The sequence below is a fragment of the Macaca fascicularis genome, chromosome 5 (assembly GCF_037993035.2).
Source record: "Macaca fascicularis isolate 582-1 chromosome 5, T2T-MFA8v1.1".
Classification (NCBI taxonomy): domain Eukaryota; kingdom Metazoa; phylum Chordata; class Mammalia; order Primates; family Cercopithecidae; genus Macaca; species Macaca fascicularis.
This window is the reverse complement of record NC_088379.1, coordinates 35,359,041-35,577,799: the sequence shown is the minus strand read 5'-3', so window position 1 is coordinate 35,577,799 and position 218,759 is coordinate 35,359,041. Positions and strand designations below refer to the sequence as shown.

Sequence of the window (218,759 nt, the reverse complement as noted above, 5' to 3'; positions counted from 1 at the left end):
AGCCAAAAATCTCTACTCTCAATGGACTTCTGGGTTTCCCAGCAACAAACCTGCCTTGGTCACTGCCACACCCAGACATTGGCTGAGAGCCAAGAAGTAACTGTGGTCCTAAAGCAACTGAGGCAATGAGTTTCAGAGCTTAGCAGCTAGAGCTATTGGTTAGTTACACTCTCAGCAGTCAGGGGTCCAAGATGCACATTCTCATGGCAGCCACAGTAATATACATATTATTGCTCTAATGCACCTTGAGCAAGTTAATCATATTACTTCCCCCTTTTGTCTGTTTGTTTAATATATAATAATTAAAATCATTTTTTGAATATTCACTAGGTGACAGTGTTAAAAGCTTTTCATGCATTATGTCATTTCATCTTCTCAAATACCCTGTTATGATTCTCATTTTACAGATTACTTAGTTCATTTTCTTACACGAACAGGCTATGATACACTATTACATTATCTTGGTAAAACTAAGAACTACATTTCCCAGAATCCCCTCACCTATATAGTCCCTTACCAATATAGAGTTAGCAAACAGAAAAGCTTGCAAAAGATTTGAAAATTGGAAGTGATGCAGCAGACAATAGTCTGTGAAAGCTGTTTTGCAGTCTGAGGAGGTAATGGATAGATTAGTGGTGCTCAGTAGATTCCAGTGTGCCTTCATTCTCTGCTCTGCTAGGTCTTCCTCCAGCCTACTGGCCCTAAAGATCAATGCTGGCCTCAAGACATACTTCCAGACATTTGGCTGTGGACCCCTAGACTTGTCGAGTTGGTCTGTGCAGGGAGCACTTCCTATGGGTTCCCCTTTGTGGCTCAAATTTAGCAACTGAATATACTCAGCTTCTCAGATTAGCTCCTTGCTAATTTCTTTTCTGATCCTTTAACTCCTCCTCCCACACCTTCTAGTTCCTTCTACCATTGTATAAAGTCTAATTCCTATAATGAGTCCTTATTCCTAGAACATACAGGGACTTTCCTCCTCTGCCTGAACCTTAACTGATATAGCACCAGTGCAATAAACATCTGTTGAAGGAATAGGCAATTTAGGCCTAGCCCAGGGACTGAGATCTATGCAGTTTGGACTCAGAGACCAATATCCTCTATTTTGGATTAAAGCAAGCAGAATTCATTTGTTTCAAATACCAAATGCGTGAACGAAATTTGACCAGAAGTTATCGAAATTAAAATAACTCACTTGTAATGTGAAGTACCTCATTTGTAGTTTCTCAATGTAATAATTCATCCTACTGTTTCACAATGTGTGATATGTAGAGCCAAAATTTTGTTAAAAAATTAAAAGAGCATGAGCACCTACAAATGTACCTGGATGAGACTTGTGATTTTTGCATCCTAGAAAGCAGAGGATAGAAACAGGGATTATCAGTCAAGCTCCTAATATTAAATAATGTCTACTGTGCCTAAAATTGCCTGTAAAATGTATCTTCGAGATGCTCAATTAAGTTATTCAATATTATTATGTAATTTAAGAGATCCCACCCCACCCCTGCGCTGCTTCAACCAGATCTGTATCCGTTTCATCTATTTTATTTTCATTTCCTCTGAAGATTTTGTTTGAACAAAGAAGTCTTCTTTCTCCTTTTCCTTTTTTTTTTTTTTTGAGACAGAGTCTTACTCCATCACCCAGTTGGAGTGCAATGGCGTGATCTCAGCTCACTGCAAGTTCCGCCTCTTGGGTTCAAGCGATTCTCCCACATCAGCCTCCCAAATAGCTGGAATTACAGGTGCCTGCTACCACTCCTGGCTAATTTTTGTATTTTTTTTTTTAGAAGAGACAGGGTTTCACCATGTTGGCCAGGCTGGTCTTGAACTCCTGACGTCAGATGATCCACCTGCCTTGGCCTCCCAAAGTGCTGGGATTACAGGTATGAGACACTGGGCCTGGCTGAACAAAGGAGTCTTCCAATATAAAAATACTTTCAAAACCACTAGAATTGATTCTCCAGATGTGCTCAGATTTATCTATATCCAAAAATGAAAATATCTAAGTTTCAAGCTGAGACCATTACTACAAATATAAAATATACTCACGTAACCCATAACGCTTAGGATTCTGTATAAAAATTTCTGTATTAAAATTCTGTCTAAAAATCCAAGTTTTTATAACATTTAGAAAAGTATAAATTTCCTATTTATTTGTTGAAGAGTATCACTGAGTTTACATGATCTCCTAAGAAATATAAACCTACACTTTTTTGAAATTGTATTGGTGGGTCCAGTGAAGTTGTTAGTTACATTTGGTGCTTCTTGAAGGCTCCGGAATTCAGGAGAATGTTCATCAGTTAACAATATCATAAATCAGAACTTTTGGATTTTACGAAATGAGAAAATTAAGAAACACTGACTTTCGGAGATTCTAAGACATTGTACTTTGTATTAATAAGCATTAGTAAGTAAATGAAAGTAACTAATATAAGAAGTAAATGAAAATTACGTACGAAGGGATTTAAAAGCTCTCTAGTACTAAACAAGAGAGATGTAGTTATTTACAGTGCTCTTCCCAAAGTGAATACATGGAAAAATATTTGACAAGGTAAAAAAATAAAAGAGAGATGAAAATACAGAAAATGAAATTAGAACTCTATATAAGTGGAAGCCGTATTAAGGGGCTCTTTTTAATTGACTAATTTTTCTAGAGTGGCAAATTCCCTATAAGTTAGTGTTTATTAGTTAAAGTAAGCACAATGTGGGAAAACAGTCTTCAACATTGAGCCATTTGCTTTTAGTGTTACAATATTTGCAATAATTTTTTTTTTGTGGTCCTGTAGTTATTTTTGTACATATATCTTCAAAAGAAAATGACTTTTCATGGAAATGTCTATAGAATGTTTTTGATGTACTCTGTCTTCATAGACTTTGGAATGGGCTGCTGTTATGTTGATTTTTCTCTCACATGTAGTCCAAGTTAATCATAGATAATCTCATAGATAGATACATGTGCATTCATATGTTTAGTTAGAATAACTATTCTTTATTGCCTACAATGTGACTGTTTTAAGTTAATTAGTGAATAATGTATTATTTATATTGTTTTCTTACTTATGATTCATTTAATCCATTAATCCATTGATCGTCAGTAGTGATCATGACTACCTCCTTGACCCTTGCAGACATGTATTATTCATGGACTCATCTGCATGGGCTCAGTGTAGATCTTTTAGGCTTTAACACAATCCACATTTTAAATTATTATTATTTTTTTGTTTTCTGCATTTTATTTTTTCTCTTTCCAATGCAACAATTTTTAAAATTTAATTTAAGTTAATTTTGAGTTCCAGGATACATGTGCAGGATGTGCAGGTTTGGTACATAGGTAAACATAGGCCACGGTGGTTTGCTGCACCTATCAAAGCATCACCTAGGTATTAAGTCCCCCATGCATTAGCTATTTATCCTGATGCTCTCCCTGGTCCCTCACAGGCACCCGTAACCACAATCTACATCTTAATAGCACCACAGCAATATAGGGAGTATTTGTTATCTCTAGATGGAACAGAAACTAGTTTCCAATGACTTTATATTACTTTTGAAGAAGTTGGATGCACTTTCCATCATGATCACAGAAAAATCAACACTCTCCTATTCTCGTCAAAAAATAATCTTGTATTGACCCAAGCTTCATGCCATCAATTTATAGCAGTAAGGACTGCCTAGTATTAAATACTTTAAAGCTAAATCAAAATATTTGATAGAACATTCACGTTTAGCCTAGAAGTGGATGATTCTATGACAAAAACTGTTAGTTAGGAATCTGTATATATAAAAAAATATATCCCCAAATAGCTACCCTCCTTTTATTCTGTTAGTAATAGAACCCTGGAATTTAACAGAGCACATGAATGCCCAGATAAGGATTTCATTTTTTTGCCTCCTTTGAAGTTGGATGTAGCCATTTGATTAAGGTCTAGTCTATAGCATATGGGTAAATGTAATGAACAACTTCTAGTTCTGGCCTATAAAAGTGTATACTGTGTCCTTTCTTCTTTGCTTCCCACCAACTGAAAAGTGGATGTAATGGTAAGAACTAGCGTAGACATATTTGGCCATAGGATGTATGCTGCATGTTGATAGGCTTGGTGGTTGGCTGGCAAGTCGGCTGGTTTAGAGGCTTTCTGGCAGATAGGCCGAAAGGCTGGCTTGGAGGCAGGCTGAGAGGATAGCTGACTGGCTGAGAGTCCGTCTGGATGGCTGGCAGATCCAGAGGCTGGCTGAGAAAACGGATGTTAGGCTGGCGGAGAGGCTGGCTGGGTGGCTATGTTGTCGGGCTGCCGAAACAAAGTACTATAGACTGGGTGGCTTAAATGACAGAAATGTATCTCTCACCGTTCTGGAGGCTGGAAGCCTAGAATCAGGATGCCAGCATGGTTGGGTATTGGTGAGGACTCTCTTCCTGCCTGCAGACTGCTGATTTCACTTTATATCCTCACACGGAAGAAAGAGGGCCCAATAGTTCTCTGGGGTCTCTTTTATAGGGGCACTAATCTCATTCACGAGGGCTCTACTCTCATGACCTAATCACTTTCCTATAACTAATATCATAATATTGGGCATAAGGACTCCAACTTTGAATTGTGAGGAACACAGTCAGTCCCCGAGAGATAGAAAGAGCTGGATCTAGTCCTAGACTACTTACATGAACTAAGAGAGCCAAAACCCTCTATCTTATTTAGGTTACTGTTGTATTGTCCTTTGTTGCCACATTCAAACAAGTTTGTTAACTTATAAAACCCATATACATAAAGATCCTATACTGGACTATTAAATAGCGTGGTTAATTCTGGCCTAACTACTTACTCCCCTTTTGAATTTGAGCAAATTACTTGAAGTCTCTTAGCCTCAGGTTGCTATAACTTCTATAAAATGTGGGTTGCAACTAGGCACAGTATCTCACACCTGTAATCCCAACACTAGGAAGGCCTAGGTCGGTGGATAGCTTGAGCTCAGGAGTTTGAGACTAATCTGGACAACATGGAGAAACCCTGTCTTTTCAAAAAAAATACCAAAAAATTAGCCGGGTGTGGTGGTTCGTGCCTGTAGTCAGTCCCAGCTACTCGAGAGACCGAGACAAGAGGATTGCTTGAGCTCAGAAGACAGAAGTTGCCATGAACTGAGATCATAACACTGCACTTCGGCTTGGGCAACAGGGTGAGACCCTATCTCAAAAAAAAAGGAATTAAGAAAAAGCTGAGTTTCAGGCATAATAAACAAAATAATTTGTTAGAAATGAAGAAAATGTGGGGTTGCTATGAGGGTTAAGATAGTTAATTCGCTTAAGTGCGTGCCTCTATACTTGACATAAAATAAGCCTTCCCAAATAGGAGGTGACATTATTAAAGCAGTATTTAACCCGTTCAGTTATACAGATGTATTTTTGGCAAATAACTATCTCAAAAGTTTCTTTGGAAGTTATGTTTTTCAAGACTGCATGTCCTGAGGATACTTACAGTGATAACTTTTAGGACTTTTATTGACATTTGTTACCATCCACTAACAAATTTTCTAGGTTAAATTTTTCCATAGGCTAGAGCTTTATGATTTTAACTACAATTTGGCTATAAGTACCTTGCATTCAGAATTTTTTAAGTAAATATTTTAGATTTATCCTTAGGGACTTTCTCATTTCATTTCTAGGAAGAGTTGGACTGACCTACAGAGGTCCATATCCTAGGGGCTCTATAACTCACAAATGAGCTTGTTAGCCTACTTCTAGCCTGAAGTCTATGGACCTTGAACAGACATCTAGAATATCTGCCTGCTGGTAACATTTTAAAGATCATTTACTTTAAATTCATGCCCACCAGAAAATTCTCAATAGCTTCGCTGCAAAAAGTAATATTCAATAATGTTCTGTGCATGCTACCTATTGGCTATGAGATTCTCTAATTACACTGGACCATTTTTTTTCAAAATGTGGTTCAGTAAATTAAACGCATTGTACAAAAAGATGGTTTCCCGATCATGTACATTTAGGAAATGCTAAATTAAACAAGATTAAACAGCTTTCTTTCAAGCAGGAATCCCTTGAAGGCTTTAATATGGTAAAGGTAACCCATAGATCTCTAGGAGAGAGTATTGATTAAAGGATTTTCTAGGATTACACGATCAAGTAGTTCTTGTTTTTATAAAGCACTACATATACCTAATATAAAACCATAGTTTGGAAATGCTTAATATAAAATGTTAAGTTTGATTGGCTTAAGGAAGGCCATTGGAAAGCCTCATAGGTTTCTGCTGACATAACTGTCCCAACAGATTAACCATTAGTTAAATGTTTTCTTGGATCTATTTTTTGCTCCTTAACCCCCCTTAGACACTATGCATTAAAATAATCACTATTGCAAGGGACTGCCCTCAGTCCCAATTCTGGCTTTTGTCTTCATTGAACCTTGCAACTGAGGTCCCTGTAGGCCTAATAGCCAAGAACCTTAATTTTTTCGAGGCTTTGACATGCTATCTTGCCTAGCAAGCAAATCCATTTACTTTGAATTCTCCATGATATTATTGTGGCTTGCGGATGACCTGCCTGGTAATGTTATTGACTGAACCCATTTTTTTCTCATGAGCTGTTATGAGTCGTAAAATTATTTTCAATGCTCAATGATGCCACAAGGAACCTAATTGGAAATTAGAATTTAGAATGCATAGCTAGATTCCGAGAAATCATAGCTAAATTACAAATTCATCAGAAGAAATTTGAATCAGTAATTATTGGCTGTATTATTGATACATGAGAAGATATGTGAAGGAGTAGATGGAATACTTTGAAAACTTGTCTCTTGTTGTTTCACAGTGTTTAATAAGAAAATTATCATCGTGTGAAGGCCTATACCCAGGACACACCTCAATCAGTGAAAGATTTCTATCAATAACACAGAGGAAAGCTGCTGTTGAAGTCTGTTATCTGGGCTAACTTTTGGCTATGGATGCAAGAAGCCATTTTAATAGTCTAGCTCCAGTCACTATTTAAACTAGTAACACTCCAGTCCCATAGGGAGTTGTTCTGATATAGTAATTACAGTGAGCTAAGCTATACATCTGCCAGTGATACTAAACTTGAGTGCCAGCTCTACTATTTACAAAGTAGGTGACCTTGGGTGAGTTAACTAAACTCTTAAACCTCATAAATACCCTCATCTATAAAATGAGGCTAGTAATAGAATCTAATTCATGGAGTTGCTGTGAGGATTGAAAAAGATAGTTTATGTACTGGGCTTGCGTATGGGCAGTATTTAATAAATATAACCTAGTATTACTTATTAATTAGTATTAGTATTAGTTATTGTTAATAATAAAAATGAGATTATGTACTGGGATTGAATATGGATAGTATTTAATAAATATAAACTGGCAGGGTGCAGTGGCTCATGCCTGTAATCCCAGCACTTTGGGAGGCTGAGGTAGGTGGATCACAAGGTCAAGAGATCGAGACCAGCCTGGCCAATATGGTGAAACCCCGTGTCTACGAAAAATACAAAAAAAATTAGCTGGACATGGTGGCACATGCCTGTAAGTCCCACATACGCGGGAGGCTGAGGCAGAAGGATCACTTGAACCTGGGAAATGGTGGTTGCGGTGAGCCAAGATCGCACCACTGCACTCCAGCCTGGCTACAGACTGAGACTCCGTCTCCAAAAAAAAAAAAAAAAAAAAAAAATATATATATATGTATATAATAAAATAAAAAATATAACCCTAGTATTAGTTATTAATTAGTATTAGTTTTTATTATTAATAATAAAGAGTTATTTATGTACTGGGCTTGCGTATGGGTAGTATTTAATAAATATGACCACCCACACATACATGCATGCACACACTCCTTTAATAATAAAAAACTCCAGCCTTGTTGATGTAGTGGCTTGTTTTTTTCTGACTCCAGTCTCCTGAATGATATACTTGGCCAAAGGCTCTTATCTCTTATTCTTAGTTTATGTCAGATACAGTGTGTAAAGCAAGTCTGAGGTTCAGCACTGAATAAGGTAGGACATCAATTCACACATCAGAGGCAAATGCCAGCAGTGTGTCTTGAACTTTACTAGAGGCTGTAGGGAGCATGGCTGTGGTAGACCTCTGAGGACACTTAATTTATTAAAGAAACTTAATGCACCAAAAAGGGACCCAAGAGGGATGTCAAAAGCTGCTGCTTGTGAGGAAGTATTCCCAGCATCTCAAGAGCAGCTGGCGGACTCCAGACTCTAGCAGTGGTTGGTCGGTGGGTGGGGGATGGAGTAGAAAAGAGAACTAGGAAAGTAAGAGCCAGAAACGTACAATTGCACTCACCAATTCACAGACCGCCCTTCCTCTCAATCTCCTTTTCCCCTTGACTTGACGCTTGAGGGGCCAGATGCAGCAGCTAGCGAACAAGCAAGGAAGTGAGCATGTGGGAAGAAAAAGTTTAGCCTTCTCTATTTCACTCACCACACCAAAACAGGTGAGACAGCCTTTTAGATTTAAAGCAGGCTTGTGAGAGAGGGGTGGTGACTGAGCACAGTAGGCTTTATAATGAATGAACTGTACTAGAGTTAGTCTCGCATACTAGATTAGACCAGACACTTTTACAATATAAATTAATATTCTTGTCACTGACACAGATGGGAAGACCTAGAAGACCCACCCTATATTTCATTTGGGGGCAGGAGAAATGTAAGTTCAGAAGCACAGTTTGGAAGGGACAAGAAAAGAAAAACTTCAGTTCTTTAGATTTCATTGTTCCCTGTTGAATTCTGCTGTATCAATAAAACATTTACCTATCTAATAATTATTCACATGCTTTGCTTTTTATTTAGAAGTTCGCTCTGTAGATTATAAAGATAATCTAATACATTAAGTTGCTTTCTTTTATATGAAACAATTGCTTTGTAAAAACTGTCTTCACCCAGTGCATAAAAGGAGTATTTCCAGTGCTGTTTCATTTTCTTGTTTTTCTGGAGATGAATGAAAAACAAAAATCTCCTTTTTTTAGTGTCCTAGAAACTGTTTTGAAAAAGCCAAGCATTCATGGCTGAATGAAGGCATGAGCAGTAGTTCCCTTATAAGCGAAAGAAAGAACAGTTCAATCAAGCATGACTACCACAGTTTCCTTAAAATGTTTGCAAAATCTACTGGGCAGACACCATGTTTTCTGATTGCTAAACTAGATTGAAGTAATGTGGGTATGAGAGTTTCCACAGGAAAGAACAGAAAACATGACACAGGATGCCACAGAAGCCATGTGGAGTGAAGGAAATGCAAACCTGTAAGTTAGGCCTTTGAAGGTCTGTGCACCTGCTGCTCAGCATAACCGAGACGGTACGTCATATTTCACACATAGAAAAAACGATCAAATGGCAGATAGATAACTTTTCTGAAAAAATGTGTTTTAGAGAAACTGAGAACACTACCTTTTCAGCCAGAAAAACAGGATATATGGATTTTTGTTTTCTAAAGTAAGAACAACAGATTTCACTGGCACACAAGTTACTAGTAACTGATGTACACACTGTACATTAAGTCAATGATCAATGTCTTTTTAAATCATGTGCCAATTTCTGGAACTAGCTACAGGGAAAGTAATTAGGTTAGCATCTTTACTGCCTAATCTACCAAAAACTTTTCATGAAGTGCTGACACATTCTTATCCTCTGTTCCCCTTCCTCCAATCTATTTTTAGTTACTTGGTTTGGGGACAATTATTGAATTGTTTATACAAAACAAAAGGAGCACCTCACATTAAAACAAATTAAATCTTCCCTAATTGCTTAGAATTCGACTGTAGAAAATGGAAGGATGAATTCACTGGATGTCCCTTTTATTTCTCTAAACACGGACGTATTGAATTATAAATACAAAATAATTTTATAAAGACCTCAAAATATTAATTATTCCTATGTATTATTTGTATGTTATGGTCTATAAATGCTCAGATGCCATGACAATTCTATAGATTAGACTGTGGAGTTCTTTGCACATATGGCATAGTAGAGTGGGTAAAAAGATGGCCCTGAAATTGTATATGAGCTACCAAGTAATGCATTTGAAATTTAATCTCTGCATGTCCATGTGTTCAGCTGAAATATGGGCATAATAATAGTATCTTTCATTAAAGGTTATTTTGAAGATTATATAAGGTAAGGAGATAAAGTGAATTACATTCTCCCCTTTTAAATCCACTCAATGACTTTCTATTGCTCTTTTGATAAAATCTCCACCCCGAACATGGCCTCTAAGGCCCTACAAGATGTGGCTACCCGTACATCCAACTTCATCCTGTCTACTCTATTGACAATCTAGCTGAAAGTTTTTTTTTTTCTTTTTCAGTTCCTCCAAAGTTCCTGCTTTTTGCTGCCTCCAAGGTTTCACAAATTCTCTTCTTTGCCTAGAACACATCTCCACCCTCCTCCTCACAGCACACATAGCTCCCTCCCACCCAGCCTTCACATCTCAGTTTAAATGTCACTTGTTTTAAAAAGGACTTTTCAGATTTACCAATCAAAAATCATTCCTTCTCCTTATTTTTCTGTAGCATAGAATGTTGTTTTTAATATTTACCACAAATGTTTGTGGTTCCTGGTTTGAAATGAATGGACAGACAGACAAGAATCAGGCAGAAGAGTAATTCAATACTTCTTTTATTAATTTTAGACATGTCAGGCTCTGGAAGCTATGGTTAGATCCAAACTTCCCATAGGTCTTATAGCTTGGAAAAGCAACACAGAATTCTGGCTTTCTGAGGGCAGCCCACACAAAAAGAAAGAGGAGATGAAGAAGAAGGGATCATCGGGCCAGTGCCTCCTTCCAAACACACCAAAAAATAAATTACTGACCTATCACAGGCTGAAGGTGTGGAGTGGAATGCAGAGAAGGCAGAAAAGGTTAGGAGGGTTAGAAATTCCCTCCATCTGAACTCAAGACTGAAAAAGCATTTCCTCCATCTCAACTAAAATTTATGAACTTGAACCACATGCACTGACTGTTTTTGAGGTTAGAGACAAATATAACCATATTCATATGATTTAAACATAATTATACATGGAAATGTATACATATGGAAATATGTATGTATGCATGCATCAGTATCCTATGGAGTCTATGTAATATAGATTTATATATGTATACTATACATATAGTATGTGATATGTAATATTTGTGTGTATTCATAATACATGTATATGCCATACACACACATATACATATATACACATTTGTGTAATTATTTGGGTAATATCTGCTCTGCAATCATACTGTAAGCTCTAAAATGAGAGTGAAGTAGATCTACTTTGCTTACCACTATAGCTTTGTGGTTCATCACAAAATATCTATAAAAATTAGTTGAATAATAGCTGTAAGGTGTTTGACATGTAATTTGACTTATTTTAAGAACTCAGTAGATGGTACCTATTATGATTGTACTGCTTCTGCTTGTGCTGATAAAATAGTCTTAATATGTTGGGTATTAAATTTTGGTCTGGACTGTATATTTGTAAGACTTCCATTTCAGAAATTCATAAGCTTGCCTCAAAGGTTGCTCATACAGTTTAACAGACTATAATTTCAGGTAACATCTCCTAGTTGCAACCTCCACAGCTCTGGAGTCATAACCCCAAGGAGAAATAGGGTGAGGAGCGACTATAACAAACTAAACAGTGTATGTACTGCCCAAAAAAGGCAGCCAGTTTTCCAATCCTTTTTTTTTTTTTTTCTTTTTCTGAGATGGAGTCTCACTCTATTGCCCAGGCTGGAGTGCAATGGCACAATCTTGGCTCACTGCAAGGCTTAGACCGCAACCCGGCTTCAAGCGATTCTCCTGCCTCAGCCTCCCAAGTAGCTGGGATTACAGGCATGCACCACCATACCCGGTTAATTTGTATTTTTAGTAGAGATGTGGTTTCACCATGTTGGTCAGGCTGGTCTTGAACTTCTGACCTCAGGTGGTGCATCAGCTTCGGCCTCTCAAAGTGCTGAGATTACAGGCATGAGTCACCCCACCCAGCCTCCAATCCATTTAGACTTGCTTTGGCAAGTGTGAATGCAGTACTATCAGGCCTTCTGACTTTTTTTCAAGAGAAGCTAAAATCCCTATTTTAAAATAAAAAATATACATTTTCAAAACTAAAACATTTCTGTGATCTGAATCATACGGTGAACTTTTTGCCTTCATGCTACTCACAGGCAGTTAGTCTGTGACCTCTGCTTTTAGAACTATTAATACTTTTTGTGTATTTCACTTACCTTTTACATTGATATTATTCTGTGCTTTTCAGATAAGTTTTAACAGCTTAATTTCATTGCTTTATAAGAAATCTATTTCTAGCTGTTGCTTTTGCATTTCTACCTCTCTATCTTTTGCTTCTCCAAATCCCTCTTCCATTTTTTTCTTGATGTCAGAAGAGCTTTTAAAGCTAATTATCTATTTTAAGTATAGCATTTTTCACAAAAAGGAAAAAATGGAACTACACAGTATTTTCAAGACACATCACAAAGAAATCCATTTGTTCACGTGTTTAGTAAACTCAACTACAGACATACATGAGAAGAATTGACACATTAAAGTGGAAGCAATGAATTTATATACAGTGAATGTATTTTGTCTATAAATCCATTGGGCAAAAGTTAGGTTTTCTTTCATCTCTCTTAGTAATAAATTTTCTTTTCTTTTTCTTTACAATTCAACTTTTGTTTCAGACTCAAGTGGTATATATGCAGGTTTGTTACTTGACTCTGAGGCTTGAGGTGTGAATGATTCCATCACCAAGTGGTTAGCGTAGTACCCAATAGGTCATTTTGTAGCCCTTACTCCCTACTCCTTTCTCCCCATCTAGAAGTCTCCAGTGACTACTGCTGTCATCTTTACGTCCGCAGGTACCCCGTGCTTAGTTTCCACTTGTGAGAACATGCAATATTTGGTTTTCTGTTTATGAGTGAACTCACTTAGGGTAACGACCTCTAACTGTGCCCATGTTGCTGCAAAAGACATTATTTTGTTCTTTTTTATTGCTGCATAGTATTCTATCTTGTATATGTACCACATTTTCTTTATCCATCCACTCTTGATGGGCATCTAAATTGATTCCACGTCTGTGCTATTGCGAATAATGATGAGATGAATACATGAGTACGTGCATCTTTTTGGTAGAATGATTTATTTTACTTTGGGTATATGCCAATTAAAGGGATTGGTGGTTTGAATGGTAGTTCAACTTAGTTCTTTGAGAAATTTCCAAACTTCTCTTCACAGTGGCTGAACAAATTCACACTCCCACCAACAGTGCATAACCATTCCCTTTTCTCTGCAGCTTCACCAACATCATTTATTTTTTGACATTTTAATAATAATAGCCACTCTGACTGGTGTGAGGTTGTATCTTACGGTTTTCATTTGCATTTCTGATTTTCATTTGTATTTCATTTTTGGTGATTAGTGAGGTTGAGCATTTTTTTTCTTATTTTTGTTGGCCACTTCTATGTCTTGTTTTGAGAAATGTCTATTCATGTCCTTTGCCCACTTTTTAATGGGCTTATATGTGTTTTGCTTCTTGAATTGCTTAAGTTCTTTATAGATTCTGGATATGAGACCTTTGTCAGATGCATAATTTGCAAATATTTTCTCCCATGCAATGATTTTTCTTAGAAACATTTTTCCATAGAAAAATAAAACTAGATTTTTAGGTTAGCAGTGGCAGAAACTACTGGATGTCAACAAATTTAAAATGCAAATTTTAAATTTAATATTAAAATAAATAGAATTTTTATATACTGTATATCTACAAAAATGCTCTTTGAGACTTTTTTAGACATAGATTTTTATCAAATATCACATAAAATCACACTACTCTGTTTCCTTGTCTTTCTGCAGTAACCCAGTGCAATTTTTTTTGAAGATAATTTTGAATCATGAACTCAACATATGCAGTAATGCAAATAATTCAAATGAAGTGATGACAATATAAACCACTTATGATCAAGTTCAGGAGCATGTAGGCAGTGACAATTATGTTGTGACTGCCACCTGGCCAACAGTAATTCATTTTAAGATGAATTCCTCTTTCAGAAGAAGTGTAAAAATACACATATTAGTATTAATGAAATACTCTCATCTATAGTGCTTAAATGAGTTTCTGAAATATTAATTTTATAGGAAAACTTTTGTTAACTTTCCTTTAAACTTTAAAAATTTTTTAAATCTTATGTTTAAAAATAAATTATTTCCACAACACCATCAATTTTTGGTCAACAATTGAATTGACTGAATATTTTTCACTGCCCCTTTGTCTAGGGTAACCTGCAGTGCCATCCACTAAACTGCTCTCTTGCTTTGAGAAAGAATGAATAAAACTTTCAAAGTAACTCACAGCTTGTAACAAAGAACTGAAAGGAGACAACATAATGAATATAAACATTTCAGATTTGATAAAAACAAACATTTACCTAAAGCTCTAGGTTGGGTACTTCGGGGAATTCAAATAGTAATAAAAATATTCCAGGCCGGCCATGGTGACTCATGCCTGTAATCCTAACACTTTGGGAAGTCGAGGCAGGAGAATCACTTGAGGTCAGGAGTTTGAGACCAGCCTGGCTTACATGGTGAAACCATGTCTCTACTAAAAGTACAAAAATTGGTTGGGTGTGGTTGCAGGCACCTGTAATCCCAACTACTGGGGAGGCTGAGGCAGGAGAATCACTTGAACCCGGGAGGCAGAGGTTGCAGTGAGCTGAGATTGCGCCATTATACTCTAGCCTGGATGACAAGAGCGAAACTCTGTCTCAAAAAATAAATAAATAAATAAATAAATAAATAAAATAAAATAAATAAATAAGTATTCCAAGTGTGCAGAATGCAAGACTGACTGACAAGAGTATTCAATAGAGGTAAAAAATCAAAGGGCAGTAGGAGAATCAGGAGAGAGTATTATAAATTCCTGAATATAAGATACATCATTTCTCCCAAATAAATAATGCCTCAAAACAAAAGGTCCTTATTATCAAAATGTTAAAAAAGCCTTCTCTGAGGCATCACAGTGTAATACTTAATGCATGTACTTTGAATTCACATTATCTCTGTTCAACATCTGATTATTTACTGCTTGTGAGTTCTTGGATAACCTTTCAGTTTCATCATTGGCTAAAAGGGAGATACTGATATTACTTACCTCCTAGCCCTGTTGAGAGAATTTACAAAGCTAATAATGTGTCACAATGCCTGGTACAAAAATATATGTGTCATAACATATGTATTATTTCTATATTTCCTCCCATTATTGTACATTAATCTTAATGGCAAAGTACTAAATTCCTGAGGTTGAAGAGGTATCTGCACTCTCATGTTTATTGCTGCACTGGTCACAATATCTAAGATATGGAATCAACTTGTGTCTATCAATGAATCAATGGATAAAAACAATGTGGCATGTATTCACAACAGAATACTATTCAGCCTTAAAAAAGAGGAAAATCATGTCATTTGTGACAATGTAAATGAACCTAGTGGGAATTATGGTAAGTGAAATAAACAAGGCACAGAAAGACAAATACTGTGTTATCTCACTTACACATGTAATCTAAAAAAGCTGAATTTATTGGAGAGTGGAATGGTACTTACCCGGCTGGGAAACGGGGGAGTTGGGAGTGATACTGGCGAAAGGATACGAAATTTCAGTCAGATAGAAGAAATAAGTTCAAGAGATCTAGCATACAATAGGGTGATCAAAGTTAATAACAATGTATTGTATTCTCAAAAATCCCTGAGAAAGTAGATTTTAAGCGTTCTTACCACAAAGAATGTAAGGTAGAGCATATGTTAACGATCTAGTTTTACCCATTCTACAACATAAACATATTCAAAACATGTTGTCCTTGATAAATATATACATTTTTATTTGTCAATGAAAACTTTAGGCCGGGCACAGTGGCTCACGCCTGTAATCCCAGCACTTTGGGAGGCTGAGGCGGGCAGATCACGAGGTCAGGAGATGGAGACCATCCTGGCTAACATGGTGAAACCCAGTCTCTACTAAAAATATACAAAAAATTAGCAAGGTGTGGTGGCAGGCACCTGTAGTCCCAGCTACTCAGGAGGTTGAGGCAGGACAATGGCGTGAATCCGGGAGGTGGAGCTTGCAGTGAGCCCAGATTGCGCCACTGAACTCCAGTCTGGGCGACACAGCAAGACTCCGTCTCAAAAAAGGAAGCCAAAAAAAAACTTTAAAAAAGAATTTACCTTTTTCCAGGCTTAAAAGAAAGCTTGTACCTAAAGCAGAGAATAAGCTACTGAACAAATAAATATGAAGACATGAAGAAAAACGCCTAAGCCAAAGTTCCCCAGAAAATACAGCCTGAGACAAAAACCTATATGTGAGCACTTTACTAGGGAGTGGATCCCAGGGAGCAGGGCTGAAGGATAGGGCTGAGATGGAATATAGAAAGGCAAGGAAAAAAATATATCATAAACATGTCTGTAGTGGCCAGGCTCGGTGGCTCATGCCTGTAATCCAGCACTTTGGGAGGTTGAGGTGGGCAAATCACTTTAGGCCAGGGGTTTGAGACCAACTTGGTCAACCTGGAGAAACCTTGTCTCTACTAAAAATACAAAACTAGCTGGGCATGGCAGGGCATACCTGTAATCCCAGCTACTCAGGAGGCTGAGGAAGGAGAATCACTTGAATCTGGGAGGTGAAGGTTGCAGAGAGCCGAGATTGCACTACTACATTCCAGTCTGGGTGACAGAGTGATGAGACTATGTCTCAGAAAAAAAAAAAAAAAAAAAAAAAAAAAAAAGCCCATAGTGTTGAAGTCGTTGAATGTTAAAATTTGAAAATGTGAATCAAAATATTTCATAAAATATAAGTGGAAAAAGCAGTATATTTTAAAATATAATTTTACTTCTATAGAAAATCATGTAAATTGATAAATTAAATAAGTAGACATTTGCTTATTTTATCTATATACCTAATTTTCATATTTGGCAAAAGCAATGCCAATTTCCTTTTAGAAAAAAGGGAAAGATTATTTTAAATTATGTTGTGTAAATAATTCTGACTATCAGAAATTTGGAAAGTCTTGAGAAGGAGGTAGGATTTGAATCAAATCTTGAAGAATAATTTGAGAAAATAAACTAAAACTAAATGCATTGAGTGGTTACTATTTTTTAGGTGCTGTAGATATATAATCATATTAAATTCTCATAGTATTATTATTCTCAGTTTACTTATGGGGAAACTGAGGCTCAGGTAAGTTAATGAATTTGCTCAAAAAAATGCTGCAACCTATACTGGTTCCATTTTGAATGCAGCCTTTTCCAAGCCTTCTACTTTTTCCAAGAGACAAAACAGTGCAGAATGGATCCTGGAGAAGACTGGGTTGGAATTCTGCCTCCCCTACAGTCCTAATTGTTTGATTTGTGTAAAACACTCAATTTTTCTCTCTTAGGTTTTCTTATCAAGGAGATAACAACATCTCACCAAGAAACTGTTGAGATACTTAAATGAACTCTTGTAAGTAAAATGCCTGGAATAGCAATTGGCACATAGTGCTCAATGGGTATTAGCCATCATGTTGTACGAAAAACTAGGAGGAGGAAAAGGAGGGAGAGAGGAGAGAAGAGAGTGAGGAGGAAGAGGAGAGATGGAAGATTTTCACTATCTCAAATTGTCTCCTTGACAAGTAGAGTGCATTCGGGAACAAGGGTTCACAACAGTAAATACATAGATAAGCATAGACACATCTTTACCTGTTTTTTTTACTGAAACTCTGGGAAAAATGGGCAGGAGCTGGTCATTGTGGAATCATTCCAGCCTAGATGAAAATTACTGAGAACATATGTTCCAGTGGTCTTGAAAGTAAACAGATTTTCATACTTTTTTTTTTTTTTTTTTGAGATGGAGTTTCGCTCTTGTCGCCCAGGCTGGAGTGCAATGGTGAGATCTTGGCTCACTGCAATCTCCACCTCCCAGGTTCAAGTATTCTCCTGCCTCAGCCTCCTGGGTAGCTGGGATTACAGGCATGCACCACCATGCCTGGCTAATTTTTTGTTATTTTTAGTAGAGATGGGGTTTCACCATGTTGGCCAGGGTGGTCTCCAACTCCCAACCTCAGGTTATCTGCCTGTCTCTGCCTCCCAAACTGCTGGGATTACAGGTGTGAGCCACTGTGCTTGGCCCATACCTTAATCCTTGTTAAGCCAATTTCCCTGTGTACTTTGCTCTCTCAATACCTCACTGTGAAGGCTGCGAAATAAAAAATTTATACCCTAAGAATATAGCCTAACTGTGTTCAATATATTCACTATTTACTACTTAACTTCTTTAAGTTTCAATTAAACCTATATTTATAAAATTGAAAAAAGAATTTTAACTCACACATGTTGTGTATACACAGCATATATGTTAGGTATTTGGCTAGAGTCTGGCGACTATCGATCAATTAATGAAATGTAGCTTTTGCCATATTTCCTCAGACATCTTTATTTTCCTCCATATATTAAGATTCATTAAACCAGAATACATCTTATAACTAATGTAAACATTCAATAAGTGAGCACTGTTCTTCTTTGTTTCCCAGGGCTATTATGAAGTCATTGTTGTACCTTGTAGCATTTACCTTTATTTCCCCTTAGAAAACACTAAATCCAGAGATTGCATTGTATTTGGTAACCACTGTATTTTCAAAATGCCAAACAGAGATTAATAATTTTTAAACAATAAATGAGTGAATAATAATCAAAGAACTAAGATATTTTTGCAAAGAGGGAGAAAGACAATTTCTCAATTAGTTTATAAAATCTAGCAAGCAAAGTAACTTGAGGACAAAGCAATGCTTGAACCTCCCAGACATAACTGATCTAATAATATTTATTTATAACCCACCTTGTTTAGATGGGTTACAATGATAAAAATAGAGCCAGGCGTGGTGGCTCACGCCTGTAATCTCAGCATTTCGGGAGGCAGAGGCAGGCGAATCACTTGATGCCAGGTTTCAGACCACCCTGGCCAACATGGTGAAACCCTGCGTCTACTAAAAATATGAAAATTAGCTGGGCGTGGTGGTACATGGCTGTAATCTTAGCTACTCAGGAGGCTGAAGCAGGAGAATGGCTTGAACCCAAAAGGCGGAGGCTGCAGTGAGCTGAGATCGCACCACAGTCCTCCACGCTCCAGCCTGGGCAACACAGCGGTACTCAGTTGAAAACAAAAACAAAAACAAACAAAAAAAAGAGATAAATAAATGAGAAGTATGTGAGAATTTGGAGAGGGAAAAGGGGAAAAGAAAACACACACACACACACCCGTAAAACGAAGCCAGAAAAGAGCCACATAAATAAAATTCCTCCTATAAATGCTATAGAAATCCAAAGGAATAGTTCCCGTGGTTTGGAAAATGTCAATAAAACTTTCCTGGTGGAAATGAGGTCGGCTATGAGGTGTTAAGTTCAAAAGGAACTGGATATTTGGTATCTCTAGCAAGACAGAGCTGCTTCAGAGTCTCCCCAGGGAAAGACGGTGCTTTTGGGCAGGTAGTGTGGGTGAAGGTGATGACTGAAGAATCCTGAGGGCCCAGGTTCCTGGGAAGCCTCTCTCTTTCGGCACTTCACCAATTATCTCATTTTCATAATAAGGTCTGCACTTTCCTTAATTGCTTCACTTCCATCAACAGGAACAGGGGAAAGATAAATACATTTCACCTTTTAATGAAGAGAATTTCAGGTAGTCTGTGGGAGATGTTTATTTAAAAAAAAAAAAAAAAAAAAAAAAGGCTGGTAGGGGGCAGCGTCTCAGGTCTGTAATCCCCAGCACTTTGGGAGGCCGAGACAGGTGGATCACTTGAAGTCAGGAGTTTGAGACCAGCCTGGGTAAGAAGGTGAAACCCAGTCTATACTAAAAATACGAAAAAAAAAAAAATTACCTTGGTTGATGGTGCGCGTCTGTAATCCCAGCTACTTGGAAGGCAGATGTGGGAGGATAGCTTGGACGCAGAGGAGGAGATCCAATGAGCAGAGATCGCGCCACTACACTCCAGCCTGGGTGACAAAGTGAGACCCTGTCTCAAAAAAAAAAAAAAAAAAAAAAAAAAAGTAGTTGGTTTGTATCATTCTTAGCAAACTATCACAAGAACAGAAAAACAAACACCGCATGTTCTCACTCATAGGTGGGAACTGAACAATGAGATCACTTGGACTCCGGAAGGGGAACATCACACACCGGGGCCTATCATGGGGAGGGGGGAGGGGGGAGGGATTGCATTGGGAGTTATACCTGATGTAAATGACGAGTTGATGGGTGCTGACGAGTTGATGGGTGCAGCACAGCAACATGGCACAAGTATACATATGTAACAAACCTGCACGTTATGCACATGTACCCTAGAACTTAAAGTATAATTTAAAAAAAAAAAAAAGTAGTTGGTTTGTGAACTTACTCGCAAACAACTGGGTTTTACGGACTCTTAGATATTTGGAGGTCTACAAGGGTTCCTTGGGATCCCCTATTTTCGTTCGCTGCCTCCTTTGTCAGAGTCCAGCTCAAAGGGGAAATGCCCCTCTGGGATCTAACCATCACAGGTGCAAGAAGGAACAAATTTACATAGAAGCAGCCTGGGGAAATTAGTGCCCTAGATGAGTCTTCAGTTTGAGAAACGCTGAGATAACACTTTAAGTACTTGGAAGAGTAATACTAATAATCAGTCGTGGCGAGGTTCCGCCCATTTGACATTCAACCCCCCATGAGTGCGCACAGACAAACCCACTGGCCAGGAGGAGCCAACGCAAGGTCTTGGGCATCTCCGTCCCGGGAAGGTGGGTAATGCCCTTGTCGCTCTGGGCTCCAGGGCGCGCCCCCGCAGCTTGGGTCTGACGCCTCCGGGCCAAGGTGCGCCAGGTGGCGAGGGTGCCAGGCGCGGCCAAATCGCGGCGGTCTGAGTCAGTGGCCCAACTATGCTGCGGAACCAGGGCGGCCGGCTGGGCCGCCCCCGCCGTTGAGCTCGGGCTTCCCCCGCGCGGGTCGCCTGCTCCCCGCCCCCGCGGGCCGAGAGGAAGCGACTGCCTAGGCAAGGCGCGGGAGCACCTGAGCAAGGCGCGGGCGCCGGGCTCGGCGTTTCCGGAGCTGAGCGCGGGTCCGCGGCCCGCGCTCTCCGCGTTCCCCGCCTCCAGGTGCGGCGGCCGCGACGCGCCGGCCCCACTAACAGCGCCGCCCGTGCGGCCGCCGCCAGGCAGCAGAGGCGGCTGCGGACAGCCGGCGGGGACCGGGAAGGAGGAGGCCTGGCGCCTCCGGCAGAAGGGCGAGGACCGAGCTCCCAAGGCTAGGAGAGACGCTGGCCCTGGGCTTCCCAGCGCCGCCTCACCTCGCTTTTAGAACTCCGCGACCCGCGCGCAAGGCGAGTACCCAGGGCCTCGGGAGGGCTGGGCCGGGATGGCCAGCGCCGGGGTGGGAGGACCCTGTCTGGAGGGGTTGGGGCTTTTCGACACTTCACCGGGTAAATTTCCTGAGCGCAGAGCGCTCGGCGCTGGTGTCCGCCCCTTGGATTTCGCGTGTGGGCGTCTGAAAGGAAACCAGAAGCCGGTAAGTGATCCAAGAACTCCACTTCTGGGATTTGACCCGGGAGGGTGACGATCCGGGTAGACAGCTAGACACTCCCTCCATTCCTCTCCCCCATCTCCAAAGAAGAAGAAGCTGTAGTGAGTTTCAGGCACCAAATTATTTACTCGGTAGAGATCATGACTTTGCCTGGGTGTCTGTGCTGCCCTGCACCCTGCTTGTTATCCACGTTAAGACGACTGGCCTGTTAATTAACTTTAATTACGATCATTTGGCCTCCACCTGCCTGAACCCGATACCTTACACGGGAACCTGTATGCAGTGAGTTTACCAGATTGATCTTTCTTGTTTACTTTTGGAGACAGTTCTCTGGGAGAAGTGGTGTCCATCCTATTTAATAAAGTAAGTTTTATTTTCTCTAATTCTGGCTTGTTTTCTTAAACACTTCTCCCACCTTGAGGTGATCTAGAGTTATTTTGATTTGGGGAAAGGGTTCGTGGAATTATATAGCCTTTGATAATCAGAGGAAAATACAAGAAAATAAGCTAGTTTGTGTGGAATAATGACATCTTAGGCTGTTGTAAGATAAGTATCCTGATAGCAAATTCTTTTCTTTTCTTTTCTTTTTTTTTTTTTTGTTGCAAGCTTGTCCTTGAAGTAGGCTGTTCAGTAGAATGCAGCCTTCGGTTAAAAAAAAAAAAAAAAAAAAAAAAAAAAAAAAAAAAAAGAAGTGTATTGAAAATAAGCTATTTTTAAAAGTACATTTAATAGGATGTCATTGTTATTACCCATAATAGTATTGTACTTACAAGCTGAGTATTGATTTCCCTGCACTTAAGCACTCTACACCCCCGCGGGCTCATGGAACTTTGCCCATAAGTAATTGGAAGACGAAGTTATGGGTGTTTTAAAAAGGAAGCTAAATTTTTTAAGGAAAAGAGAGAAATACCTTTAAACTCTTATTGATGACTTCCATACACTTATAGGAGAAATATTGAGAGAAAATGCTCACGACATTCTTTGTCCAACAACGTTTAAAGAAGAAAAAAAAGTGGGTCATGGAACTAGGCTAGGGTTAAGTGCAAATAAATATCTTCCTGGCTTCTTTCCAAACATATTTAACACATACACATTTAAGGTGGTTCCTAACACGAAGAGGGTTTTATATAGATTTGTTAGTACTCAGAGATTTATTTAAATTAAATTATACCTAGAGGGTGACAGAGCTTGTTAAAACTTATTTATATGGATGTGCATGTGTTTGTATTTTTTCCTTCCTCTGTAAACCTGTCAGATTTTATGTGGCTGGTCTGTAAAAGGAGAAGCTGATGGTACATTTAAAAACAAATTCTTGTTTTTCTAATATCACTGCAAGCTCCTTGCAGTGTAAGGCTCATGGGTATGCAATAATACTTATCAGATCCAACTATTCTTGGATACTGTGGGTAAGTATAGAACTCAGATTATAATGAATTACAGTTTTCTGAAGAACTTTTACATTAACGCATTGAAACTATGAGGTTTTTAAAGTCTAGTTAGGATTCTGAGTTATAGACTTCATGGTATATGAGAAGGTTTTTTTTTTGTTGCTGTTGTTTTGTTTTATTACTTTCTAACCTACCTCCCTGCAACTGTGAGAAAGTTTGGTGAAAGTGACTATACAAATGCTAAGTATAAATGATAGTCATTGCTTTAATAGTTTTTTTTAGCACACATTTCCACCTGCTCTCATTTATTTATCGATACATTTCTTGGATACAATCTTTGCACATGCTATGTAGTGAGAATTTTGGGAATTCTTGGTGAAATATTAATTAGGTAGAGAACTTCATAATCTGGGAAATATGTCTTAGCTTTGACCACATACGGTGGATGTGAGATTAGAGGCTATGAGAGGCTGTCTTAATCTTTTCTGCAAAGTTCTGGACCTTGTAATTTATCGTATTAGTTATTACTTCTAAGTATTGACCAGATTAAATATGTAATGGTAGTTAAACCATTTTGCTCACTTGTTTCTGTCTTTAAGTGAAACAGTACTCAATGGTATTCTCACGTGATCCCTTCTAGTTAGAAAGTTGTCCTGTGAAATTTTGTTTCAGTTTCTGTTCAGCACAAGCTTACTTATTTACCCATGCTGCAGAGAAAAGAAAGGAGGCCTCATTTGGGTTGAAGTAGTCCTTTTGGGGAGCAGATTTGAGGTTTTTTTTAGAGTTCCTGAGAACTCATGAAGGATGATGGGGCCACTTCTGTATGTATTTAAAACAATGCTAAAATATAAAACCATGTGGAAATTAAGGTCATAAAATTGGATTTTTCTCACTATTAAAATTTAAGTGGTTTTTTTGGAATATATCAAATTCTTTGCAAAAAGTTTTTTTTTTGTGGTGTTTTTGGTATTCTTTATTGGCACTTACTCAGTAGTAATGAACTGATTGTCATATACATGCCATTTTCCTTTTCTTATAGTCATGTCTAATTTACCCTTTTACATTGTAAACTATTGGAGGGAAGACTGTATCTTCACTTTCTTTTTAGCCCTTAGCACTGTTGTCAAATCAGATAGTAGATGCTGTTACCTTGAATGCCAAATATCTCCCTGACTTATCTTGGAGTGAGTAGTGTTGCTTAATATATATTGAATGAATACATGTAAAAAAAAAAAAAATGGACCAGTAAGGTAGGAGACGTTTTCTGAAATACCCTGTTTTTGTAAGAAAAAGAAACTTTGACAGTTGCTAAACCAATAGGAATAAACCCTCAAACTCAGTTGGAAAAGAGGTCAGGGTACTATTTATAAATGCAAAGAGAGGAAACACTCACAGTAGGCTATTCTGAAACATCTGGTTGTTTGTCTAAAAATATGACATACATTCAGAGAAATGGTGGAGTATACATTTATACAAAAGTTTTACAATTCTGCTTTTGTAGAAACTCTGGAAGAATAAATCATCCTCCGATATCCCAAGAATTACGGTTCTACCTTAGGGATCTCTCCATTAGAATTTAAAAAAAAATTCTCAAATCCTAGTGAATTAACTTAAAATCTGGATGGACAGCTTGAAAGACAAAAGACTTACAGAAGTTAAGGAGATTATCAGGCATTTTACTTTTGTGATATTATCCAGAACACCTAAACCTAGGTATCTCCTATGCTACTGATACGTTCTTTTGCTAAGTCAAGGAATTAGCACTTGTGGTTTTCACTGGATGGAAATTAATATTAAGTTTTAGTTTTTTTTATTGTGTTTTTCAGATTGCACTATAAGTAAAATAATTAAAACACAGCTTAGAAAATCCTTACTCCTTGATCCAAGCTACAAAATGATTTTGCCTAGAGCCTACCTATTTTCAGCTAAAATCTCCATTATTCTCCATCCAGAAGACACTAATTAAATGCTTGTTGCTTACCAGGCGCTGTTCTAAGATCTTAATGCATATGGGCTCATTTCATCCTCAAAATAGCCCTGTGAGGTAGGCGCTATTACTTTCCCTGCTTACAAATGACAACAGTGAGGCTCAGGAAAAGAGAGGAATTCTCCCAAGGCCTCGCAGGTAGCACATGACAGAGCTGGAATCCCTGGTAAATCACTGTGCTTTGTGTCCCAGGTGTTAAGTCTTCAGGTGAAATTGTCATAATTCTTACAACTCTAACTACATCTATACATTACTACATTAATAAAACTATGTTAACTGCCATGTTAGGTGCATTGTGGATTTATTAGAAGAATGATTTACAGTGATAATTTAAAGGAATGTAATATTACTACGCAGACAGAAGAATTCCATTCAAACCGAGTGCAATAGAGTGGTATGAATATGATTAAAGGCAATATTGTATACAATGGTTAAATTAATAATAGCCAACATTTATGGTGCAGTTGTAACTCATGTCAGATAGTCTTATATATCTTAAATATTTGACTTGTTTAATTCTAACAGAAATACTACACAATATGGGGTATATTACCCTTGTTTTATAAATGAGAAAAACAAGCTTCAGGAAGTTAAATAACGTAATCAAGATACATAGTTAAAAAGTGGGGAAGCCTGGATTGGAATTCCGGCATTGTGCTATCTATACTTACTGCCTGGGCAGAACTAATAAGGGATTGAGGAGGGATGGGATAGGCAGGGAAGCCTCATGAGTGTGGTGTTACCATACTTGGAAGACTTGAATTGGCTCCCAAACGAGAGTAAAAAAGTCCAGGGATGTACAGGGATTTCAGTTTGAATAAGAGTTGAGACGCTGGCCCAAATCTTCTAGTCTGTCTTCTGATCTCCTTTTTTACTGGGTAAAAAGAACACATACTATAAAATTTACCATCTTAATCATTTTTAGTATATAGTTCAGTAACGCTAAGTATATTTACATTGCTGAGAAACAGATCTCCAGGCCATTTCCAGTTGGTAGAACTGAAACTCTATGCCTGTTAAACAACTCCTTACCTCTCTTCCCCCCTCTGGTAGCCACAGTTCTACTTTCTATGAATTTGACTATGGTGGATACCTAATGTAAGTGGAATCATATATTTGTCTATTTTATGACTGGTTTTTCACTTAGCATAATGACCCTCGGGGTTCATCTATATTGTAGCATATGACAGTATTTCACTCCTTTTTAAGGCTTTTTAGTATTTCATTTTGTGTATATACTACACTTTCTTTATCCATTCATCCATTCATAGACATCTGGGTTGCTTCCACTCCTTATCTACTTTTACACTACATGTAATATTAAACCTTTAAGACCATAGTCAGGTATCTTTTTTAAATTAATACTTTCTTCTTTCTTCTTTTTTCTTCTTCTTTCTTCTGCTTCTTTTTTTCTTTTTTTCTTGAGACAGCATCTTGCTCTGTCCCTGTAGTGGCATGATATTGGCTCACTGCAACCTCTGCCCCCTGGGTTCAAGCGATTCTTGTGCCTCAGCCTCCTAAGTAGCTGGGATTACAGGCGTGTTCCACCATGCCCAGCTAATTTTTGTGTTTTTAGTAGAGATGGGATTTTACCATGTTGGCCAGGCTGGTCTCAGACTCCTGACCTCAGGTAATCCGCCCGTCTGGGCCTCCCAAAGTGTGCTGGGATTACAGGCGTGAGCCACCATGCCTGGCCTTAATACTTTATTTTCTTCTCAAGCAGATTTGTATTTGTATTTGTTTATTTTACCGTGACCATTGACTTCATATGGGCAGTGAATACTTATTTTGGTCATATTTGGTTATTTGATTTTGGCTTCATATTGTTGCACTCTATCAATTGTACTATGGTCCTGTGTTAGCTGTCTTTCTGCGGTGATAGATGCAAAATAAATTTTAATAGACGAAATTCTACATTGCTTTATATAGCAATTACAAAGATGTTCTCCCTTAATTTGTCATTGGCTGTCAACTCTCAGGCAATTAAATGTAAATGAATGTAGGCTTCCAGGTTTAGCCACGTACATGGACACATATCAAACTTAAATGGTGTATACAACTTGAATTTGCAAGATATGGTATATTTAAACAGCATTTCCCTAGTGTGAATATAAGCGCTTCTGAATAGCGAGTCAAAGGAGAGGGAGACTATTAAGTCTTTGCTACCTCTTTACTATTAAATCAACTTTATATCTACTATGAGGCATTACAGTTTACAGCACAGGTTGTGGAGTCTGACTCTCAGAAACACTTAGTGTTTCCACTGTTTACCTATTGCGTGACATTCAGCATGGGATTTTCCTCCCTGCAGCTGTGAGGAGTAAATGAGATCCTACACAAATGGTTTGCAAATACTCCGCAACTATTGGCTATTATTATTAGCAATGCAATTCTGAAGGAGAACGAAAGAAGATGGATGTGTTTTGTTGGATGGGAAAGGAGTAGTGATTGAGGTAGAGAACAGGGGCAGAGGAGGTAAGAGCCTGTGAGTGACCTCAATTAAAAGAGATGACCACATTGAGGGAACTGTGCTTCCTGTAAGGGGTTTAATGGGGCTGGTGTTGCCACACCAAGGTAGGTGAATGGATGGCAGAGGAGACAGATGCCAAATGACCCGTTTTATACTTTTTCTGGGGGCTAAGCACTCAGAATAGAAAAATAAGTTAGTAGGCCTGACCTTTATCCTTTTGCAGTCTGCTCTATACTGTGGGATAGAGGAAGGAATGCAACCATAAGCATATTTTCTCTAAAATACTTCCTCATCTACATGGTTCTGGGGAAGAGTCAGATTGAACATGTCTTTGTCAGTACTTGGAGTGATTATCTTGATAGTAGTTCGCTCAATGTGCAAATAACACAATACCTATTTCTGTATTTTGTGCTGAAGCAAAGGCGGTGTATTGGTCCATTTGTATTGCTATAAAGGAATACCTGAGACTGGGTAATTTATAAAGAAAACAGATTTATTTGGCTCACAGTTCTGTAGGCTGCACAGGTATGGAACTGGCATCCACTCAGCTTATGGTGAGGCCTCAGGAAGCTTACAATCATAGTGGAAGGCAAAGGGGAAACTAGCATATCGGATACCAGGAAGGAACAAGAGAAGGAGGAGGTGCCAGGCTCTTTTGAACAAGTAGATCTTGTATGAACTCATAGAAAACTCACTCATTACCATAAAGACCACACAAACCATTCATCAGGGATCCACCCCCATGACCTCCCACTGAGAGGTCCCCTCCTACTAGACCTACTTCCAACATCAGAGGTCACATTTCCACGTGAAATTTGGAGCGGACAAAACACCCAAACCATATCAGATGGACTTCTAGAAGACCTGTACCCTCAACTAGTTAGTTCAGCGTGCTGTCCATATGGAGACTTCCAATTTTCCAAGGAATTAGTGATTTCTCCACAATAAGTTTATTAGCAAATAATAATTTGTTATTTGATTTTGGCTTCATATTGTTGCATTATATCAGCTGTACTGTAGTCCTGCATGAGCTGTCTTTCTACAATGACAGATACAACAATAAATTTTGATGAACTCAATTCCATATTACCACTGCTGTATATAGCAATTACAAAGATGTTCTTCCTTAATTTGTCATTGCCTCTTAACTCTTAGACAGTTAAATGTAAATATATGTAGACTTCTAGGTTTAGCCACATACATGGACATTCATCAAACTGAAGTGGTGTATTACAGGGACACTTGAAGGCAGGGACACTTTTCTCTTTTATCATCTATAGTGTTGGGTACCGTATTGGGAACTGATTAATTATAGAGAATTGAAGGAGTAAAAATCATACTTGAATTTTTTACCTGGGTACTATCGCAGAATGTCATAGTCACTTTTTCTGTCTACTGGCGTCATTTAGTCATTAAGACCAGTAAAAGCATTTTCTCAGGTATCTCTGAATCTAGTCAAGGGATATAGTTCCAATCCATTGGGAACCTCTGCTCTGGAATACAACCAGCTCTCATTGTTATTGGGATCTGTAAGACTTGTATTGAAAATGTTGAAAAGTTTCATTATTCATTTAGCAGCCCAATTTGTAAATTTATATTGATCCTCTGACTACTATTAAGCCCATTTTCTCACAAAGTTTCTAACTTTGCTAAGAATGTGTTTCTGATTTTTCATTGATATGCTCCCTTTTTGTTTTAATGGATTGATCATATGACTGATACGATTGTACTATGCTGTTTTCCATCCTGTCACATATAGTCAGGCAAAGGGGATTCTAGAAGTTGTCTGAATGACATCATGGTTTAATGAAGTAACCCTTGGTTTTCAGTTTTTTGCTTTCCTTGTTCAACTAGAAGATTGATGACAAAGCTCCACTAGTAATGGGTAGTGGGGAGGGAGTTTGGAAGGGGCTTACTGTAGTGGCTTTCCTTATTCAAGACATTAGGAGGGGGAAGCCTGTCCAACCTATTTATTATTATTATTATTATTATTATTATTATTATTTGAGACAGGGTCTGGCTGTGTTGCCCAGACTGGAGATCAGTGGTGCAATCTCAGCTCACTGAAACCTCCTCCTCCTGAGCTCAAGCCATCCTCCCACCTCAGCCTTCTGAGTAGTTGAGACTACAGGTGTGCACCACCACACCCAGCTAATGTTTATATATTTTGGTTAGAGACAGTTTCGCCGTGTCACCCAGACTGTTCTGGAAATCCTGGGCTCAAGCAATCCGCCCACCTCTGCCTCCCAAAGTGCTGCAATTACAGGCATGAGCCACCTCACCCAGCCTGGCCCAACCCATGAGTTTTTAGAAGTCCCACAGATGGTTTAGGATGTTTCTCACTGGTACCTCCTGCCCCGCCCCTCATACTCAACTCCTGATTTGAGGACCTCTGTTAATGGTTAGATGAATTGGAGAAATCTGTGCTTGAAATCAATTTGCTGCATACTAGCTTGATTAAATAGACAACATTTTAAGACAGTATGCACCTTCCACTCCTCATCACAAAGCAAGAAGTTATTCAGCAGTTATATAGAAAAGTTATTCAGCAAACATTTATTGAGCTGAGCAGTGAACAGTAGACAAGATCCCTGCCTTCTTGGAGCAGTCAACAGATATCAGCAGTAGTAGATGCCATGGAGACAGATAAAGCAAGGATAAGGAATGGTGAGTCACAAGGCATGCTTGTATAGCATAGATTAGGGAGGGACCACCTCTCTGAAGAGGGTGCATTTGAGCAGAGACATACCAAAGTGATGGAGTGACTGGAGACATGGGTGTATGCTGGAGAAGAAGGTTGGAAAGAGACAAGATCAAGAGGTAAGGTCTGAGGAAGGAAGAGAAAGGAGGCTGGCTCTGAGGCTGTCAAGTGATGGAGGGGGAAAGTCAGGGAAGATTAAGTTTGGAAGTCATAGGGAGTGATATGGTGTGACTTTTCTTATGACATTAATCATTCTGGCTCCTGTAGTGAGAATCTACTGTGTCGGGGAGAGGGGGCCAGGACAGAATCAGGAATATCAGTCTAAGAGGCTATTGCAGTGGTCTAAGAGAGATATGGTGGCTTAGGCTGGAATGTGAGCAGGGGAGATAGATAGTGTTACTGAATTCAGGATATAGTTTAAAGGCATAGCACAGTAAAGTAACAAGGTGCTGTTCATTGAGTGATATGGTAAGCTGGGCATGTAACAAGTGCTCCTGAATGTTACTTCCATTTCATTGCCTCGTGGAATTGGTTCAGGATAGCACGGGGAGATGTACAGCCATGTCTGTAACACCAAATATTTATACATTCTCTAAACATGTACTGCGTATACATGATGCACCATGTTTATAAGCAAGTAATCTGGCGTTCATTGTGCAGCTTATATGGGTTTGTCCTGTTGGCAGAGTTTATTATAATAAAATAATAGTGATAATGGCAACACTTACTTAGAATTTGTAATGTCCAGTTGTTGTTATAAGTGCTGTGTATGTATTAATTCATGTAATTCTCACAGTAACCCTATGAGGTAGGTACTAATATTACTCCCATTATTTTTGACTAAGAAACTAAAGCACAGAGAAGTTAAATACACAAGATAATAAAGCTAGTAAGTGTAGGAATTGGAATTCAACACAAGTTGTCTGGATTCAGAGTCTTGGCATTTATATTACACTATCTGTGGAACAGCAGAGTATAATTAAACACTTGCTATGGTCTGAATGTATGTGTCCTCCATCCCCCACTCCTGAATTTTGTGTTGAAACCTGACTGCTCGAGGGAATGGTATTAAGAGGTGGGGCTTGGGGGAGGTTATTAGGTCATGAGGCCAGAGCTGTCCTGAATGGAATTAGTCTTCTCAGAAGAGAGGCCTGAGGGAGGTGTTTGTTTGCCCCTTGCCCTTCTGTCACGTGAGAACATATAGAAGGCATTATCTGTGATGTCTGCAGGTGCCATGACCTTGGACTTCCCATCCTCCAGAACTCTAAGTAATACATTTTTGTTGTTTATTAATTATCCAGTCTAAGGTACAGATGTTCCCCAACTTATTATGGTTTGACTTGGGATTTTTCGACTTTATGATGGAGTGAATGTGATATGCATTTGGGAGAAACCACACTTCTCTAGTGATGCTGGGCAGTGGCAGCAAGCCCTGGCTCCCTCTCAGCCGCACGTTTTCAGCTTATAATATTTGCAGTATACAATGGGTTTATTGGGATGTAACTTCATTATAAGTCCAAGAGCATTTGTATTTTGTTAAATCAGTCTGAATGAACTGGGACAACACTCTAAGAAGTAAATAGTGTAGGAATACGGAGAAGAGAATGCATTTCTTATTCACTAGAACTCTTGTGAAGGAAAGTGTTTTAGACCTCAGAGAACAGAAAATTTAACTGTGGGGACACAATGACTATAGTGGTGAAAATAATTACAGTGACGAAGTGAAGGTTTACTAAGCATCAGTACATGCTAGGCACTATGCGCGAGTCACTTATGATGAATTATCTCATTTCATCTTCACCAATGCTTGATACTCTGGAGTATTTCCATTTTATGGGAAAGGAAATGGAGACATTGACATAGGCACGGGCCTATATTTACACTGCTAGAAAGTGGAGGAGGTGGAATTTTAATTTAGTCTTACTGCAAACTTGTGTGCAGGATGTTAGGTGGGGGATTTTATCCAAGAGGAGGATAGTGATAAGCTTAGGCTCAGGTGGGCTGGTATAAAGCATGTCTGGGAAGCCTCAAGAACTTAGAACTGTAATTTACCACATTTTTTTCACACATCCCAGTTATAATTGGAGGATATAACAAGTGTAGACTCCTAGGACCCACAGCAGTTGTTGATGTACAGAAGATCCACAGATCAGTACCTGGAGGGTCACTGATCTAGAGTGTGGCATACATGCCATAGACTGCAATTGGAGGTCAAAACATGGAGAGCCTCAATTTCGTATTAAGGAGCTTTCACATACTGAAATTTTATAGTTAGGCATGATTATCTCTGTGTATCTAATGATGTGCTTGGGGCTAGAGCATCTAAGGAAAGAACTGGATCTGTGAACACTCTTGGGTGTTCACACAGTTAAAATGTCAGGCAATTTGGAGGACAGAGTTGACATTAACGTGCAGAGAGGATTTTAGGGCTGTGGGAGGGAGCCTTTTTCATAGCATGAAAAGGAAACAGATTCATTAACCATATTCAGCATGTTGAGTGATAGAGAGAGATGGTTTTGGGTAAAGCTTTTGGTATATCTTTATTTGATTTGACCACCTAGGAAGTATATATGTATCTGCCAAAGAAAGGAAAGGGCTGTGTATTAAAACGAAAGTACACACATATATACCAAAAAACGAATACAGTGGGCTTGTCAATCTCTTCTGCCATTTTTATCAGCCTCTCTCACGTCTCTTAAACATGTTCCAAGTGCTTTGCAAAGCTCTAGTATAGAAATTATAAATGTATGTTAAGGAAGGAATGATTCATTCTTTTTTGAGGGGTTGATAAGAAGCCTTCACAGAGGAGGTAATACCTGCCTATTTATAATTTTAAATGGTGCTTAAGAAAGCAGATAGAGTGTATGCAAAAAGGCATGGAGCTGCTAAACAGCTTGTTGCCTCAGGGAAATAATTGACAAGAATGGACTAAAGTGAATGAAGGATGTTGGTAGAATGTTTAAAAGCATTGAATATGAGCTTGTTGTTGATACAGAGGAATTCCTTTCTCATAGGAAATATGAGCATGGTGTCTGACACATAATTGCTGTTTATATCAATAGCACCTGCTATTATTATTGCTAGAGACAAAAATGTGATTTGGCACTATAAGCAATATCAGCATAGACTTTATCTGGTTGAGCATGTGGAGTTACATACCGAATTATGTATTTGATAGTTCATTGACTGATGCATGGAGACTGGGCTGAGAGATTTGTTCAGGGACCGTTGCAATAATCCAGGCAAAAGATGTCATGAGGTTTGGAACCATGACAAAAGCAGTGAGGATGGAGTAAGTGTATTAGTCAGCTCAGCTGCTATGACAAAATACCACAGGCCATGTAGCTTAAACCACATACATGTATTTTCTCACAGCTCTAGAGGTTGAGAAGTCCAAGATCCATTTGCCAGCTGATAAGTTTCCTAGAGTTCCTCTTCCTGGCTTACAGATAGCCGCCTTTTCCCTATGTCCTTACATAGAGGGCTCTGGGACCTGAGGGAAAGAAAACTCTCTGGTGTCTCTTATAAGAAACTAATGCTATCTTATCAAGGTCCCATCCTGATGACCTCATTTAACCTTAATTACCTCCTTGGAGGCCCTGTCTCCAAATACAGTCACAGTAAAGGTTAGGGCTTCAGATATGAATTTTGGGAGGACATAATTCTGTCAGTAGCAAGGAGTAAAATCAGGAGCTCACCTGCTTCCTTGAATGTGGTGGATAATACAAAGGCGGGCTTGGGAATGCAGTCTAGGTTTTAGATTTGGGGTAGGGATGCATCAGGAGGTTTCTTGATGTGCATGTGTATATGTATTTTATTGAAATTGTTTTTCTCCTATTAACGTTTTTGTGGACACTGGTAAGCAAAACTGTGACTTTTTATAATTTATTCTACTTCAGAAGGAAAATGCTTCTAATCTTCTCAAGTTATTGGCCAATTTATCATGTTTATAAATTCTAAAGTGGGTGAATACATTATGTCCACTTATTTTTCCATTGGTAGTAATTATTTCCATCCTGTGATAAGGCTAGTAAAAATAGACGATACATTTGTTACAAAGTAATTGTGTAGAATGAAAGTGGCTTATCTGAGAATTGAGTTTGTATGTAGTGTTGAGGTGTAACTTTTCTTTTTTCAAATCTGTCTGTCTGTCTGTCTGTCTGTCTATCTATCTATCTATCTATCTATCTATCTATCTATCTATCTATCTATCTATCTATCTATCTTTGAGATGGAGTCTTGCTCTGTTGCCAGGCTGGAGTGCAGTGGCGCCATCTCAGCTTACTGCAGTCTCTGCCTCCCAAGTTTGAGCGATTCTCCCGCCTCAGCCTCCCGAGTAGCTGGGATTACAGGCGTGCACCCCCACACCCAGCTAATTTTTGTATTTTTAGTAGAGACAAGGTTTCACCATGTTGGCCAGGATGGTCTTGATCTCCTGACCTCAATTGATCTGCCCACCTTGGCCTCCCAAAGTGCTGGGATTACAGGTGTGAGCCACCGCACCTGGCCGAGGTGTAACTTCTTTGTGTGTGACATTTAAGCATTTTAGGTGTTATTCTGGGATGCCTTATTGACAAAGGGATTTCCTGCCTTTCATCATTTATTTTGTATTTTTATTTCTCTGCTCCTACAGTGTGTCCTAAAGAAGATATATGCTTTCCCTTTTATCCTATACCTGTTTGTTACTGCTTGCTGATATTTTAAAATAGTTGAAGCAGTAGCTTGTGGGCAGTTGGCATGTAGCATATGCAGAGTCCAAGTAGTGCCTTTTGCAGAACTATTTCAAGGGGTTTTTCAGTCCTGCATCAAAACTTGCTCAGGGAAATTTTCCTTGTTTGGGTGTGTCTCATTTTATTACTTCAGTATATATGTGTCATACCTGCTCTGTACTTTTTTATTGACGCACAGTGGACAGAAACTTGCACATATGCATTTTCATAAACTGAACACACCTGTATAATTAGCATCTGGAAAAATGGACTTTTAAAAAAGTTTAATTATGTTGTTTGGGAGAAAAATAAACTTAAGAATTTCCTGTGTACATTGGAGGACACATGACCTTTAAACCTTTACGTTGTCCTTTTATATTAGCATATTTTCTGTTATCTAATGTATTTAAGAATTAGCTGATTATTCAGTGTCATATCTTGTATATCACTATTGTTTACATATAATGCTGCCTGCTTTTATGAAATGAAAATTATTGAACTGAGAAATATGTTCTGACTGCTTTTTAAGTATTTGAAAGAAAGTGCAGTGAAAGAGAAAGTTGTTTATATTCAGTTACTGTTAAGAAAATTGCATAAAACTTGAAAGTCAAAAGAACATTCTTTCAGTGCCTTTGTGGGAATATTGTTTAACAAGACCACCTTAGAGATATTTTAATCCCAATTTTAATTCCTGTGCTTGACTTGGCTATTTATTATTTGAGTAGCACATAGACACTGAGAAGTTACCTGTATGCTTATAGATTTTTGTCCAGTAGAAAAGATAACCCCAAATGTTGTGGCTTATTATCCTGTAGGACATTAAACAGTTTTTTATCTAACCTAGCTATCCTAATACTTAAAAAAAAAAATTTCTGATGTACTATGTAAATCTTTTCCACAGATGCTCTTGGATCCAATCTTACTAACTTACTGGTTCCCTCATTTTAAATTAAGAAGTTGAATAAAGCTTTTGATATATGTTTATTCGGTACGTGTGTCAGTGTCATTTTTTTTCACCTTTTTGAAAGTCATAGTTTGATGCTGTCATAGCATTTCTGTCCTGTACCCTCACATACGGAGAAACTGGTTTTCTAGGGCGTGCAAAGCAATGCACAAAGATTCCAAATGCAGAGTGAAAGTTAGTGTCCTAATTTCTGTTGTTTCTTCAGAGAAAGTATATAAAAGTAGATTTTAATAATTAAAATAGCCTAATAAATCATTTTTATTTTTCTTCTAGGCTTAAGCACATAAAGCAGTCACTGTGAAGAAAATAACATTTTAAGAAACTTTTCTGTCACAATTGATAGAGGAAAAGCCAGCAGAGAAGTGCATCTTCTTGTGTGTGTATCTCATCGTGCCACTTTGTGTAACTCAACTTAGTAATGAAGCCACCATTATGTCCTCAGTCAGTGAAGTAAATGTGGATATAAAAGATTTCCTAATGAGCATTAATTTGGAGCAGTATCTCTTACATTTCCATGAGTCTGGTTTTACTACTGTGAAGGACTGTGCAGTAATAAATGACAGCCTGCTACAGAAAATTGGAATATCACCTACAGGTCACCGTAGGAGGATACTTAAACAGTTACAGATAATCTTGTCAAAAATGCAAGATTTTCCAATATATGCAAATGTTCATAAAACAAAGAAGAATGATGACCCTTCAAAGGATCACAATGTTCCATCTTCTGATCAGAATATCTGCATAGAACTTTCCAGTTCTAGCAGTGTTCAGATGCCTAGCCCACCGCAGTTGGAGACTGTTACAAAAAAACTTGAAGACGATGCAAGTGTGGAAAGAAGCCAGTATCCTCAATCAGATAATAAGCTGTCTCCTCCTAAACGCGACTTCCCCACTGCAGAAGAACCACACCTGAATTTGGGTTCTTTGAATAATTCTTTATTTGGTAGTGAAAATATTAAAATAGAATCTTTGATTACAAAGAAGACTATGGATCACACAATTGAAGAACAACAAACAGAAAAAGTTAAATTGATCTCAGAAAATCTCAATAAGCTCCCTAACGCAGACTCTGAATGCCTTTCTTCTGTTGGCTGTTCAACATCAGAAACGAATTCTAGAAATGGAACAAATGGTTTATTAGACGGATCACCACCATCCCCATTCTTTAAGTTTCAAGGAGAAATGATTGTAAATGACTTGTATGTTCCATCATCACCAATCCTAGCACCTATGAGAAGTCGTAGCAAGTTGGTTTCAAGACCATCTCGATCTTTTCTGCTAAGACATCGGCCTGTACCAGAGATTCCAGGGTCAACAAAAGGAATTTCTGGGAGGTAAGAATCTTTACAATAAGGTCTAAGTATTAAATTTGAGGGAATTTAGTGATTTTTAACAATTATATTTTCAGTGTTCCTTTCTAAATTTGACTATATTCATTTACCTATTCAACCAACATTTTCTTTTAAAAATTTTCCTCCTCCCATTGTACATTATTTCCCAGAGTCTGTTTCCAGTTTATAATGCCTGGGACTCTTTAGCTTTTCCCTATTTAATTGGGGGAACATCCCTTCTCTTAATTCTATCTGGATATTCCTTTCCATACCAATTCCCCACACCTAGTATTGTAGTCTTTCCATTAGTGCAGTTCTCATATTTGAAATGTTGACTCTGTGTCCCCATTAGATGATTTGTTCTTTGACAAAGAACATGTTTTTAATGTTTGTATCTCTGCTGCCTGGCACAATGCTTGGCACCAAGTAATAATTCAACACACATCTATTGAACTTGGTATTTAGTCACTGTGCTCGGTAGGAAGGATGCAAAGAGGAGTACGGTGACTTGCAGTCTCGTGTAGAAGTCACATGTAAAAAGATGGTGACAGACAGCTCAGTATGAAGCTAGGCTCACTAGAGACGAGACCTCTGGGACCCAAAAGAGGGGCTCTACCAGTGTGGTTCTTCTACTCAGGTGCTAAGTCATTGGTATCCCGAAGTAACAGGAGGATTACCTAAACAGTTTGGGAGGAGGTAATTTGTAGCAAAAGAGGTCATCAGCTTTAGCTTTCAGAATTTGTGAATCTCAAAGTTATACCTAAAATAGTTGTGGTTTTCTCTAGGGTTGGAGTAGGATATTGCTTTTCCGATTAAAAGTTAACACTTGTCTCTCTGCTGAGACACGAGGCTGTTCAAGTTTGACTGTTACTGTAGTGGCACTAAATGTTTTACACACGTCCTGCACAGGCTCCAGGCTGGAGTTTCAGCAGGATTCCTCTTTCCCCCCCATGCCTGCTGTCCCCCCTACTCCCTTTGAATCTGTGGCTGCCTCTGATTCTGTTGGCCTTAGGTACCTTTGGTAATTGCAGTGCAAATAGTATTTGCAAGAGAAAAGGTGGCAATTTAGTGTTTGTGAGAGAAAACATGACCACTTACAAGACTCTGTTAATATAAGTATCTCCTATTAAAGCATAAACCTTTTGATGGCAGAGGCTCTAATTAATTTGTCTTTATCTTGACATCCCTAGTACCAGTAGCAAAGTCTGGTATTTACTAGGAAATCAATGTAGTATCATGTATTAAACACGTTTATTAAACAACTAGTGTCATCTATTAAACATTAGTTTGGTTTATAATTTTGCAGGGATTATCTAATGTTCACAGTGGCCCTGATAGGGTATCTGTGAACATGGAGTAGGTAATGTTCACCCCATTTTACTTATAAGGTAACTGAGGCTTGGGTTAATTTCTCCAAGATCACATGGGTAGTGAACTAGGATTTCCTACCAGTACATCTGACTCCGGATCGCACTTCCTTAACCCCTTATTGAGTAAATATTGTTGAAAATGTTGATTGCCTTTATAAGAATTGGATTATTTATTGGGATAGTAAAGGACACTCATTTTGTTTGACACTTTAGCTTTAAAATAGTTTGCTAATTTTGAATAATTAAAAGAAAGTGAATGAAAAATGACAAGTCTTCAGATGGCAGATGCTTTTGACATGCCAGAAGGTTTACTATGTGTACACACGTTAAAGCTGCATCTTTGCCAGGACTGAATCCCTTTGGTAGCTGTCAAGGATCATCTCACATAAGAAGCATTTGATTTAAGTTTCAAACAGACTGTGCTAATTTTCATGAATTTTACAGAGAATCTTGATACTCATTTAGTTGTATAGGGGCAGCAAAATTCCACCTATTTCTTCTTAGGGTCCCAGCTGGGCCTGAGAATTAAATGGATATAAAACAGATTAACGGGAGAAAAGCATACAAATTTATTTCATACAAGTAATACGAGTTTTACATGGCACAAGAATCCTCATAAAGAGATAAAGACCTGAAGACATTCATTCATACAGCCAACAGACACATGAAAAAATGCTCATCATCACTGGCCATCAGAGAAATGCAAACCAGAACCACAATGAGATACCATCTCACACCAGTTAGAATGGCAATCATTAAAAAGTCAGGAAACAACAAGTGCTGGAGAGGATGCAGAGAAATAGGAACACTTTTACACTGTTGGTGGGATTGTAAACTAGTTCAACCATTATGGAAAACAGTATGGCGATTCCTCAAGGATCTAGAACTAGAAATACCATTTGACCCAGCCATCCCATTACTGGGTATATACCCAAAGGATTATAAATCATGCTGCTATAAAGACACATGCACACGTATGTTTATTGCGGCACTATTCACAATAGCAAAGACTTGGAATCAACCCAAATGTCCATCAGTGACAGACTGGATTAAGAAAATGTGGCACATATACACCATGGAATACTATACAGCCATAAAAAAGGATGAGTTTGTGTCCTTTGTAGGGACATGAGTGCAGCTGGAAACCATCATTCTCAGCAAACTTTCACAAGAACAGAAAACCAAACACCGTATGTTCTCACTCATAGGTGGGAACTGAACAATGAGATCACTTGGACCTGAGAAGAGGAACATCACACACCGGGGCCTATTATGGGGAGGGGGGAGGGAGTAGGGATGGCATTGGGAGTTATAACTGATGTAAATGACGAGTTGATGGGTGCTGACGAGTTAATGGGTGCAGCACACCAACATGGCACAAGTATACATTTGTAACAAACCTGCACATTATGCACATGTACCCTAGAACTTAAAGTATAATAATAATAATAAATAAAATAAAATTAAAAAAAAAAGAGATAAAGACCCAAATAAGCAGTTAGAGTGAAACGCTTAAATAATGAATTACAAAAAGAGCAGTAAATTGTGAAAAACCAACTAAATTATATGGGGAGGCTTAAAAGATACGTTATTTTAACATAGTCTGTACAGAATTCTTTGACCTCAACTTCCTGTCCTTGAGGATAGGATGTTAATTTCTTTCAGGGGAATTTCATCTTCTGCTTTTAAGGAGGCTGGAAGATCAGAGTTCTCTTTTTACACCTGTTGTTTTCCAATACTTGAATTAAATGCCTTTTATTCAAAATAGTCAGTATGCCAGAGTGGTATATTTTCAACTTCTTCCATTATAAATGTAACTTTGTATCATATGAAAAGCTCATTGCTCACTTTGTGACTGAGTCTTTGAGAGTGGAAACAACATTAAAATTAGTAGTAAATAATTTAGTACTAGCTGTATCATAGCACTTTTTTTTTTTTTTCCGTGTGATTTTTAGGCCAGATTACCTATCCTAGCCTTTCTTTTCTTTGATTATGGTAGTTAATAGCAACAATGCTTTTGTGGTGCTCAGATCATAAAATGAGCAAATAAATTATTTTCAGAGTTCACTGTTTTTCCTAGTGCTCCTTCCCTATGTTGCAAATAGTAATTCCATGATTTTCAAGTGTTGTAATATGACTTTTTAAATAAAACTGTGGGTTATGTAATGCGAATTTCTCTTTGGTCTAGTGATAACACCTGCAAATGATATTTAGTGCATTCCTTGATATACCAAATGAAAATATTTATTTATGGCCTGGGTTTTTAAAGGAATTACTGAACATTTCATACAACTGTTCAAAGGAATATGGATGTCAACTTTGAAGTGTTTTCCTGACATAGGACTCTTTGTTTTTCTCTTCCTGAACACGTGCCCTCCTGCCTCCTTCCTCTCAACATAATCTGATATAATTAATGCTCTATCAAATTTTTTGTCTTTGTTGCAGACTTGGGTTCTTCCTTGAATTCCTGCCTGCTCCTTTTATCTGGAGGGCTGGCCTGAACAATAACCTCAGGTTATCTTTTTTTTTTTTTTAATTTTATTCTTATTATTATTTTCACATTTTTTTTATATTATATTTTAAGTTCTAGGGTACATGTGCATAACGTGCAGGTTTGTTACAAATGTATACTTGTGCCATGTTGGTGTGCTGCACCCATCAACTCGTCAGCACCCATCAACTCGTCATTTACATCAGTTATAACTCCCAATGCCATCCCTACTCCCTCCCCCCTCCCCATAATAGGCCCCGGTGTGTGATGTTCCTCTTCTCAGGTCCAAGTGATCTCATTGTTCAGTTCCCACCTATGAGTGAGAACATACGGTGTTTGGTTTTCTGTTCTTGTGAAAGTTTGCTGAGAATGATGGTTTCCAGCTGCACTCATGTCCCTACAAAGGACACAAACTCATCCTTTTTTATGGCTGCATAGTATTCCATGGTGTATATGTGCCACATTTTCTTAATCCAGTCTGTCACTGATGGACATTTGGGTTGATTCCAAGTCTTTGCTATTGTGAATAGTGCCGCAATAAACATACGTGTGCATGTGTCTTTATAGCAGCATGATTTATAATCCTTTGGGTATATACCCAGTAATGGGATGGCTGGGTCAAATGGTATTTCTAGTTCTAGATCCTTGAGGAATCGCCATACTGTTTTCCATAATGGTTGAACTAGTTTACAATCCCACCAACAGTGTAAAAGTGTTCCTATTTCTCTGCATCCTCTCCAGCACCTGTTGTTTCCTGACTTTTTAATGATTGCCATTCTAACTGGTGTGAGATGGTATCTCATTGTGGTTTTGATTTGCATTTCTCTGATGGCCAGTGATGATGAGCATTTTTTCATGTGTCTGTTGGCTGTATGAATGTCTTCTTTTGAGAAATGTCTGTTCATATCCTTTGCCCACTTTTTAATGGGGTTGTTTGTTTTTTTCTTGTAAATTTGTTTAAGTTCTTTGTAGGTTCTAGATATTAGCCCTTTGTCAGATGAGTAGATTGCAAAAATTGTCTCCCATTCTATAGGTTGCCTGTTGACTCTGATGGTAGTTTCTTTTGCTGTGCAGAAGCTCTTTAGTTTAATTAGATCCCATTTGTCCATTTTGGCTTTTGTTGCCATTGCTTTTGGTGTTTCAGACATGAAGTCCTTGGATCTGCTTTCTGCTTGGAGGGCTCCCAGGGACTAGCAAGGCCTCCAAGTGAAGGTGATAAGGAAGGAGATATCTTTTGAACTATCTCTTGAGAGCTAGATCAGGACTAGGCTCCAGCACCACCTCCTTCCTTATCACCTTCACTTGGAGGCCTTGTTAGTCCCTGGGAGCCTTCCAAGCAGAAAGCAGATCCCACATTGCCATGGGAGCTGTAGGTGTGTCATGTGATCCTATGCAGTGTCTTCTTAGTGCCCCAGGCAGGAAGGAATCTCACAGCTACTGAAGGAAGTACATTTTTCCTCCTCCCTTTAGTGATTTTTATACATCTTTCATGCAACTGTGTTATCCTTGGGATAGGTCTCAAAGCCTTCTCTTTAAGGTGTAGTGCCTCTGAATGTTTTGGGATAAGGACAAATGAAGAAACAGAAGCAATGGGAAAGGGATGGTGTGCAAAGCTGCACTGTTGTGGAAGTACAACTGTTAGAAAACTGAGGTGCTGTGTTGACTCCTTGAGGGCTTTTCAAAAGTTTGAAATCTAAACCTGAAGTCTCCTGTGTTCTTTGAACTTTTTATTAAAAATAAAAAATCTTGGATATTTTTCCTCTGTATTCACATAGACATTGAAAATGGTTGACACTAGTTATAGATTTTAATGTCAACAATATATATGAGCAAAAAGTACAGAAAAGTAATCAGCAATTGTTTGCTGCACTGAATAAGAAATATACAGAAGGATTTTCTTCATTTTCATCTTCAAAAAAATTTTACATTTCACATAGTAGAAAAATATTTAGCAATCCTAAGGTTTCGGTTTCTTTTTTTTAAATGCTTTTTAAATTCTATGAAAAAAGGATAATTATTTTAATATTTGCTAAATTTTGAATTAAATATCTAAATAATTAAACCTAAATTTAAATAGTAGTTAGATTTATTGTTAGAAGGTAAGGGTATCTATCTGCTTAATAATCTAAGTTAAAACATCTTTACATTTATATTTCATTTTTGTAAATGAAATCCATCTTGTTTGCAAAACGTATAAAATTGAAATTTTTGCTAGTAGATTACAAAAATTCATGATGTTGTAAACTTATGTGTTGTGGTAGTTTTGTAATGATAATTCATTCTTACCCTAAAGATTTTCTTAAAACTTCACAGATTGAGGCTTAATTATCTGTGCATTGTAAGTTTCACATTATTGGTCTTTGCTATAATTAACCTGCTCTCATGCTTTTTGAATTCAGATTTGTCTGTTTTAGTTAGATATTATGAAAACCTCAGGGCAGTATTAAACTGTTGCCTAATGACTGTGGTTTTTTTTTTTTTTTTTTTTTTTTTTTTTGCATTTCACTCTAGAATGACCCATAGTCTGTTATCAATTGTGAGAACTGCATTTTTTAAAAAATTGTTTTTAACATTCTGTAAAATGATGATCCACATATGGCATGTAATTATTTTTTTGATTTGGCTGCCTTGTCTAAGTAGTGAGTAAGTACAGCTCATAAGGGGATATCTTTGACATTTACCTTTATGCCACTGCTTTTCTGGCAACTTTAGTGATTAAAAATATTTTTAAAAATAAAGCCTGTTTCTCCACATCCTCTCCAGCACCTGTTGTTTCCTGACTTTTTAATGATTGCCATTCTAACTGGTGTGAGATGGTATCTCATTGTGATTTTGATTTGCGTTTTTCTGATGGCCAGTGATGATGAGCCTTTTTTCATATGTCTGTTGGCTGTATGCATGTCTTCTTTTGAGAAATGTCTGTTCATATCCTTTGCCCACTTTTTGATGGGGTTGTTTGTTTTTGAGTTGATGGGTGCAGCACACCAACATGGCACAAGTATACATATGTAACAAACCTGCACGTTATGCACATGTACCCTAGAACTTAAAGTATAAAAATATATATATCACAAAAAAAAATAAATAAAAAAATAAAACCTGTAGGTATGCTGAACGCTCACTTTTATAATCAGAATTATTCATTACTTTCTCTTCTTTTATATTCAGGTTCTTTAAACAAACCATTTTAATTCTGATACCAATGATAGTTGTCTTTGTCTCTCTGGCTATCATGACAAAATACCGTAGACTGGGTAGATTTTTCTTATCGTTCTGGATACTAAAAGTCTGAAATCAAAGTGCTAGCATCCTTTGGTTTTGGTGACGGCTCTCTACTAGCTATCAGATGGTGGCCTTCTTGATGTCTGCTTATGTGAGCTTTGTTCCTGGGCTGAGCGAGAGAGAGCCATCTCTGGTTTCTGTTTTTAGAAGGCTACCAGTTCTATTGGAACAGGGCCCCACCCTTATGACTGTATTTAACTTTAATTACTTACCTAATTTAAGTACAGTCACGTTATGGGTTAGAGTTTGAACATATGAATTTTGTGTGGTGGGGACACAATTTTATTCACAACAGTAGTTTTTCTTTACTTGCATAGAAATTTGTTAATTCTCTATTTAAGTAGCAGAATTTATGTGTTTTCAAAGGCCTTACAAACATACTGCATTCCACAGGCAAGGACTGTTAGTCCATCACAATTGAACATCTGCAGGTTTCCTGTATTTCCAGATTTAGGGTTTTAAAAATAATAAAATTGACATAGGGAAAATATTAATGAAACATTTACCAAGTTAATGTGATTCAGAATCATTGATATTTTTGATTTGGGTTTTATTTTTATATTTTATTATTATTTGGGGTTTTCAAGCATTATTTCCATTTGAAAATAAGTTTTAGCTTACTAAAATAAAGCTTTATTTTAAAATTTCCCTTTTTTGAAACTCCACAAATCAATCTGTAAATATACATGCTTTATTTCCCAAGCTCATTTACATATGAGATGATTTCTGAGCCCTTCAACAATGACATATATTACCTGGATATGTTTATGATGCTTGGGGCATTTTTTCAACAAGGGTTAGCTTGTTGGTCCAGAGCACTGAGGGGAAGGGATAAAGGGGTGTGATACAAAGGATGAAGATGAGGTTATGACTTTCAGGAAATTTATGAGGAAAAGGAGGTACCTTCTCAGTGTTTGGAGGTAAGCTAGTAATTCTGGCTTCCTGGTCAGAAACTGTAGTATGAGTCGTATTTAAAAAATGGTTTATTTCCCATCAATGAGATCACTTGGACACAGGAAGGGGAACATCACGCACCAGGTCCTATTGTGGGGAGGGGGGTGGGAGGAGGGATAGCATTAGGAGATATACCTAATGTGGATGATGAGTTAATGGGTGCAGCACACAAACATGGCACATGTATACATATGTAACAAACCTGCACGTTGGGCACATGTACCCTAGAACTTAAAGTATAATAATAAAAAAATAGTTAAAAAAATGGTTTGAAAACCACAACAAAAATATTAAGATAAAATTATTTATAAATTGAAAAATTTCAAACATGCATAAGAGTATGCAAAATACCATGTTATCGTATAATACCATCTAGATTAAAAAATAATATCTTGCCATAGTGGACCCAGACTTTAGTTTATTGAGAAATAATAAATTCAACTAACTCTTCTGCCTCCTTCCTTTGTGCCCGGAAGTAAAGAATATTCTGAAACTGGTGTTTATCCTACTCATGCATGCTTTCGTACTTTTACTACAGATGCCATAGCATTGCTGTAGATGTTTTTGATTAATGAAAATGATATTCTTTTATAGTTTGGTGTTTCACTTAATATTTTTGTGATTTGTTCACATCAATATATGTATTTTATATAATAACTGTTGTATAATATTTGATTTTAAAAACACAATTTATTCTCCTAGGTTGTTGACACTTTTTTCACTATTACACATATAAAGTGTTCATTTTGAGGACTTTAAGAAACAAATGCACACATTAGGTTTACCAGGAGGACCAACAATTTTTTTCTGTAATACAAATAACATTTTTTACTGAGTTTTTATATTATGTAGGCCCCTGCCTTATGCTCTTTAAAAGCATCATCTCATTAATCATCATAATATTCCTAGGCAGCAGGCCCTGGATTTTTCCCCCTTCAATAAATGTGGAAAGCAGGTTCAGAACTTTTAAGTAACTAGGCTAACATCGTAAAAGTATAAGAACAAGAGAGGATGATGACTATGGTTCGGTTCTTAATTTTCACAAATCAACATGCTTTATATTTCCAAGTTAAAAGCAGTTTTCAGGATAGCTGGTGGTAAAATAGTAGAAAAGAAAGATAAAATTGATCTTGAATCTTGGATTTCTACTTCTTAGCTGTGGGACTTGAGCTGGGAGAATTTCCCACCTTTATTGGTAGGATTAGGACACCACGTCCTACCTCATAGGGCTGATACAAGGAATTAATGTGAGCTGTAGATAAATAAAGCCACTTGCTTTTTGCTTTGGGCATAATAGGTGTTAGAATATAAGAAAGGTTGTGATAATTTAGTAGTAGATAAATGAAAATGTAAGTTGCTACTCAAGAGTTTTCAAAACAACTTACTTACTATATTTGTGCTAATTTTTCATCTCTAGCAGTTCAACTGAACTTGGTTGATAGATTTGGTAATCCCTTGTAGGTAGATACTATATGAGGAAATCAATACAAATTATCAAAAACCTTTTTCTTCACATTTTATTTATTGGTAAAACCAACAAAATATTGCTTAAAAATTCCACTAATGGGTATACTTAAAATATTCAAAATCTTTTTTTTTTTTTTTTTTAATTTAAGTTAAGCATTGTGGCTTAGGTCCTGGGTAAGGAACAAGACTGCCTGGGTTTGAATCTCAGATTAGTTACTTATGAGCTGTGTGAACTTGAGTAAGTGACCTAACCCCTTTCTGTGCCAATTTTACCAACATGCAGATAATAATCTTATTTCTTGTTGTTTTATTTTTTTATCTGTATACTGTATGTTTGTGTGTATACACATGCATGAATCTTTGACGATGGGCACACATTCTGAGAAATATGCCATTAGGTGCTTATGTCCTTATTTGGGCATCACAGAATGTACTTACACAAACCTAGATGGTATAGCCTATTACACACATAGGCTATATGGTAGAGCCTACTCTTCCTAGCTACAAACCTGTACAACATGTTACTGTACTGAATTAAAATTGTAAGACAATAGTAGATATTTGTGAATTTAAACAAATCTAAACATAGAAAAGGTATAGGAAAAATATGGTGTAAAGATAAAAAGCAGTACACTTGTATAGGGCACTTACCATGGGTGAGTCAGTGAGAGGTGAGTGAAGGTGAAGCCTAGGACATCACACCGCTGTAGACTTTATAGACCCTGTAACCTTAGGCTACACTAGATTTATAACAGTATTTTTTTCTTCAATGATAAATTAACTAGCTTATGATAACTTTTTAATTGTATTTAACTTTTCAAGCTTCCTACTCCCTTGTAATGGCACTTAGCTTAAAACACACATTGTACAGCTGCACAAAAATATTCTTTATATCCTCATTCTATAAGCATTTTTCTATGTTTAATTAATTTAAAAAAACGTATAAAATTTACAACTCTTCCACATTCCCATCTTCTGGAAGGTCTTCAGGGACAGTTATGTGCATGGAGCTGCCATCACCTGTGACAACAGTGCCTTCTCCTGGAATACCACTTGAAGGACCTGACCGAGGCTATTTTACAGTTATCTTAAAAAAAAAATAAGTGGGAGGAGTATACTCTAAAATAAAATAAAAAGTATAGTAAATATATGAACCAGTAAGATCACTTACTATCAAGTATTATGTACTGTGCATAATTGTATGCAGTATACTTTTATATGACTGGCAGTGCGGTGGATTTGCTTGCACCAGCATCATCACCACAAACATGAATAACGTGTTGTACTGTGGTGTTGCAATGGCTACAGTGTCACTAGGCAATAGGAATTTTTCATTCTCATTATGTTCTTATTGGACTACTGTCGTATGTGCAGTCTGTCATTGATCAAAACGTTGTGCAGGGGATGACTACACACACACACACACACACACACAAACACACACACACACGTGTGCTTATATGTAAAAATCTGAGACCTATCTTGCATATTGTAAATGCTCGGTAAGAAGTAGCAATATTAATTACTAGTGCAAGTTACCAAAGATGTACAAAATTTGAGTATTGCTCCACTCAAGGGTTCAAATCGGTAGTAAGTACTTGCGTTAGTAGTACACAAATGTCAGGAAACAATTACAGCTTTATAAAAGTATCAAGAATATGGAGATAAAGAACAAATAAAGGATGCTTTTAAAAAAGGTTTTACCTTTTAGGTTTGACCCAAACATTATAGCTTTGCCCATTTTGTGATCTTAAACAAATTGCAGTCTTATAGTGAGTATATTTTTAGTCTAGCTCGTTTTGCTTAACTGTGAGAATCATTCATGTTTGTGCCTGTGGTTATAGTTTGTTCATTTTTACTGCAGTATAGTATTTTATTGTATGAATATGCTATAATATTCATTCTTAATTTTGTTAGATATTTCGTATTTTCTACCTTATCCAATATTTTGTGTATATATTTATTTGTAGGTGCATGTGTGTGTGTGTATATATATATACATGCATATAATGTAAATATGTGTACACATATAAATCAACTTAGACATAATTTGCATATAAAATAGACTAATTTTCAGTATATACATGCTTATGTGACCACTATAACAATTAAGATTTAGAACATTTCCATCACTCATCCCCACTTTTCCCAAAATTCTGTTGTGACTATTTGCAGTAAATTCCCAACTTCCTGAATCAGGCACCTGTAGATTTCACTATTAGTTAGTTTTGCCTATTTGGGAATTTTATATAAATGGAATCACACAGCAGGTCATCTTTCGTATCTGACGTCTTTATTCAGTATGATGTTTTTGAGATGTGTCTGTGTTGTTGCATGTCATATTCTTATTGTTGAATAGTGTTTCTTTGTGTGAATCTCCAATTTGTTTATCCATTTGCCCATTGATGTATATTTGGGTGGTTATTCTTGAGGCATACTTGTATGCATGGCTGTTGAGTACAGACCTAGGAGTAGGATTGCTGTGTCATGGGATATGTACATTTTCCATTTTTGTAGATAATGCAAAATGGTTCTTATAAACTAGTTGTATGAATTTGCATTACCATCAACAGCTTATGTGCATTCCCCTTGTTTCATACCCTCAACATTTGTGTGTGGTTTTTTTTTTTTTTTTTTTTTTAGCCATATAGATATATAGATACATGTGTAGTGTTATTTTATTGTGGTTTATATTTGCATTTTGTGATAACTAATGAGATTGAACACCTTATGCCCTTGTTTATTGACCTTTTGCTACATTTGTATCTTTGGTTGATGCCTTTTCAGATCTTTCACCTATTTTGGTTTTGGTTGTTTTAAATTGCATTTTTGTGTGTATTTCTTAAGTGTTATTTATTCTTAAGAGTTACTGATAAACTGTGGGTATAAACCCCTTGTACAGTGTATCTTCTGCCTCTGCATCTTGTTTTTGTGTTCCTTAATTGTGACTTTTTAAATGAATAAGAGTTCTTCATTTTAATTTAGTCAAATTTACCCATACTTTCCTTTAGAGTTAAAACTTTTATGTCTTAGGACACATGAAAATCTTCTATTTTTATCTTCTAGCTGCATTGTTTGACCTATTGTACTGGGATTTATAATCTATCTTGAATTGATTTCTGTGTATTGTCTGAGGTAGGAGTAAATTTTCGTTTGCTTCCATATAGATGTACAGGTGATCTAGTCTTTCAAAAGACCATACTTTCTTCATTGCTATAGATTGACCTCTTTGGCTTAAATGCAATTGGATCTCTTTTTTTTAAAAAAAAATTATTTTAGTTTCAGGGTACATGTGCTGGGTTGTTATATAAGTAAACTTGCGTCACAGCTGCTAAGCCTAGTACCCAATAGTTATTTTTTCTGATCCTCTCCTTCCTCTCACTTCCCCTCTTCTAGTAGGCCACAGTATCTGTTGTTCCCTCTTTTGTGCTCATATGTTCTAATCATTTAGCTCTTACTTACAAGGGAGAACATGTGCTATTCGGTTTTCTGTTCCTACATTGGTTTGCTAAGGAAAATGATCTCCAGCTCTATCCATGTAACTGGGTCTCTTTAAGTGGGTTCTTAATTCTAGTTCAATAGCCTATTATCCTTTTTATCAGTAATATAGTGTTTTAATTACTACAGCTATATAATAAATCATGAAACCTGGTAGAGTATGTCTTCTCACTGTACTCTTTAAAAATGTGTCATTATTGGTCCTTTCTTTTTCACATGTATTTTAGAATCAGTTTGTTAAATCTCACGTGTCCCTCCCTGTAACTCTTTTGATTAGGGTTGCGTTGACTCTACAGATTAATATAGGGGGTATTGTCATCTTTGCAACATCTAGTATTTCATATATTTTTAATTAGATTTTTTTCCAATTTTCTTGGTAATGTTTTCTAATTGAATTCTTGCAAATCTTTTGCTAGATTTAATTCTAGGTTTTGGTAGTTTTTTAATGCCCTTATACTATATGGCACCATTTTAATGTTTCATTTTGTTTGCTGATATTTGGGGATGGAATTGATATTTATATGTCAACCCTATTAGTAAGTTTGCTAAAATCATTTTTATTTTTATTTTTGTATTTTGTATTTTTATTTGTTTATTTTTGAGATGCTGTCTCACTCTGCTACCCAGGCTGGAGTGCAGTGGCGCTATCTTGGCTCACTGCGCCCTCCGCCTCCTGGGTTCAAGAGATTCTCCTGCCTCAGCCACCTGAGTAACTGGGATCACAGGCACGTGCCACCATGCTCAGCTAAGATTTGTGTTTTTAGTAGAGATGAGGTTTATCTATGTTAGTCAGGCTGGTCTCAAACTCCTGGCCTCCGGTGATCTGCCCACCTCGGCTTCCCAAAGTGGTGGGATTAAGGTGTGAGCCGCCATGCTCGGCTGCTGAATTCATTCTGAAACAACTCCTTTTGAGGTCGAAAAATATATATAATAAATTATAATCCCTTAAAGCATGTAATTTGATGAGCTGTGAAAGATACATAAACCTATGAAATTTTTACCACAATCAAGAAACAGAGCAGTTCTGTTACTTCTAAGAGTTTCTTAGTTTCTTATACAGTCCATCCCTGTTTCACGTGCTCATATAGAAAAAGTTAGAATATGCAGTCCTGCACCATGCAATGATATTTTTGTCAGTGATGGACCACAGATATGGCATTGGTCCTGTAAGAATATAATGGCTATACCATATAACCTATGCGTGAAGTAGGCTGTACCATCTAGGTTTGTGTAAGTACATGCCATGATGTTTGCAAATGATGAAATTGCCTAACAACCTATTTCTCAGACTGTATCCCTGTCATTAAACCATGCATGACAGTATTTCTTATGTCTTCTTTTGCTCAGCATGATGATTTTTGACATTTATTTAGATTATTAGTTTTTTTAGTAGTTTTTTTTCTTTCAGCTGGGTGATAGTCTCTTGGATCCATACACCACTATTTGTTCATTTACTTCTTGATGTCTATTTGGGTTTTTTCAAGTTTTTGATTATTGAGAATAAAGCTGCTGTGACCATTTGTATACAGGTCTTTCTGTGAACATCTGTTTTCAATATTTTTGGTAGGATTGGAGTAGCTGGGCTTTGAAGTTTGGTGAATGTTTATTTTTATAAGAAAATACAAGCAATTTTCCAAAATGGATGCACCCTTTTACATTCCTGCCAGCAGTATTTATTTATTTTCTGCCAGCAGTATTTAAATGTTCTGATTATTCCACATATTCTCCAACACTTGATATTGACAGGCTATAGTTTAGCTATTCTAATGTGTATGTGGTATTATCACACATTCATATATTTTGTGATACAACTATTTACATTTTTCCATTTTGTTTATTTTATTTATTTTCTGAGACAGGGTCTCACTCTGTTGCCCAGGCTGGAGTGCAGTGATGCAGTCATGACTCACTGCAACCTCAACCTCCTGGACTGAAGTAATTGTCCCACCTTAGCCTCCCAAGTATCTGGGACTACAGGCATGCACCACCACACCCAGCTGATTTTTTTTTTTTTTTTTTTTTTTTAGAGATGGGGTTTTATTATGTTGCCCAAGAAGCTGGTTTCAAACTCCTGAGCTCAAGAAATCTGCCCACCTTGGCCTCCCAAAATGTTGTGGTAACAGGCATGAACCACTGTGCCCAAGCTTAAAAAATGGCATTTATTATTACTTATATTTGTAGAGACAGGGTCTCTCTATATTGCTCATGCTGTTCTTTTTATTCTTGTGTGTGTGCTTTGTTTTTGTTTTTTTGAGACAAAGTCTTTGTTGCTCTGGCTGGAGTGCAGTGGCACAATCATGGGTCACTGCAGGGCTCCACCTCCTGGGCTCAAGCTGTCCTCCCACCTCAGCCTCCTGAGTTGCTAGGACCAGAGGTGATCACCACCATGGCAGGTTAACCCATTTTAAAATCGAGTTGTATTTCTTATTACTGGATTGTAAGAGTCCTTTTTTTTTTGATTTGGGCAAATCACTTGTCACTAGTATGTGACATTATAAATTTTAAATTTTCATAAAGACTACATTTCAATGTTTGTTAAGGTTTTAGTTTTTTATTCTATTTAAAGAATCTTTGCCTACTCAGATGTTACAATGATTTTTCTCTCATATTTTTCAGAATTTCTGGAGTTGTAGCATTAAACATTTGGGTCCCAACTCTACTTTGAGTTAATTTTTGTGCATGATGTGAAGTAAAAGTTGACATTCACTTCTTTTAATCATTGAGATATCCAGTTCCAGCAACATTTGTTTAAAGGGCTATTCTTTTTCCACCGCATTTCTTCGGAACTTTTTTCTTAAGTCAATGGACCAGAGATGTGTGGGACTGTATATGTGGGCTTTCTATTCAATTCCATTGATTGAATTGTCTGTACTTTCAGCAATGGCACAATGATTATTAGCTTACTGTAGTTTTAGATTAAATATTGAAATTGTATAGTATAAATCTGCCAGTTTTGTTCTTCTTTTTCATTTTTCCTTTTTTTTAGATGAAAAAGAGAACTCTGTTATATTGTAGAAGGCCTTCATCACCCTCTGCTTCTCCAGTGTTTACCTCTGCCATTGCTGTTATCATGTTGTATTCTAAATAATTACCCTGTGATACCTTCCTCCCGAGACTGTAGGATCTTTGAAAGAAGATCTTGTGTGTATTTTCATATTGTGCCTACAGAGCCAGGCATGTTTTTGACTATTAAAAAGCTAAAGACAAAAAGCTACATAAATACTGACATCTAGTTAGTAAATCTCTTTCTTTCAGAGATATGACTAGCAGTTTTGAAATTACTTTATGTGCATACTAACATTGGACAAATATGTTTACTTACTGTTGTGAATTATAGATGTGAGTAGCAAACACTGGTAAAAAATTTCCTTTGCAAAGAAAATCTCTTTCTTTAAAAGTCTAAATAGAAAAAGACATTTGTGGAAGTTGGCCATTCAGCTTTTTTCAAGTCAGAATTAATTTCTGAATATTGTTTTTTTCCTACCCAAAAGAATGTATCTCTCTCTAATAAATCCTTCACTTAAATATAAATCATAAATATTTTCTCATAATATTTTCTAATAATTTTAATTGTAGTCCTAAATATCTTAAATATTTTCACTCATAAATATTTTCTCCTTTGCTTTTTAAGCTATTTTCGTGAAAGAAGAAATGTTGCTACCTCAACTGAAAAATCTGTGGCATGGCAAAGTGAGTCTATGTGTTTAATTTCTCCTTAAATTAGAGCTCATTTGATAGTCTTAACTGTGTTAAAATCATGATTGAGAAGGCAGCCCACCTGTGGTATAGGGAACAATGGAAATAACTGTCTGCCAGCATTCATAGTACCTCAGACACTTTTAAAGGGGACTGAATAAAAGGCAATAATATACACTCTGACTCCAAGAAATTTGTACATGCTAATGTAAAAAGTTTTCTTTTTATGCAAGCTTCATTTATCATTAGCCACAGTTGCAGGCATTTAACTAAATTAAATGGTTTCTGGCAGTCTGAGCTACAGAACAAAGATATATGTATGGAAAGTGATTTTGCCATGGTAACTGGAAAGGGCTGTCATTGTTGCTCTGGCAAATTGAACAGTGACAGAGGCTTTTCTTTCATTTTGAAAGTTCTGATTATACAAGTTTGGGAACATTCTTTTTGACAATAAGATGTCAAACACTTGGGTACTGAATCTTTAAGAGAAATTTTTGCCATAGTAGAAATGCAAATATTGAGAATTCTTTTTTTGTAGATTAGTGTAATTCAAGGATGGTAGAACTTCTCTTGAAATAATTTATTGACAGATGCGTTAGTAGCTATGGCATTAGAGGAATTATTTTAAATGCCTTCTGGGATTTTAAGTGATATCTAGCTATTATGTTGGTGACCTTTTTATAACTATTTATTGTAAGTTATAGAACTAAGCTTAATTTTCTGCCGTTTAGAATATTTCATTATTTAGGAGTTATCATTATAAATGGCACCATGACAATTTCTTTTGTATGTGGGCAATGTATTTGGTTATATTAATGTGGATCCTAGAGGCTGGCAAGGACATATGTGACAGTTTGCAATTTAAGGAGCAGTGAGTTATGTCTGTGAAGCAAATAGTGGATACCATGAGTGTTATATCAAGAAGACAATGAGGAGAATTGATTTGGGGATAAGAATTAGCATAATTTGGACTCTTACAGAATAAAGCTTACGTTGTGATAATGCCATAAAAAACTCATGCTTTTAATCTTTTTTTAAAAACAGTATTTCACATTATTCACATCTTTCCATTTTCATCCTATAATTCCCCTAAAAGATTCAAATGAGGAGAATTCATCTTCCATCTTTCCTTATGGAGAGACCTTTCTCTTCCAGAGACTAGAAAATTCCAAGGTTAGTCCCATACATTTTAATTGTTTTCCATAATCAATTATTTACTTTTCTGCCTATTTGTACCTCTTCATTTTTCTCCAAGCTATTTGAAGAATGGCATTATGTTGAAGAGTGAAATTTCCAGTCAGCAAAATTTTTGTTCAGTAAAATTATGGTAAAATCTGTAATCTTTCAATATACATTATAGAAACACACTTTTATTTTGACTTCGGGAATCCAGGATAGTGAGTTTTAAAAGTTTGCCACAAGATTGGGTTAATTAAACAAAAGACAAACTCTGTAAAACTTATAAACACTCTCTAGATTTTTGCTTTGCCTTGTAGCCAAGTGCAGACTTCCGAAGTGCGTAGACTTCCAATTATATATATATTTTAATTATTTAGCTTATCACTCATTCTTTTCTATTACTTGTGCTCTTTTGCTACATTATTTCTTGGTCTTGATAAAAGAGAAGTTGGAAGACAAAAATGAATTAAATAAAAGTATATAAATTTTATTTTTGGTTAGCATCTTCTTTTGCTCTTACTTGAACTGATGAGTTAACGATTTGAATAAAATAGTGAAAAAAACATCAAAAGTCTGTTTAATGTAGACTATCTTTTTTTTCTGAAAATTGATCTAAGTAATTAGACTTATTTAGTTAAACTCAGATATTATGGATTTTTGTAGAATATTGCTACACATACAAACAAATCCCCAAACCAAAAAGCAAAACAGTATGTGTTTTTTGTTTTTTTGCTTTTTTAATAGAAGCGATCTATAAAGAATGAATTTTTGACCCAGGAAGAAGCACTCAAAGGGGAAGCAACTACTGCGACGAACTCTTTTATCATCAAATCAAGGTATGAGATCATGATTGATGATGATTAACTATTTAGAATAAACTGTTATACAATGTTGACTTTTCATTCATAGTATAATATTGTGTGCCAGAGAAAATAGTTTATGTTGATAAGTTCAAATTTCTCCTCTCTAAATGTAAGCATAACAGCACCCATTTTATTAATTGAATTATGCTCTGTAAATCAAGTAAATAGTTGCATTCTGTGGCAGATTCGTTTTGTGTTTTTCTAATGGAAACCACACCCCTGCCCCAAAGCAATACAGGTGACTGTGATTGCACATTAAAGATGAGAGGTTATGTTAATAAAAAGGAGCAAAGGGCAGTACAGAACATCACTATGCAAGTTGCAGACTTTTACAAGTGTAATATATTATTTTTATTGGAGTTTCAGCACTGGCAAGAAGCATGGCAATTATCCAGTTATTTGGATCACACACGGAGTTAGAATTTGTATGCAGCAACTTCAATTTTGTTTTTCTGTCAGTTTTATTGGAACTTGGCATACTGGATCATTACCTGATATTTCATTTTCTTTTTCTTAATTTTTAATTTTTGAGATTACATAGTAGATGTATATATTTCTGGGGTACATAACATATTTTGATACAAGCATAATAATCACATCATGGAAAATGGAGTATTCATCCCCTAAAGCATTTCTCTTTTGTATTGCCAACAGTTTAATTAAACTCTTTTAGCGGGACATTCATTTTATTTTTGTCTTTCATTTTCTAAGGCTAACATTGTTAGAGGTTTCCCTCAGTTAAAGCTAAATAATTAAACAGCTTCAGTAAACATTTGACATAATCTAATATAATGCAAAATATGAAAGGGCCAGGCTAAATTATTCTTAAGGCAGTAATCGTTTTTAGAATGCTATATCCAGAAAGATGTAATTTGAGCCCAGGCATATCTGTTTCATTGATCAGCAAAACAATGTCCTTTGTCATTAATGAATGAGTTGATCTATTATGTCATTCCTTGAATCTGTAGAAATATGTATAGCAATTATGAATGCGTTCCAATAAATATTTTGCATTACATAGCCTTTAATTCCTGGATATACACTGACCCTTTATTGTTTTCTAGCTAGCAGTGTGCTGCAATATCTTTCCTCATCAGCATTGCAAAATAATACTGATGCTCTCAGCAGTCAGGCGTACTCTCTGTTTTATTGCATTATGGTGAAACATGGGGTCCTTGGAGTTGATTAGAGGATAGTAGAGAGCGGTAAACAAGTGGGAAATAAGATCTCCATATAGATGAGTTAATGGTCCATGACGTTGCCCAGAGAGATTGGGCTGGCCACTTAGTTGTGCTATTGAAGATGTTTAAATTGTGATATGAAGAATATACCCAGTCTCCATCCTTAGCACCTGCACCTAACCATCCAAAATAAAAGGGATAAGATTAAATTATACCTAAGAAAAAACTTGTAATAGTATTCACATATGTCATAGGTTAATGAAAGAATTTTACTTAGTTTTTCTGGAAGAGTTAAAAAAATTTTCAATAGGGTTAATTGAAACTCTAGGATTTTCCTGGCCTTATGTTTCTGTTATTGGTTATTTATAAATTTTCAAAATGTCACTGATGTCTTAAATCACATATAGCACTTTGAAATGTTTACATCATTTTTCCATTTAGCATATATGATAACAGAAAGGAGAAAATAAGTGAGGACAAGGTGGAAGATATTTGGATACCTCGAGAGGACAAAAACAATTTTTTGATAGACACTGCTTCTGAATCAGAATACTCAACAGTAGAAGAATGCTTTCAGAGTTTAAGAAGAAAAAATTCAAAGGCATCTAAATCTAGGACTCAAAAAGCATTGACTTTGGACTCCGTTAATAGGCACAGTTATCCATTAAGCTCAACAAGTGGAAATGCTGATTCATCAGCTGTTTCTTCACAGGCAATATCTCCCTATGCCTGCTTTTATGGAGCATCTGTAAAGAAGGTTAAATCGGGATGGCTGGATAAGCTCTCTCCTCAAGGGTATGTATGTATTCATTTATTTCATAAGTGGCATATTTTTAAAATTTCAAGTTTATTCATTTCTGAACCTCCTGGGTTGCTGTTCCCCCACTCCACCTCCACACACACATATACACAGAGAGGCCATTTTTAGAGACTTTCAGCACGCTTTTGCCAGTGCTATTCTTTAGACATAAGGAGAGAGATGTGCAATGCAATGCTGCATTAAGGTCCAGAATTGCAAATTAAAATAGAAAGTTATGACCTCACATCTAATTTCTTAATGTTACCTTCTAAGTTCGCATCAAAATGTGCTAATCTGTGTTCCAGTATGTAACAAAGAAAAACAAGACAGACTGAGTTAGTATTACTCAGCCCACACTGTTTAGCTTTTGCTCATATCATAACAGTGCTCTGTTTGAGAATACAAGGCTTATTGTAGTTAGGGAAAAGTACATCTTTGTTAGGTTTAGGTCTTCACTGTTATTGATATATTGTTTTAATTTTTGTATGTTGCACAGAAGGTCAGAGTCCCGTGAATATTACACTTTTCAATGGATTTATCAACAGATGTTTACAAAGAAACTTTTGTCCCTTAAGCATTTTACAGTAGTGAGAAGTCTTTGGGGAAGGATTATATTTAATTAGAATTGTTTTCTAGCATCCTGCTTTTTAGATGTCTTTTTGAAATATTTACTTGAAATGTTTTTCATGAATTATTAAATTATTTTGAGATTAAAGCTTTCATGTATCAGCAGCTAATGTGGGAGTCCTACAGTGTGCGGTTTTCTCTCCTGTTCTCCTGAAATATGTATCACTTCTAGAAAGGATTGGTTTGATCTAAAATAATTTTAATTGAAAAAAATATCTGCTGGAAGCGGCATCAGATGACTAGTAGAAGCAGGAATTACATTTCAAAAGATAGCAAAACACCCCAAAATTATATGGTTAGTAATTATATGTTAGTACCTTATATATTTTCATCCTTTAGGAAATTTGATTTTGAATAAGCCAAAGCAGGGTACTTCTTACTCTCAGCTGTGTGTGTCACTTGTTTCTGGTTACATTATGATGACAAAACCCTCTGCTTGTTCTTTTTAGTCCTAAGTGTTATTGGTAAGTGCATATTCAGATGTTGAACGTGTGGATCAGTGCTCAGGTCTGAACACTAGTGGAATGGATCAGTGAACTTGAATATTCTTGAATTCATTTCTGTAAAATCGAAGTATTTAGAGACGTCCAAGTGCTCTCTTAAAGTATCACTGGAAGAAGAAACAGACTTTGAGTACAAAGCCCCCAGCAGCTGTGGTTTCCTGTGTGTCCCGGGTGAGATCTCGCCCTTTACAGGGTTGGTCTGTTTATGCTCCAGGCACATTGAGAAAGTTTTACCATTGTTGGCCACCTCTGGGACAGTTAGGGTATATTCTGTCTCTCTTTTTCAGAACTTTAACTTTCCATTCTTTCTATTCTGAACCTGCCGAAGGTTAGATGCTGTAAGTTTTCTGGATTTATATTTTTCTATTTTGGGGGAAATAATTGCATTTTCTGTCCTAAAGCTCACCCCTACCGCGCCCCCCACCCAAAATACCAGGATAAATGGATATAAGAAAATAAACCAAGGAGCTTGGTATATCACCAAGAAATTTTAAAACTCTTCTATGTGATTATATTGCTATGACTTGAAAGAAATATGTGTAGCTAGCCAAAACGCATGCATTCATTAAATCAGAAGTAGAATCCAGAATTTTTCCTTTCCTAATTAGACTCTGTAGGCTATTGTGAGGGTTTAAGATGTTCATTAAAGTAGACAAAGTGATGCCTACCCCTTCCTTATGCAGTGGTTGCTGAGCTTCATGGCCACATGTCTCTTTGATGCAGACAGCACTGATTGAGATGGGATTCCGAACTCCATGTAGCAGGTGTCAACACACTTTTTCCATAAAGGGTCAGGTAGTAAATAGTTTAAGCTTTATAGTCAAATGGTCTCTGTTGCAACTATTTAACTCAGCAGTTATAGCATAAAAGCAGATGTAGCTGATGAATGAGGCTGTGGTCCAGTAAAATACAGAAGTAATAAAAAGCAGAGGTCTTCCTTAGAGGCCTCTGCATTTGTACTTCTTTCTGCCCGAAATGCTCTTCCCCCAAGAGTAACATGGCTTGAACTTCTCTCAAGTTCATGCTATAATGTCTCCTTTGCATTTAAGCTCTGGCCACCAAATTTAATATTACAATTGTTGCTCTCCCCTGCCACCCCACCGCTCCCTTAATTACTTTCTTCTACAGGGCTTACAGGCCAGATGATTGATTTATTTCATACAAGCTCCGTGGGGACAGGCATCTGCATTGCTTTTCTTGTGCTGTGATAGCCTTAGCAGAACACTGCCTAGCACGTGGTAGATGCTTAGTATTTGTTGTAGAATGAATCTGTGAAAAACCTAGCATTAGACATATTTTCTTTTAATTTTTCTAAAACAGCAATTTATAAGAACTTTGTAATACAAGCTGCTGAACCCAACAACATATTTGTGGCTGAAAATCTCCAAGAACCATTGATAATGCTGTTATACGTTAACAGGGTAGTGAACTCTTGGTGTTTTGTTTTTTTTTTTCATAATTGTTTCCCCCTTAAAGACATGCACGTAAATTATCAAAATACAATTGTCAAAATGCAATTTAAAAACTAACAGACACATTCTAATTTATACTTTTTCAAATAGTGTATGCAACTGTCTTTTGTTTAATGAATGTCATTAAACAAAATAATCACATTCACAATCTGAACTTATTTCACATAGTTGTCTATTTACTTATGAAATGGAAATTCCAATTCTGAATCAATGCCTAATATGTGAACATTGCCCAATGTACGGTTAAGAATCTAATTGTATAACACCATACAACAAAAGAAATACTGAAACATTTCCGGTTTAAACTATGAAAAGTTGTTTAAATATTTGAATGACCTAAATATAATATCCCTAAAACTAGTGGTTTAAAAACTGTATGAAAGAAAAAATAAAATGTGGAATTTTGGGGGCTGTCTTTCGAACAGGTCAAAGCAGATGAAAAGCTTAATAAGTGATGCTTGCTTTTAGAAACCTCTCACTGGTTTTGAGGATTAAAATAAATCATCTTCTTCACTTTTTCTCAGCTGTAAATAATAAGCTTTTCAGCAGATTTGTATAGATGCAAATATGAAAGACTGGATATAATTTATTCCAACATTTCCCAAATACGCATCTCAAGAAGAGACATGTTTGAAGCTGTTGTAAAGAAAAGAGAACATGGTTGGATGTGCTGTGCCTCTTCTAGGAGATGCATAAATTAACATCTCCAAGAATATATGCAAAAGGAAACCCTTTCGAATTTTTACAATACTATTTTCTAAAGATGTTTCTGTGTTCAGCATAACACACAGAGCATCTTTATAAAAACTGCTGTGTGTATTAAATAATTTCTATTTTACTTGAAATGTTTTAGGACTTTATTTCTCACTTGAGGAAATTCCTCTTTTTCAAAATTTAACTTTTTTTTTGGCCATGAGGAGTACTGATGTGGCAGTGTGAGCCTGAGACAGCTAAAGTTGATCATGTGAGGTTAAGTCAGCACTTGGAGGTGGTGGAGGACACAGATGAGCAAGATGTGTTCCTGATCTTGTTGTAGCTTCCATTTAGGGCAGAAAAGAAATGTATATGTGAATAGCAATAAAACCCAAAGACAATCGTATAATTGGTGCCTACAGAGTCCTGAGGTTACCAAGGGTTGAGAAAGCATTTCTTCAAAGACCTTCCAGGAAGGAGAGGGTAGCAGTTGAATTGCCCTTTGGAAAATGGATAAGATTTTAGCTGGCATTTTTAGTAAAATGCTTTTCTGTCTAGAGGGAAAGGCAGTGATAGTGGTGATATCTAGATGTACTTGAGGGTTGAGATAGTGAGCAGGTGGAGGTTAGAGTTATTTTATTGAAGATGGACAGTTGGGTTCTAGGACAAGGAGAGAGAAACTGCCAGTGAAAAGCATGTTCAGAGAACAGATAACTAGGGAAAGTGAAAAAGCCAATGATCAAATACCAAGAAAAGGTTAGATCTCAGACAGTGACTGGGAGTCAGAGCTCCCAGAAGCCAGTAGCCCAAGACCTGGGAGAAATTCAGAGCTTATACTGTTTGTGCCTTTGTCAGTGACTGGTTTCCGTGTCATCATCCAATCTCCAAGGCTCCTTTATTGGAAGAATTCCCCACCTGGCTACACAAGTGCTTGAGTGTCTTGGATCTCTTGGTGTGCTTTCTTGGGGCTGCAGAGAAAGGCAGGTGTAGCAGAAAGTTGGCAAGTCCAACTTGACTAGGGTGTTACATATCAGTCACCTTGTTGAACTTAAAAGTGAATCCGAAATCCTTGATAAAAAGTATGTTTTCTTTTTTAATCTGAAAATTAGATGGCCGTTTCTCAAAGCACTTGCTACTGGTAAACGTTGTGCCAAGGAAATAAAAAGCTTTAATATTGTTGCAGTTTGAGGAGGAAAAAAGTTAGTTTCAGTCTCCATAATATTACCTGGTTAATTCCTTTCAGCCATCTTAGCTGCAGAGAAATGAATAGGGTTTGGAATCAGACAGACATCATTCATTTGCTGTGTGACTCCATTTCTTGGAATCTCCATTTTTCACATAAATGCGTGAGGTCAAGACTACCTCTGTGAAATCATTTGGAAAAGTAGGTAACTTTGGGCCTCACTCTTAACTGATGCTCAATAAACCTCGATTTTCTTTTTTTTTCAGAACACCATTTTATTGCAGAGGACCTTAAATAATGTTACTGTGAGTCCCAGTCAGTTCATACTTTGATAAGTACAAGGTAAAGAGATCATGTGTTCACACTGAACTTTCAGAATTCAATGTTTGATTGTTATAAAAGCACATAGTTTATGTGTCAGAGAGTAGTACATAGCTTATTTAAAAAAAAAAAAGACATGGATGCAGCTGGAAACCATTATTCTCAGCAAACTAGCACAAGAACAGAAAACCAAATACTGCATGTTCTCACTTATAGGTGGGAACTGAACAATGAGATCACTTGGACACAGGAAGGGGAACATCACACACCGGGTGATGTGTGGGGCGGGAGGAAGGGATAGCATTAGGAGATATACCTAATGTAAATGATGAGTTAATGGGTGCAACACACCAACATGGCACATGTATACATATGTAGCAAACCTGCATGTTGTGCACATGTACCCTAGAACTTAAAGTATAATAAAAAAATTCAATTTTAAGTAGGTATTTCCAGAATATATTAGTACCTTGATATTTTAAACTCTGTGACCCAGGGTATGATACTAAACATATTTCTATCGAACTATTCATAGTTCATTTGTCAGTTTCTGATAGTGACATAATGGAGAGGTTGTTTGAAGGGATATAGTGAAATGTACTGGTAAGAACATTATTACATATGTATTAATGGAGCAATAAAGGAAAGGCGTTATAATGAAAGAAAAAAGTAACATTTCTTCCCTCCAACCTCTTCATGAGGGGCAGCCCCTTTCAACTCTTTTATAGTTACTTTTAGCATTTGTTTTGTATGTCTTATTATTTTTATACTTTTTTTTTAACTGTTCAGTGTTAGGGATTAGCTGTTGATGTACCACCATAGAAGATCATATTTATTCATTTTAACCACTGTTCCCTCTTTCCCTTCTAGACACAGTTCCTATTATCTTTTTAAAATAGTTACATAAAATATTTAGATATCTGTACCTTTGTTTTATATTATAACTGTAAAGGCTACTCATTTTTGAGCAATGTAACATAGTATGATTAATTTTTTCATTGACAACGCTTAGTTTTTGTTGAATTAATAATTGTTGATTTTTTCTTTTTCTTTTTCTTTTTTTTTTTGAGACTGAGTCTCACATTGTTGCCCAGGCTGGAGTAAAGTGGCGTGATCTTGGCTCACTGCAACCTTCACCTGTCGAGTTCAAGCAATTCTCTGCCACAGCCTCCCAAGTAGCTGGGATTACAGGCACCCACCACCATGCCTGGCTAATTTTTGTATTTTTAGTAGAGACGGGGTTTCACCATCTTGGCCAGGTTGGTCTTGAACTCCTGACCTCGTGATCTACCCTCCGCGGCCTCCCACAGTGCTGGTATTACAGGCGTGAGCCACCGTGTCCAGCCTGTTTGCTTTATTTTTAATATGTGTTTTCCTTCATCTGAAAATTCTTCCTCAAAATATGAACCTCTGAAGTAACCAAAATAAATATACCTATCAATTTCATCATCCTATTGCCCGCTAAGAAAACTTTAGTTTGGGCTGGTTGTTCCCCAGACTGAGTGCACACTAGCATCTTGGAATTCCCTTGTATCATCTTTTGGATTCTCTATTCCTATCTCTAGTGTTTCTGTCTTTCCATCTTTTCTTTAGATAAAGTACAATTCTTTGAAGCTTCCTGAGAAAAGATGGATAGGGAGTCAATGTTTTCAGACCTTCCATGCTTGAAAATGTCTTTTTCTCCCCTCTAAACATTGTTATTGTTGATTTATTATGTTTTAGAAATCTTAACTGGAAAGAATACTTCTCCAGAGCAGTAATTTATATTCGAGATTCCTAGTAATGTAGAGGTAGTATTGAGAAATCTCATTTTTGATTATTTATACATAGCCTATTTATCAGTTCTTGGAGATTTTCTTGTTTTATTCTTCAAAAACTTTTTTTTTTTCTTTCTAGAATTCCTGGTAGTTTGGTGTTGGACCTCTTGCCCTGAAACCCTGATAAATATCTAGCTTTTCATTTTTCCCTTTCTACTCACTAGGAAGTTTCTTTAGTTGTGTTTCCTAACCCAGTTTTTGTTTTGTTGTTATACTGTAATTCACATACAAAACATTTTCTTTTGACTGTTCTTTTTATGGCATAGTGTTACTTTTTCACAAATAAATCCTTTTACTTCTCTGAAGATATTAATACTTTTTTTTGAAGCTTTCCTGTAGAGTCTATTTCTTTTAACTTTTTGGAGGGGTGGTTTTGTCTCTATCTTTTACCTTAGTGGTATTTTTCTCAAATGTCATGTTAATCTTGAGCTGTCACTTTAGAGTGAAATACTGCAAAACTGATTAGAAGCACTGTAGGCTCTGATGGTCCTTACTATTTGTTTCTTGTAAGACGATCATGGTAGGTTTTTTAGTAATACGTTTACATACAGAAGCCTCACGCTAGTATCTTTTAAATGAATCTTCTTCCTGAGCTTTATAGGCCTGGTAACCAGTTTTTTTTTTTAATTTTTTTGGAGATGGAGTGTTGCCCTGTCACCCAGGATGGAGTGCAGTGGCATGATCTTGGCTCATTGCAACCTCCGCCTCCCAGGTTCAAGCAATTCTCCTGCCTCAGCCTCCCAAGTAACTGGGATTACAGACACACACCACCATGCCTGGCTAATTTTTGTATTTTTAGTAGAGATGGGGTTTCTCCCTGTTGCTCAGGCTTATCTTGATCTCCTGACCTCAGGTGACCTACCCACCTTGGCCTCCCAAAATGCTGAGATTACAGCGTGAGCCACTGCGCCCGGCCTGGTAACCAGTTTTTGGTTGGCTCATGAGGGAAAGTGGACTTTGAGTATTGGTAGTTATGATGTAGACTTTTATTTGATTCCTCTACTTTAGTATAGCTATGCCTGAGTCTCCCAGCCCCAAAACCTCCTGTTTTATTCTCTCCATTGAATAAAACTACACTATTATGTTGAGTGAAGGCAGAGAGACAATTTTCCAACAATGCAAAGTGGGGGAGAAGGATTCTGTGATGTTGGAGTGCAAGTCTACGTCTTAAACTGCCTTTCGACATATCCATTATCAGCGCCTCACCCTCACTTTCATAGTCACTTCCAGAGTTACTTGGTACCTCTATTTCCTGAGATTTTCAGAGGTAATGCAAGAGTAAATGTGTTTTCCTCTTAATTTAATCTAATGCTGGCTTAGCGATCAGTTCTTATCTCTCCTTCTGTTTCCAGATTTCTAGCTATTGTTACTGTCCTTGACTTCTTTAGTCAGTGTTGCTTTGAAGGCATTTATTTATTTTTATTTATTTCTTAATCCTTTGATGTCTTTTAGTGAGGTCTGGGGAGGAGTAGAAGTAAATGCAAGCTTTTAACTGATATTTTTAACTGGAAACTGGTTCATGATGTATTTTGTATGATATGACTCTATAAAATGAAGAAGTGTGAATCTTTTAACGTAGCTTTTTATACACCACTTTATGAAAGCACTAAGCTCTTTGTAGATATGTTTAAAATTAGTAGTTGCACACTAAAATTCAGGCTTTATCATTGACTTCCAAGAATCTTTTTAGCCCTTGGAATTTTATGTTGAGTACCTTTTTTTTTCTTCTTCTTCTCATTTTAAGATGTAGATATAGCAGAGATGGAAGCTGAGATTGAAGATACTTTTTTTGTTTTATTTTCATTTTTTGGCCCCAGCTCATTTGGTTCATATAATCTTGGAAATAGTTATTTCTGTTTGCTTAAAAGTGAGAAAATGCTCTTTAGAATAGAGAAGTACTGGCATTTTATAGAAATATTTTAGTAATTCCTGGCATCTTTCTCACCCTAAAATACTTTGTTACTGCATCATTTAAAAGTCTTCTGCTTCTTAAAAGAGTAATTGGATCAACAAATAATTAGCTGAATAAAAATGAGTAATTAGATAAATAAAAATATATACTTATGGAGATTGTAGTCCTAGAAAATATTGGGTCTCGTTAGGGTTAGAGGAGGGAATAACATAAAATATGCTGTGATTCTTTAGGGCTGTGTAAACAAGGCAGATGAATCGGGAACAGCATGGTGATGATATTTTTTACTTTGAGATTGTTTAGAATACTTGGGAAGTATGTTTTCCATTACCTTAAATGGCATGATTGATAAAAGCCATACATTTGACTTAATGCCTTTGATATTCTTTCCAATTGTGTGATTTTTAAAGGTGACAATTTGGTAGCCTGTCTCACCTTAGATTGGTATCACTGGTTAGTTAGTATGCTTGTTAGATACTAGGATTTGTTTTTTAAGCATAAAGATGTAATATTAAAAAAAAAAAAACTCTGCTGGCACTTAGGAATGAAATTAAACAGGAGTGCCTCTGTGTGAGTACTTCATAAATAGAGATTTAATTGTGTGTGTATACAGTGTTGTTAAAAAATAATTTTTAAGAAACACATTTTGAGACAACAAAAACTGATACCAGATGGTGAAGCTGTTTTCATGAAAGCAGTTGAAACTTTACACCACCTGCCCTACCAGAGCTCAAGGGAAGAGTTTATAGAAATCTGTTCAATAATACTGCACAAGCCTTATAAATTCTTTGAAAAAAGCTTCTTAAAGAAATGTTTCCCTTCAGAACCCTAAAAACAAAATAAGATAAAACTCAGGCTAACGTGTTTCATGTCTGCTTTACCTTTTTTCCTGAAGGACTTCTGAAGCACTTTGCAAGATTGAAGTTACATATAAAATGTAGAGGTCAAATGTTATTACTACCTAAAGGGATGTCCTGGGTACTTTGCTATAAAATGCACTAATGTCTGTTTTGTGTACCAGTTAAGAGCAGTCATTGAGAAGACACTCCCAGATATGTTCTTTATTAGTTGTATGACTTGGACAAATTATTTAACCAACCACTGCCTCTGTGCCTTCATCTCTAAAATGGATGTAATAATGTTACCTGTCTCACATAGTTGTCTGGAGGATGAGTTAATATTTGTATGTAGCTCTACACAATGCCTGAAACAAAGGACTATGTGTTTGCTATTTTTATTACCAAATGTAGTAACAAATAACTTCTCTATTGACTACAACTTTAAATCTATTTTCTGTGCAATAATGCATCATTATTTCAGATCTAATTTGTATTGTGTGGTAGCCGGAACATAGGCTAAGATGGCATTGTCTTGTATACATTCTCTTTTTCTGTTTTTTAAAATTTATGAAGCAAATTAAGCTAGTAATTGAAATTAACTTTCGAAGTACTTTAGCAAATTCTTACAGTGCATATATTAATTATATGTCATTATAATGAAATTAATTGCCGGATAGTGAATATATGTTTAGAAACACATGAGAGGAGTATTGAACTTTTGCACAGAAAAGATAATTCTTAAACATTTAGAAATCATCGATATTTATTAATTTAATTTTACATTGGCAGTTAGAAGCACAGGACTTCTCAAGATTTTCATTTTATTATTTAGTTGAAATTTTGATTAATTTGCAAGGTTTACCAATATGAATTAATCTAAGTTTCCATTTGCTAGAAAAGGGAAGGCCAGGCGCAGTGGCTCACACCTGTAATCCCAGCACTTTGGGAGGCCGAGATGGGCGGATCACCTGAAGTCAGGAGTTCGAGACCATCCTGACCAACATGGAGAACTCCGTCTCTATTAAAAATACAAAATTAGCCAGGAGTGGTGGCACATGCCTGTAATCCCAGCTACTCAGTAGGCTGAGGCAGGAGAATGGCATGAACCTAGGAGGCAGAAGTTGTGGTGAGCCCAGATTGCACTGTTGAACTCCAGCTTGGGCAACAAGAGCAAGATTCTGTCTCAAAAAAAAAAAAAAAAAATAGGAATAGTGCTGAGAAAAGATCTAAGTGTGAAGTTTTATCTTTAGCTAATTATTAGAATTCAGTATTGAAGTTCACATGTGGAAAATAGCTAATTGAATGTTGATAGTTTTAATGAGGAAAATAGTTTATTCAGTGTTTATATGAATTTAGTTTTAAAAATGAATTGGTTATTTTACATTTTTAAATAGGAAAGTATCAAATGCACACATTTTAAATAACCATATTTAAATTTTTCTTTTTGTTTCCAGCTTTATTGAGATGTGATTATCAAAGATCTTATATGTTTAAGGTATACAGTGTGATGATTCGATATCCCTATATATTGTGAAATGGTTAACAGAAGCTAATGACATAACTGTCACCTAACAGAGTTGTGTGTGTGTGTGTGTGTGTGTGTGGTAAGAACACTTAAGATGTACAGTCTTAGCAAATTTCAGGTGTACAATATGTTGTTATTAGCTATAGTCACCATGCTATATATTACATCTCCAGCATTTATTCTTCTTCTAACTGAAAGTTTGTAACCTTTATGTGGGATCTATGTATAGGTGGAATCTAAAAAAAAAATGAACTCATAGAAACAGAGTAGAATGGTGATTAATAGGGACTGAGAGGTGGGGTTAATGGTGAGGTGTTGGTTAAAAAGTTTTTAATTCAGCCAGGCGTGGTTGCTCATACCTGTAATCCCAGCACTTTGGGAGGCCCAGGCGGGCGGATCATGAGGTCAAGAGTTCCAGACCAGCCTGTCCAATATGGTGAAACCCTGTCTGTACTAAAAATACAAAAATTAGCCGGGTGTGGTGGTGTGTGCCTGTAGTCCCAGCTACTCGAGAGGCTGAGGCAGAAAAATCACTTGAAGAAGAATCACTGGGAGGTGGAGGTTGCAGTATGCAGAGATTGTGCCACTGCACTCCGTCCTAGGTGACAGAGCGAGACTCCATCTCAAAATTGTTTTTTTATTCCAAAATGTATTTTGAAATTACATGGAAATTAATGGTGAACTTTTCAAGCTTTCTGTAGGATCTTATTTATTTATTTATTTATTTTTAATAAGGTAGTGATGGCAGCGGCAACCCATCTGGAGCCACTGCTGCCATCAAACTGGCTGCAGCGGAGAGGTGCGGCCAGGGCTGCATACTCCAGGGAGATGGCGTGAGCCAAGGACAAGTGGGAGCCCTGCCCCTTCCGAGTTGGTAGAGCGGGAGATCCTCGGGTGCAATTGCAGCTGCCAAGTTGTGGTTGTGGGACCCAGGCCTCCCACTCCGTGGAGCAGACAGCAGTCCTGCTCTCCTGGGTGTAGCTACAGATGTCCAAGTCGTTGCTGTGCGTTCAAGGCACCCCTGTGTTCTTGGTGGAGGCTGGGAGCAGTCAGGAGCCCTGTGTTCCTGGTTGCAGCAGCTGCGGCCCAAGCCAAGGCTACAGAGCCAGGCATCTAGGCATCTCTGCACTCTTGGGGACCAGAAGAGTCCCCCTACCCCCGCAAGCTCAAAGGTGGCTGCTCCTACTGCCTGGCCTCTCCCTGCTCCCGCTGTCCGCTCCTACCTCAGAGCAAGACGGGGGCCGAGGCCAGGTGCTGTCACAGCACATCTGGATGTGTGCACTCTTGCGGAAGTGCTGATAGGCCAGCTTCCTGCTGTCTGGGCCCTCGTCTGGCCTTTGGGTCCTGATGAGCATGGGAGGGAGGAAAGCCCAGGGAGCACTGAGGGCAACTCAGCACTGGCCTGCAGACACCTCTTGGCATGAACAGCCTGGGCGCCGTGAACAGCAGGAGGTGAAGCTGGACCATGGGCAGAAGGGAGCAGGTCCTCGGTGAAGCTCCACCTTCAGGCCAGGGAGGGCCTGAAGGTTGGGGGCCGACTAGTCCTGCGGACCACAGTAGGAACTTGTGGTGCCTTTTCTGGGCCTGCCTATGGCCGCCCATGGACCAGTTGGTGTGCACTTCCTCCCCTGAGCCCCATAAAAGCCCTCAGATCAACCAGAGCTGGGCAGACATCAGGACGACCTGCTGCAGGGAGGAGCTACCCACTCCGGGGCCTACTCTCTGCTGAGAGCTGCAGACATCAGATGACCTCACTACAGAGAGGAGCTCCCCACCCAGGACCTGCTCTGAGCTATTTTGTCACTCAATAAAGCTCCTCTTCGCCTTGCTCACCCTCCATTTGTCTGTATACCTGATTCTTCCTGGACACGGGACAAGAACTTGGGACCTGAGAGATGCAGGGGCTGAAAGAGATAACACAAACAGGGCCGAAACGCTTCGCCTTCTCACCGTGTTATGCGTGAAAACAAGGAGAGAAGAGCTGCGGCCCTTCAGGGAACTGAGACCTGGAAGCGCCCCGAGGCAGGGCTGTGACTCCCTCTTTGGGCCTCTTAGGTTCCTGTAGTCTCAAGCTTCCAGCCACCACTATGTTTCCTGGTGGCAGCCGTGGAAGCTGCTTGTGGTGTGCCCGGTCCGGCTGCAGCCTTGCAGAGAGCTGGCGCCTGTGCAGACACCTGCTGCTGGCTGCCCCACTGCAGCAGCCAGTGTGCCTCACTGTGTGCAGTGGCTGGACCCCATGCTCGCTTGCTCACACACACCTCACTGCTCCACACCTGGCTCGCCATCGGCAGTTACGGGATCCAGGCCGGTAGCGTCAGCCGAGCACAGCCTGCTCACCCCGAATGGGTGAAACAAGCCCAGTGGGTTAGAGCAGAACTCAGGCAAAGGCGCCGCCAGCCGCAGAGGCTTCTGGCCAGAAAAGCAACACTCCGAGGATCCTGCAACAGTAGTTTTACAAAGTGTTTATTTTGTCATATAAAAATCTGGTTTTTAATATTTGCAAAAATAAAATTACAGATGAAGTTTTTCAGTAGTGTTTATTTCTGTATTTATACAATAGAAATTCAAGTAAATATCTTTCAGTGAAAAATACATTCGTTTCTTCACTAAATATTAGGTATGTTTTGTGTGTGAGAAACTATGATAGTTACTGGTTTTATATTGATGAACAAAACAGAAATGGATTCTGTACTCAAGGATCTCAGCATCTGTTGGATATGATGGATATATTTACCCTGATTGATCATTACGCATTGTATGCATATATCAAAATGCCACATTTACCCCGTAAATATGTCAATTAATATGTATCAATAAAATGCATATTTTGCAAAAAGAAAAGGCTCAGGAAAAAGAAATATAGTATGGGTGATATATGAAGCAAAAACAAATATAAAATTACACGTTCTGTTTAGTGTAATTAAGCAAAGAAATGGAGCAAGAGAACAAAGAGACTTGAATGATCTATGCATAGTCAGAAATGGTCACTTGATGGGAAAGACATTAAAGGTGAACTCTCAAGAATAAGCAGGAGCCAGCCATGTTAGGAACAGGCAGGCAGCATTCCAAGCAGAGACAATGGCATATGGGAAGGCCATGAGGCAAGAAAGAGTCTGGAGAAGAGAGGCAGTGTGGCCAGAGAGTGGTGTCCACGGAGTATGTATCCGCAGATTTTGATGGCTGACTGGATGAATGGATGACCACAGAAGCCAACTTTCAATGGTAGAAGTGCAGAATAGCTTTCTCCACCTGTAGGATGGTGGTTCTTTCATCTGCTACACCCTGTGGCTTCTCATTCCATTTCACTGTGGGCTGGGATTTGTCTTATTTACCTGTCCCTTCATAGAATGTTAAAGAGGTTTAATAATCTTTAAAACTATTGAGTTAAAAATAGATGAAGACATCAAATAGTCACCTGGCAGTTGAGAAAAATTAAAATAATTGGGAGAATATCTTAGGAGCTGATTCTCTCAGAGGCTGAGGTTTCCCTCAGAGAGTCAGTGGTAGAGTGTGTCCTTTGCATTATGAGCACCTGAGAGGGGAGGTGTTGCTAGTCAAATGCTGCATCTTCGACTGATCCGTAAACCTAACACATACTAAGTTATCTGCTCTCCCTCTTTCGCTTTTTCTGTGGACACAAATATTAAGTTCCTGGATGATGCCTCAGACCACAAACTATCTATCAAGATGGTGATGGAATTCTAAGAAATTTTATGAGTTGGAGTGGCTGCAGTTAATCTTAAGTAAGACATGTGAAAATAGGTTGTAAACCTTTTACACTTGATGTTTTGGCAGGTTTCAAAACTTTGAATTTAATTCTGAGTGTTCTAAAATTTCTTGCATTCCCTTAACCTTTCTTTTAAAAGATGCTGATTTTATGAGGGCTGATCATTTGAGGTTTTATTTGTCTGTCATCCCGCCCATGGTGCCAGAAGGACTGTGCTTTTAATCATGCCACTCATTCCTTCAGCAAATTCTTTTTCAGTGCCATGTTCCTCTCTGCACTACTTGCTGATCATACGGAAGGAAATAAATGTTGTCCTTGTAAAGCATAAGACCTGGTGTGGGAGACAAACATTAAGCAAATAAACAAATATATAAAATTAGAGGTTGTGTTAAGTGCTGTGAGGAAAAGTAGAGGGTATTGTGAGAGAGAATAACTTTGTTATCCACTTTGGATCGGGTCATTGGGGAGGGATTTCTTTGTAGTTGGTTTAGATGTAACTGAAAGATAAGGAGTCAGCAAAGGGAATAGTGGGGTAATGGGAGGCCCTAAGGCCTCTATCCCCCACAGATGTTAATTATTTTTATCTTAAAATGGAAGATTATATGTGTAATTGAGCTCTAGCTTACTGTTATTCACAACGTGAAGTGGGTTGTGTTCCAAAACAAAATCATGATTTGCTGAATTACTGTTTGGATTGTGTTAGAAGGTATGTATTTCTTTGCCTTTAAGTGTGGAAGAGATAAACATGAAATGAGCAGAAAGTGACTAATTTATCCAGTGTATAATTATTGTGTGTTTGCTTAATATAGCTTTATCTTTTAACGTTTAATGCTGATAATTTAAGGAATCTTGGGTTGCTGGAAAAAGTAAAAGCTAGATGCCTCTAACACTGTTGGATGTTGCAAAGTGAGGAAAACCCATTGCAGACAGGCCAAGAAAAGTTAAAAAGAAGCTGAAAGATGAAAAATATGATGGAAAGAGGGCTGGGTGGTCAGTTGTGGTAACATGCTTTTAAAATAATTTTTTTTTTGAGATAGGGCTCTCACTGTGTCGCCCAGGCTAGAGTACAGTGGTATAGTCGTAACTCACTACAGCTTTAACCTCCTGGGCCCAAATGATCCTTTCACTGCAGCCTCCCAAATAGCTTGGACAACAGGTGTGCGCCACCGTGCCCGGCTATTTTTTTTTTTTAAATATATTTTGTAGAGACAGGATTTCGCCGTGTTGCCCAGTGATCCACCCACCTCAGCTTCTCAAAGTAATGGAATTATAAACATGAGCCACCACCCCGGCCAAAATTTTTATTTTATTTTTTTTCCTGTAATTAGAGTTAAATATGAAGTGGTTACATGTTTTTAAGATCTTTACATGATCTTATTACATCATAATTAATTCAGTGCTTATATGTGAAAATGTCTGCACTGAAGAATCTCAAAAACTTTTTTTTTATATTTGATCAGATTTGGTATAATTTTATCTTATGCAGAACATATTTGCTAACGATTAATTTGGGAGGCTTGCTGTGTTTCACTTGCATAATAGATGTGTGGCTGGGGAACCAGCTCAGAGACAAGCTCTCTACACTTCCTGAAGTTCTTTTTTTGTTAAGTCTTCTGAGAGCCAAGGAAAGTTATGCCAACTCCTTGTTTTAAACATTTTAGAAAATTGCAAAAGCACAAGGTAGACAGGGTTGATGTTTGTTTAGAAATAATATTTTTTAAAAATAGGAAGTTCATTTTCATGTGTTTTCTGTGTTAAAGACCAAAAGTACCTACGATTGTCTGCCTTCAGGGAAGGAGAATATAAAATAAAAATAAAAAGCAATCCTAAGTGAAAACAGTTCTTCACTTTCTTCCTTATATAGTCAGAAAAATAGTTTCATTTTTCTTTTAAGCCTGAAACCTGTGATTATATTATTTTGCTTTTGTTTTTCATGTCAGTAGCCATTTTAAACTACCTTTGCCTTTCATATGATCATTTAAAAATAATGTTTCACTGAATTTTGAATGCTTATAAATGATTCTGTATATTTGTTCAGGTCTTCTTCAGCTTATTCAATCAAAATTAAATGTGTTTTCCATGTAAATCCAATTGACAAAGCCTTGTTATTTTAGTAAGATATTTATGCCCTAAAACAAAAGTGAAGGAAACATAAAATAGATATATAAGCTTAATGAGGGATGAAAGCTTATATTATTTTGATGAAAGGATTATCTTTACTATTAGAAATGGATTGAGTGATAGTGTTTCTGACCATATTTTATTTTGCACTCAACCTTACAAATGGGTGTGACAACACTGTTAATTGTGTCATAAAAAAAAAAAAAATCCTAGGTCAGCTGATCAGAAAGTACTATTATGCTATTTTTTCCTATGTGCCATGGCCAAAACTATATATTATCATCACCTATTGTTGTCTATGCTGTTTAACAATAAATGATAATATATTTACACGGTTACATTACACATGTATTTAACAATCTAAGTTCATAGTACTTAAATGTAAAATAACAATTTCGTATCTTTTGCAGAAAACGCATGTTTCAGAAGAGATGGGTGAAATTTGATGGCCTTAGCATTTCTTACTACAATAATGAGAAGGTAAATACATTTTACAGTTTTCAAAAATTGCTTTTTTATGCATACTAGGTGTACTTCAGTAAAGTAAGCAAGCGGTTTGGTTTTTAAGAATAGGAGGTGGTTTCTCAACATGAAAAGAATTTGAAGTTGCAACTAATAAATATCGTACCATATGCTTAGTTAATTAAAATCAGATGATTTTTGTCTTAAGTATGTACTTTCTTTTAACACACTAATTTTAAGATTTAACCACATGCTTTTTTTTGGTAGCTCTTAATCTAACATTATTTTCTCATTATTTAGAGATTTTCACCCCCTAATATTGGCAATACCTATGGTTCTAATATAAATTTAGGCATCTTCTTACATATTGCTTCTTTATTGCTGCAGGACAGAAGAATATATGCTTTTAGACAGACAGTAACATAGTGCAACATAACACACACTGCATACCCTATGGCTGAGAATTATGGAAGATATAGAGAGGTGTTAATTGTTTGGTTTCACTTTGCAGTGACTCAGAACATCAAATGGGTATAAACACACCTCTTGGAGGTTTACAAGATGGTTGGATGAATATTTTTGAAAAACTGTTGTTTTTTTTTTTTTTTTTTTTTTTTTGGAGACAAAGTCTTGCTGTGTTGCCCAGGCTGGAGTATAGTGGCATGATCTTGGTTCACTGCAGCCTCTGCCTCCTGGGTTCCAGCAATTCTCCTGCTTCAGCCTCCCAAGTAGCTGGGATCACAGGTGTGCACCACCGTGCCTGGCTAATTTTGTAGTTTTAGTAGAGACAAGGTTTCACCATGTTGGCCAGGCTAGTCTCGAACTTCTTATCTCAAGTTATCTGCCGCCTTGGCCTCCCAAAGTGCTGGGATTACAGACATGAGCTACCGTGACCAGCCTTAAAAGCTGTTTTCTGTTTTAGCTTTTTTTTTTTTTTTTTTTTTTTTTTTTTTTTTTTTTTCTAGTTTGCTTGTACATTTGAATGTGAAGACAATTCGTTCCCTAGGGTGAGTAGAAGGTAGTCTATATAGCTGACAGAATCTCACTGCTGGTTTTCTCCATCACCTGTAACCTTTTCTGGTTTGATTGAAATGAGGAGGAAAACTACTTAGAAGCGAGACAGGCTTCCATGCCATAAGACTGTTGTTGGTGATACCATTATTTTCATTTGACATAATTTCTAGTAACCGTCAAACTGGATTGTTTTTCCCTCTTTCTCTCAGTTTGTTCTTTTAAAGCTCATCTGAACTGCAGTGAAGAGATGAGGACCTCTCACATTTTTAGTTATTGATGCAATGAAAATGATGAAGCTTGGTTTGAAATTGAGATTAAAGAGTTCATATAAAAATGAGATATTGCAAATCATTTAGCTTAATATTAAAAAGTTTAAGTTGTTATTTTCTTTGACATTTCATCCATTTATTGTCTAGATGGTTGGTTTCATTTTGGCAAAACACAGAAACACTGGATTCGGTGTTTCCTAAAAGGAGGCATGGTTTCTGTTGTAACTCTTCTAGCAAAAGGGATGCATAGGTGTGGCCATAGCCGCTATCGTGGCTGCGTGACCCAGTGGTAACAGCTGTGTGAACTGAGCACAGTTCTTTTAATGTTTAAATGGGCACTTGAGGAGCATGTGGTTGGGCCTTTGGGAGGTAGTGTGCAGAGTTACACATTCCCTAGGTTTCTTCCACTTTCCTTGAGGCTGCCAATCATGTCTCTGTAAGGACTTCTTCATTATATCACAGAAAATGGCATGATCCAAACAACCCTGATATTTTATCCCCTGTAAAGAAATCTAACTCACCCCCATTTTCACCCAGCTGTGGCAGAATTGCCCTGTGATCGCTTCATTGTCTCAAAATGGTAGATAAATGACAAACTTGACCTAGATATCTGTGTGTTACAGGCTCAAGGGATGCTTTAAAATTTCTTTCCTTAAGGAAAATTTTATACTCTGAAAAACACAGGCATTGTGAGCGTTGCTGTCATTTGAGTATTTTTTTTTATTGTCTTTATCTTGTACTGTTGCAAGACAAATATAAAAATCAGTGCTACAATGTTAAAAATTACAAGATTTTTCTTGGGATCTCAGATTTTAAATGAGCCATTAGATAAACTACAACTTTCTATGGTTATAGTGACATAGTATTTTGCTTGTTAAGTATATTTTGATCACCTCTGGGGAATTATGTTTTTATATTATTCTACCAGAAATATTTGCTTGTTAAATATATCGTTATAGGTGTGTAGGTTATTTATTAAGGAATTGTCTTCTCTTTAACAGGATCTATTGGAAAGATAATCTTTTTTTGATCCCTGTTTCTTTCAGTACAGTGCTACTTGACTTATTTCTAGTGACAAAATGGGTTACTGTTAACATTTTCCTCAACAAATAGTTAATTATCTCACTAGAGGGATATTGTTATAAGTTCCTTTAATTCTTATGCAAACTACAATTTGGAAACAGATCATGTAGGGGATAAACTGTAAATGTTTTTAGGCATTCTAATTCCTGCTGTCTGGTCTCAGCCACTACAGACTTAGAGGAGAGGGGTTTTTACACTGTCCCCAAAGATGCCGTGCCCTTTCCCACCTCCTTAGGTTGACTGACAATGGAAAGATGTTATCTTCCTCTTTTGAGTTTCTAGAGCACTTATTGGTCTAGTTTTGGCCTTGTATTGCCATTTTAACCTACTTGCGTTTGTAGGGTTTGCTTTGTTAAGCCAATCATGTCATGTGTCTCTGCCTAATGATCTTTTTAAACAGTGACTGAGTATACACTATGGGAAACTGGAACATGTCTTTTCCTACATGTTCCCCTTGTGTTTTTGTTCTTCCGTCTGAGACTCCCTAGCCATTGCCATCCATCAACATTCTCAGCAAACATCAGACCCATCTTGTTATTCACCTCCATGAGTCTTTTCTTTATTTTCTCCAACGTATGACGTTTGAAAAACAATATGCAGGAAAATTCAGAAGGAAAACAAACTGAAACTAGGGAGGCAAATCCGGATACTGTTGCACTAAGCCAGGTGTTAATTTATTAGCATGTAGACTAATGTATAGGCTCAGTGGAGGCTCAGCGGAAGTGATAAGAAATGAATTTCAAGAAATATTAAAAATGAGCCATTCAGAAAATATTTCTATAGTATTAGCTACGTGAAAGGTGGTGAGGAACATAGATAAATGACCTGAAGCCTATTTGGGGAGACTATATTAATCAAATGATCACACGGGTAAATATAAAGTCACCGTTTAAATTACAATGAATAATTTTTATAAAGGAAAAATTCAGGTTGCTATTAGCTTAAATTCGGGTTATCTATGAGGATGAGGGGCCTGAGAGATTGTGCTGGTCAGAGAGGCTTTCTTCAGGAGGATATATTTATGCTGAAATATGAAGGAGGAGGAGGCAGTAAGTATGTGCAGATTGGTCTGAAAACAATTCCTTGCAGAGCAAACAGTGTATGCAAAGGCACTGGCTTGGGTAGAAATGTGATATATTCAGGAAACCTCAAGAAAACCAATGTGACAGTAATTCAGAGTTGGTGAGTGGTGGGGAGGAAGTTGATTCTAGATGTGGGGAGAATGCAAGTTATGTGGGTGCAAAGGAACCAGCAAAGGTCAAAGATGACTTCATTCTATTTCAGATGGACTAGAAGAGTTGATATTTTAATGGACGAGTATAAAGAGAGCGTAAGTCTTCAGGTGAAAGTAAATTCAGTTTTAAAGTTTGTGGTACGTATGAGATAGTTACATAAACTATTGATTACTTGAAATATGGCAGTGAAATTGAGTGAAATGAATAGATAAGAAAAGAAGAGAGAAATTTTAGATTACTCTGAATAAAGTTTGTAGAGCTGGAAGACATTATATTAAGTGAAATAAGCCAGGAACAGAAAGTTAAACAGTATATATTCTCACTCATGAGGAAGCCTTTTTCAAAGTGAATCTTACCAAAGTAAAAAGTAGTACAGAGGATACTAGAGGCTGTGAAGGGTAGGAAGAAGGAGGGCATAGGGAGAGATTTGTTAAAGGGCAGGAACTTACAGCTAGAGAAGAGGAATAAGTCCTAGTGTTCTATAGCAGTGTAGGATAACTGTAGTTAACACTAATTTAATATAGTTTAAAATAGCCAGAAGGAGGATATTGAATGTTTCCAACACAGAGAGATGATAAATATTTGAGATGGTGGATATGCCCATTACCTGATCTGATCATTACATTTTATATGTATTACGACATCACTGTATCATAACATCACTATGTATCCCATAAATATGAACAATTATTATGTGTGAATTTAAACAATTAAAAAAAAACAGTGGAAAGGGACTTTTATAGGGAGAGAAGATAAAGTAAAAAGGAGAAGAAATAAGTTGTTTACTAAGTGCTTATTTCTTGACATCCTTCTCTCTTTTCTGTATAAGGTTGCCCATTCATCTTCCTGAATCATAGCTCATATACCATACTCAGTTTTGGCTGCGTGGGAGGACATAGGAGAGCCTTCATTGCATTCGTATTTAAGGTTACATTAAAGAATGGATAGGATTTTGATGGATAAATAAAGGCAGGGATGGGAGACTGTAACAGAGCTAGTGAAGGAGAAGAAACTTAAAAAAATACTCAGAGATAATGCCATGATGATATTGTGTATCTCCTTAAATAGCAGAAGAGGATATCCTTCCGGTAGAATTCCATGATGCTAATGATGACTGTCCCTTACCAATTGCTAAGGCAGGAGCTTATGGCTAGGAGAAATATTAAACTTAATACTTGCTTCCTGCATGGAATGGTTTGCTTTTTTTCCGAAACAGTTATATCTGGGACCTGCTCAAAAGTGTGGGTTCCAAGGATAATGCTGTGGAAGGGAAGAGAAAAAGAAATCCCTTAAGGATGTATCCAAACTCTTCTGATATTCCAGACCTTCTGCAATGTGGCTTGGTATACGTTATCAGTCTCCTGTCTTTTGACTCTACGTTGTTGTCATCTTATTTCTCTGCTTTACGCCTCCATTATTTGGTCTTTTTGACCAGAATGCCTCCCACACACTTGTCTATCTGCTTAAAATTAAGGTTTTTTTAAAAGTCAGGTTTAAATACCACCATGTTTGTAAAGATATCCCTCACAGCCTTTAAGCAGAATTGAGATTTTCCATCTTTATACTTTTATATCCCTTAGTTTTTACTCAGTTTTAAACTCTTCTCTCATTGCATTAGCTGGCTTTTCATTTTGAGGCTCCTTGAAAGTATAAACACTCTAAATTTTCTTTCCAACACGAGACCCAGAAAATATCAAGAGTTGAAATTGTGCAGTAGTTATCACGACATGATTTTAGAGGGTCCAGGAAAATGAAGATGGATAAAAAGTTATCAAAGTCCTAAGAATGGCCTTTTTTTAAAAACAAAATTTGTAATACTTATATGCTGTTTGGAAACAGATAAATCTGTCTTTTTTATTCTTTATTCGTTGGAGAGTAAACATTAAAATGATTCAGTGTGAGGTTGAGATGCTCATCGTCAGAACTTTGAGTAACATGGTTAATTTAGAAAACCCAGTATGTGTTTAAGGTATATTTTGGTTCCGAATATGTAACAGACTTGTTTTAAAATGGTTCAGTTACAGTACCTGTTGTGGCCAGCAGATGCCTGCAAACACCATAAAATCATATTGAGCAGATGGTTTTAAAGAACATGCTACTGGTTTTTGGAACTCGGTATTGCTAGTCTAGTAGGATTGCTTGTATTTGATTCTTTCTCTTTTAATTCCAGATGAAGAGAAAGTTAAAAAGACATCTCACTTCAAAGAAGGGGACATTTAATAGTTTCTTTTCTTGGGTATTACTTGAGAGTATGAGTGGACGTATTACCTGTATGTCATTTAAAAAATTTGGATTGAAATTATAAAAGAGAAGCAGTTGTAAATAGCGTGCCATTCCTTTTTGATAAGATCAAGAGAATTTCATTTTCATATGTTTTCTTTTTTTTTCTAACCAATACAGGAGATGTATTCAAAAGGAATAATTCCCCTTTCTGCTATATCAACAGTACGAGTTCAAGGAGACAACAAATTTGAAGTTGTTACAACACAAAGAACTTTTGTTTTTAGAGTAGAAAAAGAAGGTAAGATTATTTTTTATCCCCATGAAATACTTACATTAATTTATGAGTAATCATTTTAATAAATCAGTTAGACTAGCAATGTCAAGAAACCTTTAAATATATTACTTTTTGATAACTTACATTTTAAAATTAATTTTTCAAATGCATAATGTTAAAACATAAATAAGTTGACAAGTTATTTGTTTTCTCTTTCATCAACAAATATTTAGTGAGAAGCTATTGTGTGCTGAGGACTCATACGTTCTGGGTATACAGTTGTGAAAAAAAAGTGGACAAAATTCTCTGCTTTCATGGAGCTAGCCTTTGAGATGTTGCAAATAATGCAAAATGGTTATTTGATACGCAAAAACAATTTTTCTAACTATTAGTTGGTTTTATGGACATTTATGGCAGGCTTTAGCTCAGTGACTCCCAACCTTTTTGCACCAGGGACTGGTTTCGTGGAAGACAGCTTTTCCGTGAACTGGTTGTGGCGAGATGGTTCCTGGACGATTGAAGCACATTACATTTATTGTGTGTTTTAATTCTATTATTTTTACATTGTATATAACGAAATAATTATACAACTCACCATAATGTAGAATCAGTGGGATCCCTGAGCTTGTTTTCTTGCAACTAGATGGCCCCGTCTAGGGGTGATGGGAGACAGTGACAGATCATCAGGCATTTCAGGCATTAGACTCTCATAAGGAGCACGCAGCCTAGATTCCCTGCACGCATATTTTACGGTAGGGTTTGTACTCCTGTGAGAATCTAATGCCCCCGGTGATCTGACAGGAGGTGGAGCTCAGGCAGTAATGCCAGTGGTGGGGAGTGGCTGTAGATGCAGATGAAGCTTCGCTGGCTTGCCTGCTGCTCACCTCCTGCTGTGTGGCCCTGTTCCTAACAGACCATGTAATGGTACCAGTCCATGGCCTGGGGTTTGGGGACCCCTGCTTTAGCTGACTGCACAGGCACAGTAATCATTCTATTGTAAATTTAGGAGCATCTTTTATATTTCTTGAATTCTTTTCATCTACATAATCTATGGGACACTTGATGGTAAAAGCTGATCCCAAAGATGGCACATGTTTTCTGGATTGAGTTTAAATGTGTATAGAGAAATCTTTTCTGAATTTTGTTTGAATAAGGGTGGGGGAGGAGCCAGAGAAGTTAAAAGTTCTCTGTTATGTATTTTATTTGATTATTGTAATATGTCATTACTATAAATTTACTAGTTTTAGTAATTTAGGTAATACCATCTCATTAAGAATTATGATTTTAACTTATAGACAACTTTTATTTAGGAATAGATATATAATTCAACCTGATTTTTAGAAGTACTTCTTTGTGCTTTAATTATTTGAATAATAATGGTATAGGAAATTGACTGAATATCTGATATGTGCCAGACATTTTGCTAATTCTTCATTTTCACAACAGTCTTATAATGTAGGTAGTATTACAATTATTATCCTTTATTTTTTTGAGACAGAGTTTCACTCTTGTTGCCCAGGCTTGAGTGCAATGGTGCAATCTCGGCTCACTGCAACCTCTGCCTCGCGGGTTCGAGCGATTGGTTCAGCCTCCCAAGTACCTGGGACTACAGGCATGCATCACCACGCCCAGTTAATATGTTTTTTTTTGTATTTAGTAGAGACGGGGTTTCACCATGTTGGTCAGGTTGGTCTCAAATTCCCGACCTCAGGAGATCTGACTGCCTCGGCCTCCCAAAGTGCTGGGATTACAGGCATGAGCCATTGTGCCTGGCCATTATTATCCTATTTTTACAGATTAGAGTGTTCACCACTAGTTGGAAATGACTACAGTGTTAACTATTATGGGGCAACATTTTCTTTATTTTAAACTGCTAGATTCCTGGCATGTATGTCAGTGCATAGCACATAAAAAGCAGTCAGTAAATATTATATACCACTAAAACATTTCCATTGTTTCTTGGGGTACTCAATAAATGGGTACATTCCAGCAGGCCTTCACACTGGAGCAGCGTGGTTCAAACTGTGGATTACTGAGATCAACTTAGTGGTTTATGATGTCACCAGAAACACTCTCCCTCAATAAAAAGACAAACCCCAAACAGAAAATAATAAATATCAAAGTGCATTGCCTACAGTAGGTGTTATGTTGTGGAACATATCTATCTATGTACATAGTGTATAGATGTAGCATTAAAAAAAAGTTTCTTTCTTGGTTTTTAAAAATAATGTTGAACTAAAGCTAGAGTCCCAGAGTAGGGGTCAGCAAACTGATCTGCAGCCTTAATCTGGCTCAGTGCCTGTTTTTGTAAATGAAGTCTTGTTAGATAACAATCACTGTCATTCATTCATTTCTCATTCATTCTCACTCAGTGGTTATCACTGAGTAGTTGTGGCACAGACTGCGGCCAGTAAAGCCTAAAATGTTTACTATTTGATTTTTCAAAGAAAAGGTTTGCAAACCCCTGCCCTCAAGCATTTTACCTAGAATTACCTGTATGTATGAGGAGCCACTTTTTGTGAATTACTGTCTGAAATTCAGAAAATTTTCCACAGTTGTGATACTTGATATGGGACTTCCATTTGAAATCACAGTTTTTCTCTTACTGTATTTCTTGAAGAACGTGGCATTGCTTCTCTTGAATGACTATCCTGGCAGTCTTTCCTTATGGTTTGGTTTCCACCACCGTGAAAGTTAGCTGCCTGTTTCTTTGAGGTGCTTATCACCTTTCTCTTGGCCTCTCCAAATAAATTTCACACTGCTACATAGCCTGCATTTTAAGATAGACATACTAAATAAAGCTTCCAACTTGTATGAAAATCTGTTTAGCCATATTTACTAAGTTAAACAGACACGTTTTATTTAAGTAGAGTGTACCAACCCACACATGTTTAAAAGTTTCATGTTCACAATTGACAGATAAATCCTTCTGTGGTGTATAGTTCATCTTTGTTATATAAACTTAGGACAGTATAAAAATTTCATGAACTTCAGTATAAATTTATTGTTTTAAAAATCAGTTGTAGGTCTTTAATTTTTGAAACCATAGACATATTGCTTCAGTGAAAACAGACTGTATACACATGGAATTAGTGAATGAGTTATTTTGATTGAAAGTTATTTTTACATAGTAACAACTCACAATTTTAAAGATAAATACGTGTAGCGGTGTGTGTACATATATATATGTATATGTATATGTTTATGTATCTGTATGTTTAGTATGGAACTTTCAACAGTATACTAAATATGTTCTATTAAGTGATCTTTTTTCCTTCCGTGTATACAAATGATTGATTATTTTTATTTTGTGGGAATTGGTAGATCAACTATAGTGGCTTAAGGACTTTGACTTAATGAACTTTAAGCTAAATTAAAGTCTATTTTGATTGAGGGAAGAAGCAAAATCAAAGTTTAGAACAAAAAGGAAAAAGTTTTGTCATCTTAACAGATATGAATTCTTTATTTTTCGTGAAAAGGCTTTGACCTATCTATAATAGCTATTCTTTGTCTTCCCTGACCAGTGTTATTATTTCTAAACTGCTGCATCACCCCCTGGTGTTACTAAGACAGGATTATAGTTTGGAATCTTTTCCTCGCAAGTTTTCTAAGGCTTCCATTCCCCTCCCCCCTGTTTCCTAATGAAATATTGTTCTTCTCTTAGTTTCAAGTGAATTTTATTGAAATAATAACATTTAAAAAGAACACTTCCCCAAGTACAAAATTTGGTCTGACTGCTGTTGTTCTGAAGCAGAGTCACTGGAATTGGTCTGTGGGTCATAACAGCTATTGATCTCTCCAATCAGTCTGTATTCCTTTGCACCTGTAGTCACACATGGAGATATGATACTTCAAAACACTCGTGATGTTTTGAGTGCACAGTTCTCCTGATTAGAAGAGAGCTTAAGAATTTTGAGTGGGCATTCCCTTTCCAAGGCCATTTTCAGAACTGGTGCTCACCTGCAGGCCCTATGCTTCTGTCCACCTTAGCAGATTCTAGACCCTGTGGCTGTCTCTCAATTCTGCTGTTAGACAACATCATACAGCCATCCAGTGGCAGCTCTGATATTGATATGGAAAAGTCTTTGTTTTAATTTAAAAATTTTTTAGAAGAACATATAAATGCCCTCCTTAGTTGTTTTTGGCAAGCAGACTCTTACCTCTTTTGAAATCGTCAACGTTTTTATAAGCAAGGCATGAAACATTTATTATCCCTTTACTTACTCACCCTCCTTAATCTCATTAATGATGATTTGCTAAGTGTTTCCTTTGAAGACTTCATGATATTCTGGAAGTTTCTGACATAATGTATTTTAGGAACTTGCTAGGACTCCAAATTCTGTTTAAAATATTCAATTGTGGGGCCCCAAGTCTGGTTTTGAAGGCAATCTCTTGGTTTTAGGGTGACTGATGTCAAATATGTATCTCCATCTCTGACCTCTTCCTGTACTCCACGGTCATATCCAGCAGCCTACTTGACATGTCAACATGGCTGCCTAGTAGCACCTCACACTTAATGTATCAAAATTCCCATTTCCACCTGCTCAACCAGACTTTCTCCCTTGTAATCTTCCTCATCTCAGCAAATAGAAGCCTCAGGTGCTTAGGCCATGAAGTGTGGAGTTATTCTTGAATCTTTTTCTTCTCACTTCACATCTAGTCCATCAGCAAATCTTGTCAGTTTGACTTAGAAAGTGTGTTTAGATGCTGACCAATTCTCAACAACTCCACTGCTATGAGGATTGTTTTAATCATCTCTCATGGTCAACTGTTGTCATATTTTTCCTGTACTTGTCAGAGCAGTTATTCAGTAAGGAAGTCAAATCATGTCAGTTCACTTTACATGCTCCATGGATTCTGCATCTTTTTTTTTTTTTTTCCTCCTTTTGAAATGGAGTCTCGCTCTGTCATACAGTCTGGGGTGCAGTGGTGCGATTGCGGCTCACTGCAACGTCCACCTCCCAGGTTCAAGTGATTCTTCTACCTCAGCCTCCCACGTAGCTGAGACTACAGGTGTGCGCCACCACGCCCAGCTAATTTTTTGTATTTTCAGTAGAGATAAGGTTTTCACCATGTTAGCCAGGATGGTCTCCATCACCTGACCTTGTGATCTGCCTGCCTTGGCCTTCCAAAGTTCTGGGATTACAGGAGTGAGCAACCGCGCCCAGCCGGTTTCTGCATCTTACTGAGAGTAAGAAGTACTTGTGATGTCCAAAAACCCCTGCATGATCTGGCCTTGGTCTTTCTGTCCTATCTTTTTCTGTTCCCTTTCTCCTGTACTATGGTTGGTTCACCTACAGAGGCCTTTTGTTCCTTGAATACACCAAATCTGCTGTTGTCTCAGGGCCTTGTTACATGTTCACCTTATCCTGGAATGCTCTTCCTCTGCCTGCTCCTCAGCTGGGACCTGCTTCTTTACTTCCTCTTCCTTTAGATTTTTGGTTAACCATCCCCTTCTTCTGAGGCTTTTTATGTATCCTGTACAAAATAGCACTCCCTGGGCCCCTCATCTTGTGTATGTTACTAATTGCACTTGCCACTTTGTAATGTATATTTAAGTTTATGTGGCCTTCCTCCTTTCACTAGTGTGTAAACTTCCAGGAGAGTAAGGTCATGGTCAGTCTTGTTCACTGTTCCATTCCTGGTATTCAGAATAGGTTTTGGAACATAGTAGGCTTAGTGAGTATTTGTACGAGTGAGTGGCTATCAATTTGAAGAACAATCCTTATGTGCACGCACTACTTCCTTCTCTGATATTGATCAGGAATTTCATTGAGGGAACTTTAGTTAGATCATACTATCATGTCAAAAATAAAGGTCCAGCTAAACTTTATTAGATAATGTTGTTGATGTTTTGCATGGCCCTTATGTTGTAATCTCTAGTGTAACCAATCCCTTGTTACTAAGGAGTATGCCTACTGCTAAACCCAGTAGTCCAGAGAATATTGTCTCGATTTTTCTTAAACCTCTTTTTTTATTATTGTTCTTATACTCTAAGCTGCCGTTCCTGAAACCATCAAGAACTGATTTGAGGTTTTAGGAATTTGCTATTTTATTTTATTTACATTCTAGCATAATCACAAAAAAATGGCAATTTCAACACTTACTCTTTGTGTTCTCCACTCCCTTTCTTTTTGTCCAGCCTGGAATGCTATTCTTAGAGCCAAGCCATATCTAGGTCAGAGCTTGTTTCCTGGAGAAATGGTGCTTAGCACAGTGCTAAGATCAAGATAGACACTCAATAGATATTTGTTATTGGAAAGAGTAAAAAGTATCTTGGTTTGAAGAACAAGCAAAAGCTAGCACAGTATCTGACTTTGCCCTAGACTCTTGTCCAGCAGGAAATCATTATTTGGTTTGGAATGTTGTGACTTATGAAAGCATATTCCCCCATATCTCAGGATGCACACATCGTATGGCCGAATACAGATGACACTTGTAATCTATTTTATTGTGTTTGGATTATCTGTTCCATTGCTTCTTTCCATTGGCATGGGTAATTCAGAATAAACTGAATGTTACTATTAATTCCTGTTCTTCGTCATGATTGTTTACTTCCTTTTAGTAACTGAGACCCTCAGGAGCTAGATAATTCTTCTAGGCTATGTGTTGAGATGCAGCCAAAGTAAGCTTAATTCCAACAGGTGCAATTGCCAGTTTTAAATTAATTCCTGAGAAACTGAAATATATGCTAGCAGTAATCTAAAAGCCATAGACACTTAGGCCCAACTCATTAAATTATGACCTACGTTTCAAACACAGTGGTTTATATGGATTAGCACAAATAAAGAAACAAACAACCATTATGTACCATTTACTCGGCAGGAATATCTTGTGTGAAACTAATGATCACAAGTAATAACCAAGTTAAGTGGAAGGTCTGTTGCTGTAACTGAAAATGTAATAAATTATTGTAGTGCAATCTGGATCTGTTTATGCAGATAGAAAAATGTAGAATAGCTGCTGCATATTGACATTGACTTAGCTACTTGAATATTTTAATGTCTTTTAGTTTAGGATGTATAACAATACTAGGGACATTTGATAAATATTTCATCCTGATATATTGCAACAAGCAGGAATTCCTTTTTTTTTTTTTTTTTTTTTTTGAGACGAAGTTTCACTCTTGTTGCCCAGGCTGGAGTGCAGTGGCACGATCTGGGCTTACTGCGATCTTAGTCTCCCGGGCTCAAGCGATTCTCATGCCTCAGCATCCCGAGTTGCTTGGCTTGCAGGCACCTGCCACCATGCCCAGCTAATTTTCTGTGTGTGTTGTTAGTATAGACTGGGTTTCACCATGTTGGCCAGACTGGTCTTGAGCTCCTGACCTCAAATGATCCTCCCCTCTTGGCTTCCCAGAGTGCTGGGATTACAGGTGTGGGACACCACACCCAGCTGTCAAGCACCAATTCCTGGAAGATTGTGTGACACTTGCAATAACGCACTATTGAATAAGTTTTTAAATAAACATTTTGACTTTGGTCATTAAAGACACAATCAAGTGTTTTTATTAGTTTTGAAGGTGAACAAGAACAATTATAATTGAAAAAGTAAGACTCATTATGAAATAACTGTGGAGTCATGTTTAAATATGAGTAAGTTTAATATGGTAACTTATTTCAATCCACAATTAAGTCACTGGGCAGACCTGTCTGAGAAGGATCTGAGAAACTGTCCCATTTCCCAAACTGGGCCCTTCTTTCTCTTCTTCCTTCATCCTGTGAAAACTTTTACTACCTGTGATTCAGTATATTTTGCTTTATTTCCTTTTGCTTTGACAACTACTTCTCCCTATGTTCTGGTAGCCCAATTTCCAGCCTTATAGATATAGTTGTACCTCAAGGTTTGCCAGTTTCTTCCCCTTTTACACTTCATGTTTATTCATTTCCATGGGTCTTCTCATGTACAGGTTACTGTTGTTCACATAGTGCTATCAGTCTGCCTGGATGCTCAAGGCACGGCACTGAAAACCTGAGGTTGTTCTGTTAACTAATTGGATTCTCCTTGTTTGCCTGGCCAATTTCTGATGGCACGTTACCTTTTATTCTAAGTAATTTGTTTTTCTTATCAACACCCATCATGTTTGTACAACTAATTTTTTTCACTCTCCTAAATGCCTTAATTCCTTGTAAGTCATTTTGTTTCCATTTTCACAGTATTTTAAGTCTCCGTTGCCTGGTTCCTGAGCTTCAGGCTTCCAGTGTGGTCTACCTGTCATTGTCTGTATTATCATAATGTCTTTTTATTGCTAAGAATGCTGAAATGGTTTTCCTTTGTAATAAAGACAACATTCCTAAACAGGCAGTATGAATTCTGTGGTTATATTCCCATTATTTCTGTGTGAGTTCAGAATTATAAATATATTCATTGATAAATTATCCCTGAATGGATGTTGGTTTTTCTGCCTTTGTTCTTATAGTAACCTCTGCTCAGAATCCTATTATCTTCCCTCTTCCAAATTCCAGTTTTGTCTTTTGAATTGCTCTTCATTCTCAAGATCTACCACATGTACCTCTTTTTTACCCCCATGGTTCCAAGAAAAGTTGTTCGAGAGTTAAAACATGTGATTCTGCTTATTTTAAAGCTAACTTGCTATATAACCTTCAGCAAATCACTTATCTCAATTGACTCATATATTATTTGATACCATTTATATGACATTTATACTACTGTGTTCCATTTTGTGTTCAAATCTTGTTTGACTTATAGCTTTAATTGCTCCTTGGAGACTAGATCGAATTCCTATGCCTGTAACACAGTGCACTGTTCATAATTGAAGGTCATTTAGTTTTGTGGAAGGAGTAGGAGAACCAAATTTTAATTTGCCAGGTGAAATGCTATTGTTAATTACTGTGTTGAGAGTGGAATGGGAAAGTGACACTGAAGCAGGTATACTCTAGAGTGGGTTCCAAATGATTGTTTGAAAGTAGGATTTTCGGGGTCTTTGAGTAACTGACTTGAAACATAAAAGCCGTTAATTGTTGGGTAGCAATATCACATTCTTCTATTAAAAGAAAATCTAATCTAATGAATGATCTAAAAGAGGGCTTCTCAGATATTAAAAGGGATAAGGAGCATCTGTAGTTCTTTTGAAAATACAGCCTGTGATTCATCAGGTCTGGAGTAGGGCCTGAGATTTTGCACTTCTAATAAACTCTCAGGTAAAGCCAGTGGAACTCATTTCACGAAAACTGGATAGTGTTACTCCTTTTCCCTCAAAGAATTGAGTCATTTGCTGTGTTTACAGTAACATTTAGATTGTAGTTGTGGAAAGAATCTGTCACTTATGTGTTGCAAAGAGTGTGGATTTCTTCTTGACGTTTCTGTATCTATGTGACTTATATATGGATTTATGTGTTTTCTCCTGTCTTTATTTTCAGAGGAGAGAAATGACTGGATCAGCATACTATTAAATGCACTGAAATCACAATCCCTTACCTCACAGTCTCAAGGCATTGTTACACCTGAGAAATGTGGATATCTTGAATTGAGGGGCTATAAGGCAAAAATTTTTACTGTGTTAAGTGGAAACAGTGTGTGGCTTTGCAAAAACGAACAGGTGAGCTCTGTTATAGTCATTACAAATTGCTGCTATTTTATTGTAGTAACAACTATGTTTTGTTTGGAAGAATTATTAGTGATTTTACTTATAGAGTCTTGTTTTGGCATTGTGTACTCCACTAAATATACCGAAGAAATAGTGATTTTGTTGAAGTTTCTTGGTGTCTCCACCAGCAAGAAAGTACCTACATCAAACTTGAAACTGGACATCACCTTTTATGGTATTGAGGAAGTAAAATTATTGAAAATAAGTTTTGAAAAATATTATTTGGTTGAAATAACAATATACAACTACATGAGAGAACAATTAAGGACCAATGAACCATTACAGCTGGTGATGAAATAGGACCCATTCTGCACCCTTTTATTTTTATGATAGATAATTGTAGGGTAAACACAGGTAACATATTTGCTTGAGTTTTCAGAATGTTGGTCTGTTTTATTTTGAGCAGATGTATGTGAGATAGATATATATATATATACACACACCCATATACATATACACACACGTCTATATAAGTACAAATTCAAGTGCACATACATACATACATCTACCTATACACACATATCGCATATACATAAATAAAATCAATTCAAATGACTGGTTTACTAAATTTGATTAATATCAGAGGACTCAATAGAGTATTTAAATGTTTTGATGAGTCTGATGGTAAACTAAAATTTTAACAAATCCTGTTAGCTTCATTTCATTCCGTAGACTTTTTTCTAACATTCCTTGTTTTTAATATGTATTTGTTTTTAATATGTATAATATATAATTCTTTACCCTTTTGTTGGAATACCTCCTTTTAAAATCTTTCAGCCTAGAATATATTAGATGCTTAATAATTGTGGAGTTGAACTGTGCACTTTAGTTAGCTGATCTATGATGAACTCATTTTATGATACCTTATTATGGGTTATAGTAAGTTGAAATATAAATGCCGACTATTTTTATAAGAAAAATAGGAATATCAAAACAAATAGTAGTTTCAGAACAATTAACTATAGGCATCCTCTGAACTTTAGTGTGAACTTACACATTGAATATTTTGGAGGAGAGGATATCTTAGCCAATTAACAGTTGAAGGCATCATTGAGCACTCGTGGCCTATTAATAATGTGAGTAGTTAGTATGTTTCTCAAGAATAGCTTAATAATGTGTACAAATTGAATATGAACATTTCAGTCTACAAAATAAGATGATTGCAACTTTTCTTATTGGAATGGAGGTTAAAAATGCATAATTTGCATGTATCAGTATGGAAGTTACTCTTCCAAATTAATTAAGGTATTTAGTTTACACTTGCATAGACCTGATAGCAAGATTTGATAGACTTGCATAGAGTTCATATGATTAATTTCATTGCTCACATTAAACTGTCTGAGTTTCTGTTATTCTCTAGGAATACGATAGATATTTTAAAAGTTTTATTAACACTTTCTGATTAGTGAAAATGTACATGAAATTATTGCTTTAGTATTAGGAATTGAATGTGAAAAGCATAATGAATACTATTTGCTGAGTACCAGGTACAATGGTAATTTGTAGACATTTCCTTTTAATCTTCACCACAAATATAGGAGGAAGACATTTTTTTGTCTATGTTTTGTAGATGAGGAAAATGAAGATTAAGTAATAGGTCTAGGAATTACAATTTATAATGCAGAGTTGAGTTTAAAACCGGAGCTGTATAACTCTAAGTCTACCTTCTTAACTGCTCTACAAACTGTCTTTTTAAAGTCTAGGTTGAAGAGAAATTTTCTGACTTGGGAACTTTTAGAAATTGCCTAAGGATTCTTTCACTGAATAATTTAGTTGTCCAGGAGTTTCAGGGTATGCTTTCAATAAACATTGTATGCCATGTCAGGCACACTAAAAATGATGGGTTCACTGAGAAGAAGGATACAAGTCTTGTCTTCCAAGAGGAAAAGTCAAGACCAGAACATATGATGGATGGTGAGTTCAGTGCAATAATAGGTTGTACAGGAGTTACAGAGAGGTGCAAAAAAAGGGCATCTAATGAAGTCAGTGCATTAGAGGCATTTCTATGTACATGAGTAATGAGTATATTCTCCTTAAAAATTAAAGCATTAAGGCTGAACCCCTTTCCATCTTTTGATAAGTAAACATATTTTTATGCTTGTATACAAGGTCTTTTCTATGCATTAACATATATATATATGCGTGCGCACACACACATCTTTAAATGTATACTATTTGTGTATGTGTGTGTGTGTTTAATTGCATTATATCGCATAGATTCAGGTCTTAAGGGACTTAATCTTTAGTCAGTCTTAAAGAACTAGTTGACTCAAGAATGAGCCAATAAGGAAGGCCGTCCACGTTCAGACCCTGGCATACCATTCCGTTTTCATCTGTTTTTGCATCCTGGTATATGTCTTTTTCCCCAGAGGAAAGTTGCCCATTGGTTTTCTCCCATGATGGAGCACATGTGAAAAACCTGGTGACATGCTGAGTAATGGGTCAGAGGGCTTTCTGCCAGTGAGGGCAACAACCTGTGTTTTAGGAAAAGCACTAAACAATCCTAACATGGTTTGATTCAACTTCGAAAAGTTTTATACAGACACATACACAGAGTAATCTTGTGTATTTTTTTAAAGATGATGAAATGAATATATTTATCATAAAAATGTAAGTGATGTTAGATTTGAACCTCTATGTCTTAATTTGTGTTGGATTTTATTTAGTGACATGTAACAAAACTTAATTATTTTTATTTTAAAATGGGATTTATCGCCCACATAATAGCACGAATAGAATAAAAAAAAAATGAAATTGATCTACACCACCCTAACATAGGAACTATTTTTATTTTTCTTGCCTCTGATTTATACATAATTTTACTAATTTACTTTGGCAGTTACTCCAGAGAGAGTAAACAGACAGTGGCTAGAGGTAGAAGGGTAGCTATTACAGCAAATGTTGAAGAGTTATTAAAGAGGAATCTCATTTATTGCAAAGAAGATTGGACTGGGAGGTTGCAGTTATGGGTTTTTATTCTTGTTCTACTATTAATTGGCTCAGGTAATTAAGTTAGTCTCTTTAGGTTTAAATGGCATCATGTGAAGAAGGGAGATGGATTACTATCTCTAAGGCCATTACTTAAGTTGCAAGTTAAAATTCAACATTTCTGAGCTCGTTTCAGATTTGTTAATTCACAATTTCTGGAAATGGGTTGTAGAATCTGAATTCACAAAAAGCACCACAGGTGGTTCTATAATGGATGAGCCAAAAAACACACATTATAAAATACTGCTCTCAGTTGTTTTCTTTAAAACAACTTAAAGCCTATCTTTAGACTTTAAGAAGAAGTGGAAATAACTACGAAAAGATTTGTAAAATCATTTGTTAGGGTGGAAAATGGCATAGTAGAAACTGACACTCAGATTCTTTACCTAATTACCATGCTGCAAAACAGTGGGGTGCTAATATCACATAAATTAAATGTAATCCCTTTAATATTTAGCACCATTTCACAACTGCATTCTGCTTTAATTTTTGCACATTTTCTCCCATTCCTTACCTCTGCTTATGTTTTGGATGCCTGCAATGTGTTATAATATGACAGTTTTTTTCATATTATTATTTCAGCGTTGTATAAAATGACCTGTGTAAGTGGGTTTGTATAGGTTACACTATAGTGACCATGTTTCTGGATTCATTCATCCACGTGACACATGTAGGGGCATTTTCTCATTTCTGGGCACTGCTCTAGACATGAGGGGTACAGTGGTAACCCACAAGATCTCTGCTTTCTGGGCCTTCCTGTTGGGGTAATACATAGTGTTAAATAAATCAGTGAGGTTTCTGGTAACCTTCAATATGTAGCCTTGACTTCCTTTCTGATGATGATGATTATTATTATTATTGGCAAGAATTTCTATGACCCCTTCCTCAAGAGTAGTTTACATTGAAAATGCTACAGCTATGTGATAGGCATCTAGTTACATTATAACCTGAAAAGTGTGAGATTTATCATTTTTATATTCCCAAATCGACAATGTGAATATTTACTTTATTCACTGCTGTGTCCTCAGGCAATAAGCTAGCACTCAGTAAACATAGGTAGGGTGAACTTGTTGAATTAATGATCAATTATAACTGTTTTTTTTTGACAGGAGAGTTTTTTTCCCCCTCTAATTCTCTTTTAAAATGATTTTTTCTCAAATTGTCTCTTCATCTTCTTTGTCCATTTATTTATAGGGATCTTATGTCTTTCTTGCTAATTACTTTATGCTATTTATATAAGAGAGACATGAATCTTCATATTTTCTACAATTTTTTTCTGAACTATTTTGCTTTTCATTTGTCAGTTACTTTTTGTTTTGTAGAAATTTTGTTTCTGTAACTAAAGTGTTTTTTAATCAGTTCAAAGCTGATAGAGCTTCTGTATTCTGGAATAAAAATTATTTTGTAAATTATTTATCCTGAAATGATAGGGGTGTAGTGTGTAAGTCAGAATTTTTTAAAGTTTAAATAAGGTAATCAAATATGGACATATATTTACATATGTGAATTCTTAAATAAGTGGTATTGGTAGTTGAAAGGAATTTCTGCAAGTGGACATGAGGAAGATTTAAGACAACTGGTGTTGGTTTCCATTTGTTCTGTTGTCCTGTCAGCCAGTCTCCCTTCTTCTCTTGATACTTTTTTTTAATGTCATGTTAATATTAATGAATTCATTAAAACCAGATGTCTTACTTGGTGGGTTTGGTATCCTGCTGATAATTGTGGCATTGAGGTTTTAACTACATAAACTCACTTGATTAAACATTTTCAAATCAGGGTATAACAAGAGACTCATCCTCCCTCATTCCCCCCAACATAATGTTCCCTGGTGTTCTGGCATGGGAGTGAAACTCTAATAGAATTTAAATAGACCTCATAGGGCGACGGGTTGTGTGGCACAGAAAGGAGCAGCAGGATGGAGGTGGTGGCCTCAGATTCTCTGGGTTCTGTATCTGGCCAAACTCTGCATCTGGTGTTTCCCAGGAAAGCTGGTGCCAGTGTCATACAATGCCACATCTGTTTTCAACAAATGTTTAAGCACCGAGTTCTTAAATTCCTGGCATGGAAACCTGGCATCCAGTAATTCCAAAAATAGGTTTGAAATTTCAGCAGATTTGGGGTTAACAAACCTTTCCTTATTTTTCTGTTTAGGAGTCAGTTTTATATTTTGCTCTTTCACTGTGTAGTTTTAAAAATGTAGTTTTTACCAGGTTGTGTTGTTACAAATTCATATGAATAACCTATTTCAGTATCTTGGTATTTACCATTAATTCTATCTGAATGTTTAATATGGAATCATTGGTATGAATACTTTCTGTAATTATTAAAAAATGGAAATATTTATATTGAAGATAAATTCTTTTAGAACCCTCAAAAGAAAGAATTAAGTGGGTGTATCAGACCCTTAATTTATGTTGCTTTATTTACTCCTATAATAATATAATGTAAGGTAGACCTGACTATTTTCATAAATAAGGAAACTGAGGTCCACATAAACTAAATAACTTGCCAATGATCAAGCAGCCAGTAATTGGCTCAGCTTCGATTCTCCCTAGGTCTGGCCTGCAGGGCCCACCTGGCCATTGTACTACCCTTACGGTGGCCAGATCTGCGAAGCCAAGCCTAGCCATTGTTACTTTAGTGGGATTCATGATTCTTGACATCCTACCTTCTATCACAGCAAATTCACTTTAAAATATTGCTTACTTCAGAATCTATTTTCAGCCTTCTACTTTCTATAATATTAAAACTCTACCCACTGAATTTTTGTGCTACTGTTTTTTTCAATCCAGTTTATAGCATTTTAAAAGTTGATAGTTTGGCTTATCCCTGGCTCATGCCTGTTTTTCATAATAAGAATAAAGCTCACAATCAGATTGTTGTTAATGGGCAATTTATTTTTAATTTAGTTGAACATTTACCATTCACATTGCATTCTATTTTTAAAAATTTATGCCTGCTAGTTATTTTTGGACAGGACTTTTTTTTTGTAATTAAGTTTTAAATAGATACTATGTTCAGTTGGCTTCAAATTCAAAAGGTATAAAATAAAAATAATAATAACAAAAGTTAGCTAGTCCTGTGTAGCACTTACTGCGTTCCAGGCATTCTTTTAAGCATTTTTATTGCATTAATTTAACCCTCACGAAAGTGATGCTGTAGGTACTACTGTTATCCCTATTTTGCAAATAAGTGAACAAGCGAGAGAGGAATACCCGAATAAGAAACCTGGTCTGGGTTTTTTCCTTTGGCCGGTTAAATGTCACAACCTTTGGAAGGCCTGTTAGGAAGATAACTCTCTCTTGTGAGTTGGATTCAGTATGCCTACCACCAGGCTTTTTTTTTTTTTTTTAAATAACACTTACTGCATTTTTGCATTTTTCTGTTATCTCATTTTTAGACCAAAAACTTCCCTAAGGCAGATACCCAGACTTATGCTTTTGTGCAGCCCAAGGACTAAGCACAGTTTCTGGCACAACTAGGTACTTACTAAGCACTGCTTTGCTTTGCCAGGACTATTTTCCCATTAACAAATGACTGTATCTGCTCTGCTTACTTCACAGAACTAGGAAATCAAACAAGAGTTCATAGCTGTTTGTAAACTTCAGAGCATGCACAAATAGATATTAAACCAGTTACAGAGTCCATGCTATATGTTTAATGAAGACGGATGCTTTTAACACCTCTGGACATTAACAGAGGGGTTGGCACCCAGCACAAATAGGATCTCAGCAATCCAAAGTGTCATCCTGTTCTGGCCGGCTTGTTTGAAATTGATAGTCTTAATTATTTCAAATGGTTTTTGTATATTCTGATTGCATGCAATCTACAGATGCAGATAAAATTGAGTCTTTTTGGTTTTCGTTTGTAGAGACAGGGTATCACTATGTTGCTCAGGCTGGTCTTGAACTTCCGGCTTCAAGCAATCCTCTCACCTGGGCCTCCCAAAGTGTTGGGATTAAGGTGTGAGCCACAGTGCCTGGTCAAAGAGAGGAGTATTTATGTCTTGACAGTTACATATTGCATACTTACACTGTCTAAACTAGTTGCATAATGGTTCTGCTATCTAAATCAGTGTTTCTTGGCATTGGCCACATATAAAAGCCATGAGGTTGTACTTTTGTTTTTGGAAATTAAACATTCTTAGGTTCTGCCCCCAGATTCATGGAATCAGGGTCTCTTGGTGGGAGGGAGAGATCACCATAGGTAATTTTTATGAATATCTAGGGATGTTCTAAATACTGTCTAAATACTGTGAAAATAATGGCTTAATGTCCACAACTTTTAACAGAAAATGCAGTTGTTTCACATATGATAGCTCTCCAGAGCACCAACATTTACTTTGTTACTCTAATGTATATTTTACAGTCAGTTTATGCTGGTCAGTTCTGTACATACTCTAATTACTCAAAACCATATGGCCACAGCAAGCAGATGATAAGTAGGTGGTGTGGTGGCTCACGCATGCAAGCCCAGCACTTTGGGAGGCCAAGGCTGGCAGATCAGGAGGTCAGGAAATCGAGACCATCCTGGCCAACATGGTGAAACCCCGTCTCTACTGAAATACAAAAAAAGTTAGCTGGGCGTGGTGGCGCATTCCTGTAGTCCCAGCTACTTGGGAGGCTGAGGCAGGGGAATCGCTTGAACCTGGGAGGCTGAGGTTGCAGTGAGCTGAGATTGTGCCATTGCACTCTAGCCTGGGCAACAGAGCAAGACTCTGTCTCAAAAAAAAAAAAAATCATCTTTGCCTTGTTTGGGAGAAATTTGGGGTGTTGACCAGCTAGCACTCCCTTATTTTAACAGAAAGTACAGCTTTACATGTAGACATTTTATGATTTGCTGCGGAGATGAGCAGCCATCTATTCATGCAGGAGCCTTGATGAGGCTCATCAGTTTCCATAAAAGGATGTCATTCTTACTATCTGCTAGTATGATGGTCAGAGTATTATGTGTGCCCTTAGTAACATACAGGACTAGCAGGCGAGGCCCCCATCAGAGAATATAACCTGGAGTGATCTGATACACAGTTTTTGTCAAATACCTCATTATGGAGAATTGTTTGAAGGACATGCAGTCCAAGTATTTATTCTAGAGTTTATTTATTTATTCTAAAGTTTATTCTGGTATCAAGGTGAGCCATCAAAAAGCTGTTTTAAAAATATCTTATCTTGCTACTCTTACCTTACTTAATTTCCTCACTTGTGAAAGAGAGCTTGAGTTCCCAATCACATGCATTGTGAGTTTATCCAATGGGTATGTGATCCAGCAGGAGCATAGCTGTGGATAATTAGGGAATTGAAAAAATTAATAATCAAGTATAACCCTATGCCAATAGGCTGAAACTTATTAAAATGCAGCTGATTCGAAAAGCTTGATTTTCTTCCTTCCGTAGAGATCATGTTAAGTGCTATTTTTCATTAAGTGGGTTTAGTATACAAAGTGGAAGTGTGGCACTCCCATTCTGATTATTTTACAGCACTCAGCATTTTTCTGCGTATTTTCTTTTATATCACTGATTTTCAGTTTCTGGCTAGTTTCCCCTAGTAAAGTGAGCCATTTGTTCTTTCATCAGAAAAAAAAAAAAAAATCAGTTGATGATTTGTTTTCTAAATGAGTCATTTCCTTATTCTAACTAAAAACCTTATGTATTAAAAATGTAAGAGAAGCTTTCCCACAATTTGTGTCTGGAAACTCTGGCTGCTTTTACAAGTTGGGGGGCATTTGTTATAGAATGATTTTTTTCCACTTACTTTATAAGTCGGGAACACATTAGTACTAAATGACAAAAACCTGAAGAAGAGCTTCACTGGATGGAGATTTGTTTGAACAAATCCCGTGGTGTAGGCAGTAAGAGTTGGTACTACCAGAAAACAGGGTTTTCCCTATTTTTGTCCTCACTTTGATGTCCTTAGAGCCTAAGAATTTGTCCTCAGTCTTCCCTTTTCTAGGACTGTGAAGTTCTAAAATGGCTTCTGTGCTTCTAGCAGTTACTTCCCCTGAAGATGGAAAGGCAAGGGCCGAAAGGCTTTCTTCTTCCAAGGCTGTTCGGCCCCTCCCCCTCCATTCTACCAGGAGTTGTTTAAATTTTATTGAAGGAAACTACAACACATGGTCACTTCTAAGTATAGGGGAGTGGAGAATATACTTCTTTTACTTTTGACATATATAGCAGGAGAGACAAAGAGAAGAGGCTGATGAGTGGCTTCTTTCTTCTTTTACAGTCTCTAACAAGTGTCCTTACTGAAAATGGGCCAGTATTTTTTTTTTTTTTGTATTTTGCCTTTAATATTGCTACTTTTCTTTAGTCATAATTTAGGAATTCAGAACACATTTAGTCTGAATTGATTCAAATAGGTCATTCTTTTTTTGATGTACATATTGTTTTGTAAAGTGTGGAGATTATTTAATTGATAAGTCACATTCTGAAATCCATATGGATAGATGATATATTGCAAACTTTAATGCTTTTAGAATGCAGAGTCTGTTGTAGCCTTTTGAACAATTTTGAATTTTCATGAGACAAGTTGAAAGTAGTAACTATAGATTTTGAACAAATGGCAGTTTTTATACCAAAGTAGCATTAGAGGAGTTTTTTTAGGAATCTGATTGAAGGGAAATAAAAGCAATAAAATATTGGAAATGAGGTAAAATTGTATACCTCGTAAGACAAGTAATGCTTTTGTTTGAGAGTAAATGAGGAGAAAAATAATGACAAACAGCAGAGGTAATCTAAGATAGTAAAACAAGGAAAGAGCAATCAAACAGATTCGGCTCCAGATCTTTTCTACCACATACAAGTAGCTGCAGTTTCCATGTAACCTTCTTCCATTGTGCCTCAGTTTTCCCATCTTTTTACATAACTAGTAATGATGCTAACCTCCTAGTATTATTTCCACCTAGGAAACTGCTTGACATATAATAAGAGGTAATGAGTATTTAGCTTCCTTTAATGAATGGATAAAGGTGAATATCGTGCCTACTTTCAAAAGCAGAGCATGTCTAGTTCAGTGTCTGTGGCCTAGTTAATGTATCTTTCACATCGAAGAAACCCCATATGCTATCAATAGGCTGGCTATAAAGCTTAAGATGGCCTAGTGCTAGTATGTATTGAGAGTGGTTACCTAAAGTGAGACAGATTTTGTAGTAAAATTTGGTAGAATTTATTGGAATTTAGAAAATATAATTATACTTTCAAATTTTTTTTTTGTTTCTTTATAGTTTTTTATGTTTTTCTCCAAACTAGGATTTTAAGAGTGGACTTGGTATTACCATAATTCCTATGAATGTAGCAAATGTAAAACAAGTGGACCGAACTGTGAAACAGTCTTTTGAAATAATCACTCCCTATAGGAGTTTCAGGTAAGCTATTTGTAAACATTTTGTGTTCGTACTTCTATAGGAAAGCTTGGGTGATCCACCTTTATGTTGTTCGTGGTGATTTTTCTCTTGTAGGCCGTTTAAAGTTATCTTCCTGCTTTTCCATATTGTCTAATTCATTAGCCACTATATAAAAACACCTTGTAAAAGTGACCTGAATAATCACAAAACATGCAAAAATATTTATTTCATGAAATTTGAGTAATTTCTTTACTGGGCATGGTGTATGTTAATTTTTTGAAAACAAATATGTGATAATTTCCTTCTCATTTGGAAGAAATGAAATAAAAACATATTACATTGTCTTTAAGTTGTATTGCTATTTATCTTCTTTTAGCCTGATCAAATATAATCCCTCATTTAAAAATCAATTCCTAATTACATTTGTTCCATATGATTTCCTCCAGGGACTGCAGCTTCAAATGATACTAAATTTAATGAATCTCTTAGCACCTATTGATCCAAATATTTTAGCATTTTTTATATATCTTGTATTATGGTATTCTACTAACTGTATCATTATGACAATGAAACAGATAATTTAAAGTACTTAATATGTTTTAATAAACTAAAATGACTCCATAGTTTTAGTATACAGAAGAGGCATAAGTCAACATCCTTTGAGTTCAACTATATTAATTAGTTTGTTATAAATAATCACATCACAGAGTAGTGTGCAAGTCAGAGGCGATTGTTCTAGGCCTTTAAAGGACTAACAATTAGGAATTTCAAAGATACTATCAAGTGTGTTACTTATTTTGCCTGTTAAACTATATCCATTGCCTCAAATTTTGAGAAAGAAATGATTGCATAAAAATAACAAGCTTTATTTTTACATTTGCAGATTCTAGCCAAAACTAAAAATATAGATATTAATATATTGTCTGTGACAAATTTCTAGTAGAACCAGAAACCACTAAAAGTGATGGAATCCTAAAGAGCTTCAAAAAGTATAATTCATGTAGGCCATTTATTTTTATGGATTATTTAGAATATGTTAGCTGTGATTTTCATTATATTTCAAAGCATTTTCCTCTTTACAAAAGAAAATTTGAATATGCATCAGTTTTGTGGGTCATTGACCGAGTATGTAGCACTGTAGCACGTTCCTTTGCACATTGTAGGGGCTCAGTAAATATTTCTTGAAGGAATGAACTGCTGTTTAATGTTTTTATTCATTCACTTGAGCTCCCAGTAAACATTAAGATTCAGAATAAATCAGAACGTGGCTAAAAATGTGTTAGAAAACTGTTAGAATGGTAACCACTTAAAACTTTTTTGATTTCCCAGTTTCTTAGAACCATCTGGGCATTCTTCTAATTAAAAAAAAAAAAAAAAAAGAGAATCTCTTCTTAACTTTGAAAAAAAAGTCACAATTTCTGGTGGGTGTTTTTGATAACATAGCTCCAGACTATCATGGCATACTTGCTTGGCAAAATATTCCAGTAGCCCTGAAACTCTGCCAATAAACTCTTATTGATGATTACATAACCATTGCTTAGGAAACATAGCCTCTTGTTTAGACTTGTGACCTAACATGGCAAATTTTATGTTTTCTTTAGAAAATGTGTATGTTAATTTTGGTTCAAGATGCGTAAACAAAGACATAAGCAATGTGGAAAATTAAAAGGAAAAAAAACCACGATTTGTTGAGTTAAATGATTTTTAACAGAAAAGACAACCCAGAACTGCCTAGCAGGCATATTTTTCAGCTGTTGTTTAATTTGTGAGTGAAATGAATATGCAAACTGAACATACTGCTTAATTGGCCTTTACAAGGGAGATCGATAACACAGAAACGTTAATTGTTTCAGCTTTACAGCCGAGACTGAAAAAGAGAAACAAGACTGGATTGAAGCTGTGCAGCAATCAATAGCAGAAACTCTCTCTGATTATGAAGTAGCTGAGAAGATTTGGTTCAATGAATCTAACAGAAGCTGTGCAGATTGTAAAGCCCCGGATCCTGACTGGGCATCCATCAATCTCTGTGTTGTCATCTGTAAGAAGTGTGCAGGTAATTAGTGATAAGTTTTGCTCATCACTGCTTTGTGACAGACGGACACTGAATGCTCTTCATTGTTATATATTATATATTGTAGCTAATGGTTGTGAAAAGTAAAACCAGAGAAAGCTTATTACATTTAAATCAAATTCAGAAATAGCTTATGAGTCTAAACTTCTCTTATGTATGACTTAGACATAAAAATGGATTTTTAAGCATGTAATCATATTTTGTGCCTACTGGTCAATGTATAGATTTTAAAAAGGCAATGTTGAAATTTCTAGATTTTAGGTATGTATGTTTTAGTATGCATCCTGAACAAGCTTGCATCTTTAACTTGAAGATTCATCCACCTTTCCCCAGTCATTTTTGGTAACACATATTTTTCACCTCCATGTTGTTTTGAGCACTAAACTTCATATGCCAGATCTGGTATCTCTTATAATAAGAATTTTTATAAAGAAGCACTTCACAAGACTATTGATGTTTATGAATACAAACCGGTACTATGACTGGTTTTCTTCTTGCGACCTCGCACCTGACAACCTGACCTCTCCGTGTATTTGAGAGCTCAGACAGTTGCCCAAGTCAGTGGAAGGAAGTGGACCTCAACTTAGGTGTGTGATCATGGAAGTTTTGGAGAAAGTTAATCACAGTCTAAACTTCAGTTCTCTTAGACTACCTGTGTCCCACCACCTTCTCCCTCAGTGTCTGTATACACACACACACGCACACACACACACCCACACACACACAGAAAGAGAGAGAGAGATGAGAAAGACAGACAGAGAGAGAGAGAATGCAGCTCAAATGCCAACCACTGTGCTGGTGTGCGGAATTGAAAACATGTGTAAGACATGACATTTCCTTCACGATAATGAGACGAATGAATGTTGGACTAGAGTTGAATACAGGCTTCAGTGAGAACGCTGGAGAGGAGCGCCTACCTCAGCTAGAGTGCAGTGAGTAGTGCAGCCACAGGAATTGCTTCAGATCCTGAACACTTTTCTAGAGCACTGTTCAACTGCATTTCTCATCAAACTAAGATTTCCTCACCAGCTAATAAATAATATCAGTCACAACAAAAAATGCCCGTGAATCACCTTCTACTTTGTATTTTATCCCATCTTTTTCTTCTCTCCAGTTTCATTGGAAGAGACGGCCTTTGTGCTCTTCACAGCTGCTTTTTTCTACCTTTGCTTCCTTTCTTTCTTCCCTCCTTAGGATACCACTTCATCACTTATTCACTCTCTTATGTAAGTATTCAGCTATGGCTTCTTTTGTTTCATTGTATAAACTTGCACAGATTTGTCTCATTAAACCATCAGGATTTCTGAAAGTTACCCATTTCCTTCTATGTGTCAATCTCTGTCCCCTTTTCCTTTCATAGACAGGATGTTATAAAGAGTTGTAGTGTGCATAGGTTTTTTTCATTCCTTTAACTTTCTAAGTTTTCTTCAGCATTCTGTAATCAGCTACCTTTTCACTCAACTGCCGTAAAAACCTTTTCACCACATTTACCAATGTATTTTACCTCTCAATTTCGGTGTGGTCACTTACTATCTTTATTATTGTCTCTTTATTTGAGACTCTTGACAACATGTCTCTCTGTGACATCCATCCTCCCTTAGCTTACAAGATACCATTCGCTTTGTGTATTCTTATTACCAATCTTTTTTTTTTTTTTTCCAGGTTACTTTTCATGCTTGTGAGATACATGTGTTCCCTTGGGTTACATTCTCACTTCTCTTTTACTGTGTTGCTGCTGAGTGATGTTATTTATCACTTTAATTCCACACTCATTTTTAAGCAGATGATTCTCACGCTGTTGGACACCAAACTCTTATGATTATATGCCTACTAGAATCTCTACTTAGATTTGCCAAATACACCTCAAATGTAACATGTCAAAAATGGAGCCATCGTTGTTCCCCTCAGCCCATTTCATAAAGCTGCACATTTTCATACCTTCTCAATCTTGATCAGAAGCAATACTGTCTACGCTGCACTCTCAAAGCCTAAAATCTGAGACACCTTCTTGACTCTTCCTCTTTCTTTCAAACCCACCAAGTCTCATTCATTTTATCTTATCAACCTCTCTCAATCTGTCAGCTCCATTTTGTTTTCCTGCTGCCTCAACTCAGAATCTGTCATGCCTGGGTTACTCCAGCAACCCCTTTGATCTCTTCCTACAGGCTTTTAAGTTTTTACCTTCTGGGTACTGTATTGCCTGTAGGTAGTCATTATAAATGCAAACCTATGCAGATTTCTTCCATGGGAATTTAGGGCTTTGTGCTTTAAGTAGTTTCTACCAAAAAAAAAAAAAAAAGACAAGAACCTCTTACCTATTGTAGGGAAAGGAATGAATATTCATTGTTCATTAGGCTAAGGGCCCTTAAGATCAAGGATAGTGGACTGTATACCTTTTTTCCTTCTCAGCTTTGAAATAATCTGACATAGCCTGGTTGCTCAGTGATGACTGCATGATGATTTATATAGCACAATTGAATTGACAGTAATAAAATTCTGGGCTCTTACTCTCTTCCAGACATACTTGTTGAATAAAGTATTCATGTCAGATTTTTAAGGACACGCTTATTAGACATGTAACTAGTTTTACAATAGTCAAGTTTTTGTAACAGTAAAGAAATATCTGCATTTACATACATGTGGTTTTAGCAAGCTTTACAAAAGGTTTCCAGTGGCCTATTTCTAGCTGATTACCAAATGAGGAAATATTTATACATGTATCTGTACATACGCACACATGCACATAAATACATTTTTAAGTGTAGTTTTTTTTTTTTTATCAGTGCAGATGCTGATGATGATTGCTGCTGTTTTTATTGTAGCCAGCTGTGATTTGTCTAATTCCCACTACTATTGTTAGTGCTCTTGTCATCTTGTCGTTGAGGAAAGCATGTATTGGCGTGTTTTAAGTTGAGGAGATATGCAACGAACATACACAGACATATACACTTTTTTTCAAAACAAAGTAAAATAAATTTACATACAAATTAAAATAGAAATGCAATTGTGTTTTGACTCTAGGCCAGCATAGATCTTTGGGACCAAAAGATTCCAAGGTTAGAAGTCTAAAAATGGATGCTAGCATTTGGAGCAATGAACTCATCGAGGTGAGTCTTATTTAATCTGAATGGGGTTGTGGTAGGGGTTCAGTTTGCAGAGACTGGGAGGAGGTATGCCATGGGGTGGGGTGGCAGGAATATTTCTCAGGGCTCTTTGATAAAGTTCTCATTACATTATGAAAATGGCTTATAGACTTTTTAATAGTAACTCTTTGAGAATGCTTCCTAAATGAGATAGTTATTTTAAAAGTAAAAGTATAGATGATCCTTAATAATAATAATAAGGACTTAGAAAGGTTTGCCAGTTTTATTTTTATGCTGGAACTATGTGTGTGTGTGTGTGTGTGTCTGTGTCTGTGTCTGTGTATGTCTGTGTGTGTGTTTGTGTCTGTGTGTGTGTGTGTCTGTGTGTGTCTGTGTCTGTGTCTGTGTCTGTGTGTGTGTCTGTGTGTATCTGTGTGTGTGTGTCTGTGTGTGTGTGTCTGTGTGTGTGTGTCTGTGTGTGTCTGTGTGTGTGTGTCTGTGTGTGTGTCTGTGTGTGTCTGTGTGTGTGTGTCTGTGTGTGTGTCTGTGTGTGTGTGTCTGTGTGTGTGTGTCTGTGTGTGTGTCTGTGTGTGTGTGTCTGTGTGTGTGTGTCTGTGTGTGTCTGTGTGTGTCTGTGTGTGTGTCTGTGTGTGTGTGTCTGTGTGTGTGTCTGTGTGTGTGTGTCTGTGTGTGTGTCTGTGTGTGTGTGTCTGTGTGTGTGTCTGTGTGTGTGTCTGTGTGTGTGTGTCTGTGTGTGTGTGTCTGTGTGTGTGTCTGTGTGTGTCTGTGTGTGTGTCTGTGTGTGTGTGTGTCTGTGTGTGTGTCTGTGTGTGTCTGTGTGTGTGTCTGTGTGTGTGTGTCTGTGTGTGTGTGTGTCTGTGTGTGTATCTGTGTGTGTGTCTGTGTGTGTGTGTCTGTGTGTGTGTCTGTGTGTGTGTGTCTGTGTGTGTGTGTGTGTCTGTGTGTGTGTCTGTGTGTGTCTGTGTGTGTGTGTCTGTGTGTGTGTGTGTGTCTGTGTGTGTGTGTGTGTCTGTGTCTGTGTGTGTGTGTGTGTCTGTGTGTGTGTCTGTGTGTCTGTGTGTGTGTCTGTATGTGTGTGTCTGTGTGTGTCTGTGTCTGTGTGTGTGTGTGTGTCTGTGTGTGTGTGTCTGTGTGTGTGTGTCTGTGTGTGTGTGTGTGTGTCTGTGTGTGTGTGTGTCTGTGTGTGTGTGTCTGTGTGTGTCTGTGTGTGTGTCTGTGTGTGTGTGTCTGTGTGTGTGTGTGTCTGTGTGTGTGTGTATGTGTGTGTGTGACTGTGTGTGTGTGTGTGTCTGTGTGTATGTGTGTGTGTGTCTGTGTGTGTGTGTCTGTGTGTATGTGTGTGTGTGTCTGTGTGTGTGTGTATGTATGTGTGTGTGTGTGTGTCTGTGTGTGTGTGTGTGTGTCTCTCTTAAATCCAGCGTGGGTAAAATAATAGGAGAGTGAATGAGAACATTTGGAAAAATTTACTGTTCTTTACTTTGGTCATACTGTCATTAACTGTGATCGAGGCTACTTTGCTGTGTCCTGTCTCCATTTTCGGCTCCTGTTCCACCACCAAGCACTGTAGACAGCATTAGCCCACCTACTCGGCCATTTAAAGTGAATCTGTCTCAGTTGGAGTGTCAAAGAATGAAAATACTTTTGCTACTACTTGTGTTGTTTGCAATTCTTTACAAGCTAATTTCTTTCCATTATTTAGAGTGGCTAGGCTGTATTCAAAACTGATCATAGTATCTGCTTTCACTCCTTTTTCTGGAAGAGTTAGGTCTGTCAGTTGTTTTCCTGTACTTTATACTAAGTTATGCTTTAATTTGTAATATAATTCAGTTTCCTGCAGATTCAAATACCTTTTATGAACTGATATATTATGGGGTTTTTTTTTTTTGACAATTCAGCTTTTTATTGTCATTGGAAACAAAAGAGCAAATGACTTTTGGGCTGGTAATCTTCAAAAGGATGAAGAATTACATATGGACTCACCAGTAGAAAAGAGAAAAAACTTTATTACTCAGAAATATAAAGAAGGAAAATTCAGAAAAACCCTTTTGGCATCTCTCACTAAAGAAGAATTAAATAAGGTATTCAATTAAACATAACAGGAGACATGGATTTTAATGTCTTTTTAATGATGTGCCAAGATTCTTGAGAAAAAGTAAAAAATCTTATACTATCTGACAAAATTATTTATTTTATTTCCTTTTGTGAGATTATTTCAGTGGTTTCCCCCTTGTTTCACTTAAGGATTCATTGTCAAAAAAGCATAATTCTTCCTCCATAACTGAAGTTTCCTGCTAACTCATGGTGCCACAATCTGAGGATTTGGAAGCAAATGGGGATCCAGTAAAGTGAAGTCTGAGGACTGATCTAATGTGGGAAGAAAGGATGAGAAGAGATATAGAGGCAGCTTATTATTTCAAGGCAAAAGAAAAAAAAATTCTAGCAATTCCTATTGTTTGTACAAAGATGATATATAGCATAAGTCAATCATATTTTTTATTGCCTCTTTCTCACTGTTCTTCCTCCTTCCTATCCTCGGCCCCCGAGGGGAAGATCCTGAATTTGCTTTGCACTCATCTTTCAATTTCTCATAGCACTTAATAATTCAAATATTCTGCAGCTCCTGATTAGATTGGAAAATATATATTAACATTCATATGAAAAACACTTAATGGTTACTTCATTATTATATTGAAATATTTTGATTCTCTGCGCATCAGTCATTATCATAGTATGTAAGCATAAAAATGTCTTCCAAAGCAAGTATGATGGATTAGGTTTAGAAGGAACATCATAGCAACCAAACAATGAATTGAGACTTGGAGGTCTTGGGTTGTAATTTAAATTCACACAAACCAGGCCTTTTGTGCCTATTGCCTAATTCATGGCATAATTATTAGTAGCTGCCTTAGGATAAAAGGAATACAGACTTTATCCCATACATGAATTGTCAGACTTTCACTCATTTTAATAGCTAGAATCTTTTCTTTCCTTAAGATGTGTATTTTCTTTTAATGACCAGGCTCTGTGTGCTGCTGTAGTGAAACCAGATGTTCTAGAAACAATGGCTTTGCTGTTCAGTGGAGCAGATGTCATGTGTGCCACTGGAGACCCCGTGCATAGCACCCCCTATCTGCTAGCCAAGAAGGCTGGGCAAAGTCTGCAAATGGAATTTCTCTACCATAACAAATTCTCAGGTTTGTCACTGTCTCTTCATTAACCTGGTCTCTTCCCATATATCCGTAAAAGGACTGAAGCATAAATCTATTTATTTTTCAAATAAGAGAAACCATCAGAATGAAGAAAAATGTAATTACCCAAAAGATGGAGGGGCCTAAGACTATTTTTTATATCATTTCAATAAAAAGTTTAGGAAGTCAATCTTTTATATTCCCTTAATCTTATAAATGGAAGATTAAAATAGCTAACCCACATAATCATTTCCACCAACATTAAATCCGATTTTCATATATGAATAATAAACATGACTTAAGTGCTTATTTGCAAATTTTATGCAAAGTAAAATAAATATCTCTTTATAATTATTCTTTGGTAAATTTTAAGTAGTTTTTCTTCTAGCTCAAAACTCATGTACGTATTATAAGCAAAAGGAAAATTGTTTATATTTTAGATATTTCTTTAATTTTTCTAGATTTTCCTCAACATGATATTCATTCTGAAGGTGTATTAAGTCAAGAGTCTTCCCAGTCCACATTCCTCTGTGACTTTTTGTATCAAGCTCCTGCTGCTGCTTCTAAACTCTCTTCAGAGAAAAAACTGCTTGAAGGTATTTTTTTCTGTTCCTTTTAGATATTGTCTGAGAAAAACTTTATTCCATTATCAAAACAATTAGGTTTAGATTTTGATTTTTTGAGATGTTAGATTTGATCTCCAAGTAGAGATATTTTTGAGGATTTATAAACGCTTCTAGGTACAAATATTATTTCATATACTGCAGCAGGGATTTACCATTGGGTTGGAATGCTGAGTGAATTCTCAACAGAATTCACTGATATCTACCTTAAGGCTAACCAATTCTGTTTCAGGTTATAAAGGTTATTCCGACAAAAAAAAAAAAGGTGAAACTCAGCCCCTTTCCTTAGGGATGGACACCCCAACTGGCTCACTAGATAATGCAGATAAATGTGAACACATAGGAAGAAATGACAAGTTTTTAGTACATATTCAATTAGAGTACTAATATCAAAAAGTTCACTTTTTTTTTTTCTGATGAAAAGTGTGTGTGTCTGTGTGTGTGTTTGTTTAAGTAAAATAAAACTTAAGCTTGATTTCAAAAAATGATGAGAATCTGATTTAACAACATACTCTAGGTTTGGGGAATTATCTGAGCAGAGTCACAATGGGGCATTTATTCATTTATCCTTCCAACTCCTTGTGTCAAACTGATGCTAGGTATTGGGAGTTTAAAAATGACTAAGACACAGCCCTTATGCTCATGTATATACATTGGAACAAATCTGAGAAATATAGGCAGGAAAATATAATGCAATCTGCCTTACTGGAACAAAGAGTGTAAGAGAGATTAAGCTGTACCTGCCATTGATGGTGGCCACTGATGGGCTCTGGAGCCTAGCATTAATTCACTAGGTGATATAATTCAGCTATATTACTCAATCAAAAGAACTATAGAATGACAAACTTACTGTAGAGTGTTAGTCCTCATATATGTGATTTGCAGTTCTTATTTCAATATAAAAGCTTTATTTCCAAATATATATATATAAATATATATATATATTTTATATATATATAAAAAACATATAATATATCCTGAAGCAGAATTATATTGGGATTAACTATGCATTATTAGATTTTCCTGAAAAGAATAGCTATCCTATAGTGAGTGAGCATGTATTATGTGTAAGGCATGGCTTTAGGTACTTTACATACATTAATTATAATCCTCATAAGAGTCTGCAAGATCATTGATGTTATGTCGATTTTCACATGAACAATGAAGCTCAGCATGAAGCAGAAGTTTACACCTGATTTGTGTTCTCATTGTTACAGTAGCACTTTAGCTTTGGTCAAAGTGTGACAGCCAGATGACAGTAGAATGGCAGAGCACTTTTATCCTTTGAATTAGGTATTTTTGATTCTTTCGACAATTGATTTTTTTCATCCTATACTCAGCCTAGACAATAATAAATGTCAGATTTTACTGTTTTTGTTGTTTTGTTTTATTGTCTTCCACTTTTACTGTCAGTATTATCCCTAAGTAGTTAAAAGATAAGTGATCAGAAGATGAAAGTTCTTGGACATTGTGAATTGACTATATCAATCATCAAAATAATTAAAGTACTTAAAAAAAAGTTTAGAAGAATGTTTCTTCTAAATACTTGGATATCACAGACTCATTCTTCAGACCAGTTTTATAAAGATCAAATGGGGATTGAAACACAAGATTTTCTTCCCAAGACTTTTCAATATATTGTAAGCATTGTACAGGTTAAAAATAATCTTTATATTATTTTTGACAATTGTGGTTATAATATTTGTAAACTTACCAGTCTTCTTTAATATTTTCTTGAAACAGATTGGTTTTTAAATTTACTTGAGTACTACATTGATGTAATAAACAATTGTAACTAAATAATTCCATTTTTTGTATATTAACTATGGATATTTGGTTAAAATTTATTTTAAAAAAGAAACGGGTGCATTATCTATATATGTAATTTACGGATATTTTTCCATTTTAAAACACTATCTTTTAGGTAATATGAAAGTTAGCTTCTGTATTTTTTCTATATAGTACAATAGCAATGATTTTAATGAAAATAATCTGGCAGGGTATTCTTTGATTGTCTTAATATCTTTCATCCAATTTACCAGCAAGTTCTATCACTTCAAACTCAAAATAGATCTTGAAGCAGTTGGCTAGTCTTCATTTCCACTGATGTCCTTCCAGCCACAGTAACCATCCTGACCTACCTATGCTGCAGTGCCTTCCTTAATTGTCTTTCTGTATTTACCCTAGCTTCCCTTCAAAACTGTCTCCAAAAAAGAGGCTTATCTTTTTTGTTTCCTTCTTCCTTCCTTCCTTCCTTCCTTCCTTCCTTCCTTCCTTCCTTCCTTCCTCCCTCCCTCCCTCCCTCCCCTCCCCTCCCCCCTCCCTCCCTCCCTCCCTTCCTCCCTTCCTTCCTTCCTCTCTCTCTTTTCAGATGGAGTCTTGCTCTGTCGCCCAAACTGGAATGCAGTGGCACAATCTCCGCTCACTGGCACAATCTCCGCTCACTGCAACCTCTGCCTCCTGGGTTCAAGTAATTCTCTTGCCTCAGCCTGCTGAGTATTTGACATTATAGGCACCCACCGCCACACTCAGCTAATTTTTGTATTTTTAGTAGAGATGAGATTTCACCATGTTGGCCAGGCTGGTCTTGAACTCCTGACCTCAAGTAATCTGCCTGTCTCAGCCTCCCAATGTGCTGGGATTACACGCGTGAGTCATTGCGCCTGGCCAATTATCTTTAAAAATGGAAATCACCCAGGTAGTCAGAAGGCTGGGATAGGAGGATTGCTTGAACGCAGCCTGGGCTACATAGGAAGATCATGTCTTCTAAAGGTCAACAACAACAACAACATACAAACTGGAAAACTGAACATGTAATTCCATTGCTCAAGTCTAGTGGCTCCTCACTCCAGAATATAACCATATTATTTTTTATTGTGACCTAAAAGACCTTTTTAGTAGAATGGCGTGAACCCGGGAGGCGGAGCTTGCAGTGAGCCGAGATCGTGCCACTGCACTGCAGCCTGGGAGACAGAGCAAGACTGTGTCTCTACATGGTTACTTGCCTGGCTGCACTGGTTTCCTCTGTATTCCTGGAACATGCCAAGTCCTTTTCTGCCTCTTTTGGTCCTTTTCACCTGCTGTTCCCTCTGCAAAGAGGGCACTTCCCCCAGTCTGGTTCCTTTTTATTCAGGAATCAATTCAGTTCCCCCTAGTTAGTGAGGCCTCTCTGACACCCTACTAATGTGTGAACCCACTGCCAGCCCTTCTCGTTCATAGGATGCTGTGTATATTCGTCCTACCACTGATCACATGGAGATGTGCTGTTTCCATTTATTTGTTTCTCTTTCCCCCGAAGTGAAAGCTCAATGAGGCATCAGCTTTTTCTAGCTTGTCAAGGATTATCAAATCTTAGATACCCAAAACAGTGTCAGCACATGGTAGGACATGATAAATATTTGTGGAATGATAGAAGAATCATTTTTTAGGAAAGTTACCACTAGTGTAAATGGATGACTCATATGTCAATAATTTGGTTTTGATCTGTGGATAAAAAGATATAATTGCTGGCACAAAGCATATTTTGTGCAGAAAGCCCCTACTTACAAATGAACAGGAAAAGTTGAACTATCCAGAAAAACTTCTGTGTTTGTTTCTTTTTCTCCCTTGAAGTTTGTGCAATAGTGTTGTTTCTGTTGAACATCAGATTTATGAAAAAAATGAATTATTTGGAAAGATTTAGAGATTAAAGTGTGGTTGTCACCTTTGCCTCTGAAAGCAAGCACTTGGATGCTACCACTCCATCAGCACTTGTCAGGACAGCCATAGAACAAAATGATTAAAAACAGAGACAAAAGTCTGGGAATAAAATGCATGCAGTTCCAGAGTTTCAGAGGCTTCAAATTGTCAGTTCAGGTTTTCGAGATTTGAAGTTTTTCTAGCCTCTGGTTATGAAGACTGATCTGTATTTTTCTTTTTTTTTTTTTCCTTTTCATTTTAGTGTTCATGAAAAGAAAGATGGATTGCTTTTGTTGAGCCTAAGCACAGAGTTGAATAATAGCATCCTGATTTTGTTTTCCCTTTTCCCACCTCGACCATATTTTTTCCCTTGATATCTTACCTTGATTTGTTTACACAGTATTCGATTTTTAAAAAGAAAGTGGTTGTTTTTGGATTACTAGAAATTATATTTCTGTCTGTTTATATTTAACTTTGTGGATTAACATTGAGGAATTTTGAAGATCTTTTGTTCTGTGAAAGCCTAGATTGTATAGCTTAAACATGTTTTTCCAAGGCTAAAACACATGTCTTTTAAATGAAAAGGATTACTAACATATATTACTGTTTGTAGTGGGTGTTGAATACTATTAATTTAGGAAATTTCTCATCATGAAACAAATTCATAGTTTCAAAAAATAACAGTTTTGCCTTTACTACCTCAGATGTATTGTATACATATGTATTAGAAGGTATGACTTCTTTACCCTAATACATTTTTGAGATGAATGTATATAGTTCAAGCATTTAACAGATACAGTGAGTAACTGTGTGCAGGCGCTAAGAGGGCGGCTTCCAGAACCCACCTGCCAGTGAGGTTAAAACAGCAACTTTCAGAACCCAATTGCCTGGGATTCCTTCCCCAACTCTGATGCTAAGTACTTAATGTGACCTCAGGAATGTCGATTAACCTGTTATGTGCCAGTGAAAAGGGTACAAGGAAGGGACATAATATAACTGACATAACTGGGTTGTTCTGAGGATTCAATGAGTTAAAGCATGTAAAATGTGTAGAACAGTGCATGGCACATAAATATGATGATGATGATGAAGAGGAGCACTGAAGAGCTTATGTTTAAGCACAGTTGCCCCTGACTTCCAGTTAGCTTTTGAGTTTAGTCATGTTGTCCTGTAGGCTGTAGCCGACATTTACGGTATCCAACTATATTATGTCTATCATTCCATGGTAGCATTTCAGTTGGTCACCTCTGGGGAATTCTTTACCTGTGCTTGGGTAAATCTTGTAGTAATGTTTTTCTTCATTGATCTCAACATGAAGATTGAATAGAAAGAATGAATAACCCTTCTTGCCAGTCCACTAAATTTACTTGCATCCTATAAGCTCCTATTTATGGAACAGCTGAGGCCTGAGTGTCATTCATTCTGCGGTCCCAGTTTTAAGTTGGTAAACAGCTTCCTTTAACAATTAAAATGACTTGTGGAGCAAAGAGGGTGTCAAGGAGGGTACCGACATTTCTCAAAGTCAGATTTAGGAGTGAATATCTAAATTAGCCCAGGCAGACCAGCATCATACAACATAATCTTGCTGAACCTTTTCATTGCTTCCCATATCAATGGGAATGTCAAGATTTCCTGTCACAGCTTCATTATTATAAATCCTCAAAGACAATATGTGTGCCTGCCTTGTCTGACTTCTAGCCCATTTCACTTACAAAAATAAAGCTAAGAAATGGTTACAGAAATGAGAAAGCTACAGGACTAACTCTCCTCAAGCTTATAATTCTAACTGAAAATGAGTTTGTACATACCATTTTAAAGAGATGTGTCATTTGTTTCCCATTAGAATTTACATAATGAGATTCTGCAGTCACATTTATGTTATGCTTAATTCATTTGGCACTGTTTGTTTAAGACCTTCGAATGGCTCCCACTTGTCTAAGTGAGAGAGGCACAAACTCCTGAACACCTGTCAAGTGAGACTCTTGGGGTCTGGCCTCTGCCGTGAACCTGCAGTCTTGTTTCCCATTTCCCAACTTCACATGTAATCTGATTCTCTGGGCAAATAGGGTTTCTGCAGTTTCACCTTTCTATGACTTTCTTCTTACTGTTCTTTCCTGATGCTATGGAAGGATTGTGGCTCTGAATGCTTTTTTTGCTACTTTAGAAACATGCCTCCTAAATTATGAGGGATTATTTTATAGACTTTTTTTTCTTTGCAGTTTTTTTTTTTTTAATCACTTCAATATGAAGGGTGGCTTACCTCCTTGAATGCTTCTAATCTACTAAAGAGACAACCTGCTGGTTATCATTTTGAACGCATCTCCCCTTTCATTGGATTACAAGCTGCCTGAGAACAGGGGTGGATCTCCTAATCTATGACAGTGATTAACTATGCACTGAATAATTGTGCATTTTTTATTTATTCTCTTATGAAGATTCTTCTAGACATCTGAGTGCATTGCTTTGAAATTACTTCCAAACTCCCTTTGATTAGTATTTTGACTTTATCTTTTCTTATATTTTAGAAACTCGCAGTGAATGTTCATTTAAAAATTGTGGCTTTTCACGATTTTTATCTAACTGTGCAGGACGTACACTGTGACTCAGGATTTGAGGGCCCTGGAATTATATATCACTTTGACCAGGAATTGCTTTGGTCTCTGTTAGTTTTCTTTTCCAGTGCCCATAAAAGATTCGTTTATGCTATTTGCTTCTGCCAGTTATGATTGGACTTTCCATTTGGTAATTCATTTTCAGAGTACTGTGTCCTATCTAGCTCTTTAGGTGTCACCATTTTGATTGTTACTCCTTGTGATTGTTTTTTGAAGCCAAATACATTGTCTTGTTTTCTTTCATGTCACCCCCACACCCACCTAAGATTCTGATCATATGCTAAAGGAAAAATTTGAAATTAGTTTAATATATTCTTAAGCTTTTAAATTAGTTTGACTAATAATTTGAGACTTACAGAAAAGTTCTAAGAACAGTGCAAATAATTCTCATATACCTTTTGCCCAGATGTATCAATTATTAACATTTTACATTTGCTGTATTTTTCTTTCTGTGTATGTGTATAAATATGCCTATGTATAATACACATACATATGTATCATGTATATATATACGGGTACATATTTATCTCATACTTTCTTTATATGCACACTTAAAAGTAAGTTGCACACATGACACCTCTTTACCTTTAGTAGTTCAGTATGTATTTCTTTAGAAGAAGGGCATTTATAAATAATACCTTAAAGTAACCACAGAACAGTAATCCAACTTCAGAAATTATCTAATATATAGACTTTCTTCATTATATCGAATATATAGACCTTAGTAGTCTTAGTGTCTGTAGATCGAATCTATATTTTAGGTGATGGTCTGATTTAGCCTGCAGGTGGTAGTGTGCTGACTTCCGTATAAGATGAATTTGAAATCTTCTGAACAAGCATTAAGGGCCCTGCAGATTCTGACCCTTCTTCTTTTGCATACCTACCATAAGCTGCAGTCTCACTTTTTATGCTACATTTTTTTTTCCTTTTAATACTCTGTACAGACATTTCATTCTCTGCAGCTTCAGAGTTGTTTTTCAGCAACCTCTTTATGGCTCTGCCTTCTCTGGTCATCAATGTCACAGCCATTTTTGTTTTATACATTCCTTGCTACTAGATTGTAAATTCTTTGGAGAGCAGAGAATATGACAACTTTATATCCCATGCAGCAATAGTATATACTTTATGTGAAATAGGCAATTAATAAATGTATTTACTTGCATCCAACCATTATTTAGAAGCATGTATTTGTTTTTAAAATTAGATTCGTGATTAGCTCAATTTGTTATTTGTTTTGTTTCCAATTCTTAGAGACAAATAAAAAATGGTGTGTTTTGGAAGGAGGCTTCTTGAGTTACTATGAAAGTGATAAGTCTACCACACCTAATGGCACCATTAATATCAATGAAGTTATCTGCCTGGCTATACACAAAGAGGACTTCTATTTAAATACTGGGTAGGTCTATCTTTACACAATTAGGGGGTAAAATGTATTTTCAGATAATTACACTGGCTAATGAGAGTTTTGTTATTTTAGTTATTTAGTTGCTTCTAATAGAAGGGTTGAATGGTTTTTGAAGCTTACTTACCTTGCACTTTTGGAAATTTCTTTTGGGAATTCACTATAAAGCAGGAAAACTAAAATATTTACAGTGGGTAATATGAAGTGCTAACATGTTTGAATCAAATCTTTATGTATTTTTTTTTTTGAGATGGAGTCTCACTCTGTCACCCAGACTGGAGTGCAGTGGCGTGATCTCGGCTCACTGCAACCTCCGCCTCCTGGGTTCAAATGATTCTCATGTCTCAGCCTCCTGAGTAACTGAGATTGCACATGCCACCACACCTAGTTAATTTTTATATTTTTAGTAGAGATGGGGTTACACCATATTGATCAGGCTGGTCTCAAACTCCTGACCTCAAGTGATCTGCCCATCTCGACCTCCCAAAGTACTGGGATTACAAGTGTGAGCCGCTGTGCCTGGCCAAATCTTATGTAAATGTATAGCATATCATTTATGACCATTGTAGTCATTTAATTTTTTTACTTATTATTTTAAATAGTGTACTAGTGGTAAAATTCATTTATCCATTTAATGAGTATCATAATTAAAACAGATAAGAAAGGAGAATATTCTGTGACGATCTATTCACATTAAAATAAACTAATAGTATATTGAAATGCTAAATTTCTTAAAGATATATTTGTTAATTTAATGGTCAGAAAAAGTCACAATGAATAGATTAAGCATTATTTATGTAATATATTTGACTCACCTATACTATAGTTTAAATAAATCTCCGTGAGGACTTTAAAAACAGGCCCCTAAGATCTTTGGTGTGAAAGTATCTTATCATGTTTTTTGATGTAATTAATGAAAAACATTGACATTAAAATCTGAAAAAAATCAGTTTTATAGGAGCATAGATTTTAAATAAGATTTTTATATGAGAAAGGGAAGAGATTTGCAAAGCTCTTATTTACATAAAACTACATTGAACATATTACCTTTATTTTATGATGACTAATTGAGATGACTTGTTTTCTAGTAAATCTGATTTGATTTATGATGTGAACAAAACTGATTACTAATTGACTTTTGTTTTAATCTTAATAGTGTTTTACCCTAAATGATATTCAATGTAATATGACTTATGGAATGTTAAAATAAGTGGATTCTATATATTAAATTACTAATTAGTAAATGAAATATAACAAATATAATTAATACTAGTTTATGTCAGTATATTAATATGTTAAAAATAAAATATTCTTGATAACATATACTGATACAAGTAGATACGCAAAGAGAAAGTATCTACAATGAGATGCGGTTAAAAAATAATTGTTGCCATAATATTCTTGCTGAATTGCCTCAAATAGCACATTGGAGAGTATGACCTCAATAATGTAGGCACTGAAGAGTTATATAGACATATTTTAGGAAGAGAGCTGAAAGAAGTGGTAAGGAGATTGGAGGAAGAGAGACTGTAATTGTTGAGAATTTAACTAGAGGAAGAGAGTGAACTGATAAGATTAAAAGACTGACTGGACGAAGAGTTGATGTTAAGTGGAAGAATAAGTTACACTCAAGGGTTTTGAGCTTGTTGTGATGAGGTTGATTGTGATGCTTCTAAATTAGGACGTGAAGGAGATACAGCAGGCTTGGGATGGAAAAGAGGAGAAAGGAAGATGACTTTGGCATAGGGTATTTTGAGATTTTTAGGTAACAGTAGCACACATACTTAGCGTGTGCTAAGAAATAAATGGAGTTGTGAATGAGGAACTCAGGAAAGAATTCAGAGCATGGTATGTTGCTTTAATGTTATCTATGGTAAGAGTTAGAAATTTGGGGTAAGTTGAGATGATGAAAGGAACATTTATCTTTCTTACGAAAACTGTAAAAGTGTTAATGCTTCATGTTTTTGTGTTCTGGAGGGAACCTGCTGTATGACTGGGCCTATTTGAAATTAGACAAGAAGAGTATTAAAAACTGTTTGGGCAATGTTTGCTTTGAACAGTTGGTCAGAGTAAATCAAGAAGGAGTGGTGAGAGAGGGAAGACCAGACCAAGGAGAGCCCTTTGCTACATCAGTCAACTGATGAGTGTCCAGGGCGTAAACAAAGTTACACAATAGAATGATTAAGTGATTATACAAAATATTCCTTTTGTCCAGTCCAGTGTGTTCCATTTACCTCATCTGAGTAAAATGCAAACCATTAACAGAATCTGATAGGATGATTTCACAGCATTACTTTATTTTAAAAGGCATTTAATTAAAAACTTGACCTGTGTGCTATTTGTTTTCTTAGGAGCCAAACGTAACTGGTAGTATCTTTTTATTTGTGCATGTTTTAGGCCCATCTTTATCTTTGAGATCTACCTACCCTCAGAACGTGTGTTTTTATTTGGAGCTGAAACATCTCAAGCTCAAAGAAAATGGACAGAGGCAATAGCCAAGGTATTTAAATATTATGTTATTGCTCTAAATCCAGACAAGATTCTGAACTGGGAGTCTGTGTTTGAGCTTCAGGGGTCCATGAAAGTTTCATATAAGATTATAGGAATAAAGTTCATACTTCATTAGATTTTCAAAGAAAGTTGTCAAAAGAAGTAGCTACCTTCAGGAGCCTTAAGCAGGGAAGAAATTAAAGTAAAACTTGGAGAAATAATTATTCAAATTAAGGCCATGTTTTTGATGGTTAGGATATTCTCAATATTGTAAAGTCATTTCTGTGTGTGTCTTTTTATAGGTAGATATTTTATTCAAGGTATACACAAAGGAGAAAGGAGCAGATTCAGGAAAATATATAAATGGAGAAAAATGCTGAAGGTTGACATTTTGAAAAGTTCTACAAATCAATCAAGAGAATGTCTTGCGGTTTCAACTCTGTAGCAAGACAAGTGGTTTAAGATGCTGCCATTTGAAAATACATTATAGTTGTTCAGTTTTAAGACTGATAGCAAGTTAAATTGTTTTGAATTTGGTGTTACCTTTGAATCTTTAAAATAGAAAAACTAAGATAATTTGTCTACCTTCTCTCATATCTGTAGATAGGGAAGGGATTTCCTATTTTCACTGTCTTTATTACTTTTTTGTATTTGTTTTAACAGCATTTTGTTCCCTTATTTGCTGAAAACTTAACAGAAGCTGACTATGATTTGATTGGTCAACTCTTCTACAAAGACTGCCATGCCCTGGATCAGTGGAGAAAAGGCTGGTTTGCTATGGACAAATCCAGTTTGCATTTTTGCCTTCAAATGCAAGAAGTTCAGGGAGATAGAATGCACTTAAGAAGACTGCAGGAGCTAAGTAAGAGTTTTTTTCCTCCCTTATCTTTGGAACACTTTTCTTTGTTGCATACAATAGTGGTAGCCTTTAGTAAAATCTTGATGGCTCACTCCCAAACTTATGACTAAGCAGTATTAATATTTGTGTCTTCATGGATGTTTATTGTAGGGTTTTAAAAAAAATAAGTTTTTGCTTTTTGTTCTCCCTTCAGCAATCAGCACAATGGTTCAAAATGGGGAAAAACTGGATGTCTTACTCTTGGTAGAAAAAGGGAGGTAAGTGCCTTTTTGCTTTTTGTTCTTTATCTCAGCAACTCTGGGCAGTGGGATTGTTTTGTTGTTATTATCTTGAGGGAGAAAATAATATTTTAAAACCTGTTGAAATTTTCTGAATCATATAAATATACATATATATAGTATATAGTCTTTCTTTGGAAAGACTATACCAATGATATTTACATATTTTTATAATTTTTATGACAGACTTATTGTGATCAATTATTGTATAGTTTTCTATAGACCTAGATTCCTCTGTGACATTTACATTTAAGTATTTGGAAAGCAGTTTGGTAATTATAAATGTATATTCCTGGTAAGAATATGATGACTATAAATTGTATTCTGAATTATCTATGTGTATGGGTCACGCATAGCTAAAATTTGATCTCTTGAATTTATTCAGTTTTTTCAGTAACTAGTAAGCATCTACTGTGCATCAGGGACTGTTAAAGGTATTGGTGATATCATGATGAATAAAACAGACTAGTCCCTACCATCATGAAACATGTATACTATTAGGGAAAACAGTGTAAGCAGACAAAAATAATTATATGCTGTTCTGTCCATCAATTTTAAATTCTACGCAGAAAAATAAGTAATATAAAAATAGTCTGATGGGATAGTATCTGTGTTTGCTAGCTAAGAGAAGAAATATTGGATGAAAGATCTTCATAAAGTGAAAAAGTAAACTTTGCAGTAATCCAGATAGAGTATTTCAGGTGTAGGGCCAAGGGTATTTGAAGACTCTAAGAGTGTGTTGTACTTGGCATGTCCAAGTTCTGCAAGGAAGCTGTGGTGGCTGGGAATATTTGAATGAAAGAGAGAGTGGGAAGAAATGATTTCAGAGATACCCACAACCTTATCATATAGGACCTTATCAGTCATGATGTGTAAAGGTTTGAAATTTAATCAAATTATGATGGGAAGCTGCTCAGTCTGAGAGCTGGGAAGTAGAATGGTCTGATTTATGTTTTTACTGGATTACTCTGACTCCAGATGAACAAGCTTCTGGGGGATGAAAGTGAAAGTGGGTGTTTAGTTAGGATGCTGGCCGGGAAAGCAATGGCTTATCTGAGAATAGGAGTGGTTGGATATATCGTGAAGGTAGAGGTGTCAGGATCTGTTGATGGATTAGATAACTGTAAGAGGCAAGGATGATGCCAGAATTCTTGACCTGAGCAATTACTGAATTATGGTGCTGTTTTTTGAGAGAACAAATACTTGGAGCATAGAGGTAGGATATTCGTAAGTTTAAGACAGTAGATCAAGAATTTGGTTTTGGGAATGGTAACTCGGAGATGTCTCTTTGCAGATCCAGGCAAAGTGGATCTGGTGAGTAAGCAGTTGAATATGCATGTCTAGAATTAAGTGAAGAAGTTATATCTGGAGATATAAATTTGGGAGTCACCACTGTGCTCATGCTATTTTGCTAAGGAACTGGACAGGTTCACTTAGTAGAGAGTGTGGATAGAAAAGAGAGTTGAAGATATAGCCGGAGGTCCCCCAATATGTAAAGGTCTAGAAGAGGAGATGGTCAAGCAAAGAAGCCTGAGAAGGAGCAGCCGGGGACATACCAGAGCAATTAGGAAGACAATTTCTTTTATTTTTAATTTTGGATTCAAGGGGCACATATCTACATATGTGCAGGTTTGTTACATGGATATATTGTGTAGTGCTAGGGTTTGGGCTTCTATTGAGCCCATCACCCAAGTAGTGACCATAGTACCCAATAGGTAGTTTTTCAGCCCTTGCCCCCTTCGGTCCCCACTTTTGGAGTCCTCAGTGTCTATTATTTCCATCTCTATTTCTGTGTATACTCATTGTTTATCTCACACTTATAAGTGACCACATGCAGTATTTGATTTTCTGTTTCTGTGTTAATTCACTTAGGATAAGGACCTTCAGCTGCATCCATGTTGCTGCAAAGGACTTAACTTCATTCCTTTTTTATGGCTGTGTAGTATTCCATGGTATATATGACCACATTTTCCTTAGCCTGTCAACCACTGATCGGTACTTGAGTTGATTCCACATCTTTACTCTTGTGACTAGTGCTGTGATAAACATATGGGTTCAGGTGTCTTTTTGGTAGAACCATTTTTTTTTTTCCTTTGGATAGATACCTAGTAGAGGGATTGCTGGATCAAATGGTAGTTCTATTTGTGGTTCTTTGGAAAATCTTCAAACTGCCTTTCTTCTTCAACAAATTAGGTATTTTTTCCCCTTGGCTTCTTGTAATTTGCTTTAAAAAAAAAAAAACTCTTAATTATACTGGTTCAGTATGGTTTGCTTTATAATAGTGCAAGATTATTTGTATTCTTACAAAAAAGTGAGCTAGAGAAAAGAAAACGCTATTAAAATCATAGGATAAAACATATTTACTACTCATTAAGTGGAATTAGATCATCATGAAGGTATTCATCAGTGTCTTTATATGTGTAGGCTGAGGAGGGGTTGATCATGCTGTCTCGGGGGGTGGCAGAGACAAAAGAAAAATCTGTATGAAGGAATCTGTGCAGTTCAATCTTACGTTGTTCAAAGTTTAACTGCAATATTAAAATATAGCTAAATAAGCCTTCATTTGATTATTTTTATTGCTGTGACAAGGATAATGACTTTCAATGGTTTTCGGAACCTGCCTTTCCTTCAACTTCGCGGGACGACATCAAGAGCTTTATACAGCAAGAATATTACTGATTAGATATTTATGTCAGATTGCGTTTGTTAACTTCTAGGCATAATTAGGACTTTGCATTTTTACTTATTTCTTGGATTATTATGGTTAATGATACTTTATATTCTTATTTTTGGTACCAGATGATGATTTCACTGTACTGTCAGAGTATTGTTAATTTTATGTCCAGAAATAATGAGGAATTATTAGGTATAGATAGGATTTGACATTAAAATACTAGCATAAATGCAGTTTTACAGTCATTTATTAATATTTATGGAATGCTTACTGACTGCCACTTCCATGGCAGGAAAATAAAAAAGGTAAACAACATAAACTTGGTGTCTGACCCCTCAGAGCTTATGTTCAAACAGATAGGCAAGCATCAGCTTGGCAAATGTGTTTATCCTTTTCATTTTTTCAGGTTATTATAGCCAAAGTATTTTTGTACCATTTTTTTAATCTATGAAGGATTTGACCAGTGGTACATAGGTTTGAATTAAAATGTAGCAAACGTGGATTAGAATGATTTAGTTTGATGAAATTCTATTTAGTGCTTACTGCATACAGTCCACCCCCTCACAAATGCAAGATATGGAAGCCCGGGCACTAAATGTTTTGTTATTTTGTACGTTTTGATCTTACCCTGTACTGTAGAAATCAGGAGATGAAATTCATTTGTAATATTATTTTTGAGTTCATGGAAAAGTAGAAGACTAATGAATTCCAAAATAATGGTCACAGACACTTAGTAACATTTTTGGTAATTGAAAGTTTTTGTCTACATGTGTTACTAACAAGTTATGTTGAAAGTATTTTTATGAAAGTGAAGAGTAATAATAGGAGTGGGAGAAACGTGAGGATAAATATAACCAAGTTATTTTCCTTAAATCTCTTCGCATAGCTAATGTACCATACCCACCACTTAAATGCACCTATATTATCACATACTTCTGTCTTTGGTTTACTTGCTTTTCCTTTTTACTCCAAATCAATATCATCTGATAGTAACAATGATGACAGTGGGGCAGTTACCATGTGCCAAGCCCCATTTTAAGTACTTAAATAGCCTTCTTTTGCCTATATGATATTGAGGAGAATGGTTCATTTTAAAGTTAAGGTCATTTTGTAACTTAAATTTTTTTTTAAAAAAGTGTTCAATATTCATTTACCAATATCTTTGTAAAGATATTTCTCAGGATTTAAATAAACCATAGAGTCTGGATAGACACTATGAGTTACTAGAATTCAAAATTTAAGCATTTATTAGAAAAATAAAAATGTTTACTAGAAAACATTTTTATAAAATTGTTAGAAAACATGTCCATACAATTCCTACCTAATTGAAAATGGAGTAGAGAGAAGGGAGGTCAACATCATGCATAAAAGTAAAGAATCTGCACAGTAGATGACAAGAACATGAGGTTATGAACCCTGACAGAGCAAAGACCATACATACGTGGCAGGCACAGCACCCTGTATGGTGCAAAACAGGGTCTCATATTTATGTATCTACTTATTTACATAGACATATAAACATATATGTGTGTATTCTGTGACTACATAGACATCATATAGGGAATGATGGAAAAAGGAGCAGGTTTGGGAGAGAGCCTGGGAGATAATGTGTTTAAGACATGTTGAGCATGAGATTTCTTATAAGTCATCTAAGAATAAATTGATGGGAGAAAGTTATTTTTATGGATAAGATATTCATGAAAAGATTAAGAGGTTGGAAATACAGATATTGGAGTTATCAGCGTGAAGAAGGAAGAAGGTGAAATTACTTAGGGTGATTCTATGGAAGGAGAGAGGAAGAAATCCTATGTTGGAGCTTTGATGACTATACATCATTTTTAGGGGAATTTGTCAGGCAGTAGTAGCTGCTTGTTTACTCAGAGAGTGAGGCCAGAAACTAAGAGAGAGTACAAAGTGTTGTAAAGCCCAGGAAGAGAGTGTCTCAAAAAGGAAGGATCAGTTAAAAATGTCAAGTGCTGATACAAGGACATGCCCAGTGAGAATAAACACTCCATGAGATAAATGATTTGGAGTCCATCTGATGACTTGGGGCAGAGCAGAAGTGAACAGGCAGGTACTAGATCAGATTAAGAATGAGAACTTAGTAAAGTGAGATAGCTGGTGAGGTCACTTTGTCAAGATGTCTGGAGGGAGGTTCATAGGATTAACTAGGTAAGGGATTTGACCCAGAAAGGGCATATATGTGCAGTTTGTTTTCAGATGGCTTGAACTTGTACACGTATAAATTTTGATGGAAAAGGAACATAAAATGGGAGGGATTGAAGGTCTAAGAGAGAGTACAAGCAAGAGAGCAAGATCCCTCAACTGCAAAAGTAAGAAAAGAAGAATTGATGGATGATTTTGGATGTTGATAGTTTTCTCCATGTGGTAGTGGGATGTTGAGAGAGATACCAGTCAATTTTCAATTGCTTTGTGAACTGGGAGATAAGAGTGACGACCCTTGAGCTTCTGGCCTGGGTGGTTCTGTGAATGATAGTATCATTTGCCAAGATAGAGACTATGCACTTCTCGCCCAGTACTCAAACATAACTAGTTAATTATAGCTGTGATTGTTGAAAAGCTGTTTCAGTACCATGCCAAAAATGAGAAAATTTCATTGTACCACCCTTGTTTTCATCTCCCTTTTGATCTATTAGCCCTTTGGGAAATGATGACTGTCAGCAATGGTAGATTCTGTTAGACTTGTCAATGACAGATAAAATTGTGGCTTCTGGAAGTAAAACAACTTCCAATTATTTATACTGATGGCCTGTAGAGATAGTGTGAATAGTTGAAAGAAAGAAAAACCAACCAGCTGTAAGCTTGAACCTTTAATTTTTGCTAGTAGCAGCTTGAGCCAGAAATGTAAATCATACATAAATTTAATGAGTTAATTTCACATATTTTTCCTGTTCTTATCTACCTTTGATTAAAATGCTGAAAAACATTAATGGTTTTTTAAAGCAAGGAGGAGAAAGAATCCCCTAAACTGGAAATGTTTATAAATTGATAATTATCCCCTGTATATAGTCACTATTTAGATAGATATTTTAATCTTCATGGTCATTTTCTCTATATGCATAGTATGAGTGTCTTTAGACAGAAAAATATTGCAATAATATTTTCCACACACAGAGCATTTTTGCTCTAAAAAGCTCTAAACAGAAGGTGTTCCAGATGGTGTCGTTTTAATGTGTATTCTTTGTATACTTTAAAAATTATTTTGGAAAATAAAGCTTTCTTGATTACACTTAAGGGTTTCTGGCATGCTATTTGATGTTGTTATTGGGACTTAGATTTTGTGCTTTTCTTTTAAGCCTTACTACTGTTTGTGCAAATAAAGAAAAATCATATTGTCAAATATCTCTTGTTAGTGAATATTTTAGACCAGGAAGGCAGAAGGCATTTTCCTGGACAGTAGGAAATTGTATCATCACTTTGACTGAAATGTTCAAGAAATTACATATTTTTCTCAAAATTTGAGAACTATTTTTGCACTTTAACCCACATCTTCTGCATATGTTTTTCTAAGAAATAAGTTACTGTGTTTACCATGTTCACATTCCATAGCTGCATGCCCATTGCCATAGACACTTACTATGCTTTTGTTAAAAGGTTGCTGGTTCTAATAAACACAGTGTGAATAAGTAAACTGTGTTATCAGAAACAGGAAAGACTAGTGTGTTTTTTTGTTTTAGATTCCTTGGTTGATATATAGTAAAGCATAATACACTTGATGTCTCCCAAGCTTGACTGCATTTCAGTTTTAATTGCAAATTCTTCACATAAAGAAGCTTAACACTGGGGAATAAACACTTTATCAATATGTTTCACAATTATGGAACAGATTACTTTTCTCAATTTGGGAGATTAACACCCTAAGTTTAATATTCCTTACTTCCTATCACCTTATTCCATATGATCTTTTCTCCCCCTTCAATGTGTTTTATAGTAGCTAATATGTTAGCAATACTCCAGAGGCTGAATTATCTTAAAGTGGTTTCTAAATTGTGCATGTAATTGCAAATTAAACAGTAGCCTATTGCCCACAATATAAGCTTGAATGCTTTTGTAACTTTCTGATGATTTAATTCTTAGAGATGGCTTAATCTGAATATTGCCAAGGCAAACAAGAGAGTCTCTTCTCTCACCACCCCCACAGGTTTTAAAAAAAGAAAGGGACTCTTAGAAAACAAATATTAAGTGATTTTATGTTCAAGAAAATTATGATAAAGGGAATGTATATCTATTAACAAAAGGTAGACTTTAAAGCATATGTTATATGCTTTAACAATTTTGTTTCATTTAGTTCAAAGTACCTCTATGTACCAGGAGTTAAGCTTATGAAGAAGTAAGTATGATATGATGGGGAAAAATGGACAAAAGAATGAGCAAATCCCTCTAAGATGTGTGTGTGTTTGTGTGTGTGTATTGTTTTTGTTGTGTTTTTTAAAGAAAAGTATTTTTAACTGGATCTATCATCCTATGAAGGACTTTAGTAGGAAGAAATGAAGGGGGCCTGAGACACAACGTAGTCCAAGAGGTAGAAATAATAGGCTCAGATAAATAGGATGGGCTAGAAACAACCTCAGTATGGGTTGGCCTTAACTTTGAGCGCTTGAGGAGGATGCATGAGACAATGGGTCTGGAAAGATAGATTGATACTCTATTAGTTTTTTCAATTGAATGTAATTCATAACTTGCCTTATTCTGGAAAGCATTTCTGAGTAATTCCTGAGTATTTGGAAGTTTAATATATTTCCAAATAACCCATACTTCACAGTAGAAATCACAGGAAAAATTAGGAAATATTTGATCAATGATAATAAAATCATAACATCAAAATTGTGTGATGGAGCTACGAAACTATTTCAAGGAAGTTGAAAGCTTTAAATGCTTATGCTAAATCAAAAGATCTAAAATCCATCCTCTAAACATTTACCTTAAAAATCTAAAAAAGAGCAACTTAGACCTAACGTGGTTCAGGAATGAATTGATACAGACAGTAGAAAGAATGAATAAATGGAATATATTTTAAAAAAAGAAAATCTGAGTCACCAATAGCTGGTCCTTTGAAATAATCAATTTAGTTAATAAATTTTTAACTTTTTTGGAAAAGTTAAGAAAATTGATAAAACTCTAACTAGAAGATAGGACAGAAGATACAAATTACCAGTATCATAAAGCTATGGATCATTTTAATATTTAAAAGATAAGAAAATATTATGACTAACTTCATACCAATGAATTTAACACATTGGATATAATCAAAACAATTTTTTCAAATACAGGAATTAGGCAAACATATTTATTCCCATCACTTCTATTTAACATTTTATTGCTGGTTTAATGTGATAAAGCAAGGAAATTGGAGAGAATCTTAAGTATTGGAATTATAAGTTAAAAACTCAATTATAATTTGTTCTTTAAGCAACATGGTTAATAAAATGAAATCATACACTGGTACTATTCAAAATATATGTGTCTGATAAAGCACTCATATCCAAAACATGGACAGAATACATATAATTCAATTAGAAGAAGACAAAAACCCAATAAAATAACAAAAATACATGAATAGAGATGTCTAAAAGAATATCTATGAATAGCCAACAAGCACATGTAAAGTTAATTACCAGAGAAATACAAATTAAAGCCGCAATGAGATCACACTGAATAAACTAAGTTTTTTAAAAAGTGGCAGTGCAAAGCGTTGGCCAGTATGGTGGGATTGTAAAATAGTACATTCATTTTGGGAAGCAGTTTAGAAGGTTTTGGTTTTTAAAAAGAATACAGTCAGTTTACATGTAACTATACATCCCAACAAATGAGCTCCTAGGTATTTACCCAAAACAAATCATAATATAGGTCCACAAAATGACTCCTATGCAAATATTCAAATCAGCTTTATTTATAATAAAAAGAGAGGAGACCCCAAATGTTTTGAGTCAGTGAACGTGTAAACAGAGTATGTTATTTGTTCATATGTGAAGTACTGATTATCATTATAAAGGAACCTATATTAGCAACAACACGAAAGAATCTTAAAAACATTGTGCTGAGTGAAAAAAGGCAGGCACAAAAGAGTAATACTGTATAATTCCATTCCTATGAAGCTTTAGAGCTGGTAAACTAGTGAATGGTGACAGAAGGCAGATAAGTTCTTGCCTAAGATTGTGGGTGGGGAAAGGGATGCAATGCAAAGAGTTATGAGTGAACATTGTGAGTGATGGAAATGGTCTACATATTAATCATGGTGGTAGTTACACAAGTGTAAACATTTGTAAAAATATTTCAAACTTAAAATGAGTTCATTAAAAATTCTAATGACTAGGCATCACTCACAGAAATAACACAGTTCATACTTTCCCAGAAGAAAACAAACCCAAAAGCCTATTTGGATGAGAAGTAGGGTCTTCTTTGAGAGGTTGCTTAGGAAGTATAAAGAAAAATGCACAGTACACCCTTCTAAAACTATCCTCCAAAGTCCTGTCCATTACATTTCCAACATGCCTAGGATGCTTTTCAAGGCAGAATGTAAGTGTACAGTCTTGAAGAAAAGAAATAGGTCTTCTGTTATGCGTGGCTTTAGCAGATCATCTTTCACGTCCATTCTAATAGTGTGACTGTGTAATAAATTGTTGAGGAAATTCTGTTTTGTGAATCTTAGGTGTGATAGGACTAAGAAGAAAGGCAACAGAAAGACACATCACCATTTCATGTCTTGAATGAGTCTTTTTGGACCTGAGGACCAGAGTTGTAAATTATGGAGATCTGATTCCTCAGGTAAAGGAAGGCTCATGAACTAGGCTAGTACTGAGTACCTCAAATGTGCAAATCCTACCTAGTTCTGAGGCCTCAGACATGTTCTTTCTGGCTCTTAGTTTCTTAGTCATATATGGAAAAAAAGCTTGGCAGAGATATTTCCAGTTCTCTGGCTCAAAAGCTCAATGACAGTCTAAGATGGCTTGGTTCAGAAGGCTTTAAATATCTTTTCCTTCAAGGGATCAGTCAAAACTTCAACTTATGTGATTTGTTTCTAATTACATTTTTAAAAACACAGACATGTATAAAGAAGGAAACAAAATGTCCATGAGTTTTCTACCCTGAGTTAATTTAACATTTTAGGAAATGCAATTGAATTTATACATATGTACAATTATGCATTCTTTGCTCATTGTACAAAGTTTATAATATATATATTTGGAGGTAGCTAAATCACTTAACCTTTCACTAGTTTTGGGGATTTCAACTTCCATTTTTTAAAAGTTCGGGTGAATGTATGTCTTTGTGTGCATGTGCACATGTGCGTGAGAGAGGGACAGAAATATATTGAAAGTAACAGATATTGTACCTTCATTTCAAATCGTGTACTTATGAAAGAGTCCTGTGTTTGGAACTAATTGTCAAAAGTAATGCATACATATTTTAAGATTCTTAGAACATATTTTCAAATTTATTTTTAAAGTATCTCATCAGTCTTTAAAATACTATGCACATCTTGTTATACTCTAGTGATGAACATTATACATTTTAGATCTTTGATAAATTGCTTTGACACATCATTGATTTTACATATATATATATATGTGTGTGTGTGTGTGCATGCGTGTATGTATGTGTGTCCATTCTAATAGTGTGACTTTGTAATAAGTTGCTTAGGAAATTCTGTTTTGTGAATCTTAGGTATGATAAGACTAAGATATATATATATACACACACACACACACAGCACACACACACACATACATATATATATACACACACTTGATTCTTAAACTGGTTTGTGGTTACATTGGCTAATTCTTTCTGTGACTTACCTTTCCATGGCTGATGACCATGTTTCTGTGGAGGACTTACTATTTTATTTTTGTATAAATGCTTAGAGTATTATCGTTTCCAGCCATATTTATAGAGTATTTCATTTGCTTTTCAGTTTTGTTTAAAATATTCTTTATATGAGCATATTTACTTTTTATGTGGTCAAGTTTATTGATTTATTATTTGTGAAGATACTTCTGGTTCTTGTCATAGACTAGGCTCAAATAGGATTGTTTATGCTTTATGGTTATTGTATTGCAGTTTTAGTATAATTGTTTTTGTTAGTCCTCGGACCTGGTTTCTAGGTCTTATTGAACTGGCTTGATCATTATAGCAAATAAGAATTTTTCTTCATATGGCTTTGAAGTGCCCTTTGGAATTTATGCTTAGAAAATGGACAATTAGCGTAACTAATTTCTCTGTAATTAGGGTTCATTAATATTACTTTTCAGATTGTCAGGATATAAGTAAATGTTTCCTTGGAATTCTCATCCGGGAATGTGAAATTGTTGTTTGATAACACTTAAAATCTCAAAGTCGACCAGCATTTGTGTAGAAAATATCTTTTGATGCTTTATTCAGGGTCCACAAATTTTAGGTAAGCATCAGAGAGGAAAGTTAGTGCACTGATGCTATTAAATATGAAACCATCTATTGCACTGCATATATACTTTGGGATTCGCCCTTTGACAAGTTGAGAAAGTTCTACTCTTCACTAATTCACAAGGTGACAGCTTAACTCGTCATGAGAGGATTTTTTTCTGACTAGAAAGAAAATTTGAAGTTTGAAAATGTCACAGTTTATGGCAGAATTATACTCATATTGTAGGAGGGCCACTGCATTTTGGATTTCTTTCACTGCTTGCTAAAACACCCATTGTAGTTGTTTATAAGCAAAGAGTTACAAAGATTTTATATCATATTTAAAGCTCAATTATTAAATTATGTAAAATGTTTTTCTCTTTACCTAAACTTGTGAATATAGCAAGACATAATGTTGATTAAGTTCACATAATCAAGAGGTTTGATATTTCTCAAAAAAATTATCTGAGTTATATAAGTTAGACAAATACATCCAGCAATAGAATGCTTTTTTGAGCTAAAGATGATATAAGATCAATGAAAAGGCTGTAGCATGTCAGGTGTATTAGTGCAAATTTCAGAATTCTTCAAAAAGAAAATTACAACACCTGGAGATCAGGACTGCTGTGGTGCTGTGGAAAATAGAAACAATAGATAAAGATGTCAAAAAGCAACAGATGAGGATTACAAGCACCAGTATTAGTAAAACAGTAGTAATTATAGCAAGTTCAAATGTTAGAAATGAGCGTGGTAAGGTGTAGGTATCTTTGTCTTCTTCCAGGAGCATTTCAAGAAAGAATACAAAGGAAAGAAAGGAAGTTTTTTGTTTCTTTTTTTAAATTAGGTACAATGATTCCTTATTACCCACCCCTTTCCCCCAAAGCCCCAGAATTCATGCAGTTTATTCATGTCTCTTTAGGTCGAATATAAACTAGCCCTGTCAAGTCTGAAATCAAGATTATATAGTTTTACTTTGGTGTAAATATACTTAAAATACATCAACAATCGGTTTTTTCAAAGCAAACTTTGTATCTAGTGATAGGTCTTTAAAACTGCTATGTATCCACTAAATGCGAGACACTCTGCTAATGACTGGAGATACTGAAATTCTTTGCTTGCCTGTGTAAAGTTTGGAGTTTCGTGACTAAAACATTCACATAGCTACAGCAGGTGATACGATGCAGGACAAAGCCACCATTGAAAGATTGAGAAGGAATATCTGTGACATACTAAGCATAAGAGGGAGGTCAGGAACAGTGTCAAGGAGTCTTACCTGGAGTAGAATTTGGGGGAAAGGTTTGGAGTAGCCAGCCAAAGAGCAGGCAATATGTATTACAAAATCCAGGAGGGGTGTGTGTGCGTGTGTGTGTGTTTGTGTGTGTGTGTGTGTTTATGTTTATGTTTCCTGAGTGTCATAAGTATAGGAGAATGGCAGATCAAATTGCAGGTAAAAATATAGGCTAGCTTATGAAGACTTTTTTATCTTGAAAACTCAAGAACTGTAAGACAGTGATCTGGAAGTGATGTAATTAGCTTTGCATTTTAGATCATTCTGGCAATAGTGAGGAGTAGAGATTACAGGGGTTGAGAATTGGGAAAGGAATTCCGTAAGGAGTGGCTGTAGTGACCTGAAGGAACAACATGAAGATCTGAAATAAGGCAGTCTTGGAAAGGAGAGGAGTCAGAGTGAATACGTTGGGAAACTGTAGTCAGCAGAATTTTGTGACTGAAGTAATGTGGCAGTGATTGGGCAAAGAGACTGGTTTACACTTAATTAATCCTAAATTTCTGGTGGGGTTTGTGGAAAATTTTTGGTGCTAGAAGTTTGGTATGGGAGAGCAAAAGCTTTGATATGCTTATTGCACATTAAGGTGAAGATTCTCAAATACAAATATTCTTTAGTAGTACAGTTTATACATTAGTCATTAATGTTATGTCTATTGAGTGTTGTCCTAAGTGCTATTATTATATTTATTTTGCCAATAATGAAACTGAAGCAAAAATAAGGTTGACCCGTCTAAAGTTACAAAGGAAGTAAATGGCAGAGCTAAAATTATGTTCAGAAAGTCTGATTGTCATTCCCACTCTCAGGTGCTCTATTCTCCTGCTTTTCAGTCACATGGAGATCTGACCTATGAAAATTATAGCCTGGAGATAGGGATTTGGAAGTAAACTAATTTATATGAAAAGATGAAATTACTGGCCTGAATGACATGACCCTGGAGAGTCCATGTAGCTTTTGTGTGTGCTGAGGTTACGACTTTGTCATTCAGAAAGAGGAAGTGAGATTGGGAAAGAGACTGAGTGACCAGAATGATAGGAGGAAAATCCAGAAAGAATTGTGCCATAAAATTCAAATTGAATGCTAGTTTTTTTTCTCTTTTTAAGAAATAAAATCAAGAATTCTAAAACCTTGAAAAACATAGCCAGAAATATCAGTTAGAAGTCACAGGTGATAGCCACAGTGGTTTTAGTTTAGTTATTCAGAAAGAGAATAAAAGAGGCTGGGGAATGAAAAGAAGTAAGACCATAAATTCAGAGAGCTTCCTCAATGCTATGGAGTGATGTGACTATACACGCCAAAGAGGGATTGAGTGGAAGTTCATGGTGGATGAGAATAAAAGAAGAGTTTTTCTTGTAATAGGTAAGATAGGATCACGATTGTGTGGATTTTAGGGTAATCTGTCTTGGAATAAGATTTTTTTAAAGAGCAAAATTATAATTTGAAATGCTTTTTAAACTTTTAACAGAACATTATACATCCATGGGCATACCAAGTTGGATTTCACAGTCTGGCATACTGCAATTGAAAAAGCAGCAGGTACAGATGGTAATGCTTTACAAGATCAGCAGCTCAGCAAAAATGACGTTCCCATTATAGTGAACAGCTGTATAGCATTTGTTACACAGTATGGTAAGTATCACTGAGTTTTTATTCAACCTCTAGAACTGATCATATCATTCTTAGAGGTTTTTAAGTGGTACCTCTATTGGACTGAATTGAAACCCTTTATATTGTAAGTACACTAGTGAAAAATAAAGGCAGATTTACTGTTCAGCTAATTACCATTCCTTCTCCCAATAAGACTCGTTTAAACTATACCATACATTTTTACCATTTCCTCCTTCCTTTACATGCATAAAATATTAAATAACATATTGAAATAATCTAAATTATAATATGTACATAAAAATAGTAGATTACATGTTTTATTCAAGTAAGAAAAAATAGTAGATTGAAGACTATCTTTCAGAGATTACAAGGCTAGATTAAAGCCTACAGTGACACAACACGTCTAAGCATGTTTTTAGAAGTGATGAACTGTGGAACAATATGTAAAATAATTTGCTTCCTTTGGCATACATAAAGTGTGCATGTAGTTTATGTTCAGAAGCATAGCTATTAATTTTCGCAATTTTTGCTTATTTTCAACAGATGTTTCAATGAATAGTCTGCAAATAAAAAACACGTTGATCTGTACCATGGTCCAGCTTCATGTCAGTTTTATATGCTATGTTTAGTATTTTAGATATACCTGAAAGATATCCTCTTTTCTTCATGTTTATTTTCAAATGGTTATGAGTTCTCCAAATTCCTTTTATTGCATATATCTTTCATACTGTAAATTTCTTCATGCTATTTTAAATGTGAAAATGTTAAACTGTTGCCATGAGCCCTTTTAACCTGTAGGTAAATGCCATTTATTTAGATTACAAATGTGGAAAAGAGGAAAATGATTTGATATTTTGGATTGTATTAATTTTTTTTGTTCTCCTTATATTAGAGGTATCTTTGGGTGTTTTTAATTTGAAAAGAAGATATAAGTAGTGAGGGCTGCAGTAAAGCATTGTATTATTAGTTAATTGTTTCTTTATCAAGTGCTTATTGTATGCCAGTCACTGGTCTCACTCTTAGAAACACAGTAGTGGAAGTAAAAAGTTCAAGACAAAGCTATGAATCATATCTTCTAGTATGGGAAACTGACAATACACTGATATGTAACAAAATATCAAACTAATGATATGTATAAAGAAAACACTTTTCAGAAATTAAACTTAGGCATATTTTAATCTCTTGTTCTAGGGAGAGTGTCATTTTAAGTATTTTACTTACTTTGTATGTAATGCAAGTGCAATTATTAATGTCCAGATTCATTGTGTTTTTATGATATATCTACTGAAAATATATACATAATCACATATTTGGGCATTACTATAAGAAGTTTCCTGCTATGATAGTATGTTCGTGTTTTTCTTCCTAGCTATAATCATCTGTTAAAAAATGGAGGAAGGAGAATGTTACCTTTATTTGTTACAGCCATTCAGTGTTAGTGTACATTTTGCAGATACACATGAATCACATATATGTTATGTTTTAACAGCATAACCTCATTGGGAATCTTCACAACATGTTAGTTTCATAATGGCATAAGGCCTTTCTTAAGCAAGAAATAATTAAAATACCTTGACTAGCTCTGATGTAGGCAATTTAATGTTTTTCTAGGGAAATCAGAATTTTCCTTGTGTTTATTTGGGTTTAAAATAATTCAGCATTAGATTTTTTTCAACTAAAACTCATATATTATAACAACTTTATACATCTATTACAAGATGCCTTCACTTGCATGTTAGAATAATAAAGCCAATGAAGGATTGTGTTTATATAAATAGATATATACACACACACTTAAATATATACACACATATGTGTACATACATATATTCATATATACACATACATATAGTCATATAACATATGTATAATATAAATGTAAGTATCATATATTTTTATATTATATGTAATTATATATAAAATTGTGTTTGTATTATATATCTACTGAAAGTATATAAATAATCACATATTGGGCACTACAGCAAGAAGCTTCCTGCTATGTAGTATGTTTATGTCTCATATATATATATATATATATATATTTATATTCAGAACATTGGGGAAACCTCAGTGCTACCAGCATGTATAGAAGAAAGATTTGGCAGGAACTTAGAAAATACCCAGTGATTATAGGATGCAGATGGTTTCATGGTAGCAATTATTTTGAACCTCCTGAGCTGTGGGTTGAAATCTCAAGACCAATTTTCTGTGCTCATTGTGTCATTGTGTCAAAGTTTGAACTTGACTGAGTTCATAGGATGACTTTTAGGGCTTTAATTTTTAAAAAGTAAATTACACTAGTTCTTGGGGAAAATTATTTCAATTATATAAACAACATTATGTTCAAATTATTTTTCAGTTAACTTACTTGAGTGCCAGCTATTAGAAATTCATTCAGCCAGGGATATATTATCTCAAACGCCTTGTCAGTATTGATTTTTGTAGAACTTGCTTATTCTTGCATTACGCAGTCATTTATTGAATACCTGCAGAGTAGTTCTAGGCACTGTGTAACTGCTGGATATACACAGAGATATGTCACAGAAAATAAGACATCATTTTTGCCTTCTAGAAGTTTGCAGATTTATGAATAAGAGACAAATACATGAGCAGTTACAAGTCAGTGTTAAAATTCTCTAGTAAGGAGGTTCAGGGGGTGCTTCCGGTGTCCATGGTGTAGGGGTAAATTTCACCCAGAGAAGGCGTGGTATCAGAGAGCTTCATAGGTAAAGCACAGTGCTTACCATGAGCCCTAAGAGAAAATGGGAGCTAGTTAGGAGAAGAGGATAGGGATTCTAGGAGGAGAAAAAGTGTGTGCCAAGGTATAGAGTCACAAATTTTGTGCTGGGAGCTTTGTGGTATTAAATGTGGTCAGAGCTTAGTGTAAGGAGAAGGAGTCAATCAATATAAAAGGCAACAGGTTAGACCAAGTCAGGTAAGGTTTAATATACAAACTAAAATCCTCAAACTTTGCCTCATAGGCAGCAAGAGGGCAGTATTCGGATTTTTAAGCTTGTTGGTAACACATACAGAACTGAATTTTAGATCATGCTGTTTTATCATTGTTGAGACACACAGAGGGCTGCGTAAAAATATGGGCAAGGAGTTGTGACAATGTAGTAAGAACTCAGTGCACAAATAATAGCATATGGGATGGAAAGGAGAGGACAGTTGTGAGAGTGAGATCATGATGAAGAATCTATGTGATGCAGTACTGCATTTTTTTGTTTTTAATGTGCTGATTGAGAAATAAATACTCCGACTTGTAAAGGGCTAGGAAGAAGGCAATGCCATATATTGAGGTAGAGAGGAACAAGATAAAGAACATGGTGGGGGTGGAAAGTGAGGTAGTAAACAGGGCAAGAGAATTAATTCCTTTGGGTTATTTTTATTTGCCATAAGATGTATGGGTGTATGTGTATATGTTGCATGTATATGTAATGGTGTGTGTATATATATGTGTATGTATAAAATCATGGAAATTAAAACCTGAGTTAAAATATTTATGTAGAAGTGATGAGGTTGGATGGGTTCTCACCCAGTGGGCAGGAAGAGAAGAGAATTGAGGAAGGATCCCTGGGATGACCACTAAGTATTAGATGAGCAGAAAAAGTTAGAAGACTGAGAGAGCAATCAGAGGGAAGGGAGAAAAAAAGAGATATGAAATCATGATGTCATGAAAGTTATGGGGTTAAAAGAATTTACACGGTTTCATTCAGAATGTCAAATGCTGCAAGGAGTTCTCCCTAGATAAAAACTGAAAAGCATCCAGAAAAAAAGAACGTTGTTAATATTCTTGATGAAGGGTGACCCCAACAGAATGGGGATTGGGCAGAGATGCAAGATTGTGTGGTCAAAGGATTAACAGGCTTGTGAGATGGTAGAAGGAATAAATATAGGAAATTCAGCCTGGTTGTGAAAGGAACAGGGAGAAGAAGCCTGGGAGGAGGCAAGGGATGCTTTTGGAGTTTGAATTATTGTCATTGTTATCATCACTCTTCCTCCTAACCACTGCCCCTTTTATTTGGTATGGAGCACTTCATGAATCAGTAACCATGAAAAAGAGGTAACCCAAATCTCCACAGGAAATAAGGTGAAGATGGGAGCATTCAGAAATTAATATACAATATCGGGGCAGGAGGGTGATGACATTTATACCAGAGAGGCTCACTTTTGTCAGTGAGAAATGGAAGTAAGTTGTTTGCTGGGAGACTAAGTGAAGACAGGGCACTTTAAGTAAAAGAACATTTGAAAAAGGTACTATGGAGAGCTGGAGGAAGGACTGATCAGGAGCTTGCTAAAAGCTGAGTCTGCGATGATTTGCTCATTAGGTTTACATTTTAAATACTAAAATGAGGGATAAGAAGCCTTTCCTGCTCATGCATGTTTATATCATCTGTTGTGTAATGATTTCATCATCTTACTCATCATCTCAACACAAACATTTGTTTCATTTTTAAAATATCAAACTGGCTTTTGTATTTAGACTTTAAAAATATAATATTTTTAACAAAGGTTTAGGATGTAAATATATCTATCAGAAGAATGGTGATCCTTTGCATATAAGTGAACTCCTGGAGAGTTTCAAAAAGGATGCAAGAAGCTTTAAATTGAGGGCTGGAAAACATCAGCTTGAAGATGTGACGGGTGTGTTGAAAAGTTTTCTCTCTGACATTGATGATGCACTGCTTACCAAGGAGCTCTACCCATACTGGATCTCTGCTTTAGGTAACATTTATACAGATATATATATATATAGATATGTGTGTGTGTGTATATATATTATACAGACCATAATACATGCTTGCCTTTTAATACTTAGACTTTTTTGATTAGTTGAAATTTTAATTGAAAGAAAAAATGTACATAATGGCTTAGAACAGAAATTGTATAAATATCAATAGCTGTTTCAGTCTATCTCAAGAGAAATTAAAAATATTTGCTCAATCATTTGGTATATACTTGGTTTTCAGTCGATTTCTTAGTTCATACTTTGCTTTAACTTTGGAATGTTATACTCAAGTCCATGTGTGCTACTAATTTCCCATCAAAAATAAAATGAAGCATTTACTATATGATTCATTTTGCAAGATAGTGTATAACAGTTTTTAACTGTTGCTTCATTTATCCTAGATTCCATCTAATGAAATAGAATTTTGTTATACACTGTAAGAGAAGCTAATTAAGAGATGACCCAGGAAAGGAGTTGATTAAATCCCTCGTGGGTCAAATTAATTTCAGTAAAGCCTGTAAACAAGTCCTTTTATTGAAACATTACAATAACAAAGACTTAAATGTAAATATTGCCTTTAATTCCACCTTTTTAATAAAGATGCTTTTGTTTATCCATATTATAGTCCTTTTCTCTACTTTTGTAATTTATGTATATAACATTTTTATTTTTATTAATACGCCATAACCATTTCTCATATATCTATAATATTTTCCAAATGATAATTTTCAGTCCTCCATTGTTCTAGGTTTTAAAACTTACTTTTGAATTAGTCTATAATTATAATATGTTTGTCTCGTATATATTTAATCTGTTTCAAGATTTGGAAAATGGCTTTTGAATCTGGTCACATGGCATTCCTCTAATGAGAAGTAATTTTCCTCATTGAAAGTATTTGTTTGATCTAAAACAATTGATATATTTAAAGATATTTTTGAAATGATGTCACAAAACACGCACAGTTTGAAAATTATCCCAAGAATGACCCTAGTTAGTGTCAGGAAGAGTAGCATTATAACGAAAATAAAGTTTCTCATGATACAACTACCTGTCAGAAGTCTTTCATTTGCCTTCTGTTTCTCAAATCAGTAGGGTTCACTGTAATACCAAGAATACTTGATTATATAATTTTCTAAGATATAAAATGCAGAGATAAATACATTGCTTTAATCTCAGTTACCCTGCAACCCTCATTTTTGTTTTAAGAAAGTTTTATTGAAATGTGTGAAGCTGTTTAGAGTATCTCTACTTCATAAAGACTTATAATTTGTCTTTATTATAAAATTGGTTATCAGTAGTACATGGCAAGGCTGGGCATGGTGGCTCACGACTATAATCCCAGCATTTGGGGAGGCCAAGGCAGGAGAATAGCTTGAGGCCAGGAGTTCGAGACCAGCCTGGACGACATAGTGAGACCTTGTGTCTGCAAAAAAAAAAAAAAAAAAAAAAAAAAGCGTTAACTCAGGCATGGTGATGTGCTCCTGTAGTCTCAGCTATTCTGAGGACTGAGGTGGGAGGATCACAGGAGCCCAGGAATTCCAGGCTTCAGTGAGTTGTGGTGGTGCCACTGTATTCCAGCCTGGGTGACAGAGCTGAGACGCTGCCTCTTTAAAAACAACAACAACAGGTGACAAATACACATTTGCTAAAGTTGTCAAACTGAGTGACAAACAAGTCTTCACTGCTGTCAGTCTACCAGAACGAGGCAGTCAGCAGGGGTCAGAGTGTGTACGAAAAGAATGTGTTCACCTTTGCCTTGCCTGTGAATTCTTTGAGAATTTATTTGGAGAAGGCTTTGAATACTGGGTCAAGTAACCTTTAACTCCTTTGCTTTTGCAAACAATATAGTTCGGCCAGACCCTTCAATAGTGGCCATGTTGGACCTGAAAAGAATAAACCAGTACCCTCTGAGTGAATTCATAAAACTCTTTTGACGCACTGTGTACTTGAGGTAGAGAATGCCTTATAGCCATGTACCACCTATATTTATACGACATATGATCTGTTCTAGGAACACTGTTAAATTCTGTGTCTAGTTGAATTGCTCATTGTATTTTCTATATGGCCTGAAATCTTTCCTGAGTTTTACTTTCAATTTATTTAGCTTTATTTTGAAAATATCTATTTTATAAGATGTGTGAAAATATGTGTACTAGCATGACTTTTTGTTTTAAGCATAGTAGTGTTAAATTTTAAGGAATAAATGCAATTTATCCTACAGTTAGAAACTAGATAACATGAGGATAAATGTTGAGATTATACTGAGAATTATACATAATTAATTTCCAGTAATGTCTTTGAATGTAATTTGGGTGTTTCCTCCTCTTTCTTATAGAGAGTCATCTACTAGTGCACTTAATTCAGGATACTCATGTGTATGGTTATTGATCTCATGTACAGTCTAAATCAGGACAAAAGAGATATCACTTGCAATTTTGAATAGGAGTGCACTTGAAAACTGTGTCATACCGAGTTTCTTACCTAGCCAGGGATCCTAATGTCCTTTACAAGTGACTTTGTACTTTTAAGACAACATTAGTGTGCTGCTGATTTTCTGTGAACAGAAGAGGTAAGGCTAAGCAAGAAATAAAATAATCTTGTATCCAAAGATAGTTGCGAGTTGAGAGGAAATAATAAGTGTGGTCTCCTTGAGTTATCAAGTCAGCACAAGTGATTTATTTGAAGAATGATCTATTTCCACTGTCAGGTGGTATAGGCTAAACTGTCAGTGCATGTCCTCTACAGAGAGTCTAGATTTTGGGGGGGGTTCCTGTCTCTAGTTTCTCCAGATATTTGCCTTCTTGGAGTTAGGTGAGTGGAGGGTAATTCCTTTTCATCCTCCTCTCCATGAACCAACAAATTTCTGTTCATGACAAAAGCAGGAGGTCTGTCATCCTCTAAATCCAGATTGTAGTTATTAAGGACTGGGCTTGACTTCTTCCATTGTAGTCTCACCTTTTCAAAAGATTTGAAAGTACACTTTACCTGGATCGAAGGGGTGCTGTATAGTTCATAGTTCCAGGATGGTTCATAGCTTTGGAAATATTTTTATAATTTCGTGAGAAACAAAAATCAGAAATGTCATTTTCAAATACAATTGATAAAACATTTCCTTAGCCAGAGTTAAAATACTTTTGGCTTAATTCTTCAGTTTGTACTCCAGTTTGAATAGTTAATTGAATGTATTCCCATTAAGTTAAAGTTCAGTATTCCATAAAGTAGAAGATAAAAAAATACAATCCCTCCTAATCTTGTATTTTAAAAGTTATTTGTTTTCAATTATAAATTATAAGAACTGGAGCACATAGTGCTGGAATGTTATGTAAATAAATACTTTTCCAGATTGATAGAAAATTACTTTAGAACTTCGAACAATTGTCTACTGAAACTTGATTGTATCACTTATTAAAATGCGTTTGTTTGTGACTATTTTACAGTACTGCTGATAGACGAATTCATAACATTGATAATTAGTTTAGGCCTCAAAATTGTTTTTTTTCCCCCTCCAGATGCGCAAGATGACAAGGAAAGAATTAAAAAATATGGAGCATTTATACGTTCTCTTCCAGGGGTCAACCGAGCAACACTAGCAGCTATCATTGAACACCTGTATAGGTGGGTAGATGAATGAACTTTTCTAGACATTTCAAACACAGCACTCAATAAGTCACTATTTCTTATGTGATTGTGAATCTTTCTACATATCATAAGAGCTCATGTTAGTCTGTCTTTCTGTAATTAAGTCACATTTACAGATAAATAGTGCTAGTAATTTCTTAATCAGAACTGATCATATACAGTATCCTCAAAGGCATCTGATGCATAAGCAAGAATTTTAAAACTCAATTGGTTTGGAAGCTGGAGAATGAACGATGTGCAAGGACCAGAATTTTGTAACAAGGATCTGTCTGTGAGGACAGTATTTTCTCATGGCGGACATTTCTTTATTATCAGTTTATATCTTAACTGACCTTTATATTTTGGTATCAGGCTATTGATACAATGAGGAAATTTTAAAAATCAAAAACAATTTTCTATGTCAAGGCATGAAAGTCTCCTTGCATTTGGAAAGCTATAAGGAATATAATGGTGCCTTTACAAATGAGGTCTGAAGGATGAGGACATTTGAAAATAACCTTTTAAGTTAAAACTGTTTTTTTTTTTTTAATCTTAGCAAGAATTATTACAAAAACTTAAATAAATATAAATTTTGATTAAAGAATATATTGTCGCTCGCTGAATGGATGAAATACTCGCTTGAATAAATTTCTGTAAAGCTGGATTTTGCTAAAAGTACCTTATTTGCAGTGTCCCTTTAGAAATCTTTCACAATTTGTGTTCTTTCCTCTTGTTCTTTTCTTTCCCAACCACTACTTCTCATTTATATCAGCTCCATTATTGTAAAACTGATTTTCTTACTGCTTCATACAAATATAGTCTACATTATATAGTCCTATCTCTATGCCTATGAGACGTTGAGACAAACTTTAATATAGAGAATGTTAGCATGCAGCATGGAATTATAGAGGATAAATTGAACGATTCATTGCGCGTTGTGGTCCGGGGGATGCATCGGTCTTCAGATTTAAAGAGACATATGAACTGGGCGTGAAAGAAGAGTATGAGAAATGAGTGAAGGATAATGTCTGGGACATAGGAGTACTAGGAGATGAGAGGGTTATAGTTGGCTGGCAGGAAGTTGTGGAAGACTTTGTAGGTCATGCAAAAACATTTGAATTTTATCCTTTAAGTGATAAAAGTAACTGATCAAATGTTTTAGGATAATAATCCCTATGATGGGATTGGTAGGGAAGATGTAGCATAGAGGCAGATAAGCTAACTAGGAAACAGTTTTGTTGAGTTTCTGATGAGAAGACCCGGAGGAGAAGGGACTGGTCAAGCTGAATATGGAACATTGGAAATGTTAACACCTCGGAGCAGAGAAGTAAAGGAAGAAAAGGAAACACTATATTATACCTATTTTGTCCCAGAAACTAAGGCAGCCGCTTAAACTAAAGACAAGAGAAGTGAAAAGTGCCAAAGGGGATGATATTACAGAAGGAAGTCTCAAGAAATACAGGAATGTCCTTAAAGATAATGTCCTTAAAAGATTGAGAGGAAAATTTGGATGAGGACAAGTTGATTTAGCATTTAATTCAATCCCTACCCTAGCTAAAAGACCATTTCTGCCATCAGTAATATCCACTAAATTCCATTCACAATGGGATTAAAGAGTTTCTGACTGTGAGATACTTAGATTCTAGTAACAGAGACAGACATGCAGATGAATTTTCCAGATGTTTACAATTAAGTGTAGTGTGAAAGCGTAGACATTGTTTTGAGAGGGATGTTCACAATTATTACATCCTCTTCTATTAAATTCCAGCCCCTTTTGCACCTTATAAATCACATGTGATGATTGCCGTTGCACCATCTCTGCTATGCAGTTTGGTATTTTATTATGAATTCCCTACATTATCATGTATATTGCTATCATGTTTATTCACCTTTTCTTGTAGCTACCTGAATCTGTGTTCTTCATAGATGGGAATGTCCAGCTTAGTCTTAACTACATTCATTTGATGGAGTTACTATGTTCATTTGAGGGAGTGTGCCACTTACAGTTCTCATCTGTTACATTTTTAGCAATGTTACTTTCCCTTTCTTGGGGATGATGCTTCAGGGAGTTGTTTTGGGTTTTTTTGTAAACTTTTAAATTCATGGGTACAGTGTGTAGGTTTGTTACATAGTTAAACTTGTGTCATGGGGAAAAAATGTAATGGCATTTTAAAATAGTCTACTTTGTGATCATTTATTTTGAATAACTGTATGGACACGTGTGCCCAAATATTCTTTCTCATTTGATTTGCACTAACGGGAACTGGAAGCATTTAGCATTTAGCCCAGCTTTGCAACTGGAATTTGGAACTGTCAATTATATGCCTAATAACCTACCTTTTTTGCCTGTTTTCTGCATACCTCCTACCCCATTTCCTCCTCCTATGCTGCAGCCCCACAAACCATTTTACACCATTCAGCAAGCATATTTCTATGCTTTGGCCACAGGTTGTTTTATAGTTTGCAATTGTTTGGATATGGTCAGCCCTTTCTCTAAATCCACAATTAAGTATGACTTTGTAACTTTTACTAATCCATTTAATAGTACTTTTTCTCATGTTCTTAACTAGATTATAAGCTACTTGGAAGAAAGAACCATGTGTTTTTAAGTCACTACTGTATCTTTTATATCAGAGAATTTCAATATTGATGTGCTTAAAAATTGATAAACTGGCTTCCTGTTCTATGAAATTTCCAAATAGAAGTGTATCATAATGAACTATGCTTTTCTCTAACAGGGTTCAGAAATGCTCAGAAATCAATCACATGAATGCCCATAATTTGGCCTTGGTCTTTTCATCCTGTTTGTTTCAAACGGAAGGACAAACTAGTGAAGAAGTGAATGTAATTGAGGACCTAATTAATAATTATGTAGAAATATTTGAGGTAAATATTTTGTATCCTGCCCTTGTTAAAATGGTTATAATGTCACTGTTTGCCAACATATATATATATATATATATATATGTTTTAGGGTGTTATTACTCAGATCTTTATTCATATTTAGAAATATGTAAAATAAGGAATAGTCATTTTAAAAAAAATAGGCATAAGTAGCTTTTAAGCTATAGTCATTATTTAAATTTGGTTGCATTTAAAACTTTTTACCATCTGATGTCTGTTGGACAGAATATTTCTATCTACAGGATTTTTTGCTTGTGTTTTCTTTTTCTTCATGTGTATGAGTTATATCTACTTAGAGGTATAAAGTTATACATTGAACAATTCATTAATAAATACCAGACTCTTAAATTCTGCAGTTGAAAGCACTTTGGTTTTTTCTTTTACTTGTGTCACCAATTGGGGAAAAAAAGCACATTCTAAAATATTATTGTTCTATGCATTTTACTAAGTAATCTGGTTTAATTGACTTTTTAATTTTCCATTTTATAAAGTTAATATTTTCATGTTTCATCAGAAAGCTGTTGGAATAGGAATGATGTCTTGGTTCAAATAAGTAAAATTAGAGGAAATAAGCCCAGGATTCAAATTGGTGGATTTGGGCGAAAGGTCCAGTTCTATTATATAACTAGTTCTAGCATCTCCATTTTGTCATTTAACCTTTTGAACATTCCCTTAAATGGTGTTTATGAGTCCACTTCTTTTCTGGAAGTATGGCTATACCACATGACGTCAAGAGGGTTAGTGTAATCAGTTACCATTGTAGAGTTCTTACATTCTTATTATAATCACTTATCATAAGACAAGAAAAAGGAGCTATTTTAATAAAACAAAATATCACAGTCTGTATCTTAATTCACATAGGAATAGACACCAGATTGTGGGATTGTCTTTGCTCTTTGATCTCCTCTTTACTTCTTTCTATATGTGTCCACTGTTTTTTGATCAATAGCAACTTCTTCGCAATAATCTGATGCTGAGAAAATAAAGATTTAGAAAAATATGATGTATGGCTTTACATGCTGTCTCTATTTTCTGTATTTGTAGTTTTCCATTAATAAAATGGTTATCTTCATAGTTATGTTAAACTTTACCTAAATGATGGAAATTTAATAAGCACTTAATGAACATTTCAGTTTGATAAATGAGCTTTGTTTCTCAACCTGCATAAACTTAAACCAGTCATCAGAGCCTTCGCTTAAGTTTCCTAAGAAATAGAACTTCCATCAATGCAATTGCAGCCTGAAGCAGTGTCATCATAAAATATTTTGAACTTTAGGATACTCTATCTTGTTTATTTTATTTCCAACCTAGCTATGTGGGCTCATACTGATTCCGATGGCCATTCTCATTTATTTTTAAGTTGTTGGTATTTAAATTCCTGAAGATTACATGAGGATGAGTGTCATCACTCTTCGTATTCTACATTATTAGAATGTCCCGAATTATATTTTAAACAGGTTAAAGAAGATCAAGTCAAACAAATGGACATAGAAAATAGCTTTATTACCAAGTGGAAAGACACCCAAGTGAGTAGTAATAGTTAGCTCTCTAAAGAATTAAACAAAACAGAAACTTCCATTGTAAGTAAAGATATTTGCTGTGTGTATTTTCAAGTTCCTAATTTAAGCAAAGTAAAAGTAATGGGTGAAAAAAACAACAATTAAGTAAATTGGTTGTGTTATTCTGCAACCTGATACATACATGCAAAATATGCTAATGTAAAATTTTAAAAGTAGAGGGAAAGTCAGTTTTAATTTACCTCTCAAGGTTTTCTTTGTAAGATCAACTTTTGTGTATAAAAACCATGACTGAAAATGCTAATGGATTTCAAAGGAAGCATTTAAAGCCAAAGAAATACTTAGAGTAAATTGAAAATTCAGACAGCCTAGTGATTCTTTTTTGTTATTATGAAATTATAAATTATTTCTTATATGCTTTTGCTTTGCATGCTTTCAGATGATTGTATTAATGGAATGCGTCTAATGTGATCTTTGTAACACATTCTAATTTTTGTCCTAAGTTGACTTTTCTACATCCTGTCCTGTTTTCCTCAATCACATTGTACTGGATTTTTGTGTTCCGGTTGCACTATGCTTGTTTGTTGAATATTCACTGGAATTTCTTAAGGCTGATCATTAGTCATCTTCTAGTAACTAGGAGTTAAGAGTGGATTCAGGGTACCAATATAAATGATAGAAATGGATCAAATGAGCTCTGTTTACAGATAGATAATGAGGCAAATGCTTTTTTGCTAGAAACTAAAGTCTCCTCAGTCCTGAAATATCCACAGCTAACTAGAGGAGTCATTGAAGCTGTCATTCCATACAAAAAAAAAAAAAAAAAAAATAGAGGAAGGCTTAGATCAGTACTAATACTATGATATTAATGAATTATTTTCTCCATTTTGACCCAGAGTAATTATGCAGGTTCCAAAGGAGTTAGCTTTAACCTTAAAAAATCTAGCTCATTATCAATTATCTTAAATTCTCACTTTTTTGGGAAGCAGAGAGGAAGACTTTAGTCATGAAATAAAGGATTGTGTGAGGCTGAGAGGTAACCCCTGACCATACTATCTACATTGTTATTTAAAAGGTTTGAGTATCTTTTTGCGTTTTTTATCTTTTATATTTACAGTATAATAAAGAAATAAGTTTTGAATGCTTTCAATTCAGTCTGTATAAGTAAGTAAAAACAAGAAATACAGTATTTGGAAATGATAAGTAAAAGAGTCTGGGAAAATCTGGTTTTTTTTTTTACTTAAAATTTTCCTCTAATTCATTTAAAACTGTCTTCTGGAGTATTTTTTTCTGACATTCAGTCTCTTTGTCTTACCCCTGTTTGAATTTCTTACCTATTCTTCTTTTTTATTTCACTCTATAAGTTCTTTGTATTTGCTTTTTAAGTTTTAAAATGTGTCCTTCCTGGAGAGCTGTTTATGCAAACATAGTGAAAAGCAAAATTGTCAACTGTATGTTTTCCTTACTGGAATGTATCTGTAGCATTGTAAGTCAGGAGGAAAAACTGGAAATAAGCTTTTCTAAGCCTGTAATGCCAGAAAAATTAAGGAACTTTTTCAAAGTTCACCTTTAATGTTTTTCTCAAAGTTTACTCATTAGATTTTATGCTGAGGCAAATTTAATTTGAGAATTATTTCTTGATTATGATCTTTTTTATTTAAATCAGGTGATATTGTTTCTAATTGGTTACATAACTTAAGGGAACTTCTGAAAAAAGTTACTCAAAATATTTTTCATAGATTAATTTGGTTCTTTGTTAACCTCCTATATGGTTAATCTACATAGTTATGATATGATATCCTAAGGCCTTTTATTTTCAGGCTTGCATCTTCTTCACTTAGTCTGTCTTTTGGGATATAATGATGACCTAAATTAGTACTTAATTCTTGGCCAAAGATAATTAAAAACTTCTTTTTATTGTCTACCATATTCCATGAATGACCTCACTTTTATTTTCATTTCTAAATTTATGTTATTTGTAGTTTTAATATAGCTCTGACATAGTTTATTCTCAAAGTTCAATTTTCAGGCATATCTTCTCTTTAAAAATGTAGCAAGCCATATTTTGCCTTTTAAATATTGGTATCATGCACACATTACAGCTTGAAGCAAAATTACATGTGGTTTGTTTTCACCCCTCATTTTGTTTATCCTGTTAACGTACATGCTGATGGCTCCTACGACTTCTGTTGTCGTGGCCAGTATATTTCCATTGTAGCTGGATTCATTATTTTAGGAAGAATGTAAGGGTGTTTGAGAGCACTAAGCTCCTGAGTAAGAGATAAAAAAGAAAATCATTGTGATTGTTGTTACTGATTATAACATTTGTGTAAATGCCTTGTCCTTAACCATGTCTGGAAATGGGCACATCATGCTTGCGAACGGCGGAATTGAGCTTGTTTCATTGTTATAAAATATTCAAAAATATGCCTGGGGCTTTATAACTGTCTTCAGTTTCAAATGTGTGTTTTTACAACATATTTACCTGTGTTGTTTCTACCTCTGCCCTTTTCTAGGTTTCCCAGGCTGGAGATTTGTTAATTGAAGTATATGTAGAAAGGAAGGAACCTGACTGTAGTATTATAATTCGGGTAAGTTCTAAAGGCGGCTGTAAAGAGGACTGTTGGAAGTCACAAATGTTAGCATTATTTTACATATTTTGAATTTTCCATTATTATATTTTATGTTACTTCTCCAGTTCAAACGACTGCCAACATAGACTTTTTATACTGATATCCCCCAGGAATTCTGTATTTTAATCATTTGGAAAGAGAACATCTTATGTGCTTTGGATTACGTGTTAAGATTTTCTTCAGGTTCTGGAAAATACCCCGAGCTTAAATACTTGCTCTTCCCCTTCCTAGCTTCCTGACATTACACAAATTATTTGCTCTAGGCCTCAGTGTTCTCACCTGTAGAATGAGAAAAAATCACAGTATTACATCATAGCATTGATGTGAGGACTCTGTAAGATAATGCATGTAAAACCCTTAGCACATTGCTGAGCATGTGTTTAATAAATAACTATTACTACTAGAGCTGTTACTATTAATAATACTCCCTCACCCTTGTTTTCTATACTTTAGCATCCAGTCTTCCAATTTATTTGAATATAACTCTGGGACATTTATTTGGATAACTCTTTTATTCCTTGAGAGTACTAATCATTTGTGATGAATTTAAAATAGATCTTTCTCATGCCACTATATTTAGTAATTTGTCTGCCTTACAGATAGTAACTGATATTTCAGGTTGCTATTTGGTAAGACTGATTTATTTGTATGAACAATAGACATTCTGCCATGTAACAGAAATTTAGCTTTAGCTACTTATCATTTTTAAAGTCCAGGATTAAACAGAGTCACAACATTAGATATATTTGGACTTAAGTTAAATATATTTTGATTTTAAGTTTTGTGTTTCTAATGATTATGAATTGTGACTATATACCAATTAAGTACATTACTTGGTACATGAAGCTGAAATATTAACACTGTAATTATAGGCTTTGTCTTTACGAAGCATTTGCCTTGCCACTCATTGGCCATGTCATATTTCTTATGCTGAATGCATAATGCTGATCATAAGAGATGTGAGGAGCTAGTAAAGATCAATTAGCACAAGTTAATCACTAATGCTAGAGGAGGTATTCAAAACACATGGCTTAAATCTATACACAGGCTCTTTAGTAGTACATTTTAATTTTATTTTCTAAAGTCACAACAGAAGTTATAATTGAGCCAAGTTCTTATGTTATCTGGTGTGTTTAGATAAAAGACTTGCCAGTTTCACCTATAGTAACCCCAAATACTTTTTAGAAAATAACAGAAACTATTTAAAACCAATTATATAGGTTTTAATGCTTACGATTCTGCAAAACCCTTTAGTTACATTTATCTCTGCTAATTATTACCTAAATGCATGGAGGTAGATGAAGCAGGTGATGTTCCAAGTTTATAAGAATGGAAACTGGGAAGTAAGAATACTAAGGCCAGAATACAAACCTGAATACAAACCATAATCCCGACTGGATGTTCAGTATACTGATCTGTATATTCTGTAGAGTAATAATTTCCCAAGTGTGGAGTTTTAGGTGTTACTAAAGAGGAGCTTTTGGTCTCTCTTGATGCAAGGAATAGAGTTCTGGTCTTCCTGTTTCAGACCAAGGTGCTTCCTGCTTCCTGTTTCACAAGTGGATTTCTCAATAATTTATTATTTTTTTAAGAAAGGGCTAGCCTTAAAAATATTGTACATTCATGCAGATTAACAGCATCACTGAAATGATTCATCTCTTCCATACTGCTTGATGTTCTCTATTATTCCTAGATGCTACAATAAATTTTTTTTTCTTTTAAGTTTCTATTTCTTTGGGCTTTTCTAAATAGAAAATAGTGAACTTCATTGTATAATTATATTCCAAAAAAGCACTAAATTTCATAAAATACAAAAGGTAGACTTTGTGAGTTACCTGCAGTGAAATAGGTTTTTTGTTATTTATGTATGTGCAGTATGCTTATGAGCAATTATGGGCAGGAGAAATGGAAACAAATACATTTCTAAGGAACTTTTAGTAGGGACGTCCTTTTACTGAAAATGGGCAAACCAAGTTGCAACTGCAGTATTATCATGCTTAAAACATCATTATAACTAAATTTGAATTGAAGAAAGCCATTTTGCTTTTGGCCAGCATGGACTTAAGATTGGCATAAGCAAAAACAAGAAGCAGCAAATAAAAAATTCCAAAAGTCCCCGAAGAGGTGATGTGCTTGTACAGTGGACTCAGGCTTTGGGACTTCGGTAGAGCCAACCCCCAGGCTGGCACTGCAGACTCTGGTATCCATCCTGGAATCCTGGTTCCAGCATACTTTGGTATCCCACCATCTGTCACTTGGCATGGCAGGGCACACCACGGACCTCCAAGACCCTGGAGCTTTTTGGCATGACTGATAACCACCGACTGTGTATAATTTAGAATCTAGGCTGAATAAACCAAGTTACTCTACACTCTTAATTATAGAACTGACGAGTAAAAAGTTTTACATTTAGACCACTGTTGGATTCATTGTCTGGTGAAGATCATTCCTCATGTCATTGGGTACATTCTTTCCTTCTGAGTGGTCTAATTGCTCAGTAAGTGATTAAAAATATATCATGTCTATATTGTATTTTCTTTTCGTACTTAGGTACATTTTATGGAAAAGATCTAAACATGCTGTTTTCTCTATGGGATTTTGGAAGCTGGTTTTAACCAATAAATTCAGGATATCACTAAATGGTGGATGGGGAATATTATTGGCCTAGCATAAGGCTACTTCTGTGTCTAACACATTTTTAGAAGAAATATTACTTCTCTTACAGATATCTCCTGTGATGGAAGCAGAAGAATTAACTAATGATATATTAGCAATAAAAAATATTATTCCTACAAAAGGTGATATTTGGGCCACATTTGAAGTCATTGAAAATGAAGAGCTAGGTAAGTGATTTTTATGCGAGGGATTCTTAAAATTATTTATACTATAAAAAACCACTGTTTAGGTCAAGACTTTATAAACATTTTATGTCTTAACATCTTGTTACGATTTTTTTTACCTTAGTGCATGTGTTAATATATGTTTGAGGTAGACTTTTTATGATTTTACTTATCAAAATAATTATATTACCTTATTGACTGTAAAAATACAGTGCAAGACTTTAGGTATCTCTTTTAGTGCCTCAGGAAAGAAGACCTTTGTTTATAAGGACAAGCGATTTGATTTGGTACAATATTCTGAGTAGTGTGAGTTACTATTATTTAACAAGAACACTATTAACAGAAACAAAGAATGTTGATTTAAAATATGTTTATTATTCTATAAAGTAATTTTAAGAGCAGCAGAAGCTTCATTTTTGTCTTTTTCCTTTTTCTGTCTTTAGTGGGTCAAATATTTTGTTCTTTCATCTCCAAGATGCCTAGGGATAAAGGGAGCATTTAAAGCACCTTGACTACCCCAACAGTCAAGTGCTGAATAAGCTTAACATTTTAATAATACCCTGTGGTTTCAAAGACCTCCAGAAAAAAACATAAGACACAGAATGTCTTTGTACCTTCACCATCTGTCTAGCTGCTACCTACTAAGGTCTTGGGACACTTTGGAGGACAGCTGCCAAACTGCCAAAAGAAAAATCTTGCCACCCTCAAGCTCAGCATAAAAATTAAAATACAATATTTAAAATACCCCATAGTGTGTTATTAGGAGTATTCCAATCAGTGTTAAAATGAAATGGGATTGTCAGTACTTGGTCTTTATGTTTTTATTCCTGTATTATGATTGTGCACAATTCTTTAAAATTTAAAATATTTCAATGTTATTTTAAAATATACATTGCCAAGATCTGATGACTGTGGTACTTTGATGTCACTTCACAGTGTCTCCCTCAATTGGTCTCAATCCTCCTCGTGCACAGAAATACTCTGGCAGATGACTCCTATGACCCCCAACTGTCAAGTCCCCAGATTCACATCTGGGTTCGCTTTACCTAACCTTCTATGGCATTTATTGTTAATGACTATTCCCATTTTATTTGATGATCTTCACTCTGTTTTCCATACTGCCTGGATTCTCTTCATGATTTTCTGATCATTTTACCTCTTTTTTAGATTCTCCTTATTCTGACTTCTAAACATTGGGTTTTCCTTGCTGCAACCTCCTTTGCCATCTTTTTTCATGTTACCTATGATTATGATTATGATTATTAGATAATCTCTTCTATTTTTTTGTGCTTGGCTAACAAATATGAAATGATGTTTCCCAAATATACCTTTGTTCTTCCTCCATCTGGCTCACACTACTACCTCATTTAAAACCTAGACTAAAAGTTTCATTTGTACTTTGTCGCATTTCTCTTTATAGTACTTATCACTTTGATTTGTACTTGTCTCTTTTGATGGGGGCTCCTTGGAAAGTAGGAGCAATTCTGTTTTGTTTTGTTTTTTTTTAATCTCTAATGTCTACCCTAGTGCCTATTATATAGTAGCCATAAAATCTATTGAATAAGTGAGGCATGATTTTCTATGACTCTGTGGTACAAGAGTGACAAAGTTTTTATTTTTCATCTTTGTTTAATTTTAAAGAATGGGTCACTCAGTTACCAGCTTTATTATATTTGTGCATAAGGTTAACTGTCGACATTATTGCCAGAAGTATCTTTCCACATTACAAATTGGTTTACATTGTTTCACCATGTAAAACCCTTTTATTATTTCCTCATTGCATATTCACCCTTCACAGTGTAAGTAAAATGTCTCTTCCTTCATGTTGTTCACACTGATTTCTTTCGGATCACTTGTTTAGAAATCTATAATGCTGTGTACTCTATGATTTCTAGAATAGTAATGTGTATATACCTGGTTCTGCCCTATACTATACTTTTTTTAGCGCATTTACCACATATTTTAGGCTTTATATTTTTGACTACTTCTCATAGTGCAGTTGATGTGGATCACACTCCACAAAACTCTTTTCAACTGAAGTAGGGCAAAAAAGTAGATGCATTCTGGACCTGAGTGATATGGGTTGTGACTCCTGGTATAGATGCATCCAAATGTGGGAGGCACATAGACAGAGATCTCTGCCTGTAGATTAGGAACCATGAAGAGATCTCAAGGCCCTGTTTAGTGCTTGGACAGATGATTGTCTCCTACATGCTTATATTTGTTGCTTTTTAAAAGTTTGATAGCAGAATACTGAATTGTGGATTTAGGGGTAAGCATCCCCTTCCTACCTCCCTTGCCCTCTCAGAGTTTGAGTACATTAAAGCATATCCATGTGCCATTGCAGCTCTGTATCTCTCTGGCTACTGGTCATCCTAAGAGGAGCAAGCTCGTGGATGAGGATAGGAAGGAATTATATATAGCTAGAAGAGGGGTTGCATTATACCAGGAAACATTGTTTTGAAATTTTATCTTGAGCGATCAAGGGATGTTTACCCTCAAAATGACTAATTATAAACTTGAATGTGATAATTAGTATATAAAATGCTAAGATTGAATTGGATTTTTTCCTATTTTTACTTCTAATTAGAATAAAGTTGTCTTTACGAAGATATCTAAAAAACTAGGAGACATCAAGTTTTGATTTGTGAATGTGTCAATGTATAAACTAAGAAATGTGTCATGTACACCTAGAAAAAATATACTTAGAGTTAAGAATTCAAATTTGGCATGGTCTTAATGTTTGGTCAACTGTGCAAGTAGAAATTGCAGGAAGAGAAATACTTTCAGAGGGCTAATGGTAGAAGAACAACAAAAGGGCCTGTGGTTATGTGGGTTTTCTGAAGCCAGTTGAACATGTGTGTACCACCTGACCTGAAATGTTGAAGGCTTTATTACTAGTAACATGCAGGGAAGATAAAGTGAAATATGAGAAGGAGGTAAAAGTAAAGACATAGGTAGTAAGAAGGTTGTAGTCGATAAGAATGTCAGCCAGGCAATTGGTATGTTTTATAATGTAAACATAAATCCTCCAAGTAATGCAGTAAAAAAAAAAAAAAAATGAATGAATATATAAATTTATAAATATGTAAGCCAGAGGGCTAGATTTTAAGTATCTTTATATTTTAAAGCAGGAATTCTCTATATCCGGTGTTTCCTTTGTATAATAAATGTTCGGTAATCTTCCCTTTACTGTCCTGAGATAATCTATTGTACTCATTAAAAATTAATACCCTAATTAAAATATAAAAATAAAGAGAACGTATACATTATTAGCATGTAAATGCTGGGAAACTCCTATATGCCTGAAGATGATGAAAATAGATTCTTGGCCGGGCGCGGTGGCTCAAGCCTGTAATCCCAGCACTTTGGGAGGCCGAGACCGGTGGATCACGAGGTCAGGAGATCGAGACCATCCTGGCTAACATGGTGAAACCCCGTCTCTACTAAAAAAAATACAAAAAACTAGCCGGGCGAGGTGGCGGGCGCCTGTTGTCCCAGCTACTCGGGAGGCTGAGGCAGGAGAATGCCGTAAACCCGGGAGGCGGAGCTTGCAGTGAGCTGAGATCTGGCCACTGCACTCCAGCCTGGGCGACAGAGCGAGACTCCGTCTCAAAAAAAAAAAAAAAAAAAAAAAAAAGAAAATAGATTCTTAAACCTGTGAATGGAATCTCCGTAGATATGGCAGCTACTAATTCAGATTGCTATAAGCCTTTTGTTTTCACTTAAATGATATTTCAGCATTACTGTCATTGGTGAGATGGTGCACAACTTTTCAGGAAGTTCTGACTAAGACAGCACAGTCATCTTTTTTTGTTTATATGGCAGTCAGATTCGTGGGAAAATACATTACAACCATTTAAAACATTTTGATATTTTTGACGTTTTGATTTTATATTACATTGGTATGAAATATACATTAAGCCGAGTTAGATTCTCTTCCGTAAGAGCCAGTCATCCAAAATATGCTATTATTTTAATGCTTTACCTTAAATCCGATCCCATCATCTGCCAGTGTAGACCCCTTTATCCTCTGGGTTTTTCACATCTTGAAAGAAATTTAACCACTGAGGGGCCTCATTTAAATAGGCTTCACTGAGAGATCCAAGTTTGCAAAGCAGTTACTTTTTATGTGGTAATATCAGAAAAAGATGGTCTTGTTTCTTCCTCATACCTACTATGATGTGGAAGATCTGTTTATTTTTTATTAGGATTCTTTCTAGCTCTTCTGACTAACACATAAACTGCTGTTATCTTCTGATTATGTACATAGGGCAGACAGTGTTTTTCACTTTGCATATGTTACCCAAGAAAATCTTAGTTTTTCCTCAAATTACATGTGAGAAAACCATCATGGGAAGGCTTACATATGTGTCCAGAATAAAATTAACTATAGTAGTTAAGATCTGGGGCTTTAAAGTCAGATAGATTTGGGTTGCACATCTCTGTTCCTCACCTTAACCACCTATGTGACTCGAGGCAAGGGGCTAAAACCTTTGTGATTCTTAGGTTTCTTTACATGTAAAATATGAATAATAATATCTAGTGAAGAGTGTGATTGTGAAGTTTGAAAGTGGTAACTGATTTAAAGCATCCAGCATATATAATGCCTGATACATAATTGTTATTCCATAAATGGCAACCGTTATTGGGATCAAAAGTATCTCAAAGCTTTCAAGTAGTAGACTCAAAAATTATGTAAAGCCAGACATAAAGGGAGTGCTTATTTTATAATTAGTTTTACCTTCAAATACATCTAACTTCAATTTGAAGACAACCAACTTAGTTAACAACTGAATTATAACTTTGGCAAATTGTGGGCAGTTATGATCTTTGCCAAATCTTTTAGAAAATTATTTGAAGAAAAGTAATACTGATATAGCACAAAATATTATATCTGGCTTTATGAGGACTCATTTTGTCTGTGAGTCTTTCTGTTAATATGATTTTTTTTTTAATTTATGGGCCATAAAAGAAAATGAGATAATTTATTTGTCAAATATTTATTGAGCATTTATTATATACTCAATACTATGCTGTGAATAGGGGATATATAATAGGAAACAAGATGTGTATTTGTCTTCAGGATGTATGGCCTAGTGGATTTTTTCTTTCCTTCTTTATTTTTGCCATTATTATAATGAGTTAGCTTGCTCCAATAAGCACAGAATGCAGAACTGGCTTTCTCTTTACTGGATAGGAAGCAAGCATCTGGTAATTTACATTGGAAGCAGATAATGTATTTTCTTATCTGGAACTAGGAATTGTTGATGACTTCTGATATGATATGTTCGTAGCAAGGGAAACCAGTATTAGGGAGGATGCGATATATTTATGTAAACTTGTGATTTTATTATCAATTACATTATGATGGATCATACAAGTATGATGCTTTTGATATGCTCTTTCCTGTTTGTCTTTAGCCTCATTAAACAAAAGCAAAAAGCTCAAGTGCTGTGTGCTTTGTATTTTGGATGGTTTGAAAGAGTTGAATTGACTTTTACATGGCTACAACACTAGGAAAGCAGCACTGACATCTTCATGTCAGAGCTTCTTTTCTTATTATTTCAATTATGCTATTTTCAGTGTACTGAGAAAAGGTTTGAATTTCCCATATGCTTCTGTTGCTACATTTTATTAACTGATTGACATATTTTGATCAGTACAAACTTTTCTGTGAGGCTTTGATTGTAATTCTAAAACTGGTTCTTTTTAACTCTATGCTAAGAATATATGCTGCATTTAAAATTATGATTGCCTAAATCAAAACGTATATGGATGAATGTTCTTCAGAGAAATATATTGAAGATGTCATGTAATTTCTTGCTAATTGGCCTATTATGTCAATAGTTAATATATAATATTGACACATAATGTTTTTGGTATTTCCACTAATAGTGAAATATAGACTATTCAGTACTATTTTGTAAATTATTTTAATGTTTTCTATAGAAGTTACATTTTATAATTTTATATTGATTATGAAAATATTAGCTATGAGGTATTCACTAGTATTGATCAAAATTAGGAGTTTGATCTTGTTGGGATAAACAAAGGATTATGATTAAGTTATTATTTAGTAATGGACAATATTGTTTAATGGATTTTTAAAACCATTTAATTGCATATAAAAATAAGAAGGTTTCCCTAAACAAACCAGTATGCTATCTAAAAAAGAGGATAGAGGATTGAGTTGGTGGTTCATGCCTGTTTATCCCACCACTTTGGGAGGCAGAGGTGGGAGGGTAGCCTGAGATCAGAAGTTTGAGGCTACAGTGAGCTATGATTGCACCACTGCACTCCAACCTAGGTGACAGAGTGAAACCCTGTCTCAAAATAATAATAATAATAATAAAGTATTTTACAAGGTGTAGAATTTATTGTACAAAGGGTAGAATTCTGAGTTTTTTTATCAAAAGAAAAGTACTTCTGATTTTTAAAAACAGTTGAGTAACAAATAGGTATTCCTGCATTATTAATTTATATAGTAAATGTTATTATATGCTTAATAATTTTCTAGGTCTTAGGGTATCTTTTGTGTAGTCATAGTGCTATTACTGTATAACATAAGATATGATTGTGTATAATGGTGCCTACAGATCTTTTCAAAGGGATTTTTTAAAATTTGTAATTATAAAAAAATCATTATCTTCATATATTTTCCATTTGATTTGGAATTTATTTTTTACAGAGCGTCCTCTTCACTACAAGGAAAATGTACTGGAGCAAGTGCTTCGGTGGAGTTCATTAGCTGAACCTGGCTCTGCTTACCTGGTGGTGAAGAAATTCTTAACTGCTGACACAATTAAACACTGCAGTGGTAGGTGTCATTACTTCACATTGCAGCTATGATTGAAAATTCAGGTGGTTAAAGGGTAATTAATATGGCACAAGTAATATTGGAAAATGTGAAAAATGAGTAGCTAGATACAGAATGAACTGACACAGTACATAGATAAGAAAGAATATATGGACAGGAAGATATTTTCCCAGTGTGTTGCTCTGAGGTAATAGTTGACTAATTTGATTGTACCAAGTTTAAGTTTTTGGAAATAATAGTTTGTTTTTAAAGGTTGTTTACCATGCTTATGCTTATGTATTTTACTAATTTTTAGATTGAGGGCAAGTCATCTCAGTGAACTACATTTACATTGGAAAACTTTCTGGGCATTAAAGGAATGCTAAGTGTATAGGCTCTGAGACAGAGTGCTTGCTATACATCTCACATTTTTGTGATGATATTGTAAAATAAATACTTACAAAATAGAATACCTCCAATAAGAATACTTCCAATTCAACTGGAAGGAGATAGTGCACATGTAAGGTTAATTAAGTTAGCTAGCACAAGTGAACTATATAAGACCATTTCTGAACCTCTATGAGGTCTCAGAAAATTTTTATTTTGAAACTTATTCTTCTGTTGTGTTGTTATCAACTGAAAGATAAAAAAAACAGCCACTATTGTATACAATCCAACTCAAAAAGCTAAGGATTGAAATTTACCATTACTTTTATGATTAATATTAATAATAACAATTATTATTTCTTAATCGCATATCAGCAGAGCTCAATACACATCAAAGCTTATTTAAAGTGTTTTTTAACTTCCTTGTTAAGTTCTATTATCTTTCAAATTTTACAAATGAAGGGAAGAGAAACTCAGAGAACTTAAGTAATTTGCCTTATATTATTCAATTACTAAGTATTGAATTGAAGAACCGATTGACATTCCTCCTAATTTTAATCATGTGGAAAAATGTGGAGAGGATGGCACAGCTCTTCCGTACTGTAAACCTACTCAGTATCATTGCAGATTCTCTAGTTAATAGTCATACTTCAGAGCTCTTAATTGTACCAAAGCTTACTGTATAAATTTCTGATTTAATGACACTGTTGTGTATATCTTATATACTTTCCTTACATGAAAGTACTTTTACAAAATGCAAGTAGTATAACAACTTTCGTGTCACTGTGTTCTTATAAGCATCTAAAAAACCAAAACAGATATTAACTCTTTATACTATAGAAATGTAACCTTTCAGAGACCTTTATCCTGTTTGAAATATTTTCATGCTTTTACATATGATTTTGACCATATACCGCCTGTGCCTTCTTAATGTTTGCAATAGGATTTCTCTGTACTCATGTGAATGCACATGTATGAATGCACATGTCATAAAGTAGTGGCTCTCAGCTAGCAATGATTTCCCCTCCTTTCCCTCCCCACCCACAAGACATGGAACATATAGCGTCTTGAGACATTTCTGACTGCCACAACTTGGAGATTGGGTAGGGAGGCAGGGCTTCTGGTATTTACTGGGTACAGACCAGGGGTCAATGCTGATGTTGAGAAATCCTAATTTAGATAATCTGTGATATCTGTTCTAATTTGTGAATTCAGCTATTCTTTCATTATCTTTTTATTGAGTTTTTTCTTTGTTTCTTTTCTTCCAATATTCCTCTGAAATATCTGTAATTCTCCGTGTTGCAAAATGTTTAAAACCTACACCTAGACATAATACCTTTGCTGTTCTGTGAAAGCTAGTAGGCTGTCTATGTGAATAAAAATAGATAAGAATTAGATCCTAAAAGGCCATGTTATAAGTGGAGGTTCTGTATGTCTGAGGGTGAGGGTAAACCAAAACAAGTTCACCGTTAAATGCTATTAATCTTCAGGGCACTGCTGGGGGTGGGTAGCCAACAACCCAACAAGGTGTAGATTGCGCTGATTTACAGCAATCAAAACTGAGTAAAACATTTGTTGTGTAAGGGCAAGAAGAAATGGTGCAGTGACAGCCGGTACATTAGCTGTATCCACAAATGGGGTAGGAAGATCCGGTGTATTGGTGATGTTCCACCTATCCCATTGCATCTTCTAGATGGAGATATGAGTGTGTCCTTCTGTTTTAAAGCATCAAGCCTCTATAAGATCTAGACAAAGCATCTTGTATAAAAGAAAAAAAAAACGAGGGAAGAGCTAAAGAAGCCAAGCAGAAGAAAGCAAGCTGAAGGCTTAAGTGATGTTTCAGAGATTTGGATGAAATGTTCTTTGGTTTTTGTTGTTGTTTGTTTTGAGATGGAGTCTTGCTGTGTTGCGTAGGCTGGAGTGCAGTGGTGTGATCTCAGCTTACTGCAACCTCTGCCTCCCAGGTTCAAGTGGTTCTCCTACCTCAGCCTCTTGTGTAGCTATTATTATAGGTGCTCATCACAATGTCTGGCTAATTTTTGTATTTTTATTAGAGACCGACTTACACCATGTTAGCCAGGCTGGTCTCGAATTGCTGACCTCAAGTGATCCACCTGCCTTGGCCTCCTAAGGATGAAATATTCTTTGGAGTAAAGCGTCAGTAAACTTCTGTGTCACTCTCTTACCCACTTCACATCTCTAACAGGGTGGGGGCCATAAAACTTACCTCTGTCCCTGAACTGTCCCTGCTGCCTCATTTTCTCCAACAAATATGCATATTGTTACTCTACCAGGAACTTTGCTTGAAAAAAAATAGTGCTTTAAAGGAAAACCATCAGTAAATATATTAATTGGATCATTTCATATTTGTAGTTATGTAGTCTGGTCAAAAATAAGAGAACCTGTAAATGTCTAAAGTACTCTTATTTTCCAGTCCATAAAATTTTTATAAGTATTGAATTAGAGTTTGATTTATATTCAGATTGTAAAAGCAAAATAATCTCTTTCATTACAGTTGGTTCTCCATTTGTTTGAATTTAGGCTTGCCCTTTAAAGGAATCTATAATATTTTTTAAAAATCAATTTCTTAAGTAATAATTTTTTCTTATGGTTGTGACTTAAAGCAACCTCTACTTTATTAATACCTCTTATGAGGCATACTTTGTGATAGACTTTTGATAATTTCAGTATTCAGTCTAATTTATTTTTGTCTTGGCAAATGTCTCCTAAATCAATCACAATAACTACCTACTCCAGAGTTATTGCTCCATTCATTACCTCTACCACACCTTAAAATTGATATCTTAAAGGAAAATGATGAAAATAAATCAAATATGATTTCTCTGTCAGTGTGTTAGCAGATAAACTAGAATCATCTCAGTAATACTTAACTGTTCTTCAAAGAAAAATGGGAATAATGTTAAAGATTTATTTTCCTTTCTTAAGAATTTCTTATTGTAACCTGGGGCCAAGTAGAAATCGTCAGAATTTGAAAAAAAGAGGGGGCAGTTGGTTGCAACCACATTTTTTCTCAGTAACAAATAGCTAATATGTTAACATTTTGTTAAAACATAGGGTTGCCCTATAACGTCCGTTGTACCCTACACCCCGATACTAGATACCTAGTTGCCACGAATTTTACTCTGTCCCTACATTTATAATTTCTATCTACAGCTTGCATTTCATTAGTTTTAGGAGTTTTTTCCTGATATGTGGAACAAATTATAACCATATACTTTGCTTGACATTATGTTTTCACCACTTCCTTTTAAAACAAGAATGTTATATAAAAGTTTTCTATCATTAAGGGGTTTTAATTTTCTCAATTTTCTTTCTTTATCCAAAATGTGGACTTCACACATAAGAATATATTTTAGAATCTAGCACTTAATTTCTGCTCATACATTTAAGGTAAAGAGGTAACATAATTTACTTTTATAGAGTTAGATGGGAGTAAGTACATTTTCTATTGCTTCTACTTATAAATTATTTGTGTTTTTCAAAGGCATTTGATTTCTTAGGAACATTTTGTGCCATTGCCATTATTGTAATAAAGAGCTAACTAACTTGAAAACAAAGGTAATAGTCCTCGATTTTTTTGTACTCCATGTATTATGACTGAAGTTTTAAGATAGGGAGAATGAAACTTCATTTACATTGCTATTTAGACAGTGTCGTAGCTTACCTAATTAAACCATCATTATATTTTATACTAAACTTCATCATATCTATCACAAGCAAACCATAAATGTATAGCTTCTGTAAGGCTCCAGAATAATCTTAAGTTGTATGTCTTATTTTAAGCACTAAAGTTTTTTGAAAATTATCCCAATAGAATATGATACATGAGAATGAAATTTTAATGATCTAAATAGGAGAGAAATACTTATATCTAAAGATATAAGATGTAACTCAAATGCATATTTCTTTGAATTTCTAAGTTTAGATTGCTGTATATGACAGATGCTATGGAATTAAATTTGCATTAGAATAGTGTAATTCAAAATGCAACTGCTTCAAGTAAATTCAGACCTGGAAAGCTGAGCCGTTCACTATCTATGAACTTAAAAAAAGAAAAGACAATTTCAACAAATATAATAATAAATTTACCTAGCTGATATACTTTACATTTCACTCCCCATCATGTTTTCTTAAAGCCAAAGATGTACAAGATATTAAAGTAAGACCTAGGCCACTTAAATTGGAAGTTTTTCTTTTTTCTTTTTTTTTTTTTTTTGGAAATTGATGATAGTCACTGATATTTACTATGGAGTACCAAATCCCTGACATTTTCTAAAATATAATTCTATGGTAAGAAACCATATTGGTAAATTTGTATTAACTCTCTGTATCATGCAGTAATCTATAGAAAATTTAAGGTATTTAAGTTTAAGAGTTTTGTTAAGCATTATCTATACCCAGAAAGAACAGAAATTCTAAATTTATGACAACTGTTGAAATATCAGAGTACAAACAGCGTGAAATAACAGACTACTCTAGGTCAGGATGTTTATGAAGAGCTTTCAATCACAGAAAAGTAGTTCAGCTGGATGATTGTAGACATCTCTTCTTACACTGAATGTGTCCTATTCAAGGAAGTGTCATTTCTTGGTTAGTTTTTCTTGTACATGCTATCCTTCTTTAGCAAGGCTATATTTTACTCTTTTGCTCACTAAAAGTACATGTTGAATAAACTTTAAAAATATATAGATATATGAAACAGTTTATAACTGAGCAAGTACTGACCAAATTTTAGAGGACTGCCAACTCATTTTTATCTAGGTAGTTAGGGAATGCTTTCCAGAGTATATATCATCAGATCGTTACCATAAAAGCTGGATTTAGTTCTTGGTATTTTGGTTTGGATAACTCCTGGGATATTAAGATAGGGATACTAGAAGAGCTTGCTGGTTGGCAGTGATGGATGGAGCCACAGAATTCAGTTTTGGATGTGCTGAGCTTTAGGGGTCTGACGTGTGTTTCAGGATATATGTCTAGAAGGGAAATAAATACTTAAACCTAAGGAGCTCATTGTGTGGAAGGTGGTTTTTAACCTTGGCAGAATACTAAGTCATGCAATTTTAGTGTTAGAGTAAGAATATCAGAGACACAACACCAGCATTTAAAGAACAGATGTAGCAAGAGAGGCCCTGTGAAGGAAAAATCAGAAAAGTTTCAAGAAAGAAAGAGAGCAATGCCAACGTAAATTATCAAAGGAGTAATTTTTAGGGGGAAAAAAAAAGAGTGCTTAATAGTGTAAAATGATGCGTGAAACCAAGAAAAGTCCCTGGACATGTATTGTTATTGTGGTTGATAGTGATGGTGGTCATGGTAATCATGACTATTACTTAGAAGTATCCCAGGATATAAGACAGAATTTCATGTTAGATATTAAGAGACCTGAATTCGTATTCTAGCATAATTGCTTTCTAATTTTGTCACATAATTGTGAGCCACAATTTTCACATTTGTCAATAAGATGATATAACCTGTCTTCCCTACTTTGCAAAGTTTCATGAGAATCACATGAAAGAAAATATATGAACACTGAAAACTCCAGTGTTATCTCCACATTTATTACAAGTATGCTGAAAATTATACATTCATTTAGTATAAAAGAAATATATCACTTACACTAAATTATATTTTAGAAATGTTTATAATTCAATGTAATAATGAAAACAGTATAGGAAAACAATTTTCTGCTTTCTGCAATTTACTGTGTTAGTAGTAAAATGGCAAAAAAAAAAATCTGTCACTTTTTTATTCAATCCTGTTCTAGTAGTAACTGTATTTATAATTTAACTGTTTATAAATAATTTAATTATAGAAGGATGTCAACAGACTGCTTGTTTTGTTAACCACTGCTACTTCAATATAGTCTTCCTTCAGTATCCATGAGGAAGTGGGTTCCAAGACACTGCCACGTCTCCCGCCACGCCCACCCTGTGCCACCTGCTTGTCATGGATACCAAAATCTGCAGATGCTCAAGTCCCTTATATCAAATGGCAGAGTATTTGCATGTAATCTATGCATATCCTTCCCATGCTTTCAATCATCTGTTTACTTATAATACCTAATGCGATATAAATGCTACATAAATTGCTATGCTGTGTTTTTTTCTATTTGTATTTTACATTGTTATTCTTTGTTTCTCAAATACTTTTTTGATAATCTATTGGTTGAATTGATAGATGTGGCATCCATGGATACAGAAGGTCAACTGTATGAATAACATAAGGGATAATAGATTGGAGTGAAGGGGGCATACTTGGCTTATCCTAAGGAACAGATTGCTTTCTTGAGGTGTCACAATGTGTCTATTAGTCTTAAAAAGATGCCCCTCCATTAGTCTTCTAAAAATAAACCTTCAAGTGTTAGTGAGAGAGAGAGAGAGAGAGAAAGAGTGAGTGGGGGGGGAGGAGTATACTTTCAAGCAGCTATTATGTCCAGTTTGGTTTTTTCTTAGTTGTAGCATTAAATTTTACCAAAATGCATTTTGAGTGAATATCATACAGTGAATGAAATATATCAGTAATTCTCCCTCCTTAAAATTATAAAAAATGCATCTATACAATCAATTCTGAAGAGGAGAAAATATGCACAATTTTGAATTTGGAAGGGCTTTTTAGATGTTGTCCTGCAAATATTGCAAAATTACTTGATCTTGGAATAATTTCAAAGGGGTTGCTTCTCAAGGAAACTGCCCATTTGTGCCCTTCTTCGCTTAGAGGACATGGTGCAGGTAGAACTTAGAACAAAGAACTTTTTAAGATAAGGCATAGCTCTGAGGAAATAGTTTTGCCAGCAAGAGAAGAAGAGAGACACATGCACACCACGAAAAATAGATCAATTTGTTGTGTATTTCCTTGTCACTGATCAGATAATATATGAAAGATAACAATAGTTCATAGTTACTGTGAATTTACTATGTGCACTGGGCTAAATGCTTTACTTACATTATTTTATATCATTTTCCTACTTATCTTAGGGTTGTTTACTACTACTAACAAATGGAGAAACTGAGATGGAGAGGTATTACGTAACTCTTTCAAGGCGACCTGCTGATAAGTGGAGAAACAGGTGTTACAGTCAAGATCTCTCCGTATCCAGCTTATATATTCTGTCCTAAACCCCTTACTATCCTGAAATCAAGGATAAATCAGATATCAGGTTTTTAGACTCTTAGAAACTCAGTCTATAAGTCGTCAGACTTTTGTAAAGGTAGTTATTTCTGTAGTGTTTGCCTTAGGCTCTGCAACACAGAGAAAAATTATGTTCACCCTCCATTAATTAAACAAGGACTTACATTCTTCTTGTTCTGTGCCAAGCGCTCTTCTGAGCAATTTATATACCACATCCACTGGGTAAGTACTGTATGTATTCTCATTTTGCAGATAAGAGAATTGAGATTTAGAGATTACTGCCTGCAATCTAGCAGAGAATGTGGTTGTCATTCAAGCCCAGGCAGTCTAGCCCCAGAATGTGCTTTTAGTCACTGTATTGTGTCAGCTCTTACCTAGATTGAAGAGGATAAACCAAAGTATACATTATTTTAAACAGGAAATACAAAATGAATATGTACTTAAGCGAGGTGAAGCTGTTACAATGTTTGTTTGTCACAAACCAGGGAAGCCTCAGAGGAGTAAAGAGTAGCTCAAATAAAAGTGAATTTTCTCTCCCTTCATAGTTTGCTTGCTGAAGTATGACAGGCATAACATATTGTAATGGTAGTAACTATTAGATTATATTTTCTGTGGATTCCTCGTAACCAGGTCAACCCAGCATTGTAGATAAGGCCCATGCCCTTCAAGAAGTAGAAATATTTTCTTTTAAAATATGGTGTTGGAAATAGCAAAGACATGGAATCAACCCAAATACTCATCAGTGATAGACTGGATAAAGAAAATGTAGTACATATACACCATGGAATACTATGCAGCTATAAAAAGGAATGAGATCATATCCTTTGCAGGGACATGGATGGAGCTGGAAGTTGTTATCCTCAGCAAACTAACACAGGAACAGAAAACCAGACACCGCATGTTCTCACTTATAAGTGGGAGCTGAGTGATGAGAACACATGGACACATGGGGTGGGGGAACAACAAACACCGGGGCCTGTCCATGGGGAGGGTGGGGCAGGGGGAGGGAATGCATCAGGAAGAACAGCTAATGGGTGCTGAACTTAATACCTAGGGGATGGGTTGATCTGTGCAGCAAACCACCATGGCACACACTTACCTATGTAACAAACCTGCTCATCCTGCACATGTACCCCAGAACTTAAAATAAACATTGATAAATAAAAAAGTTAAATTATGAAGCAAATATGACGTTTCATGCATTCAAGGGTGATAGATCTTGGAGTTTCATGGCATGAGTGAAAAAATATAGACTGAAGTAGTTGGAAGAACCTTCATGGATTAGTTAGGTCCAGAAGTAGGAATCAAATTTGTACAGAATCAAAGAAAACAGGATTTCTCTCAAGATCACTCAAGTGATTAACTTGAGTCATACCACAGAGAAAATGATTGGTTTTCCAAATAGTGTATTATTATCAATTGAACTTAAATATTATATTTTAGTTGAATAATTTACAGAGATGGATAGGAGTTGTCCATTTATTTCACATTTTGAAATTCAGAGGAGTGTAGGCTTTTGATTTTAGGAAGGTAAGGCTTTAATCATTAGAAAAGTAGGGCTCTGGACAGGGCTTTTATAAAATGATGAAGACTGTGTTTTCAGAACAAGAATCTGCAGCTGTATGTTAGAGCCATTAGAAAGGTAGGACACGGAGTTAGAGAATTCTGAAATCCAAGGATTAGAGAGAAAAGGAAGTGTGTAGGGTGATAACAATAGGAATGAAGTGGAATTGAATCCCAGAGAGAACTGCTGAAAGAATAATGGTTGATTGCTAGCTGCCTGGACATGGAGGGTAAAGGGGGAATATATATATCTGAGAAATGCCGTTCCTGAGTGTATGTTTCTCTCTCCTCTTCCCCTCAACCCCAGCCTCCTCCATCCATCAATTATTCTGTTGGGATTTCCAGCTCATGGTTAGGAGATAACTGTTTTTGTATTTAAAAATTGAGGTTTTCAAATGGCTTAGAAAAACTTTTTTTGGAGGTGCGAACTTTTCAGTTTCATTGCCTGGTTATGTGGTGTGTCTGTTCTGTTTAAATAAATGTGGCCATTCTGCTTTGTTTCATACATGTGACTTTTAAGAGCTTTTCTAAATTGATACCAAGTTGATAGCACAATATAACTTACAATACATGTTTGTTTTCTTACCCACAGTTTTAATTCTAAAGACCTTTCAGTAAACTCCAACCTACCGTTTCTCATCCTAGCAACTACCAAGAATAGGGGAGGGTTTTATGATTCAGTAGAGGTAACAGTATGCTGTAATTTGATTGGAATGAAAGATCAAAAGGTGGTAAAGGAAATAGTACCTATTAATATGCATCCCAGGGTTTATCTTGAAGAGAATTTAGTGCTTTGGGAAGTGCATTAAACTTTCAAACCTGTTACACTCACACAAAAACAACAGATGGTTTTCCCTAGTAGCAAGGGAGCTTTCTGTCTAGCATGAGGTCCAGGGAGTAAGAAATATGAGAGAAGTACCCCGAGGTTGAGAGTCCAACCAGTACCTGAACAGTTTGGAAGAATGAATTACTGGAAGCCATTCAATTCATGACCTTGATTTTGTTACATACAGTTACACACAGTATACCCCAAAGTGTGTAGCTTTATTTTGTTATTTTGGCCTTTAACTGGTGGCTTTCTACTTATTTTATTATCTTGGGAACAGACAGGAATTTGGTTGTGAGAGCTTTTAGAAAGTCTTTTAAATCATAGTATTTATCATAGAGCTTCACATTTCAAAGTATTTTTTGTTCTTCCTTCATCCTTAGCATATGTTCCTTTCAAAACTTTCATCCTGGGTCCGTTAATAGTGTACACTCAGGTTTATACTCAATATGCTCAATCACATACAATGATGGTTAAAGTAAATGTTACTATTTAAATGATATTTAAAATTTAAACAATATTTTCCCCTAAGTCTGTTTTTTTTTTATGACTATGAGTAGTTTAATACCAGACATAGGCTTATTTCTTATTGGTAAAAATGGAAAAGTTTATTAATTTGAACAAAAATGTAAATGAAAAGTACTGTCAGAAGATATGAATAGATTTTACTGACTTAAGTAATATAAATATCTATATTTCATAACTTGATTATAACTTGCTTTTAAAAATACCTATTTCTAAACCAACAAGGCATTATAAATGCCTTTCTTGACTCTCTTGTTCTAAATCAGCTGTATGACCAAGTCCATACAATGTTTAACAAATTGCTTACTATACTTCTTAGCTATAAAAGTCCTTTACAATATTTCTCTATGGAATTGAATATTAAGGCGTTGTACTAGAAGACAAATTTTAGCAGTATGTTTTTCAGTAATTATTTAAAAGTCACAGAGTGCCCAAAAAGAACCTATTAGTATGACAGTGTGATCAACAAAGTACTGTCTGAGGTCAGTATGTGTATCGTGAAAACTATCAGGTTTGTTCTGTGTGTGTATTCATGGTTAGGTTCAGTAATGTGATTAATCCTGGGCACTTTTGCTTCCAGGTGCTCATTCCATGCTCATATATTTGAGTTGTAAGGAACTATTTGTAGTTTTTACTCTTGTTTTCTCTATGCTAATTTTAAGATGAACATTTGTGTATTATTTGCTGCATTAGGAAATGTTTTCCCCAAACAGATTAAGCAGATTAAGGGTTGTTGTGTTTAAGACTATTGTTTTCTTTTTTCTTTTCTTTTCTTTTTTTTTTTTTTTTTTTTTTTTTTTTTGGAGACGGAATCTCACTCTGCCACCCAGACTGGATTCAACCTCCGCCTCTCGGGTTCAAATGATTCTCTTGCCTCAGCCTCCTGAGTAGCTGGTACTACAACCTCACACCACTAGGCTTGGCTAATTTTTTTGTATTTTTAGTAGAGATGGGGTTTCACCTTGTTAGCCAGGCTGGTCTTAAGCTCCTGGCCTCAGATGATCCACCTGCCCTGGCCTCCCAAAGTGCTGGCATTACAGACATGAATCACCATGCCCGGAAAGACTAAATTTTTTTTTCTAAAGTTTTTATTTTGTAAATTTTAGAAATGATGCATGGATATTTAAAGTTCTATCACCTTAATACCAGGAAGGTATTAGACTGATAGACCTGATACAGTGTTCTGCCATACATCTTGTGTGTACATTGTCCTTTGTAAGGCCTGCAACAATCCTTCAGGATAGGTGTCATTAGTCTTATTTTACAGGAAAAGCAGAAGCTGACACCATAGTGACCATATGATGGCTAGTTGGTTTGAGGTTTCTCTTTCTTTTTGTTGTTCTTCAGTTCTCAAGTAAGCAGTTGAATATGTATCTGGATTTCAGGGGAAAGTTTTAGACCGGAGATATACTGACAAATTTATGCATGATAAAAAAACAAATACAGATTTGATGTGCTCACAAAAAAAAGTGTTTTTGTGTTACAAAAATTAGTTGAAATGATTTCTACCTGTGTCACATTGTCAGTTTTGCACACAAAATATAATTACTGTTAAAGGATCTACCCTTTTTAATGCATACAGAGCCTTTTATTCATAAGCTGCAACAAATTACAGCACACAGGAGCACGAAGTGTATTGTGCTTTTTGGCTTTGCTTTGTGTTTGTTTATTTCTGCTAAACCAGACCTAGTCTTCAATCCCCTTTTCTATCACTTACTAGTTTCTATGTCTTTGGGCAGGTCATTATAATTCTGTGAATCTTATTTTCTGGCTTGTAAAACCAGATCAAAAATTATCTAACTTGAATGTCACAGAATAGAAATCCCAGAAACACATTTAGCCATTTAGAACATGCTAAAAATAAAATGTAAAAATAATGAGAAAAAGATGAATCATTATAAAGATGTAGGTGGAAAGCTTAGGGCATGCATTCAAACTGTAGAACAACATCTATTGCTGGTGGTTCTGCCTCCTCTTCTTCCACCCTGCAAGCACTGGGCCATGGGCAGAAAACTGGGGGGCAAAGGAGGAGAGCTTTTCTGATGTAACCCAGAGTTTTCCTGGGAAGGAAAGACTATCTCAGTGTCTGATGCCCCTGTCAATACAAATTAATCCAAAAACAGATTAATCTGGCATGTCTTTATACATTACACATCACCAAAAATGGATTTTAATAACAAACATTTTGTTAGGTATTTTTGATATGTTAATAACTGTGAAAGCACCTTCCCAGTCTAGCTAGGTGGACCTGACTTTGAATTCTGATGACAGCACTCTTTAGCTGTGTGCCTTGGATAACTTTCATGATCATAGCAACCTGTTTCTACATCTGTAAAATGATATTGTGATTAATCTACCTGAAAGTGTGGTTCTGAGACTTTAATGAGGCGTTCATGGAAAGGCTAGCACAGTGTTTGCCTCATGCTCCACATACACTAGAGGTGATTATATGAGTTGTTCACTAAAGGGTGCTCAGATTATTACCATTATGTTATCACTTCATGCCTTCACATATTCTGTCTTACTGACATATCCTTTGCCTTTTCCCTGTCCTTTGTGTTCCTGGGAATTCTATAATTTTATTTGTCCGTCTATCACAGTGCCTAACACAGAGCTTGATAGTAAAAAAAAGTACAGTTTTGATGGAAGAATGAATAATGAAACTACTAAAGGCAAAGAGAGTGAACAGTTTCTTAGTGGAGAAGAGTTTTCCCTTAAGGCTATTCTTGTGAAGTGAGAGTCAACAAGCTTTTTTCCATAAAAGGCCAAGAGTTAATGTTTTAGGTTTTGTTATCAGTAAGGTCTCTGAAACAACTACTCAGCTCTGTCCCTGTAGCATGTTCGCAGCCATAGATAGTACATAATGTGAGGCTGTATTCCAATAAAACTTTATTTTTATAGGACTAAAATTTGAATTTCATGTAATTTTCGTGTGTCATCAAACTTTTGTGAAATTTTTTTCAACCACTTAAAAATGAAAAAATTATTCTTAGCTCATAGACCATATAAAAAGAAGTAGAGGGTTGGATTTGGCCAGCAGCCATAATTTGCCAGTCTCTGAGCTAGAAAAATAATGTATAACCCAAACTGGAGGGAATTCTGGCTTATTAGTCAATGTCCATTAGACCCATCATAATAATAGGAAAAGGATATTGTGGAAATGTGAGGGGGCCTCTCTAGTGATATGTTAGGTTTAAACTTGGATTCAATTATTGTAAAATCCCTCAGTTTCTTCTCTGACACAGCAGTGTCTAGAAAAGAACATACATTTAGAGATGGAGTTTTACCAAATATCTTATGTTCTGACCTACAGGTGAGAGCTAAACCTTGGGTACACACAGATATGAATACAGAAACAGTAGACACTGGGGACACCAAAAGGAAGGAGGAGGATAAGGGCTGAAAAACTTTCTATCAGGTGCTATGTTTACTATCTGGGTGACTTGATCAATGGAACCCCAAACCTCAGCATTACGCACCCTTGTAATAAACATGCACACGTACCCCTGAATCCAAAATACAACTTTTTTTAAAAAAGTTGAGTTTTAATCTCCTTCAGGTAGCTCTGCAGCCTTGGGAAAGCTTCTTGACCTTTCTAAGCCTTAGTATTATCATGTGCAAAATGAACATCATAATCACAATTTTTTTAGTGTTGTTATTAGAGAGTATATAGGTGTCTAATAGGTAATCAATAAACTGTAGCAATTATTGCATGTTTAGATTTAGTTTTTCCAATGTTATTTCTCAAATAGTTCTGTTTTCTCCTGCTATTTCTTTTTTTTTTTTTTTAATAACTTTAAAGTTCAGGGGTATATGTGCAGGTTTGTTACATAGGTAAACTTGGGTTATGGGGGTTTGTTGTGCAGATTATTTCGTCACCCAGGTATTAAGCCTAATACCTATCAGTTACTTTTCCTGATTCTCTCCTTGCTCCCACCCTCCACCCTCCAATAGGCCCCAGTGCGTGTTGTTCCCCTCTATGTGTCCACGTGTTCTCATTATTTAGCTCCCACTTGTAAGTGAGCACACATGGCACTTGGTTTTCTGTTCCTGCATTAGTTCACTAAGGATAATGGCCTCCAGCCCCATCACGTCCATGCAAAGGACATGATCTTGTTTCTTTTTATGGCCACATAGTACTCCATGATGTAAATGTACCGTATTTTCTTTATTCAGTCTATCATTGATGGGTAAATGTTCTACGTTAGCAGTTTTGCCTTTCTTACCCTTGCCTGTTTCACATTTATAAAAATTTCTTTAATGCCTTAAAAATTTGTGAATTTGAGTCAGAATTCTTAAAGGTGTTTCCTTTTTTATCGCGTATTTGCATTGTTTATACCAGTGGGGCTCAAATATAATACAAGCCACATATGTAATTATAAATTGTCTAGTAGCTACGTTAGAAAAAAGTAAAAAGAAACAGCTAAAATTATCAATATGTTTTATTTAATATCATATATTCAATATCCAAAATACATTTAATATGTAATTAATATTTAAAAATTTGTGATATATTCTTTTTTTTTTATTTTATTTGAGATGGGGTCTCACTCTGTTACCCAGGCTGGAGTGCAGTGGCATGATCTCAGCTCACTGCAACCTCTGCCTCCCGGGTTCAAGCGATTCTCCTGCCTCAGCCTCCCCAAGTAGCTGGGACTACAGGCTAGTGCCACCACACATGGCTTATTTTTGTAATTTTAGTAGAAACGGGGTTTCCCCATGTTGGCCAGGCTGATCTTGAACTCCTGACCTCAGATAATCCTCCTGCCTCGGTCTCCTAAAGTGCTGGGATTATAGGTGTGAGCCACTGCTCCCGGCCGATATTTTGCTTTTTTTTTTTTTTTCCGTATAAAGTCTTTAAAATTTAGTAGATACTTTACACTTATAGCACCTCTCAGCTCATACTAATCACATTTTGTGTGATTTCTAGCCTGTAGCTACTTGAACAGTCCAGGCAGGCCCATATATGATAAATAGCAATACTTCAGACACATGATATTCCCAGAAGTTCATCTTAGACTTTAGTGGTAGTAAACAAGTTCGTATTTTACATTGTTAAAACTGACAATATAGAAATGTTTTGTATTATATTTCAAATAAGTAAAAATGTACCCAACTCACAAAAGTAATGCTGTACTTTACAGACCGGAGTACATTGGGAAGCATCAAAGAAGGAATCTTGAAAATCAAAGAAGAACCATCCAAAATACTATCTGGAAATAAGTTTCAAGACCGGTATTTTGTTTTACGAGATGGGTTTCTCTTTCTTTACAAGGATGTGAAGGTATAGTATTGGAACATGCATACATTTTTATTTGTGTGGATATTAACATTCATATTTTATGCTACTCTCAGCCATCTCTCTTGGATGTCACTGCATGTAGTATATAAAATACATGGTAAGCTGATGATTTCCTTCAGCCTCTGGGATAAGATATTAATGTACTCAGTAACACAGTGAAGAATTTTATAAGGCCTTTTTAGGCACCTCAGGTTTTGTAGGATAGTGAATGACTTAAGCCCTGAAGAAAAGTCTAATATGTGTTATAAATCAGCATCTCAGTCAATAAAATTAATAGAGAATGTGTGATAACCTAAAATAAAAGGCTTCAGATTAGCTACTGGAAATTAATAAAAGGTGCAATAAAATGACCAAACCCCAAAGTTAAAATAAATGTTATTAGTATCTTTCCTATACAGTTGAATGAATTGACTCATTTTTAATTTCATATGTATTAATGTAATCTTATTGATATATCCCCTATAATTTAGTTCCCTAAAAGATCTTATTAAATAATTGTGGAGTGGATAAGAGAATTAGATATATAAAAAAGGGAGTAGATAAATGTTGTAGCTATAAAAATATTGAACTTAACATCAGAAAATCTCATTTCTGTGAAGAACTGGTTACATGAATAAGTAACTTAACCTCTCAACCCCAGTATCCAAATCTGTAATTTAAGATAGTATGAGTTCTGCATGTCATGTTGTTTTAATGCTTAAAATATATATATATATGTTTTATATTCTCCAGGTGCAGGTTACACCAGTGTGTTCACTTTATTAAAATTCATTGAGCTAAATATGATTTGTGTACTTTTTATATATGTATTATATATACACTGCAATTTTAAAAAAGCATTAGGATAAAAAAAGCAAAACAAATATGTGCAGAGGCCCCACCTCCAGGGATTTGGTTTTTATAAGACTGCGACAGGTGCTGTTAACAGCGTTTTTCTCTAATTCGTTGAATTTTTTTTTTTTTTTTTTTTTTTTGGCTTTTAAGTTTAGGAATGTAAGTGAAAATTTGTTAGGTAAACTTGAGTCATGTGGATTGGTTTTACACATTATTTCATCACCTAGATATTAAGCCTAGTGCTTATTAGTTGTTTATTTTTCTGATCCTCTACCCTCCACCCACCAAAAGTCCCCAGTGGGTATTGATCTCCACTGTGTGTCCATGTGTTCTCATCATTTAGCTCCCACTTGTAAGTGAGAACATGTGTTGTTTTTCTATTCCGTGTTAGTTTACCAATGATAATGGCCTCCAGTTCTATCCATGTTTTTGCAAAGGACATGATCTCATTCTTTTTTATGGATGCATACTATTCCATGATCATGGTGGATAAGTTTTTTGGTGTGCTGGTGAATGCCATTTACCAGTATTTTGTTGAGGATTTTTGCATTGATGTTTCATCAAGGATATTGGTCTGAAGTTTTCTTTTTTATTGTATTTTTATCAGGTTTTGGTATCAGGATGATGCTGACTTTATAGAATGAGTTAGGAAGGAGTCCCTCCTCAATTTTTTGGAATAGTTTCAGTAGGAATGGTACCAGATCTTATTTGTACATCTGGTAGGATTCAGCTGTGAGTCTATCTGGTCCTGGGATTTTTGTGGTTGGTAGGCTTTTTATTACTGCTTCAATTTCAGAACTGGTTATTGATCTGTTCGGGGGTGCAATTTCTTCCTGGTTTAGTGTGGGAGGCTGTATATGTCCAGGAATGTACCCATTTATACTAGTTTTTCTAGTTTATGTGCGTATAGGTATTCATAATATTCTCTGATGGTGGTTTCTATTTCTGTGGGGTCAGGAGTAATATCCCCCTTGTTGTTTCTGATTGTGTTTATCAAATATTCTCTCCTTTCTTCTTCATTAGTCAGGCTAGTGGTCTAATAATATATGTGTAAATTCTTTTTATAAATATAATGTAATAATAATAGCATGCTCCTCCAAAGATACCCTAAGAATGTGAACAGGCAAGTCCCAAAGTGAGAAAATGTATTAACATATATCAGAAAAAAGACTCATAACAGGAGTATAAAGAGCTCTTCTAAATCAACAATAAGAAAAACAGTTCAATAAAAAGTTTGGCAAGGATAGAACAGACATTACATGAAGGAAGATGTAGAAATGGCCAATAACCCACTGAACCAAAAGTGTTCAATATCATTATTAATCAGGAAATTAAAATTAGAACCACAAAACATTATTTTACATTCATTGGTATGACTAAAATCTTAACAGTGATAACAACCAATGTTAAAAATGATGTAGAATAATTAGAACTCCCACATAAATTGTTGGTGGAAGGGTAAAATCACACAATCACGCTGTAAAACTATTTGTCAGTTTTTAAATGAAGTTACTAACATAATCTACCCCGTGATCCAGCAGCTCTACGCAAAGCGTTTGTGATTCACAAATGCACTTGTACAAGAATGTTCATAAGCAGATTTATTCATAAAAGCTGATAACTGGAAGCATTCCAAATGTCCACCAATAGGAAAATATTCTATTTGTATAATGGAATACTACTCAGCAACAAAAATGAATATTAACACAAGTCACAACATTGGTGAATTTTTAAAACCTTTGAAACCAAAGAAGCTTGACACAAAATAATATCATATAAGTCTGTTCATAAGAAGTCTAAGAACAGGCAGAACCATTCTATAGTGATAGAAGTCAGAAAGTGTTTGCTTAGGTTGGGGACAGAATTTGCTGCAGAATTGCCAAGGAAAAAGGGTCAGTGGGTTACTTTCTAGATAGAAATGTTCTTTATCCTGTTTTGGATGGTGGTCCCATGGGGGTATGCAGCAACAACTCTCTTTGAGATTCAAGTAGTACCAAGGCAAATCCTTTAAATGTAGAATGGAAGTCAGCAGGACCTGGAAAATACTTTTTTAATATTGAATTATAAAATTCACTTGGGTAAACATTGCTTGCACACTTATAAGTGAATGGTGCTTCACTGTGTTCTGTTGTGGAGATGCACAAAGAAAGACCAGACTGTAACATCTGTTAATATGTTACAAAGAAAAAATTGTTAAGCAGCTTTCCAAAGCCACGGCTGTAGTGTTGTGTGGCTTCTGTTCAGCACTTCCTATGCTTTAATTACTATCCCTGTATATTCCTCCAGCAGAGAAGCCTCCATGTGGGCATGAATAAATCATAGTAGCATCCTGTTCTGTATATACATTCCGTGTTTGCTTTCCTCATGGACAATGGAATGTTCAGGCAGGAGACTAATAAAACAGCCTGAATTCTGCGGCCCTTATCACAGATTCATATTATATATTGCACTTGAACCCCACTTGATATCCAGAAGGGAGTCTGTGTGGGTATCAAGTGGTTACTATCATTTACTAACATTCTTCATTTTACCCATAAAGGAATAGTAGATTTTGTAGAATTATGGGGTTATGTGATGGAACACATCAGATTTTAAGGTTCATGAACTTTACGTTTGTGCTTGTGAAAATACAGGCTAGACTTCACAGCTTATTGTTCTAGTCAAGTAGAACTGAATCTGATAGAATTTTGTTTGGTTTTGTGCAGTGGACCACCCACCTTGATTTTCAAAAGACTGATTTCTTTAATCACAGTCCTTACATATACATAATATGTTGGTTAAGGATCACTTTTGCAGTTGGCATATATAGAAATCAACCTGAACTTTTTTGTCCCATCAAGAAACTGACACTTCATTGTGTAGCAACAGAAGGTTGCTAAAAACAAATATAGTAGTTTGTGGTAGTAGTAATGACAGTGCAGTAATAATAGCAGCAACCAACATTCAAGTGGCTACTCTATGTGAAGCAGAGTTCCATACATTTTATTTGGATTATCTCATTTTATCTATACAGTTACCCCACGAAATTGGTACTCTTATTATTCCCACTATGCAGATGAAGAAACAGACTCTCAAAGACGTTACATAACTTGTCCAAAATCACATACACAGTAAGCGACGGGGTCAGAATTCACTTCCAGGCATTGGACTCCAAAGGCTCTATGCAGAAACTTACAAAGGAAATTTAACGTTTGTATTACTTTAGTGTTTTTGCTGAAGTAATTTTATGTGGAGAGAATAAGTTTATTTTTATTAAATAGCGTCAAACATTTTTAAATAAGGAAATGCAAACAATTCAGTTTTTACGGCATTTTCTCTCAAGCTGATGTACACTTTAATATCTGCCACAGGGAAGCCTGTTCATGCAGTGACTTTTACAGATACATTGTTTTTGTAAGTGAGATGAAGGGCCTCATATCGCTTAACAGAGTAAGTTTTGCTTTAAGAATCTATCTTTTTGAAAGGATCATCTTGCTCAGATTGAGCTAACTTATATAACCTGATAGGCAGTGATAGTCTCAAGAACTTGTCTGAAAACAGTGCTCTTTAAGGATACCGAACACATTTTTTAATAACAGTAACCTCGAGTTATGGAATTATTGTCTGATTATTAAGTGTTTGAAAATTATATTTGCATATCTGTCAGAATAGATTAATGCAACTGATACTTTAATTTGTGCGTTTTGAAAAGCAGATGAGAGATTCATGCTTTTCCTTTAAACTCAAACTATGGTTATTTTCAACACATGACTTCATTTTGTTATTTTTTCATGTTACGGATCTGTCCCTATTAATATTGATGGTGAAGCCATTGGCAATGTTAACTTTTCAAGTGTTTTTATAGTAAATTATCAACAGTAAAATCTCCCAACTTTTTTAAGTAAACTGTTAGCATTTGTTTTAGTGGTTGCCATTAATATATGCATGCTTGTATATATTTTTTAAATGATTTAGTTAAAAGGGAGGAAAAATTACAAATTGAGAAGTGTATTTAAAGAGACTTTGTGTTAATTAGAGCTGATTTATGAATGCTCATTAAGAACAAATTGGGGTAATACACAGGGGAAGATATCTTTTGTTCTGCAACCTTTCCCTGCACAGAAAATGTTAATTGTTTTCCGACTTAATTTACATAAAAGGTGAGAGGTTTCAGAGAATATTACCATTATACTGTTAATAGTGTGAAGAAAGCAAATGGGTAAAGGGGGTCATTAAAAGTTGCCTGTACTTTAATAGGCAAACTCTTTTTAGGTACCAGGAATAATTTTTTAAGCACGCTCATTTAATTGGCTAACTTAAAAACTTTACTTTGAAATGGAGTGACTGAAGCAACACATTTCAGACTTCATAATAGTCTAGTATATTGAACTTTTTGGAGAAATTCTCTATAAATTACACATACCAAAAGAGAAAGTTGTAATAAGCCAGCAGTAAAGCGAACTTGGCAAACGACATTTCCTTTTATAGAACTTTCCATTAAGATCTATATAGCTCCTCTTTATGAATATTCAGTTTCAAAATGGAAATGGAAAAAATGTGTTTCTACAATTGCTGAACTCCTCTCAAATTATATCATTTGTGTTTCTTTGACAGGCTGTGGTATAAAGTAATGAGCTTGCATGCCAGGAGTGACTTGGGCAGTCAATTACCTCAGACTCTCAAACTACTTATTACCAAAAGTTTTTCAAAATGTAGGCAGTCTTGAAATCATCAATGTCCTGTGTAAATCAAGACTATCTGGTTCAGGCACAGTGTTTCTCATTCTCAAATATGCAAGTCCTATCTTCCACATACTGCTAGAGTTGCAGCCAACCCTGCTGCCTCAGTCGGGACTGCTTCTGAGGGAACAGCAATCTAAATTATGGAAAGAAACACAAACCTTGGTTGTAATTTGATTTAACCTCTGACACAGGTGACTAGGAGTCACCTATACTGCATACATTCCTCATAGCTCTCCTCTCCTTGAATATACCCTACTGTGGACACTTAGTACCTTACAAAGCTACCTCATACTAGACAGTTCAAATTGTTAAAATGTTCTTCCTTAAAATTCAGCAAATTGCCGGGCGTGGTGGCTCACGCCTGTAATCCCAGCACTTTGGGAGGCCAAGGCGGGTGAATCACGAAGTCAGGAGATCGAGACCATCCTAACTAACACGGTGAAACCCCGTCTCTACTAAAAATACAAAAAGTTAGTCAGGCGTGGTGGCGGGCACCTGTAGTCCCAGCTACTCGGGAGGCTGAGGCAGGAGAATGGCTTGAACCTGGGAGGCGGAGCTTGCACTGAGCCGAGATTGCACCACTACACTCCAGCCTGCGCGACAGAGTGAGACTCTGTCTCAAAAAACAAAACAAAACAAAAAAATTCAGCAAATTATCAGGCTACAGAATCAAAATCCAAAGATCCAGTTGGATTTAAAAGAGAAAAATGCATAAACTGCTTGAAAACAGCCTTAAGAAGTGGAGGCTTATGTGAAGAAAACTATAGAACTTCTCTGATAGGAGAAAAATTGATGTTAAATCTGCTAATGTTGATTTATAGGTTTAATGCCATTATTTTCAAGTTTGCAAAGAAAATTGCTTTTATAACTTTTCAAAAATATTTGACAATTAACTTCAAAGGATAAATAGATAAGAATAATTTGAAGATATTTTGGGAGATAAGTAAAATGAATTTGAATTATTTTTCCATCCAACTATTAAGATATACAGTAAAACTAAGATACTTAAATATTATAATCCTTGTATAAAAGTGAACAAGGAGCAATGGTACCATAAATTCAGGTAAAAATTATATGTTAGAATTTAATTTTAATAAATATGCCACAAAACATTCATGTCTAAAGGGATGTTTGTTCAATAAATTGGGGGTAGAATATTGTCAACAAAAAATTTAAGTCTAACATCATTTATACTGCATATAAAAAAAATGTATTCCAGATTGACAAAAGATTTAAATCCTAAAAAAAACAACCCTTAAAGCTACAAGACCATGGAATTGAATATTTATCAGCTGTGTGAGAACACTTTAAACTTAAGCAAACGTTAAGAAAGCACACCCTAAAAGGCCATTATGTTTGACTTATTAAAAATAAGGTAAACAATGAGCTAGGTTAAGGCAAAGAGCAATTTGGATAGAATATTTCATTTAAAAAGACAAATTTCGTATTAAATACATAAAGAACTAGTACAAACAAATAAGTAAAGACATCAATAAACTGTTTACCACATCAAAACTGCAAATGGCTAGCAAATACATAAATACACACTTAACATTTGTGTTACCTTAGTGTTTTTGATAGGGTAAATAAATGTACCCTATCAGTTTAGACAAGATTTTTTTTCTGAATCATACTCTTAGCCTATGACTCAGTGGTTAAATTTCTAGAAATCTAGCCATAAGGGGAAAAATTTTAAATATGTTTTTATAAACATATTATCTACAATGATAATAATAGTGAACTTCAACTGATAATAGTGATTAGGAATAAATTCACCATGTAAATTCCAGCTCTTTGGTCATCACAGCATTATTTCTGACCATCTTCCTGGTTACTTTTCCTCTGTATTTCTTTTATATCCTCCTAACCTATTTGCTTTATGAAACTAATTTTTAATTTTATGAGCATATATTCCTCCTTTTTCCATTTTGACTGCTTTCTGAGTATTGAGAGGGGGTGTAAAGAAAATATAATTGCTCCAGGGCCAACTGTAAATTTTTAATAGTCTGTTTTAATTTGGATAGTTTTCATTAATTTGGATATTTAAGATACCTCAATATGTGTTCATATATATTCATGAGTCTGTTTTCCATAATTCCGAAATCCAAAAAGTATAGAAAATCCCAACTCATTTGTTGGCAAAATCTGACCCAAAACAATACGAAGATATATATAGCCTTTATCTTGAAAATATGAGTATGTTTGAATACAGGGTACTGTCCCAGTCAACATTGGTGATGGGAAGTTACGAAACATATGGCATATACATTGTATTATATTTTTAAAATATGAAAAATCACTTCTGATGTGATTTGGTCAGGGTCCTCTAGAGGGACAGAACTAATAGGATAGATGTATCTATGAAGGGGGGTTAAGGAGTATTGACTCCTACAATCACAAGGTGAAGTCCCACAATGGGCCGTCTGCCAGCTGAGGAGCAAGGAAGCCAGTAGTGGCTCAGTCTGAGTTCCAAAACCTCGTAAGGAGGCCAACAGTGCAGCCTTCAGTCTGGGACTGAAGGCCGAGAGCCCCTGGCAAACTGCTGGTGTAAGTCTAAGAGTCCAAAAGCTGAAGAACTTGGAGTCTGATGTTCAAGGGCAGGAAGCATCCAGCACAGAGAAGGATGAAGGCCCGAAGACTTAGCAAGTCTGCTCTTCCATCTTCTCCTGCCTAATTTATTCTAGCCACATTGGCAGCTGATTAGATGGTGCTGACCCAGATTGAGGAAGGGTCTGCCTCTCTCAGTCCACTGACTCAAAGGTCAGTTTCCTTTGACAACACACTCACAGACACACCCAGGAACAATACTTGGCATCCTTCAATCTAATCAAGTCTGCACTCAGTATTAACCATGACATGATGCACATCTGACCCCAAGTGTTTTTGAATCAAGAATTATAGAGCCATGTGCATGGCTCTATAATATATACAGGTGTACACATATATAACATGCATATATCCAACATTATCAATATGTATTTGATTGTATTATAAATCAAAAGAGTCTTCATTTACTAAACTCATGAAATGTACGTTTTATGAAACATTGAGAAACTAAACAATTCTAAACCCAATCATTAATGCTCAAAGAAAATGTAAGGAAATGTGTAAATCCATTTAATTACAAATTATTTTGTTTTCCTTACAGAGTAGTAAACATGACAAAATGTTTTCTGTCAGTTCCGTGAAGTTTTATCGTGGAGTGAAAAAGAAAATGAAGCCTCCAACAAGGTACAGTTTGAAAGGAAAGTACTGAAAGGAAAAAAATGATGGGAAAACATGTCTGTGTAAGGATTTAGGGATCAGTGGCATTAGTCTAACTTTTTAGTAAGTAAGTTTTAGGCAATTTTTTTTTTAAGTGGCTTCCCCTGTCACAGGGTTCTTACGGCAGATCAAGGAACTAGTATGAGTAGATAAGGAGGGATGATGTTCCCACTGAGACCAAGATCCTTGGTGATTGCAGTCTCTCTATGTAAAGTAAGAAATCCCAGGGGGGCCCTGTCTGTTGGGAAGTACATGGCTTCCTCTGCATCTCATTCCCTGAGCTGTCACATCACAACCTGAGGGCAAGTCTACACACAGGAAAGCAAATGCTGCCCTCCAGCTTCCTGATGCTTGGCTTCTACAATGTTTTGATTCTGGCTCTGTAATTTTCCCTTTTGTACTATACTGACTTTGGTACTGAAAACCCATAGCATGTAAGTGGTAGAGAGGAGGTGGGCGCCTCCTACAGATTGTGTGCCTCTTTAACACTTCATGTACCCCAGCATTTGGTTTACACCACAATATCTTACCACAGATTACTTTGATTAGCTAATAAATGTTTGCACTAATAATTAGTATCATGAACATCATTTATACGTGCTTGCTTCTGAGATTTTGTTGCCGAAAGTTTCTTCACTTTTTCCTTCATACTCAGTTTCTAAGCCTAGCGCATATACCTGTGTTTTAATAGGCATGTTCTTTAATTTCCCCCAGGAACAGTACGTACGTCTCTCTGTATTATCTTATTTCAGTCATTTGGCCTTATTCAGTTAAGAGTATCTTCTCAGAGACGTCTCCTCTCTGCCCCATGTCATCACAAGCCTCCTTCCCTCTATATAAATGTGTAGACAGATCCCTTAGCATTTAGCGTTCACCTCTAGCTAAGTCCAGCACATTGAATCATCACTTGTGGAAGTCTATACATTCCCACCATTAAATCTCATCTCCTTAGCATCTAATCCTGTTTTCTGCCTTGTAAAATGTATCATTTTTAATTTATGTGTGTGTTTTTTTTTCTATGTGATGCAGTTGGGGATTGACCGCATATTCTGAGAAACATCACTGGTAAGTTAACAGCTGACAACTTTTGGACATAATATATTGGTGACAATTTCAGGAAAAGAGTAATTTCAGATAGAGCTACAGACAGAAAGTGTTTTGCCTAAATGAAACTAGGGTTGTTTGTAAAGACTTTGAGCCTAAGAAGAGGAAAATAGATTTGTATCAGGGTTCAAGTTCCATGTATCCTATTTGTCAATGCCTCTGAAGTGAAACTACATCTGATTTCTTCCATAGTTATTAAGAGTGTGGAATTCAGCTTTTATGAGATAAGTAGGTGATAGTTTTTAAAAAGAATAAGAACTAGCAAAAATCAGATTTATGACAACCATATATCCTGCTTTCAACCCTGTTCTTTCTATATATGTACTTTTTGCCATATACTGTTACAAGTATCTACCAGTATTTCTAGAGATTGTACTAGGTATTGCCTTCTCTTCACCTCCCTGTGTCTAATCAGTGACTGAGCCACATGTGATCTGCCTCTTCCTTGTGCCCCTCATCCACCTACATCCGTCTACCCTCAGGGCCAGGCCTTCATTGATCTGCCCGGATTATTCCAGGAGTCCTAAGTGCTCTTCAGGCCTCTGCTTTGCTTTTGTTTTGGCATACATTCTCCACCTCTCCATTGAGGAGTGTTTTCTATGCCGTACTATGTATCTCTCCTGCTTTAAAACTTCTATGAATTCTTTCACCTATAGGGTCAAGCACACAATTGTTGTGTGGCATGCAAGGCTGTATATGACTCTGCCAACTTCATCTCCCACAGCTTTTCTTTTTCACTTAATGACAAAACAAGCATCTATCTTTATTCCCCACGCATTCCTTGCTGTTTCAGATCTGCATGTGTGATGTACATGGTCCCTCTACTATACCTTTGTTCATACTTTTCGCTTCTCCTTCCTTTCATACTTTCATTCTCCCCATGATGACCCAAGCAACTCAACTGTCACTGTTCTTTGAAATCAGAACTCAAATGCCCCAAAGCCTTATCTAATAGCTGTCACCTCTGATCATTATTTATTTCTTCTTTGCACCTACAGCATTTTATAAACAAGGTACGTAATTAAAATGATTTGTGGCAGGAATGGTTTTCCTGGACATGGTAATAGGGAAAGACAATGTTTTCATGAGGTTCTAAAGAAGAAAACACACATTTTTTAGAAATTTCATTTTCAACATTTTTCAGGTCAATTATTTTGATAATACAGGAATGTAAAAAATACAGTTACTTTGAAATGCCCGTTAGGTCTTTCCAGTATCAATTATAAATTTTTCCTCTTATAAAAAACAACCCTCTCCTCATCCCCAAGTCTGTGGTTTCTGTGTTTGCATTCAATTTTATTTTTGCTTTTTCTCACTGTGTTGTAATTTATTTGTCTACATGCTTAAGTCCCCTAATAGACTACAGGAGCCTTCAGGACAAGGTCTCTGTTGTATTGAAGCTTTCAGTAAAAGGTTACTTAATCGCTGTTATTGGATATGCAGTGGTTTCTGGTGTAGTTTTATTTTGTATGAATCTGTGGGTATTAGTGTTTATAATTACAATGATGGAGACTATGTCTCGGCCTTTTTAAAAGAAAGATCTGCTCTTAAGAGAATGTGCACATATTTTTCTTCTCAGGCTCAGAATTTCAGTGGAAAACAGTGTTTTACCATCATGTCCTTGAAAAGGCAAAATGAAATTGATTTTTCTGCCTTTCCAAAAAATATTGGTGATCGTTTTGCAGCATTTACCAAAGCCTTCAGTTGTATTTTGTTTAAACCAATATATTTACAGTATAACTTTGTATTGTACATTTAGCAGAAGACCAAAACAACTTGTACTGCAATGTCCCACTTTCGTGATTGCGTTATGTCATTAATCAGGAGAAACTCAAAGAGATTTTTGATCACCAAATCGCCCAACAGATTAGAGAATAGTCAATTGTCTTTGTGAATGACATAGTTTATACACCTCATTTTGCAGGCACCTGTGTTGTGATAGTTCACGAGCTCAGATGGAGTGGATGACCAGTATCTTTATTGCCCAGGTATGAGATTTGTTTGAACTATCCAGTAGAGTAGAGTATAATAACTGTTTACAGGAAATTTTAGTGTGATGGTGATTTTTAAAGAATTTTAATAAGCATTTTAAATGTATATACAATTGGCATAAACTTTGATTCTCCCCTTCTTAGTTTTTAAAATAGTGTATTAAAGTTCAAATGTATTCATTACCTTTTGAAAGAGAGTTTATTCCATTAAAGCTTCTTTTCTGCCAGCCCCACAGCCTCCTTGGCTTAGGTGAGGTATGTTGCTTTAAAATGGTCGTGTAAGAAAGAGGGACTTTTCTAAGCTGTCATCCTACCAGAGTCCCACATAGACCTTCATTTAGAAAAGTGTTCTGTTTCCCTTCTTGTTCCCCCACTCTCTCCACCCCTGCCTTTCCAGAAACAAGGACAGGAACCTACTTTTCTTTAATAACTATTGTGTGCTAGATACTTCATAAGAATAACTCATGTATTCCCTGCAGCAAACCATACAATATGTTTTTTGGCTTTATAAAACAAAGATTTTGTTGTTTGCTCAGGACCATATATGTAATTAGTAGTTTAAACACACGGGTGTCTGAGGCCAATACTCATACTCAGTTCTGTATTTGTTTTCCTCCCTAGAGCAGGACTTAGCCTTTTGAGGAACGGTTAAATAGTCCCATTAATTGGACTGGTTTGTTTCGCAACCTTGTCTAGCTAAATTCCCAACAATGCTTCTCATGGAGCATTGAAATTCATTGGTAACGATTAAGTTGCCATTCTTTATTACTGAAGAGGTATTTTTCTGTTTCCCTTACAAGGAATAAGTTAGCTCACTCCAAAATCTAGTTCTTATTTGTTCTGAAAATAGTTTGCTCTGTTCATTTAATGTATTAACCTTTCCAGTGGTTAATAAACACAGCTCTTCTCAGCCTATCTCTCTACTATTACTACCTGGAAAAACATGTGCATAAGAGACTGGCTGCTAACTTTTTAGAGGCTTTATTTTTTCTTCTTCTCCTCCTTCTCCTTCTTTTTTCTTCTTCTTTTTTTTTTTTTTTTGTAACTTATTAAAATTCAGATATTCAACTTCTTTTTTTGGGGGGGAGACGGGAACAGAGTCTCACTGTGTTGCCCAGGCTGGAGTGCAGTGGTGTGATCTCAGCCCAGTGCAATCTCTGCCTTCTGGGTTCAAGTGATTCTCCTGCCTCAGCCTCCTGAGTATCTGGGATTACAGGCGCACACCACCACACCCAGCTAATTTTTGTATTTTTAGTAGACATGGGGTTTCACCATGTTAGGCAGGCTGGTCTCAAACTTCTGACCTCAGGTGATCCACTCACCTCGTCCTTCCAAAGTGCTAGGATTACAGGCATGCGCCACTGCACTAGGCCACAGATACTCGAGTTCTGCTTTAGGAAAAACAAAAAACTGGATTTGAAGTCTTTTTGTAAAGTTGGGACTATAGAGTATAAAACTATTACAGTGTCGTTTGTGGCAAAACTAAATTGATGTTTTTGTTTTTATAATTGGAGTCAGTAGACTCTGCAGTTGAAAGTTAAGGAATGAATGCAGGAAGCGAAGCCTTATCTTACTACGAGGTTATTTCTCACTGTCTCATGTTTTAATCCTAGTCCTCGTCTCAAAGATATAGCCTAATAATCTTTCTCTGTTCTTTTTAGTTCTTGGTATTATTCAGGTCCTCCCTTAAGATAAACACAGAAGCCTTCTTGGATTTAAGGATTTATGGTTCATCTCTGTAGGGAAACAGCAAAATAGCAAATATTAATAGATATGTTAAAAGTGTAGACATACACACAAACATGTATGTGAATTAACAGTAAACAGCCCTTATAATGAACTATTTTTGGTATTCAGAGTATTTTTGTCATCTCCATCCTTTCCACACCCCTGCCTCAAAAGTCCTCTAGACTTTAGCTTAAATATCCCATTCTCAGAGAAACTTTTCCTGACCTTCAGATGAATTAGACCTTCAAGTATCACCCTTAGCATCCTGTACTTCTCCACTGTGACACTAATTAATAAAGAAAAAAAAACCATGTAATTAGCTATTTCATGTCTGCCTCTCTTACTCAAGTGTAAACTGCATGAAAAGAAGGACTCTTCATTATATTTGACTTGTATGTCAAGTACATGTTCAGTTAGTATTTCTAAAATAGGAAATAGGGTAAGAAAATCAGTAATCAGATAAAATTTCAAACGGGTATCTGTGTGATAAGATAGGAGAATCAAGTCAGGTAAGGAGAGAGTGTGACTGACATAAGGAAGGCACTAATTGAGCAAAGTTCTCGGGGAATGTCTTTCTGAGCAGATGACAGGTGAGCTGAGACCAGTCTGAAATGAAGGGAGTATGCAGGCTTCCAGGAAGGATCATTCAGGGATGGGGCCAGCAGGGTAGGTCCTGAGACGTCATCACTGCCTTGTTTTATTCTATAAACATCATGAAGGGAAGATATTAGAGATGAGGAAGGCGTGTGACAGATTATGTAGTTCCTGCTTAATAATTTGAAACAAGGGAAGGACATAATCTAATTCTAAATGAAAAAAAAAATTTTGTTCACTTTGTTGAGTCTGCAGTGTAGAGGGTCAAAGATGCAAGTGGGATGAACAGCTATAGGAAAGAAGATATCAGCTCTGACTAAGGTGGTAACAATGAATATGGTAAGACAAATTAAGATTCAGGAATATTTTGAAGGTAGAGCCAATAAGGCTTTTGGAATTATTGTGAAGCGACTATGTTGTCTGTGGTGTATACCCTAAGGTTCCTTGTCACACGCCAGGAAAATTTAGGACACAGACATTCACGAGGAGTTTAGGAGCAGGAGGTTTAATAGGTAGAAGAGAAGAGAAAGAGAAACAGCTTCCTCTATACAGGAAGGGGCCTCCAAGCATAAAGGACTGACTGGTGCAGAATGCGCAGTTTTATAGTCCAGTTTGAGGTGGTGGTGTCTGATTTACATAGGGCTCACAGATTGGTTCGATCAGATATGGCGTTTACATAGTGTATGGGTAAGGCTGGTCACCCCCACCCTAATCTTCTTATGCAAATGGGCTTTCCGGTTGATTGACACCATCTTGTGGGCTCCTTACAATGCACTTGGCTGGCAGAGAAGGGAAGATGGAGCCGCCATCTTGAAAAATGTCTAGTCCTTAGTTCCTGCAGGCATTCACCCTTGCAAGCTCCTAGGTTGCAGGCTGCTCTTTGTTAGAAAATGGCTTGGGACTGCTTTTCATTAAAAAGAAAAGCCGTACCAAGGACTCCCATGCACTTGCTGTCTGCTAAGTAATTCCTTCTTAACTCCTGTGTCAATTGGCTATTGCAGTTTGAGAGGAAGAGTAGAAATCAAAAAATTCTAGTTTTTTGGCAACTGTCAGATGTAAGTGGGATCATCAGAGATGTAGAAGGAAATGGTAACTTCTGTTTTGGCCACATAAAATTTGAGACGCCTGTTAGATACATGATGTGTATGCTGGGCAGCAGGTTGGATGTGTGGATCAAAAACTCAGGCACAGGTTTGGGGCTAAAATGTGAATTTGGGAGAAGTCAGCACTTAGATTATATTCAAAGCTATAGGATTAGATGAGATGCCTGGGGGAGAAGGTTTGAGGTGGAGAGGGAAGCATGGAGGAGGGAGAGGGAGAGAAAAAAAAATCAGCAAAAGCAGTGATAAGAAGTAAGAAAGGAGGAAAACCAGGTGAAGGGTACAGAAAATTTTGTCAAGTAATTTGCTTATGTGATTAAATGAGGTTGTGACTTGCTAGAGGTGAAGGTAGGTTTGGGAGTTTTGATTTGTCTTTAAGATGGGAGAGTGTGTACTTGCATACATTATGTGAAGACAATCCAGTCAGGAAGAAAAAATGGATAGAAGAGGAGAGATGTTATTAAACCAGCAGAGGCTCTGAACACAGATGAAATGATATGATCTAGTGCACGGTTATCCATTATTAAAAATCATTGTACTGCAGAGAATGTAGCACATTTCTTCTCAAATTATTGACCACCTCAATGTATGGCCTACTGAGCAATTATAGATATGACTGGATAAGAGTTATTTGCAATGAGCAAATATTGATTGCAAGAAATAAACTCACTTATATGACTATAGATGCAAGGAGATTGGTACATTTCATGATGGGAGAAGTATTTTCTTAAGTGATCAGTAAAAATTGTTGGATTGAATCAGTGAAATCACCACATGTGATGCAGGCAGCGTTTTTGAAGTGTAAGGTGAGAGGCAAAGGAGAAAAATAATCTTCAGAGAGTGAGGAAGCCAGTTGTCCCATGGTAGAACTTCAGGGCAGTGCTGAATGCTTTCTTAAAATTTAAGGTTAAATATAAAGTGTGATGGATCTACAGAGTAATTTATTTTTGTCCTCCATCAACTGGCAGGCACTCATGAAATAAGTTGAATTGTGTTTAATTAGGTTTGGGGCTTTGTCAGGCAAATATGATAGAAGACAAAGGAGCAAGAAAATAAATAAGTAATCAGATAAAATTTGGACTTGAAGATATTTACAAGGAAGTGAGTTTACTGACTGACTATGAAATCCAAGCCAGGCAATGAGGGAAGTAGTAAAAAATGTTGTGAGAAGAATGGTGTTGGATTAGAGGTCTCAAGGAATGAAAAGAATTGTTAAAATGAATGAAACTAAATTTAGTTAGCTGGAAAGATAGGCAAAGGTTAGAAAATTGGAAGACAGAAATGGAGATGTTTACATGTGGTCTTTGGTTATAAAATGAAAGTTTGATCCTCACCTATATGATCCATGCTGTAAGACTTTTGAAGTCATTTTCAAATAACTACAAATGTTAAATCAGAACACATCACTTGGATGTAAAGTAGAAAAAAAATGCCTCTTAGTTCAATTCAAGGAGAGTTAGCTGGTATTCACAGTTGTATACTATTTCAGAAAAGAAAAATATGGATTTGGGAACCTCATTTGCTCTTAGATTCTTCAAAATATATTTTCACGTATGCACTATACATTAGTGATTTGAAAGTGTAAGGGCAATTCACAGAATCACCTAATTCCCTCTCAGTTTTCTCCCAGGTTTATGTGTTGGGAACATTGCAATTATATGATATATAATATCCTTTTTTTAACCATGTTTGGTACCATGTCATAAAAGTAATATGAAGCTATAACCTTCCAACTGAAATACTGTACAACCTACCATTATAGATTTGCTGAACTAAGGTAAATGTTTCACTAACATTCAAGGGTAGATATGATGCACATAAAAGGATTTGCACTGTAAGATCATTGAGGAATAAATGAAAATCACATGTACATTGATAAACATGCAGGTTGGCAGTTTGCCCCTTAGTTAAATTAGCTATTATTATATGGTGGGTAGACAGTAAATATTTCTTTAAATGAGTTCTTTGTCATAAAACAACATATTAAAATAAGAACTGCAACATAAGAACAGTAATCTGTTGCTTAAGAATTGAGGGAAATAAAGAGTAGGCATTTAGCTATATAGTTTACTATATGGTTTTTGTTTCATTACATTATCTGTGAACTTTTCGTTTTATACTTGGTATTCTGTGTTTCCTTCACAGATTGTTGTTTGAAAGTCGATATACTTTTTCCAAATTCTAGAAAGTTAAACTACTCTGGGGAGTACAAAATTCTTTAAAGATTTTTTTGTATGTATATATCAAAGATTAATCACTCCAGAGCTTATATTTTTACCTGTGGACATTTATCCCCATTCCAGATTAACCTTTCTCCAGTCATATGTATAACTGTTTAGAAGGCAAGAATATATAGTCAATGATTTGAGAACAAATGTGCCCCGCTCTCCGTTGTACAATGATTTTCAGTAAAGATGTTTAAATGAGTAAAAAGATTATATTTCTTTAGAATTCAATTAGATAAAATAGTAACATTTTTCAGGATGTCATAAAGTTAGGCTAATTTTTCTGATAGTCATGCCTTAGGTTGATGTGGGATATATAAGATAAAATTAGTTTTACACTGAAATCATATTTGGTGTAAATGTATAGTTACATATATTACAGTGGCCTAGCAGTGTCGACAAGTGTCCTATTTTTCTTCCACAAAGAGATTTCCAGTTGCCTCAAATATTTTTCCCCTTTTGGTTTGATAAGTAGTATAGAAGGCATGTATTTGAAACTTAGAAATTGAGCTGAGACCTCAAAGCTCAGTTCAGTTAAGAGTTTCATGTCCTGGAGCGATGCTGCCACCGGAGTCAACATCATAATCACAAATGGTATTCTCATGGAAATCAGATCACTTGATGTGGATGTGTGGGAAAGAAACCAAGTGGCTATATATACCACATAATAAAATCACACACCAACAGCAAGAAATTGTGTTTCCACAGCATGAAAATGATATATGGCCACCAGCTGGAAAGGAACGAAAACGTTCAATAACCAAAAATCCCAAAATTGGAGGTTTGCCTCTGATTCCTATACAGCATGAGGGGAATGCAACCCTGGCCCGGAAAAATATTGAGGTAGGTTAGGCTTTTGTTTTATATTCAATTATAGAATATATTTTCCTGTGTCATAATGTGATTAGGTCATTAATTACTTCATTGGCTTCAAAAGCACAATAATCATCACTTTGAAAAGCATGGTAATAATCACATACAACAAGAAAACAGTGTGAATAACCTTATACCTTTTATTTTAACGTCATTGACCACCCAATCACATATGCACAATACTACTTATTTTCTTACCTCTAAAGTAGCCGATTTTAAATATGCGTATAGAAATTCTGGTGGTAAAATCACAACTTCAAATTCATTTTACAAGCTTACTTAAAACACCCTCAGAGTAAGCCCATAGCAGAATATGTCTGGAGCCCTGGTAACTGAACTTTCTAGTTATATAATCACATTTCAGTGCTTTGGGAACTGGTGGGGTGTCTCAGTTAATTTAAGGACCTACAAGATGACCCCTGAGAATCAAAAAAAATTTGGCATCTTTCATGAAAGCTACTGCTTGTTTTCCTTCTCACCCTGAGGGTTGGGAGAGCATAAGCGACATCAATCTTGACATGAACTTTGGCCTCTTCAGCAAAGAACATGGGCTGTTGACGCTCAAAACTCGTTAGCCACCTTGGGACCAACACATATTTCAGTGTCTTAATTGACTCCCTGAAACCAAAAGGAAAAGCAGTTAGAATGTGTTCTTATATCTTCCTTGAGCCTAAATTTGGAATTAAGTTGTTCAAATCTTTTGCTCTCCAAACATAAATAACTTTTGAAAGACAGAAGCCATTTTGACCTAGTGATTAGATTTTTAAACTTTTTGTGCATATCCTTTCTTGAACATCTATCCCACTGTAATATTCCTTCTCTGAAAGAGAAAAGCTTCAAAAATAATGGTCCTTTGTTTACTGCTTAGACGTTCTGCCCTGATGTAATCAAAGTAAGTGTCTCCAAGAAATCATGACCTCGTCATTTCTTCCATTTTATTTTTTTCTGTACCATTTTCTGTACCTCAATTTTTTTTTTTTTTTTTTTTTTTTTTGGCAATAAACTGCTCTGCAGAGAGTTCCTTATCTAATCAAGCATCTTAAAATTCTAAGAGTTACATTTCCCAGGAACCCAGGACAGCGGACACAGGCTGAACAGATGAAACTAACATAGGGAGAGATACGCCCTACAGTGACTGTAGTTTCTTTTGACATTGCCTTCGAATCAGTTATCGAGCAAAGCAAAATATTGGGATCAAAATGCATTCACCAGTATCTAGTATAGATGATGACTGACTGTATAATAATTTCTTAGCCTTATCTCAAATCCACAATTTCAGAGACAATTTTTAACATATTTAAGATAGGAAAACTGATGAACTGAAACTATGAAGTGTTACAAGCTTTTAAAAGAATTAGAATGCATTATCAATTACTGGAAAATTTCTGAGTCTTTAAAATAAACCAAGCGCTTTTGTAATAAGGTAGTTTGGTGATTTGATAAATTTGGCAAAGACATTTTTTAACTGTTCTAATGTTGGAAAAGCACAATGAAACTTACTTTATAAGGCAATAATATAATTTTTTAAAAAAATTTCATATAAACCATTAAAATATTTGCCATAGAATTAGATTCATATAAAAATTTTGAAAAATATATTTACAAAATAACCATTTTTGACCCTTTGTTGTAAAAATGAAAAGTGAGTTAAAATATTATTAAGTAGGGTATATTAATAAAAATTAGTCATAACAATGATTATATTCAAGAAGAATTACTTTTCAAAGAAGTTGTTGGCAGATTGATAAATTTTGTGGCTATGCCTGGCTTTCATTCAGTCCTATTGAAAGTCATATGAGAATACCTTATCCAGGTAGGGAAGGCTTCATGGTGAAAGTGACTTCTAAAGTTAATTGAGGAAATTAGTAGTGAGCCAGCTGAAAATGCCAGGTTGTTGGCAGAGGAAATCACACATGAAGACGCAAACAGAATGCTTAAGAATGCACAAACTAGATACTACCTGTGGTCCTCCTGCTGAGTCCCTATAAAATCATGGATATCTTACTTTAACTCCATTGTTCTAAGCTGCTTTATCTGTAAGCATATGGGGTTAATAAATGTCACGTGATTAAGTGACATTATACATGAGACTTTATTAGAATAATGACTAGCATATCTTTAACGTATATTGAAACAAAATATTAAGGAACTTGGAAGATGATATGGAATAATTCGTTAGTTTTTTTCAAAATTGCTATTTTAAAAGCAATATCTGTAAAACAAAAATAATGAGCGAAGAATGATGATGCACTGAAGCAGAAAATTGTGACATAGAATCCCACCCATAAGCCCATCTTTGCTGTTGGTATCCTGAGCACAGTTTGATGTGGTAGAAAGAAGTACGCTGGTTTCAGAAAGGCCAACCTGGGGTCCTCTCCCAGGCTCTCACTTGTGCGACCTTGGGCAAATTTTTTTCTTCGAGTTTCTATTTCTGCATCTGCAAGATAAAGACAATTTACTTTAAACTATGAATAATATGGAGTTTAAAGCATTTAAAGTGTTGTTGTGATGATTAAATGTATTGATATGATTATGTATTTTACAGCATGAAGATTAATACAGTGAGTTTGGTAATGAAAGCCAATTAAGAGAGTTTCTAATATACTGTGTACATATTGGTCATGTTACTTTTTGGTGTCCTAAGACCTCTGTAACCATTGGCTTGCCTCTGGATTTAATGGAAAATATGAAGGCACAGGCTAAAGCCATATGAGTGATTTGCTGTGAGAACCCATTCATTATACCATTCTCTAGCTATGATAAGTAAAAACTACTCTCTCTGCCACTGAGAGAGACAGACTCTGTTTCATATTATTATTTCCATTCAAAACATAAAAACTCCGGGGCTCTCTTAGACACAGAATGTAGGGGCCAAGTAATATCATCCATAATGCTGAAATTTGAAGTACACTACTGGTATGGTTTGCATCTGTATCCCCACCCAAATCTCATGTTCAAATGTAATCCAGTGTTAGAGGTGGGGCCTGATAGGAGGTGACTGAATCATTTTAACATATTCTAATGAAACTTTGGAATTAAGCTAGATATTAAACATTTCTTCCAATAAATTTCAGAGTAGGAAAAATGTGTATAACTTAAGATGTATAATCAGAATCTTACAAGAAAATTCCAAATTTTAAAATTATTTGTACATTATATTCATGAAAATATTTTTATTCCACTTGAATTTTCTGTTATAAATTTATGTTTGGATCTACTGGAATTAAGGAAAATAGATAAGAAAATAGAACATTGTTGTATACTGGAAACTGCTTAAACTTTTCTTCATTTACTCATTCAAAAATACTTACTGATCATTTCCTATGTGTATACAAGGTTCACACTTCAGTGAACTAATTAAACAAAAGGGGGGAAAAAAAACCAGAAATCTTGCTAGATACATCTAAGCAGGAGTGAGTTAGAAGAGGTAAGTATGAAGTGAGAGTAAATGTGGGTAACCCAAAAGACGTCTTTGAAGTGGTATGTTGAATGCATGTTAAAATGAATTTCCATGGATTGCATTTAACAGATGTTTCTCAACTTATGATGGGGTTACATACCAATAAACTCACCCTAAGGTGAAAATACATAAAATACAAAATACGTTAAATACAACTAACCTATGGAATGTTGTAGCTTAGCCTAGCCTAGCTTAAGCGTGCTCAGAACATTTATGTTAGCCTCCAGCTGGGCAGAATCATCTGGCAACACAGCACACCGTATCAGTTATTCACCCTCCTGAGTCCATGGCTGACTGGTAGCTGCAGCTCACTGCCACTGCCCAGTGTCACCAGGGAGTGTCCTACCAGGCATCGCTAACTGGAGAAAAGATCAAAATTCAGAATTGAAGTATGCTTTCTACTTAATGCATATTTGTTTTGCACCATTGTAACGTCAAAAAATCGTATCGAAGCATTGTAAGCCAGGGACTGTCTGTAGTTGATTTTGTAGCTCTAAGATTAGTATATAAATTAAGACATGTCACTTTTATCGAAGTAAAGTTAGGACCTAAGTCATAGAAATGAGCTCTTTTATAGGAAGCATCAACTTTTATGTGGATTGCACTTTCTAAACCTGAATTGTGCCAAATCTTGCTTCCCTGTGAGACATTTTATTTTATTTTTAGAGTGCGAGAGCAGAACTTGAAAGGCTGCGGCTCGTTGAAAAGTGTGATAGAGAGTCCGTGGACTCGAGCTTAAAGGAGAGAGCTTCTATGGTGGCCCACTGCCTGGAGCACAAGGACGATAAACTTCGAAATCGAACCCGAAAACATCGGAGTTTCAACTGCCTGGAGGACACAGAGCCTGAAGCCCCACTCGGGCAACCAAAAGGCCATAAAGGACTAAAGACATTGAGGAAGACTGAGGACAGGAATAGCAAGGCTACTTTGGACTCTGATCATAAGTTACCATCAAGGGTAATTGAAGAACTTAATGTGGTTCTACAGCGGTCAAGAACCCTTCCAAGAGAATTACAGGATGAGCAGATTTTGAAGTAGCAAAATGAATTGCTCCCCAGATTATTTTTTTAATTATTGTATGCAATCTTTATGTGTAAATCTGAAACTGAACTATAAGATAATTCATAAGAATTTGCCTATTGACAGGCAAATTTGTCTATCTATACTTAGGCATTTAAGGAGCATTTAAAAATATGTATATATGTGATTAAGTGTAAGAATAACTTTATTTTGGTCTGAACAAAGCTTGTAAAGTTCCATTGTACTAACTTTGTGTAAGAAGACAATGGGTTACTTAGGTGGTCAGCCCTTTTAAAGTAGTTATCTGTTAGTGGTATAATTTATGAGCAGAAATCTCAAACTGTACTGTATTGTATAAAATGCTGTGTTTAAATGAAGTCTAAGAAACTATCTGTAACATATTTTGCACTTTGAGAAACCTTGTATATTAAATTACCATATGTTTTTAGGTTTACAGAGGGTCTACCTTAGGGAAAAGAAGGGAAGTAAATTGAAAAAGGGGGGAGAATGTATTGTAGTGGTTGCCTAAAAAACACTGGAGCTTTTAAAAGAAGCAAGGAGTTAAATGTCCTGCAAAACAAGGAAGTGAGCTAAGATTCATTCAAGTTCACTAATGACCAGAACTTGTCAATGAGAAGCCACTTGTTAAGAAAAAAGTCCGGTGTTTATTTCCCAAGAGTAATATTCGGCCAACAGATGTAAATAATAGCACTAGCCACTCTTATTAATATTTATAGTGTTAGAAAATCAGCCACATTATAGATTCACTACGTTTGAGCTCATTGTTGGTGGCTGCTAAGAGGAAACTTACACTGCATTGAAGAGGTTGTGTACACAGGACCTGGCCTGGATGCTGATTTCACTGTCATTGTATGCAAGCTTTTTTTTTTTTTTTTTATAGAATTTCTGACTATACTTTTGGTACGAACAAAATTCATCACCGCAAGGTCCTGTTGTTCTGTTTGATTTTTACAAGTTTTATTATTATTTTAAGTAAGATTATAATGTTTTTCTTTGAATTCCCAGAAATAACTGGAAGAATACAATATTATGGCCATTATGGAGCCGGGGGTAGTTGGTGGTTTACTGTACATTTGGGGCTACTTGTTCACATTTAATCTAGGTGTTTTTTGTTTTTTGTTTTTTGGTTTTTTTTAAATAAAGGAGTGGTCTCTTCCCTGTACTTGTGAATAAGGACAAAGCCCTATTTTTGTTTCCACATAAAGATCAGCTACTGAATTGGTGATTTTCCTGACAGACAATACTATCTAATCATAGTTCATGTTAGGGGAAGCATTTTTCATCAGTTTCTTTAAAATTGGATTATGTTTGCTGAGTTTTGATATTTAACAGTATTTTATGTAGCTAAGCCTTTTTTTTTTTTTAAGCATTTCTTTTTTATTCTTCAATCTATATACACAGGCCCATACTTCAGTCAGTCCAATCATAGTACAGTGATGTGGTGGTAAATGCTATGAATTTCTTCATTGTAAAATACAGATCATTTGTATTTTGGGGTGATAAAATAGTTCACCATCGGTATGAGATATTTATTCTTTAAATCAAAGTAAATTAGAATTTTTAAAAAGCACAAAACTGCAGGACAGTTTATGAAATAGGTGGCACTATTAGGGAATCTTCCTTTAAGGCAAGAAATCATGTTATTTAGAAAGAAAAACTAATCTTAAACATACTATTTCTAATAAATATTTATATTTTTATGAAATAAAAGGTATGTGGAAATTAATGTTTGGTGATGTTGGACAGTGGAAAAGTATCTAGAGTTTTTACCTGCCTTATCTGAATTTTTCTTGAAACTTGAGCTTAAACTCTAATAGCTGTTTCCCTTTCTATTCTGAACAATTGTCTCCATTTTTCAAGTGTAAGATAAGGGCTAATGATGACATCTCATTTATTTTGAGTAAACATTAAAATTGTTTTACAAGTCTACTAGAATGTGACTTTATTATTTTCAGAACTTGAAGTTTGTTATTGTGAAATAGATCAAGTAGATTAGCTTTCTTTCCTTTTAAAAAAATTTGAATTTAATGTGTACTTCAAACTGGTCGTATTGTTTTTCCAAACAGGTCAATATAAGTAGCTTTATTTATTTAAAGGCCCACTTGCTGAGAACCAGGCACAATTACAGGCTCTGTGGCCTGTATTGATGAGGCTGCTGACCAGCCACATCCCTACAAGATGCATAGTACCACCCCTGGTTTATGGGCATCTCTACCAGCCTTGCCATATCGCGAGAAGGCCAAGGGCCTGGCACAAGTGTCTGGCACCTCAGCAGTGCCACTTGGTCATTCATGAGCAGCCCCTCATGTTCAGGAACAGTGCCTGACACCCAGGCCACTTCAGCTGCATCCACTGTAGGAAGGAGCTGACTGGCGAGGCCCATGAGCTGAAGGGTGAACTCTACTGCCTGCCCTGCATTTACAAGATGCTGTCCCTATTTTTAGGGACTGCAGCCAGACCATCAAGGGTCACGTAGTGAATACACTGGGCAAAGAGTGGTGGCATGCAGAGCTTTTTGCCCTGAGCGTGAGAAGCCATTCCTGGGGCTCTGGCACTATGAGAAGAAGGGCCTGGCCTACTTTGAGATCCACTACAGCCAGCTCTTTGGAACATCTGCAGCCATGAAGTCGGGTGACATGGTGTTGGTCCTCAACAAGGCCTGATGTGTGTGAACTGCTTCTCCTGTTCCACCTGCAAAAGCAGGCTCACTCTGAAGATCAACTTTGTGGAGTTTGACATGAAGCCCGTGTGTAAAAGGTGCTAGATAACTTCCTCCTGGAGCTGAAGAAGAGGCTGAAGAAGTCATTGGAACTCACATCTCACTAGGCCCAGCCCAAGTCTGGGGACCTCAACTCTGAAGGCTCTCTTGCCTGGCCCTTCTCTCCCTCCCTTTCTTCTCCCAGAGGACCTCTCCCTTTTCCCTCTCCAGCTCTCTGCCTTCTCACAGCCGCCTCCCACTTCTATTGTCTGCTCTTGGACTCCTCATCTCTCTTTACCTGCTTCTTGTCCTCCCCTCGTCTCCTTCCTCATCATCTCCACCCTTTCTATTATCTTATCTCTGCCTTCCCCAATGTCTTTTCTCTCCTTTGCGGTGGCTCCTCTCCTTCCTTTTGTGCAGAGGCAGGGACCCAAGAGGTGGGAAGCCTGTGAAGGGCCTGGGCCCATGCCCTGTGATTGCATCTACCTCTGTCCATGCGCTTAAGCCTGCAGAACTCCAGAGATAGCAAACCAGGGTCTGGGGGCACCAGGGCTCCCATCCTGACCTGTCCCTCCCCACAGCGGACCAGGTTGCACATATTCTTGTGGAACCCTCCACCCCAGAGTGTACCCACAGCCAGGGCAGCCCACCTGAGCTACAGGATTAGGGCTACGCTTCAATCTCACCATTCACTTAACCAAGTAGTATCCCTGGGCCCAAACTGGGCCAACAAATCCTTCCACGCCATTCACTACCTGCAGGGACAGGAGTCCACTTCCATCAAGAGGACTGTCTGAAATCCCACCTCGGCCCCTGCCTCTGGCTAGGCCACTGTGGTTCTCCCCTCCCCCAGCCCAGAACCTGTGTTGAGACTTTGGGTGTGGCTGGGAACAGGAGGTGATAGGGTCAGAGGTGGCTTATTGAGCAGACCTGATGTTGGGACTCAGGCTTGTAATAATGAAGGCTTAGTCACTGGGGAAAAAAAAAAAAAGTGCTCAAAGGCACTCTGATTTTTATTTCTGTAGCCCTAAAATTAATTAGACATGGTTTTTAAGTAGTTGATTTCTAAACAAATCATTACCTGATGATTCATCAAAGTGTCACTGAGAACTCCAAACCAAGCAAAAATAATTGAAGCAAAAATATGACTTATGAACATAACTACATTAGCTGCTGAATTGCATTATTTTTAATTCAAAAACTAATGCAAAAGCAATTTTTAAAATGCATCAGATTTATTCAAACAGGTTGTAGCATGCAGATATTTGCATCTTTTTAAATTTTTAATAATCACTTTAGGAAGAAGATTAAAACTTTCACCCTCTCAACAAAATTTGCACAAAGGCTTACATATTCTTCCTTACTCAAATGAACTTGTAATCAACCCCCAAACTCATTTGGCTTGCCTCACAAATGCCAGTAAGTTAAGGAGGTGGAACAAGGAAGGCAACTTTCTTTTGGAAAGCCAGCAAACCAAGAAGATGGATGACTAGTGTTCTAAAGTACCATTTTAAGTCAGTACAAATTTCAAGCTGTTTTTATGTTTAAGGTAGCAGGAAGAGGAAGGGGTTGGGATCAAGAGGTGACCACAACTGCAGACATTTGGGAACTAGTGAAGAGTTTGAGGCGGCTGGAGCTGCTTCGTCCATGATCAGATCACAATACTTCTGCAAATCTTTATTATTATTATTATTATACTTTAAGTTCTAGGGTACATGTGCACAACATGCAAGTTTGTTACATAGGTATACATGTGTCATGTTGTACCCATTAACTCATCATTTACATTAAGTATTTCTCCTAATCCTATCCCTCCCCCAGGCTCTTCCGACAGGCCCTGGTGTGTGACGTTCCCCGCCCTGTATCCAAGTGTTCTTGTTATTCATTTCCCACCTATGAGTGAGAACATGTGGTGTTTGCTTCTGCAAATCTTTAACAAAACATAGCTGTTTACATACTTTAATTGCAGAGTTAGTTAAGAAAACTACATGACTGTTTTCTTTGAATTTTTTCTCAGTGCTCTAAAATTAGCCTACGAACAGGAATGGGTAGACCTCTTATACAAAAAATGGAGTTAGTTATGTTAGTTTTTCTACTGTTTCACTGTTACCAATTAGTTAAGACAGAATTATTTGTGAAATGTGACCATTTTTCTGTCATGTGTACGATCATCACACTGATTTCTAATGATCAGGAAATGCAAAGCACAGAAATGAACCAGGTGACTAAAGTTTATGCTTTTAAGTTGTATAATTATTTTAACATTATTTTATTTAAAATGTTATAAATTACATCGTATTCCCCCTTCTCTGCCACAGCTACTATATGCTGAATGTAAAGGTTTTCATAATTGAGATACCTCTGCAGATTTAACCCTTTTTATGAGTCAAAGTTCAGAGCCTAAATGTCCTCATCTGAGAAGCAGGAATGTTAATTAACTTGTTGACTTTTTTCAACAACTATTTTTTACACACATACACATAAATTATGAGCCAGTTATATGAGATAGATACATACATTGTAGCAGACTAGAGGTACAATAAATGTTAGTTATTAATGTATTCGTTCTCCTAACTCTCATTTGATCTTAGTTGACCCTAATGGTTTTCAGAACTGCTTCTAGCAGGCAGATCAAGATGATGAAATAGAAGGCTCTTCCAGTTGTCCTTCACGAAAGAACACCAACCTAATAACAACTCTCCACACAGAAAACAAACTTCATATGAACCAAAAATCAGATGAGCTCTCACAGTACCTGGTTTTAACTTCATATCACTGAAAGAGGCACTGAAGTGGTAAGAAAAACTGCCTTGAATCAACACAATTCCTCCCCAAACTCCTAGCAGCAGCAGCATGCTGCATTGAGGAAACATTTTAGAACAGTGGACTGGGCAAAAATTTCTTGAGTCATATCCCCACAAGCACAGGCAGCCAAAGCAAAAATGGACAAATGGGATCACATCAGGTTAAAACCTTCTGCATAGCAAAGAGAAAAACCAACAAAGTGAAGAAACAATCCAGAGAATGGCAAAAAATATTTGCAAACTATCCATCTGTCAAGGGATTAATAACCAGAATAAATAAGAAACTCAACAACTCTATAGGAAAAAAATCTAATAATTTGATTAAAAGTTGGCAAAAGATTTAAACAGACATTTCTTAAAAGAAGACAAACAAATGGGAAACAGAAAGATAAAATGGTGCTCAACATAAATTGTCAGAAAAATGCAAATCAAAACTACAATCAGAAATCATCTCACCTAAGTGAAAATTGTTTATACCTTCAAAACAGGCAATCATAAATGCTGGTGAGATTGTGGAGAAAAGGGAACCTTCTTGGTGGGAATGTAAGTACAATTACTATGGAGAACAATTGGAGGTTCCTCAAGAAACTGAAAGTAGAACTACCGTATGATCCAACAATCCCACTGCTGGATATGTACCCCAAAGAAAGGAAATCAGTATATCTAAGAGATAGCAGCACTCCCGTGTTTGTTGCAGCACTATCCACAATAACCAAAATATGGAAGCAACCTAAGTCTCCATCAACACATGAACCAATAAAGAAAATGTGGCACTTCTACACAATGGAGTGCAATTCATCCATAAAAAAGAATGAGATTCTGTTGTTTGCAACATGTATGGAACTGGAGGTCAATATTCTAAGTGAAATGAGCCAGGCTCAGAAAGACGAACACCACCTGTTATTTATTTGTGGGATCTAAAAACAAAACAATGGAATTCATGGAGATAAAGTGCAGAAGGATGGCAACCAGGGCTGGGAAGGGTCGTGGGATGGGGGTTGGGGGCAAGATAAGAATGGTTAATGGATACAAAAGAATAAAAAGAATCAATGAGACCTAGCATTTGATAGCACAACAGGGACAGGGTGCCTATAGTCACTTTAATTGTACATTTTAAAATAACTAAAAGAGTATAACTGGATTGTTTAACACGAAATATAAATACTTGAGGGAATGGATAACCCATTTTTCATGAAGTAACTAGTCGACATTGCATCCCTGTATCAAAACATCTCATGTACCCCATAAGTGTATACACCTACTATGTACCCATAAAAATTAAAATAAAATTCTTTAAAAAAAATTAAAAAGTTGCTTCTAGCAATTTTTTCTTTATCCTTTAAAACATATGTTATGCACTAATCAAGCAGATTACCACAAGTTATGGGCTGAGATGTCTTCTCCCAAAAATCATATGTTGAAATCCTAATTCCTAGGACCTTAGAATGTAACAATATTTGGAGGTAGGTCCTTCACAGAGGTGATTGAGTCAAAATGAAGTTATTAGGGCAAGCCCTAATCCATTCTGACTGGTGACATAAGAGGAAATTAGGACATACAGAGAGACACTGGGGATGCCCAGCCACAGAGGAAAGGCCATGTGTGAACACAAGGAAAATGCAGCCATCTGCAAAGTGAAGGGAAAGGCCTTAGTAAAAAAACAAACCTGCTGACATGTTGATCTTGGACTTCCAGCCTCTAAAACTATGAGAAAATAAATTTCTGTTGTTTAAGCCACCCAGTATGTGGTATTTTGTTATGGCAACCTTAGTAAAGTAATACGTCACGTTTTTGTGTTAATTTGTTAATAATGATATACAATGAGCAGAATACCCTCTGGTACTTGAAAGAATTAATCTTTGTGCTGTTGTTGCTCCAAATCTCAGAATAACTTTCTGGCATCACATCGAAGTTATAATAACCATATGATTAATGGAGGAAAAGAATGACATGTTGAGATGTAACTACTTAGAAGTCAGCTAGCTAAATAACATGGACACTAAAATAATATAGCACAAAAATTCAAAATTGTGGCTCAGCAAAATTACTGTTGGGGTCTGCTTGTAAAGACTCAAGTTTTCATATCAAGAGCCACTCTTCCAACAGAGCAAAGATGCCCAATCTTTCATAACATCTGATAAAGAATGTTGCTGAACCTTTCAAAGAAAAACCAAGAGAGCTTCTCAGTTAAACGACTGAGCTATCAACCAATACGCTAAACTACAGAGACACAAAAACTCACTTCAATCAACCCAGCTGACCCAAACCATGATTTCACAGCCTATTGATTGGCTTAACAACAACCTTCATCAGATAGAAGTAGCATTTATATCTCACTGGGGAGGATCTCGTCTTCCCCTCTATTATTGCTTCATTTGTCTGCTCCTGTTTGCAGCAAGACTCTTCATTACAGTTGTCTAACTTGCTGCCTTCTCTTTTTAACCTCCCATTCTTTCTCTGAACCTTCTTTATTCAGCCTTTTGTTTTCCATTACTCTTCAAAAACTGCTCCTGGCAAGGTCAGAACAACCTTATTCATGACTGTAATGATCAGTTTTCAGTCATCATATTGACCTATCACCATCTATGACATTTTACACAGTTAAGCACTCTCCTTCTGTAACAATTCTAGTATTGGTCTCTAGAATAATAGTATCTTGTGGTTTTCCTCTTTCCTCACAAATCAGTCTTCTCAGATCCTTTACTGGGTAGCCTAACTCCTAGAGGAACACATCAAATTTCGTAACTTTGCATACAGTACATCTTCTGCGCTACCCATATGTTTAACTTCAGTCTGAATCTATTCATTGAGTTCCAGACTGTAATTTAAATTTCCACTTGAATGTACAACTAGCATCTCAAATATATCTAAAGCTTTTTACTTGCTCTTCAGCCTTTCCTTGTTTAGGACTCAGGTACAGAGATATTAAGCAGCATTATTCATCTAATGATTGGCGAAGCTGGCATTCAAACACAGGAAGTCTAGCTCAAGAGGCCACACTTTTACACTCTGCCCTTAATTATATATTTCCTGAATTATGCAAAAGATATTCAACTTGTCCCCTAATTGCATGCTACTATGTGGAAGGAAGCAAAAGAGAGAGAGAACTTCTAAAATAAAAGATTATGTCTCTTCTCCTAATCGCTTTCTATTTTAGTTAAGTTAAAATGGAATGTCTTTATCAATGTAAGTCATGTTGCATTTATGAATATAAATATTTAAAATGTATTTAAATATAAATACAAGTTGGAAATGATTGTTCCAATGTACCACCTGCTATTTTTTAAACACTCTGCCTCACTCACTTTGCTATAAGCATACTGTTCCTCAGCATCACTAGGCATGAAAAGGCCTTAGAACTTTTCACTTAAGTGTTTCTTCTGTTGGCCAACAGTCTTTTCAGACATGTACATATATCACTCTGTTAACTTCATGTAGACCACCTTGACTGTATCCTTGTCAGGCAGATAATATCTGAGCATGCCATATGAAGTGGCATCATCACCTTCTATCCCTTTTATCTTCTTACTTTTTATCTTCTTACTCATTGGGCTTATCACCACCCAATAATTGACAATAATTGACTAATAAATTGACATTTATTAGTATATATTTTAATGATCTACTTCCACTAGAATATAACACTGCAAATGCAAAGTCTTAGATTAACCACTGTATTCCCAGAATCTAAAATAGTACTTGCACCTTATCTCATATTCACTTCTGAAACACATATTGAATGAATGACTCATGGCATAATGAAGTAGCTTGAAGAACAGTGATTTCACTGAAAGCTAGAAACAATGGGAAACAAAATAAAAAATAAAATCAAAAACAAACTCTTTCTAAAGCCTGTTGCTGAAATGAGGAATAGGGGTGGCCAGATTCTGAAGAACTAGCAACATTAAAGACATGGGCTAATATTTTATAGCTGCTATTTTTCTGGATGCATTTAAAGAATCTGTACACAGGACAAAAAGCTGAAAATCTAGTCTTTGCTCAGGTTGAGATGATTTTTTAAGAGAGAATAAACAGCAGAGCTTTTGCAGTCTTGTTCATGAAACAATATTGGAGACTCAAGGCACTAAAATCCTAGCAAGAATGGAGGAATAGAAAACTATAGCTGGTTTTCCTTTTAAGACATTTGCTGAATTGTGATGCGACATATAACAGTAAGCTAACAAGCTCAGCAGAAAATCTCTAATAGTGAAGTGGAGTTGTTTGTAGTCTCATGATACTAAGAATACAAAAATTCAATTGTATTTACTACCATGGAGAGAGACCCTTGTGAGCATACATGCTCTCATTTGGAAGCCTTGGGAAGCCATATGGTTGGAGCGGGTATGAATTGGAAATCTTGGCAGGTCATCATCAAAACTGCCCACAACCTCAATTCAGCTCAGTTCCATTGGATCAGGATCATCAGCCTCCTCTCTGCCAAAAGATGGAAAGGTAAATCCTTTATGGAACTTCTCTATTTTTTTTCAATTTCTGGCATTTAAAAATGAAGAAAAAAGGAAAAAAATTTCAAGACATATGACCCTTTGACCAAAACGCTAAGATGAAAATATAGACAATAGAAAGAAATCCCCAAATGATCAAGCTGTTGGAATTACCAAAGAAGGACTAAATAATAGCTATGATTAATATTATCATTAACAATAAAATAGAGAAAAACTATAGAAAATATTGGGTAATTCTGTCAGAGAATTAGAATTTTAAAAAATCAAATAAAAATTTTAGAAGTTAAAAACATAGTAACTAAAGTCAAAAACAAATGGGTTTTACAGCATAATTGACATGCACCAAAGGCTAGTGAATTGGAGACAGGTTAGTAAAAAAATCAAATATATCCAAAATGAACACATAGAAAAACAAAATACATAGATAAAAGAAGTATGTGAGACACTGTTAAAATGTCGAACATATACATAATGTGTTATCCTAAAAGGGAGGAGATAGAAAATGGGGAGGAGGCAATATTGGAGGAGAAAATGACCAACAGGTTTTTTAATGGATATGTTATTTATACCAATAGATTCAATATGTTAGCCGAACTCTAAGCAAGGTAAATTAAAAAAAAAGAAAACTACACAAAATTACATTATAATAAAACAATGGAAAAGTCACTGAGGGACTCTTCAAATCAGCCAGAGAATACTGAAACCCTAAACTTAAAGTAATAACAATGCAATGACAGTGACCTCTCACCATTAAAGATGAAAGCCAAAAAAAGAATCAATTATAATTATTAAAGTGCTATATGAAAATATATGCCAACTAGAATTCCATTTCCTTAAAATATTCCTCAAAAAAGATGGCAAAATAAAGACTACTTCAGAGAAAGAGAGATTTCCTCAATCAAACTGCATTGAAAAAAAAAAAAAAAAACTAAAGATAATATTTAAATAGAAAGAAATTGGTCCTATTTAAAAGTGCCAAAATGCAGTAAAACTAAAGAGCAAAGGAAAGTAAAAAGAAAAAATCAGGTAAACATAAATTAATATTGACTGTACTAAATGATGATATAATGTCTTGTGAATAAATGTGCAAGCATTGTCAGGGAAGAAGTGAAAGTAATAATTTGTATTAATTACAATTTTAAGGATGCATGCTTTAATTTCTAGGGTACCTGCTAAAAGAAAAGTGAAAGAACATATGACTTTCATGCTTATAGAAAAGAAAAATGAAAAACTAAAATATATTTTAGTAATTCAAAAGTAGAAAAAAAGAAAAAGGGACAAAAACAGGTCATACTGAAAACAATAGTAGTAAGGTGGCACATATAAGGCTAAATATATCAGTAATTACATACGAAACTAAGCAGTTCAATTAAAAGTAAACAGCAAGAAAACCTATACATGATCTGGTTCTCAGAGACACACATAAAATATACAGACATATGTTGAAAGTAAAAGTTTGAAAAATGTATATACTCTGCAGACATTAATCTAAAGAAAGTTGATTTCCCAAAACTAATAAAATACAAAGTTGTCTTTAAGTCAGGAAACATTACTTCAGATGGAGACATTGCTTGTAAAGGAGTGGTCATTTCACCAGGGAGTTTAATGAATTTTTTACTTTACAGTTCCAATAAAACTGTAAGCTTCAAGGGTCACAGTCCAGGTTTCACATTGATGCCATAAGAAGATGCACTCCAGACAAGGGGAAGTGCCTACTGTGGTACAAACTGAACTCTACAAATATGCTCTGGCCCCAGTGCAAGTGTATATACCACACATACTTTATACAAATGGTTACAATGATGAAAGAATTATTATTATTATAGTTTTATATTGAAAATAGTTCAGGACCTATTTAAAGGAGCCAATATACTTGAGTATATTTGTATTAATCCCAGTTTCTTAATCATTTTCTGCCCAGCTACTCAAGTACCTAATAAAAATAGAGTAGCATTTAATGAAATATATTTCTTCTTTGTTAGAAGAACTTAGCTTTTGCTCCCAAGGAATTTATCTGGTTTGTGCTATGAAATATGCATTATTATTACTAAATACTGATTCTTGCCCACTCTCAAATAAAATTGTGAAATTACCTTATAAAAGTACCTGAAACTGGCCAGGCACAGTGGCTCACACCTCTAATCCCAGCACTTTGGGAGGCCGAGGTAGGTGGATCACCTGAGGCCAAGAGTTCAAGACCAGCCTGGCCAACAAGATGAAACCCCATCTCTACCAAAAATACAAAAATTAGCTGGGCGTGGTGGTGCATACCTGTAGTCCCAGCTACTTGGGAGGCTGAGACAGGAGAATCACTTGAACCCAGGAGGTAGAGGTTGTGGTGAGCCAAGATCACACCATTGCACTCCAGCCTGGGCGACAGAGTGAGATTTCGTCTCAAAAATAAATAAATAAGTAAAAGTACCTGAAACTAAATAGTTAAATCAGTCACTTCCCACACTATGAGACTGCCGAGTTGAATCGGGAAATTAGACATATAACAAATATTTTAGAACAAGTTAGAAATCAAACATTTGACATGCTAAATCAAATTACCAGAGATGCGATGGTTCTTATGAGGATGATTTTCCAAAACATAATGACTTTCTGTTTTACTCCATCTCATGAATAATAAACAGCGTGCACTCACGGGCAAAGAACAATATGGACACATTCCAAATAAATCAGATCTTATCCAAGATTTTATAACCATATTACAAAATTACAGGATTGAGGTTTCCTATCAGGGCCTTAGTGGAAAAACTAAATCTCATTCAGTGACAGATGTAGTCCCTATGTCTAGGGATTCAAAAGCTTAAAATATTTTAAATGCACTCATACATCCAATATAATCAAAATACCAAAACTGTTTAAGTCATTTCTATCAGTTGACTATACAAATGACAAAATCAACCCTTGGGGTTATTGCGTGTTTTAAAAGACATAACCTGCAATCACTTAAAGTCATTAAACTTAAATAATAAATTCCTAGCAATACACATTTTAAATTACTACTGCAAAAGAATTAAACTCCTGGCCTCATTTGTAATCCATCACCAATCATTATAAAGTGTCCTTAAAGTAGCCTACAGACTATCAGGGGATCTTCTATTATGCCCCAGGACAAAGTATTTAAAAAGTATTTCTCTGGTGACTGCATAATATGAGTAGTCATCAGCTTTACACTTAGTGAAAAGTATTTCCAGATTGTGATAAAAGCTTATTTGGTAGTATGTGGTAACGATGTAATATTTTTTGTTTAATGTTATTTTGTGTATTCATTTGTCTATTTTGCCTTTTGGGTTTGCTTTTTCCGTTTTGTTAATGGTAATTAAATAAAAAATTTGGAAAGTCTCGTTTGTTCTACATAGATGTGATTTTATATTGGAAGTCAAGCTCTGGTCTCCCTGAATTATAATTAAAATCCATTTTCCAGCTGGATTTTGGAAGGTGCATATCCTTAGTAATTTCTCATCTCACTTCCCCAATATATTAATATTGAATCACCTTTAATAAGCAGCTCTAATAATGTACGTATCCCACTTATTGGAAATTTTGTAGGTCTCTCTACTTACCAATTATCTGACCCAGAAAAAATAGTTGCTATTTTTCCCATTTTTAGAATAATCGAGCAATCGATTAGTAAATGCAAATAGTGTGTATTTATAAAATCTTTTCTAAGCTGCTCCTCTCTGGTCCAGACAAAGAGAGAACTTCGGGGTATAAAAAGATTAGTTAATCTTACTGCAGATGACTAATGCAATTGCTGCTCTGATGTTCTTGGGGATTAAAAACTCCTTAGTTAGGGCCTGTACATTTCAGCAATTATAGTGGTGCATTTTAGTGGTTGTAGTGATGTATCTAGCATTCGAGGTGTGAAAGGCATGCCTGATTTGCAGAACAGTTGGAAGGAAAAACGATTATTGAAAGCATGTAGCATTATGTTAGTCACATGACCTAAACAAGGCAAACATCAGTTCCCTTTGCATTCATTCTCTTGTTCTCATTCACTCTTCTATTCCATTTACAAATATTTGTTGTGTATCTACTGTATGGCTGGTATTGAGCTACTTAGCAGTTTCATAATTGGATCTAAATTTGTAAGATAATCAACTAGTTGAAGAACAAGAAATTGGTTTTTATTCATCCATAATGCAAATAAACTTGCTAGCACTCTGGGATTTGATTAGAAGTTACCTAATTAACTCTCCAGGTAAACACAGCCTCCATTTTAATAAATTCCTTTTACTTTAAAAACTCTTCAATCTTCACTAAACTATATTAAAGGTGCATAAATATTTTACAAGGATAATTTGAAATGTTTTTATTTTAATGAGAAAGGTGTCATTGTTGATATCCGGAATCTAGAAGCCCAGGAGTTGAAGATACAAGTAATTCCTTTATACTTAGTATATCACTTTTAGAAAAGTACAGCATCAGGCTGGGCGCGGTGGCTCAAGCCTGTAATCCCAGCACTTTGGGAGGCCGAGGCGGGCGGATCACAAGGTCAGGAGATCGAGACCACAGTGAAACCCCGTCTCTACTAAAAATACAAAAAATTAGCCGGGCGCGGTGGCGGGCGCCTGTAGTCCCAGCTACTCAGGAGGCTGAGGCAGGAGAATGGCGGGAACCCGGGAGGCGGAGCTTGCAGTGAGCCGAGATCGCGCCACTGCACTCCAGCCTGGGCAACAGCGTGAGACTCCGTCTCAAAAAAAAAAAAAAAAAAAAAGAAAAGTACAGCATCTTGGTGGAAAACATCATCAGTAGTTATCTTGGGCAGGAGAGGAGATTTCCTAGGAAGGTAATAAGGTAACTTTCTGGCTTGGATGGTAATGTTCTATATTTTGGTAGAAGATTAGGTGCCTGTATTTAGCAACAGTTACGGAATGTACGTTTAGGATAGGTGTATTTCCTTTCGTGTAATTTTTTTTTTTTATAAAAACCTGCATGCTGGGCCGGGCACAGTGGCTAATGCCTGTAATCCCAACACTTTGGGAGGCCAAGGCAGGTGGATCATGAGGTCAAGAGTTCAAGACCAGCCTGGCCAAGATGGTGAAGCCCCGTCTCTACTAAAAGTATAAAAATTAGCAGGGCGTGCTGGCAGGCGCCTGAAACCACAGCTACTCAGGAGGCTGAGGTAGAGAATCGCTTGAACCCGGGAGGCGGAGGTTGCAGTGAGCCGAGATCACTCCACTGCACTCCAGCCTGGGAGACAAAATGAGACACTGTCTGAAAAAAAAAAAAAAAAAAAAAAAAAAAAGAGAGAGAGAGAGAAAAGAAAAAAAGAAAAAAAACCCTGCATGCTGAAGTATTTAAGGGAAATTGCTGAGTTGTTTGCAATTTACATTATTTGGATAGAAATAAGATGAATTCATGGATAAAGGAAGGGATAAATGAATCAGTAACATAATTAAGGATGTATAGTAAAATTTTAATATGGGTAGTGAATTTTGGGGTGTTCATTAAAAAGTTCTTTCAAATTTGCTGCAAGTTCAAATGTTTGCATAATAAAGGTTTGAAAGAAAATAATACCGCATTAGAAATGCATATAATTTATTCATTATCTTTAGCAATTTTTATGTCAATAAAAGTATTCAGGACTGAATTAAATTATACTTAATTTCAAAGCTGGCTTTTCATATGTAGCTACTGTTCATAAAACTGAAAACTGTTTCCTGCATGTGTTGCTTTAGAACTCAATTAACATTGATTTGTCCACTGCTGCAGACTATATTAACACGAACAACTTAGAATAAATTTGGGTTTGCTCTTTATGAATAAGTTTGATAATTTGCTGCTTTCATTCCTACTTCCTTTCCAATGGTTTCTAATTAAAAGCTATTAATGTTTGTGTTTCCTGACAATTTTACTTTTATATTCCTATTCAAATTACCATATTGCTGATACGTATATTTTTCCTAATAAATGTCGCATTTTATTGTTTGTTATTTCTATTTACAAGTTTAATGACTTTACTTGGATGTTCAACATTTAACTTTCAGAAAATGTTCATAGTTCATAAATGTAACTTGCTCTGTTTTTCTGGTATAAACTGTCCTAACAGCCAGCACTGGAGTAGTGGCCCAGAAAATGGTTCGTTACTTTAAAGGTGTCAGAAGAACATATAAAAAGTACTTTGTGACGATTTTTATTTTTAAAAAGCTTTATTAATATTTAACATATAGATTGGCTAGGACATGCTATGCTGGTCTTCATCAAACAGTCACATGTCGCAAACAGCATTTGAATTGCCTGAAGAAAGAGTGAAGGCTAGAAGATTTGAACAAACAAGTACTTTGTGGGAGTTTTCAGTTGTACGAAAGTACCTATATTTCCAACATGACCCATTTTATGATATTCCACTTCAGCAATGAAAGAAATAAATAACTACTTTTATGTGATCTCCTAGAAAAAAAAATGTAAAGGGAGAAAATAAGTTTTCAATACTGCCTTTAATAAAATGAGTGCTTTCTTGAAACACTTATTTAAATAAAACTGCTCACAAAGCAGCTTCTTAGATTCGAATGAAAAGAGAATGCCAGCGTCAAAGAACGCCACACATGAAAATCCTTCTGTTCTTATTCAGAGACACACATTGCAGTGTAATATGTTTTTCTGGGTTTCTGTGCTTTAGTTTGGAATACCCTTATTTTGCAAGAAAATTCCAAAAACCTGCTGCAAGAGTTACTCTCGTATAATTTTATACTAATTGGCTAAACCTAAAGGTAAAACACTACCAGACGTGAGTTTCAGATGACACGGTTTTGACTTTCTGGCTGAAAATACACTGCTTAGACACTGGCTGCAAATGCTCTGTGCCAAAATATGCTGTATGTATTTAGAATACAAAGCATTTGAATAATTACATTGTTGTGGATAGAATTATTAAAGTAAGATTATTCTAAAATACGGCAAAATCTTGTCAATACATAACCAAGTTTAAGAGACTCCTTCCTAGGTGTGAAAACCAAGTCTTCAGTCATCATGCAACTTTCAAAACCTCTTTCTATTGAAGCTTTCCTAAAGTCCACACTAAACAAATCTGGGTTAACAAATACATCAATAAGTAAAAAACTAATATAAAAATAACTTACAGTTTTAAATACGATGTCTTCTCTCCATTAAGATTATTTTAATAATGCATATTTAATTCAAAGAGCAATGTAAGTGTGAAAAATAATTTAAGATCAACTCTGTAATAAATCAAGATACTCACTCATGTATCTGTCTATACTCAAATGAAATATTAAGCCTTATACTCCATGTTTATTGGCTTCTTGTAATCCTTTTTAGGTGGAGTGTTTTTCTTTTCCTTTTAGCTTTCTTTAATATTATTGAACTCCTAATGTGTACTAGGTTATTCATTGGCTTCACTCATCTCATTTCAATTAGAGATGAACACCAATCTATCAGACAAAGTCAATGCTTTGAAATTTTAAGAATTGATTTCAAACAACATACTTTGAAACAGCAGAATTTGTGAATCATGAAATAAAGACATACTCAAATCAATTCCAGGAAGTCTGTAATAACTAGCCATTCCTCAAGAAAATCAAATAGTCATAAAAGGCAAAGATAGCCTCTCCTTAGGTGCCTGTGGCAATCATTTTCAATGAGACTTGGGACTCAAATTAGGAGGACCATATTTAGAACAATGAGAACAGTTTTGCCACCTGCTTTAGAGTTTTGTGGAAGAGCGTTTCTCCAAAGGACCAATTTTCTTACATTTCTTTTTATAGAAAAGCAAACATTTAATTATACAGGAAGTTTTCTCTCAAAGAGTCAGAAAAAATTTGTCAACTTAAGCTTTAATTAAACTTAAGAATAATTTATCACTTTTAAAAACACAATGTGTTCCTATCAAAATCTCACAGGCATTTTTTTAAACAGAAATAGATAAAAACAATGCTACAATTCATATGGAACTACAAAGGCCAAGAATAGCTAAATCAATCCTGAAAAAGAAGAACAAAGCTGGAGGCATCACACTTTCTGATTTGTAAATATATTCCGAAACTACAGTAATAAAAACAATATGATACCAGTTACAGACAGACATATAAGACCAATAAAACATACAAATCACAACCACAATGAGATCCTGTCTCACACCAGTCAGAATTCTTAAAAAGTATTTTTAAAATGACAGATGTTGGTGAGGCTGCGGAGAAAAGGGAATGCTTACACACTGCTGGTGGGAATGTAATTCAATTAATGTAATTAATTGAACCTCTAGGGAAAGCAGTTTGGATAGTTCTCAAAAAACTTAAAACTACCATTCAACCCAGTAATCCCATTGCTGGCTATATACCCAGAGAAATCATTCTACCAAAAAGACATATGTACCTGTTATGTCCATAGCAGCACTATTCACAATAGCAAAGACATGGAATTAACTTAGGTCCCCATCAATGGTGGATTGGATAAAGCAAATATGATTCATATATATATCATGAAATACTATGCAGCCATAAAAGGAAGGAAATCATTTGCAGCAACATGGATCAAGGGCGTCATCCTAAGCGAATTAACAAAGGAACAGAAGACCAAATACCACATGTTCTCACTTATAAGTGGGAGCTAAACTTTGGTACTCATAGACATAAAGATGGGAAAAATAGACACTGTGGACTACTAGAGGGAGGAGAGACAGAAGAGGGCAAATATTGAAAAACTACCTATTTGGTGATGATAATTCATACCCCAACCTGCAGCATCATTCAACACACCCATGTGACAAACTTGCTCATGTACCCCTGGAATCTAAAATAAAAGTTGAAATTATTTTTAAAAGACTAATAAAAATAATAAAGAGCTCAGAAATAAACCTGTGCATTTATAGTGAATTGATCAATTTTACTGGGTGTATATACTATTATTCCTCATGCATTTTACTTAGTGACTTCTAAATTAAAATTTGCTTTCACATATGTTGTGCTTACCAGGGAGACACAGCACTATCCACAAGAATCCAACGTCTGATTCCCATTGCATTCAGAGTTCTCAGTGCCATCTTCACTGCAATATATTTGGGTGGGCACCCAAAATATATGTATAATGTATATTCAAATATATTCTGAATAAAAGGAAGGGGCATGTTGGCAAGAAGATTCTGATTGCATATCAGGATTAGAGCCAGGCTGTTTGAACTTTTTGTTTATGTATCTTTCAATTGTGTGGCTTTGGGAAAATTTACTTGATCTCTGTGCTTGAATTTTCTCATCTGAAAAACGTTAATAAGAATACTAATGAAATTTCAGATATAATAAACCTAAAAGGCGCTGGAGTATGTACTTGTTAAATATTAGTTGTTGCTACTATCTGGATCTTAAGATATGTGAGTCACAAAAGAATAAGCAGTGTCCACTGAGGAGGATGAAGAAGAGGTAACCTCAAGAATAAGATGAATTCAGTTATGCTAAATGGGGAAAATGAATATTGAAAAAAATGAGTAAATTATCATAGAATTGGGGTTTCTGATAGCACAATAAATGAGTGCTGGTTCAGTAAAGAAGTGAGCAATAAAATAAAACATGAATCTAAAACTTTTACATAACAGGATGGTTGTATTGAAAAGACTAGAAAATTACACTGGCCTATAATTTAGCTTATAGACAAAATTATGAAGATGGGAAAGTCAGTTAGCTTTATATGGTCACTAAAATGAGTTTAGAC

General features: G+C 35.9%; 1 protein-coding gene and 1 pseudogene across 14 annotated transcripts; both read left to right on the top strand.

Moving 5' to 3' along the window:
* The first annotated feature begins 20,750 nt into the window (after positions 1-20,750).
* Positions 20,751-201,051, top strand: ARAP2 (ArfGAP with RhoGAP domain, ankyrin repeat and PH domain 2). Of its 14 annotated transcripts, XR_012434769.1 has the most exons (34): positions 21,011-21,357; positions 36,050-37,110; positions 53,801-53,859; positions 54,962-55,038; positions 55,789-55,880; positions 57,530-57,883; positions 75,038-75,107; positions 81,091-81,211; positions 90,568-90,746; positions 101,026-101,141; positions 102,974-103,173; positions 106,213-106,298; positions 108,191-108,373; positions 109,315-109,489; positions 109,945-110,079; positions 117,648-117,792; positions 120,196-120,298; positions 120,952-121,150; positions 121,341-121,404; positions 135,253-135,416; positions 139,911-140,123; positions 143,637-143,742; positions 146,484-146,631; positions 148,107-148,175; positions 150,683-150,757; positions 153,525-153,642; positions 160,331-160,459; positions 167,818-168,193; positions 176,030-176,169; positions 184,891-184,973; positions 186,036-186,071; positions 188,035-188,098; positions 194,457-194,591; positions 198,748-201,051. XR_012434769.1 is itself a non-coding variant. In XM_015450233.3 (33 exons), the coding sequence occupies exons 2-33, from the start codon at positions 36,209-36,211 to the stop codon at positions 199,117-199,119; spliced, it is 5,112 nt and encodes a 1,703-aa protein (XP_015305719.3). In that variant the 5' UTR covers positions 20,751-20,779; positions 36,050-36,208; the 3' UTR covers positions 199,120-201,051. The 14 variants fall into 14 exon arrangements, 11 of the variants coding, with proteins under 11 accessions (XP_015305719.3, XP_073895613.1, XP_065400925.1 ...); XM_015450233.3 differs by lacking the exons at positions 21,011-21,357; positions 167,818-168,193 and adding an exon at positions 20,751-20,779; XM_065544853.1 differs by lacking the exon at positions 167,818-168,193.
* An 89-nt stretch (positions 201,052-201,140) lies between these two features.
* LOC141410286 (LIM and senescent cell antigen-like-containing domain protein 2 pseudogene) lies at positions 201,141-202,420 on the top strand (annotated as a pseudogene).
* Positions 202,421-218,759: the final 16,339 nt, after the last annotated feature.

Excerpts from the sequence above, each read along its gene's own strand:
- ARAP2 (XM_015450233.3), top strand. The coding sequence starts at position 36,209 with ATGTCCTCAGTCAGTGAAGTAAATGTGGATATAAAAGATTTCCTAATG. Across the intron at positions 55,881-57,529 it reads TCTTTTATCATCAAATCAAG|CATATATGATAACAGAAAGG; the intron begins GTATGAGATCAT and ends TTTTCCATTTAG. Across the intron at positions 109,490-109,944 it reads CTACCATAACAAATTCTCAG|ATTTTCCTCAACATGATATT; the intron begins GTTTGTCACTGT and ends TAATTTTTCTAG.